Source organism: Equus caballus, chromosome 11 (genome assembly GCF_041296265.1).
Source record: "Equus caballus isolate H_3958 breed thoroughbred chromosome 11, TB-T2T, whole genome shotgun sequence".
Classification (NCBI taxonomy): Eukaryota; Metazoa; Chordata; class Mammalia; order Perissodactyla; family Equidae; genus Equus; species Equus caballus.
This window is the reverse complement of record NC_091694.1, coordinates 4,417,164-4,703,939: the sequence shown is the minus strand read 5'-3', so window position 1 is coordinate 4,703,939 and position 286,776 is coordinate 4,417,164. Positions and strand designations below refer to the sequence as shown.

The 286,776-nt window shown below is 48.4% G+C and overlaps 1 protein-coding gene and 5 long non-coding RNA genes across 21 annotated transcripts; 1 reads left to right on the top strand and 5 right to left on the bottom strand.

Annotated features, from left to right (window-relative positions):
* Nucleotides 1-13,965: 13,965 nt before the first annotated feature.
* On the bottom strand, nt 13,966-15,831 carry LOC138916096 (uncharacterized). Its single transcript, XR_011422792.1, has 3 exons — nt 15,753-15,831; nt 15,189-15,381; nt 13,966-15,034 (listed from the first exon to the last, which is right to left on the bottom strand). It is a non-coding gene; the product is annotated as an uncharacterized lncRNA (long non-coding RNA).
* A 21,620-nt stretch (nt 15,832-37,451) lies between these two features.
* Nucleotides 37,452-39,949, bottom strand: LOC138916095 (uncharacterized). The gene is made up of 2 exons (XR_011422791.1): nt 38,863-39,949; nt 37,452-37,629 (listed from the first exon to the last, which is right to left on the bottom strand). It is a non-coding gene; the product is annotated as an uncharacterized lncRNA (long non-coding RNA).
* Nucleotides 39,950-44,127: 4,178 nt separating this feature from the next.
* LOC102150388 (uncharacterized) lies at nt 44,128-59,763 on the bottom strand. 3 transcript variants are annotated; one of them, XR_011422790.1, is made up of 7 exons: nt 59,440-59,711; nt 58,352-58,517; nt 49,360-49,439; nt 48,107-48,374; nt 47,756-47,919; nt 47,165-47,282; nt 44,128-46,967 (listed from the first exon to the last, which is right to left on the bottom strand). It is a non-coding gene; the product is annotated as an uncharacterized lncRNA (long non-coding RNA). The 3 variants fall into 3 exon arrangements; XR_011422789.1 differs by having other exon boundaries at nt 48,107-49,439; nt 59,440-59,763; XR_287964.4 differs by lacking the exons at nt 48,107-48,374; nt 49,360-49,439; nt 58,352-58,517; nt 59,440-59,711 and having other exon boundaries at nt 46,670-46,967; nt 47,756-48,074.
* Nucleotides 59,764-100,505: 40,742 nt separating this feature from the next.
* On the bottom strand, nt 100,506-112,840 carry LOC138916092 (uncharacterized). The gene is made up of 6 exons (XR_011422787.1): nt 112,415-112,840; nt 112,234-112,326; nt 111,712-111,839; nt 108,119-108,352; nt 103,044-103,446; nt 100,506-102,761 (listed from the first exon to the last, which is right to left on the bottom strand). It is a non-coding gene; the product is annotated as an uncharacterized lncRNA (long non-coding RNA).
* Nucleotides 112,841-120,276: 7,436 nt separating this feature from the next.
* LOC138916093 (uncharacterized) lies at nt 120,277-142,810 on the bottom strand. Its single transcript, XR_011422788.1, has 2 exons — nt 142,650-142,810; nt 120,277-123,306 (listed from the first exon to the last, which is right to left on the bottom strand). It is a non-coding gene; the product is annotated as an uncharacterized lncRNA (long non-coding RNA).
* On the top strand, nt 141,851-282,954 carry TNRC6C (trinucleotide repeat containing adaptor 6C). Of its 14 annotated transcripts, none has more exons than XM_070225886.1 (24): nt 174,633-174,695; nt 179,947-180,015; nt 181,710-181,834; nt 183,899-183,998; nt 184,785-184,806; nt 210,163-210,489; nt 229,345-231,942; nt 244,489-244,704; nt 246,462-246,628; nt 249,664-249,744; nt 251,178-251,235; nt 253,326-253,468; nt 254,961-255,134; nt 256,798-256,944; nt 259,126-259,245; nt 262,468-262,551; nt 262,822-263,053; nt 266,602-266,772; nt 267,783-267,974; nt 268,455-268,598; nt 274,574-274,768; nt 275,579-275,649; nt 276,258-276,397; nt 280,805-282,954. In XM_070225886.1, the coding sequence occupies exons 4-24, from the start codon at nt 183,936-183,938 to the stop codon at nt 281,163-281,165; spliced, it is 5,706 nt and encodes a 1,901-aa protein (XP_070081987.1). In that variant the 5' UTR covers nt 174,633-174,695; nt 179,947-180,015; nt 181,710-181,834; nt 183,899-183,935; the 3' UTR covers nt 281,166-282,954. The 14 variants fall into 14 exon arrangements, with proteins under 14 accessions (XP_023507705.2, XP_070081985.1, XP_070081992.1 ...); XM_070225893.1 differs by lacking the exon at nt 181,710-181,834 and adding an exon at nt 272,354-272,470 and having other exon boundaries at nt 254,985-255,134; nt 280,805-281,852; XM_070225884.1 differs by lacking the exons at nt 179,947-180,015; nt 181,710-181,834 and adding an exon at nt 141,944-142,093 and having other exon boundaries at nt 174,628-174,695.
* Nucleotides 282,955-286,776: the final 3,822 nt, after the last annotated feature.

The following is a 286,776-nucleotide window of genomic DNA, read 5'->3' as shown; positions in this document are numbered from 1 at the left end:
GACCAGGGCTCCCGCAGACCTCTCGAATGCAGACAGGTGGGTGTGGCCACACGTGGCCCAGGCCTTAAGCTACATGCTCTGAGGTGGGGGTGTGGGGGGTGCTAACACACACTATTGTTAGTGCCCTGGTTAGCGCATTTTGAAATGCAACCCTGCCGCTCTGCCATCTCCCTCAAGTGCCTGGCCCAGTGCTCCTGGAATGCAGAAGGAGGGGGGAGGCGGCACGGGCGCCCCCAGGAACCTCACCTGCAAGCAGCGCCCCAGCCCCCTCATCCCCCCTCACGGACTCCCCTCTCCCTCAGAGGATCCGTGGGGCGCACTCCACGTGGACCCAGCCCCAAGCCCCCGGCTCCTGGCCCCTCGCCCAGCTCTCCCCAGAGCGTGCTGCCTGGCTGACTCAGAGGTAATAGCATGAGCGGGTTTTTTCTCTCTTTTAGTCAAAATCAATGACAATGACAGAGTTATAAGGCGAGCCGTGGGGAAGAAGAAGAAAGCGCCTGGTGTCAGAATTGATGCGGGAGGCAGTTAGAGGAAGCTATTAGGATTTCAGTCGCCTTAGGGTGTGCTGCTCGCTCAGAGCGGAGCGTGTCACGAAACCCACTGGCAGGCAGGCAGCCTTCCGCCGCACACCTGTCATTAATGTGGAAGGCAGAACAGCGCAGCGATTAGTCTGGGGGGGCACGTGGTGGAGACGTGTCAGTCACACAAGGGGGACCAGAGAGCTCCACCTCGAACCTTAAAAATGCCCTCTCCAGGAGAGGAGAAGGGGGACCCCGGGGCTCTGCTGTGATTCGGGGAGCCCAGAGCTGGCAGTGGGGGTGTTCAGGGTGTCTTGGGGCCTCCAAGGGGACAGAGTCCGCCACAGTGCCACGCACGGGGGCTGATCCTGCAGGTAGAAGAGAGCCTGGATGATGCAGGTTGGAGGCAGGATGCCCGGTGGCTGGCACAGGTCCCTTTGTTTTTCTCCTGTTATTCTTGCTGGCAGAAGGCCAGCATATCTGGCACACCCGCCTCCTCCATGGCAGCCCCCAGGACTGCCCACGTTCCTCCCTCTGAGCTGCACCCACGCTTCTCACTCCTCAAAAGAAAGGACGGCAAATGGGGGTGGGGGGATGCGGAGGCCCCATCATCCAAATGGGGGCGATCAGGGCAGCTCAGGTCCTTGTCATTTCGCAAGTCCCTCTTCAACTTCTGCCTGAAAGAAGGGATGGTGTGCAGCGTTGACACCTGCCCCCCACCCCTACCCTGGGAGAGGGAAACAAATGGCGGGAGGGTGTCCCCATCAGGCAAGGCAGCCTGATGCGACAAAAACTCAGTGGCTTTGGACCCTGGTTACCAGTTAATCTTGGGCAGCTTCCTGTTTCCTCGCCTGTAGAATGGGGGTGCCACTGTCCGCTGTGGGGTTGTCGGAGGCTATACGTGGGGCCAGCTGTCTAAGCTGCACGCACGGTGCAGACCATAAAGTGGGTCCCTTGTTAAGAAAGTGGTGAGAACTTCAGGACGGCAATCGTTATTCGTAAGTATTTTAAGAGAAGGAAGGTAAAAGCAGGGCCCTTCTGAGGTCAGGGAGCCTCCCACAAGGGCCCTTGTGTAGGGGTCACTGGCCCCTGAGGCTGGCCCTGGCTGAAAGAGAGGCCCCCTTTGCCCCTATGCCCCTGCTGTTTAGAGGAATGATGGGAAGAATGAAGTTCAATGATCTGGGGAAGGAGCTGAATGCTTCCTGGGGATGGTGGCTGGGGACTGGCTGGAAGTTGGTCCCTGGAGGGGGCCCCAGGAGCCTAGGCCAGCCCAGGTTCCTGCAGCTTTGACTGTGATGGTTGGAGGGGATGGCTGAGGGTGCCCACCTTGCAGGGCCAGCTGCGATGAGGAGTGGAATCAGGGACGGAAGCACCTGGCACCCAGTCTGGGGGGAGTTGGAAGTGAGGTAGTGAGCCTTGGAGCAAATACCCCCAGACAGAGCTGTCCTCCCAGTGCCCACCACACCCACCTTCATCGTGGGTGCCCCACCGGATGCTGGTAACCATGACAACGGGAGGTGATTCGATGGTGTTGTCGTGGCAGCAGCATCTGTCATCAAGGCATTGGGAGTGGGCCCTGGTCCTTGATGCCAACAGGATTGGATGGGCATGCGTCCACTGTGTGCCCAGCACTGGTCCGGTCTCCCTCAGCTGTCTCATGGAATTTTCACAGCCACCCTTTCAGGAGGGTTTTCTTGTCTCCATTTCACAGATAATAAGGAAACCGGGATGCAGAAAACCTCAAGAAGGTGCCCGGTCTTGATTCAGAGCTAGGATCAAGTGGCAAAGCTGGAATCTGAACCCAGAGTCGCCTGAATTCACGCTCTTCCCACTGGACCATCCAGTCTCAGCACCAAACATCTGTATCTGCATGACTCACCCTCTCCCAGCCCAAATGGGGGCATCCTTGGCCACCCCGCACCCCCTCCCACCCTGCAACCTGGGCTGCCTCACGCTCCGTCACAGTCTCCCGTGTTGACGCAAGTCCCTTCCGTGGGGAAACAGACGAGAGTGGAGACGGCTGGGGCGGGACTCGTATGTGGCTAATACTCCCGTTAAATAAATACATTTTGCTAATTGGATTACTCAGACAGTATAATATACCACCGGATTTCCAACATGATGCTAATAAATTGTGTGAAGAACTTAATCATGTTAGCATCCCGAAAGCTTGTAAGAGATGAAATTAGAAAATCAGGCAAAGTTGACAACCAGGGCTTTTGTAAGGTTTTCAGACTCGTGGAGCTTCCGTGAGCTTCCCTGAGCTTCCCTGAGCCTGGGCTTTGAAAGGGAAGCTGGGTGGGGAAACGGGAGGGGGGGTGGTGGGCAGGAGAGGGGATGCTGGCGAAGGGGAGGGGAGAACGGGGAGAGATTCCACCAGAGAGTGAGAGTCACTGTACTGGGAGTCGGTCCCTGGTATGAACCCATGGGGCTGGAGGGGAGCAGCATGAGGCCGAGGACGGCTCCTTGGTGGGCGAAAGCATTGCTTCAGCCCTCACACTCCATCTTCATCCACCAAAAGGCCACGGTGAGGTGGGTCCAGGCAGGGCCAGATGCTGTGCCTCCCGGAGGGTCCCGGCAAACAGCACCAGGCCGTTCTTCCCACTCGTGCTGCTTCCCCTCTCAACAGAGCCCCAGCCTCTCCTGGTGCCTTGTAAGGCATGTGTTTCCACTCCCGTCCTCCTCACGCAGGGAGACGCTGGGCCCACGGCAGCCAGAGGAGGTTGTGGGAAGGGCCTGAGGTTTTGAGGACGAAAGGGGCAAGTGGTGAACCAAGTCCCTGTCCTCTCCGATAGCGGCTCCTGGGGACTCCAGAGGGACACGGCCTCCCCTTTCTCTCTCCAATCTGGAAAACAGCGTGGGTGATGTTTCCTTAACACTGCCAACAAACTGGAAAAGTGAAGCCCAGAATCTAAGAGCTGACTATTTCTGCCCTCCTGGCTCGGCCCCCGGCTACCCAGGACGGGGAGGGCCGAGGATTTGCGCTGGAGAGGCAACAAAACTTGCTGACTCACTGGGCCTCCAAGGGTCAAAATACAGCAGGCCCTTCAAAGAGCACACCAACGCACACGCATGGGGGTACCTGCACACACGCATTCACACGCTCACACCCACGTGTGCACACACACCCCTGAAATCAGTCCCTAGACAGGAGCATCTCTTCGATGACAAGAACCTCATTAAAATAATAACCGGCTTCTGTGGCAGCTTCCCAGGTATTAATGCAAATGTTTCTCCAACACTCCAGGTTCAAGAGCAACAGCTTATACAATTCTGATTAGCATAACAAAATCCAGTTAAGGAGAAGGAGGAAAAAGATCTCCTCTTTTCGATGCTTCCTGGTAATTAGCAAGAACAATTACGGCGGCCTCCGGAATTTCCAGCCCCAAAGATGCCAGGGCCCCACTTGAGCGCATTAGGAGTCAATTTAGAGAAGCCAAAATAAGGCCATTATAAGGGATGCTCAATCGTGCATGCCATGCACGCTTGCAAACAAGAGGCACACACCTGCTTTACACCCTCCCCACGTGCCCAACACTCAGGCAGCATGCGTGCCGGTCTTACACATGTCCGCACGCACATGCCTGCTCACACATGCCTCGCCCATGTACTCACTTACCCTGCCACCCATTCATGCAGCAAACGCCAGCGGTGCCAACCACGGAGCAGGCCTGCTGCCTTGTGTGGGGAGGCAAGGCCCTGCCCCCAATGTCTCCTTCAGTTTATTCACCGTGCAATTAGCACTGGCCTTGTGTGTGCCCATGCTAAGTGATGAAGATGCAAAGATGAGAACAAGAGTGTCACATCCAATATGGCACAGGCCACGTCCTAGGTGACAAAGCCAGTGCACCGCTCAAAGGGTGCACGGAGGACGGCTGCTCGTCTCTGCTCGTGGGCAGGGTGCCAGGGAAGGCTTCCTGAGCCAGATGGCAGCAGAGATGGATTTAAGCAAGAAAAGGAGCTGGCCAGGTGGACGTGGTTAAGAAGGGAGAAACAACGCCAATAGAAGCACCGTGAGATAAAGCCACAAAGGCAAGAAACAGCAGGGGGACACGCGGGCATGGCAGTGGTACCAGGGAAGGAAGCATGCAGGAGGTGCCGGGCTGAGGAAGCAGGGGCCTGAAGGACTGTACCAGGTCTGAGGCTGGCCCTATGGGGTGGGAAAGGAGAGAAGGTTGGAAGGGGAGGGGCAAGGCCAAGGTCAGCAAGCCCAGGGAGAACGCCATTGTCCTGTCGAGGTGAGGGTGGATGGCCCCTAAGCCCCAGGCAGAGACAGTGGGCCCAGATCCAGCACTTTCCTGGACGCCCTCCTGGTTCCGGGCAGCCTCTGTCCCTGGGCCTTGGGACGGAGCCGCGTCTCACTCGGTACTCCAATCTGGAAGTTGGAGTCAGGGGTAATTTTCATAATTCACTTCCAGAGTGAAGACTGGGACTTACAATGAAGTTTTTCCCTGTTCTCTCTGTTCCAGGTGGATTTCTCCTATCTCCATCCCTGGAAAAATGGGAAGGGCAGACCAGTAGTCCTTCAGGAGGGGAAGCGTGGAGTCCCTCTCAGCACCTGACACGAGGCTCTCAGGCGTGTGTTGAATGAATGAATGAATGAATGAACCAATCTATCCCCTCGCTCCTCTCAGCCTGGTGACGCAGTGTGTACAGCACTTTCTCGTTAGAAAGCATTCACGTTGCCGGCACGGCGTCTGTGCCTTACAGGCACTGCGATGCGTTTCCAGTCCAGAAGGACGAGGCAGAAAGTCTGAGTTTCCTGAGACTTCTTCATGCTTCCCTTTTCCTAACCCGTCGGTCACTTCTGTCACTCTCCTCTAACATTCACGTTCTTGACATGACCTTCTGATAATGTCTTTGCTGCGTGGGAAAAGCTCAGGGCACCACAAAGCCAACCAGAGACCATTTCTTGCTGACCTGCAATCCGGTCCCTGCGGGACGGGGTGGGACTGAGGCCAGAGGGAGGGAGCTCCCGGGCCGGCCCCCTTTGTCTCCACACTGCCCGCACCTTGGTGGCTCAGCAAGGGCAGTGGGAATCTGGGGCTCAATGTAGAGAAGTCTCCGTGACAGTTACAAATAGCAGGCACTGAGGTTATGTGCTGCAGCTGGAGGTAAGATAATACTGTGAGTTATTTAAACCCCAGGCTCCAAGATGGAACCTACAAGCAGTAAATACGGGAGGAGAGGAGAGGGGAGGAGAGGTGGGGAGGGAAGAGGAGGGGAGGCAGAGACATCTGGGCACAGGGACGGGAGAGGAGAGTTTCAGGCAGAGGAAACTGTAGTGTGAGGCTCCGAGGGCAGGGAGAGCTCAGAGAAACCCAGTCCAACCAGAGCACAGAGCCAGCAGCCCGAGGTGACAGCGAAGAGCAGGCAGAGGCCCGGCAGCGGTGCGCTGGAGCCTGCTGTGAACCCGAGGGTTTACCCTCAGGAAGTTTGTAAACTGGTTGTTAAACCGGGCCATTTAATAAACTTACAATTAAACTTGCAATTAAATACATTTTATTAAAAACAATGCTAATAAAAACTCAAAACTCTTCACTTCCTAATTATTTCACTACGTTTTATCAGTGGCTAGCTCTTGAGATTATTGACGCTTCTTGCATCTGTCTGGTGGGAACATTACCGTCACTAAGCACAGCTCTTCCAACTCCGCCTTCAACCACGGCACATTGTTAGTTTGAAACTGGCCGTAACAGGAGGGTTTACACCACAGAAACTGGCAAACTCTGCAAATCAGGGCCTGAATTACATAGCTTTGTTAGTTGTCGAGACTTAAAAAAGTGATAGAATGTTAAAAATACAGATTCCACTTAAAATGGGCTTAACTGCCGGTACATTGTGAATGTCACAAAAAAAGGTTGTCAAATTAAGGTTGAATGGCAACCACAGGGTTGGCTATAGATATAAAAATGCAGCCAAAATCGACCAAAGCATTCTGAGTGTCAGTTGGCTGTATGGCATTTACAATAAGGAATATTGTATATTTTACTATTTGTAAATTTGTGCCACACATCCTTCATATCAGTAAAATTTATAATACACACACACACACACACACACATTCGTTTTTCGGAGATCTGGTTGTCAAAGGTTTACCAGCACACCACTGCCTGAAGCCACATTAGTGTATGGACGTCATCCTGTGTTAAGGCCTCTCACAGGCTGAAAGCGCACAGGGATCTATAATTGGATTTGGTTTTCAGACACTGGTTCGAGATGGAAAATAGACAGCAGGACACCAGCTATGAGGCAGGAACAGCAGTGAGGAGCCTCTGAAAGAGGCCCCAGCACCACGCGTGTGCAGCAGTGATGGGGGGTAAGTGGGTGATGGTGCAAGGAGGACGCAGCCAGGAGGTCGTGCACAAAGTGCTCTGCTCGCTCTCACAGCCCAAGGTTCCTAGCCTGCAGCCCCACCGCCCCGTGCTCCTTTGCATAAGTCTCAGTGAGTGTGAGCCATTCTCCCGGGACCCCGGCAGATCAGACGCGTGCCATGAGTTGCTGAGACCGAGGGCTGACCCTATTTTGCGGTATCTCCCACAGCGTGGGCTTCCGGTCTGTGCAGTTGTCCGGTCATCTGCCTTCTGTGGTCTCAAAGCCATTCTCTCACCCAACCCCTCCTTGTCAAGCAGACGAGCCACTTCTGCATTCCTGTGGAGGCCACACTGCAAGGAGGCCACACACCAGATGGGGCAGCTGAGGCTTGAGAACTCACTCCTCCCTCTCGACCCCCAGCCCGATGGGGGAGGCCCCTCCAAAGCCATCCAGAGGAAATCAAAGCTGGCGAGAGCAGCTGCTGGCGTCCAGAAGAACTTCCTTTTCTCAGCAGCTCTTCACAGGCTGTGGGGCCTCGTGCCCTGTGCCCACAGACACAGCGAGAGGCCGGCAGCCAATTCTCTGTATTGTCTGCAGCCCCTGCGTGGTGCCATCGCCGTGGACTTTCATCCCTTTTGGCAAAGAATCCACGCCGCCGGGCCCTCTGAAGCGCAGGAGACGGCTTGCCCGTCCGCGTAGGAATCGTGCTGTACAAGGTTAAGCATGTTTACCCAAGAAATATGGATAATGCTCTTATCAGCTGTGACCTTTACTGTATGCGGAACACTGTCCGTGACAAAAATGCCATTTTTAAAATGGTTTTCACACCAGGGTATCCAGCCTTTAATCACAACGCTTGTGAGTGAGTGTCGTGGCTGCACAGGGAATCCTGGGCTCCCAGGTGAGATGCCCGCCGGGCTGGGTGGGGGCTGTGTGTAAGTCCCCCACCCCCAGGATGATGGGCATGGCCCTGGGCTGGGCTCGCCCCGAGGGCCCCAGGGAAAGAGCCTGTCTGTCGTCTCTGCCTCCTCCACAGCAGTGTCAATGGGGTCCTGATTTTAAGGTGTCTTTGTGTCCCCAGAGCTGATAACCAACTCGTTCTCGATGCCTCTGCTGAGACTGTGTATTTAGTGTCAACTGCACCCGAGACCCTTGGGGCTCCACACCTGCTCTTCCTCCTCTCCTGCTGCCGCCTGGGTATTGCCCGGGGGAGGGGGTGGGAATGACTGATGCTGGCCTGCTCCTTCCTCCCCCGCACACCTAATGGGAGGAATGGCAAGCGATAGAATTCAGGATGTTCGCTTCCACAGGGGCATTTCTGATGCCAGCTGGTAAACACCTGCTCTGTCCGGTTAGGCAGCTACTGACCACACGTGGCTCACGAGCGCTGGAAACGAGACCAGTCCAAACCGAGAGGGGCTGCAGGTGTAAAACACACACTGGGTTGCAAAAGCTTCGCACAGAAACAAATGCAAAATATCTTATGAACAATTTTTATACTGATTACATGTGGAAATGATATTATCTTGGATATATTGGGTTAAATAAAATATATTATTAAATGAAATTTTATCTGTTTCTTTTTGCTTAACATGGCCATGAGAAAATTTAGAATTACAGGTGGGGCTTGCCTGACATTTCTCTCCCGAACACCCCAGGCAGAGATCTGGGTGGGTGTGGGGAAGACGGAGGGGAGTGGCAGACAGACAAGAAGGCCCCTCGCTGCCCTGGGGGCAGGCTCTCCCGCCCCGTGGGGAGCAGCCAGTGATCACACTAGCATCTACGCAAACCGGCACCTTTTAGGGGTTGCTTGTGCTCTCCAAACCTCCACTTTGTGAAAAGATAGTGATGTGCTTGGATATGGACGAGCAGAGGCAGCCAGGCCCCTGAGCCCCCCTTTGGAAGGGAACTGGGGTGACCTCAGCAGGGAGCTGAGACGTCCACCCCCAAACAGCTAGCAGAGCCCCTGAGTGATGCCCAAATCTCCCTCCCCTGCGGTTTAACGCTTGGCTCTGTCCTGACCGCTTCTTAAATGACCCGGTGCCGCGCACTGAGGAGCCACTGCTGATGAATCGAGGAATCTCCCGGTGCATTCTGGGTGGTTTCCAGGCATCACGCAACTATAACCCAATTCCCACCACTGTCCAAAAAAGCACCTGGGAAGCGCGGGCCCCAGTCCTGTGACCGTGGGAGCGTTTCTCCACCAGGTTGCCCCTGGTCTAACTCAGGCACAAAGGAGCACGCCTGGAGGCCAAGGGCTGCAGAGGGTGACCGCAGGAAGAGGGCCAGGAGCAGAGCCTGCGGCTGCCTCTCCTCTCCCCTAGCAGACTTTGGAGCGTCCCTGTGTGCTAGACTCTGCTGTCTACTGAGAGCTCAGACATGGATCTGAGTCACCCTAGACAGGCGTATCACCTGATGGCTCCAAATACACGGCTGAGTGAGAGAAGGGGGCCCATGAGATGCCTGGGGCAGTTAGCCCGACCTGAGGATTTGGAAATGCGCACGAAGGAGATGGAAGAACCGACGCTTCCACTGTTTTAGAGGAGAAATTACAGGTACAGAAGACAATAGAGGTGGAAGGACAGTCTAGGCCTGGGCTTCACATAAGGGAGTCTCTGAGGAGCGTGGCAGTCAGCTGTGGGAGGCACGTGGGGCTCCAGGTAGTTTGGTTGCCGTGGACTGTGAAGGTCACGGCAGAGGAGCGACAGGAGACAAAGCTGGAAGAGCAGATGGTGGGGGGGCGGGGGAGGGACGGGCAGGAGGAGCCTTGAATGCCACACCCAGGAATCCGTCTTTCTCCTAGAGGCAGTGGGTGCTACTGAATGGCTCTCAGCTGGAGCAGATGATGGCAGATTTAGATTTTCCTTAAGTTGCTCTGGCAGCCAGGGCATGAAGCTGGATTAACACGAAGGGGAAAAAGTTTGGGGCCTGAACTTGGACACTGGTCTTAGGAATGGAAATGAGGTGAAGACCCAAGAAATATTTAAAAGATGTCATTGGCTGGACTCAGTGTCAGATTCAATGTAGGGGCAAGGGACACCCCCTCGGGGGTATTATGCGTCTCCCAAATGTTGGTGGTCCAGATATGACAAAACCACAAGCAGGCCTCAAATAAATCCTGGAGGCAGAAACAATATCCACTGTCAGACGCATCCCTGGGCCAGAGCTGCCTCGAGCCACCCCCTGGCTTCCTGCTGACCTCTGCCCAGGACACAGGGGGTGACTCCCAGGCTGCCCAAGGCAGCAGGTCAAAGCCAGCTAAGTGACTAAATAAAGACGTGATTGTAACGATGATTAAATTGAAGCACCTCATTAATTTGATGTGAGAGGTGGGGAAACACGAGAAGCACTTCTCGAAACTCATTGTTTGCCTGGCCCCAAGACATCCCTGCGCTCGTCTGGTTGGGTCTAATTTAAGTATGTAAATTTAATGGTTCAGTAAGTAAAATTGCCTTTATTGTTTGGAATGGTTTATGCAATAATTTATGGGCTCCTCTGGTTCATTTGATGGGTCTCTATGATGGAGTGGGTGACGGCCACTAAGCAGGGATTTACATAAAGAACTCAGGGAAAGTGCGGAGAAAAATTCAGCCCTACAATCCAGAACATCATATTCCCAGCCAGCAAGAGCAGACTGGTGGCCGCCACGGCGCAAGGACACAAGTTCAGAGCCGGGAGAGGCCAGCTGGAAACAGCCAGGACTGCAGCAGCCTTGCATACTCTAGAGGGTGAATGGGTAGGAGCCCAGATGAGCTGAAGGCTTCATTCCTTTGTTTTAAAGTACATTGAGTAAACCTGGCTTGTAGAAATTGGGAAGAACCGGGAGCACTGTGAATGAGTAAAAATCTAGGTATTTTGGCATTTTATCCGCCACCCACTTTCTGAATGCTGGACCTCTTCCTCCAATTCTGGCAGGGCAGGATTTCCATCACTAACCCCTCCCCTACACTCTACACTCCACCTCTTGCCTGCTGGAGGCACCTGGTGATGGGAGGGAGGGAGGGCACACTGGTAGGGATGAGTGGAGATGACCAGCAAATGGGGCAGGAGGCCGAGAGACAGGTCCTGACCAAGTCTGAGCGGGACCCAGGTCTGGGCAGAGGTCTGCTGGAGGACCAGGTAAGGGTCCACATGGGACCAGTTTCTCTGTCTCACTGGACAGTGCCAACACATCGTGATGAGAAGACGGAGATCTAAGAGGCAGGGGCTCGAGGCGCTGCCACTCTCTATGAATTTGGGAGCTGGGAGGGCAGAGCAGCTTGCTAGAGAAACTTTATTTTCACGCAAGATAATTAGTAAGTACCCATGAGCACATGCCAGGGGACGGCAAGGGGACGGCAAGCTCGGCAACTGCAGGCTGACCTGTGCCATTGACCAATTCCTTGATCCTTCCTGCCCCTGTGCTCTCCTTCCACATCTCCCCAAGTCCTCTCTGAGCCCCTCTCCATCCGAAAGAGCCAGTCCTGAAAACTGGGTAGAGAGAGAACCATTTATCGCTCCGCTTTGATTGTGCAACTTTTGTCCTGAGCCCGTGCTAAACAGAGCCCTCGTGGGAAGAAAGTCCGGTGGGGAAATGGAGTTTGGGGATTCTGATAACAGATGTGAAGTCTGGGAGCCCTGTTAAAAAGTATTCCGTCTTTAAAGGGTGGGGGCATTTAAATTTAGGTCCCAACGATACTGCACTTGACTTAGAACGATGATCACACCTCTTGAAGGACGGTGGAATGTGTGAGCAAAAGAGGGCTGAGAAGATGTGTCCCTTCCAGCAGTCAGGCCTGGCTGGCCACCTCCCCATCTCGCAAGGGGCTACTGAGGACCCCGCTGAGCTGAGCCCCTCCTGCTCTGCCCAGGTTTGGGTTCACTCCATCATCAGGTTTCAGCTCTCCCCACTACTAAGCCTCTTCCCCCAGTGATTGTCGCTATCAGAGTGGCTATAAATAAGCGTGACCTCCTCTCGATTTTCCATGGCTGATTATCCACTTTGCGGATTATCTAAAGCCAATATTTGCTTCCAGACCAGTATTATCGCACCCAACGGCCTTCTCCACCTGTGTGGGGCTACTCAAAGGGGAAGCCTGCTCGTCTGTGATTCGGCCTCGGAAAAATGCATTTTGGGCAGGAAACCAAACCACTGTCGAAGCTGGGTGCTGTCCTCCTGAGATAAACGCCCAGGATTCTGTCTCACGTGTCTCTTTGAGCTCTGAGAGTAGAATAAGAAAACTGTGCTGAAATGAAGCTGCCTCCATACTTGTTTCCAGCTCACTTCTTCCTGTGGGGAGATAAGCTCTCCAAAACAGACTGATAATTACAACCTGCTACCATCCATTTAAACAGTGAGGACGACCACTGATGTCCGTTGAGGGCTCACGGTGCGCCCAGCACCTGCTCAATTCGCGTGGATACTCCTATCCACACAGGTCGCGGCTGGGTCCCTGGGAAGCAGACTTGGGGGCCAGGATTGGAGTGCAAGTCATTTAATCAGGAGTGGAATGCAGGAAGCGCCTGTGGGAAGGTGGGGACAGGAGGCGGCCTCATTCATATAATTATCACCGTGGGAAACGGAGCTCCATTCCAGTGGCGATCCCTGGGAGATGACAGAGGACGAGTGCCTCAGAGGAACCCTCCAACCTCAGAGGCTCCTCCGCCAGCCCCCTGTGTACCCGTGGCTGCGGGCTGCTCCCAGGGGCATTACTCATCCACGCTTCTGTCCTGCGAATCTACGCAGTGGGACCCAGTCTCAGGCAGGGAGGTGAAAGTCAAGGGGCCACGGGGCCCAACAGGGTCTGCGACATCATTTTCCAGAGAGGAAAGTCAAGCTCCAGAAGGTAACTTGCCCAAGGCCATGTAGCTTATGGCCAACAGGGGATTCCTTCCCAGAGTCCAAGGCCTCCATGACCAGACCAAAGGCCTCCTGCCTGGCGATGCCCCAAGGTCAGCCTGCCCTGGGGGGCTCCCCATGGCACCCCGGGGAGAGGACATTTGCAATACTCCTGCTAACGCCCCTCCCCCCCGACTCCACTATCCATCACGGTAGAAGGGCACCACAGGATGAAACAGTGACAACAGCACCAAGGTCAAAGGCAAGGCAAATGGCAAGAGCTTGACCTTGAAAACTCTGTTTTCTACACTGACCAAAGAAGAGTTGACGGAGCCAAAAATCCAACTGACAAGCGTTGGTGAGGATGTGGAGAAGTTGGAACCCTCATACGCTACTGGGGGGGGACATGACATGGTGCAGCTGCCGTGGAAAACAGTTGGGTGGCTCCTCAGTAAGTTACACACAGAATGTTATGAGACCCAGCGATCCCATGCCTAGGAATATACTACCCAACAGAACTGAAAACGGTGTGCAAACAAAAACCTGGACGCAGACATTCATAGCAGAACCACTCCCAATAGCCAAAAGATGGAAACAACCCACCAGCCCATCAACCGCTGAATGGACGAACAAAATGTGGTCCGTACACCAGAATATTATTTCAGCCATAAAAAGGAACAAAGTTCTGACACACGCTACCACAGGGAGAAACCTTGAAGACATTATGGGAAGTGAGAAGCCACACACAAAAGGCCACATATGGCACGGTTCCATTTATATGGAGTGTCTAGAGCAGGAGCATCTGTAGAGACAGAAAGCAGAGTGGCAGTTTCCAGGGGCCAGGGGAGGGAGGAAGAGCCGGTAACTGCTTATTATGGGGTTTCCTTTTGGGGTACGAAAACGGTTGGGAACTGGAGAATGGTGATGCTTGCACCACATCGTGAGTACACTAAATGCCACGGAATTGTGCCACCGAATTGTATTCAAAATAGTTAAAATGATAAATTTTATGTAATGTGTATTTTACCACAATGAAAAAAAATAGCCACCCACCCCAGAAGAAGCGATAGTGAGATTATAAACATGTACTGCACATACTTCAAAAGGGGCACTTGAGAAAATTCCGTGCCCAGAATGGAGCCTGGGACAAACCCAACCCAACAATAATAAAATAATAAAACCTAAAAGCTATGGGAATAAAATCGTCTCTTTGGCTCACATGTGGATAATCGAGAGTTAACTCTTAATAAAATAATATAGTGCAGGAGCCGTGGGAATAAAGATTACCTCCTTAGCCAACTGGCAGAGACCAGATTCGTGAAATAATGACCTCTTTTTTATTTCCCTCATTTTATTATATAAGATGTAATTGTAGCTGGGCTGTTCCCCAACTTCCACGGGAAGGGAACTGTCAATCACAATGACAAATGTCGTAATTCAAGTCTGACAGGAAGGTCCATATGGGCTCTGAGTGAGGTGCGTGGAGCGGTGATTTATCCGGTCACTAGCAGGGCAGCTGTCTCCGCGACATTCAGGGACAGCACGGACTGGACAATCACTTCAGTGGCCAGGGCCACCAGGTCTCGGCTGAGAGTGTTCCCGACCAGATGATGTCCACCACTATGAGGTCCTTGGGGAGTCCCCTGAGCCCCGGAAAAAGACGGAAGAAAGGGGCAGGGCCCCCGGCCAGGTAACACTGGAAGGAGAGACGGCAGCGGAAAAGGACAGAGAATAATTGATTTCTGTTCTTCCCCCCTGCTGCTGCCTCAAGCTGCCATCTTTAGAGCAAATGGAGACCAGTCGCGTCTGGTTTTGTTGACGTTGCATTGCATTTTCTGTCTTCGATTTGGATGTTTTGTTTGATTCCTTTGCAAGGAGTTTTACGTGGGACTGGAGATTAAAGGCGCCATGTGTTGTTAAGGTTGTCCTTGCACCTGCGCCCAGCCAGGGCTGGAGGAAGAGCTGCACTCCTCGTGCCAGAAAGGCAGTGTCAGTCCAGTCAGCGGCGCCTAAGGTCAGCGAGATCCTTGAAGCAGGACCTCCCTGGCGAGGCTGATCCAGCCTTGCAGAGGGAGCCTCCGCCGAGACTCCCCCAGATAACCCAGCAGGAGATTTGACGACACCCCCGCCCCCACCCTTGGCCCCTTTCCCGGATGCCTCGCCCTGGGGCTTAAGCTTCTCAGGATGAACGAGCCAGCCCTGGCTCCTCCTCCTTTTCAGCCTGCCACCTCCCCCTCCCAGGATGTTGTTGGGTTTTAAAAATTATTTTATTTTAAATAAACACCATCCGAATAGCAACGCAAGCACACAGTGCGGGCGGCAGCCTGTCTTCTCTCGAGTCTCTCTCGGGTCCACTGGGCCCAGGGAGGGCCGGAGTTTCTCCCTGGAAATCAGCAGATTGGGGAGGCTCCAGGACCTTCTGAGGACAACAGCGGGAGATCGCGGAGAGCGCATGCCCACCACCCACCCACGCGCGCGAGCGCGCACACGCGCACACCCTCCCGCGCTCGCCCTGCTCTCCGGAGCCCCGCGCACACCTCCTTGGCGTCCAGCCGCAGTCACCGATTGCTGTTCCCGCCATCATATCCTAGGCTGCTCAGCCAACCTCCTTCTATTGTTTCCGCTTCCCCGCCATCCTTTCCGAGGGGCCTGATTTGACTAGTATTAACGCTCTGTCTGAACCTCTTTCCCAGCCATTTTAAAAAGCAATTCCTCTTTTCGGCAGAGCCACTGATCAATCGATACAAAGCAAAGAATGGGGATCAATAGGGAGGGCGGAGGGAGCAGATTCCAGAGCCTTTGGATGGCCAAGATTTGATATCTTTTTCCTCCCCGAACCTTCCCCTCCTGCTGCCCAGACTGCGCTTCAGCGCGAGGCTGGAGGGGCTTCTAGGACGCAGCGCTCCGTGCCGAAGCCGACCAATTACCCCTGAAACAATGTGATAATCAGCCGGGCAGGGCATGGCTGCCTCCGGCACCGGCCCGCTAATCCTGTTTGGCAGTCTCCTCCCCACTGCTCGAGGCCCCTGCTCTGAGGGGCAGCCCCCTCATTCAAGAAGCAGCCTCCCTGCCCACTGGCTCGCCTGGGCCAGGGCACCAACCTGGGGTGGGCGGCAGGGTGAGCCCCGAGGTCCTGCCAGCTCTGCCCCACCCCCTCCCCCGCCCCTTCCCTCCGTCTCCTCCCTCCCCCCCACTCCCCCCCTTTCCTCTCTCCCTAGATCCGCTGTAACTGACATTTTCCATCTGACAGGTTCTGTTTTCCCTGCCTCCGGTTGCCAGGGAAACAAGCAGAGAGGACCGCAGCCAGGGAGCCGTTAGCTGCCTTTTTAAGGGGCCCTGGACATAAACAGCACTTTCCATAATGGGAGCTGGGCACAGAGGTTTAAAAACACAAAACAATACAGAAGAGGAGGCTAAAGTGGAAAAAAAGTCGGGGGAAGGCCCCCCCACCAGGTTAATGGGAGAGTGAAGGAAGAAAGACAGATGGGAGAAGGGCTGACGCTCCTCTGGACGAAACCAGAGACCTTCCCAAAAGGTCTGGTTCTCTCCTTGATGTGCACAGAAGCAGACACCTGGCCCCCAGCCCTCCCTCGGTGCCCCCCCCCCCCCGGCTGCACCCCAGGTCTTCTGTGAGCCCAGGAATCTGCGGGCGGGACTTTGGCTCCACTGAGCTGCAGGGAGGTGTTAGGACTGAGCCCACCTCTGGATCGACAAGATGCTCTTCCTGAAGCGGTGGGGACCCCGCAGGCCTCTGTTCTCCCTGCCTCAGCACGCTGGGTCTGTCAGCACCTGCATGATCTTGACATTCTACCTCCTGAATTTTTCTGACCTCATCTCCACCTTTCTGACAAGGTGGGCTTCTACCATCTCCCCTGAGCTACTGCCTTGCCCCTCCTCAGTCCCCACCGCCACCCCTACATTCTTTCCCGTCCCTGGCTGCTGCCAGCAGAGTGATCTTTCTCCTCGCGGTGGAACCCCCAGCCATTTCCACTTGAGAGCATCTGATGCAAAATCCTGACCCTGGAGCCCAACCGCCTCTGCCATCTGACCTGGACTTAGCTTTCCAGCTCCTTCTCTGGTCTGCTCCTGCCCTCTGACCAAGGAGAGCCATGCAGAGACCTGAAGTGCGCTTGCCCTTTCCCACCTCCATTTCCTCAAGCTGGAAGCTTCTTCCTTCTTAGCCCTGCTCAGCTTAGCAAGCGCCTACCCAGGCCTCAGCTGCAATGTCACCACCGGGTAGAAGGTCACCTCCCTAGCCAAATTGGTCCCCTCCTCCATTTGACTCTCATCTCTTCTGTTGAGCAGCCCGCCTTGGGTATGGTTACAGGTCTGCTACCCACGCAGGTCTGATGACACTTGGGGCCAGAGAATTTACTGCCCCTGGAATAGTCCATTGCATATGGCAGGTGTTCAGTAAATGTTATTTCTTTGTCCTCATGGTGGGCCCCAGGAAGGGGAAAGACAGATCTCATCATAGAGAGGACCCTTGGTAACACACAGCAGTCGTCATCCCAAACATCCTGGGCAACACCTGCCCAGCAGGTGTACCTGGCCGCATGCAGGACGACACCCTGCGCAACTGAACAGACCAGTGAGCTGAGAGAGAGAACTTCCTCTAAATGGCCTTGTTGACAATCTTCATGATGAAATATTGGAAAAACTGAAAATGGATTCAACTTTCTTTAATAACTATAAGTGTAAAGAAGAAAATAAAATGTTGTTCATAATGCCACAGCCTAGATAACCCTTTCTGATATATTTTTTTTTGAAATAATACAACACATTAAAGGCTAACTCTCAGCACCTGGTAAGAGATGGTCAGTATCCCAAAGTCAAGGAAATGAACTAGGATTGTTGGGGAAGCACCGCAGAAGAGGGTGAGAGGGACTGGATGGCACCTCGAGACGGGAGGCAGACATGGGGCCTCGGTCCTGGCCAGAGGGAGGGGTGTGCCAGGAAGAGCGAGCCAGCGGGGCAGGAAGGAGCAGGGTACAAGGCGGGAGGGGAGTGACATTCAGGAGGTGGGTCGGAAGATCTGGGTGCTAAGGATTCTGTGTCCGGGAGGCAGGGAGGTGATAAACACACCGCAGCATTTGAGGAAATCCAATTCGATCAAATCTGGGGGCCCTGAAACAGGCAGCCGGGGACCACAAGCAGTTGTGTGCAATGGAGATGGGCGGGAAGGGAAGCGGCCAAGACGGAAATGGTGGTCTTAGGCAGACAGCTCACGAGTGCTTCAGACTTTTTCAAAAATGTATTTAATCTTGCTATTTCCACACTCATAAAGAGTTAAAAAACAAAACTCAGAGAAGTGCCATAGGACCGTCATGAGATCAGCGTTCAGCACGCTGAGAGGCCTAAATGGGGTGGGGGACGGGCTGCCACCGTGCATGTGTAAGCTGGACAGAGGTGGGAGCTTTGTCAGGAGAGACCACCAGGATGGGGCGACCGGGTGGATGTGGGGAAGGTCGAACTGGAACAGCCTGGGTCTCCGTACGCCTCGCCCACTTGACAGTGATGTGGATGCCGTTAGACGTGGCCTTCAATGCCCAGCCAGCAGCTCCCACCTCCTAATCTCCTCTGGGGATTCATGTCACACCCGGCCCCGTGGTGGGCAATTGGCGGCTTCTCCTGCAATGCCCAATGCTGCTAACAACAGAGGAAATGAATTTTGACTTGGTGGTTTGGGGGTAACAGCTGTTCTCTCCAAGTGGTCTGCTCCTTGGGGGTCCGGCCTGGGTCAGGAGCACCCTCCTAGCTCAGATGCTGGTGCTGTCTGTGCTGGGGCTTCTCAGCATGAGGGTTGCTCCCTATGTGTGTGTGCTGGGGGTTGTCCTCCAGACTCCCCAGAGTACCGGGCTGCCAGAGAGAGGGTGCAACAGCTCCGAGCTGAGAAAAGCAGGGGATATGAGGAGCCGCCTCTGCATGATTCCAACCCTCAGAAGCCTCCTGCTTTTCTTTCCAGGAGCAAAGGGAGCTGATCTGGTGGGAAGAACAAGTTCACTGCAGGAGGCTCGGGCCCATCCAGCATCCAGGGGGCCAAATCCCGGGGGAGGAGAATTGTCATGCACCTCATTTGCATCTCACTTTTTAATTTACCAGAGTGCTTTCCCATCCTCATTGCGTTTAGTCCCCTCTACAAGCCTGTAAGATAAGGGGGGCAGACGTGGGTTTGCCCTTCCTTTACGTGCGTGATGCTTGGCCCGTTCATTACAGGGATCATCAAATGATTACATAGGGAAACTGAGGCCCGGAAACAGTAAAGCAAATGTCCAAGAGGCCAGAGTCAGTGCAGACTCGAGGAGTGGCTTGTGACTCTTAAGTCAGGACTCTTCTTGGACAATGCCACCTCCTGGAAGAGGTCCTTAATGATGGTGACGACAAAGACGATGGTGACGGTGCTGACGACACGCATAGGATCCCTGTTTTGTAAGTTTATGTCGATGATGGTTGGAGAGGGGACCAGGAACCAGACTGAAGAGGATCTTGAAGGCCAAGGCCAAAAGTTTCGCTTTTCCAAGGAGCGGGAGGGACCCAGGATATTCCCAACAGGGGATGCGTCGTGGTTGAGTGGTGGCCCCCCCAAAAAAATATGCCCATGTCCTAATCCCCAGAACCTCTGAAAGTGACCTCATTTGGCAAAAAGGGTCTTTGCCGATGTAATGAAGTTGAGGATCTTGAGATGAGGAGATCGTCCTGGATTATAGAGTGGACCTGAATCCACGCACAAGCATCCTTATAAGAGACAGGCAGGGGGAGACTCGAGAGACAGAAGAAGCCACGTGACGACAGAGGCAGAAACTGGAGAGATGCAGCCACAAGCCGAGGAAGGCCAACAGCCACCGGAAGCTGGAAGAGGCGAAGAACCGATTGTCCCTTGAGCCCCCAAGAGGTAGCCCTGCCAGATCTCAGACTGCAAGCCTCGATAACTGTGAGAGAATAAACTGCTGTCATTATAAGCCACCAAGGTTGTGCTGATTTGTTCCAGCAGCCACAGGACACTGATCCAGGGTGAGCGAGGCGAGGCCGCCATACCGGCTCTGTTTCGTTTGCTGCTCCCTCCACAGGCGGGTCAGGCCGGCCTCAGCCCTGGGACTGGAGACAGGCAGACTCTGGGCCCTGCCCAAGGTCCCACGGCTGGTGAGCACGGAGGCAGGAGCAGGGCCTGAGTGTCCTCGCCCCTGTCGCAGGTTCTCTCTCCCCAAGCTCCAGAAGGCCGGGTGACCCCAGGCAAGTGAGGACCCCACCCCACCCCCATCTGTTCCCTGCATAGACCCCGCTCCTCAGAGTTCAAAGATATTGTCACCTGATTTGCATTAATTAAGCAAAGACTCAAAAGAAAGCTCTACCTTTGTTCAAAAAGAGTCTACTTCAGAAAAAAATAGGAGAGTGGGTTTGGAGGGAGGCCCCAAACTCTAAGTATGTTCCTCCTTCTCTGGCTGTGCTGGTTGGTGGCCCCTCAGCATAGCTCAGCTGAGGCCATGACTGGGACCAGGGGGTCCAGAGAACACTTGGGAATTCCTCCTACTCTCAGGATTACCTCTTTGGAGGTCAGACCCAAATCTTTCTGGTCCTCAGTTTACTCATCTGCAAAATGGGACCATTTTAGTGGCTACTTCCCAGGGCTCTTATAAAGGATAAATCCAATGAGATAATGTGTGCAACATGTTCTGCAAGGGGCCTCGATGAGTCAAGCTCTCCGTGGATGATGATGATGATGGTGGTGGTGGTGAAGACACACGTGATAAAGTGGGCAGGACTCCCAGGAGGCCGTGCGGCTTGTTTAGGGGCCTGAGAACTCTGCAGGGAGGAACCCGCACTCATTGACCTTTCCAGGTGGGGCAGGCTTGTCCTGAGCCAGGCCAGCATCCACAAGGCCCAGGGCTCCAGGCCATGCGAGGCACCCGCCTGGAGAGGCAGCTCCACTTTGCTGCCCAGGGAAAGTGTTGGGGTGCCCCCATCCCTGGGGCACCTCCAGCTCTGCCCACCAGCCCTTTTCTGGATCAAAGAGCTCTGCCTGAGCCGCTCCAGCCGAGTCTGTTAGACCTAAATTAATTGCCTTTGTTACGCTAATTGTGCAAGCATCCCCCTCCAGTTCTTTTTCATGCAGCAGATTCCTGTGTGTTGCTAAAAATACGAACACATGACTCACAGCTTCTGAGGACCTTGAAGGAGAGAGAACACTGCATGGCCTTTCTGGTCTTTGGAGTCAGGCCAGGGTACCAGCCCAGGCTGAGGGGCCAAGAGCGAGCGCTGAGCTTGCGCCCGCTGCAGAAGGGCAGAAAGGAGGGGTCCAGACGGAACGGAGGGCTCCGAGAGCTGTTGGCCACGTCTTCAGGGCGTGACGCCATAGTTGTTAAGAAACCTTTGTACCATTTCTTTGAGGGCTCCCCCTGCTCTGCTGTTTGACGTATTACCTTGTGAAAGGTCACGATCTCGTTCTTGTTCATGGTCTTTTGTGTCCCACCACCTACGTGCTCCTGCCAGCCCCTGGGAGGCGGTGGAAGCCTCCCCAACATGCCCGGATATGCCCACTCTCCCTGGGCCCTTCACCACCTTCCACCAGTGGAGAGCGGGCTTCTGAAGCAACCCACGGGGCTCCAGTCTCACCCACGATGAGCCAGACAGACCTATTCTCACCCCTCCCTTTCTGATACCTCAGCTGTCCTCAAACCCACCCCGCCCTGCCCTGGGAATGCCTCATGTGGTCCTCCATGCTCTGGGAGGTTGATCTTCATTTCCTTCAAGGGCAGACCCCAGGGCCAAGAGGCAGCATCTCTCGACGTTGAATAGATGGGACTCTGGAACAGGAGACTGGCTCAGGCAACCTCTGCTTCCTCCTTGTCCAAACGGGGGCATCAGCAGACGCCCCTCCAGGGTGACATGAAGATAAGGGAGAGCCAGCGTGAAGCCCAAGGCCTGGCCCGGAGAACAGCCAAGCAGATGTCATCACTGATTGACACAGCTTGTCACTGTCACTGTATTCGTGCTCCCCCTCCGCTCTCCCAAATGTGGGATGCGTGCTCACCCATCCTTGCTCCACGCCTGGGTCTTCGGTCCTCTCCTTCTTGGGCGCCTCAGCCTCGAGTCAAGGATGGTCGGGTGAGAAGCAAAACTGCAAGTAAGTCCAGTGATCAAAACAGCATGGTACTGGTACAAAAACAGGTCCACAGATCAATGGAACAGAATTGAAAGCCCAGAGATAAAACCACACATCTATGGACAGCTAATCTTCAACAAAGGAGCAGAGGGCCTACAATGGAGAAAAGAAAGTCTCTTCAACAAATGGTGCTGGGAAAACTGGACAGCCACATGCAAAAGATTGAAAATTGACCATTCTTTTTCACCACACACCAAAATAACTCAAAATGGATCAAAGACCTAAAGATTAGGCCTGAGACAATAAGTCTTTTGGAAGAGAATATAGGCAGTACACTCTTTGACATCAGTTTCAAAAGAATCTTTTCGGACACTGTAACTCCTCAGTTGAGGGAAACAATAGAAAGAATAAACAAATGGGACTTCATCAGACTAAAGAGCTTCTTCAAGGCAAGGGAAAACAGGATTGAAACAAAAAAACAGCACACTAATTGGGAAAAAATATTTACAAGCCACTTATCTGACAAAGGGTTAATCTCCATAATATACAAAGAACTCACACTGATTAGCAACAAAAAAACAAACAACCCGATCAAAAAATGGGCAGAGGACATGAACAGACATTTCTCAAAAGAAGATATGAATATGGCCAATAGACACATGAAAAAATGTTCATCATCGCTAATCATCAGGGAAATGCAAATCAAAACTACACTAAGATATCACCTTACACCCGTTAGATTGGCAAAAACATCCAAAACCAAGAGTGACAAATGTTGGAGAGGATGTGGAGAAAAAGGAACCCTCATACACTGTTGGTGGGAATGCAAACTGGTACAGCCACTATGGAAAACAGTATGGAGATTTCTCAAAAAGTTAAAAATAGAAATACCCTATTACCCAGCCATCCCATTACTGGGTATCTATCCTAAGAACCTGATATCAGAAATCTCAAGAGTCCGTTGCACCCCTATGTTCATCGCAGCATTATTTACAATAGCCAAGACGTGGAACCAGCCTACATGCCCAGAAACTGATGATTGGATAAAGAAGATGTGGTATATATACACAATGGAATACTACTCAGCCATAAAAAAAGACAAAATTGGCCCATTCACAACAACGTGGATGGACCTCGAGGGTATTATGTTAAGCGAAATAAGCCAGTCAGAGAAAGACGAACTCTATATGACTCCACTCATAGGTGGAAGTTAGTATATTGATAAGGAGATCTGATTGGTGGTTACCAGGGAAAAGGGGGGGTGGGGGGAGGGCACAGAGGGGGAAGTGGTGTACCCACAACATGACTAACAAAAATGTACAACTGAAATCTCACGAGGTTGTAATCTATCATAACATTAATTAAAAAAAAAAACTGAGAGTTGGAAATATCATAAAGATTTCTTTAAAATGAATAACACGTTCTTCTTAATGCATATATGATTTTACATTCTTGGATATTTCTCTCAAATTCTACTTTATTATTTTGCAGATTGTTTAATGGATTCTAATATTAATTTAGACAGCTTTTAAATGTTTCTATAGAAAATTTATCAACATATCCATTATTTAAAGTCCCAAATTCCCAGGATAATTCCGACTTTAAAATGTAAATAAAGGAATGTTTATATTAAAAAAAAAAAAAAAAAAACTGTAAGTAATTCCCTGACCCTGGGAAGCAGCGGCTGAGGGAAAGGAAGCTTCAAGAGGGTTTTCTTGGCAGCTGAGGCCCTCCGATGAATCAAGGTTCTTTCCCGATGACTTACTTTATTCCAGGCGACCCACTGGGTCATCTCTCACGCCCCTCTGGGGTGCAGAGCCGGCAGGAAGGGGCATGCAGAGGAGGTGGGGGGGAAAGGAGGTGGGTCTGTGCTCAGAAATAAGATTCTGACGAGTCCCTGTTAGGCCCCCGGGGAGATCTGTCTTGCTGTGGCTGGAAACGAGGGACTGGCCCTCCCTCACCGAGCATGAAGCCCCTCTGCAGCGGCCACTACCCCCTCCTCCCTGAGGTGTCCCCTCCCCAAACACGCAGCCTCCCTGGAAATCATCCACCCGGCTGTGGTCAATGTGGAGTGAGCCATTCGGAAGGGGATCTGGGGTGAGGTGGGGTGCTGAGCAACTCTGAAGCGAGAATGTGACAGGTCTGGGACAGATGGCCAGCGTCCCCCCAGCCTCGAACCAGGGGCAGCGTTAGGGCCAGTGCCCCTACGCCCAGCACCCTGGGACCCTCCAGCCCTGAATGGGCAGGAGTGAGAGCGTGCGGGCATCAGGTCGGAGTGGGCTGCCCCTCTTTGTTCTCCTCTGTGTCCAGAGAGCAGGACAGCTGGGATGCCTGGTGCCCAGGGCTCTCGGTCATGGCAGGGACTAAACAACCAACTGCTCCTCGATGCGTCCAGACGCACCGGAAAGAGCTTAAAGGGAGCCGTTCGCAGCGAGCCACATCACACGGGAAATGCCCCGGCCCGAGATCCAAGTGCACTTGGTACCCCCGACACCACCACACACGCACACCATTTATGAGCGCTGTCACAGCCACACTGATCCATAGGCAGCTAGTTATCCTGCAGCCGAGCCCTGTGCTGTGGGCAGGGGAAGGGGGAGCAACGCCCGTGATTAAACCTTGAGCACAAAAGGTTCTTCCCATGTGGGAGGCGTTGAATCAGAAAGAGGTGGTCAGTTCCCAAACTGGCCACCCCTGAGCTGACTTGGAGTTAAGTAACACTTATTTTTTTTTTTATTAAGATGGTGGACTGTTAGAGTTTTTCTTTTATGACACTGCCTACCAAAATAGGTTCCATCTTCTTGCCCCTCCCGGGTAGATTGTTGTAATCATGGCCCCAACTTGTTCACGTCTGCCTGCGTGCGTGCCCTCCGTTGCTGATTCTGAGTTCAGCCACGCAAGCGGCTTTGCCAGCGAGAGCGCAGCAGACGTGAACAGCAGAGGTGTGGAAGGTGCTTGTGCACTTTGGAACCCTGAGACCAGCAGGTGCAGACACCTGGGTTCCCCTCCTGGAGCGTGAGAGGCCATGTGGAGCAGAGACGGGCCATCTCGGCTGGGATCCCTAGACCAACAAGCCTGCCACCTGCCAGGATGTGAGTGAGGCCATCCTGGAGCCCCCAGCCTCAGCCGAGCCACCGGCTGACCATGCATATCCGCCAAACTGGCCAGAAAAGAACCGCCCAGTTGACCCACGGAAAACCGAGAAACAGTAAATGTAGTTTTAAGCCACTAAATTTGTAGATGGTTTATTACCGATACACTCTCCAACCTCTACCCCACCATGCACTGCTGGAGGGCAAAGACTCTTTTATTTAGATGTGTATTTCCATGCCTGTAACAGCACGTTGTAGAGAAGACACTCAGTAAAATGGGTCACATGGAGCACACACAACCCCCACACGACACACATGCGTGGAACATGTACGCACACACACAAGGGCACGTGCACACACATTTCTTTCACCTGTTTATCTTCGACGTGAATTGTAGATGCATGAATTTCACACGTCCGCTCTGCAACTTGCCTGTTGGAAATTTTCATGGTACCTGCTGCCCCCGGCAGCCCTGGCCAGCGGGTGTGGCCCCTGCACTCCCAGCCTTAAGGCTCACTCCACACGCTGACCAGGACACGCCCCTCCCCCAGCTGCTGCTTCACCACCTTGGGGAGATAATGGAGATGGGGAACCCACGCCGCTTTCTTGACCAGCTGGGCCGTGAGGCCATGAAGTGTCCCTGGAGGTGACAATGGAGGTTTCCCAGGTCTACAGGGACCAGGCCACCCTGTGACACCCCTTCCAGGAGAATTTCTGGGGTCCCAGGCCACCTGTGGGGACTGCTTCTTTCCACACAGTTAAGACTGCCGCCCGGCTGTTTCGCCCTAAGAGCCCGCGTGAACTTAGGTGTCACAGGAGTTTCTCACTGCAGCCTGAGTGGCTTTCTTTACAGTCTGAGCTGCGGTCTGAGCCTGAGGAATAGCAGCTCCCCTCTCCGTCCTCCGCCATCAACAGGGCTCCTGGCTCCCAGCCTCTGCGTGTCACACTTTGAGAGCACACCAGAGTTTACAGGGTCCAAGGTCGGGTTTTCTTTCCAAAGCAGCTCAGCCCAGACAGGCTGGTTGGAGAGGAGCCGGGCCCCAGGTCTGGGCTCACCCAGGTTTTGTGCCTCCAACCCTCAGTCCCCAGGCCTGGGGGCTGGTCACCTGGCAGCCTCCGTCCTGCCCCAGGGAGCACCTGGGGCCTGAGTCGCTCCACTTCTCTCTAAGCCCTAAAAGCCCAACCCAATTCCATGAGAAATGTTCAGAAACACTGAGTTTAGTAAAGTGTGGCCCATGGGTGCTGTCATAGACCGTTTGGGAGTGAAAATTGCTGTAAGCTTTATGAGGGCAATTTGGTAACATATACACAGTTTTTAAGTGGCCATTGCGTGTCGACATAGCGCTTTTCCAGGTTTACCCTCATGTGTACAAAGTCTAAGAATGTTTTTTTTTTTTTAAAGATTTTATTTTTTTTCCTTTTTCTCCCCAAAGCTCCCCGGTACATAGTTGTATATTCTTAGTTGTGGGTCCTTCTAGTTGTGGCATGTGGGACACCGCCTCAGCATGGCCGGATGAGCAGTGCCAGGTCCACGCCCAGGATCCGAAACGGCGAAACCCTGGGCCGCCGAAGCGGAGTGTGCGAACTTAACCACTCGGCCACGGGGCAGGCCCTAAGAATGTTTATTTCAGTATTCTTTGTAAGAGCAAAAGAAATTGTGAGCAACTGACCATCTATCCCCAAATACGAGGTAAACCCAAATATCTAGTGAGTCAAATGAAAAGGCACAAAAAGGGTTTTTTTGGAGGGGGGACCAATTAAAATATGTACTTTTTAGGGTTAGACTGATGTACTCAAATATCCCCCATAATATTTATTTCATTGATTTGGTTAGCTTTTTCAAAACATGTTCTATGAAACAATAATTTAGAAATATTAGTTTTTTTCCACCCAGGTATTCTGTGAAACAATTTCTTCCCATTCATCTTCAACCAGGTGTCTGCGTCCCCACCACAGCCCCTTCTGGGTCATCGCACAATTTTCAGAAGGCATCATTTCACTGGAAGTGTCGCCCCAGGCCGCAGGGCCCGCTCACTCACAGTGAGAACGTGCTCCCTCTGTCTCAGTGTGTTCCTCCCTCCTGCAGGGGCAAAGGCACAGCTTCCACAAGGCGGCCACTTACTGTACTGCCTTTTAAATTGATATTTAAAGTCTCGTTTACAACAGCATTGATTGAAGTCTAATAGATCAAATACAAAATAACTCCTGTTTTTAAAAAATCTTGCCTCAGGCTGGCCCCGTGGCTGAGTGGTTAAGGTCGCGTGCTCCGCTTTTGGCAGCCCAGGGTTTCGCCGGTTCGGATCCTGGGTGCGGACCTGGCACTGCTCATGGGGCCATGCTGAGGTGGCGTCCCACACAGCACAAGTAGAAGGACCCACAACTAAAACAAAATACACAACTATGTACCAGGGGGCTTTGGGGAGAAAAAAAATCTTGCCTCATATTAAATCATACCCAATGAATGTCTATCGACAAGGGGTCCCCTTAATCAGTGATGGCACATCCATGCAATGGAAGACTACACAGCCTTTGAAAGAATGCAATTGATCTTGAACACAGGACGACATCTGCAATATATTTCTGAATGAAAAGAGCAATTTGGAGAACAACATATATAGTATGATCCTATTTTTAAATACATATATATGCATCAAATGATGTAAATTAAAACAGGTCATTTTATGAACAGTTCTTATCAAGGCATGGAAGATTGTGAAAGCATTAACTTTTTACTTTATACATTTCTGTGGTTCTGAAAATCTTTTTATAAATGAATGTATTTTCCTTTTATAATCATAAAAAAATGAAGATTAAAAATTAAAAATAAAGAAGTGTATTGTGCCCCAGAGTCACCGAGCATCAGAGGTGATCAGGTTTATGCGACAGACCCCCGAAGGCTGAGCACTGCAACTAAAGAAAAAGCCCAGCTGGGTGGACAGGGCCCGCTTCCTAAATCTGCGGGACAGCAAGCGCGGCTCCGAAACCAGAAGCAGAGCCTCTCAGGAAATGTTATCTTAAAGGAGACACTGAAGGCCCCGGTGCCGTTCTCGGAAAACAGATGTTTCCATCACAAGCCCTGGAACTATTCCACGGGGACAGGCAAACCTCAGGACACAGACGTTCTTGCAGGGGCTCCTGGTGTTGTAACTCAATCCACGGTTCTGTTCTGTCTTGTAAGCCCACCTGCCCGCTGAGGACCCCTGCTGTATTAGGCAGGACGTGCTGGAGTATGCTGTGGCAGTAAAGAACCCCAAACATCAGTGACTTAGAACCTCCAAGGCGTGGGGCACAGACCAGCTGATTCACGCCTGGGGAGGGAGAGGAGTGGAGAACGTCCTGTCACCCTAGTTTCCTCCTCTCCGGGATTTCGGCTCGTCTACTCACTGCCTTGCCAGCTCTCTGATGTCTCAACATTAAAGACAAGTTAACCAGCTTTTCTAGCTGTTCTCAGTGAGAGGACCTGTCATCTATAAACTAGCGTGTGCCCTAAACCTTTGTGGTTCCAAGTCACTAGGATATCATAATAAACCTACAGAAAACCAAAGACAAAGAGAAAATTCCAAGGGCCCAGCCCCGTGGCCGAGTGGTTAAGTTCACTCGCTCCGCTTCAGCGGCCCAGGGTTTCGCTGGTTCAGATCCTGGGTGAGGACCCAGCACCACTCATCAGGCCATGCTGAGGCGGCGTCCCACATGCCACAACTAGAAGGACCTGCAACTAGAATATACAACTATGTACCGGGGGGCTTTGGGGACAAGAAGAAAAGAAAAAAAAAAGATTGGCAACTGATGTTAGCTCAGGGCCAATCTTTAAAGGAGAAAAACCAGAAATAGTGATGGAGTGGGGTCTCAGATAGGGTGAGGCAGAGGGAACCCTAAAAACAAAACAAAAAACCCCCAGAAAATTCCAAAAGTAACCAGAGGGATGAAAAAGACATTACCTTCAAAAGAGTGACAATTTGGCTGACAGCTGGCTTCTCAACAGAAATGTGGACTGCAATGACACCTTTAAAATTCTGGAAGAAAACAGTTAACAACCAAGAACTGAATAAGAGATAAAAACACCCTTCAAAAGCAGGGGTGAAGAGACCCAACAGAAATGCACACATTTGTTCACCAAGGGCCGTGCACAAGAATGTTCACTGTAAAGGTAAATACTACTGATATCAGAAACTGGAAACAACCCAATGTCAATAGAAACAATAGAAGAGATAAATAAATTGTGGCATAGTTATTAACTGAAATACTATACAGCAATGAAAATGACCACAACTACATGTAATAACGTGTGAGAATCTTTCAAACATTGAATGAAGAAGTCAGAAACAAAATGGTGCATGCTGTATGATTCCATTTACGAAAAGTTAAAAAAAGCAACCAAGGGGGCCGGCCCAGTAATGTAGTGGTTAAGCTCACCTGCTCTGCTTTGGCAGCCCAGGGTTCACAGGTTTGGATCCAGAGTGCAGACTTACATACCACTCATCAAGCCACACTGTGGTGGCATCCCATATACAAAGTAGAGGGAGATTGGCACGGATGTTAGCTCAGGGCCAATCTTCCTCACAAAAAAAAAAGTGCAATCTAATCTGTGGTGTTAGAAATCAAGACAGTGCTTATATTTAGGATGGTAGTAAAGGGGGGAGTTTTGGGGAGCCCTCAGGGGAGCCGGTATGTTCCATTTCTTGATCTGGGTTCAGGATACAGAGATATGCTCACTTAGTGAAAATTTGTCAAGCTGTGCATTTATATGTGTAATTTTCTGTATGCATATTCCGTATGTATGTTAGACTTTAATAAATAATTTACATATAAAATGAAAACCAAAATACAATTTTTACAAAATACGTACTAGAGTAAAAGCAAATTTTAGTGCCAAACCCACAGTAAGTCACGAATAATTTTTTTGAAGCATTAGGAAGCCTCAGATGTAAGGTCACCATTTCCTGACGTTCCTGCCTTTTCTCCGAGCAACGACTCTTACATCTTTATGAAATACCTGAAGTGTTCTTGCAATTACCAGAAGGAAACATTTACTATAAGAAACACAGAAAGCACAGAAAAATGTAAAGAATAGAAAGTTGAAAATACCCATGACCCCATAACTCAGAGTTAACTAACGTTGAGTACTTTTTCTTCCCTATGGTCTTTTTGCATACTTTTACAGTGGCGTTATGCAATTTTGTATTTTTACTTTATTCATTAAGTGAGATGTAGTAAACACTTTTTTTTGTTAGAATAAACTAGAAATAAAAGTGAGGGTAAGAGAAAGACATTGTCAGATAACCCCCCCTCCCCAAAAAAACCAAAAGAGTTTATTGCCAACAAATTCACAGTAAAAGTTACATAAAGAGGAGATTCTTAAACAAAAGGATATAATCCCAGATGAAAATGCACACAAAAATCAGGGAATCAGGAAAAGCACTAGAAAGGGTAAATATGTTGGCAAAAATAAGTGAATTCTGACTATATAAGACAAAAGGAATACACAACAAAAAGTGGGGTTAAAATATTGGAATTACACCCCAATAAACCCATCGTAAATTGAAAATATCCTAAGTCAAAAATGCATTTAACAAACCAACCAACCGAACGCCACAGCTTAGCCCAGCCTGCCTTAACCGTGCGCAGAACCCTTACGTTAGCCTACGGTTGGGCAAAGTCACCTAAGACAAAGCCTATTTCACAATGAAGTGCTGAATATCTCATGTAACTCATTGAATCCTGTGCTGAAAGTGAGAAACACAACGGCTGTCAGCGTGTCGGTGGTTTACCCTCGTGCTGCGTGGTGACGGGGAGCCGCGGCTTGCTGCCCAGCATCACAAGAGAGGCTCCTACGGCAGATGACTAGCCCCGGAAAAGATCAAGATGCCAAACTCAAGGTCTGGTTTCTACTGAACGCGTATCGCTTTCGCACCACCATAAAGTCAAAAAATTCTGAGTCAAACCATTGTAAGTCAGGGACTTTCTGTAAAGAATTAAATTACAAGGAAACAATAGCATAAAAGGCTGGAGGGTGTAAATACCATACAAACCTTCTGGGGCTCTGGCACCGCCCGGGAATTGGGACAAGTGTTGCTTTACATTAGACGTCAATGAATCAAGGGAGAGTGTTGTAATCTCTGGTGGGATGACCACTAACAGAATAGTAGAGGCAGTTTACCTAACAAGCTAATGGTGGAGGAAATGAAGTAGCAGCATTCCCTTGATTCATCCAAAAGGAAGCAAGAAAGGAAAGGAGGGACCTAGAACAAGTGGGACAAACATAAACCCCAGAGCACAATAGTGCATTTAAACCCTAACAGATCAGTAATTAGATTAAATGTAAATGGATTAAAGACGCAAGTTCAAAGACAAAAATTCTCAGACTTGATTTTTTAAAAGACCAAACTATATGCGCCTTGTAATATCACACACTGTTGAATGTGAAAGCATGGAAAGCAGCATAGGTTTATTTCTGGCTCATGTGCGGGCCCTGGGGACTGGGGGAGTTGGGAGGCGTGACTCAGCCTTGCTCCTCCAAAGTGCTGCTGAGTCTCACACGGGCCGCTCCCGCTCGGTGCTTCCTCCAGGACGTGGCAGGCATCTTCTGCTCACATTTCATCACGAAAGTATGTCACCTCAAGGGGGTGGGGAGGCGCAGCACCCATGTGTTCAGAAGGAGAAGGAGAAGAATCGACCACATACACAGTGGGGTGCAGCAGGACACAGTGGGGTGCAGGGGACACAGTGGGGTGCAGGGGACACAGTGGGGTGCAGCGGGACACAGTGGGGTACAGTGGGACACAGTGGGGTGCAGGGGACACAGTGGGGTGCAGCAGGACACAATGGGCACAGAGGAACACAGTGGGGTGCAGGGGACACAGTGGGGTCCAGCCTTCCAACTCTGATCTCCACCCTCTTAGACAGTGGCTGGCTGTTTTGTTGTTTTCCTTTTGTGAGAGCCAGAGAGAGACGCACATCCATAAGGTTAACTCCTACAGCAGCAGAGCTCCCCTGGTCCGCTGGCCAGGTGTTGGCTGCCACCAGGCGCGAAGAAGCTCCCTTCTGAGGGTTCATTCCACCTCGTCAGCTTGGGCCAGGTCACAGGTAAAGGAAGTCGGGGGCCAGAGAGAGGCAGATGACGCAGGAAGCTGGGGGAGCAGGCCTGACAGGCCCCAGCACCCCAGGAGCAGCTCATCACGCGTCTTGAAGGACCTTGCTGCCCCCATACTTCCAAAGGCTGCTGTCCAGTCCTGCTGTCGGCTGAGCTCACCGCCACGCCGTCCTGGCAGGTGCTGATCCAGTGGTGAGAGGGCAGCACGTGGAGACCAAGGTCACGCCTTCAGCCAAGTGTGGCCGTGCCTTCTGCTTTCTTCTGCGGCCACAGGCCATATCATATCACCAGGGCTTTCAAATTTGGATGAGAAGATGGCAGCTTCAGCTTAGGACACTGATCTAATGCACTTGTGGAAGATTCCAGGTGCTACAGAACTTTAGAAATGTCCCCCAGGCAGCAAGGTGTACGTATCAGAAGCTCAGAAGGAAGCTTGGCCTAGAGATACAGCTGTAAGAGTCGTGTCCGTCATCTACGGCTGAGTAACAAACAACCCCCAGCTTGCTGTGTAACAACCGCGTTATCGTGCACACCTGTGAGCCCGAGTTCCGATGGAGCCCAGCGCAGAGAGCCTGTGTCTGTCTGAGATGCCTGGAACCTCAGCTGGAAAGACTCAAACATCCAGGGTGACCTGAATGACGAGGCCAGAATCAGCCCGAAGCACCTTCCCCCGACCTGGGCTGGGTGCCCCAGTGGGGCCTGCCATCTGAGCACCTGCCATGCGGATCCCCACAGGCCTTACGTCTCCTACAGATGGCGGCTGGGTTCCAAGGAGGAATGTCCCACGAGAGCATCAGAAAGCGAGTGTTCCAAGGGACTAGACAGAAGCTGCCCGCCTTTTCTGTCCTCGTCTCGGACGTCATGAGATGTCACTTCCGCACTCTGTTGATGACAAAGGAGTCCCTAAGGCCAGCCCAGATTTACAGGGAGGGGAATTAGACCTCAGGTCTTGATGGAGGGCAGCTGGTCCACACTCCAGAAGTGCACGTAGGAAGGGATGGGAGACGTTGGTGTGGCCGGCGTTGGCTCCCGGAGTCACCAGCATATGGCAGTATTCAGAATCAGGGAATTGACATGTAGAGGGAGAAGAATGTCGGCAGGGCAGAGGGAGAGAAATGACACACGGGACGGGGAGACAGCGTCACAGGATGGAAGGGCGGGAGCGTCCGGAGTCTCCACGGCACCCCCAGAGGCGTGAGTCTCCAGCCCACCTGCTAGTCCTACAAGGGACTGTGTGGACTTCTCAGTTCCCCTCCAGTCTGGGAAGGGCTATAGAAAGGGGTTCTGAATGTCTAAGATTTTGTATTACCGCCATCAGAATGCCATTTAAGTTCTAGTTAGGGTGGAGCGGAGGACGACCGGGAGGGAAGTGTTCCCCAAAATGGAAGAAGCGCTGAGCTGAGAGTTTCACGTGTGGCTCCCAATGCCAGAGCTGACACTAGGATGGTGTGACCTCCACAGAGTCGTTGGAAGGAAGACAGAAAGCCAGGCCACTTCCTGGGGGCTCGCGCTCCGCTGCTGACCCTACTCCCTCCCCCACAAACACAGACCCACCTTGAGGACCCTGGGGGCCCCTTGGGTACAGGCCATACTGCCCTCTGGAGAGACCCCACCCCCTGCCTCCATGTGCCCTCACCTGCAGTCACGCACACACTCACCCTCACACACTCAAGTTCACAAACACACACTCACACCCAGTCTTCCAAACAGATGTGACAGTGGCTCTTGCTCCACAGACACGGGAGCCTTTTGAAGATCAAGGGACGAGCAAGGGAGAGTGAGGGCCTGATGCTTCTCCATCCGGACACCCCTGCTCTTGGAGCCCAGGACCCTTCCTGCGGTGGACGGGGAGGGCGGCCCTGCAGAAACCTCTCGCGAAGCTCGTTAGGAAAGGCAGCCAGGAGCTCCCAGCATGGGGGCAGCCTCTGTCTTCCTGGCTCTGGCGGGCTGTGTCCCTGGAATGCGTGGTGGAGGAAGGAGGTATGGGAAGGCCACCTCTCTCTCTCCCTCCCTCCCGATGGCGGGAGGAGGCACCCGGTGCTCAGGGAGCTGGGTCACACTGCCCGGCACCTCGGCACACCTCCAGCCTCTCTGTGCTGCCCGTCTCTTATTTGGGGCCCGCCTCAGTTCCCACGTCTGTAAAATGGGAATTTTGACATCATAAACCTTCAAAGGTTATTTTCAGAGAATCCCACGACAGTGTCACAAAAGCATTCTGTGAACTGTTAATGTACACATTGTAAAATATTGTGTTGTTAAAAAACACATTTTCTGTTAATGGAGAGGAAAGATGACATTCTAAACTGTGGGTGTGAGCTCAGGAGACCTTCAAACACGACATGGCAAAGGTTTCTGTGGCCTCGGGAAGCGGAGAGAGGACAGCGAGCACGAGGCCCTGGCGTCGGGGCGGTGGCACAAAGGAACAGTGGATCATTCGGCGGCACCACGGTCCCCGCCCCCCCGGCCCGCGCAGCTCTGCAGAGGCCAGCAGAGCCAGAGCCGGTCCCTCTCGTCCCGCCTTCCCCTCCAAACCGTTTCCAGGAAAGGCACTGTTGCCATGGGAACTCACGTCCAATTATTCTACTTGCAGAAAAATCACTTATCAGCCAACTTGGCTGGAACACATCGCTTCTGCGGAGCAGACACTGCTTCTCGGTTTTGTCCTCGCCCATGACCAGATCTTGGAGTGAAGAAGTGGAAAAGCAGGCCCGGGACTCAGGTCACAAGAGGGGTGGTCTTTGGCCCAGAAGTGGCAGGTGGTAGGGGAGAGAAGCAAGCCCTTTAACAAACCACAGGTGGGCTCCCCAGTGTCTGCAAGTTCATGGACAAGGTGGAGCCTCCTGAAGGTGCTAAGGGACCTCAGGGTGGGGAAGGCCTGAGGCTGTCGATTCCACTCAACCAGCACTACTGAGCACCCACTCTGGGCCCAGCTCTGCCAGACGCTGGGCATGCAGAGACCCTGCCAACACCTCTTTATATCTCTGGAGGGGGTGGTCAGAATCCAGAGAGGGGTGGAGACCAGTGAGCAGATCGATAACAGTAAGTGATAGGACGACAACAATAGCATATGTCGAGGGTAGTAAGAAGTAGCTCAAGGGTGGAGAGAGAATGGGGGAAGGTAACTCGGAGGCTGGGTTTTGATGTATGAGCAGGAGATTGCCCGATAGACAAGTGGTGAGGATGGCTGCTTGGGGCAGAGAAACACGACTAAGGAGTGGAGTCATGGAGCCACAAAGTGCATGATGAGAACAACAGGTTGGTGAGCACAGCCCCAGCGGGGAGCACCAACGAGGAGGGAGAGAGATGGGGCAGGGCAGGATTATGGGATGGGAAGCCACCCGTGTGCTGCAGGGAGTGTGGCCTTTGGCCTGTATGCAGAGGGAAGCACTCAGTCAGATTGGCATTTGGCGAATGCAAGCAGGACAGAAGGCCAGAAGAACAGCCAGAGGGCAGGGGAGGCCCAACTGGTGTCAGCGGCAAAAGGACTAGAAAGTGAGAGAATCAGCAGGCGAGGTGGCTGAGGTGGAGGGCCAGCACCCAACTCCGCCCCGTTCTCCACCCAGTTCTCAGCTCCCAGGGACAAAGTCTGAGAAAAGCTTAACCAGGAGGGGCAGGTCTGCTGGAAGGAACAAGGTGAGATGGGCGCGTGCACGGAGGGCCCGCAGAGCACCGGGAGGAGCGAGGTGGACGGGTGCTCTGGCCAGACTGCCAGAGTTCCACTCCGGGCCCTGCTGTCTAGTCGCGGCCATGCGGCCTCCGGCAAGTCACTGAAGCTTTGGGAGACGCAGAGTCCTCCTCTGTGCAATGACACCCACTTCACAGGGTCCTCGGGAGGACTCACTGAGGTCAGCACAAAAGGCACGTGGAAGTGTCCCAGGAGGCCAGCTGATCTGAGCTCGTGATGCCGAGGGTCCCCGGTCAGGGTCCCCGGTCAGAGTCCTCTGGCAGCCGCTGCAGGACACGGCCCCCATGGGCGCAGTAAAATAAGTTGCCGGGCCCCCCTTTGCAGGCCAATGAGACCATGTGACAGCCTCCAGGAAGACCACCCTTCCCGCCGCCCCTCCTCGGCTAACTGAGGCGCAGCAGGGTTAAGTAAGTAACCAAAGTTACCAAGAGAAGCGTCGGAAGGACAAACCCCTGCCCGTAGGATCCCCAGCTCCCGCCAGCTCCCCGCTGAACACACATCCTCCAGGAGCCTCAGGGAGATGGTGTCGCAGACTGAATTGGAATTCTAGTTCGCTCTCTCCAGCTCAGCGCAAACCCCTTGGTGCCCTGCACACACACAGCACACCCACGTGCATGTGCCTGTGCTCATCCCAGCATTTTAGGTTTTACCGCTGGGAGCCTTGGTCCTCCCTCAACCGTCCTCGTGGGCACTTGCTGCAGGAAGCCGCCTGCATGGCACTTGGACCCTCCTTACCACTCTGGGCATGCTGAGGGGCATCAATCCTGGGGTAGGTGTTCCACTTGCCTGACAAAGCAGGGACCACCCAGGAAGCAACTGGTTCAGGCTGGCTTCTGCGATGTGGGGATTCCTAAAACCCCCGAATATGTGAGATCGTCTCTACCGGCATCTCCCTCCTCCCAGAACAAGGACCTCCCTGCTGACCTCTTGGGGCCTTTCACTGTCGGCCTCTGCTGGGGTTGGCCCCCTGGTTTCCCAGCTGCGGAACTTCCAGGGCCTCGGGCGCTCCGCACGAACCTCCAGCCCGATTTCCCAGACCGTGCCGTGGCCTTCTTGAGAGGCGTCCTGGCAGGGAGGGAAATCCTGAACTTTGGGGCTTTACAGACCTGCGTTTGGAAACCGCCACTCACCGCTAAGTGACCTTGGACAAGTCAACCTCCTAGGACAGGTTTCAGGTCTGTTCAGTGGAGGGGATGACACCTCTGTCCCCTCCCCCCATCCTGCCCCAGGGGCTGCAGGGAAGGGGAGCTGAGAGATGCCGTGGAGGGAGCCCAATACACAGCTCCCCCAGCCCCTCCACCAGCGCCCCCGCCCTGCCTCGCTCTGTAGCTCTGCTGAGCATGCCTTCTGTACCAAAAACTGGAGCAGGTGGTTTGACAGAGGATTTTTGTGCTCTTGCTTAGATATGCAAGGGAGTCTGAATGTCAAAGGGGTCAAAACCAAGAGGTTTGAATGTCAAAATAGTGGGAAATTCAAATTCTGCAGGTGGAGCAGATGTTGAAAGCAGGACTGTCCTGGGAATCCAGACTGACTCCGCTGGACAGACACATGGGTCAGTGCCCCCAGCCCCAAGTGCCAGCCCTCCTGTCTCACCTGGACCGTGACCCTGACACATGACCCTTGACACAGCAACATCCATCGGTGGCTCAGCGTTGAGCCAGTGCCCACAGCAGCCCCACCCTCACCCCAGAAGCAACACGATGCAATTAATAAGGGCAGACACTAGGGAACAGCCAGGCAGAGGGTGCCTGCCGCCCAACAGGTGCCGGGGTCCGGCTATGTTAACGGCCTATGTTTAAAAAAGGAAGAAATTTTCTTGATGGAAAACCATGGCTCGTTTTTGTTTGTTTGTTTTTTAGGGCAACCCTGTTAGTTTCGTGGAAGCATCCCAGCCTCCTCACGATTTCATCAAAAAGCTTTAGGCTATTTCGGTCCACTGGTCCACCTCGAAGTACATGGCATTATTTCGTGGATATCTATTCCATTCCAAAGAGAATGAATCTCTTCCTTTCTAAAACAATAAAAAGGTGGATAATTAGCATGTAATCGTCAATGGATAATTTTAGAGGGGGTGAGCCGAGTTCATAATCTCATTCTGAATATATTTGCATTTAACTGAACTCTTTTTTCCCTCTCTTCTGTGATTTTTTTGTTGTAACTGTAATTATTTTAATTGAGATCTTCCCTAATGAAAACAAAGAACATCTGTGGGAGAACCGGCTTCTCGGGAGGCCACGGATGCTGGTGGCGCCCCCTTTCCCAGGTCAGCCTCCAGGCCCCAGGGACCCTCAGCCTCTGGTGGCTCCTGCCCTCTGTGTGGCAGCAGGAGCAGGCAAGTGGGCCGTGTGTGCACACGTGTGTGTGTCTGTCTGTCTTCCTTCATTTATTCCCCCTGTTCCAGAAGGACAAAGGGGTACACAGGAAAAATACGGACTTCTGGGCCAAAAGCTCTGGATTTTTATTCCAGTTCTCTACCGTTAACCAGGAGAGTAACCTTGGGCACCTTTCCCTCTCTGTGCCTCAGTTTCCTCCCCTGTGAAATGCCAAGGTTGCTCATGGCCTCTCAAGGCCTCAGTGCATTCAGGCAGTGAACCCCCCTGCCCTGTTCTCAGCAACTCCATCACGGTTGTGAGCGGGTGTTGTTTCGATGTGTTCGACGTGTTCCTGGCTGCTCAGAGGAGGGGATGACACCTCTGCCCCTCCCCCCAGTTCTATGTGCTCGATATGTCACAAGCAAGTCCCGTGTCCTCATCCTCTGAAAGCCACTTTCTAGAAGCTTCCACTGCATGTGGCACACAAAGAGGAGGGTGCTGGCGGGTTCTGCCCTTTGAGCGCTTAACGTCAGGATTCGGAGGAACAGCAGAGGGCTGGCCAGACAAAGGCTGTGGGTGACAGACGGAGGATGGACTGCCCCCCCACCGACCTGTGCAGCTCCTAAACCGTGCAGCCAGCGGTTCCGGGTCCTCAGCCTCTGCCCCCGCCCGTCTTTCTCTGGGTGGCAGCCTGTCCTCTGCCCCAGGTGCCAGCCCTCCTGTCTCACCTGGACCGTGACCCTGACACATGACCCGGCGTGTGTCCCCGGCACTTAGGCCACTGAATTCTGCCTCGGCAGCTGCCTGCTTCTCGTCTCTCCTGTTCCTAACCACAGGCCCCATGTTGCTGAGTTGGCTTCACTCAGGACCCAACTGCTGATTTCTGCCCCCAACCCCCAAGCTGCTCACGGACCCCCAATTCTTGGAGGTACCTCTCATCCGATGGATATAATGATCCATTATATGGATGCCCGCTGGCCTCCTCAAGTCTCCTCCTCTGGCAAGTGCGGAGCGCAGGTGAGCATGGAGGCTCCTCCAGACCGGTCCGGGCACCAGCCTCCCAGGACCTCCTGGGCCGGGCATTTCCATGCTTCTTTCCAACGGGAGTGAGAGCTGCTGTGCAAAGGCATGAAGGAAGCGCCCAGGAAGCCCAGAGGGAGGCCAGTGGTCTACCAGCGAGGCAGCCCCGAGGGGCTCCCAGGACCCTGCTCAGCAAGCTGCCAGCTCTGGGACACACATCATAGGTCTACCACCCTTGGGTCTGGAGTCCTAGATGCGTCAAACGCAGCAAGTACAGTGAGATGTGTCTGCCCAAAGAAACGTCCCCTCCCCAACACAAAGCCGGGCTGTGCCTGTGACCCGGCTCTCCGCCTCACCAGCGGGGCCCAGCTGCCCCGCCCTGTGGTCGGCAGGACCTTCCTGGCCGGTGCCTGGGAGAGAACAGTGACCTTCACAGAATGAAAACTGTAGTCTAGGCCACAATGTGGCCATCTGCAGGGCTGGCAGGGCTCAGGTCTGCAGGGCACACAGGTGGCCAGCAGGGCCAGCTGACCCGTCTCTGGAAGGACTGGGCCCAAGGCCCGCCCTGCCGCCCACCCAGCCCGGCACCAGCGGGGCACCTCTCGGGAGCCGGGCCCCCTCTCCCTCCCTGGCCACAAGTCTTTCCTCCCAGGGGTGCTGAGTGGCTCGGGGAGGAAACTCCGCCCTGATTTTTCATTGTTTTTACAGAAAAGTTAGTTTCTGCCAAGAGGGAAAAATTAAAATGGGAACAGCCTTTCCGCTCTCCTCTGGGAATTGTTATTTTCTTCATTAAACTCTCTGGGCTGGCCTGGCCTGGCCTGGCCTGGCCGGCCACCAATCCTGGGCCTGGCAAGTTCCTTCTCCTCCTTGGCTGAGGAAGGCCTCCCCCGGTGCCCAGAAGGCCCAGGGCCCCCCAGCTCTTTGGATCAGAGGCAAGAAGGAGGGGGGAGCAGCCAGGAGGGTCCATGAGCGGGAGGGGAGGAATGAGGCGCCAGGAGCCCAGAGTGGCAGGCCGTGACCCTCCAGACCGCCCACCGCGAGACCATCGCCTCTCTGCGCACTCAGGTTAGGGTTCCGATTCTGAAAACCCGTCAGTGAGTTTCTGCAGCCCCCCAGGGCCCCAGCGGTGGAACAGGTCCCTCTTTCCTGAAGTCTATACCCCCACCCACTCCCTGGAGAAGCCCAGTAGATCCCGGCTCCCAGCGCCAGCTGCTCAGCTCAGCATCAAACCGTCTGGGCTGTGGGTAGTGACACTCCCCTCCCGGTCCCTGACTCACATGCTGGGGGAGAGCAGGGAGCAGCTCCTGGAGGTGGGCCCCCCTCTGCCCCCTTCCTGGAAGGCCCCAGGGAATGGGGTTTGATCCCTGCCCCAGCTGGTGGCTGGATTGCTGCTCCCTGCCCGAGCCCAGGCCCTCCCAGCCCGGTGCAGCCGGGCTCTCTGTCTGTCTGTCCCAGCCAGGCCGTGTCTTTAATTGGTCTCTGCTGCTTGGGGATATCAGGTGACTGGGCTGGGCAGGCACCGGGGCCAACACAACCTGAAATGATGGTGCCTCACGTGCTAAGAGGAGAGGAAGGAGAAGACATTGCCGCCTCCAGAGAACGCCAGGGAATAATGAGACAAAGGCTGGCATGGGTATGACTGTCTGTAAGGGCGATGGGGAGGGCGTGGGCTCAAGGGATGCCAGCGGTGGCCACATGCCTGCAACGCTTCCCCTTTCTGGGCTTAGTGATCTGACTTCCCACCCCCAGCATGTGTGTCTCTTTCTTGGCTGTGAGCACAGCAGAGCAGAAGTGCCAGGGAGTCAACACCCTCCCCCAAAGCAGCCCACAGTCAAAACCCAACCAGATTGGGTGGGGACACAGCCGAGGCCCCTCACTCTAGGGGGAGACGCCCCTGGAGCCCACGTTCCACACTGTCTCCCACAAGCCCCACTCGTTCCCCACTGTCCTGCCGATGCTCCCTGGCATCACCTCCCAAATAAACCACTCAAGTCCCTGAGTCAGGGTTTGCCTCAGATGGGACCCGAAATAAGATGAAGGGAAAGACGATGCCATGAATGCCCCGTTTCTTGCTCCCATTCACACAAATCACACACATCAGGAAACTGGTCAGTGCTCTGAGGCAACAGCAATGGGACTGCCTAGGAAAGCTGATGCCCTCCTGGGCTCCATTACTAAAAGTATTGTCTCCTGAAGAAGGGAGGTGATAGTAACTCACTTTCCTCCATCCTGGCCTGACATCTCTATTATTTAGTTTTGGGTTGGTGGGGGGTGCTGTACAGAGACTAAATCAAACCATGTGAACTAACTAGGAGGAGAAAGGAACTTGTACTCAAGATCCTCAGAAATGGGCAGGACTGGAGAACACGGACTCAGGAAGACAAAGCCTTTCTCTGAGAATTTTGAAGGGCTGTGCTGCTACAAAGAAAATAGACTTGTTCTGTGTGGCCCCAAGTGACGAAATTAAGACGAATGGCTGCTAGCTCAGGAAATATAGATTTTCAGTCTTGTAGATGAGAAAATATTGTAGTGGTCCTAAGTGTCTCAAGGTGGCGTCAGCTGCCATTGAAAAGTATTGAGCTCCCCGTCACTGGAGGCATTCAAACACTGGAAAACCAGTTGTGGGGGATGTTACAGAGAGGGACAAGACCAAGACTCTGGGGGTCCCTCCTGCGAGTTTCTAATTGGCACCATGGATCCTCTAGTGGATGATGCCCCTTTGATCAGATATTTGATCATATTGGTGGAACATTGATTCAGACGGGAGGCTGGGCACGGCCCGCAGCAGCCTCGGCCTCTCTATCGGCAGATTCCTGGCCCATCCCCCCCAGCAGGCAGCCTGCCCTCTTCCCTTGCTCCTCGACCGACCGTGCTCTCTGGGGAGTCTCAGCGCCCCCTTGACTCCCACGCTGAGCAGCTTATCAGAGCTGCGTCCTACACAAAAGTCTCCACGAGGAAGTCTGTGAAATAGCATTTTCTTCTTTTTGCGGCACTTGGAGTTTAGTCGAGTCCCCCCGTGATGCAGGGTCCCTGCCAGGCTGGCATGCCCCGGACTCTGAGACCAGATGACCTTCTGCTGCCCACTGCACCCCCAGGCTGACCGGGGAGCTGCCCGGCCACGGCCCTGCCCGCTTCGACCCGCCCTCCTGATCTCGGGAGGCATCGGCCCCAGTCGGACTCTCCGTCAAACCTCCTGGGCCCCTTTGGAAAATGACACAGGATGGTCAAGCTTCCGCCATGACCTACGGCCCTCCCTACCCTGGGACCCACGAGGTGTTCCTGCTCCGGGCTCTGGGACGTTAGGAAAGGAGAGGCCGGTGCCCGGTGCTCCTCCAGCTCCGCTTCCTGCCCCTGGAAGAACGGAAGCTGCCGGGTCCCGGCCGCAGCGTCAGCTCTCCTGGCTGCTGAACGGGGGGCCTCTCTCAACACAGTCCCAGTCTCCCCAAGCCCCCTGGCCAGCTGAGCTCTCCCCAGGCGTGTTCCCCACTGCACAGGGACCAGGCGGGAGAAGGCTTGCAGGGCCAGAGAAGACGAGATGAGGATTAAGTAGCAGCTGCTCTCCGCCTCTTTAAGGAAAAGAGAAGGAGTACAGGAAGGTGGTCCTGGTGCCGCGCTTCTCCTGCCAGCCCCTCCCGTCCTCCTGCCGTCCAGGGCAACTCCATTCCCCAATGCCGCCCTGAGCCCCACACGCCCCAGCCCTTCCTCCCAGGGGCCACAGGCCTCCAGGGCCCCATTTCTTCCTTGCATTTCCCTTAGCTGGAGGGCTCTCCCGTTAACTGGCCAGGCGCACGTCAGGGAAAACCATGAAAGACTTCGAAATGGGCAGAAAAGATTCACGGACGTGCTGTCTGGCACATCTTTTGGGGTTATTTTCGCCTTGCATAGTTTTTGAGCTATTCTGCCGCTCTGCAAGTTGTAGAAAACCCCCAATAAAGCATAATGATTCTTGTCCGCAGAAACGCAAGCGACATGTCCGGCGGAACGCTCTCGACTCTGCCCCTTGGATCGTGGCCAGTTCTGCGAGTTTGGAAACGCGCTCCCGCATTCCTGCCTGCCATGGACGTGAGGCTCCTGGAACCAGTTGTAACACCGTCCTGACATCTTCATTCATTAACGAGCTAGATAAAATCTTTGACACGTCTTCATTTTGCGTTTGCACAGAGTCATGAGCTCAGCTTTTATCAAAACTGTCCTTGAACAAGCGTGGGTCTCTAAGCCGTGGAAGTTCAAACTCTGTGGGCGTGATTTGGAGGGTGGGACACATAAGGGCGTCTGCCCTGGAAAGGAGTGTCTGTCCCGGTATCCCTCCTCAGGCCGCGGTCCCCCAAGCCCTCTCTGGTCCTGCCCATTTTACTTTGTGGCTGACTCAGAAGTGCCCCAGGGCTCTGCCTTTAAGAACTGGGCCAAGACTACCCCCCACCCCATCTCTGCAGTTGCTGAGTGACACTTAGGCCCCCACTGCTGCTGTGGCTAAGACCACCTTTCCCCTGAAATGACTCCTGGCACTTACTGTGTACGTGGCTTATGGGATGGTGTCTCCTTGAGGGCCAGGCCTGTGGCATGTGTGTGTCGGGCGGTGTGCTGGACACTCCCTCATGATCAACGTCATTACTTGGAGACGCTGGGTGCTCCCAGCAGGACCACGCAGGAGACAGGAAGGCTCCTGGTCCTAGTTACGCCAAAAAGTGGGTGTCACAGGGAGATCTCTGGCCTCAGTGTTAAGACAGCGCTCGAGACTTGTTTGACAAAAATGTTCGGATCATGGCGGAAATAAAGTGAAGGGCCCAGTGTGGATGAGAATGTGGATTGAAACCCTCATACACGGCTGTGAACGTAAAATGGTGCAGCTGCTTTGGAAAACTGCAGTCTGCCACTTCCTCAAACGATTAAACATAGAATTACTATTTGACCAACAATTCTACTCCCAAGGGAAATGAAAATATTATTGTCAAACAAAAACTAGTCCACAGATGTTTATAGCAGCGTTATTCACAATAGGCCAAAGGTGGAAACAGCACAATGTCCATCAACCAACGAATGGATAAACACAATGTAGTCTACCCATACACTGGAATATTACTCAGTCAAGGAAAATAAGGAAGCACTGATGCACGCTACGACCTAGATGAACCTTGAAAACATTAGGCTCAGTGAAGAGCCAGACACAAAAGGCCACATAGCGTATGAACCCATTTATATGAAATGTCCAGAACAGGCAAATCCACAGAGACAGAAAGTAGATTAGTGGTTACCATGGACTAAGGAGGGGACAGGGATGAGGGATAGAGCAGTGACAGCTAAAGGGTACAAGGCTTCTTTTTGGGGAAATGAAAATGCTCTAAAGTTGACTGTGCTGATGATTGCAGAAATCTGTGAATCAGCCACAATCCACTGAACTGTGAAATGTCAAGGGGCGAGTGGCACGGTTCACTAGTTTGCTGGGCTATCGTAACCAAATGCCTCAGCCTGGGTGGATGAAACACCGCTCTGGAGGCTGCAGCCGAGATGCAGGTGCGGGCAGGCCGGTCTCTCGCCAGGCCTCTCTCCTCGGCTCACAGCTGCCGCCTCCTCGCCGTGTCCTCCGTCTGCGCACACGCAGCCCTGTTGTCTCTCTGTGTGCCCGAATTTCCTCTTCTCAGTAAAGACACCAGTCGCGTTGCGCGAGGGCCACCCTCATGGCCGCATTTTCACCTCCTCACCTCTTTAAAGGTCCTCCCCCCAAATGCAGTGCGTTCCCAGGCACTTAGGGTTAGGGCTTCAGCATACGGATTCGGGCACGGAACTCAGCCCACGACACATGTGTGCCTTATGTCTCAATAAAGCTGTTTCTAAACAGCAACAAAGAGTGAAGGATCCCTACAGCCTTTGCCAAAGAAGGGGGTCAGCCTCGTCTCCACAGGAGGCCACAGTTTAACCTCCTTATTTCTCTGGATGCTGAATCAGAGGGTGACTCTCCCAGCTGCCCACCCTCAAAGCAGGCACAGCCGGCCACAGGCAGAGAGAGAGGCCGGAATCTGACACACAGGTCTTCCCCCCAGCTGACAGGTGGAAATGATGGGGCTGAGGTGTCTCCAGGAGCCACCGCCCCTGGCAAGGTGACAGGTGTCCATGCAAACGTCTGCGGACACTCACTGAGCTCTGCTGTGGGAGGTCCCAGAAGCAGGGCATGGCGTCGGCACGGGCCACCGGCACCCCGCCCTGAGCTCGGGCAGCTCCCTGCCTGGAAGGCTGACCGCGTCCCAGGCGTGAGCGTGAGCGAGGAAGCTGGGGTGAGCACACGGCGGAGGGACCTGTCCTCTCCTCTCCCGCGGCCCCCGAGGGCTCCGCAGAGGCCACCAGAGTGCAGAGCAGAGGGGGCTCCCCGGCAGCACGGGGACTCTGAGGCAAGCCCCAGAGGGCTCGGCGCCCTCTCCAAAGGACCCTCATCCACGCCTGCCTGTCGGAGCCTGCAGCCCCGCATGACCGCACAGAGGGCGAGGGCCTCAATTCGGGCTGCCTCTGCTGTACTATGAGTCATTCTCCTTGGCAACACCTCGCCTGGCACCGCCAGAGCCCCCCGGGTGCTACCTAATTAGTGTAAACACAGGAGCGAGCTCACCTGTTAGCAGGCGGCTGCGTTCAATCATTAAAGGTGATGAAAGCCTTCCTGAGAGCTCCTCCGGACGCAGCTCAACTTTCTCCCTGCGAGTCTGGTCTCAGGGCCAAGAGAAGCATAATGAGGTGAGAGTCTGGTGAATTTGGACGGAGGAAGAAAAAGCAACTTTCTCTCCCCTCCAGTGGACTCTGTGGCAATGGCTGGTCAAGAGGAAATCTCGGCCTGGACAGCGGGAGGCAAGAGATGTGGACCCGGTTACATCCGGCTACTGGGTGTCCTGGGAGCCTAGGACTCCTGGCGTGTCCACAGGTCGGCAACCCTGGGCAGACTCTCATCCCGGAGCCTCTAGAACACCAGCCTTGGGGCAGGGCGGGTCCTGGGAGCCAGGAGGCAACTTCTAGGCCCTGCTGCGGCACCGATCAGCTCGGGCCCTCTGGAAAGTCACCGCATTCATTCATCTGATCAACAAACTCTCCAAGATTCCAAACAGAGATTCTCTCTCATCAGCAAATCCTCGTGCTCTGGCCTTCTGCATTTATCCGGAATCCGCCACTTCCTGTCTTCTCCAACCTGTCACTGTGGTCCAGACGTTAGATCACCGTAGACTAACGCAGCCGCCTCCCTGTGCTTGCCCCTAGCCCCCACCCCGACGCGCGCGCACACACACACCCACACACGCAACACATGCACACACGTGCACACACACGCACCCATGCACACACACATACGCACACATGCACACGCACGCATGCACACGCATGCCATGTAGTGTCACACAGCAGCCTCTCCTCGGTTCCATCCCTATCAGAGTAAGAGCCCAAACCCTCACAGCCCCCGTCCCCGACTCCTGCTGGCCTTCCTGTCCTCGGCCACGCCTGGCACGTCCCTGTGGGGCCGTGGCACCTACTCTTCCCCGGGCCTCCCACCACCTTCCCACAGACGATGCTCAGTGTGCCTCCTCCCCTTCTCCGGGGGTCTTCCCCGACCGCATCGTCTACACGGGGGTCAGCAAACGTTCTCTATAAAGGGCCAGATGGCAGGTAGTTTTGGCTTTGTGAGCCACAGTCTCTGCTGCTACTATTCAGCTCGCAAGCAGTCGCAGCACGTCGGGGACAGAGCGTGGCTGTGTTCCGATAAAACTTTATTTATGACCACGGGCTACAGGGAGCCAGCCTCGGCCCATGGCTCGTCTCAAAGAACAAGTCCCGCTGTTCTCTAGTCTCTCCCTCTGCTTGACTTTGCTCGGTGGCACTCCTCACCATGCGACAAAACAGGTGTCTGCCTCCTTCCTCGTTATCTGCTTCCCACACTGGAACGTCGGCACCACCGGCACAAGGACTGGGTCTCCGTTGCTCGTTGCTGTGTCTCCACCTCCTGAAACAGTGCCTGGCACATAGTAGATACTCGATGCACTAAAAATAGCTAAATAAAAAGGTCATAACCTGTGAAAAGTTTAATGAAATCAACAGAAAATCATAGCTAACACATATGTAAATATATATTCATATTACATATACATATTTGTGCATATATTTATAATATGTGCATTATAGCTAGTCTATACGTTTCATGTGTATCATGCATATGTGTATAAATGTGTGTGTTCATGTGGCGCTTACATGCCGAGCCCAGAAGGAAACAGAGCCAAGGAGGGGTGAAGTAGCTTGCTGAAGGTCACAGGGCCAGGAGCGCCATAGCCGGACAAACCCAGTTCCAGAGCCTGTCTCAACCTTTTTCCTGCGAAATGAGGGGTCGGAGTGGATCACAACGTGTACCCGTGCTCCCATCTCGAGCAGCACACGCCCTGCTCAATGACAACACGCTCTCCTGTCCAGTCAGCCTGAATCTGCAGCGAGGCCCACAGGCCGCGATGGCCGATGGGTCACACTTCTCTCTCACTCACCCAGGACAGGCCAGCAGAGCACCCCTATCCCTCACGCGCCCTGGACCCCTGGGGGGGGGGGGTGTCTTCTGACACTGCCCAAAGGCCCTGAAAACTCTAAGGATTTCAACTCAGGAACAGAAGAGAGCGCTGGCAACTTTTAAGCAGATTTGCCCCAGAAGTGAAATGGAAGTTTTGATACTAATGATGGTTTGCTACAAAGGGTAGTGAATAAATGTAAGAAGGTGCAGCCCTCCAAAATCCTGGCAAGAACATTGGTTGGTGTCTCCCGGTGACTGTCCTCCCACCTTCCTCCCTCTCTCCTTACCCCGGAGCCAGCCCGAGGTCACCTCCTGTATTCATGCAGCCAGGCTCACGATGCCCTGCCACCTGCCCGTGCTGAGGGCAGATCTCATCAAACGTCAGGGAGACCGTCCACCGGTTTCAACAGAGACTCGGGCTCGGGAATCGCAGGTCTCTGGGTGGGTTTCTCTAACAAGAGTGGAGGAGGGACAGGTAGGGTCAGGAAAGCCCTTAGACCGGCTCCCAGAGGCTCCAGGCTGACGAGAAGTTCCATCCGAGCCTTATTTGGAAGGAAACTCTCCAAGTCCCCGAGCCTCGTGAGTCACCCAACAGGAATGTCTGTGACATTTCATAACAAATAATCATAATTCCTTACCTCTGTGGGCCTCTTAACAGGCTGCCATGTTAGCTCATTTGACCTGCACAAACCTGTGAGTGGGGAGTTCCGATAAGGTGCACGAAGCCCAGACAGTCTCACTCGAGGTCACACTGGGAGGGAGCAGCTGGAAAGAGTGCAGCATCCAGGCTTCCAGCTTCTGACCCTGTTCTGCCCCAGCACGTCCTCCTCACGGGCCAGGCCTCCCATTTCTCTGATGCATAAACCAATGCTAAGGCAGCATACCACTTCAAGATGCGTTGGGTCCCTATTTTGCACAAGAAACTGAACTAGGCATAATGCAGTATATAAGGATGAGTAAGGCACGCACTAGAATCTCCAGGTGGGAAGAGGTCTTACAGGAAAGCCAGTCTGGCCTTCAGGGTGACACACACAATTCCTTTACAACATCCTGTATTGGTCATCTATTGCTGCATAACAATATCACCACAACTTAATGGGTTAAAACAACACCCATTTATTATTTCACATCTCTGTTGTTCCAGAGTCCAGCATGGCTTAGCCGGGTCCTCTGCTTCACGCTCATCTGAAAGCTGCACTTGAGGTCAGGGCTGCGGTCTCATCTGAGGCTCAACTGGGGAAGGGTCCACTTCCAAACTCCCAGAGGTGTTGGCAGAATCCAGTTGTTTGTGGCCTATTGGACTGAGGGCCTCAGTTTCTCGCAGGTCATTGGCCAGAGGTTGCCTTCATCTCCTGGCTATGTGGGCCACCCCAACATGGCCACTTGGTCCCTCAAAGCTAGCGAGAGGGAGAGTCCCTCTGTAAGATAGGTGTCACAAGTTTATGTAATGTAACCACAGAAGTGACATCTCATCGTCTTTGCTCTGTTCCATTGGTTAGAAGCAAGTCACCGGTCCTGCCCACACTAAGGTCCTGAACACCAGCTGGCGGGATCATGGGAATCAGCTTAGAGTCTGTCTGCCACATCTTCTATCTCTCTTCTCTTTCCGAACATCCCCAGAGACAGGTTGCTCGCTAGCTCACAAGGGAGCCCGTTCCATTCTACATCACTTGAATGGTTACGGAGTCTCTCAAACCAGCCTCCCTACGACTTTGACTCCTTGGTCAAGGCCCCGCAGTCTGGAACGGCACAGGGAAAGTCTAACCTGGCAGCGAGTTCCAGGCCCAGCAACACGTGCTGACAGAACACACATTCATTCGGCAGCGGCTGCCTCTGCAGCTCGCTGGCCGGTGTCTGGGGCAGAGGTAGCTTTGCGTGGGAGCTGACTCACCCAGGGGTCTTGGAGGACACAGTCTTCCTGAGGGTCCTCCTGAACTTGGCACTTTAAGAGGATCCAGTGCAATCTTGTCACTAGAAAAAAACATGATTTGCTCAAGGTCACATAGCCGGTAAGTGGCAGAGCCGATATCCAGAGCCAGGCCGCTGTCACCTCGCGTCCCTCTGCCTCTCATCTTTGCACATGACCCACCATGGGCCGAGGACACCAGACAGGCCTGGACCCTGCATCCTGGGAGTTCAGATCCCGAGGCTCTTTCTCCACTTCCCATGGGCTGTCTTGATTCCTGGTCAGGCAAACCAGGTGTGCCTATCACATCCTCCAGGTCAGAAAAGGCTAGGAGGGCCCCAGCGGGCTGTGACAGGGATCCAGGGCCCATCATTGCTTGCTGTGCACCTGCTCCACATTCCAGATGTGGCCTCTCCCACCAGGAACCACCACATCCCAGTGTGCTTCCCGGGGCGTTAGGGGCTCCCCAGAACTGAGAGCATGACCCAGCACAGTCTCCCAGGTGCCCAGGCTCCATTTGCTCTGCAGCTTCTCCAGGGGGTCCCGAGGTGCTTCATCCCTGCCCCCACACATTTCAGCACAGGCTCTGACCCACAGAGGCGCTCAGCTTGTGTTGAGTGTACGACTGAGCAGAAGGGCTCAAGAGCCTGGCTGGGACTCTCAGATGGGAGGCCCTGCCTCCTAACCCCCCAGAGGAGAGGCGGAAAGGGTTCCCAGGAGGCTCCTGATGTGGCTCGTGCCTCAGAGCCATGGGCTGAGGCCACATCTAATGTTTTCTGGAAACTGAGATGCCACGAGGAGAAGCAGGACCGAGCGCCGCCTCCTCCACCGGAAGCCTACCGCCGGTTCCTTCTCCCTGCCCGTGCGTTCCACTCCCTGCCCTGCAAGGGTCCCCGCACAGCAACTTTCTCCTTCTGATCCTGAGCCTTCAACTCCTCCCTTCTGCAGCTAGGCATCGCGATGCTCAATAAATCCTCCTAACTAAATCACGACAATTAGAACTGCCTCCTTCCCCTCCGTGTATTAACAGGCACAAAGCTCTATCATCTAAAAAACATTTTAAAGCTTCAAAAACACACCACACCACGTGGTAGGCTTCAGGTGACTTTTATTTCTGCCTTTGGATTTTGCTTTTCAGACTTCTCTACCGTGAGCGAGTATCAAACACGATTAAAATCACTAACAGCTGACGTTCACTGAGCAGGGACTCTGCTGAGCTTTCCGTGCCCGGTCTCAGTCCATCCCCTCGACGACCCCACGCAGGGTGACCAGTGACTCCAGTTTGTCCAGACCGAGGGGCTTCCCGGGACTGCTAAAACCGGGATGGCCTCGGGCAAGCTAGGGCAGTGGACCCCTTCCAAAGGGGAGGCACTGTTATGTTCCCCATTCTACAGATGAGGAAAATAAGGCTTAAAGAGGCTCAAAACTCGGCCTCAGAACCTGACCCCAAAAATGGGCGAAGAATTTGAATAGACATTTCTCCAGAGAAGATATGCAAATCAACATCATTAATCATCAGGGAAATGCAAATCAAAACCACAATGAGATGCCACTTCACACCCACTAGGATGGCTGTAATTTAAAAATTTAGAAAGAAAGAAAACAACAAGTGCTGGTGAGGATGTGGAGAAATAGGAACCCTCACACATTTCTGGTGGAAATGTAAAATGTCTCAGCCACTGTGGGAAAACTGGTCCATGGTGCCTCAAAACTCAGTCAGAAAATTGCCATATATCCCAGGGTTCCACTCCTAAGTGTATGCCCAAAGGAATTGAAAACAGATACTCAAAAAAGTACCTGGACACACATGTTCACAGCAGCACGATTCACAATAGCCCAAAGGTGGAAACAACCCAAATGTCCACGAGCCAATGAACGGATAAGAAAACTGTGGCCTATCTGTACAATGGAATATTACTCGGCCCTCAAAAAGGAGTGGGGCCCTGACACACGCCACAACACGGATGAACCTTGAAAACATGATGACAAGGGGAAGAAGCTCACCACAAAAGACCACATACTAGATGATGCCATTCATATGAAACATCCAGAATAGGGAAATCTACACTTACAAAAGTAGATTAGTGATTGCCAGGGACTGGGAGGGGTTGGGAGCGACTGCTAATGAGTACAGAGTTTTGTTTTGGGGTCATGAAAACGTTTGGAACTAGACAGAGGCGACAGTTGCACAGCATGGTGAATGCACTAAATGCCACTGAATCGTTCACTTTAAAATGGTTAGTTTCGTGTTATGTGAATCTGACCTAAAACACACACACACACACACAAAGCTGTGCCTCAGGTCACACAGCCAATGGACATGGAGCTGACACTGAACGCAGCCCAGCCAGACCTCTGAGCCTATACCCATCGCCCGCCTGCCCTCACCATGGGACCCCCGCGTGGCCAGCGAGCTGCCCCCTCTTGCCTTCCTCTTTGGACACACTTCTCCAGAACCCCCTCCACGTGCTCACTCCCCATTTGCTCATCACCACAGTCAGGCTGCCACACCTGCCACCCCACCGCGTGAGTCTCCTGTGGCCTGTCATTGGCCATTCCAGGAAACACCATTTGGGAATATCTGCCATTTTTTCGCAAGCTGCCTTTCATAAACTTTTGAAATAAATCTCAGCTGGCTGCCCCCGGGGAGCACAGGACCCACGCCAGATCGCCTCCCAAGATCGCTCTTTGGAACCTCTAAGAGCATCTCTCAGGTCCTGCATTCCAGCTGCTCTCTCCTTGGCCCATGTCGGCCCCCAGCCCCTGCCTGGGCACCCGCTCCTCCTTCTCTTTCCTTCGCTCAGCACAGTCAGGGACTGTCCACGGGCCCCTCCTCTCCGGCGCTGGAGAGTCAGTCGTGTTGCCCACCTGTGCTGTGTGTCAGGGTGAATCGGCAGTCAGACAATAACGGGACCAGCCCCAGAAGGTCAGCTGTAAGAGGTTCTAATCGCGCTTCACTCAAAGCCTCAGCAGCCAGAGAGCTGAATAAAGGGCGAAGCTGGTCTTCGGAGAGGAGCCCCTGCCTTTTCCGCTGGTAAATATAGAACCGAGAAACAGGCGGCAGGGAGAGAATTCACAAGGCTGCGGGTAGACCGACGCTCTCGGTGGAGGAGGTAGGGGACGGGGCTGCTCCTTGGGGGCTCCAGAATTGCATGCAGCAAAGACTCCTGGGTACCCTCAGACAGCGTGGGCTAAGGGCGGACAGGGCACACAGCCACAGTTCCCACCTTTCAGCCACAGGAGCTGGGTCCTCTGGGTCCCTGGCCTCACCTCCATCCAGAGTGTCCTGGCCACAAACACGAGGGGCTTCAAGGAGGAGTAAGATACAGAGCGATGAGGAGGTCAAGGAAGCAGGCGATTGTGATTGTGGATAAAGCCCCTGTGCCCAGGAGTCGCCTGGGGCATTTGAGAAAATGCAGAGTCCTGGGGCCCCAGACCTACCTGAATAGGATGTCCCCTGGGGATGGAACCAGGACTCTGCTTGGAGGTTGAGTCCCTCCCTATCCGGTCTCCAAGGTGGCAGGGCCCCCACACTTTGCTCCCCACTCACTCCTTCTTGCCCACAGTTGTCCTTAAGGAGCCCACTCCCTCCTCAGGGCTCCAGGTGCCTTTTCCTCGGAGACATCGCCGGCTCTGGGGAAGCGCGCCCGGGCCCCAGACCCTCGGCAGGCGGGGACCAGCCCTTCCACCTGCAGTGCATGCGCTGAAGTAGCACCGACAGGTGCCACATCAGCTGGACCACAGACCATGCATAGGACCACTCGACAAGGAATGATGGAGACTTCAAAGTCCACCAGAAGAGGCAGAACACCCGTCACTGTTCCCAGGCAGAGCCATCAGATGTGTGGTGATGGGCTCCAGGGGCGAGCACCAGGCAGGGGCCTCGTGGACAAGTGGCCTCCCCATTGGGTTATGTTTCCTCTTCTGAAGAGTGAGGGTTTGGAAACATGGCGCCCTCTGGGATCCTTCAGGAGCTTCATGCTCCGTGACATTCTACCACCGTCGCCACCTTGCCAAAACGGTGTGGCCTCTGTTCCCTTTTGGGGTGGGCTTCCCAGTGGATCAATGCAAATCCAGAGGGGGCACCCTCAGCTGGACCCCAGCCCCCTTCAGAGGTTCCCATGGAGGCTTCTGTTGGGCACATCAGCTTTTCTAAGGAGGCATTTTATTAAAGTACAGTATAATATGCATAAAAAACTGTCATACTACGTGTCCAACTCCGTGACTTTTCACAAATCGAGCATACCCGTGTGATCAACCCCCAGATCAAGAAGAGGACATTGCCGCCTCCAGAGGTCCCTTCCTGCCACTTCCCATCACTAACCCCCAACCTAGACAACCACTATCTTGACTTCTACACCAGAGAGGGATCTTGCCTCTTTTTTTAACTTCATATAAAAGGAATTATATGATATACATCCTGTCGTGTCCTCTTCTTTCATCCGACACTGTGTCTGTGAGATTCCCCATCTAAGTGTGTGCAGTGGCTCGTTCATTCATGTCGCCGCAGCGTAGTCCATCTTGTGAACAAACCATAACGTACCTGCTCCTCTGTGGGTGGGCATTTGGCTTGTTCTCAGGGTTGGGCTATATGAATACTGCTGTTGCGGACAGTCTTTTTGAGACCATTGGTACACGTTTCTTTGGGGCAGACACCCAGGAAAGGAACTGCAGGGTGGGAGGGCAGGCACACACTCGGCTTTAGTCAAGACCACCAGTTTTCAAAAGTGGTTGTACCAATTTACGCCCCACCACCAGTGTGAGGAGCTCCAGTCGGCCACCCCTTCACCAGCACCACGGAGGTCAGCCTTTTCCATGTGAGCCACTCTGTTCAGTGTGTAACGGTGTCTCATTGTGACTTTAATTTTTATTTTCATGATGATTAATGAAGTTGAGCACCTTTTTATGTTTGTCATCTGTTTTTCCATATCAATTTGTAGAAGTTCTTTATATATTCTGGGCACTAAACATAGATATGATATAGACATAGATTAAACATAGATATGGATATGGATAGAGATGGAGATGGAGGTAGAGGTGGAGATGGTGGAGACGGAGATGAAGATGGAGATGACAGAGATGGAGATGACAGAAATGGAGATGAAGGTAGAGATGGAGATGATGGAGATGGAGATGATAGAGATGGAGATGAAGGTAGAGATGGAGATGATGGAGATGGAGATGATAGAGGTGGAGATGAAGGTAGAGATGGAGATGATGGAGATGGAGATGATAGAGGTGGAGATGAAGGTAGAGATGGAGATGACGGAGATGGAGACGGAGATGACAGAGATGGAGATGATAGAGACAGAGATAGAGACGGAGACAGAGATGAAGATGGAGATGACAGAGATGGAGATGATAGAAATGGAGATGAAGGTAGAGATGGAGATGATGGAGATGGAGATGATAGAGATGGAGATGAAGGTAGAGATGGAGATGACGGAGATGGAGATGGAGATGACAGAGATGGAGATGATAGAGATGGAGATGGAGGTAGAGATGGAGATGATGGAAACAGATGGAGACGGAGATGACAGAGATGGAGATGATAGAGATGGAGATGGAGGTAGAGATGGAGATGGAGATGATAGAGATGGAGATGATGGAGACAGAGATAGAGACGGAGATGAGGATGGAGATGGAGATGATGGAGATGGAGATGGAGAGTGAGATGGGGATAGAGACAGAGAGAGATTACAAATGTTCTCTCAAACTCTATCAAGGTGATTTTTCTCCTTTTTACAATGAGTTACACTGATAGATTGCCATTGTTAAAACAACTCTCCGTTCCTAGAAAAAACCCCACTTGGCCATGGTGTATTCACTCTTTCACGCACTGTCGGGTCTGATCTGGGCGAGGTCAGCCTGTAGGTTTCTTGTCCGGAAGCGTGCCTGTAAGTTTTGGCACGGAGGTAGGCTGCCTCATACAGTGAGTGAGGAAGTGTCCCTCTCTCTCTATCCTCTGAGGAGTGAGGGGAAGGCTGGTTGGATGGCACATTAGTTGTTGATCTGGGGAGAGGCCCACAGAAGCCAGGCCCAGGGATTGTACGCAGGGGTCCGGGGTCTGTGGCCTCATCAGCCTTTTGAGCATGAGGGAGGGCAACTGGAGGTCTCACCTGACAAACGCCCCTGAAATGGGCTTGAACAGGAGGTGGAGGCTGCTCTCAGGGTCCCTCCGGGGGCTCTGCTCCGCCGTCTCCTCCCTGGCCCTTCTCAGCTTCTCTCCCTTTCTGCTGCCAGTGTCTCTGCCACCCTCCCTGCCTGGCAGGCCTGCTCCCTGCCTGCTCCCTGCAGGCTCCTCTTCCTCTGTCTCCACCTCTCTCTCTCTCTCTCTCTATCTATCTATCTCTGCCAGGACTGCTCACAGACCCCTCCCCAGTGCTGTGTGTCTGTGTGTGTGTTTGTGTGTGTGGCCAGTGGCAGTGCCCGCTGCTGGGAGATGCTGGATGCTGCTGGATCCAGCCCCGGTCACTCACCTGCTGTGGCCTGGACTCAGGCCTGAGCCTCCCCCAGGCTGTCCCACACCCCCCCGCACCCCCCACCCCCCGCCCCTAGGCTGCTGTCTCCACCTCCTCCATTTTCTGGCTCTGCTGCTGGAGCCGGCAGCCTGCAGTGGCCCTGTGGCGTACGCTTGAACAATCTCTGGAGTGCCATGAAAGATTCATGAGGGCCGAGCGCGAGGATGTGGACCAGCTAGGTAAAGGCTGGCGCTGAGCTCCCGGCTGGTGGGGGCAGGCAGGGAGAGCAGGCCTGGCCATGGGCGGGAAGCTGCAAAAGGCAGCATGGTACTAACTCTGGCCACAGAGTAGGGGTGCCTCCCCACAGTAGCCCCAAAGTTAGCACATCGTCACCAAGAGAGGATGGGGAGGGGCACCCCGTCGCTGAAAATCAGGCAAGTGTCCCATTTTCAGACAGAACTAAATCATGCATGGTCCTGGCCAGCCTGGAGGGGGTCCCCGGACAGCTGTTCTCTCCATGCCTCTGAAAAGTTAGCGAGCCAGCCTGTGCTGTCCCCTGAACGCCTGCACGTCTGATAAAAATGCAGCTCTGCTTCTCAAGGAGGTGCTGAGGGAAGGAGACGAAGCCAGTGGGTGGGTGGCTGCTCCAGGAATAGGGAGCCTAGAAAAGGGCACGCGTTCCAGAACCTTCCACACCAAGTTCAGTGAGCTGTGATGACAACTGACGGTCCTCGTGGAAGGATCCTCCCACCTCCCCTGGCTTCCTCATCCAGCAAACACTTTCACTCAAGCTCTGGCCTCGGAGCCTCTCCCTGGCTCCTGGCTGGCCCTGCCCGGAGAGCTGAACCTGCAGGCCTGGCTGCTTCCCCAGCCCCCGCAAGACCCCAGGCAAAGAGGCTGGCGAGGAGGAGCATTCCGGCAAGAGGAGCCATGCCTCCCACCAGGGAGGTTTACCCTCCACTTTCACTGGCCCCTGTGGCTGGTCTGAGCCGCAGGCCCCCTGGGGTTCCAGCAGCAGGAGGGAGGGTCCAGCCCCGGGCTGAGGCTATGCCTAACGTTCTCTGGAAACGGAGATGCCATGAGGAGAAGATGGCCCAGGCGCTGCAGCCAAGTCCTATGATGCTCATGGGCACACTTCTTCCCTGTCTAGACCCCACAGCTTTCTCTGGGAAGGGACAGACTGCTCCAGGTGACACGGACCGTCCCTTCCCACCCCGATAGTCCACAACTTAATGGGACCTGGGATAAGTGGAGCCAGCCCTGGAGATCCCCAGGGCCACAGCGGGTGGGTAGGTGTTGCCCATGGGCCCCAGGGCCCCTACAGTCCTGCAGAAGGGTCTCCGTGGGCTTCCCTGAGGCAGGGGCTTCATGCGCTCTCAGCAGAAGCTGAGCTCATCATTATTGTTAATCAGGAGAATAATAGTAATCATCCTAATCATAGCCTGGCTGAGTGGGACGGTGGCTGCCTTAGGGAATCATTAACACTGAGGACAGGAATATTCTTAGAAATAGAGGAGTTCCCCAGGCTCCAGACCGCTGGGGAGTGACCGCGGAGGAAGCAAAGCTTGCACCCTGGGCTGCAGTTGGTGACCGTGGGTTGGCACCCGTGCAGGGAGGCCCTGGGGAGGGCACCACTGAACAGGAGGCCCTCCTGTCCTAGGACTTCCCTCAGGAGCCGGGACCCACCCTGACCAGCACCCTCACTAATAGAAGTCTGCTGTGCCGCAGAGTCCACAAGACCAGCTTACTCCCCGGCACTCCCAGGAGCACGCCTCCTGCTGGCCTCCACCCTGGGCACCTCATTTCAAAAGAGAGAGCAGCAAACTCCGGTTTCCTCCAGTTGGTGGTGGTGAGAGGGAGGGAGGTGAGGACGAGGAGGGAGAGAACAACGGGTAGGAGAGGCCGTGCTGGGCTGACGCAGCTTTGGCTGCAGGGAGTGGACGGGCCTGCGGCGCCCGCAGGACCCGGGCAGATATGTGCCGGCCCTCGGGGAGGGTGAGAAGCCGGCTAGCCAGCGTCAGACATCCAGTGGTGCATTCTCTCCACCTCTCCTCTCGCTTCCTTCTGCCTGGGGGCCCATCCTGCTCCCTGCCACCCGGCCCCCCTGGGGAAACGTGGCTGCCCTCAGCAGCTCTGACCTAGTGGCAGTTTCATAACATCAGCCGCAAATACCCAACAACCTGGGTCCAGTTCACCTCTTGCCCAGGCACCTCTGGCCAAGGGACGAGTCACAGAGTTGACACCAGGTAAGTGAGTGGGCAGTTAAAGGGTTAGCCCCCAGCAGGCAGGTGGGGCCCACACCCCGAAGGTTTCTGCTACATGTCGCATCCTAGGAGGTATGGAAGGAGGAGCTGGTTGCATTTGGCCCAAGAAGCAGAGGGCAGCTTACAGGGGACCGTGGACAGCCCTCAGAAACTTGAAGGGCTGACAGCGGAAGAATGAGGAGATGAATTCTGTGGCCCCAGGACCCTTGAAGAGGCAGGGAGGGGAGGTCATATTGAGGAAACAGGTTTTACCTGATGTCAAGAGCCTTCTAGTAACTAGGCGAGCTGCCTCTCGTGGAAGGGCTGCCTTGGCAAGGAGTGAGTTCTGCATGGCTGCAAATATTCAGGTGGACTCACACACACCTGCCAGAGCCAGTGCAGAGCGAGGTGGAGCACAGCTTCTGCACTGGTCAAGGTTCTCCGGAGAAAATAGGAAGGAGAGAGAGAGAGATTTATTATAAGAAATTGGCTCATGCAATTATGGATACCAAGAAGTCCCACGGTCTGCCTCTGCCATCTGCAAGCTGGAGACCCAGGAAAGCCAGCGCTGTAATTTCCAGTCCTACAGTCCCAGGGCACGGAGGCCACAGCTCAACAGGCAAGCAGAGAGAGAATCGTCCCCTCCTCCACCTTTTGGTTCTATTCAGGCCCTCAACGGATTGGACAAGGCCCACCCACACTGGGAAGGGCGACTTGCTCATGCTAATCTCTCCTGGAAGCACCCTCACAGACACACCCAGGAATAACCTCCAACCAGCTATCTGCCCCCATCCCCACAACCCACCATGGGATCCTGGGCTGTCCTCACAGAGCCTGTGTGACCAGGCCTCTGCTCATGTCTCCAGCTTCCTCACTGCCACTCCCTCCTCTGCGTCCTGCCTCCAGATGCCTGGGACCCCGCCAAGCCACATTCTCTCCCTTCCTGGGCTGGGCACCTGCTGGTCCCTCTGCCTCTCTCCTACGTCCTTCCCTTTTCATGTTAAGCATCGCCTCTTCCAGGGAGCCTCCATGATAGGGTTAGGGATGCCTGTCCCTTATACGGAACCCTCTCAGGGACAACTAACTGCAAACTGTGCGACGTGCATGAAGGAAAAGAACCAGGAGTGAGGGAACACCCAGTGGGGAGTAATCTAGATGGGGCAGGAGGGGCAGCTGGCTCCCCAGAGCATCCGGCTGCTAACATGGCGTCTGGTAAAATCAAACCTGCCTTCTCAATCCTCCTGCATCGAAATGTTTGCATGACCCTGAACTTGTTCAATAAAGGTCCACAAGACCAAAGCCAAACTCCAGCTCAGGAGCAGCTCTGGGAAGGCTGAAACCACCGGGCCAGCCCAACCTACCTCCCCGGCAAAGCCACGCTGCCTCCCGGCAAAGCCAGAGGCAGCCTCTCCCGACTCATGCAGCCGCCAGCCAAGGCACAGCCAGGGCCTCCTCTGCTGCAGCTGCATCACAGGCCGAGCCCGCTGTGCCAGCGGGGAAGGGGAGACGGGGAAGGAGGAGGCCACGAGGGAGGGAGGGAGGGAGGGAGGGAGGGAGGGAGGAGGGAGACAGGGAGAGCACTGCTTCTCATTCCCCTGGGAGGCGAGAATGCTGATGTCTGCAGTCAACCCAAATCTAATCCCAGAGGGGAGGCAACGGTTCCCAGGCTTTTGCGTCTTCTGCTTTGGGATCTACAGGAAAGCAGACATTGGAGGAGCGGGTCCACGGTAGAAGCCCCCGCCCCACCACCTCAGCTTTCTGTTCCTGTGAGCAAGGGAGTGACGGGCACAGAAGGCGCACCGGCCACACGGTGGAGCACATCCCAGGGGCTCACAGACCCTCCCACCCCTCCCGTCTCTGTCTTGTCTGCAGTCAACAACTTCCATTTGCTCTCTGCCCACCATCCTGTCTGCGTCTCCTTTTCTTACTGTTGTCTAAGGGGTGGGGAAGCAGGGGTTGATGGCTTTGTTGAGTATAGAATGTAGATCCAGAAGGGATGGCATGTGGCCTGACCCCTGGGGGCTGCACAGTCTCAAGGCAGAGACCAAGATCCACACAGCAAACCTACATGTGTAGACCAAATAAATAACGCCCAGATCAGGGTTATTTTTCAGATGCACGTACGTGCGGTTACAAATAATCAAATACAAATTGATTTTAAACCACTACTGAATTCAAAGTAGCTTTTAGTCATTGTGAGTTTTCTCAACCAATGAATCCTAAAAATTAAAGTACCAGCACGTGAAGAGATGCTCTGAGTTTGACATTAAAATGCAGTTCACGGACTTGAAAGATGGAGAGCCTCAACTCCCTGGCAAAGCCTTCCTTTTTGCTGAAGAAGGTGTGGTTCCAGGAGGTTAAGAGCCTTGGCCAAGGCTACACAGCCTATGAGGATGTTGGTGCCTGGACCAACCCAGGCTCTGACCTCAGGACAAGGCAAGTATTTACTTCCTCTGAGTCTCCTTGCTCTTCTGTAAGGGCATTGTCGAGAAGACACAGTGAGAGGGTCCAGACCCCGTGGTCGACACGTGCCCAACACACAGCAGGCACTCGGTCAGCCATGAAGATCGCCACCATTACTTTACCATTCCTTCTCTTATAGCCTGTGGCCTTGTGCACTCTGTTTGCGTCTAAGCCACAACGACCCTGTGACTTATCTGGCCTCACGTACACATCGGAGTTGGGTAGGCAATGTGGTCGGATAGGACAGTCCCCTTTAGTGCCACCCCATCCTTACCCACAAGTGGGAGTTGAGAAATAAACATCCCTCCGCACAGAGCCCTTGCTGTGAGCTCCCACAGCAACCAGTATTTTTCCACCACAGCGCTGCTCTTTCTGAATTGCCTTTGCCTGAGTCCAGGTCTGTGTCCCGCAACAAAGAGCAAGCAAAGTGGATTGAGAACCAGGTGAACAGTTCATTGGTCAGCACTAGTGCTTAACAAAATAATCAATCAATGATCAGTGGATAGATGGTGGAAGGATGGATGGATGGATGGATGGATGGGTGGGTGGAAGGATGGTGTGGATGGGTGGGTGGATGGATGAATGCATGGATGGATGGATGGATGGATGGATGAATGGGAGGATGGGGTGGATGGGTGGATGAATGAATGGATAGATGGATGCATAGATGGATGGGTGGGTGGGAGGATGGGGTGGTTGGGTGGATGGATGAATGGATGGACGGATGGATAGATGGATGGATGGATGGGAGGATGGGGTGGATGGGTGGGTGGATGGATGAATGGATGCATAGATGGATGGGTGGGTGTGAGGATGGGGTGGATGGAAGGGTGGATGGGTGGATGGATGGATGGATGGGTGGGTGGAAGGATGGTGTGGATGGGTGGGTAGATGGATGAATGGATGGATGGATGGATGGATGGATGGACGAATGGGAGGATGGGGTGGATGGGTGGATGGATGAATGGATGGATGGATGCATAGATGGATGGGTGGGTGGGAGGATGGGGTGGATGGGTGGATGGATGGATGGATGGATGGAGGGAGGGAGGGAGGGAGGGGTGGGTAGATGAGTGGATGGATAGACCATTTTCTCGGGATACTTCCAAAACTGCAGAGAGAAAAGGATTATGCAAAATGGTGAAGAAGCCAGGCACAATACTTCACGTAGACTCTAGATGACATTTCCCGAGAGTGTAACACCATCAAGCAGCTTCCCAGAATTCTAGCGCCTCTGCCCACCTGCACAGGCCGTGCTGCCTTGGAGATGAGGAGTGAAGGCACACGAGGAATCGAAAGAACCCGTGAAACCTCAGCCCAGTCACAAGAGCAAACTGCTTCTGCCCTGAGCGGTAGAAAGCACGCTCGGAGGAGGCCAGGCCTGCTTGGCCAGGGAAGGAAGGCGCAACATCGCTGAGAGCTGCATCAACGCAGGAGGCAGCAGGTGCAGGAAGGGTTTTCTCTAGAAGGACCCCCAGGCCTGGCCCTGGATGAAGGTCGGAGGTGGGCCTCTCCCTTCCCTAGCCCAGGGCGGAGGGCAGCCATCTGGGGCTGCAGAGCTGCCCCACCGCTGCTGCTCCCGGCTCGGGGGGTGGGTGGCTCGTGAGAGCTCCTCCAGCCTGTGTCTATTTATAGCCTCAGCTGCTTGTTTTCTTTATTTGGGTTTTTTTAGCTCCTGCATCCCAAGATCCCACGTGCTTTGTTCTGCCGGAAGGAACACGGCCACACGGCCTCGGATGCTGCCGCTGCCAAGGACCCCCACCTTGGTGGTGACAGCAGGAAGCCACACTCACACACGTGCACACTCAGGCGCGTGCACCTCCCCACACTCGAGGTGACCACTCACCGGTCAGGGCCCTCGTCCCCTGCCGCCTGCCTCGAGCCGGCCCATCACTCCTGGCCGAGCACCCTGCCCACCTGCACTGACCGCCGCGGCCGGGCTCGATACACAAACGCGTCTCCAAAACGCCTGCACTGACTTCTGATCTTGAACAGCAAATCCCCTCCCTTCTGCAAAGGAAACCCTGGAGCAAAGTTAGAAACAGCAACCCGTCGAGAGCCCAAGACGCAGGCGCCAGAGTCTGGTCATCGCCTCGTAGAAATGGCTCATTTTGCAAGTGAACAGTTTGGGGACCCTGAGTTTTTACTGCTGGCCCAAAGGGGTCAGTTTTGTGGGTGCGTCTCTGGGCTCATCGGGGTGCCTAGGAGCCGACACCCGTCCCTCTCCCTAGGCCCCCTCACAGGGGATCGCCAGGCGGGTTGCCTGAGCCAGCCTCGGGCTCTCTGCTTTCGGGGTGCCTGGGCAGGACCTGCTCCCCACCTGCCTCAGGGCTGTCACTGCTTTGTGGAGGGAAGGAAGAAAGGACTCTGTCACTCATCAGTGGGTGGTGGCCCTGGGAGTCGTGGCCTCAGCCAGAGAAGGTGTAGCGGAGGGGCAGGCCACTCAGATTCCACGGAGAGCCCAGGGTGGCATGAGCACTAACTGAGGTGGGCCCCTTGGTACCCTGGGAGCTCTTCCTGCTGCCATCCAGGCAGACCCAGACCAGGTCCAGTGGGCAGCGATGAATAAAGATGAGCTTGCTCTATGAACATCATGGACTTCCTTCCTTGGCACTGGACCAGGAGGGCTGCATGTGTGACCCACCAGGTGAGAAGCTGAAGCTGGACCTAAAACAGCAAAGTCGGGGCCAGGGGTACACAGGCCCAGGGTGCATCTCACCCCCACCGCTAACCACTGGGTGGCACATACAGGGCAGGTGACGGTTTCTGTGCCTCGGTTTCTGCACCTGTAAAGGAATGGCAGATGGCTGGACACCCTCCAAGCTGACAAGGTCTGGGTCCCCGCAGACGCCGTCATGCAGGAAGGAGGAGCGGTGGCCTGACTGAGGCACAGAACCTGGTGGGCCTGGAGCTGCCCATCAAGCTCCGCTCCGCCTCCCTGCCAGACACCACTCACCTTCTCCAGGCCCCCTCCAGCCACCTCGAGACCCCTGGCTGCAACTGCCTCGCAGCCCACCTGGGTGAAGGGCTTCAAAACTTCTGGAAGGGAGAGGAAGCTTAATGTCACAAAAATAAGTGAGAGTCCCGGGCACCTCAGGGAAAAGACTCCAATTCCTGGGGCCAGCTGGGACGTGACACAAGTCACCCCACTTCTCTCTCAGCTGGGCGCTGGCAGCGTCCACGCTGGCGGGCTCTCCACCGAGTTCTCTCGAGGCGTGCCCTGGACTGGCCAGGGTGGAGATCTCAGGATGACAGAGGGCAGTTGTGATGCTCCGAGCCACAAGACACACAGAGGGCCAGGCTGGCCCCCTGAGAATTCCTTGGAGCAGGTCAGAGAAGGCAGAAAACCCCCGTTCCCCATAGCCCTGGGCCCAGAGGAGAGAGTCGACTGACCCCGACGCCCACCTGAGCCCCCGAGACCTCTTTCTGGGGCTCGTGTCTTCCCATCCGTGGGTAGACCCACACTGCCACATCCATAGGTGGGGGTGGCGGACACAGGGACCCCTGCAGCCCAGCAGTGGCTGTCCAGGTGGGGGGACAGCTGATCCTCGAGGGAGGCATCCACAGCTGGCCAGGGAGCTGCCCCGATTCAAAGGCTCGGTGGAGGTGCCCTTGGCGGGGAGAGGGGAAGGGGCAGCTGGTTCTGGGGCAGTCAGGGCTGAGCGGTGTGGGCGGGCGGTATTTAAGCCCTTCTCCCATAACCCGGCTTGTTTCCTAGGTCCTTCACCAAGGAAGCCCACCCTGGGGGGCAGGGCCGGGCTACAGGGCAGACTCCTCCTTTTTCCAGCCGTGAAGCTCAAAGCCGTCTCCTTGGGGCTGCACCAGCTCTGCCAGCTGCACTCACCAGCTCAGCCTCCGCCGAAGAACTCGGAGGGAGAGGCTCAGGGCCAGTCCCTCCAGGCCCCTTACTATATTATTAAAAGACCGCGTAACCTAGAGGTTAAGGCCGGGACTTCGCTCTGATAGGCTTGAGTTCAAATTCTGCTCAGCCACTTATTAACTGTGTGACTTTGGGCAAGTTACTTTACCTCTCTGTGCCCTATTGTCTCCGGTCTATAGAATGATAATCATGTCAACACCACCTCCATGGGTCATCAGGCAGAGTGAATGGGAGGACACGCACGGAGCGGCCAGCACTCTGCCTGGCACAGAGTAAGTTATCAACAGTGAAGATGCCATTTCTACTTACAGCTCACTAAAGAGCAGACCGCAGGACTCTACTCACAGCGAACGGTCACTAACAAGCTCACTGCCAGCCCCGGTCCCCAAGCGGTGACACAGCCCGCCTTAAAGTAGGGCTGAGGGGGACTCAAGACCTCTGCTCGGCCTGCTCCACCCCTCCTCTTCCTCCTCCAAACCCTCAGGTGCCGTCGCACACCCACGCTGGGCTGAGTGTGTTCCCTGCTCAGCCTCCACCTGCAGTTCCCCCGGTTCAAACACGCATTCCTCAGTTACACGAACAAGTTTCCTTCCGGGGCTGCACACTTCCCCCTGGAAGAATGGGCTGTCCCTCCCTGGGAAGCACAAAGGAAGCACTTGCCAGCCTTCTAGTCCCTCTGACCCCATTTACTGATGAGCCCAGAGAGGGCAAGCAACTTTCCCTAAGACACACAGCAAGGCAGTGGCAGAAGATTCTCAGGGTTCTGAGTTCCAGCCTTCGGTCTTCTCCAGGAGAGTAGTTTACAAGTGAACCACTTCATGTGCTGACAACCCGAAGGGTAAAATGATCCCTCAGTACGTATCAGAGGCCCCCCCCCCCCGCCCCCGCCGAGCACTCCTGAGAGTGCTCACACCCTTCCCGCTGTCTTCATACTGCGGTCAAACCTGATCTCTGTTCCCACCTTGCAGAAAGAGGAGCAACTCCGCTGGAGAAGACATTAGACCAAGTCGGGAGGAGAGAGGGCGTGGGAGACGGGCCCCTGCAAACCTCGCTGAGCAGCTCCCTCTGCCTCGGTGTGGAGGTCTGGCAGTAGGGGTCCCCTCCCCACGGGAGCTGGGCCTCCATGGCGCCCTGGCATTGTCTTCGCTCCCGCCGGGGACCGAGCTCCTCCCGGCTCAGCAGGCAACCTCCATCTGTCTGGGTCAGCAAAGAAAAAGAACAGCGTGGACCCCTCCTGCTCCCCCCTTCCTGGGCACCCTCCACGGTTCCAAGCCCTGCAGGGAAAGCTCAGACGATGCCTGGGCCGTCAGCCCTGACTCCGTGGGAGCGCCCAGCCGGGGAGACAGAGCCATCAGAAGCCCCTCTGGTCCCTGACCCACCCCTTCGTTTCTTCTCTCTGGGGAGCAGTGAGGAAACGGGAGGCTCATTGGCCAGAAGCCCTTTCAAGGGTTTACTCTTCTTCGAGCACACAGCAGCCCATGCAGAAGGCTGGGGGATCGTGCCCATCCCACCCGCCAAGTGTGCGGCCCCCTGTCCTGGGCACACCAGGGGCTGAGGGAACAGGGCCAGAGTGGGCAGCATCCATTCTCTCCTCACCCTCCTTCCTCAGAACAAGGTCAGCCACGGAGTGCCCGGGCGGGGACCTGAGGAAGAAGGCGTAAAGAACGTATGGTCACGGGTGGAGTGCCCCCCTGCCGCCTGAGGGGGTCAGGTAAAGGAGCACTCGGGTTCACAGGGAATCAGGGCTGCCTTCCCGGAAGAGGAGGACTGTGAGCTGGGTTTGGAAAAAGAGGCACAGGATCATCCTAGCTCCTGGCGTGGAAGCCTTTCCCCAGGTCCGCCTGCGTGCTTCCAGGGCAACAACCTGCAGGATGTTGTCCCCGTGGCCGTGGCCTCCAGGGCCGATGCAAGCTCGGAGATGTCCAGGGCCACCCAGGCTGGGGCTGGGGCCTGTGTCTGGGTGATTTCTGCCGCTGATCCGAGTGTCACGGGTGAGACGGGATGAGCAGCCTTTTCCACTGACTCATTGTCACTTTTCCATTGTGAGCTCGCTGCCCCGAGCGGTTCTGAGGCTCAGAAGCTGGAGCTGCATCAGAAGCTGCAAGTGGGTGGGGCGGCCCTCCCACCGCAGAAGCAGGCTCGGCAGAGAATCAGGGGGCCTCAGGTCTCGGCCCCTCCCTGCTGGTCCTTGCCAGCAGCGCGGATTTCCCCAGACATCTCTGGGTCCCGGATGCATTGGTCTGGGGAAGAGAGGCTGTGCACCGCCCCACCAGCCTCTACACACATACACACATACACACACACACACACACACACACACTCAATCTGGGCTGGAAGGGCCAGCAGTGCAGGGCCTTGACTGCAGAGAAAGGGAAGGGCGGACACCCTGTCTGGGAGTCGCCTCAGCCAGGAGCCTGCGTAAGAGCAGCCGACCATGTGCAGGTGCTGGGTGGACCTCATTTAAGTCTGGAAAGAAAAGAGATTCCGTGGCAGGCCCAGCGGGCAGCAGCTGCGGGGCGCCGGCGGCTCGCCGCAGTCTCCAGCCCCCCACATGGGCCAGGAAGCTCAGCAGGCCAGGCCCAGCTGCCAGGGAGGCCGGTTTCCATGGGGAGGGTCTTGGGGCAACCTGGAGCACCCTCCCGGCCCCGCAGCACCTTTCTTGTGGGCGTTGAACTTCTCACAGCTGGTTAGTTTCTCAGGTAAGGGGACCGGCCCACCTGGGAGCTCTCTCGCCTCATGGGCTCTGGGTTTTCCTGCCCACAGGCCTACCGATGGAGAAGGGTGTCACCACCAGCTGAAAGGCCATTCTGAAAAAGAGCCGGGCACAGCCAGCTGTCTGCACGAGCCGTGTGAAAAGGACAGTGGAAACGGTCGCCCAAATCGCGCCAACCCAGAAGTCCACTCCCGCCTCCACCACCCGCCTTCGGGCCCGAGCACGGAGAACCCCAACTTGTCAGGCCCCTGCCCCAGCTGGCTGTGTACACCTGTGAGCCCAGCCCTCACTATGAACCCGCTGCCTTTCTTTAAAAAGTAATGATAACAGAAAACATCATATTTAAACTGTGGTCCATCCAGACAACGGAATATAATTCAGAGATTAGAAGAAATGAGCTATCAAGCCATGAAAAGACACGGAGGAACCCTAAACGCATGTTACTAACTGAAAGAAGCCAGTCTGAAAAGGCTACAGGCTGTGTGCTTCCAACTCTATCACCTTCTGGAAAAGGCAAAACTATGGAGACAGTAAAAAGATCAGTGGTGGCCAGGAGGTGGCGGGAAGGAGGGGTGGACAGGCGGAGCACAGAGGATTTTGGGGGCAGTGAAACGACTCTGTAGGATGCTGTAACGCGGACGCATGTCATTACACATTTGTCCAAGGTAAACTGTGGACTTCAGTTGTTAGTCAAGTATCAATATTGTCACAAATGTGCCACACGGACGTAAGATGTTAATAATCTGTTAGTAATTGGGGAAACTGTGTTCGTTGGGAGTGGAGGGTATATGGGGACTCTCTGACCTTTCTGCTCAATTTTTCTGTAAACCTAAAACTGCTCTGAAAAATAGTCTATTAATTTAATAATATTACTAATAATAAATCGCTTGCAGTACACATTTTGTTATGCATCTATATTAACCATATTTTCTTATTTTCTATATTCTGCTTGTTCTGGGGCCTGGCCGACCCCGGAAAGACTGCCCCTCCCAGGGCGGGCTCATTCCTAGGGGTGGCAGACAACTCCCCGGGGAGTGTACTGTTTCCATGCAAACAGCCAACCCAGAGCCTACATGCCAACACCTCGTCCACTGGGGTCTCTCCCTCAGGACCACGATCCACCTGCCCCAGTCACCCCAGGGCCAGGGCCCAGACCACTCAGGACAGCCGCTCTGCCCCAAAGCCCCCGAAATTGCTCAAACCAGCCAGTCTCAAGTCTGCTTACCCTGACCTCCCCCGCTCCCCCCGGTCCTTCCCACGGAGCCACGATACAGAGTCTCACCCACATTGCCCCGTCGGTCCCTCTGTGTCCTCACCCACCCTGGAGCTTCCCTGGTGGCCCCGCCTGGCATGTCAGGTCCCTTCGTTTTGGGAACTGTGAGTCACAGACTGTCTCTTCAACGGCAGCCGTCTCCTGATCTGTCTGGTCTCTCCACACTAGAATAAGAAAACCTGGACACCAGCACGGTGGGAGGCGCTGGCCTATTCATCCGCCCAGGACTCCAGTTTCAAGGGTGACCTGGCTTAGTTTTCAGGGTAGCACCAAAAGACCCCCAACAGAGGGAGTGCCAACGCTGAGAGTGACAACGAGACCCAAGCCCCCTGGGGCCCAGGGGTCCCGGATCAGGGATGGAGCGCACGGCCTTTACTTCCCAGGGAAGTAAACCGAGGCCCAGAGATGGGAGGATTCACCCAAGGGCTCCGAGCTGGCTGGTGGCCCAGCTTGCACTAGGCGTGAGTGGGAGGCCACAGAAATCCAGTATGGCTGTGTCCCCATGCCCCGTCACCCGTCTGGGGGATGAGGGTCGGCCCCCCACTGCCAACACAGCAGCCCTTTCCCATTCCAGCACCTGGAGGCCCAGCCGGCCAGACAGAAAGCACGTCGCAGGCATCTCACTTTCCTTCCTGCTCCTCAGCATCCTGTGCTCCCACCTAGGCCCTCGCCTGGCCGCCACGCCACCCAGAGCCCCGCCCCCAAGGTCAGGAGGGCCCAGGCCTGCAGACGGCTCTTAGCGCTGACACCGTCAGCACCCCCTCTCACTCTGCTGAAACGGCAGAGCCAAGAGACGCTGTTAGCAGAGTAGCCTGGGAATGTGGCTGGCTCCGAGGGGCACTGGGGGTGTGTGCAGCCCAAACGTGGGTACAGAGGCACCTGCAAAGCCTACATGAGGCAGGCCAGAGGTGACGGAAAAGGGAATCGGGCTGTCACACCGGGCAATGGGATATATAGTAGGTGATGGCCTGAACCCCAACGATCGGGGTGGAGGTGGGGTCTGGGGCCCAGCTGGTGAGTGTGTATGTGTGTGTGTGCATGTGTGTATGTGTGTGAGTGTGTGTGCATGCGTGTGTGTGCGTTTAGAGGTGGGTGGAGCTCTCCTTAAGGGTGTAAGCATGTGTGTGTGTGTGTGGGGTGCGTTTAGAGGTGGGTGGAGCTCTCCTTAAGGGTGTGAGCATGTGTGTGTGAGTGTGTGTGTGTGAGTGTGTGCATTTAGAGGTGGGTGGAGCTCTCCTTAAGGATCCTTCTTAAGTAGATGCTAATGAAGTTATCAAGAAGTGCCCAGACCAGCAGCAGGAAAAATAAGTCACCCCTCATCCAAACAGGACAGCTGACAGAGCAGGAGCAGGGGAGAGGCTGCCGAGCGAGGCGAGGGTAATAAATTCCACATCTCTCCGAAGACCACTGCCCCACAAGGTGCTCTGGGCCAATGAGCTCTGATAAGGCTCTGATGGGCCGACACAGGACACTTGCTCATCTCGCCATCTCAATACATCGTGACAAAATAACAGCACTGGGCGTGGGAGGTGGCGGCTTCCTCCTCCCTGTAGACGCGGGCCCAGGTCCCCAGCTGAGCCCTGTTTTCTCTACCCCTTTAACTCAGCCCGAGCTGTGGGCAGTGTGGAGAGTTCCGTGCCTGTGGGATGGGGAGCTGGGACCCAGCTCGCCGTCGCAGTGACATCGGAAGAAATGAGCTTTGTCCAGAGGCCAGCGTCCCGGGTGGAAAGGAGGGAGCCGGCTTAGGGTGACAGTGTATGAAGAGGGGTCTCTTTCCTCACACAAGGATCATATAGCCATCGCAGCTGGCTCTAGTCCAGCCTCCAGGCGCCCCGGCAGGCGCAGTGTGCCCCCACCCTTCTCCTGAGTTGTTCCCGACTTGGGGTGAACAATTGCGGTCTCTGCAAGATCTGGACGAATGTGTCTACTTTGCAGATGCTTCACAGTCCAAGCCAGGACTCTGCAGAATGAGGCGGCATGACATGCTGTCTTGACACCTAAAATGCAGATTCCCAGGCCCCACCCAAGCGAGGGCAGGTTCGGAGACCAAAACAGAGGCAAAGGGAAAGTCTGATCTGGGCCCGCAGGGCTGAGACAGTGTCCGACTCACAAGCCCTGCGCTGACGTTGACCTGCTGTGTGGGCTCAGGCGAGCCAGGCTTTCTCCCCTGTAACGTGGGGATCACCGTTTCCGCTGTGGGCACATCGGGTGAGAACACGGGATGTGAAGGCACTTCTGTAAACTGTCCAGCACTGAACAAACACAAGATGCTGTTGTTAGTATGTCACTTCCCATGTGCTGTGCTGAGCGCACAGCCACACCCGCGTCAGCCCCGGTCCAGCCCCACCAGCTGCAGGCTCCTGGGCTCCCAGCCTCCCGGCCGAGGCTGTGTCCCTGGACTCTCCCCAATCCTTCTGCTTGCATTTACTCCGCTCCTGTGGTCTTCCCCACGGCAGCTGGTCAGGCAACCACGACAGTAGCTGACATTTGCTGAGTGCCTTGTGTGGACCAGCACACTTCATTTTCCCAGCAACCCCATTTTTCAGATGAGGAAACTGAGGCTCAGAGAAGATAAGAAATTGTCCAAAATCAGAGTGAAGAGGTGGCAGGGGTAGATCCCAGTTTTCACAGGCATTTGCTTTTCACCGTCATGATTTTTGCCAGATCTGTGCCCCACACGTATTGTTATGTATAATAGTGTGCATATGCAGATTATATGCAGTCGTTCATTCAACCAGTCTTTGGCGAGGACCTGATGTGTGCCAGGCATCAGTTCCAGGACTTGAAGCCAGAGTAAGAACAAAACAGACAAAAATATCTATCTGTGTGCAGCTTACCTTCTACTCTCATCAACTTAACTGTTTTTTTGGTTTTTGGTTTTTTGTGGTTTTTTTGTTTTTGGTGAGGAAGATTGGCCCTGAGCTAACATCTGTGCCAATCTTCCCCTATTTTGTGTGTGGGACGCAGCCACAGCCTGGCTTGACGAGCGGTGTGAAGGCCTGTGCCCAGGACCTGAACCCGCAAACCCTGGGCCACTGATGCGGAGCGTGTGAACTTGACCACTGTGCCACCAGGCCGGCCCCTACTTAATTGTTTTTAACCACTTTTTAAAGTAACATTTATTTTAAGAGAAAAGGTTATGTCACTGCTGCAGATGAAAACCCAGTTGGATTTTCGGATCTTGAAAACATCAACACCATTAAAAATCAAGGTCGTCCAAGTCTAGCTGACTGCGCCTGCCTGCTGAATGTTTGGATCCTGAAGCCTGCTCTTGTTGGATTAAAAAAGAGAGATTTCCAGTCTTCAAAAATTTAAACAGAATTATTACATGACCCAGAAATTCCACTCTACGGTATAAACCCAAAAGAATTGAAAATAGATACCCTAACAAATCCTTATGCCCAAATGTTCACAGCGACACTATTCACAGCAGCCAAAAGGTGGAAACGGCCCAAACGTCCATCAGCAGATGAACGGATAAACAAAACCTGGTAAATCTATACGATGCCATGTCTTCAGCCATAAAAAGGAGTGAAGCACTGAGACACGTCACAACATGGGTGGACCTTGGGAACACTGCTGAGTGAAAGAAGCCACACAAAATTTCCATTGTAAGATAATCAAATTTCCATGAAATATCCAGAATAGATAACTCCACAGAGACAGAAAGCAAACTAGTGGTTTCCAGGGAAGGGGGGAGTGGGGGGGGGGGGGGCGGTGACTGCTTGCTGGGTCTGAGCTCTCCTTTCCAGAGATGAAAACGTCTTAGAACCAAATAGCGGCGATGGTTGCACAATATTGCGAAGGCACTAAACGCCACGGAAGCGTACACTTCTACACAGGCAACGGTTAATTTTATATTCTGGAAATTTTACCTCAATTTTCTTAAAAAAGGGAAATTTCCAAGTGTTAACAAGGTGGTAAAGATGAGTCTTCTCCAAATGAGATTTTCTCCTTAATGGAATAAGAAGGAAAGAACGAGAATTGCATATTGCCTTCTAATCTCCACAGCGTCTTTGCCAGCAGCATCTCATCAGGTCCTCTCACGTCCTTGGACTGTGACAGGAAGGTGACGGGGTCTGTGGCAGGCAGCTCAGGCCGCCATAATCAGGTCCCACAGACTGGGGGCCTTAAACAACAGATATTTATTTTCTCACAGTTCTGGGGCCTGGAAGTCCAAGCTCGAGCGCCTCTCTCCAAGGTCAGCCTCATGGTGAGCTCCTAGGGCTTAGGACTTCACAAGGATTTTGCGGGGACACAACTCAGCCCATAGCTGTGTCCCAGTTGACTGATGAGAGGCAGGTGTGTAGAAGTCAGCTGAAGTCAGAGAACTGGTGAGAAGCAGAGCAGACCGAGAACCCAGGTATTCTGACCCCCCATCCAAACATTTCCCGCGATGCCTGCCACATCTAGCGGTGTGGACGACCGCAGGGACGCTGCTGTCACTGAAACTGTGCTGGTGGGAGCAGAGTCACCCGTACACACAAGATCACTTTTGCACAACCGGGTCTGCATCGGGCCAGCTCCCTCCCCGTCACAAATCCCCCCTGCATCTTCCCTCCCAGTCCAACAACTGGGCGGGGCTTCATGAAGGACCTAGCGCCTGGAGGGGAGTCGTGTATTAATTAAATCTAATGAATCATGTGTCTACAAACCTGGTGGAAAGGCCCCACGTGGAGGATGCCCACCCTGAGCCTGAAGTTGGTACCTGGGGAGACTGGTAACCAAGGCGAGCACTTGGCATTCAGAGCTGGGTCTCTGGTTAATATGCATCTTTCTTCTCCGGGCATCAAGGAGATTAATTTGTCAGAGTAAACAGACTTCACAACAGGGTTCAGTCTCTGAGAGTCTGCACCTGATTTGGCAGTCCTGGCTCGATCTGCCTCAAGCCTTAATCGTTTTACAAGTGGATGAAAGAGATGGCAGATAGTGGAGGGGTGGAGGGGAGGGGAAGAGAAGTGCCATGTGTACTGGTTCTGTTCCTGCCACTGAAGCCGAGGCTGTTTGAGCCAGAAACAAAGGGTATTGAACAATGCAAAGGAGACCGGCTCCCCATCTTGCTCGTGTCCATGCTCACTGCCTCACGGGAGCCCCATCTCCTGGCCTGATATGCCAAAGGCTCTGCCGTTTCCTTCCAGCTGTTTTAAAGGACATCCCTCGAAAAGATGCTCCTCTGGAGAAACACGTTTTCCCAGGATCAGCCAATCGGCTCCCCCTCGAGCAGCCCGTTTCCTCCGCAAATGGCCCCTCCACTCTGCTCAAACCAGAGCCTGGGGTCCCCTTCACAGTCTCTGCGGCCCTCGCCCCTGCAGCCAGCCACCAAGCCTGCAGAACTCCCCCTTGGAAACCCCTTGTTTCCATGGAGGCCCTGCTCACGTCCATCAGCCCAACCACACGACTCTGCCGAAGCTTATGCCTGCCTTGCCAGCCTCCACGGGGGCAGCCCTTTGGCCTTGTGTCTTAAACACGCTCCCTGCCCCTCACCACCGCTGAGCCTCCTTCCCCAGCCAACTCCTCCTCCTGTAGAACCCAGCTGGACCATCCACCTCCAGGGTCCTCCCCATCCGCCTGTGGGCTCCGGGAGGACAGTAACTGTCCTGTTCATTCTGTATGCCCCCTGCACAAAATACAGTTGAATAAATGCTTGATGAATGAATGGATGAATGAGAAGACTTGGCTGCTTGAAGGTGACCCTGTCCAAGGGTAGTGGGAGCATACAGCACATCAGCAGAGACTCAGAGGGCTCCTCAGCTCCTGAGCTCACTAACCACTTCCCACCGCCCTGCACAGCATGGCTTTCGGACACATGGCTGCCACCTGGTCACGTGACCCGGTACGGCTGGAAAAGGGCTATAGACCACCGTGAGAAAAGAGGCACAGTCCCCGCCCAGGCTGCCACCCACTCTATCCCCTCATATAAATACCTCTGGGAGGATCTAGGTAGCCAGCCAACTCTCCGAAGTTGCTTCGTCCAGTTGCGCCCTGCTTGCTGGCAATCCCCGAAGGATAAAGGGCCTTTCGGAAGATAGGTCTAGCTCTTCTCTGTTCAAACGCATCTTTAAATGACCAGAGGGATGGGGGAAAGTCACAGACCCTTTAAGAAGCAGCTTAGGGCAGACGTTTTTGAGGGAACCAGGTTGTAAAATGCAAGTTGCTTTAGGAAGCCCGCCCGGCCCTGAGCTGGGGGAGCAGGCTGGGAAGGGCCGGGCAGGGGCCAGTGGACTGAGGCCCTCATCCTTTTCCCAGCAGGGGTGCTGAGACCTCACAAGGACAAATGGGGCTTTTCTTTGGAAAGGGAGGGTGAGTAGGCTGCTGCAGAAACAGACTCCAGGCTGGTTTATAATCTCCAGGAATTAAAGGAAACGGGACTTCTGGATCCAGCCGCAGATCTACACATCCACCATGGGCAGAGCAGGCCAGCAACGCCAAAAGGGGTCGGGAGCAGCCCCAGGCCCACCACACCCCCGGGACGGTCAAAGCCGCACCTCGCACAGGGTCCCGTACTTCCTCCCCCTATGGAGTCTGAGCTCCTGGAGGCAGGAGTATATGTCCCTTGCTCACCACCATGTCACTCATGCTTAGCTGGGTGCCAGGCGCTTGACGGGCACTGGCACATGCTTGCTGAACAAATGAGTGAATGACTTTTCGACATCTAGAAGAAGCATGGGGAAAGCAAACCCTGGCAGCATTTCATGGCCTGGGGCCACGTGAGGTATAGAATATGGAGCACTGAGAGCAGGATGCTGTGCAGCCTACACAGGGGAGCGGCTGACCACAGCCTCCCCCTGCAGCTCGGGGGCAGAGCCAGCTCCAAGGCCAGGTCAGGACGGAGGCCTGCACCTCAGGCCGAGCGAGCTCAGGAAGCCCCACTGGTGATCGGGTCATCGGGAAATGAAGAGGCCCCAGGGCCTGCTTATCAGACCATTCCTGCGGAGGAGGGCAGGCCGCTCATTCTAAACCAGCTGAGTCTGTCTCCCACGCTGGAAAAGGAGGCACCAGGATTTTCGGAGCCTGAGGCTTATACACAGGTGGGGGCTCTTTAAGAACATAGAAATATCTTACTTTTACAAATTTTATAAAACGCTATGACAGGTGAACTCCTTGCTGGACGCCTGCCCAGGGCTCCATCATTGTCCCAGGAAATCCACACACGCGTGATAGAGAAAGGCCAGCCTGGGCAGTGCTCTCCCTGAGCCTCCTTTGGAAGGGCTGGTTTCTCTCCTGCTACCCGACCTTCACTCGCTCTGCCCTGGCTAGGAATACCACACTTTACTACCATGGGTAAGTCATTTAACTTCTCTGTGCCTCAGTTTCCCCATCCATGAAATGGGTACAATATTAGTACCTATGTCATGGGTTTGTTGGGAGGTTTAAATGAGTTAATGAGACAAGGAAAGGGTTTCGTCCAGGTCCTAGCACATGGTAAGGACACCAGAAGGCATTGCTATAAGTTGCTCTTTCCTACGGTCCTCCATCCCTCCTGGGCCCAACAGGAGGTAAGGGCCATCTGTAACTCAACGGTGGAATTGCGGCATCAAGGCCCCACCTGGTGTGATCATGGATTGTGGTTTAAGAGGGACTTTATCTTGTAGAGACACAAACTCAAATATTGGCATGTTATCTGATATGGTTGCTGGGGTTGGCTTCAAAATTGTCCTGAGGAGGGTGAGGAGGCAGAGATGAAACAAGAGTGGCCGACACTTCACGGTTATCGGAGCGGGCTGACGAGGGCTCCTTGTACCCCTTCTCTTTGCAAAGAAAGGTATGTTGGACATTTTCCATAACTAAAAGCTTTTTTAAAAAATCACCTGCATCATATTTCTGCAAACCTTGCTTCCAATTGTGCATGATTTTTGCTTATTTCCTGTAAGTAGTCACTGCTTAAATAAAATAATTACACAAATATGTAAAAAAGTGTAAGTGACTCTGTCTTATCTTATTGATCTGACATCCCAGGAAGTGCCTGACCCGTGGTACCTGGGGCTGTTCCCTCCGTCTGCTGGCTGCATTTCTATGAAACATCCAAAACAGGTGCCTCCACCCAGAAAGTGGCAGCGGAGTGCCCAAAAGACCCAACCAGCCTCTGAAACCCTCCCCACCCCCACCAAGGGACAGGCACCCACCCACGTCCCTGCCGTGCATCTGTGGCTGGATCCGGAGCCCATACCCGCCTTTCCCCTCCCACCCCTGCTCTGAGCAGCAAAGAGGTGCCACATACTAGCCCATCATCTTGATAGGGAAGAGGAGAGGCACCATGTCGTGGGGAGACCCAGGTCAGCCACGCTGGTTGAGGACATCCCTGTCCTCATGGCATCGAGCCCCTTCCTGGACCCTGTGCATCTGCAGCCACCCTCAAAGGCCTGGCTCTAGCGGGCCCTGCCTCTCCCCATTGGAGGGCTGGACGCGCAGCACCAGACAGCAAGCACCTAGGGCTGGGTGTGCAATCCTGGTGCCTCCTCTGTGCCATCGTGGGCATGCTCTGAACCGCTCTGAGCCTGTTTCCTCTCATGAGAAGTGGAAATGATAACTGGACGTCCCTTAGGACCACACTGTGGGGATGCCCACACAGATCCAGCCCTCAGCAGCCGCTGGCTCCTCTCTCCCCCCGCAGTTCCATCTGTTCTCAGCTCCCGGGGAAGCGAGAGCACTGAGGGGTCCCAAACTTATTCCTCATTCAGGCCCAACTACAGCCTGCCCACCACGTCTCCTGACACACAGCAGTTTCCTAAGTGACCCTCAGCTTCTGGCACCACACAACCCTCCCCCCGCCAGCCCCCGGCCCCCACTTGCCAGGGCTGAGGGAGCTCAGACTGCCGAAGCATCCGGGCTGGCTCCAGCCTGGCCACGCTGACCACACGCTTGCACTAATTCTGCCAGAAAGACCAGCCTGTGGTTAGGAAGAGCCGCCATTATGGTTTCCAGAAAATTCCTTTGAGCTGGGAGAAGCTGTTTGCCATTCCTGAGGCCTCGCCAGCCTGTGTGAATGAGGTTTTCCAATTAAGCTGGGCTGCTCTCAGATCTCCTCTTTAAACAGCCATGGATCTCCTTTCCCTCCAAAGAAACAACAAACCCCGAGACAGGGACACTCCCTCCTTTTATTTTTTAAAACGACTTCTGGTTATTTTCTCCTGATTACCCAAATAGTGACTGTTCTACCATCCAGGAAAAACTGTGGGGGGCCTGGTCGGATCTGAAGTCCGGGGGAATGACGCAGTGCTGCTCACCAAGCTGGGGGCCGCGAAAGGAGAGACGAGTCTGGGGGAAGAACGACAAGTTCCTTTCTGGATGGGATGAGCAAGATGGACTTTGGAATTCTTAACCGTGCCTCCAGGCAGGAATGTCTGGGAGAGGGTTGGACACCCGCAGCCGGCTCTCAGGGCCTCGGATCAAGTTAGACTTCGGCATCACAGGCGGGGATGAGATCTCCAGGATGGCATGGAGGGCCGAGGGCAAAAAGAGCCAAGGATTAAAGAAGGAAGACGAACCTGAAGAACAGAAACCATCAGAGAGGCCCGGGCCGGATGGAGAGAGAAAGAGGACCAGGAGAGAGGATGCCCTGGAGGTCAGGGAGCAGAGTAGGTCAGCCAAGTCACGCGGCCAGAGAGGCCAATTTAGATGAGGCCTCACTGGTCTGTTGGAATTGGTACTGAAGATGTCATCAGACCACCAAGAGATACTGTGCCAGTTCTGGGTCCAGTCCTTAAGAAGACGGGCAGCTTCCACTTCCTCTTTCCTGAAAGAGGAAAGAGTCTCTCAGGACACTCCTTCACAGAAGCATGCCACCACGGTGTGAGAAGCCCAGCAGGGGACACGTATAGCTTCTCCACTCGACAGCCACCCCAGAGTCAACACCAAATGCCAGTCGTGTGAGTGAGACATCCTGGGGCCTCTGATCTAGTCGAGTTCACGGGTGACTGCAGCCCCAGGCAGAAGACCCTCCCAGGTGAGCCCAGTCAACTCACAAAATCATGAGATTTTTTTAAATGTCATCAGAGACCTCACCAGAACAAGTGTGATGGCTTGATGGGGATAGACCCCTAACCAAGAGAGATCCAGCTAGAACAGATGTGTGCGCGCACATGTGCATGTGTGCAGGAAGCAGAGACGGTATCCAGAAGCTCTTGACTGAGGGACCTGACCAACGGAGGAGACGGATGGGATCTGCTTATTGTCCCTCACTACTTAAAGGGTCCCTCTATGCCAGATCTCAGGCCGTGAGCCCAAGAAAGCCGGCCTGCAGCCATAGCAACCGGATCAGCCAGAGACAGTGACCATGGGTAGAAAGGCCCTTGCAGACAGAGCCTTGGAGGGGCAGGGGGCTTGGGTCCCAGTCCCGGCCTTGCCACTAGGCTCTTGGGTCTCAGTTTCCCTCCTCTCCAAAGTGGGTCTAGTGACACTTGGCCTGCCGCTTTTTCAGGGTCATTGCTGGAAAAAAATAAAACAAAGGATATAAAAACCATCAGGACAAAGGCCAATGTAAGGGCTGATTATGATAGCATGGCTATTTAAAGAAAGGAGCAGCTTGGGGCCCCTCCAGGAGCTCACACCTCCTTCGGTTTACACAACATATTTAGGTAAAAGCCCCTCAGGAAGCTCGAGGGTCCCCACGGTCCCCACGGTGCCCTGAATCTCACCACCGACTGGAGGAATCTGCCCGCTTTGGCTCAGGTTGTGTATTGAGAGCAGGCCCAGACTTCAGCCCCGTTGAGGGCTTCTCGGATTTGCAGGTAAATTGAGGGCCACTTCTGCGACCAAAAGCGACAGCCGTTTCTATAGCATCTGCCAGAGGAGCTGGCACCCTCTCTGTTTATCGTAATCCCATTTTCTGCCTCCAACATCTGTAGCTTAAAATCAATGCTGCCTCCTGGGGTGGAGGAGCGAGCACCAGGAAACGAGGCTGAAAACATCATAGAGTTTTTAAAAAATCATTAGTACCTTTATTCTCCGACCTGCGGGCAGCTTCCTGAGCTGGGTCTGTGAGTAAGGTGGGAGAGAATGCAAGAGAGGGAATGAGACATACAGGGGGAGAATAAATGAAACCTCATCATGTTAGGGAGAGGATCCAAACAGCTGGCCAGTGGCGGCCGAGCGGCCTCTCCTGATGGCTGCAGCTTTCCTGGCTTTCAGAGCGGTTTCCATGGCACCCGTGCCTTTCCAGTCCTCACACAAGTAGCTCTCCTTCAGCTCACCTTGTGTCCCTGAGCCAGAGGAGAAATGGAATAAGTGTGACAAATATGCTGATATCGAGAAAGTGTGTGTATGAGAGAGAGAGAGAGCGAAAGAGAGATTGGCAGAGCCGGAGTTTTCCTCCAGAATAAGTGGTCTGGGTCCCTGCCTGGGGCTCTGAAGGCATTTCTGGGGGCTGAGCCCAACCTAACTCTGCTGTAGAAAACTCCATGGACTCAAATACCGAGCATCTTCGGAGGGGGAGGCAGTCCGGGCCCCGTGCCACGCACCGAGGGTCAGGTCTGGCATGGCAGGTCTCTCATGAGAGCAGAACCATGAGCCTTTCAGCCTTCGAACCTCTCAGAGAAGGAGGTATGGACAGGGCCCCAAGAAGGATCTAGCCACTTGCCGTTCCCTGATTGCTTCTCTTTCATTCATTCAACAATTACTGAGTGCCCGCGTGGGATGGGCACAGACCTGGGCCGCGGGCAGAGCGCCCAGCCAGGCCGATGTCCCGCCACGTCTCCTTCCCCGCCCAAGCCTCAGCCAACAGGCAGGTTTGAAATGAAATCTCGCCCACCAGGGGCGTCCTCCAGTTTCCTGCTCTTCGGATCCGAGCCCGGGCGGCAGCAGCAGCTGAAAAGGCTTTCCAGGGGTCCGCCCTCCCGTTGAGTCTCCCATAGGCCCTCTCTTTTGTGTCTTCTTTTTTAAAAATGTTCTTCAATGCTGAGGAATTTCGCATGAAAAGGAGAGAAAATGAGGCTCAGAAAGGATGGATATCAGACCATCATGGCCATGATTTGTTAACCTGCCAGAGGTGTTTCCTCTCTCAGGCTCACAGCCAGAGAAGCCAGCGCTGTGAGCGGGGGCTCCCTTCTCCCCTCCTGAGAGCAGAAGCGGGACCTAGGTCAAGGTAGGTGTCTGGCCTCATGGCGACAGGTGAGGTCAACCCCACAGGCAACCAGAACCTGCTGCCAGGTGCCCGCTGGCATCTGTTGTAGCCGTGCTAGGGCCTGGGAGATTCAGAGTCTCCGTATGGCATTTTCCTTCTCTACCCAGGGGCAAGAGCCTGATGTCAGGGCCTGGTTGGGAAGTGGGAGACAAGGGGGCCATGGCTAGACTCAGGGCATGGCGTCCCAGTAGGGTAGGTTTGGGACCCCAAACTGACCAGGTCATTCCAAGGACTCAGGCCACCACTGCCCCCTCCTTCCCACCTGACACCTGGCCTTGTGCCCCCCTGTCCCCCAGAAGAGCCAGTCAGGCACCTGCTATGGGCTCATCCAGGACCCCACCTGGGTACTCCCTGGGCTGACCCTCCTGCCACCCTCCCCTTACCTCTGTGAGAACACCAGGACCCTGGACCCCGCTGGAGAAGACCCACCACAGGGCCCACTCTTCCTGGGGGGGCGCCAGCTGCCTGCCATGCGAGGCCAGGATCCGGGCCAGAGTGCCATGGGGTGAGGGGGCTGCTAGAGGTTATTTCCCTGGGAAACAACGGAGGATGTGACGCAGGCGAGCCTCGAGTCGAGAGAGAGACTGAATGGCCGAATGGTTAGGTCTCTGGAGCCAGTCTGCTCACATTCAAATCAAACTAAATCAGCTTCCCTCTTATCAGCCATGTGACCAGGACTCTGTCTCCAGTTTCCTGCCCGTGAACTGGGGGCAGTAGTAGCATCGTCTGTCTGAATTTTTGCACGAGTTACCGTGCGTAAAGCACTGAGAACCATGCCTGGCACACAGTAGGGGCACAGCAAAGACCTGGGGACAGATGCACAGAGCAAGGTCCTGAGTTCAGCAGCCCTGAAGGAGCCCTCCCCTCTCTGCCAGGCAGGGACCTCCTGCCCCCAGCGGCAGGACAGGAGGATGGCAAATGGGTATTTCCCACCATTCTATCAGATAGCCAGACGGGAGAGGCAGAATGTCGCAGGGGTGCCACTGTCCACAGACCCTGGGCCTCCTCTGCTGTGACAGGCAGAGGGCTGAAGAGCCAAAGGGAGATGGAGGCAGGCTGGGCAGCTGCCCCGGGTCGTCCAGCACTGACAACGCTGAGACACCAGTCACATCCACAGTACACTGCGGTCCCTGTCCGGGGTGAGGGCCAGCCCTGGAGGAGGCAGGCCAGGACTCACCTGAGGGCCGTTTGCCCACCGGAGGGTGCTTAAAGGCCCGGAGTATGAGCCCAAGAAGGGAGCGACGGAGGTGCAGGGCAAGGAGCACCTGGGAGCCCCCTTTGCCAGCGGGGCCCAGCCTGAGGGGACCAAATGGTTTCTCTTCTCCTGGAGCACCGTGTCCTCGTTTTGTCCTTGAGACTGAGAGGAGACTGGGAGAAGGGCCTTTGCACACTGCCTCCCAGCCCAGCTCCAAGGCAGCGCCCACGGCCACCGGCTCCCCACCCCCAGAGGGCAGGAGCTGCAGGCGCTCTGAGTGAGTGTGGTTTCCTCACGGCTCTGCCTCAGAGACCTCCTCTCCCGTGGTGCCGATGTCAGCCCATCCTCACGGAGCCCCCTGCCCTGGGGGAAGACAGAGACACAGGCAGGCAGAGGGGGACCAGGCCAGGCCTCTTCCAGGGGAGGAACTGCAGGAAGAGAACAGAGACTGAGGAGACGGGCACAGGGGTGTGTGCACGGACGCGTGTGTGCGCCTGCATATAGATGAGCATACGTGTGCAAATGCCCATGTATGCTAATGTGCATGTGTGTGCAAATGGAAGTGTGTGTGAGTGTATACCTGTGCAGGTGTGTGCAAATCACATAAATGTGTGGATTTTCGTGTGTATGCAAGTGTATTCAAGTGTGCACAAATACATATGTGTGAGAGTGTGCGGGTGTGTGTATGCAAATGCATGTGTGCAAGTGTACATCTGTATGCAAGTGTGCATGTGTGTACACGTGTGTGAGGGTCCTGGGGAGAGGGAGGGGGAGCAGGAGAGTAGAGCAGAGCAGACAGGCACCCGCAGAAAGCAGCACGGCCCGGCAGACCTGTCAGACAAACCCCTGGGCGTGGGACGTCCACCCTTGCTGGGTTTGCTGCTGGATCCCCACGTCAGAACCCAGCACACAGTAGGTGCACAGTGACTAGCTGTTGCCTGCCCAACAGATGACGAAGGTCATAGATGCCTCCTCGTCACAGGATGCAGGCCCCACGCTCCCTCCTGACTCCACTTCTCCCCCTCGCTTTCACCAGCCAGCCCCTGCCCTGCCAGCCCCTCCCCTGGCCACTGGCCAGGCCAGCAGGCCCCACCTGCTGACCCCCTGAGGGAGCCTGGGCTGGGATCTGCTCAGTGTCTCCACTCGCTGCGGGCCGGTTCTCCTCACCCAGGAACAAGGGGATTTCCTGACTGTTTCTTCAGGCGGGTGATGTAAGCTGTTTTTCTAGTGTTTAGCCAAAGAACCTCCCAGGCCTTCATTTATCTAAATGCAGAGGCCTTTGGGGACTAGCTTAGCTGGCTTATTTCCGTTCAGCGTCTTGGAAGAGCTCAGACTAGTGCTGCCTTTAGATCTTCAAGAAATAAGAAACAGTGCCCGAAAAAGGACTGGCGAGACTAGATTTCTCCTCAGACCAGATGCCCCCACACTCCAGCCCCAGCACCAGCCACAGCACTGACCAGAGGAGCTCAGCCCCGGCCCTGGTGGGGCATCTGCCTCCTGAGCTGTGAAATGGCCTGGATGGATGCCTTGCAGACAGGCAGACAGCTGACCTCAGCCCAGAAGGCCCCCGGGTGGGGCTCTCCACTCTGTGCACTATCACCCTCAAAGTCAGGAAATTCTCCCTGGGTGAATCTCCTGAGACAGGCAGCCCAGCTCACTCTACTTGGACCCCCAGATTTGGTCTGGGAATCATGGTGTGGGGGAGTCCTCCCTGGACCAGCCACCAGGATCAGAGCTGAGACCTGCCCCTCCCTCTGACCAGCCATGGCTCTTTGATCCTCATCTTAAGATCCTTCCTCATCTGTAAGGTGAGAGGTGGGAGGTGAGGATGCCCAGTTAGGGTCCTGTGAGGATAAAATGCATCCCCCTCTCCCAGGGCCTGGCCCAGAGCGGACTCCCCCTTCCCTCCTAATCTGGACCCCAGGACAAGCCCCACTTTCCTCCCCGTGCCTTCCTCCAGGCTAGCTCCAGGCTCCAGGTTCTCAGGACCCTGCAGATCCCAAGCTCACTCTCCTTCCTCCCCCTAGCTCCCCCCTTCCTTCCTCCCCTCTGCATGCATCTCTTGCCCCCGTCTTCACTGGCTGACCCCTTCATCCTTCAGGATGCCACGTAGACATTCCTCTCTCCTGGAAACACTCCCTAAGACCAAGTCTGGGTTGGATGCCTCTCCTAGGGGCTTACATTGTACCCCAACTTCCACTATCATGGCGGCCTGGATTTGCCTGATTATCTGCCTTCCTAGACTATAATCTCCTTAAGAGCAAGAGTGGGTCCTGTAGCTGGACATATGCCCAGTGCCCGGTACACATGGATAGATATCCATGAAATATATGTGGAAAGAACAAGCTTTCCCAGCACAAAGAGCAAAACCCTAGCCCAGAACCAATGACCCGACTGAGATGGGATTGGGAGCATCTTCCGAATGGTTGCTGAGCCACCCAGCTCGAGCCGTCCTTCTCGAGCCCCCCACCCCACCCGTCCAGCTCCGCTCGCTCGCAGTCCGTTCCATCGCAGCCAAGCTCCAACTCCAAGGCAGCCTCAGGCTGGCAGGCTTGCCAGCATCTGATGCAAATTCATCAGCCGTTACCATGGAGACCAGCCAGCAATCAGCTCCGTGCCCTCCTGCTGCAGGGGGTGGCCCCAGCAAAGGTGGCAGCCAGCTGTGCACAGAGAGGACTACCAAGCAAGCACCCGGCTCCGGACTCAGCCAGCTTGGGTGTGGGGCTGGGCCCCACCCAACCCCGCTCTCCTTCCACAGTGGTATGACCTTGGGCAAGTCCCTTCACCTCTCAGAGCCTCACAGGTTTTGAGGGATGAGGGCAAGGGCCATCACTGTGTCATTTTGGGATGCCAGTCCATGTGTTTGCTTTCTGTGGGCTGTCTCCAGAGTTTCCGTCCCTTTGACCTTTATGTTCAGTCCCCCTGAATTTAGGTGGGGCTGGAGGAAGGAAGAGAGACTCCAGTCCCATCTAGCAGGAGAAGATTTCATGAGACATTGGAAGACAAAGAGGAAGCCTACAGGGCAGTTAAAGTGGTTTGGTCCCAGGGCCACTAATGTGGGTGCCCCAGTGACTGCTTGCTGAGCCAGCCCTCTAAGGGTGGTGGCTCCTGCTCCTGGAGGACTTCAGGTGGCATCATACTTGCCTGACAGGCTCCATGTCCCAGTGGAGTGGGTGAGGGGGGGTGCTTCATCACCATGTCTCCTTAGTGCTTTAAATGGCGCCTTTTTCTGGAGACAACTGAACATCCCTGTGCCTGCTGAGTACCTGGGGGCAGGAACATCCTGAGATGCTGCAATGGGCCCCTGGCACCAAGGAAGCCAGCTCTCCATGGCCAGCCTGAGCTGGCATGGATCCTGGAGCGGAGCTGAGTACCTGCATCTCAGGCAGGCCTGGGCCCTGATACAAACCATGCCCCCCTACCCACCTCCTTCTCCCAAATGGCATCTCAGCCCAGCTGTTGGGCTTTTGTTGCTACTAGGAGCAAGCTGGGCTGTGTTCCCAATAGTAGGAGACAGGAAGTAGTCCCTTTTGTTAAATGATGGATGGATGGATGGGTGGGTGAATGGATGGATGGGTGGATGGATGGATGAATGGGTGGATGGCTGGCTGGCTGGCTGGATGGATGGATGGATGGATGGAGAGGTGGGTGGGTAAATGGATGCATGGGTGGATGGATGGATGGGTGGATGGAGGGATGGAGGGATGGATGGGTGGATGGGTGGATGCCTAGAAGGAAAGGAGGTGAGGAGTGAATAAATGAGCTCTTCTTGGAGCAAAGACCCACAGAGATCATGAGACCATCTTTCAAACCTCTCTTCCTCCTCCTCCTCTCCTCTCCACTCCCCAGGGACGTTGAGAGTTGGGGAGGCCCTGGAAGCCAAAAACACAGAGCCACCGGATTCCAGAGCCCAGTTCTCTGAATGCTTCTATGCTGGGGTGTTTTGGGGGCAGGGGAGGAAAAGGAGGGCACCCACAGCTCTGCTCTCCCTTCCTCTGGAGCTCTCCACACTCTGACAGGCAGGACTATACCCTCAACCCCAGGCAGGAGTCCCAGTCCTGAAGCAGTCCATCACAGCCGCCCCCAACCCGCACGCCCACCGCACTGCCCGCAGGCTCACTGTCTGTCAGCAGAGACACAGGGCCCTTTCCTAACCTCACCGCCAGAGTAATCGAGATGAAATGGGCGAGGAAGGTGCATTGGCCCGGATGGGACTCCCTGTGAACAGACTCCAGTAATGCCAAGAAGTGCTTTAAAAAAAAGAGGATCGAGTCTTTGGTGTGCTTCGTCAATCTGAAGAACACTGAACAGAAAGCTGGGGAAATTTAGAGAAAAAGCCACTAAACGTAAGTTTTTGATGAGGATAATAAAAATAAATAAGGCTCTAACCTCTTAGAAGATGTGATAGTTTGCTAAGAGCTTTTTTTAACCTGCTGACAGAGCTGTGAGTGGCCTCCGACTACCGCATTTCACAGAGCCAGACACTGAGCGCGAGCCGCTGAGACTGGCCTGGAACGCGGGGTGTGTGGAAGCAGCGCCAGGGTGTCATCAGGGAATTTCAGCCTCATCACGTTATTCCCACAGAGCTCAGCGTCTTCATCGTCCTGCATGACGATGCCCAGTCTGTCTTACCATGAGAAAACAGCATCGACGGCATGGGCCATGATTGATGGGTTGTGTTTGCTGTTTGCTTATAGCTCCTAAAAAGTAGACAATCTTGGAAGTTCACGTGCAGACACTCACTGGCAAAGAGAAGTTGATGTAATAAAAGCAGCAATTCCCGATTACCATCGGCATGCGCGACTCGGGAAGAACCCACGGGCCCGGGTGAGACTCGGTGGACACCCCAAAGGTTTTCACACCAGCAAAGCCTGTGTGCAGCTTTGTCGCCCAGGGCAAAGAGGAGGGCCATGCAACTCAGGGGAGACGGAGGCTATCGAGGCCTCGCCCTGCAGCCGTGGGACCCGGGCCGGTCCCCTACCCTCTCTCTTCAACAGTGAAAATACAAAGAGATGGCAGAACTAGGCAGGTTCTCAGAGGCCATCTGGATCTGGATTTGAAGCAAGGGAGAGAGAGGAGGACTTGGCTGCTTGTCCCTGGATCCCAGTGGGACGAGCCTGAGGTTCAGGGGGCAGGAGAATCATTTGGGGAAACAGCAGCTTACTCAGAACATATAACAAAGAGTATAAAGAAGGGGTGTGGTTCTGGGTGAGCCGCAGGGCATCCTGCCTGCTCAGGCACCCATTCCCATCCTCTCCACCCCAAACTCTGAAGAGCCCCCAGGCTACTGGGGACAGATTTTCTCTGGTCTCCCCACAGCTCTATTATACCCTAGGCCGCTTGAGGCTGGGGACTATCTAGGGACACTGTCCTTCCGTCTTCAGCACCTAGTAGCATTCCTAACCCATGGGAGCTAATTGGTCTTTGCTGAGTGAACGAATGACCTACAAACTAGTCCACTATTGCTAGGATAATGCTGCATAACAGACAACCCCCAAAATCTCAATGACTCACAGCAGCAAGCATTGCCGTTTTTCTTATTTGTGGGTACAGGTCAGCAGGGGCAATTCCAGAACCAGGTCTCTCCTTTGGGGACCAGCAACTGCAGGAGGCCCATTCTGCTCACGGTGAATGGCAGAAACACGAGAGCCGAGTCACGCAAGCACACTTAAAGCCCCTGCCCGTGTCGCAGACACAGATGTGCCTGGCGTGGCCACACCCAGCACCAGTGGGCTGGGGGACATTCTGCATCCATTCTGGTGGGGGGAGTGCTGGAAAGCCACCTGGCAAAGATGCAGATGTGAAATTCTGTACCAGGGAGGGAAGGAAGAGCTGGAACCAAGACTCCAACCAGCCAGGAACTGTGAAATGGAAACAGTGAGAAGAGCGCGGCCCTGCAGGATCGTCATGTGGGATCCGTGTCGAGTGCACCATCCACTACGCGGCGTCGGATGAATGCTATAACACCACAGCATCATGAGGAGACGTCCCTCGGCTGGGACAACTCTGTGACCATAGAGATCTCATTCTCACCGAGGGGAATGGGTGCCGCCGGGCAGAGGGACCCGCCTCACAGCAGGGCTGATGCTGTGGATGTGGCTCATTAACACGGCTCTAACAAGCCCCCTGGGGCAACACTCCTCAGCGAATGAGGGGGCAGGCGAGCTGGGCTGGCATTTCACAAGCTGTTAAGATGGAGAAAACATGGGGGCATGGTTAACCCTTCAGGCTCCATGTCAGTGTGTCCCCAGACTTTGGACATGTGTGACTGGCAGATTCCTGCCTCCCCCTTACACATCTGCATGCAAGCACAAGCACACACACACAGACACTCCCTCCCCGCTGCACCCCCAAAGGGACTCATTTCAAAAGTGTAAACACACTGAGCCCGCCTTCAGGTCTGCTGTGAGTATCAGATGAGAAAATACCTGGGATGGGACCTGAGACTGGGACCCACCCACATAGAAAGCGTCACTCGGACCCAATTCAGCTCTGGCGGGAGAAGGGAGCCCCTGCCAGCGCCCCTTGTTTTCAGAAGTTTGTCAGTTTTCTAGTTTCCTTTTTTTCTTTCCAAAGAGCTCTGCTCCCCCAAGAGAATAATGTAAACACTTATGATGGCACTTTAACAGTCCCGGGGGCATCGATCATTATTATGAATCTGAAAGTAGCTGAGTTATTAATGTTTGACAGTGCAATCATGCAGCGCCACACGTCGTAAAATCCTAAATGGAGAATGCTGCTTTTATTTTCCAAGCACTTTCTCATCTGTTTTCTCAAAGGGGAGGAGTTATTCTCCCAATTAGGATGATTGGAAAACAAGTCAAGAAGGGTCAGACCGACTGGGGGATGGCCCCGGAAGGGATCAGAACCCGGGCAGCCTTCTCTTCTCCCCGCTAGAATGCTCATCTCCGCCAACCGCTGGCTGGTGGGAAATGTAGGGCCTCTTTCCTCAGCTCCTCAAAGTGCCTTCACCTCTCCTTCCTTCCCTTCCTGAGACTTCAGCTTCCCCCTCACTCCCCAGCCTGTGTCCTGGCCCCATCTGTGCTGCCTCCCCCTGGGGTCTTGGCTCCACCAATTCTCTCTCTCCAATTAGCTCTTCCGCGTCTCTGGCCCCTCCCTCTGCAGGGCCACCATCCTGCCTCCACGTTCAGACGTGTTCGTGCCTCATCCCCCAAAACAATCTGCTCTCCGCTCGGGTCCCCCTCCTGCAAACACACACATGTCCCCCACCATCCCCACGCCTGTTGCCGTGTTGGCTCAGGCTCCCCTGAAAGCAGGGCAGGTAGGCTCTTTGGGAGGCAAGCCCAGCATGCTGGGGGGGGGGGGGGGCGGGCGGGGGGAGAGAAGGAGAGAGAGCAAATAGATAGAGGGTGCGTGAGCTAGCTCCACCTGGACACCTGGGGACAATCCCTCTGGGGACCCTCTGAGGAATGAGGAGAACAAGAACCATCTTTGGAAAGAACCATCCACTGCGCAAAGCTATGCTGCAAAGGGCCTGTCAGCTTCCCTGTCCCCCAGGACAAGCAGGATGGGGGCCGTCCACGTGGCTGGCGGGCCTGCCTCCTTAGGGTCTCCCCGAGAATCTGGCCAGAGCCTCAGCTCCAGGGCCTTTGATGAGCAGCCTGGTCCACACCTACCACTTGGATGACACAGGGAGACAGTAATGGGTCACCCTGGACACCAAAAACTGAGGGGATGATGGTGCATGAGCTGACATCCACACCTCCTTGGGTGGGTGCTCTGCCTGAGTCAGGGTTTGGGCCTGGGCCTCAGTGATGGGACCACCTCCCCTCCCGGTACCATATTGCCTCTCATCTTTCCACCTTCCCCTGTCCAACTCCCACCTCCCCACCTGCTCTGGTCACTGGCTCATCCTCTCCACTTCCCCAGCAGTGGGAATCAGCCTCCAGCTCCAAGGAAAGCATTTAAGGGCAGAATAAACTCTTTCTGCCCCGCATCTCGGGAGAAGGGAGTGTTGGGGGGTGGACCTTGATGGTCACCAAGCCCCCATCCTGTGCCAGGCACCAAGACAGGCATTTTGCACACATGCTATCATCTTACTCTCTTTGAATCCTGGGAGGAGGGACTTTTTAATCCCATTCTGCAGATGAGAAAACTGGGGCTCAGAGAGACTAAGGAGTCTTCTCAAGGTCACTCAGCGTACTCGTGTGCTTGGGCTGCTATGACCAAACACAACAGATATTTATCTCTCACAGCTCCGGAGGCTGGAGGTCCAAGGCCAAGGTGCCGCTGATCTGGTTCCTGGTGAGGGGTCTCTTCCTGGTTTATAGAGGCCGCCCTCTCCCTGGTCCTCACGTGGCAGAGAGAGAGCTCTGGGGTCTCTTCTTCTTCTCATAAGGACACTAAGCCCATCACAGGGACCCCACCCTCAGGCCCTCATCTCAACCTGATTACCCCACATAGGTCCCACCTCCAGATGCCATCACATTTGGGGGCTTCACTGTATGAAGGTGCGGGACGCATGCGTTCAGTCCACAGCCAGTAAGAGGAGGAGCCCAGATCCAACCTTGGAGATGTTGGAGTCCAAACAGAAGCTTCTGTCCCTCCTCCTCTGCCTCTACCCCTGCGGCGCCCCCTCCACTTGGGCTCCAGACAAGCTCGCTGGGCAGGGCCCCAGGGTCAGGGGCTCCAGAGGACAGGCCTGGAGACCATGGCTGAGGATCCCCTTCCTGCTCCACCAGGAGCACCGACCTCGCTTTATATCAGAGCTGGGGACGGACTGGCCCCAGCTTCGGTGGGCTGGCCGTCTCCAGTGAGCTGCTTTCTCGAGCAACCCCTGCAGAAAGGCTTGCCCTCAGGAGTGTCCACAGGGGGCCATCTCCCAGGCCCCTTAATCTGCCCCCCTCTAAGAGCCTCCAGGGGGCCAGACACTCCCCACAAAGGGGCCCTGAGCGCTCAGTCCCAGGACCCCTCCTGCAAACGTCCCATTGCGATGCGATCCTGACAGCCCAGATGGCCAATTCTCTGGTCCCCAGGATAGCTGAAAATCCCAGCTCAGTCATCTTACCAAGGCTGGAGCAGGCTGCCCATCCTTGTAGGCACCACGTCTGCTGCCACCAGAACCTTCTTGGCTCATTTCCTGGAGTGTTGGGCTTGGGGGTCAAAAGTGGGAAGGGGGCAGGAGAGTGACAATAAGGACTGGATGAGGTGTTCACTAAACTAAGTGTCTATACTGCGTTACATTGTTGTGGGTTGAATCCCCCGAAAGGTCTCATTTAAGTTGTAACTCCAAGTACCTGTGAAAGTGACCTTATTTGAGAATAGGGTCTTTGCAGACGTAATTCGTTAAGATGAGGTCATACTGATTTGGGTGGGCCCTAAATCCAATGACCAGGGTCTTTAAAAGAAGAAGGAAATTCAGACACAGAGACACACAGAGGAGAAGGCCACGTGACAGCAGAGGCAGAGACTGGAGGGTGTGTCTACCAGTCAAGGAGCACCAAGGATCGTGGGCAACACCAGAGGCTGACAGAGAGGCCTGGGATGGTCTCTCCCTTAGAGCCTTTAGAAGGAATCAACTTAGCCAGCACCTTGCTTTCCGATTTCCGGCCTCCACACTGTGAGAGGGCACGTTTCAGCTGTTTTAAGCCCCCAGTCTGTGGGACTTTGTTACAGCAGCCCCACGACGCTAACAGGGGGTCCATCCTCTGGAGGCTTCCACAGTCCCCGGGAGGAAGAGGACGGGGCTCACTCTCAGGAGCACTGTTATGGGGGCAGCTGCCGCCCAGCAGAGAGGCAGGACTCGGGAGCAGAGGGAGCTCTGTGCAACCCAGCTCGGCCCCTTGGGGAGGGCAGGTGCTTCAAATCCTCCCTCCGGGGCTTCAACATCACCTCCCAAGGTTAATTGCATCATAACAAGTGCACCAGCTCCTGCCAGGTGCCTGCCAGGACTCCACAGACATTATTTCTCGAGACAAGTCTAGCTGTCGCAGATCAGACGAGCAGGTTGTAGAGAAGCTTCTAGAACAGTCGTGACACACACAGGTGCTCAGTGCGGTTCCTGTCTTTCCTCAGTAAGCGGCAAGGACCTACAAGGCACTCTCTGGGGAATGCTTATAACTAATACACAAGGCGGCGGATGCCAAAGGCTGGAGTGCCGGCAACACGCTGTGTGGCCCTCGCCCTCCCATGCCCTCTCCGCAGCAGGCCACCCCTTCCCAGAGGTGAAGTGAGACCTCCTCACTCCCAGCTACTCCCTACGCACTCTTGTCGTCCCCCTGGACACCTGGCTTCCCTTCACTACGTCCTGGGAGTTACTTTTCATCCTTTCCACGATTCGTTAACAAGCCTGCGCTGAGCACTGAAGCTGTGCCAGATGTCACGCCACGCCATGGAGCTCCAAAGTGATGGACAGCGTCCCGACCTCAGGAGGCATGCCCAGCACCCCTCCAAACGAGCCACAGTCCTTGCAGCAACGGGAGAAACCAGAGGCCCTCCTGACTCACCCTGTCCCGTATCCCCACCTCCTCCTCTGGCCCCTCCCAGGGACTGCCTGTAAGCCCAGGTTTCTCCAACCGGGGCCGCCACAGGCCGTGAGCGAGGGGCTACCAGAAGTCCCAGGACACACTCACGGGCACATGCTGCTGGAGTAATCACCTACTCAAAAGACTGGGCAGGGGCAGGGGGAGTTAAATAATTCAGCTGGTGAGCAATCGAAAACATATGGTTCTACTAAGACATTAGGAGCATAGGGAGCAGGATGCAAAAGTCACACGAATCTTTGAGACAAGCCGCGGTGCTTCACAGACTTCCGCCTACATCCGCAGCAGCCCAGACCCACAGGGCTCCACCCTCACTCTCTTCCGCTGCTAGAAACGCCCTGGCCCTGGCCTGGAAGTGGGGGAAGCATCCTGGGCCCGCAAGAGCACTCTCATTTCCTCTGCTCCTCCTCGAGGAGCTTCCAAGCAGCTCCTCGGCCTCCCTCAGGCCCCACTCCAGGTGCTCCGGCCCTCCTCCTGGTCCAAGAGAGCTTGTCTCCAAAGCCTGTTGAAAGGTGGGAGCTGGGAGCTGCAAGGGTGGTGCCTGGGAGGCCACTGAAGCCACCCGCCCTGCAGCAGCGGCAGCAGCCCAGCCCAAGACGTGCAAGGACACCAGCCATTAATCACTCTCCTCCCATTTTGTCAGGCCTGGTAACCTCCCGTAGATGCCACATAAATACACTTAACCTTTAAAGGGCCAGGGTGGCCACCCCAGGGAGGGAGAGCTAAAAACCCGCACCCACAAGGATGAGCCACCACCCCCGCCTCCGCTCCCTGACTCTCTCGGTCACCGAAGGGGAGAGAGTCTAAAACGAGGAGGGAGAGGCCGTCTTAAACCTAGCCTCATCCATCAAACTGACACAGCCCTGGACGCCAAGGACCCAGGGAGGTTTGCCCAGGAGGACGAAGGCCAAGAAATGATGTCGGTGTGAGCCACCGGGCCTGTCTGTCTAACTTCCCCGGGGGCAGCGGCACTCCTGGGAATGGAGCCTTCCCTGCCAAAAGGGCAAGCGGCCTCCAGGGTCCTGAGCTGGAACCAGGGGCTCGGCCTGGGTCCTGACACCCTGGGGGCCTGCTAGGCTGCAGGAGGGCATCCCACCACCCCTCACCTTGACCTCACCCCTTCATTCATTCAGAGAAGCCGCTGAGCATCTTCCAGCTTGCGGGCACGGCACCAGGTGCTGAGGATGCAAGGAGAAACCGAAGACAGTTTCTGACCCCCGGGGGCCCACAGTCAGTGAGAGGTGGGGAAGCAGGCTTGCGAGAAGTCATTTCCATAGGAGGAAAGTAAAGTCTAGGATGGGGTAGGGAGGAGGCGCTGTGGAGCCCCGAGAAGCTCTGATGGCTGGAGAGGGGACAGAGACGGAGGCTCAGCAGAGGGGACATTCGACCTGGGTCTCACTGCATAAGCAGGAATTCTCCAGGCAGACAAATGGAACTTGAATGGAGTGGTTAGGACATGAGTGGCGACGAGATGGAGGCCAGGGCTGGGATCCTAGGCCACACTGGAGGGTCAGTGAGGCCAGCCCTGAGCAACACCACAAAGTGGTGGACGCTGGGCTGTACCACCCGGATCCCCTTCAATGCAGGACACGTGGCCTCCAGCTGGCAGCATGCTCAGGGATGGCCTCAGCTGCAGAGAGGCGCCTTGCTGAGGCCTCGCAGTCCCCTGGGGTGCAACGTCCAAGGCCTACCGATGGAAGGTAGCAAAGACTAGCCTGCTGGGCCCAGCTCAGGGCAGCTCTCAGGGCCCTCCTCGTCCGGACTTTCTCTCTGCCCTCTCCCGCTTCCTCCCTTCCTTTCTTTCTCTACTAAACATCCTGCAGGCTCAGCATGCCTCCCAGGAAGCCAAACCTACCACACAAACATGGAGTGAAGGTCAAGCTGTCATTCAGAAATAAATGATCAATAAACCAGATCAGAAATAAAAGTTCCCACCAACTGAAAACACAAACTCCTTCCAGTCTCACAATCAAGACTCACTCCATCTCTAAAACACTCTCATGGAAAACAGAGGGGGTCAGAGACTTCCCTGGTAGCAGCTCGCAGGGCTGTGTCCTCCACGTCAGCATGCTGCCCGCGAAGGATGTTACCATATGGCAAGGGGAGTATGTCCTAAAGAAGCATTGTAATGGCAGAAATGGGACTGCCAGGGGGAGGAACATGCCGTGCTGCGATGATGCGGAAGGTACAGAAGCTGTGTGCCAGGCCCCGCAGTGAGGGCACCACGGCACGGAGTCGGTGGTGCTCAGAGTATCTCAAGCTGCTCCTGACATAACAACAGAGCTGCTGGGAACCACAAACGTGCCCAGAGGTACAGTTTCAACCTGGAGCTCGCCCGGCCACCGTGCTCCCCCCACTGCAGGAGACGGGGCCCACGGAGTTACCTGGGGCAACAGATGGAGGCACCTCACCCTCAGGGCGGGGAATTGGGAGGTGACACACAAAACTCACCCCCTCCTTTGCCTCTCCTCCCCAGATCCCTGGCTGAGCTCAAGATTGGAGACAAATTAACCCACCTTAAGGTGCCTGAGTTTGTCCATCAATTACACACGCCTTCCTAAGCAATTTTCCACCTGCTTCCCATAAACGTCCCTGCGCCTCTGGTGGCGCTCTGACCTCACACCCAGCGCTGAGGGGCTGGCAAATGGTGCTTGTTCATTTGTTCCTGATGAGGAAGCTGAGTTGCCAAGGATTCCTTGACTAAACGCCATGGTGTGTCGTCCACTCATTGTGACCTGCCTGCCTGTCTGTACTTGTGACTTAAGGAGGCATTCGTTCCTCCGTGCCAAGTGCATGTGACAGACGCTTACAGATGCCAGTCCCCGGGGGATGATTTGTCCCCGTGACACTGTGCGGGTGAGCGTGCACTTTCCCCTCTTACCCACTCCCCGTCAGACCTCAGGGGACCTGCAGGCTACAGCAGGGCAGTCTTAGCATAGGCAGGGGACAAAGCCTGAGGGACCAGGCAGAGACCCACCCCTAGGGTGAGACCAGGGCGAGGGACCTGGGCCCGGTGGGCTTTGGGAATGCTGCACAGCAGCTGCCTTCGTGGCTGGAGTGAGTCTGAGGGCTCTTGGGAGCCTAGTAGAACTTGAAGGAGTCTTACAGAAGGTTGGAGTAATGTGCTGGTCACCTTGGAGCCCAAGAGCAAGGCCAGGTGGAAGCCTGGGAAATACCTGGGGACAAGGCAGAAGGGCCACAGAGGACCAGGTCCAGGGGAGCACAGAATGGGATAGGACAAGGCCCGTTGTGGGACAGGTAGGGTGAGCTGCAGGTGTAGGTGCGGTGTCCCAGGGGCCACTGTAGGAGGGACACACATGAGGCGGGGCAGGTGGAATACGATGAGGGGAACGCAGGCATGGCCTGGCAAGCTGGGCCCTCACCAGTGCGGAGGGTCTGAGCCCCCCATCAGATCCGAGTCTGGGCCAGGTCCCTGTCCCACAGTTGCAGGGCCAGGCAGGCCCACCAGAAGCCCAGCCCTGGAGAGCAGGATCCAGGCTGCCTCCACGCTCGAGGAAGAAGAAAGTGGTACCTGATGGGACGAGGAGAGACCTCAGGAGAAACCCTGGAGCCCTCATCACGGCTGCAACATGGTCCCTGGGGAAGCCGGGCAGCTGGGCGCCACTTCCTGCTTGTAGCAGAACCACCTGAGATGCTCTTTATAAAGATCCCTCTCCAGCCACCACCACCCAGCCCTCCTCGGCTCCAGGCACGGGGCCGTGTGGGGACTCGTGGGCACCATAACCTTTGAGAACCAGTGGTGACAGCATGAGCTTCAGGGTCCTGTCTGGATCAAGTTCTCCCTCAGGCACTTAGTACTTATCTGTCCTATAAACTGACCTCAGCTTCCGTTTCCTTGTATGTAAACGGGGAATAATAATTATCAATAGCCACCTCATAAGATGCATGTAAGGATGGTTCCGCCCAGCCTGGAACCTTCCAGACTCTCAGCCACTCCAGCGGGAGGGACATTAATGCCCAACTCCAGCCCTCTGGCCACACCAGAGCACGGACCAGGCCCAGACTCGAGGGCAGTGGAGCAGGACCAGGTGGCACCGAATTTCCGCGGAGCCTATCCTACGTCAAAGATGAAAACTGCTCCGAGATATCTGTGGCTGTCCCTGCCGCCCTTTCTCACATCGTCATTCTTCCCATCTCACCTCTGAAAATCAGGATAAAGAGAAGTGTTCCAGGTCCTTCTCCCTGCTCCCCAGGCCTGCTCAGACCAGAGGGAAGGTGTGACCCCATTCTGTCCATCTTGTCTACTCAGAGGGAGGGTGGCTCCCCCGGCCCCTGCAGCCCCCACTTCTCCCCCTTCCACCCCCAAGACCCCACCCCAGGACCCCTCTTGCTGAGACTCCCCTCTCCCCGCCTCCCCCTGCCCCCGCACCTTCAGCTCCTCAGCCCCGGCGGCCCCCGGATTAGCAGGCAGCACCGTGCCTCCCCCAGTGCTCCCCAGACCCCTCCCCACCCCCCTCTTCCGGATACAAGGGCAGACTTTGCTGCCTTCATTATAGACTATAGCACAAAAACATAATAAAATAAAATGAATGTTTTCTCAGTGAAAATCCATTAGATGAGTTACTGTTGTAATTTAATAATGGGATGGGAAACTAGAGCAAATTACCGAAGTATATAATTAAAGGAAATCTATTTTCAAGTCCTTTATTGCTTAGTGTTTCTCAGGTCTCCGGCTCTCCCCACTGCACCCCGTTCCCTTTTTCTGAGCGTGGGGAGGGGGTGGGAGCAGTGGATTCCCTCACAGCTATCAGTACCTGGTGGCAAACGCATCCCCCAGGTCTTTCTGAGGGAAGACGGCGTGCCCGGCATGGCTGAGGCCCCCGGCGGCCTCCCCTCGGCAGAGCAGCAGAAGAGTAACGGTCAGGCACTGGCCGAGGTCGGATCCCAGGACTCAGCTCTGCTGGATCCTGGGAGGTGAGGGTTGATTTTTGCCCTAAATGTTGAACGGATTAAATTGAGGAGGAGGATAAAGAGGGAGAGGGAGGCGTCTGCCCTGAGAGCACCCTTCGTGTAGGACAGATGCCACTGACCCTGGACCTCAGATTTACTGGTGATTCTCATTTCAAGATGGTGTCATGGTTAAGAGACAGCAGGAAGCTAAAGCTCAGAGAGGTTCGGTACTGGCCCAGGCTCACACAGCGACAAGCGGCAGAGCTGGGATTTGATCTCAAGCACTTGACACAGGACCAACTCCCTCCCAGAAAGCTCCCAGAAGGGATTCCTGTCTGCTGGGTGTAAAACCCTCTGTAATGAGCCTGGTCAATGACTACCCATTTTCAAAGGAGGAAAGAGGAGAGGTGAAATGTGCAGCTATTCCTTCCATGGTTGTCTTCCACTTTCTGGAAGTCAGTGTCAGGGGTGTGGGGGTCCCAGAGTGGACACAGACCCTCTGGGATGAATCCCCTATGTCAGAAGGCCCAGGTTAGGTCATGGGGGACTCACTGAAGCCCCCCGCCCCCAAGTTTGGCCTGGCTCACCATGAGGAAGGGGCTCCTGCACCCAGCCAGCCTGGCACAACCTGCGGGCACCAGAAATGAATTCTTATAGTTCATTCAGAGCCAGGACTATGTGTTTCCTCCTTTCTAGGGCCCTTGGGACCCTGTGTTACTGGCAGCCACAGAAAATCAAGTGACCCGAATAGAAATTAAGCCACAAGGGCCACTTCGTTAGCACAGCAAGCTCTTGGCTTAAGAGAGAAAATGACCCCCAAGAAAAGCAAGAAGTCTTGTGCCCACGGGCAGGTTTCCCAGGAAGGCTGGCCCTCAGGAGAGCCGGTCCTGCCCACGGCAGCCCTGGGCAGAGGCCCTGCCCTCCTCCTGCGGCCCTCATCCTCTTCTCCAAAGGAGAGGACCTGGAGCACCCCCCACCGCCTACCCCCCGCAGGAGGATGAGCAGAGGCATGGGCTCGGCAGGCTGCGGGTCCTATGCAAATGAAATGCAAAGTGGATGCAAATCGAGCTCACTCTTTCTGAATCTCCAGTTGTCATCTGGTGGCTGAGCTGCTGCGTCGCTCCCGGACTCTGAAAGCCACCAGCTCCTTCCAGCTTCACGTCTGTCACGGACAGGGAGCTCTGGAGATGGGGAGGTGAGTATGGCTCTGTAGAGGGCAGGAGGCTGCCCACCCAACCACTGGCCTTACCAACCCTCCAGTGCCGCGTTTCCTGTTGCTCAGGACACTGCCACTTCTTTCTCCAAAGCCATCCTTTCCAGCTCCAGGGCAGTGCCCAAAGACGTGCATCCCCAAAGCCCCAGGGGAATGCCCCATCCCAAGGAGACTGCCAACAGCACAGCGACTCCAGAATGCAAATACTCCCCGCACCTCTCTAGCTGCAAGGGGTGGCCGTTGAGGCTGGGCACAGCATTGAGGGTGGAATTCTCCACCAAGATTTCCAAGTTTGGAGCAGTCTTGGAGCTGTTTCCTGCATCAGGCAAGAGAGTGGAGAGGGGGAGCACCCAGGACTGCTCCTCAAAACCACACTTTGGTGCTGCCCAGGCCACACTCTCGGGCCCTGCTTGGCATCTGTTCCCAGGCCTGGGCATGTGGAACTTGCTTAGAAAGTGCTTCTTGTGGCATCCAAGAGTCACAGGACACTGTCCTGGAGAAGGGGCCAAGATGTCATGGCCATGTTCAGGTGTGGGGAGAAAGGAGGCAAAGAGGCCAAGAGAAAAGAGAGGCCAGCCTCGGGGCAGCCCGTGCACAGGATTGGGAAGGTGAAGCCATGAGGGGAAGGGGCTCTGGGGGCAGAGGAAAAGCAGGCAGTGGAAAAAACCTTCAAAAAGGTGATGGGGGAGGGGCCACAGGGCATACCCTCCCCCCACAACCGGACAGCCTTGTCTTACGTCTGGAGGCGCTGCCCACTGACCTACTGAGGACCCGAGACTTCTCTGAAAGGCCACCCAGTCCAGGCCAGTCCAGCCCAGGCTCCCAAACCTGGTCAAGGATTCTGGCTTTTCTCCGCTCCCCTCCTCCTCTATCTCCTCGTGTGAGATAAGAAAAGCAATTGGGAAGAGGGGACAGAGGGGAACAGAGGGGACCAGGTGGTCTCCCTCGTTGTATCAACAGCCTTCCCCTGACCCTATGATGGCAGGCTGGGACCTGGGGTGGGGGGATGCTGTCAGAGATGCAGCGCCTGCCTCAAGATCGCCCAGGCTGGCATCTTCTTCCTTCGTGCAGCCTGAACCCTCAGTCTTGTCCTCTTAAACATACTCCAGAGGGAGAGGAAGCTGCTTCAGAAAATGACTCCCACGCAGGCGCTTCTTACACGCACTATGCTGCATACCCGGTGGTAACACTCCCCAGGCTCTGTGCTGGCTTTGGGGTTCAGGGGTTCAGCAGTGGGTACTGTCTGTTACATAGCCTCCTCCCTTCCCACCAATGCCCACACTGGTTCTGTGTCTACTGCAATTAACCTTCAAAAACAGGAGGCTCCCCACTACTCCAGGGAGAGGATCCCTATCCAAGGTGACTGTGAGCCAGGATATAGCACAGCCCTGGGCGAGGACAGAGTCAGTCACCAAACTGACCAGGAAAGCCAGGATCCTGACGCCAAAGGTGCCCTCCTAAACCAGAGTGCATTGGCATCTCCCCCGAACATTAGCCTTTCCCTCTGGATAATGCTGGCTGCAGCAGACCTAAGGGTACTTTTTAGAGCTAATTAACATAGGAATGAGGATTGCTCCAGAGACCGCGAGTACCTCTCTAGAAACGGAACATATAAACACGGGTCTGATCTGCCCAGGACCCCAGGACAGGAGGCAACCTAGACACTGCCCAGGGCACGCACTTTCCCTGCCTCCCTCCTGGGGGCCCCCAGCTTGGCCTGGCATTGCTGTGGTCTGCCTGTGTCAGCAGCTGCCAGCCAACCCCCTGGGTGCCCAGCCCCAGATGTGTGTCCTTGGCGTGCCACCCGGGGCTTTCCAGCCCTGGCCAGCTCTGAGCCGTATAAAGCAGACAAAGAACCAACAGAGGAAGTCTGACCACACTCTCCACTGCCCCAAGCACACGCCCCAGCTGGGCAGCTCCTGGAAATTCTGCCAATTCTACTTGTTGGTTCAGAGGATGCCACAGTTGTCACCATTATAAACAGGTGAGGTGCAGGAGCCTGCTCAGGGGAGCAGATACCTTTTGGGGTGGCGATGTGGTCCTTTGGTTTGCTGTGTGACCTTGGACTTGTTCCTTAACTTCTCTGGATTTCTGTTTTCTCATTTGTAGGACAGGAAAAAATCATACCTTGCAGCTTTGTTATGCAGACTACATCATTATTTGTGTAACTAAAGCTGTGCTTTACTGTGGACTTTCTATGGACCTCGCGTTTAGTTACATACTCTTGTACACAGTATTTCATTTACTCATTCTCTGAGAAAGGGGAAGGCACTATCTTTACCCCTATTTTATATGAAGAAGCTCAGGCTCATTGAGGTTAGAGCATCTATCCAGCCTCATGCAGCTAGGAAGTGGTGGAGCTGGATTCGGACCCAGGCGTTCTGACCTCAGACCCTGCACTCTTGTCACTGTCTCCTGGTGCCATTCTTGCTGTTCAACAGCTGGAACAGCATCAGCCACACAGAAGCCTCTCAATAAATGGTGGCCACTGTCTCACCCCAATGCTTACTGTCATAACAGTGCCTGTCGTTGAAAATTAACCAACCTGTGTACCCACATAGATGTCTACCTGGGCTTACTAGTTTCCTACAGCTGCGTAACAAATTTCCACAAAGCTTATGAGCTTGAAACAACACACGTGTACTACCCCACGGTTTCTGTGGGTCAGGAGTCTTGGCACAGCTGGTCTGGGTCCTTCAGCTCAGGGTTTCATGAGGCTGCCATCAAGGTCAGGGCTGCAGTCTCATCTGAAGCTGGATCAGGGAAGGATCTGCTTCCAAACTCCTGTGGTTGTTGGCAGAATTCAGCGCTCTGTGGACTGTTGGACTGAGGGTCTCAGTTTCTTGCTGGCTGTCAGCTGGAGGCCACTCTCAGCTCCTTGGCTCATGGACCCTCCAAAGGCAACTCACAACATGGCAACTTGCTTCCTCAAAGCCAGCAAGGGAGGGTTTCCTTGCTAGATGGCACTATAATCTTCTGTAGCATACTCACACACATCCTGTCAGTCACGGGTTCCACCCCCACTCAAGGGGCATGAACACCAGGAGGAGACATCATGCCTCCGAGAATCCGTCCACCACAGTGTGACACGGCAGTCACAGGTAGTCGTGTCCCCAATCCATGGATGAAGAGGAGAGGCACAGGCAGGTGAAAGATTTACCAGAGGTCAGCTTAGCATTAGGTGTTCATGCAACCCGTCATGTTGCTCAGCTGTATAGACACATCCAAGAGATAAAGATGGTGTCTGCTGTGGAATCCCAGCGCAGGCAGACCAGAACCAGAAACGATCCAGGTCACTTGCAGATATCAAGGCCATCAACCCTAGTCTAGAGGTCCATGAGCAGAAGAATGTGGGTTTGACTCACTGCCGTACTTCCGGCACCTAGCAGTACGCAGCGCTGGTGGGTGCCCAGTGACTGCTGGCCAAATGAAAGGCACAGATCTGCGGATGGCAGCAGGGCGGCTGTTTGGACTGGCTTCCACTCAGTGGTTGTTTGTGGGGAGGGGCAGAAAGAGATACGCAGGGCTCCCGTCTCTGCCCACACCCGTCTTGTCATCACAACTGGCTGAATAAATGCATGTGCCATGCAGGGAGCCCGGTCCATTCACCCAGCCCCTCGTCCGTCTGTCCTGTTTGGGAAGAAACCATGTTTACAGGTGAACTCAGCTTGAGGAGGGCAAGGCGGGAGATGAATTTCCCCCTGGCCTGGACTAGCCATCCAAGCCCCAGCCGTTTGCCGTTAGGAAGAAAGAGAAGGCTTTGTTAGAAGAGCCCCTTTCATGGGAAGCAAATGCGGTCTCGTCAAAAGCCCAGGATGGCGACACTTTCCGGCACAATATGCACTGGTGACAACGTCTAATGAAGACTTTTATGATACGGATGTAATTGTAAAAAAAAGATTAAAAAATTGGTTTCAATGCTTTGCGATCCCAGAGTTCATTTGTTTCCTCATTCATGCACTAAATAAGCCCCTAATTAATCTCGAACCTTGGAGAAAGGAGACTAGATTGCCATTTTCTCCGTAAGGACACACTTCACATTTTGGAAAGTTTGAAGAGGCTCTTAAGCATTTTTCTTCAGTGGTGTTTTATCAGCATTTCAGAGAGCCTTCATTAGGCTGCCGAGGCTGCTAATTGCATTACCATATCTTTAAGCCTTGTAGGCGCGGGTCAGGTTCATCGCTCTCCGGATTCTCCTGGTGGCTTGCCGGTGTGCCGTGTCAGAGATCTGCTGCCCGAGGAAGGCAAGATGGGCGGGGGCTGACGCAGGCCCCTCAGCTGCCAGCCGAGACCACGGAGGAGAGAGGCCACTGCTCACACCAGCAGCGACCGAGCTACTTTCTCTTTTCGAGGAAAATTTAGCTTTAAAAGTCATTGCGATGTCATCATCCCGAGGAGGAGGTAAAAACCTCCACCTTTCCAGACAAGAAAAGAAAAACAAAAGGCATATGTGTGTATAGATAAATAGGTATGAATATATGTGAATTTATGTATATAGAAATATAAATATAGATGCACAGATATTAACGTATGTGCATATGAACATATGCACAGGTGTGAACATATGTACCCATGTGTATATAAATAGATATGAGCGTATATGCATATGTATACATAGATATATATATGAATATGTATATGAATATATGTGTGAATAGACAGGAGTGTGTGTGTGTGTAGTGAGCGATGATACTTACATTTTGTCTGGACATTTCCCCTCTATTCAAAGAAAATCTTCATGGAAAACTCATTCCCAGACCCAGGCAGCTGGGCAGATAAAGACATGCACTCCGTCAAGGCTTCGCGTCCATTTCTTCACTTAATCCTCACGACAACCTTGAGAAGAGCTGACTGGTATTTCCCTCATTTTTCAGAGCTGGAAACGGATTGTCCAAAGAGATGCAAAGTCACAGGCAAACTTCGCAGCAAGGCCGGCAGACTCGGAAGCCCACGTGCTTGGTCACTGAACGTCCTGCACAGGAGTTGGAACCCACGAGGCGAACAGACCTGGTCCAAACCGCAGCTCGGCGCTCCCAAGCAAGCGACTTAACCCTTCTGAGCACCCGTTCCCGTCTATTAAACAGAGTGATGATGTCCACCCTGCAGAGATAAGTAGATGAAACGAGATCAAATACGTAAAGCAATCAACCCTGGCCTGGCCACCAGCCGCTCACACGGGCGCCGGCCTGAACGGGCCGCTGGACACCCTGATCTGAGGCACCACACCCTCAGCAGACCGCCGCCGACACACGACCTGCCGGTCAGCACCGCTCGGATCTTAGGGACAGAGCCTGTTCTTGTCTTTCGGCCTGGAAAGACCTCCCCCATCGCCTGCCCTGAACTTCATCCCGAGGTTGAACTAGGCGCCGTACCGCATCGGGCTCCTGGCTGGGCAGTGACGCTCTTTCCCCTCCGTGCTCCGCCACGGGGTTCCACAGGCATTTCTTTAATGTGAGTGCCTGGGACCCAGTAGCCACTTTTCTTTAAGAGCCCCCTCACATACCTTCCCTCCCCCTCCTCCTGGTCCTAACCCCTCCCCCTCCAACTCCGGGTCTCCACGCAAGGGCAGAAATGATGCCGCTGGGCTTGGAGGTAGCAGAAGGAGGTGACTGAGAAGCTGCACTCAGGCTGGGGCCTCCTGTTCCCTGATTGCCACCTGGGGGGCATCGGTAGCAACCGAGGTAGATGGCTTTAAGCACCCTGACAGAGGGCCCAGGGAGGAAGGGCCCAGGGTGACAGGCTCAGTGTGAATTCAAGGACAACCTCTGGAGATGAGCAAGGACCACCTCTGGAGATGAGCAGTCCCCTCCCAGCTGAGAATACAGGCCTGCAGGCAAGCACTGCCAAAGGCCCGTCAGAGTCTCTGTTACGCGCAGAACAAGACAATTCAACTGGACCCCAGGCTGCAAGGCAAGGGCCACTGGTCAGGCTACTCTGCCAAAGGAAGAAGGGGACAGTGGTGGCCGGGACCATCTCCAGGGCCAGGCCCAGCTGGTTCCCTCCTGCCTGTGGTCAGCTTCCCGAAGCCCAGATGGTGGGAGTCGTGCCCCCCAACAAGCTGGCCAATGCCCTCCTCTAGTTGAGGGGGTTGGCTGGAGCGGGTTTGATGCTCTGTGAATCCCTGGTGGGGCATGCTTCTCTGACGGATTGGCAGCATTGGGGAATAGAAGGTTGTCCTGCTTGTTCTGTAGGACCCTCTGTATCCCCACGTCTTCTAGAAGGAGAGAGGCATGTGTCAGGATGTTGCTTGCACAGGATTCAGGGAGGCAGCGAGGGGTGTGGCTTCAAGCATCGGTTTTGGAGTCAGGCAGCCATGGGTCCAGGTGCCAACTCTGCCACATCCCACGTGAGTGGCCTTGGGCAGGTGACTCACCTTCCAAACACCTGTTTCCTCACCCAAAAAACACTGCTAAAATCCTCACTACCTCTAGGCTTGCTGAAAGGATTCAATCACACCAGGCATTCAGCAAATATTTATTGAGAACCTATCATGTGCCAGCCACCAGGACGCACAGTCCGCCTGGGGAGACATCAATGAACAAGCAAACAAATGAGTACGGAAGAATAAATTGTGACAAGTGCTGTGAAGGGAAAGGAGCGATGCCATGAGCAAGAACAAGGACGACAGGCTTCCTGGTTTGGGGGTCAGGAAAGGCCGGGAGCTAAAGGATGAGAAGGCTCCAACCAGGCACACCGGGGTGGGGAGAGAAGCTGGGGCAGCACAAGGTGCATCAGCCCCGGGCCAGAAAGAGCTCCGTGCGCTGGCAGGACAGAAAGCGGGCAGTGGGCTCTGCAGCAGCGTGGTGAGCGATGCCAGCATGGGACATGCGCTCCAGGAGTAGGGGCTCCCTCAGGGTTGTGTTGTGTACCCTGCAGCAAGAGCGCCTGGCAAAGACCACTCCCCTCCCACCCAGAGGGCCTCCCAGGAGAGCCATGTCCCCTGTCCCAGGGTGGCCTTCCAACCAGCAAACATGTGTCCTGACCCCTGGAAGGGCTGGGGCCCAGAGAAGCCATGCACGTGCCCACACCCTAAACCTCATCTCCTCTCAGGACCAGGGCACCAGACTTTAACATGACACGCCCCGAAAACAATTTTCCCTTCCACCAGGAAACTCTTTTTCATCCTGGTTTTCCTTTTGGCTGGTCTCGCCAGAAACTCAGGCGAAGAGAAAATGGATCACATGAGACAGCCAGGACCCACTTTCTCTCCCAGGCCATCCTCTCTCTCTCTAGCACACACACATGCACACAAGGGCCAGCCCCAGGGAGAAACAAGGACTACAGCCAGCCCTGAAGATGCCAAAAGATACGTTGTTTCCAGATCTGTGCAACATCTCTCTCGCTGCTTCCTCACCATAACGCGAAGCTAACGCACACGCACAAACGACACGGTTGTAAAACGCTCGTGAGACAGGCTTACATGTAAGATGCGCGCACACAAACATGCATTCACGTGTGTCTGTCTCTGCTGATGAAATCAGCCAGGTGTTGTCATGGAGGTGGAGATTTTCGTCCCATTTAGTGGAAAGGAATTCGAGGCCCAGTTACTAACCCAAGGAAGGCTGTGGCCTCGCAGGGGGCACCTGAGATGCCAGCAGTGGTTCTGTCCTCTGAAGGCACTTTGTTTCTCACCAAGTGACACTTTTTGCCTCTCAGTCTTAGCCCCCCAGCTGAGTGCAGGGACCGTGTCGTGTCCCTCGGTTTCCCCAGGACGGAGCCCCAAGTCTCTCATACAGTAGGTGCTTGATCAACGTTGTCCCGTGAACGTCCTCCCAACGCCTAGGAACGGCTTCCTTCCAGCATGCTCTTGCCCGCCTCCTCCTTAATTCCATGCCCCTGCCCAGAAGCCCTGCCCTGTGGCAGCCTCACCTGGAGGCGGAACTCCCAACTCAGACGTCACCCTGATTCCTCCACGTGGCAAACTTTCCAAACAGAAGAGGAGGGAAGAAACATGGATGGCCAACTTATAACTCAGAGTAAGTACAGTTTTTAAGGCATTTGCCTTCCAAAACACTGTTATTTTATAAAATAAAGGACTTCCTAACCCCAAAAGGTAGAAAAGATATAAGCACAGAAGAGAGGACAGCTCTTTACAGGGACAGTATCTGGCACATGAAGACTCCATCCGTAGTCTCTTCCTTTCACCTTGGGTTCTGCGCCAGCACCAGACGATGGACCAGTGTCTGGGAGGACAGTGCTCCTGGCTTATGGGGGAGTGGGGGGGGTAAGCCAGGAAGGCAAGAGGGAAGTGGAGAAGGGGCTCACGGTCAGAGCAGGAGATGCCAGGTAACGAGGCAGAGGCCAGGACTCGGGAAGATGCTGGGGGTCCTGACCAGGAAGCCCACCGAGGAGACAGCTGAACTCGAGAGCCAGGAGGCAGCCACGCTTAGGATAGGGTTTCACCTGGAAACTAGCAGTCTTAGAGATTCCCTCTGGACACTGAGATCCTTTCAGCTTCTCAGCTGGAGAACCGGAGACAAATAGCGTTGAAAGCTGGCTCTCAGTCAAAGCTCTAATTTTACACCAACACCGTCTTCATTTTCCATGAACGTTTCATGGAAATGCTGGGATGATGGTAAAGCGAACAGAAGACCCCACCCCCTCAGCCAGCCCCCATCTGCACCCACACAGCCACGCTGTGCGAACGCATCGACCAGAAGGAGCCTGAGCAGCCAGACTCTCAACCCCCACCCCACCCACCCAACTCCTTCCCATCGCTGTCCACTTATTTTTGCCCAGGACACAGTCCGTGAGTGTCTTCTCTGTGTCAGCTATACACGGTTCCCGTCCACCAAAGGTCCCAAGCCTGTGGCTCTTTGTCACCAGACAGTGTGGGAGGGAAGAGGAATTTGTCTTTGAGGCCCCCCTTACCCCCTTGCCTCTCTCGCTCACCCTCTCGGCCTGCCTCGATGGAAGATGTTTCAGTATAGCGAAGGGTTAACCAGGCTCTCAGCTCCGGCTGTGTCTCCTGGGGGCTGTAAAATTGCTCAGTTCAAGGCCTCGCCTAGAGACCCTGACTTCCCACATGTGAGACGGGCCCCGGGTTCCCTTCCACGGTTTTAAAGGGTCCCGGGGCCGTGTAACGTGCAGCTCAGTGATAAGCCTGGTGCTAAAGGCCACTTAGGGTACCGTGTTAATGAATCCCCTCCCAAGTCTTGTCTTCTGCACAGAGCAAGGTACGAACTCCCGTGCTTTCCATTGGCTTAGAGTCGAGCAGGGGGACACTAGTGAGCAGAGGCCACCTGTTGAGAAGTCACCCAAAGACGCCAAGACAGGTGCCGAGGGGATAAAAGAAGCCCACCCTTCCCGGCTTCCGTCTCCCAGCCTGGGCTCTTCCCTCCCTCCCTCGGTGGTTCAGAGCTGGGGGCAGCGCTCAAAGCTAGTTCTCCAAACTTGGGAGTCGTCCGAATGGGCACTGAGGACTGGCCAGCTCCCGGCAGAGCCTCCCCTTGTGCTGGCTGTAAGGATTAATGGGATGTTAGATGTAAAATGCTTTACATTTCTTCACTCGTGTGGCCCACGTGGGTACCTGAGTGCCTGCGAGGAGCACCAGGCCTTCTCCTCGAGTTCATCGTCCCTCCTGCTCTGCCTGCAGCCCATCTCAGCTCCTCCTTCTCCGTTCCCCACTGTGGGCATGTTCGCTCCCCAATGGCGTGTCGGCTCCAGGAGCCGTGTCCCCAGAGTGTCACGGGTGTGCCCCAGCACCTAGCACAGAGGAGTGCTGCCCGGAGGAAGAACTCAGTCAGCATTTGTGGGATGACGGCATAAATACCTGCAGACAGGTGTGCGTCCGCCTCTGAACAGCTCCACCATCTGCCAGGTTACTCCAGCTGGACATCTGGGCACAGTCTCTCACTCCTCCACCTCCCTCACCGTGCCCAGGCAGGGCCGTCCCTCCTGTGCAGGTCACGCCATCCTCCCGCGTGGCTCCCTGCAGCGCCCTGGCCTCCACTCTCCAGACTGGGCTTCAAAGCCAGAATGCGCTGGTTCATCTTGACCCAACCTGCTGGAAGATGGGCACATGAGACGGTTTACCAACAGTTGCCTTTTCTCCCAGTGATTTCCTTTTTAGAATGCAAATTCAAACTGAGTCAAGGTCATTATCCCTCTAAAGACATCCTCACTTGGGTGCTTCCTCTCCAGCATGCATTCTTGGGGAGCTGAGGAAAGAGGGGTATACCTCCACGCCTGACCCAGGGAGTGTGGTGCACATGATGGTGACCTGTCACGTGGGATCTCTCTACGGGTGCCTCAGTTTCCTCACCTGTAAAGTGGGAGAATAACAGTACCTCCCTGATAGGGTTGGCGTGGGGAGTAAATGAGTTGCTACATGTAAAACTTGGAGCAGAGCTTGGTCCATTGTAAGTGTTAGCAGTTACCACCATCATCATCATCATTATTTTATATCTGCTCAAAAAGGGGGGCTGAGAGCTACAGTTCTGCGCTGTAGCCAGTGACGGCTGTAAATTTATACATCTGGTCACTTCTCTCCCCTCCTGAAAAGTCTCTCTATGGCTCCCCAGTGCCCTCAGGTTCCTGCTGACCTTGACAACCTCATTTCATACCATGCACTCCCACCCATCCAGGCGCACCATCCAGCTTCACTGGAGGGGGTGGCGATTGGTCAGCACAGGCCTAGCCCTGAAGAAAGCTTCTTCCTAAATCTGTTCAAAGCAGCAGGATGAGTTTGCACAGCACCTGATCAGAATCTGCCTCAGGTGGTGTCCCCTGCTTTAAGGGCAAAATGCAAATAATAAATTCTGAAATTAACAGCTGCCAAGATCACGTTTCAGGTCCAGGGAATTCTTCCCACAGCCAATGCTGCCTGATGGACCTGCAGTGTTTCCCTGACTGCTGCTTCTGTTACTGCAGGTGCCTTATCTCATTCAACATTATTATTTTTTAGAGGATAAGATAGCAGTGTTAGCTCTACTCAGACTTATCAGCCTGCAATGCAGCAACTGTACTTGGTATTCACCACAGTAGCAGCCAAATCTTCCACAACTTGTGAAACCAATCTGAAGGGGTTGGGGGTGGGGGGGTGGGGGGGAGAAGATAAGAGAAAGAAAATGGCGTAAGCGCTAAGGAGTAAAATGTTATCCTAATTAAGTATGGGGGAGGAGTTAATGCACTAAGGTTAAAAAATGCACGGTTCTTCTTTTCTTTTTTTCTTTTTGCAAATTGTGTTCCTGTGTGTTTCGTGATGACTGATGTGATATATTCTTGGCTTTCAGAGCAAGAAAAGTCGTCCAGGTTTCATTTGCTATGTTTATGGCAATAGAAATAAATCTCAGCAGTCACGGAGAAGCATGCTCACACCCGCGAAGCCGTAGGGGACTCCGGCTGGGTGCATCCCCGGCGGGCGGGCAGAGCAGGCGGGCGGGCAGAGCAGATCCGGGGTGAGATACACTTTGGCCTTATTGATCACAAAGCTTCTTCATTACTTCTGTGGAGCTACAGATCAATAGACAGGCCCACAGAAACATAATAGATTTTTTTTGTTTTAGAAAATCAATTAAACAGAATATTTTTTAAAGAATTGAGTTTGCATGGCTGTTGTCTTTGGGCTCAGTTTAACGCCTTTCATGCAGTTTCTTTCTAAGGGCTGCCTTTTGATGACCAAGTACAAAGCCTTGTCTAAAAGATCGTATTTAAAAGATCATGTTTGAAAGAAGAGTGGATTCTCTGGGAAAAGCAGAGACACCTGGTTCAGCACCGAAACCCTGGCTTGACGCTACAGCCTTGCTAGAAAGTGGCATTGGCCCCATCTCTGCACGTCGTCTTGTAGGCAAAATCTGTCAGTGTGCCTCCTTTCAGGCTAAAAACGTGGAACCGAAACTTCTTAGAAAGCTCAGATTGATGTCTAAATTTCCCCATTCTGAAAGCAGAAGGAAGCCCAGGAGGCATAAAGGTAAAATACGGTCAGGCCGGGGCTGCCCAGATGGGCCAGCAGGCTACACACTCAGCTCCCCCAAGGACACAGAGGAGCAGCTGGAGGCTCAGGGACGCTGAGCTCAGGCTTTGGAACAAGTTGGGAGGCAGTCAAAGCCCGGGGTCCCCGGCAACTGGCCACACACATTTGGGCTCTTTTAGTTCACAGATAACACAAGAAAATTGCCACCTTGCAGGAGAGAGCGGGTGTAGGTCTGGACTGCATGCCACTTGTAGGCATGCCGGAGCTCCCCAAATCCTGGTCCTCAGCAGGCCGGGGAGGACACCAACCATGCTCCCTTCTCTTCAGTCTTCTTGCCACTTTCTTCCTGTCTGGCATGATCCTGGATGACATCATCAAAAAAAAAAATTCTCCTTCCACTTCTGGCAACTTTTCGAAGAACGACTCAAATTGACATGGTGACGTGGTGTGGAACCCAGGAGGATAGTCGAGCTGAAGGCACTCTAGCACCGCCGAACATCAGGAATTGGATGTTCCTGACGGTACATAATAAATAACAAAGCTGTAATTCCGTGGAGGAGCCTGGCGATGACATTTAAAAATCTCCCTTAGCTTTGTTCTTGTGGTTCATGTCATCAGAACACTAGGATGGAATCTCAGCCTGAATTTATGTCCATTTCAGGGGTATAGGTTATTTAACATCATTTCCTTTCGTCTGTCTCTTGTCTTTCTGTTGCTCCAGCGTTCCTTTGGGGCCTCTCTTCCTTCACACTCCACCTCAGGGCAGATGGCCCCCTACTCTGAGTGCCTAGATTATTTACATCACTAAAGGGGCGTAATGCTTTGCCATTGAGATTCTGAATTGAATCAGGAAAGCTGGAGTGAAGTAGGAAGCTCTGATCCCTTTCTGCGGGGCCAAAAGAGAATGAGGAAGATCCCCAAATGAACCTAAAGCCACAGGCTGGGTCTCCCTGCAGACCAGCATCTGCTTGAAAATGGAGATGTTCCTTCTGTGGTGCTCAGGGGCTGCCTCTGCCTGCTCCCTCGTCTCTCCGTCTCTGTGGAGAGCAAAGCTGGGGGGATCCCAGGGTATTGGAGCGACAGCCTTGTAGAGCGAAAGGGGGCGTCAGAAAGCAGTGCAAAGTTTGAGGGCCAAATGGAGGTTTTTTTCTGATCCAGTCATTTGGAGGAAATCACTCCTTCTAAGACTGTGTTTTCCATCCCATTAGATTTCATGATACCTAATATGTGTCTCAGCAAAATGGCGAACAAGCCATCAAAGGACCAGCTTTAAACCTTCCACTCTTAGTTGGTGAGAAATTCCACCTGGATCCACAACAGACACTGAATTCCAAGACTTTGAGGAAATGATAAGGAAAAGCAAAAGCATCGCCACAATAAACAACGCGGAAACCATACGTGTCATCCATTAGGACAGTTTCACTTGGAGAGCCATAACTCCAAATCCTTACCTCTCAAAGGACCCAGCAAGACATTAACTCGTTCAACAAGTGTTCACTGAGGCCTGCCAGGTGCCAGGCTGTCTTCCTAGGGAGTGGCCAAGTAACAGGAAAGTGCCGGTCCTTGGGGAGCGTGCGTTCTATGGGAGAGATAAATACATGGGGACGTGTTGTAAGCTCCATGAGCACAGGGACTGCCTGTGTGCTCACTGCCAACTCTCCCATGCCTGGAAGTGTGCCTGCACGTAGCCGGCCCTCGATAAGTTATGGACAGGAGTGAGTCTGTCCTGTGCATGTGTATGCACGGCAAGCGGTAATAACGTGTGCCATGAGGAACACTTCCCGAGAACAAGCGTCCTAAGAACAAATCATGAAGATCCTACAGGGCCCTGGAGCAGTCCTAGATTCTACAGCCCTGCAAACAGCCCCATCCTTGCCCTTCGAACACCACCCAGTCAAGCCCAAGGACCACACACACACAAACACGCACACACACGCATCCCTGACTTGCAGCAAAGTACACTCTCCCTTCACCTGCGACAAAATCTGCTCTCCACAGGTGTCCCCTGCGGTGCCAAACTCAGGCCTCATTTCACATCCAAAGCGGGTGATTTTTTAACGCCCACCCTATACAACAAAATGACTCTTGTTAATTGTGGTGGGCTGAACGACGGCCTTCCAAGATATCTTAATCCTGAGAAACTGTAAATATTACCATATATGGCAAAAGACACTTTGTAAATGTGATGAAGTTAAGGATCTCAAGTTGGGGAGATTATCTTGGACTATCCAGGTGGGCCCTAAAAGTAATTGCATAGGTTCTTCTAAAAGCCAGGCAGAGGGAGATCTGAGAGCAGAGGAGACAGCTGTGTAAGGACAAAAGCAGAGATCGGAGTGAAGCACTTTGAAGATGGAGGAAGGAGCCACAAGCCAAGCAATGCAGGCAGCCTCCAGAAGCCGGAAAAGGCCAGGGATCCTCCCAGAGTCTCTGGAGAGAGCGCAGCTCTGGCGACACCTTGGTTTGGGCCAGGAGGCCACCCATTTCAGACTTCCAGCCTCCAGAACTGTCAGACGATAGATTTACATTGTAGCAAACCACCAAGTCGATCGCAGTTTGTTACAGCAGCCGTGGGAAACCCATCTAGGAACAAAACACGCAATCATCATTCTTTTCTTGATTTGTGATTTAAAACAATCATTTAAAAAGAATAAATATGCACCTTGAAAAGATCGTTCAAATTCAGGAGAATGTTTCATGTATGAACCAAAACTTGTGGTTACCAAACATAAACACTTCTTGTCCCAGTTCTTACTATTTCGCTGTTTTAAATTTTAAACACAAATAGAAACTAGATGGAGTCATGTAGAGTGACTGAGTTGAAGCATGTCGAGTTCTGCTTCTTCATCGGTACCATGAGAACTGTGCTGTCGTCGCCCCGTTTTAATCTGCTGTTTAAATGCAGTTCCGCAGAGGATGAACCCACAGACTGCACCCCAAAACCATCTCGAAAGGCCATTCCCGTGCAGAGAGGCAGCCGCACAACTGGGGTTTTCCAAACTTACTCCGACAAACAAAACGATGCTACCAAAAGATAAGCAATAAAAATATGCTGATTTGAAACTTACGTTATGTATTATTAAAACCCAACAGGAACAGCTATTATTTAGAACTTAGACCAACAAAAAAATTTTTCAGGGACGTTGTTGGGAACTGCAGGTGCATGATGTTAAGAAAATGCAGACCAACTTTTAGCCAGTTTTATTATTTTAGATTTCCCACGGATGTTGAGGGTTCTCATTGCCCACACCTGGAACAGACAGCTCCTGCCACCCGCCCTTGGTCCCACACTATTTCTCATAGTCTCGGAAAAGGGAAAGCCAAGCCTTCCTCTGACCCCCCTGTGCCAGGGGGCTGAGCGGTACACCCAGCGAAGTGCGCAGTCTCAGAGAGAGAGTCCCAGGACAGAGGACCAAGGAGAGGAGGGCATTCCACGTAAGGTCCCCAGACCCTTCCTGAGTATGGAGTAGCAGGAGGCTTCTCTCTGTCTGTGCTAAGGCTGGCGGCTTGCAAGGGGTCTGCAGAAAGGGTCAGCCTCAGCAAGGCTGGCACAGAGTCCAAGAGAGTCCCCTGTGCGGCCTCATCTCCGATTTAGGCAACTTCTCTACTAGGACACCCCAGCCCCGCTGAGCCTGGACTCTCAGGGAGCCCTGCCCCGCCCTCCCAGCCCTCAGAACTCTCTACACTGACCTTCCTCCTGAGGGACGCCCTCACCCAGGAGCTCATCCCCTCGGCTGGCGACTGGCCAGTGACCGTTTCCATGCCCAGGTGCCACCCCCTGAGTGGCTGGCCCTGCAAATTGGGGAGATCTGGAAGTCTCCAGGCGTGTGGCAGGGGTGTGGAGAGATGAGGTCAGCAGGAAGCAGAGGGGAGGGGAAAGTGGGCCTGGGTCTCAGACCTGCCGAGCCACCCCACCCAACACCTCCAGCCACGTTCTCCTGGTCACAGCCTCCGAGGCGAGGCAGTGGCTAGTCACGTGTCACCACAACCCACTCCCTTTCTCCCCCGATGCCCCTGAAGTGTAGGTGGCTCCTTGTGACCTGTGGGTCTGGAGTCAGCAGATCTGGGATTGGAATGCTGGGCCCGCAGAGCTGCTGTAAGTGCTGGGGACTGAAACGGTGCCAGGAGGGCGCCTGGCGCAAGGCAGGGCAGTTGGCCATCGCCTCCCTCTTTCCCCCTCCTGGCCGAATCCTTATGGAACATAGAGTGGTGGGGCACAGCGTCATTTCTCTCAAGCGCCCACCTCCCCCACAACCAGGAAGGGTCTTGCTTGCCCCTTAGAGGCAGCTGTGACTGTTTCAACAGGGGCCTTTTGGAGACACAATGATCATTTTCAGCAGAGCCAGTGGGGAGGCATTCAAGGGCTTTAGGACGCCACTGAAGGTGGCCCATTTGGAGTTGGGCTGGAGCGGGAAGAGGGGGAGGAGAGGGGAGTGGAGCAGGGAAGGCGGCTGCAGAGGGAGGCAGTTCCCACCCCTTCAGTATGCAAATCACTCGCCGGAGATAAATGATCCGGCAGGAAGGCAGGCAGAGTTCCCAGCGGGAGCCATTTGTCATTTCCACTCCCGACGAGAGAGCAAGCCCTCGGGAGCTTCCCCATTCGCCCCTCACATCCAGGTACCTCAGTGCGGGCACAGGTGCCAGGGACAAAGAGAGGCATCTGCCTGACGTCGACCTCCCGCATCTGGACAGGGGTCCGCCTCGCACATCCTTGGACCTGGGCTGCCTGGCACCACGCGTGGGGAACCTCAGTGGCCACGGGAGAGGGCCCTTTGTCTCTTGGAAAGACAACATGAAACCGAAAACCTTTCTTTTGGCAGTCAGTTCTCAGGCTAATTGACAAGTGCGTGTCCTGTGCATGAGCTAAGATTTTCCGTGACATCAGCAGGGCCCAACAATATCTGGGGTTCACCCAGCAGGCCTGGCACCGAGTGGAGGAAGTGTGGGGCCGGGTGGTGTTCCAGCATGAATTTGTGTAATGCTTAGACCCTTTAGCCTCTTTCTTAAACAACCAATGAAGGAATAGACGGATCAACCAATCCCAGAGATTTTGAAATTGCCAAATATCCAACCCAGCTCATCTCACCCTTTCCCATTTGGGACTCCTCATCTTGAGAGCAAAGGCTGGAGAATATCACACCAGGCAAGACCCAAAATGCTGTCCGGGAGTGAATGCCATGGTTCACAGAGCAAGACAAGAGCTGTCACTCCCAGGGACACTGCTTCACCCAGCTGATGTCCACAGGCTCCAGTGCTGGAGACCATCCCCCACAGTGGTAAGGGGCTAGGCTGGTGTATCCCATCCCTTCCCAGAGCTCAGAGCCTGGTCCACAGTGGGAGATTAATAAATATTTGTTGAATGAATTAATAAGCAACCAGAGAAGGCCCCTCATAGGACCACATAGCACAGACTTAATTCTGGAAAGGGAGCAAGCTCTTTGGCACAGTCAGGGATCGAGCCCACAGTCTCTGTGTTAAAAGCATTTGGCCCCACTCTGGCCTTTTATCCACTTGCTCACTCCTTCATTCATTCAAGAAATATTTATTGAGCATCCACTGTGTGCTCAGCACTGGGCAATGCTGATCCTCACCGGATCATAGGTCACCAGGAGGAGGATCCCTAACAGTGATGCATGAGCTCTCTGCTGTCACTGGCTAGTCATCGCCACGAGTTCTCATGGACAAAGGGCCCGCGGCTCTTGGTGATCCCAGGATGCCGTTGGGCTCTGTGATGTCATGGAAATTCTCAGCAGCTCACACACAGGACACGCACTTGTCAATTAGCTTTGAGCTCACACGTCAAAAGAGACAGGTCTGTGGTTTCACATTGCCCTTCCGGGAGACAACTCATCTTGGCCAATAACCAGCATTAGCCCAGCCACGTCTTCAGCAGAGCCCTTCCTTCTCCTGATGGTAAGAGGCTGGATGGGTTTGTCATCTCTCGTTTGAAGTACCCATCAGAACGCTCTCAGGTCATCTCTACCCACAGCCCCCTGACCACCAAAATTTGGGAAAACTCCAGAAATGCAGATTTGATTCAATTCAATTCAATGACATTTATGAGATACCTGCTACGCACAAGGAAATGCATTAAAAGTTACCGAAGACATAAGGATGAAAAAGGCCTGTCCCTTTCCTTCAGGGACTATATGGTGATCTACAGAAAACGACAGACACAAACACAAGTAACTACACAAGACTACAAGACTGTGAGTAGGTGCTGTCAAAGGAGACCAACTCCAGGTTGCATTTACCAAGCGTGTCCTCGGCCCGGAGCCCGCACTGACCACCTGCAGGCGTGCTTTCATCTCCTTTCACAGCAACTTCGAGAGGCAGTGTTCTCATTGAGTCCATTTCACAGATGAGGAAGCTGAGACTCAAGAGGCCAAGCCGTTTCCCAAGGTCACACAGCTGGTGAGTCCCTTTGACTTTAACTGATCTGAGCTGCCTGTGAAACCAGATGCTTCCAAGGACCCCAGTTTGGGACATGGCAGGGCAGGGAGCCATTGTCTGACGGGCACAGCAGGTGCGTGCTGACCAGAGCAGGACTGAAGCCTCGCGGCTTAGGTCCAAGCTGTCCGGAAAAGCCGAGGAGCCCCGGAAGTGGTGATGGCCGGCGGGGACAGTTGAGGCACCAGGGAGGAGGGAGGAGGCGGGAGGGGAGCAGTTCTTAGGGACAGGGAGTCCCAGCAGTTGGGGGCCAGAGTGCAGAAGGGAGGGAGCAGGGAGGAGACCCGGGGAAGGGGAGGACAAGGTGTTGGCACAGTGGGATGGGGAGGTCACAGGCCCCGAAGGTCACAGCGTGAGAAAATGGAAAGGGAAGGCAAGCAGGGTCAGTAGATGGCACAGTGATGGAGTGACTTCCGCAGAGGAAGAAGGGCTGGGAGCTGAGGGGCATTGAGAGAATTGTCCACCTGGAAGCATCCACTGGAGGGCGCTGTCAGGGTGTCTCTTCCCAGTGGTGGGTGGAGAGAGGACCAGGGGAGCAGGCTATGTCGTGGGAGGCCACCCCGAGGGAGGTGTGGTGCACGCTGCTGTCAGGGAGACCCAGTTTCCCTGAAGTCAAGGGAGAGGATGGATGGCACTTTGCAGGAAAAACAGAAGGATGTGGCAGGAACCCACGGGCTCAGAATGGAAGGGGCTGGGAAGGGGTGGGCAGGAGGCCTGAATGGGTAGGTGGAGGAGGACCTCGGTGGAAAGGGGCAAAAGGAGCTCAGAGTCAAAATGGGACAACCACATCTGCTCCCCAACCTCCCGCACCGCCTTTGCAGATGCTGTGCTGCGGCAGGCCCCAGAACGGCATGCACACCTGCGACTGTGCATTCGCCACAGGCCCCCTCACTGCCCTATCCAGTCACCGGAACACGACGGTGAACAGGACAGCCCCGTTGCTGCTTCTTGGAGCAAACACGATGCTTTGGTAGCAGCGATGAAGAAAAATCTCTCAGGGAAGCAGAGGGGGTGGGCGGGCAGGGTGGGTGGGTCAGACCCCTGGGGAAGGAACTGCAGATGGCTCTCCTTCCCCCTCGAACCCTCCTGAGAGGTTAGCCGTCCTGAGTCTCCCTCCACCTCTCCCGGGGGCGCAGGCCCACAGGTACGCCTCCTCCCGGAGTGGGTTTTGGGTGTGCTCCTGCTCCCCAAGGCTATTCGGTCAGGCTGCCACTTGGAAGTCTGGAGGGGTGTCCTGGTCTCTCCCCCAACCCCCTGCGAGTGATCTGACCCCCTGGGCGGTATCTGAGCCTGGTCCCAGTGGGTGGCCACAGGGCCCAGCAGAGCCATCTGAATCCCACTGAGAACTCATTCTCTGATCCTGCCTCCCTCACTGTGGCTTCCGAAAAAGCAACCTCGGGCAGCAAAGCTCATTCTCAGCTCCCAGTTTAAAGATGTACAGACAGAGCAGTTTCTCCCTCCAGGATCCTGACCTACAAGGAGCCTGGACACAGAGGGAGGGGGCCAGCTGGGCAGGGCCTGAATACAGGGGCCTCTCCAGGAAGGTGCCACCACCACCATTGTCCCAGTCCTCAGAGAGGTTAAGTAAACTGTCCGAGGTCACACAGCTCCTGAGCACACACCCTAGGCTGAAAGCCTTCAAAGTCAGCTTTTACCCTTGACAGGATACTCGGATGTCTTCTCAGGCAACAGCCCTCCCGATCCCCCCGCCCCGCACAGGCATCCTTCCGTGAGCCCACCCAACAGGCCTCTCCTGTCTGCCTCTCAAGGCCTGAAGCAGCTTTAGGGGTTGCCCATCTGTCCTCCAGTGCCCTGGGGCCTAGGAAACAGGGGGCTGTGGGCTGGTTACAGGGGAGAAGTCGCTCCCTGCTGGAGGTGTCGAGACCAGGAGGGCCGACATTTGCCCTTGGTGAAGCCCTGGTACCTCCCTCCCACCTTCTTGGCCCTCCTCCCCTCACCTCCCTTCCTGAGAGCCCTGGGTCTCTCACGGGAACTCCGGGGCCTGTCACTTCCCAACGCCCCCTGGGCTTCCTCCTCCAGGCCCCAAGGCTGGTTTCTCCTCGCCCTTCCCTGCTGTGCCCGCCATCCTCGCCCTCCCAGGGTCCCCAGGTCTCCCCGACCTCCCAAAGCCCTGAACTGCTGCGTGGAGGCAGCTGCTCATCTCGGCTGACATCAGTTGTCAGCAGCTACCCAGGAGAGTCCCCGGGAGAGTCCCCGCGGCGACAGGCCCGGCCTCCCTCTGCAGTGAAGACTGGGACCCGCGAGGGGAGGCAGTGGGCAGTGCTCCGCGCAGTGGTCAGCGGCGGAGGGAGACAGATTCCTGGGCAGGAGGCTGGCCGTGGGCACGCCCCTTCCCAGGAACAGCCCCAGCTAACACCCTTCTGCTCATTGCAGGCTGGAGCCTGGAATAATCCTCTCAAGGCCAAGGTGTCTGGGAGTCACTAAGCCTCCTGCATCCACCCAGGAGTCTCTGGGGCTGGTGACAGGCACAACCCCACGGAGAAGCCACAAACATGAACCAGGGAGCAGAAGGGAGCAGTAGGGAGCCAGGGACCAACGGCACAGTTTATAAAAGTAGGCTCTGGATGCAGGCCGGATGCCCGGTTCAGAGGCTTTTCCACGCCCCTTGCTGTTCTCAGGCTCCTGCCTTTCTCCCTCCCCCACCCCCAGCCCCCTTCCTGGATCAAAAGGAGACCCCCAGGTGAAGAGTGACGCCCCCTACCTTGCTTCCCTACCAGTCTCCCCTTTTGTCGAATAAACAGTCCTAAAGCCCAGAATGAATGAAGGGCTTGGAACATATCCATTTCCTAGTCCCTGGATTTGAGCCTTCCCAGCTCACAGTCCTCTGCTAGAGAGAAGGGCTCCCTCCTCCCCCAGCTCCCTCCTCTCCCAGCTGCCTCCTCCCCCAGCTCCCTCCTCTTCCAGCCCCCTCCTCTCCCAGCTCCCTCCTCTCATATCTCCCTCCTCCCCCAGCTCCCTCCTCTCCCAGCCCCCTCCTCTCCCAGCTCCCTCCTCTCATATCTCCCTCCTCCCCCAGCTCCCTCCTCTCCCAGCCCCCTCCTCCCCCAGCTCCCTCCTCTCATATCTCCCTCCTCCCCCAGCCCCCTCCTCTCCCAGCTCCCTCCTCTCATATCTCCCTCCTCCCCCAGCTCCCTCCTCCCCCAGCCCCCTCCTCTCCCAGCTCCCTCCTCTCATATCTCCCTCCTCCCCCAGCTCCCTCCTCTCCCAGCCCCCTCCTCTCCCAGCTCCCTCCTCTCATATCTCCCTCCTCCCCCAGCTCCCTCCTCTCCCAGCTCCCTCCTCTCATATCTCCCTCCTCTCATATCTCCCTCCTCCCCTAGCTCCCTCCTCCCCCAGCTCCCTCCTCCCTCAGCCCCCTCCTGTCCCAGGCCCCACCTTCCCGGCTCCCTCCTTCCGGCCCCATGCCTCACTGTGCTCGAGGCCTCCTGAAGTCTCATCTTCTCCCACATTAGACAGTTAGATGGCGTTGGCCTGGCTTGGCGGAGATGATAATTACTGCGTTAGCCCAGTGGCCTGAAGAAAGATTGAGGTGGGGGGGTGGACTGAGAACATGGAGAAATGAAGGTTCTTTATTAAATGCAAATGTTTTTAAATCACTGTAATTAACTGGAATGGATACCACGGATCACAGGCATAAAAGCTAAGTGGGCTTTTGTTTCAACTGTTTGTCATCTATTTAAAAGGGTCAGTGGGGACGAGAACACACAGAGATGTTCCCTCGCTCTTCCGGTTTGCTTTGGCCTGGTGAAGGCTTTCTCCAGCACGTGTGTGTGCCTGTTCACACACACCCCTCCCAGCCCCCCCCCCCCCCCCACCGTCTCTGTCTCACACACAGAGACACTCAGTGGGGCCCGGCCTGAACGGGTCCCGACTGGCAGGGGGCGTGGGGTTCCGTCAAGCATCCCTAGAAGCCTCTTCTGAGGCCGCGGTGCCTCCCGCACCCAGGCCGCGTGGCAGGCGGCCTCGCAGTAGAGGCACGTGGGTGCCTTTGCCGGTAGTCTGCCTCTGGCCACCGTGGGGCAGGGGCTGTATCCATGGAGACGCTGCCCCAACCCCTTCCTGGTCCTGTGAAGAAAGTAGGAGGACAGACTCCCCCTCCTCCCGGGAATGTTGGCCTCTTGTCCACTTGGACAAATTCCTCCCCAGTTTCAGGGCAGCGGGAAGGAGGCAGGGTCAGACTGTGGCGAAGCGGGCAGGGCTGCTCGGAGAGGCTTGGAAGGGGCCCCCTGGCAAACCCCTCTTCCCACCTCTCTCCCGCCTGTACCCAGAACGCTTGGGGGCAGCGGGCCCGCAGCCTGCCCACAGGTCGTGGGGAGAGAGCAAATAGGACAGGAGCTCTGTCTGCAGCAGCAAGGTGAGGAGCACTCCAAGGCAGCTCTGGGCCCACGCGAACCCGGCAGCTGGAATTGCCCCTGCAGGGCTGAACCACTGCCACCCCTGTCCCTTTGCAGGAGAACCCATCCCCTATGCGGCCACATAGCCAACGGCTCTGCTGCTGCATGAAGCCCAGGCTCTGGGGCCTGACAGCCAGGTGCCCACCTTCAACCCAGCCGCCACAGCCCCCACCCCATGGCCAGTTTCCCCTTTTATACTCCTTGTCTGTCCTCCCTCCCCAACCCCCTCACCTATTCGAGCCAGGGGGAACCGAAAGGGGTCGGGAGGGAGATGGTGTGAGGCTCCGTAGACGGTGGGGGAGGCTGGCGATGTTCCTGGCAAGTTCTTTGGGAACCAGAGACCCACTTCCTCCTCCAATAGAATCCATGTTGGGGCACTAGGTTCTCCAGTGTTCTGTTTCAGGTCGCAATTTAGCTGCACCCTGAGTCCAGCCAGGACCCTGACCTGCCTGAGAACAAGGCCCTGAGGCCCTTCCAGGCCCAGTGCCTGCACAGAGTGTCACCTTCCAGGAGAGGCCTTTCCTTTTAGTGTGGTCAGTGGAGAAACCCAGGTTTCTAGTTTCCAGGTCCACTCCCAGCTCCCCACCCCTAGCACTGCCCACTGCTCCCCTCTCAAGAACTCCTTCTCTTGGGCAACACTCTTCTGCCTGAGTTCTCTGGGCCGGTGACTTTCAGACCTTCTTGGCTGAGAACCACAATAAGAGATGGATGACACCATGTCCCCAGCCCTGTAACACACGTGGACACATGTTTGTAAACAACTGCAATAAATGTCACAAAAAGCCTAACCCTTTCACGGGCCTTGCACATTGATGTTTTCTATTCTATTCTATTTTCTCTTTCTAATGTTATCTTTTCTGTTCTATACTATTTATGTTTTTCACAGCCCACAACTGGGATTTCACCCGCTAGTGTGTCTCCACTCACTGTTTGAAGACCACTGCTCTAGGCTAGGTCGTCGCTCTCTCGGTGATGAACCTCGCTTCGGCAGCTCTCTGGCATCAGACAGTGGAGCTGCTTGCAGAGACCTCCCAGTCCTTTGCTCTTCCTTGCTCACAACCCAGAACAAGCATCCAGAGGAGCATTCTAACCTGACCTCTGATGCGCCACACCGTCCTTTCTTTTGGCCTTCTCTCCTGGTCACCTTCTTTTCCGGCATCACGAAGCTCCCTCTTTCTCTCCTCTTACTCATGGTTTCCTCCCAGTTTTCCAAACTCTGGAAACTTCTTCGTTATTCAGAGAACATGACTTGGGACTCCACCATCTTGAGAGATGATGGCCAAGAAATCCAGCTGATTTCAGTTTAAAGATTGAGTTTGCGTGCCTGGCCAGCAAGGAGACACTCCATTTCTGTAAAGGGTTTCGCAGGAAGGAGGGGAGCTGAATGTTTACTGAGCAGCTACTAGATGTCTGGAGCTCTCTGTGGATGCTAAGGGCATCATCTCACTCATTGCTCTCAAGAGCCTCATAAAACAGGATCTTATTACCGCTGTTCCACCAGGAGACTCAGAGAAGAGGTCAGTCACCCACGGCCGAGGATGAACTCAGGTCGGGTGGGGCTGAGGGGTGGCAAGGCTCACACTGGGCAGGCAGGCCCAGGAGAGAAGAGCCGATTCTTCCCACAGGGGGCTGTGCATCCCTCGGGATGGGCATCACGGCAGAACAGGTCTCCAGGCAAACAGGCATCGTTGTGTGAAAGAACATGGACCAATCTTCCCAAGGGCTCCTGCACACCCGTCCCAGGAGGAAATTTCCAAGGCGAAGTCAGGGAGAGGGATGAGGGAGGTGAAGAAAGAAACGGCGAGAAAGAGGAAAACAGAGCAAGACAGAAGCAGAGATCAAAGTAGAGGCAAAGAAAACTATCATGCCTCTTAATAGCACATTTTCTCCATTGGAAAGTAAACACTTTTTTCACTTTCTAACATTCTCGAAATCGAGGTACAGCTTATAATCAATGTCAAGAGAAACTTGTCAGCTTATGGTACATCTTACAATCACGGTGAGCGGGAACAGAGAAAAACAGTGCAGTTCAAGGCCGCCCCTGAGGCTCGCGAGGTGAACATCACTGGGCCGTCCCAGCTTCCTGGCGGAGCTCGCAGATTCCTGCAATTCTGCAGCCTGTTCTGGCATGTTATCACAGGGCTTTGCACAATCTGGGTACCATGCCTTTAGCCACGCTGACTTCTGGAAAAGGAAATTGGGGGGCCATAATTATATTTTTATTTGCACAATCTCACGTATCTATTTTCAAATGTGCATTGCCAGCAGTTGGGGGCTTTTTTTTTCTTTTCTTTTTGTTTTTGGGTTTTTTTTGCAGTAGCAATTAACCTAATAAGCCACCTCTCATTCCTCTGGTACATTAACTACCCCAGAGAACATCAGAGAAACACAGGGCTTTGCAGTCATTCACGCACCTTCAGAAGCCAGGCCGAACAATGGGGGTTGTTTTCACTGTGCAATGCTGGCAATTAGAGAGAAGAGGCCCCTCAGGTAGCTGTTGCGAAAGGTCCCTTAATTTGACTCTGTTTCACACAGTCCAATTTTCAATAAAATGAGGCACTTCAGACTGTCCCTTAGGAAATCACCTCGGAGCCCATAATCCCTAGTTCTTCCTGGGGGTTATTCTGTCTACAGTCCTCCCTTCTGATCTGTTTGCATCAAACCAGCCCTCCTTCTTTCCGCGTGCTATTTACCCAGGGACGTTTCCATGACCAGCCTCCGTGCCCCATGGCAATATCCGTCAAGTGCAGCCCTTTCTCCCTCGTTCCATTGGCACCTCCCTTCTTATCATTATTTTTGATGATCTGCCTGAACTTGCTTCTCTTTCCGACTGTCAGTGGAAACCCAAAGCAGTGTTTGATGGTTTATTCATTATTTACTTATTTATTTATTGAATGGTATTTCTATTGCAAATACGTTTTTTCCAGAAGCAGAAAGAAAAATATACTCCAGCTCCTTGCCCCCAAACTCTGATATGCACTGTGTATTCTTGTGCATCCAAAAGCGCCCAAATTCTCTGTGAAATGTCCTCCCTGGGCGCTTCTGTGCTACGTTTGCTTTTTGTCCCCACATTTCCCGCCTTGAATCTTGATCTGGCAGTCCAGGACCAGACAACAGTAAAACTCGACCTTCCTTCAGACAGAATTCCCTTCCGATGGAGCTAAAATTTTTCCACTCTGGTACCCAGGAAATGCGGGTGCTTCCCAGAGAGCCCCTGTGCAGGCTTCAGAGCTGGCTGCTGTGTGCTCACATTTCTCTGGCAGGCCTCCGGCGTCGATAGCTGGGCCTGGGTATCAAAGAGCATGTCAGGGATTTGAGTTCTGCTGAGTCAGCCTCACCCTCAGCTGCTTCACGTCATGTGCGCGAGGCACACCAAGATGCTAACAACTTTCCACTCTTCGCTCACGCCACTTGTGCAAAACTTAGCTCAGGAATCCGTTCCTCCAGAAAACCTCCAAGAGTCCAGGCTCAGCTCCCTGCTCTCCTTTAGGCTCGTGTACCAGATACTCCGTGCTCCTCCGAAGGACCTGTCGGTCTGTGTCCCCAACAGGACAGAAGGCTCTTCAAAGGGAGTGTATTGGAAAATGCTCCTCCAGCTGCAAGTGACAGCAAACCAAACCCACGGGATTAAGCACAAGAAAATGTCTTGGCTGCAGAGGCTGAAGGTGGGGCTGGCTTCAGACGTGGCTTGATGCAGGAGCTCAGACAATATTATCAGGACTTGTTGCTGTCCAACACTCGGCATAAGTCCATTGGCGTCCTTCCCAGACGGACTCTCCCCTCATACGCTCTCAGCTTCATGTCCCGTGGGGAAGAGTCTGGTTTCCCATTAGTTCAAATAAAAAGAATGGAACAGAGTCTCGTTGGGCTTGACTGACTTCCCTTGGTTAGATGCCCATCTCGCAGCCAGTCCCTGTGACTGGGAGGGGGGACTGTTGACTGAACCCAGGAGTTCGCAGGAATCCTATTATAGCAGTGATAGTATCAGCTCATTGTTAGTCATCTAAAAGGAGGGGGTAATAAAAATCGGGGTGACTATTGTCACAACAAGGGGAAGTGATGCTGAGCCACAAAACCACCACTGCCTGCTGCTGGCAGGGGACTGCTCTGATCCGTGCTCATCCAACACACAGCATTTCGAGAACTAGGAAATTATGAAAATAAAAACAGTTACCAATAATCTCACCACCCAATAGACCACAACCACTAGCATTTTGGGATGCTTTTCCTTCCAGTCTTTTTCCTATGTTTACACGTTTTTCTGCAGCTGTGGTCACAGTACCTATATGTTTGATGTCTTACTTTTTTCACTTAACGCTTCACTTTTCTCAGTAAACCTACAGCTTTCGTAAACAGCGAACGGCTGCATCCTAACACACTGAGCTGATGTACACTAACCTACTGAGTCACTTTATGATGGGCTGGTTTAACTATATGCTATTTAAAAATACAACCTGAAGCATTTTTAAACTTTGAATTGGGTGTAAGAGGCAATTCTTTAAAAGGTGGGTGATAATCTGAGCCCTGGAAGCCATCAGGCTGATCCCAGATTCCCGCGCCTCCTCCTGGTTCTCCTTAGAACTGTGGCGAGTGGAGGACGCCTTGTCTGGTATTCTGGATCCTTCCAGCTTCAGCCAGGGAACCACACTGGGCTCTCTGGTGATAAATTCATCACAGCGATGTGGCCGTCCTCCTCAAATTCTCTTCAGGGAACAATTTTCTGAGGCCTCACATGGTGCCTAATTGACAACTTCCTTTAATGGGCTGGGGTGATGACTCTTTCTTTGAGCCACAAATGATGATGGATGGAGTTCCAACAGGACAAGGTCTTCAGTTGATTCTCACCTTCATTATTTTAATCTCTCTCTGAATGATTGTCTAATGGGTCTGTATTGCTGTAAAATTGCGTGAATGGTGGGTGGGTGTCCATAAATCCCTCAAAATCACACGGGGTCCCTCCACGTGATTAAGGAGGCTACCGAGAGGCTCAGTTAAAAGTTTGTCCAACCCGTGGGTGCGCAAGGTTGAGGACAACTGGGAGAAGGGAGCATTAGGCCTGACTATAAAGGGGCCAGACGACTTCGGGGCACCCCAAATGGTTCTGAGTCAAATTATATTTGCTCCCCGTGGGAAGAAATAAGAAGCGAAGGTCGAAATGGCGTTTGGAGACTGTCAGGAATGCAAAGGGTTGCCAGGACTTAATGACAAAGTTGTCGATTGATTCATTCCTTCATTTAGCATTTTACTGGGCTCGTTGGTCTGTGCCAGACACTGTGCCAGGCCCTGGGAAATCAAGACGACGGGAAGGGCCCCAGCCCTCCAGAGTCTCACATGTGGGAGGAAAAGTCGACAATCCAACAGTGACCACGTTGATCAAAGTGCTGTTAAATGGACGTAAGCTAACAGGGCTGGCCTCGTGGGCGTGGGACCTGTGCAGTCAGAGAGCCCTGCACGTAGCGGGACCTCCCACTGGGTTTAATGATCTGCTGGTGGGCATTGTGACCCTCAATTTCATTCATCCTGCAAAGACTTATTGAGTGCCTACTATGTGCCAGGCACTCCTCTGGGCAATGAGGACAACACAGACACAAGCCGAGGCCAGGAAATAGCAAATAACTGCTCGTTTGTTTGTACAGCCTACAAATACCGAGTGACCACGTACCATGTCCCACCACCACGGGCACCTAGGCCGTGCGGGGGTTAATTTTACATCAGCTTGGCTTGCCTAGACTATGGAACCCTGTTGTTCAGTCAAACGCCAATCTAGATGTGACTGTGAAGGCGTTTTTTCAGATTTTTTAGATGGGATTAACATTTAAATCAGTAGGCTTGGAGTAAAGCAGGTTACCTTCTGTAATGCAGATGGGCCTCATCCAATCAGTTGAAGGCCTTAAGAGGAAAAAAAACTGCCCCCCCTCCCCCCCCCCACTTGAGGAGGAAGGAATTCTGCCTCCAGACTGCCTTTTGATTCAAGATTGCAAAATCAAGGCTACCCTGGGCCTCGAGCTTGCCAGCCTGCCCTGCCCATTTCAAACCTGCCTGCCATGGAAATCGCCTGAGCCAATTCCCTTAAATCAATCAATCAATCAATCAATCAATCAATCTCCCCATCTCTCTCTCTGTATCTATTTATCTATCTGCATTTTTCTCTCTCATTCTCTCTCTCTCTCTATTTCTCTCTCTTTTTCTGTATCTGTCTTTCTCTTTCTCCCGTTGGTTCTGTTTCTCTGCAGAACCCTGACTAGTACCACAGTGCATGAGGCATGGCTGCTGGTTCTGTTAGCCTCCCTGCTCCCGGCCTCACGGCTGCCAGAGTCAGGATGGAAAGGGATGGGGCTACTGAGCGGGGGGAACGCATCTGACCACTCCCCTACTCAAAGTTTCTACCACAAACAGCCGCAGGAGCCGCCCCGACCTGTGCCAATGGTCGGCCACAGGTGTCGCCTCACTTCCCTCTCTCCAGGGGCCCGAGGTGTGACAGCCCTGCACCCTGCACCTTGCCTGAGGAAGACAGGCCTGCTTTCCTCCTGACGGCCATTGTATCCGGCGTGAGTCGGCCGCTGATGGAGGTACCCTGCAACAGATAAGGCCCCTAAGTCAAGCCCAATAGAATCTCTCAGGCTGCTAATCACAGCACTGTTGGCACTCCACAGCCAGCCATCTCCAGCACTCACACAATCCCCACAAAGGGCCTGTGGCCTGCCGGGTGGGGAGGTTGCTGCAGCCATCTGGATGAGGTGTAACAAGGTCTTTTAGTGATAAGTACAGGATTCTCCAAAGAGATTTTTGCTGGAATGTCAGGCTCTGCTCCTTTTTCTTTTTTTTTTTTTCTGCATTGAAACGCGTGTCATTGCTCCAGAACACTGTTGTCTTCTGGGAACAAACACAGAGGCCCATTGTTTACACTGCCAATTAAGAGCCATGATTGACCCCAACACACAAAGGCCTGGTTGTGCCCGGACGGCTGAGGGAAGCGTCTTGGATCTTTTGACACAGGTGTTTGGACAGAGGAGCCTGGGCTGGTCATTTATGGGGTTCTGGAGAGCCATTTTCTCCTGCTCGGCCGAGCTGACAGTGCAGCCGGGAGCCAAGAGGGCAGGTCTTAATACTTGTTCTGGTGGAATGGCTCCAAGGGCACATCTCACCCTGGGGCGGCGGCTGTCCCTGAGGTCATGTAGCATCTCCTCCCTGCAGAGCTGGAGAAGGAAGTTGGTTTGAAGGGACAGCAGGTAAACTGAGGCTGCTAAAGTCTCTCTGGCTCAGCAGGCGGATGTTTGCATGCTCCTGACCAATGGGGATCTTTTGTCACCATGATGTCAGTCACTGGGCAACACAGGGCCATCACGAGCAAAGCATTGGGGTCCATGAGCCCCAGAAATAAGCTCTGCCAGGTGACAGAGGCTCCCACAGGCAACACCAAACTGCTCTTGACTTTCTTGCAAGAAAGTCAACCCGCTTATTTCGCCTGCTTTAAAAATGAAGACTAGTGGAAATAAGATTTTCCCAAATAAATGCAGCAGTTACTAAAATCTGTTCTTCAGGGGTAAATTTTAATCATTGAACAGATGGAAGAAAGCAAAGGGGTGCACTTTTTCTAAACAACATTTGTAGCAAAGCAGTGCTGCCCCTACAAAAGCTTCCTTACCTCATCACCGTCAGCATCACTAAATGATGTTAAGAGCTCCCAGGCCCGATCAGAGATGAGGACATAGATCTAAGACTCTTTTGCATCTAGTAGGGGATTCATTACATAAATTATGGCAAACTCATTTGATAAAACACTATGTCCGTTATTAAGACGGTTTTTATAGAGTTTATTGTAATAGCAAGAAAAATTATAATGTGAAAAAGTTTCTTACTCTTAGACTAAACATGTTTCTCTTTTCCCTGGAGAGTCATTCAAAAACAATTCGTAGAACATGAACATGTCTATGGTTTTTTAAATTATGCTAAGATATGAGTCGGGAAGGAAACACATTCAGATGTTAACATAGTCTTCTTTGAGGAGTGGGATAATGTGATATTTTTCTTCTTTCCATCTTTCTATATTTTCTACAATTTTTCATAAAGAGCATGTGTTATTTTAGTCAGGAAGAATAAAATAAACAAAAATAAACAAACAAGAGGTTGCTATGATGAGAGAATAGGGTGGGAACTTCATTATCTGGCTTCTCCCTTGTTCCAGTATCACATTATACCCCCGGTCTGACAACTGGCAGCTGGGAACCCTGCCCAGGCAACAAAAGATGGACATCCAGGACCTCTTGGCTGACTCCAGATCACACCAGATGCCAAATTCAGAGGGCAACCTCTGAATTTCACCAGGTTTGGGGGATTTTTTCCCCGCCTCTGGATACACACATACACATACACACACACACTCATGCACACACCAGAATCTACACATTTTAGTTTGTGGAATTCAACATAGGTGGCACCCCTGCAAGAAGCAGGTTCACAGGGTACCTTCTCCTTGCAGAAAGATGGACTCCTTTCATACGTGTTGGAATCCCAATTCTGTTCTTCTCCAAGGGACATTGACCCTTGAAGCCTAGCTGTGGTTGAAACAGATTTCAGTAGTAATTTCCACAGTCATGCTTTCCAATACAAAGGCTGCGTTCCAGAGGCATCCTTGAGAGTCAACACAGGGCACATACCCCAGTGTCCTCCCCTGGGTCTGAGGGTAGGATGGGTCCCCAGGAGGAGGGAGCACCCCGCTCCCAGGAGATTGGCACACACTGTGACAGGCTCTAGGTAAACCTGCCCTCCTTTCCACCGCATCGACTCATTGAAATCTGTGGTTTGGACAGCTGCAAGAAGCCTGTGAATTTTTCTCTGGCCTCTCTCCCCTAATTATTCACTCTGTTGATTTTAGCAAGAATTACAGCTGAGTATCTGAAGTCAGAACTGTTTCCGTTACTCAAAGCGCTAAGAGGAATCTTCTTCCATTCCTGAAACTGGCTTCCCCACCTTTACATACACGGAACCCTGAGCCTAGAATGCTCGTCCTCCCTTGTTGCCCAACACACACCTACTCTTTAGTTCCAATGTCACATCTTGATGACGCCTTCCCTGACACCCACAGGCAGAGGTGAACCAGCAATGCTTGGTACAGAAAACCATTCATTCACCCTCCAAATACTCCGAGCACCTGTTATGTGTCACACGCTGGGAGACAGCAGTGAACCAGTTAGACGTGATTCTGCTCACGTGGAGATGGATGGCCTCCTAATAAAATGACCCAAAGGAAACCAGTGGAACGCAGCCCCACTGTGGGAGCAGAGCAGGCACCTGAGCTTCATGCCGCACCACTGGGGACATAGTGAGGAAACATCTGGGTGGAGACTGAGCTGAGACTCCCTTCGGCTGACTTTAACAATGGGCCGAATGTGGTTGGTGATGTGTGATTCAAATAGTATTAAAGATGAACTATTATCTGAATGTTAGCTGCCCCCCCCCCCCCCCAAATCTTCCTATTCCTACTTCTGGTCTTCTATTAATCACCCGCTAGTCATCTGAGTCACTTTGACCCCCTTCTCTCCTGCCCTCCCACCAGTGACCAGGTTCACGTCTCTCTCTGAAATGCCACTAACTCTTTCGCCACGGCCACCACCCTACCTATGTCCACATTCCCAACATTATGTCTTTCCTTCCTTCAACAAACATTCATTCCACACCTACAGTGTGCCAGGCACTGTGCTGGTGCTGGGAGAGAGCAGCAAGCAAAGGAACAAGATCTCGGCTATGGTGGGAAGTGCAGACTAGTGGGGAGAGACCAGCATCAACTAGGGCCCAAATGTAAATGTGAGTGAGAAAGTTGATAGAATAAATGAATGGATGAATGAATGCATAAATATCCAGTTGCTAGGACTGTCCTATGATTCTCGCTCTGATCCATCCTACAATGGTGCTGCCAGGATAACCGTCCCCTACAACAGCTTTTCTCATGTCTCTCCCCTGCCTAAAACTTTCAATGGCTCCCTACTGCACACTAGACTAAGTTCTAATTGCCTAGCCTGGTGGTTCTCTGTGCTCTAGTTCCAACCTGCCTTTCTAGCTTTCTCGCCTTCTAACCCTCTAGGATAACGTGTGTTTATCGTAACTACTGCTCTGTTTGCTTTGCCTGTCTAGAAAACTCACCTCCAATTCTGCGGTTGAAATCTTATCCATCCGAGGGAGGGGAAATGTGTAGGATTTTGGGATTTGATATAGAAGAGCCAAATCCTGATCTTTTAAAGTAGGAAGTCATGATATTAAAATAGAAAAATCAAGAAGGAAGAGTATAAATCTATATATTTTCTTAACTATGAAGCTAAATGGGAGAAGAAACAGCTAAAGGACTCGAGAGTGGTTGCTCGTAGGGGTAGAAATCGAGAGTGAGGAGGGAAGCGGCATGAGACTGGGGGTTTTTTGTTTGTTCTTTTTTGTTGTTGTTCTAAGACTGGGAATACGTAATTACCTTTTTAAAGGCATGAGTTAGTTTGTTTTATAAAAATTGTTTTTAATGCCTAATGTAGCAAGATAAATGTAAATAAGAACTAAAGTATTAAATGAGGTGATGTACATAAATTGCACAGAGCAGCGCCCGGCATGTAACACGCAAAGAAGAAAAGGTGATCATTACTTTTGTCTTTTCTATGAATCCTGCCACGAAGCAGAGGCGGGAATGCGGATCTGTGCTTTTTCACACTACATCGTGTGGCGACCCCTGCAACAGCTTCCTAAGTAATTTCTTTGCCTTCAGTATTTCTCTCCCTTTATTACACCATCCTACCAGTCAATGACATATTCATCTTCTTAACACCGTTTTTCTCTTGAAATCCCTATCGAAAGACTTTACAAAGGTTTTCTAATTTGTTTAAGGCCAATGTAACTCTGGGACATACAAACCCCAAACTCTCAAGGGCTCCACCTAATACGAGTACATTGTTCATTCACCTGGACCTCCTGGTTTGTAGGAGATTTTTCTCTTCTTGATGTTTCAGGAACATAGCCACTTTTCATTTCAAGGCTCCCCCAGTCCCTGGGACCCTGAAGTCCTCTGCATCCAGGCAAGAGGAGGAAAGAGCAAGAGGAGAAGACACAACTGCTTCTCAATTGTTTTGGTGTAGAAGTGAAGCCCATCGCTTCTGCTTACATTCTATTGGCCAGAACTAGTCACATGGCCCTACCCAGATGAGAAGGAGGTGCTGGGAAATGTAGTCCCTGGTTGGACATACTGTGGAGGACAGAATGAATTTTGGGGGAGGCATCTCTGCCACATTCACTACCTACAGAGCCACATGCAGAATCGTGGCTTAGCCCAACGGTTCACTTACTTATCCAAACTGTGCGGTTCCTGCCTCCCAGCAGGAGCCTTCTGTGGTCCCAGCCACCAGATCTTGTCATCATCTCTCCCACTTGGTTCTGTTCATTCTAAGGGGCACATTCCATCCATCTAAATACAATTGGGTTTTTCAAATGCAAATTTCCTCTCCTCTTTGAAGATCTTTTGCATATCTATGGCCATCGACTGATTGAATCACTGAAACTGAATTTCTGAGTCACGGAGTTTGAGAGTTGGATGGGACTTTAGTAATATGGTCCAATCCCACTGATATAAGGAAAGAGAAATGGGACCCAGGAAAGCTAAGGAAACCCCCAATACATGGCATTTCCAGCAGATTTGTTTCTCCTGCAAGCCAACAATTCAGCAGGAGCCTCAAAGGCCATGGCAGGGTGTGATTTGAATTTTGCTGAGCCATGAATTTGAATCATATGTGCTGGGAATAAACCTAGCTGACCTCTGGGCACTTGCATCTCCATGTGGATTTGTTGTTATGTGAGCCAGCCCTCAAGATGGCCCCATGAGCTCCACTTTCTGATATTCACAACCTGTGTAGGCCCCTCCCACACTGAGCCAGGGTTGGTCAACAGCCTATGGCAGAAGCGATAAGGTGTTGCTTCCGAGGTGGGATTATAGAGGACTTCAGCTCCTGTTGTGGGGTTCTCTTGCTCTCTCGCTCTTACATCAATGACTCTGAGGGAAGGCATGTCCTGAACGGCCCTATGGAGGGGTCCACATGACAAGGAACCGAAGCCTCTTGCTAATAGCCATGAGGGGGGGCTGGGAGCAGATCTTCCAGCCCCATCCAATCCTCGGAGATCACAGACTCAGCCAGCAGCTCGACCACAACCTCATGAAAGACGCTGAACCACAGCCACCCAGCTAGGCTGCTCCTGGGTTCCTGACGCTTGGAAACTGTGTGATATAACACGTTTGCTGTTCGAAGCTGCTAAATTTGGGATGATTTGTTACTGAGCAACAGATAACTAACATAGTCATTTTCATTGTCTATTCACAATCACATATGGATTTTGGTTTACTTGGGAGGGGGAGAAAATTGAAAATTATATAATATAGTATAGCTTTTTTTTTTTTTTTTTTAATTTGGGTTCTACATTGGTCTCAGGAAATGTCTGTTGTAAATGTCAAATATTCTGGTATTTCCTTTGTGCGTTGTCCCAAGTCCCCAAATAATGGGGACAGTACTCAAGAAGAAAAAAAAGACAGAGAGGAAAGAAGAAAGGAGGAAGGATGGGAGGGAGGGAGGGATGGAGGGAGGAAGGAATCCTACCCATGCCTCTAAAGCTGTTGGAATGCCACGTCCTATGGAGCTTTCCTTGGTCCACCCCTCACACGTAATCACTAGATGTCACTTCTACAGCAGTTTGATGCTGATTCTCTTATGACCTTTACCATAATTTCTCTTAATTCCTTCATTAACTCAACAAAGAAATATTTATGGAGCACCCAGAGCCAGCTCTGCTCTGGGTGCCTGAGATGCATCAGTGAACAACACACAAAGATCTTGCATTAGCGGGGTTTACATCCTAATCGGGGAGACGATAAACAAGAAACACAATAAAAAGCAAATTATATATCATGGAAGGTGACAAATGCTGCAGAAAAAAGTCGGAGCAGAACAAGGAGGTAGAACAGCTGATGTCTTTATCAGTGCCCTCTGTCAGTGGCTCGCAAGGGGCGGCCGGTGGCCTTGGAGTGTCTGCAGAGCTTTGCATATGCCAGGTGCTTACAAACATTTGCTTCATTCATGCAAGGATGAAGGAGCTAGCCCCAGGATGGGGCGTTCACTCCTAGAGCAAATCCAAGAGTTGCCGGCTGCAAATGCAGAGACCTGCCCCTAGTTGATCCTTAGATGAATGAGCAGATTTGGGCCACAGAGAAGCCCAGGTAGGGGACAGCCTGTGAGGGATCCTGCCTTCCCCTTCAAGGAAACCCTGCAACTTGAACCACCTGATCTCTCCCCCGCTACAGCAGACTGCCTGTCTGGCAGAGCCGGATCAAAGAAACAGCGGTGCCCCAAAGCCTTCTGCCCAGTGTCACAGGACCCAGATGAATACTGAGCCAGCCTCCTGTACAGGTAACATCCTCACCATGACTTCATCAGTCATCTTACGTTCTGGACCCAGATGACCTTGCACAGGTTTTCACCCCTGAGTCTGGTAGGAACAGACCCACAGAAAGATAGCACTGTGTGATAGAAAGTGCCCACGTGTCCTGGCCCAGGCTTGCCTCCACAACATCCAAAATGTCACCTTATGATTCAGACCCAAAGAAACAAAGACAAACGGACTATGCCTCCCGTGGTTTAGCTACGTGGTTCCGTAGAGTTTGGGGGTTGGAATGTGTTTTAATAACAGGCAAAGATACAAGGAGTATGTTTTCCTATTAGGTTTAATACACCATAGATAATAAATTAAAATGCAATACTATTAATATAGAACAAAACAGTAATTTGTATTCAAATAGCTATTGAGTTCCAAAAGATCTAGAAACAGAATTTTAGACCCAGAAGGAATGTTAGGTTACTTTCAACTTCATCCAAAAAAACCCCAAAAAAGGTAATGCCTTCTTTTTTTTTTTTTTTCTGTTTTATCTCCCCAACCGCCCCCTGTACACAGTTGTACATCTTAGTTGCAGGTCCTTCCAGTTGTGGGATGTGGGACGCCGCCTCAACGTGGTCTAATGAGCGGTGCCATGTCCAAGCCCAGGATCCGAATCCTGGGCCGCCGCAGCGGAGTGCGTGAACTTAACCACTCGGCCACAGAGCCGGCCTCAAATGTAATGCCTTCTATTTTTTGCAGACCACCCCCTCATTGCACACAGACACCCACACACCCACACCCACACACACGCACACAGGTCCACATGCACACACACAGACTTATGCGCCCCTGCAGCCATCTCCACTGCTTCCCTCTGCTCTCAGGAACAGAATGACCCCTAGCAGCCCCTGCACACAGAGTCCGACTCCCCTTCCTGATCTGTCCAAACACCTTTCTCACTCCATATTCAACCCCTTTCAACAAACAAACATCTTCCTCTTTGCTGTCCTTCTGACTGGCTCTTTCTTCTCAGCATGTTAACACATTCAAGTCTCTCCTTTAAAAAAAGCAAACCACAGGGGCCGGCCAGGTGGCGCAGAGGTTAAGTTCACACGTCCTGCTTCGGTGGCCCAGGTTCGCAGGTTTGGATCTCGGGTGCAGACCTACGCACTGCTTGTCAAGCCATGCTGTGGCAGGTGTCCCACATATAAGGCAGAGGAAGACAGGCAAGGATGTTAGCTCAGGGCCAGTCTTGCTCAAAAAAAAAAAAAAGCAAAACACAACAAACCAATGAGAAGCCGCTTTCTCGGTCTCACACTCCTCTCTAGTCACCTTCCCTCTTTCCACAGCTCTACTGGTTTCCCGTGGCCGCCATAAGAAAGCACCACGCACTAAGGGCTTAAGCAACAGAAATGCATTCTCTATAGTTCTGGAGGCCACAAGTCTGAGGTCAAGGTGCTGTTAGGGTTGGTTCCTCATGAGGCTGTGAGGAAAATCTGTTCCACGCCTCTCTCCTAGCTGTTGGTGGTTTGCTGGCAATCTTTGGTGTTCCTTGGTTTGTACACGTATCACCCCGATCTCTGCCTTCATCTTAACATGGCCTTCTCCCTGTGTGCACGTCTGCATCCAAATTCCCTCTTTTTATAAGGACGCCAGTCATATTGGATTAGGGCCCACCCTAATGACTTCACCTTAACTTGACTATATCTGCGAAGACCCCATTTCCAAATAAGGTTACATTCTGAGGGACCAGGGGTTAGGACTCCGGCAAGTCTTTTCTGGGAGACACAATGCAACCCATACACAAGAAACTTAAAAACGTGGTCCCTCCCTACTCCTACCCTTCATCCGCACTCCACCCCACCCTGCAGCCTGCTGCCCCTTGGCTCCCGCACTTCCCTTGCTAAAGACAGAATGACCTCATGGTGGCCCAATTTGATGGGTGCTTTCCTGTCCTTATCACATGGACCTTACTGTCATGCTGTTGACTGCTTCCATCTTCCTCAAACTCCTTCCTCTTTTGGCCTCTCCAGTTTCATGGGGGCATCACCTGGGATTCCACATCTCGGACAGTCCCTTCTCAGATTCCCTTAGGACTTTCTCCTCCTCCTCAGTGTTCCTCAGGCTCCATGCTCAGCCTTCTCATGGTCTCTCCTAACCCACGCCCCAAGCAAATCATCTATGCCCCTGCCTTCAACTTCCACCCCTATGCAGACCACACCGGATAGATTTCTCCAGCACACACCTCTCTCCTTACTTTCAGATCTGACCATTGCCACTTGCTGTTCACCAGGTGCCTCCAAGTCCAAATGTACCCAACCAGACTCGCCCTTTCTTCCTCAAAGTCCCAGCTAAGGCCTCTGGCCTAACCTCCCCTTCCTCCTGGAGCCCCTGACTCACCATCCATCTACCTCTTACTGGGCAAGAAAACCGCGCAACACCCTTTACTGTCTTCCTTATTCATCATATGTCAGTCACCAAGTCCCCAGGAGTCCCCTGGAGTTAAAATTACCTTTCAAATGCATCTTTTCTCTTTCACCTCTGTTGCCACTCTGGTTACTTCCATAGGTTCTAATTTCCTGGCCACACGACTTTGCAGGCCTCCCACCTTGTGCCATGGCCTCCTGCCCCAGCTTCCCTGTCTTCTCCTCCTCCTCCTTGTCATCCACCACAGTATTTCCACAGAGATCTCTCAGACAGCCAAGTCAAACGTTTAGGATCATTCAGGGGCTCTTCACTGCTTTCAGGACAAAGTCCAAACTCCTTAACCTGTCATGAGATGTTCCTTATCATCTGGCCCTGCTCATCTCTCTGGTTTTCTTTCCCTCCCTTCCCCTTATACGTGAGCTATTCCAACCCTATTGACACTTTGCAGTCCCCTGAAAGTGCCATGCTGCTCTCTTCTATTTCCTTTACACTGGCTGTTCCCTCTGTCTTCGATGCCCTTCTATCACTTCTAACCATAGCTCCCCCTTGCATCCTTCAAGACTCAGATCAGAGGTCCTTCCAGAATGACCTAGGTCTCTCCTGCTGCCCTCTTCAGCACCTCATATGCATTATAATGATAAATCAACCATGGCTTTCAGCTTAAATCCCCAGCACCCAGTCCGCTGCCTGGGACACAACACAAGTTCAGTAACAGTTCAATGAGAATCTCCAGCTCAGTGAGGAGGACAGAGGAGGAGGCTGAGGCCCGGAAAATGGCCTAAGGTCAAACAACCAGTACACTGTGGAGATGAGATTCAGCCTTGCTTTTATTCGAAGGCTCTTTTCTCTATTCCAGTATTTTCCTCAGTGCAGGGGAAGGACAATTGCATCAGAATCACTTGGGGAGCCGGTTAAATACGCTGCTTTGTGGGCCTTGGCCTGGGCCTGGATGAATCTGTATGTTAAACAAGCCACCTCGATGATTCTTAGGAACAGCGTTTGAGAACCAACGCCTTATGCCTTGCGGCCTGTCTGAAAGGCCTTTTAAGTTTATCACATTTTTTTAAGGCCAAGTCAGTTGCTATTTACTGGTGAGAAGCAGGGAGAACTGAGCCCCAAATCCATTACGTTTTCACTGAAAAGCAAGGATTTGTTGGAGTCCTGAAGCTTTTCCTTTTAAGAGTCCACCATTAGGATGCAAATTCTACTTGCAGAATCAAGAGACTGAAGGATGGAACAAGGGACTTCAGCAGGGAGCAAAGCAGCCCTGTGTGGTAGGAAGTGGCTGGGAGTGGAAAGAAGTATCATGCACAAATAGAACCCTAAAAAAGGTGCCCTTTATTATTTGTTGTATTCTCAAATTTTGGTGTGCACCAGAATCACCTGGAAGGTTTGTTAAGACGCTGATACCTGGGCCCCACCTCCAGAGTTTCTGATTCCATAGATGTAGCAGTTGGGTCCAAAAAGTTGCATTTCTAACAAGCTCCCAGGTGATGCTGACGCTGCTGGTCCAGGGAGCACACTTTGAGAACCGCCAAGTTAATTCAGTCCTCATGGCCGATGCAGTAACCTATTCTGCAATATCCGTGGAGACAGGGCTGTGATCGCCCTGGCTTTCCACTTAAACCAGCTGTGAATCTTGTAACATTTCAAGCAGGAGTTTCTATGGATAACCCTCATCATTTTTCCTTGAATGGAATCAAAATTTGTCTCCAAACCTTCCACCCATCGATCCCAGGTCTGCCTTCTAGGTTCTCACAGAGTACACTGTGCCCATTTCTACATGGGAGTTCTTTAAATAGTTGAAGGCAGCCATCCTGTCCCGCCTGTCGCTCCTTCCCTATACCAGCCTCTTCTGCTCCTTTAGCCACTGCTCAATGACTGGAAGATTTCCATCAGCAACCTGCATTCTCCCCAAGACAGTCTTTGAGTTTGTCGATTTCTTTCTTACACCATGGGGCCCAGAATTGGTCTTAATATCCCACGTGGGATCTGACCAGCTCAGAGTACAGTCTTTGGAAGCGGACACTATTTTAATGTAGACCGTATATTTTTAACACACCATTTCGCACATTTAGCCATGTTGAGCATGTGGCTGCCTAAAACTAGAATTTTTTCACATGAGCTTGTGTCCAGCTAGGTCTTCATCTGTCCTTAACTAGCTGACTTTTTAAAAAAGATTATTTTATTGAGGTCAAATTCGTTTATAACATTGTGCAATTTCAGGTGTACACTATTATGTATCAGTTTCTGTAAAGACTGCATTGTGCTCACCCCCAATAGTCTATTTTTTATCTGTCTCCATACATATGTGCCTCTTTCGTCCACCCAACAGCTAGTTGACTTTTTAACTTAAGAACTACATGTAACATTTAATCCTCTTACACGTAATTCTGTTGATTTTGCTCATTTTTATAGCTTATTAACTCAGACCTTAGTTATGAGGTGACAGTGGCAAGGCTGATAAGGGGATGACAGACCCCAAAACTGCACTTACCCATTTTGCAACTTTGCTTGGGGTCTTTGCTTATACCTCATTCAGTCCAAACAGCCACTAATAAGTGACATTGTGTTCTGCAGTGTCCACTCTCATGCATGATATGCCTCAATGTTTCTGGATCAACTGTAATTTCAAATATTCTTTCTACTGTCCACATGCCAAACCATGACTCTAATTTTTATTTTGGTGAGGAAAATTGGCCCTGAGCTAACATTCATGTCAATCTTCTTCTATTTTGTATGTGGGAAGCTGCCTTAGCATGGCTTGGTGAGCAGTGTGTAGGTTGGTGCCTCGGATCCAAACCCGCAAACCCGGGGCTGCCTAAGCAGCGCCCAGGAACTTAACTACTCCTCCACCAGACGGTCCCTCCATGAGTCTAATTTTTGGTTCAGAAAATATGGTCAATACAAGCACTGCCTTTTTCCCTATTTCCTAAATAATGTAATTTTGGTTCAATTTTCCAAAAAGTGAAGTTCTGCTTATTAGATTGGTCCACGCAGGTACCCGGATTCTTCGTTGATTTAGCAATCTACTTAGCAGACGCTGCATATTTTGAAGATATTATTTTGCACTCCCTCCTGGAGCAGATGATAATACCTCTATCTTTGAGAAATACAAAAGATGCAGATTTCTCCGCAGCCAAGAAGTAAGTTAACATAAATAAAATGAATGGAAAAGGCAGAATCCTCTATGTCAGCTCCATCGGACTTCAGACCCTTCTAAGCGATGTGGGTTTTCCGGAGGAGAAATACACAACACAGACAGACATTTGAAGGCAGATTTAGAGAGTGGTTTGTGAGTCTGACTGCCGAGGGCTTAAAACATGGCAGTAAGGAAAAAATAAGCGCACCGAGCTCATGGGACCGCGAAGGGAAACGAGAGCGGGGAATTTGTTGTGTCTCTTTCATCCACAGACGTTTCGGAGCATGACCCTTGCGGTAACAAAATTACATTGCGAAAGTAGTGTGTCATTATCTGCTCTTCAAGATGGGGACACGTAGACAGGGAATGGCCTCCTTCAGCATGAACAACTTTCAAGCAGCACCGCTGAGCCTCCACTGCACGAAGAGGAAAGCTGGCCTGCTTCCACGATCCTCCACGAAAATGGAGACAACTCTTGGTTTCAAAATCTTCTCCTGACTTGAACCGAAAGTTAAAAAGGGACTTTTTAAAATTGCACATCGCTCCTCACCTTATCTACGATTAATGACTAATGTCTCTGGAAGAGGAGCGGAGGAATGGAGGACCACGACGGGGTACCGAGCGCGGGGAAAGACCGTGCTGTGTGGAGCCGGAGCGCCCGGTTCCGCCCGGACAGCCGTTGGCGCGGTGGGGGCGGCGCTCGCGCTCCGGGGCAGAAGGATGTCTCCCCGGGGGCTGTTGCGCAGCGAGGCTTGTTTGGCTCGCTGCAGGGCGCTCCCCGGGGAGCGGCTGCGCGCAGGGTCGGGCGGGGAGGCGCGCGGCGAGCAGGATGCTCCCGGGCCGGGCCGGCGCGTGTACGTGTGTGTGCACGGTGGGGAGGTGCAGAGCGTGTGCACGGCACGGGCGGGACGCGCGCCAGTGCGGGTGCCGGGCGCCGCTGCAGAGACGGCCGGCGCCTCCGGGTGAAAATAACGTGCAAAACCCGGGCCTGGGCGTCGCGGGGCGCCGGCCAGGGGAATTCCGAGCGGACGCACAGGGCCGGGTCCGCGCCCCGGGGTCCAGCGTACTAACGCGGAGCCACAGCACCCAAAGACCGGGAAGGACGCCGCGCGGGTCTCCACGCACCTCAAGCGGAGGGCGAGCCACCGGGCCTAGCGCGCGCCCGCTCGCTCCCCGGCGCGCTCCCCGCGCGGTCTGGGGAACCTAGGCGCGGGCAGGTATTAAGGGGGAAGGAGGGGGCGTGGCCTGCCAAGACAAGCCAATGGGCCGGGGAGGGGCGCGCGGGGGCGGAGCTCAAGTGCAGAGCGCCGATTGGCCAGCCTGCCCTCCGGTATGCAGATACGGTGGAGTCACGTGCCGGGGGCCGGGACAACTTCCTGTTGGAGGCCAACGCGGGGCGGGGAAGGGGGCGCGAGCGCCCCGTCTGGCTGCAGCGGGGGGAGGGGGGTTCTTGTCAGTTAGAGCAACAAGATGGCCGCGGTGGCAGCTCCGCACCTCAGCGCGACGGCCCCGGGAGCCGCAGCCGCCGCCGCCGGCCCCGCCGCCCCGCAGCCCTGAGCGCCGCCCCGGCCGTCCCCGCCGCCCCTGACAGGGCCGTCCCCGCGCCCGCCGCGCTCCTGCCGCCGCCGCCGCGGGCCCGCCCGAGCCGGAGGCGGAGGGAGCGCAGCCGGCCGAGCGCCGAGCGCCAAGCGCCGCCGCCGCCGCCGCCTCGGATCCCGGGCCGCGCCGGAGCTGCCGTCCCGCCCGCGGGCGCGAGGAGCGAGGCGCGTCGCGGCGTCGCCGGGGCCGGACCTGGACCTGCCGGGACGCGCCGCCGCCCACCCGCCCGCGCCGCCGCCGCCCGCGCCGGGACCTGAGCCCGCGGCGCCGGCGCTGAGCGGGCCCCCGCCGCCCGAGCGCCCCGCAGGCCCCGGGGCGGCCACTCGAGTCGTGTTCGCCGCCGCCGCCAGGCCCGCGCCGCCGGAGCCCCACCGAGGAGCCGCCGCCGCCGCCGCCGCTGGGGACGGAGCCCAGGTGAGCGCGCGCCGGGCCTCGAGCCGCAGCGGCTGGCCGAGCTGGCGGCGTCGCCTTTGTTCGGCCGGGCCCGGAGCGAAGGGGTCGCGGTCCCGGCGGGAAGGGGTGCGCGGCGCGGGGCCGGGGCGTGCGTGCGTGCGCGCGGGGCCGGGGCGCGGGGAGCCCGCGCGAGGGGGCCGGGTGTGCGGCCGCGGCGGCTGCGTGTGTGGCGCTCCTGTTCTGAGACTGGTGCCCTCGGTGGAGTGGGGCTCTCCCCGAACGGGCACGGCCGATCCCGCGTTTCTGATGGCATGCACGAGCCCAAGTGCTTTCGGTGTGGGGCCTCCGGGGCCGTTGTCTGGGGGAAGAGCAAGCCCGGGCGCGCTTTGGGGGAGCGTGGGGGCCCCCGCGGCCTCCGGCGGGGCTGGAACCAGGTGGGCTGCTCGCGGTGGTGCAGGCTGCGGAGCGATGCGCACGAGGAAAAGGAGCCGCACCGCAGCTGCCCTGCGATCACATCGCGTAACCCGAGCGCCTTGGTGCCACCTCTGCTGGAGCGACGCGTCGTTCGCACCTTTACCTTGTGGATGAGATTTAGCTCATTGATTCGCCGCTGTTAACATGCACTGAGGCGAGTAGAGGGGTTCTCTGCCCGTTGACCTGGCGGAGAGACCATTCGCCTGCGGGTTGTACGGAGCTTTGGGAGTCTCACCGAAGATGCAGGATCGCTGCCTCGATGTCACGGGGCGGGGGAGGAGGAGCCGCAGATCCTGGCTGCACCTATTTCGTTTTAAGGCGCTCGACGGTATCAGTGATTCTGTACAAAATGAGTGGAATTGTCTCGAACCTTTGCCTCTGTCAGATGAAACCTCCATTTGAGTGGTTTGCTCGGTTATGTCTAGGCATGAACTGCGGATTCTGAACTCAAAATGGTGCTCTGTGGATGTCCAACTTGAGCATCCTTAAGGACTTGCAAGTTGGAGGCGTCTGACTGGTTGAATCCATTGTGTCGCTGAGGTTCGGGTCTTCTGGCTGTGTCCGGTAGTGTCCTCGCCGTGCTGCGGCCGGGATAGGTGGTCAGTCTACGAGGAGCGCTGTGTAGAGGCTGCTACGTTTCTGAACGTATTTTGACCCTGTCGAAGGCTTATGTTATGCAAGTTACTCGCTACATTTAGAATTGAGTAACTGGGGAAGAGTCGAGACACTGGAAATGTGGCTTAAGTGATCTCAGAGGACAGTGGTGGCCAGTTTGAAATGTGTAAGGGGTGCTGACAATTACGTGCATCGATTCCAGCCCTGCTTCAGTACTGTGTGAAAGAATAAAGGATAAAACTTAGCCCCAGGCCAGATGGACTTGGTTTGCAGAGGGCACCTTGAAGAAATTTACATTATTGCAGAACCACAGAGGTGGTGAAGGTCTTTGAACACCTTTCAGTAGGGCATCCCTGGGATGCTTTGTTGGGGAAAGTGATGCGAAATGAGGTTTTAAAAATGACTTGCCCAGTTATATTATCCAAATTAATTTTATTGTTGGTGTTCACAGAAGATAATAATGATCTGATTACTTGTTTCTTTGTTTACCTATACTGAAAGGTGTTTTTTTAATCTATAGAAAGTTTTTAATATTTGTATTTTCATAGGAATAGGCGTTCTTAGAATCTCTTTTTCTTTCAGATGTTGGGTCGTGAGAAATTGATAGCCTAGAAAATGATAATGGTAAAATTATTGGTTAAGTTATACTTATGGTGACACATAATAATTTCTTCAAACTAGTACTTCCTTAAGCAGCAGAATGGATCTCTGGGCCTCAGATGTTATATATACACATACATATATGTATGTATATATGTGTATATATATATTTGGACTTTTTATTATGAGGATGTAGTTTTAAAAGCCTGATTTGAAGTCTTCCATCCTTCTTGTCCAAATCAAAGACCTTATTGACCATACCTCTGTTACTATTAAGGTATGAAATTAAATAAGGTTAACAGTGAGGCTGTCATAAGGCTAAATCCTAACTATTTCATTTTGGATTGTGGCATTTAAATATTTTAGTGGCAACATGGGGAACATGTAAATATTGATTTTAGGTTTTCCTCCTTACGATGTTTATTATTGTTCCTTTTCAAGTGGTATATGTTTTAACACTTTGACAAAGATTATTTTGTAACAGGTTTATATTTATACTTAGTTGGCTCGGCGTCTTAGAACAAATAGTTGCATTAGAGTGCTGGGTAATTATGGTGGAAAGTGGGGTGAACTGTTTCATTTGACTCTCAGTGATTAACATATAACTTAAGTCATGAGGGGAATATAGGAAACTTTAAATCGCAGTATTTCTCACCACCATCACCTTTTTGTTAAACAGCTGGCTTTACAAGATAAATTTGTGCTTTTGCAAATGCTGTCATCTGGCTCCCTTCCAAAACCAAGTTGGAGGAGGAGAAGGTCAGGGCTGGAGTGGGGCAGCCTTTTTCCTTAGTGACGTGAGCTTTCAGTTGGAAAGAAACCGAAGATAAAATTCCTACAGCACTGGCTGAGAGCGGGGTGTTTGCGTTCCCTCCCCAACTCCAAGTGAGGGTAACGAGGTCCTGAATGTGAACTTACTCTTGCTTGACTCAAGAAAGTGATGCTAATTTTAAATTTAAAAAAGGATTACTAGTGGAAATTAGTTTATTTATCCATTATTTGATTTGAGTATATAGGGTGTCTTTGGCATCAGATAACTTCCCTAACAACTTAACATTTTAAGGCTTAGGAGCCATTTTAAAGACTCTTTCTGGGTCTTTTTGGCCTTCCCCAGGAGGAGTTAGATTCGTGAGATTGCATGCTTATGTCTTAGATGACTGTTTACCGCTCAGGCAGGGTTTACTGTGCAAAGATGACATCCGAGAAGGTTTTATAAGAAAGAAAATAGATGGGCTGTGAAGTCTGAGGCTGTTCCACATATCAGAATAGCATATGAGATCATTAAGATCTGGGAATGGAGCAAGCAAAGATTGCTTTGCCGGAGCCACTGAAGCCCGTGGGGAAGCATGAGAAGTGGAGGGGCGGCGGGCAGTGTGTGGAGGGTTCTGAGTGAGTGGGAAGAACCGGGGCACTTTGGTTTTGGTGGTTTGGTTTTGCTGTCTTTCACTGAAATTGTTTTTGGCTTCTTACTCACGATTTTGAGACAATCAAGTAGCTTTTTACCTTTCATTCCAGCTTTATTTCTGAGGGTCTTCTGATGTTTTAGGTGAGCTGTAAGGAAATCTTTTGAAAGTATTGGTGCTGTGGTCTATTTTGTACGATCACTGGTTTCACAGGGAAGGTGACTGGATTTATTTGCTTAAGACGCTTAACATCTTAATAAGTTTGTTTGAAGATGTCATGGATTTAAGAGCAGAACATCAAATGAGAACTGGCCTTTTTTTTTAAGGTAGATTTTTACAGATTTTCTTGCTTTAAACCAGTCTAATTGTGACTATCTAAATCTTTACAAATTGGCTTTTAAATAATTGTGCAGTTATGAGGAGAGCATTCTTTATTTTGCAAAATAATATACAGTAAGCTTTTAAAAAATAATTTAATGCAGTAAAGATGTTCTCGATTTTAAACATTCAGCTTATACACAACTTTTCTGGAATGTAATTCCTTAAAAATATAAAGGTTACTTGTCAGAAATAACTATGTAACTTTGTGTGAGATTGTTTGTGTGATGTTGAAACCAAGAAATGTGTAATCCTTGCCCAGTGAACTTGTTTGAATAACTTGATTAAAATAATCCTGTAAGTTTTCTGTTGTGCAAATCATGCATTTGAACTGTAACTTATTCAGTGAAAAGTAAAATCTGTATTTTTTTAATTCTCCAACTGGGATGCGACAAGGTTTTGCATGTTAAAAACATGGTGAAAATTCATACCCTTTGTGCCATTTTTGGAGTTTTGCTAAAAATGAATTCTTTTCTTGGCCACAGATGCTTTCAGAGTATGAAGAAGCTATTGCGGGGATGGAGAGCTGTTTGTTAAGAGTGCATTCTTCCTCTGTAGCCCTCAAAAGACTATAGAGCTGTGTGCAGAGCTAGACAATCTGGGCGCCCAGCCATGAAACATCGCTGCTGCAGCCCAGATAGCTGTTCGCACCCTCCTGAGCCCTCCATGGCTGCAAACCACAGCAGAAGGAAGGGCCTTGGGAGAGCAGCGTTCTCTGCTATTTTGAACTCTTAATATTCTCTGTGGCTCTTGAAGTTACAGCTATGCTTTGGGACTTCAGTTTTCTCAGATATAGTGATGATTAAGGATGGACGAGAATATAGCTTATGAAATAGGGCTCTTCTAGGCCAGTGGATTTAAACGTGTACTCTGGGGAAAAAGGAGGAGCAAGTGTCTGTCGCGTGGTCTCCCTCTCCTTATTTGCCTCTTTGTCATAACACTTCTTTCCTGTTTGAGAACCACTTGCCTGCAGACACGTGGGATCACTGGGCCACAGCACACAGGGCCCAAAGAGTCTTCCAGAATCGGTCTTCCGGAGAGCCCGTCGGATGGATTGGTCTGACGTGGCTTGGTACCCACTTTACTTCCTCATAAACCTTTCTTGACACAATTTAAAATTTTTGTACAAAAATATGAAAATGAAAGAGTGCAAATATGTCAGTGTGTCACCACTATAAGGTTATAGCATTTTCTGTGACCAACATCTGTTTGTATCAATGCAGGTGGTCCCCTGTGATCCTCTAGAATACTAACACCTGAACAGGTCTTTTGTTGTTAATCTAAAGACTCTTTCTGTTTTCCTTCTTTAGCGTGTTTTAGAAGTTAATGTTCTGTCTTCATAGTGTTCTTCCTCTGAAGGCCTGAACTGTGAAGCTAGAATGCCAGAATATCAAGTCAGGTTATTGTCAGCATCGGGACGACCCCCGTCTATGGCTGAGCCCTTTCTGATGTGTAGACTGGCTAGTGCCAAAGACAGATGCGTGCCAAGGTGGTTACTGGGAATATGCGCGTTGTTGGATTCATTTTATGTGCACAGTCTAGCTCGTGAGGACTAAGATCTCACAGCTAAAATCCATTGCTTGGATCGAGCCTGGCAAAGGTATTGTTTACTTTTTATTCCCAAAGATAATTTCTTTTTAATTACTCTTTTAATAAGCAGGGAAAATCTAAGTTAAAATAGCAACCAGGAATTAAAGTAAGATCTGAAATTGGGAAATGACAGCATAGGCACAATTTACCACTTTTCCAGCCGTTTGTGCTGTGAAAAGATGTTCACAGCAGAGTTGTTCAGAAACCCCCGGGGGCGGGGAGGGGGCTGCGGGGTTACTCCTTTGATTGTGTTTTGCTTTCTTACACCGTAGATGAAAAATGAAATGCCTAGGGGGAGGGGGAAGAGCGGGTAGGAAGGGAATTTAAAAGGCTTTGTTCCTCAGGAGGCTGATGTTTTAAATGAGGTTTTCTTGGGTAGGGAGATGAGATGAGAGAAGAAGGTGATGGCTGAGTCCCTGAAGACAACTGAGAATTGTGAGGTAGGGGTGGGAGTAGTTAGAAAGCATCCTCGCGGCTCACCACATCTCCACTTAAAAATAATCTTCAGGGCTGGCCTGGTGGTGCAGCGGTTAACTGCGCACATTCCGCTTTGGTGGCCCGGGGTTTGCCGGTTCGGATCCCAGGTGCAGACATGGCACTGCTTGGCAAGCCATGCTGTGGTAGGCGTCCCACGAATAAAGTAGAGGAAGATGGGCATGGATGTTAGCTCAGGGCCAGTCTTCCTCAGCAAAAAGAGAGATTGGCAGCAGTTAGCTCAGGGCTAATCTTCCTGAAAAAAAAAAAAAAAATCTTCAGATAGGTACGGCTAATATTTGAGTATTTCCTGTGTGATAGTGTGCCAAGGACCTGAGTATTGTCTTATTTAATCTTCACAGCTCTCCCAGAAAATGGTTACCTTTATTAATCCCATTTTACAGATGTGGAAAGGGAGGACAGAGAAGGAAGTAATTTAATTTCTACAAGATCCTACAGTTTGTAGGAGCTGAAGCCAGAATTTAAACTCCGAGAGTCCACACATCAAAGCCCTCCCACATGGATAAATAGCATGGATTATTTGAATAACTGTTTAATTAGCCTCTCTTCCTCTGGTCTGTATCCCACTGATTCATCTGCTAATATTAACTGTGGATGCTTTCTGGACACTTCAAGTGTGTTATCCATTCCTCAAGAGCAGTTTGTAAGGGAGGTGCTGTTACTGTGTTTATTTTCTAGGTGGGGAAACTGAGGCTGATGGAGGTTGAATAGTTTGCCCAAAGTCAGAGCCTTAATTAAATGTGTCTAGGTCCTCTGATGCTGGAAGCTGAGCTCTTTATCATCCCCCTGTGATGCCTTCTAAAGCCCAGGCCTGGTCACATCATTCCTTCCTTTGCTGCAAAAAAACTTAATGCCCTCTCTGTACAGTGGCTGCAGTGAAGGAGCTGGACATCTCCTTGCCCTCCCGGAGTTGTCCTGCTAGTGAGGGAGACAGGCACTCAACAAAGTCAAAAGCAAAAAACAAAAAAGACTGAGACAGCAGTTGAATGTTGTGATCCTTCCTTAAGTTAACAAAAATGTATGGTAATATTGGGGCTGGCCCCGTGGCCGAGTGGTTAAGTTCTCACGCTCCGCTGTAGGTGGCCCAGTGTTTCGTTGGTTCCAGTCCTGGGCGCAGACATGGCATTGCTCATCAAACCACGCTGAGGCGGCGTCCCACATGCCACAACTAGAAGGACCCACAACGAAGAATATACAACTATGTACCGGGGGGCTTTGGGGAGAAAAAGGAAAAAAATAAAATCTTTTAAAAAATATATGGTAATATTTAATTATATAGCTATATACCATATCTCCTGTCTTGAAGATGCATATAACATATTGGATGCTTCGAGAAGTCCAGGAGCAAAAGAAATATGTTTACTTTTATTAGCCCAGTCTTTCCCAAACTTGTGTGACCACTGAACATTGTTTTCCCTTCATACTACCTTTTAGTTCAGAAGGTCACAAGAGGGGGAGGACCCATGGATCACAGTGGTCAGTCAAGATTTCACTTGTAATGGGTCCTGGAAGGTTGATAGAATTTGGCTGGATGGAAGGGATAGTCTAACAAGGAGACGAATGGGCAAGCCATGTTTGGGGGAAACATTTTGGAAAGTGCCTAACATAGCAACTGGGACTCAGAATTTGTATTGAATAAATGAACCCCGAGGCCTGGCTATAAGTGGAGGTTTTGTGTTGGCAATAAGGTTTAGAAGGGGCTATGGGGGTAGAACCTCAGTTCTTTGGCTGGTTGTGAACTATTGATGGTTGTTGATGGGCATAATATAAACCAAGTGTTAGATTAGAAACTTCCCTTGAGCCGAGATATAGCAGATGGTTGGAGGGGAAATCGGAAGCATGAAGATCACAGCTGTTGTAGTTGTCTGTGTAAAGTGATGCAAGCTTGGACAAGCATAATGTTAGGGTGGAACTGAAAAAGTGTTAGGAAGAATCAGCAGGACAAAAACAATACAGAATGATTGGTATGAGCTGTTGGAAGGAATGAGTTCTAAAAGGTTGGGCACATAGTGTTTGCTGCTCTTTCTATAATGTTCCAGAAAAGCTTTAAATTAACTAAATAAAGAATCTAATGTTAAAATGTTTGGTTAAATGCATACAATGAATCCTTTTAAAATGCTGGTGTGGAAGGATGACACATAAGATAACAGTTTTAGGAGAGTTTATTGTATGAGGTTCTAGGGTAGAGATTTGACTCACAGCATAAATCCTGGTGTGTAATAAGCCATGTAATAATAGGATTCTTCTGTTAATTATGGTGAATACTCTCAATGAAATCAAATTTTCTTAGTACCATACCCATAAAAAAATCTTAACTCAGACTTTATATAACAGTCCCAGATAGATTGTAAGCTTTATGAATATGGAATATTGACAGAAAAGAGAGAGCAAATCTTCAATATTTCCAGGAAACGTAAGATCAGATTATAACATAAATAGTATGCCATTGTTAGTAGTCGCTGTGTTGAGGTCACTAGAACTTTGTAAAGATTAGATAAATTTAATAGATTCCTTAAACTTAAGTGATAATAGATTTTTTAATAAAGAAAAATTAAAACAACAAAATGGACTTGTTTTCTTTTTATTACTGTAGAGTGGGGTGGGAAAGCTTTAAAACAGACAAAATATTATTTGCTTACCAGTCAAGTTATGAATGAGAACTTAGCCACCTTTGTATATATTATGGTTTTATGTTTAATCGATGGCATTATTTATTCTCACTGTTCATTTTAGATTGTAAACCCCAGCATGGCCCCTTACAGATAAGTGCTTTGCAAAAAGTGTTCATTGTCATCATTGTTTCTCAGTTAGATTTTGAGTTACTTGGGAGCAGGGATAATAATATGTTTGTCATTGTAATATCTACAGTATTTTGTGGATACTAGGATAAAATTGTTCAGTTTTATTTTGAGGCATCTGTTTCTTCAAAGATGTTGCTTCTGCAAATGTTAGTAGGGGAAAGGGAAGAGGATGATAAATGAATACTTTTCCTGTTGCTAGTTTTGATCCAGGTTATAAAAAGTGGAAAGACGTTTCTGTAAAAATCTGTGTCACCTTGAAACTAGAATGCTTTCGTTGATGGGGTAAGCTAGCAATAAGCTGCGTTTGATAGAGGAGAGCAGCGTGTGAATGGGTGATAACTGTCTTTCTTCTGTCTAATTCAGCTACTTCCTATTCAATCTCAAATCGCAGTTGGAAAGCAATTTTCCCCACTTGACCCATTTTTCTCCAGTGTTATATCTTTGTTCTTGTTCTTCAACACAAAAAGTTTGAAGGAGTGGAGTGTTGTAAACCATGACAGCTTTGTAAGGTAAGGAGATTCAGAAGCCTGCTTTGGAATAAATAAGCATGCTCTCTCTTGTTTTGTTGTTTGCCTCTCTGGTTGGAGGGATAACAATTTTGCTTCGCTTTGATATCAGTTTTCAGAAGAGATTTATGTTAAATGACTGGACTTGGTAGAGACGCATATGGATATAGAAAAAAACAGATGTGAGGGGTCAGGATCTTGTTTTAGTAACATGGACAATTTAAGGATATTATAATTTTAGTAAACGTATGTGCAGTAAGCCTGACGTTAGTATATCCGTATTAAAAAATGTCTGTTTATCTGGACACCTGCGTCTCCTGAGTTTGTCTACAAAGTTAATCTACTAGTGTTATGCTGTCATATGATAACACTTATTTCACATCTGTGGCTTACAGAGTGCTTGAATTGGCTTCTGTCCTTGCCAGATCAAATTCTAAATGTCCTAACATACCTAACATAATACCAGTCTTCTTCATGAGACTGTCTCTCACTCGTGTAAACTTCCTCTTGTCTGTCTAAACTCATGCCTTTGATGACCTCATTCAGTACTGTGACTTTAAATATCACACATATCCTGAAGACTCTAAGTTTTATTTCACCAGTCTGGACTGCTCCCCAGATTCGATATTTGCATATCCAGTTGCCTTCCCAACATCTCCACATGACTGTTGAATGAGCATTTCCACCTCCCACGTCCTCACTGAGCTCCTGCTCCTGCCTCCACGGCCGCCCTGCTTGCACTCCTCCCTGTCCTACTCGAGAACACTTCCGTCCTTCCACTTGCTCCACTCAGAAACTCTGGAGTCCCCCTTTGCTCCCCTCTTTCTCTCCATGGATAATCCATAAGAAATTAAACAACAGCTAAAAATTCCCGATTTAAGAGAATACTATAGAGCCAAAGCAATTAAGACACTGTAGTGGCATATAGACAGACATATAAACAAATGGAGCACAATTGAGTGTTCAGAAATAAACCTTCACATTTATGGTGAACTGATTTTTGACAAAGGTGCCAAGGCAGTTCAATTCGGAAAGGGGTGTCTTTTCAAGAAATGTTCTGGGACAGTTGGTTATACATATGTAAAAAGCAAAGGTTATTAAGACCCTTATCTCACACCATACACAACAATGAACTCAAAATGGATCATCGACTTAACAAGTAAGAGCTGAAACTATACAACCATTAGAAAAAACGTGGGAGAAAATCCTCATGACCTTTGGCTAGACAGAGTTCATAGATACAACACCAAATGCGTGATCCATAAGAGACGAAAGTTGATAAATTGGACTTCATCAAAATTAAAAACTTTGTGCTACAGAAGACACCATTAAGAAGATGAAAAGACCACAGACTGGAAGAAAATATTTGTAAATCATATAGCTGATAAAAGACTTGTGTTCAGAATATATAAAGAACAACTCTCATAACTCTATAATAAGACAAAGTACCCAATTAAAAAATTAACAAAAGATTTCAAGAGACAGTTCACCAAAGAAGATATACAAACGGCTAATAAGCACCTAAGATGCTCAACATTCTTAGACATTCAGGAAATGAAAATTAAAACCACAAGATACCACTTCATATCCACTAGAATGGCCACAATCAGAAGGACAGGCAGTGACAAGGATGTGGTGAGATGGGAACCCTCATATGTTCGTTGTTGGTGGGAATTGCTTGATGCAACAGCTTTGGAAAACAGTTTGACACTTTCTTAAAAAGTTAGACATAAATTTGTCATATGACCCAGCAGTTCCTCTCCTGTGTATCTGCCCAGTACAGATAAAACCGTATCTTCACATAAAAACGTGAATGTGAATGTTATTCATAATAGCCAATAAGTGGAAACAATCTGAATGACCATCAACTAGTAAATGGAGAAACGAAATGTGGATATCCATGCAAAGGAATGTTATTCACAATAAAGTACTGATACATGCTACCATGTGGATGATCCTCAAAAACATCATACCAAGTGAAAGTAGCTGGATTTCATGTGTATGGTATTTCCAGAAGGGCAAATCTATAGGATCCAAAGGTATATTAGTGGTTATCTCAGGCTAAGAGTAAGACTGGGGATTGGCTGCAAATTGGCACAAGGGATCTTTAGTGGGTAATGAAAATGTTTGGAGACTGGATTATGGTTATGGCTGTACAACTTTGTAAATTTACTGTGAATCTTTTTTTGAGAATAATAAATCTATCTTTAAGACTTTGGTGCATGTGAAAATGTATATAATTATTATCAGACATTTTCATCTATTTTTTATTAAAAATATGAGGACTTTTTTGTGTGTGGTTTTGTTTATGCTTGGTTTTATTTTGGGTTTATATTACCATTGCTATTTAATGTTCTTTTTAGTTAAGGTGATAATGAATTAGCAGCAGTATTATTAACCAGCGTTGTATCTTGTGTATCTGCTGCGTTTCCAAGAATAAGTCTTAACTAATTTAAAATATTTAAAATTCACAGATCTATGGGGTTTATAGAGGAGAACACTGAGATCTGAAGAGGCAGTGTCACTTGCCCAGATCAGATAGTCCTGGGTTCAAACCCACATCTTGCAGAAAACTAGTTTTATGCCTTTTGGCATAGGAAAATGAACAAAGGAAAGGACAATTTATAAAACAGATTAGTAAGCAAAAATATTTTAAAAATTTATCTTGCCAATAATCAAAGAAAGGCAAATTAAAGAAACTAGAAATTTTTTGGAACATAATTCAGTTGGCAAAGGTTATTTTTTAAAGTATCTTTGTTAAGAGTTTTTTAGAAACATAAAATAAACACACATATTTAAAGTATACCATTCAGTAAATTTTGATATATGTATACCTGTGAAACCATTCCCACACAGTCAAGACAATGAGCATATCCATGAGGTTAAGTTTTGAAGTATGTTGGTGGGAATGGTGGGATAGTGCAGTGGAGGAGATGAGAGGCAAAATAAAAACACTGAATGACCACTGGAAAGTTGGTGCTAGCGAGGATGGGGATGCCTCCCTTATCATTTTGCCCATAAAGGTAGCTACACATAGTAGTTTTTAAAGTATTTGTCATTCTTGTAGGAAGGTAATTATCTCTTAAATATTATTTAATCAAACCATTCCTTTTGGGGATAAAATCTTTTCTTTTGAAAATGTGAAAAAACTTTTTGTTTAAAATACTTTTGGACTTCATATATAAATAAAGTTTCAACAATAAAAGTGGGAGCCAACATACAGATGCCATCCTTTGGTCTTGCCACTTAGACATTTGAATAAAAACTACCACCATCCTTTCTTATCATTACTTTATAGATTAAAAGGCATTCCCATGCAAAGAGGTAGAAAGGACACCATCTTAGAGGAAAGTCCTATCAATTGAGTGCATGTAACTTTATGAGACGTTTACCTTATCATCCTTACTTTTCTCGTTCTGTGGAGTTATGGAAACTTTCTTATCAACTGATAACCGGCGTCGAGAACCACCGGTATAAGCATGATCTTCAGAGTTGTCCATTCTGGGCTGGATTTCTAGGAACGCCACTTATTAGCTCGGTGACTTTGGGTTTATTTTTTAATTCCTCTGAACTTTTGTTTGCTCGTCTGGAAGAAGTGGATAATAATGCCTATACAGGGTTTTTGTGTAGATTAAATGAGATAGTGCAGAAATTTGACACATTGTAGGCATATATTCCCTGTATTCAGCCCTGCAAAGTCTTTTCCTCACTGTCACACATTTGCACTGTCATTATCTATTTGTGTGTATGTTACTGTAATTTCAGAGGAGTGATTGAAGTCTAGAGAGTGGTATTATTTTAACCCTATCTTAGACATGGCCATAGTAATCACTTGGGTGTGATTTGTAAGGTGTGGGAGCAGGGTTGTTTTACCCTGAAAACATCCACAAGTGCTGGCATATAAAATTATTGTTTGAGCAAAAGACGTGGGATAGAGATTGAATTTGTATTCTTTGTAGACTATTAGGATTTGTTCTTGTGATAATCATATTGTCAGTTTCATTTACTGTATTTCACATGGAGAAGCCCCCGTCAGGGTTCCAGAAATGCTTATAAATCAGTCTCCTGTGGCATTTAATTATCACAATGTGGTAAAGCTTTATTCAGTAAGATGAGACACCTAAGAAATATAAAGTCACTTAGTCACTTTATGTATAAAACTTGGATTTTCCCATGCGTTTTAGAGGTATGTTAAAAAGAGAAAAAATAGAATGCTTAACATGTTGCCACTTGGCGTAGAGATTGTATAAATTGTCATATTACAAGTGTTTCCGGTTGGTGTTTGTGTTATGGTACTTAGACTTCCTGCCTTTTGTAATGATTATGTATATGTATGTATTTTCTTCCTCCTATTAGATTATAAACTCCTTGAAGGCAGGATTCATGTTTAATTCTTTTCATCTTTTATACAACTTAGCTTATTGACTTACACATAGTAGGCCCTCAGTAAATATTGCTTGGTTGATTGATTAACTGTAGCTTTATGTGTGCTAGATTGCTGAGTTCTGCTGGTACCCGCTCACCAAAGTCTGATGAAATTCCTGGTGATAAGGAAAGTGGAGTGAGCAGTAATAGCCCTTTTTCAGTTCCACAGTGTCTTTGTTAGATCCCTGAAAAGCAACTCCCTGACTCAGAAATAGTAGATATTTATGGCCTGGTGCAAAACAAAAAGACACCTTTTTAGGTCAAAAGGAAACCAACATATTGAGTCCTAGCTTTGTGCTAGAACAGGATCTTAACTTTTTACGTAGTCACCTAACCCTTTGAGAATCCAGAAAACCTAAATAGAAAAGGAAATTTTAATTATAAAAGAATTTATCACCAAGAAGTTTCTCCTTTTCAGATAATGTTAATTTTTTCATGCTTTTGTATATTTACTATGTAAATTGTCTTAGAACTTAAAAAGAGGGAAAGCTATCCAATTCACTTTATGAAGCAACATTGTTATGATAACTAAAGCATGAAAATGATAGCAACTGTAGATGAAAATGAAAGCTAACTGTAGATTTCTGTCACATAAATATAACCTGAGAATCTTAAATAATTTACCAGAAAGTATAATTCATCAGTATTAGTATTACTTCTTTAAAACTTCCTTCTAAAGAGTTTGAGACAAATGCAGCAAAATATTAAATCAACAGGATAGTAAGAACAAGTAAAGTTTATCTTGGGAATGCAAAGAACCTTACTAATATTCCACTACGTAGTAGATCAGGTAAGAAACTTAGTAAGAGTCTCTCGATTGCTACCCGATTTCTGCTTCTAGCTAGGCAGACTAGCTATGTCAGACCAACCCAGCTGCCAAAAACTGAAAAAGATAGGTAGAACATAAAAGGCAACTATCTGAAGGCATTGGAAGCTACCACAGCATTGAGGACTTTGAGGGGCCAAGATCCCAGAGAGAAGGGAGATCTAAAGAAGCAGAATAAACATTTGGTGTCATGTGACCCTCAGAGGCATTTGCCAGTCAAATGCTGAACAGAAAACTGAAGCTGACACTGAGTAGGGTGTTTGGCAGACTTATGAGCCTGGGCCACAAAACTGGGGTTCAGGGACAGTAGAGGAGGAAGGACCCTGGCAAACATCCCAGGCTTTTGGTTGGAACCCCGCAAGCCCTCCAAGTTTTACCCTAGGAGTAATGCCGAACATTAAGGATGGTCCTGAAATCTAGCCCTCACAAAAACTAAAACTTAGTTTTGAATTGTGTGAAATAGATTAAGTGATTCACCTCTACTCTCAAGTACCTCTCAGAAGCAAAAGCAAATCCTCTCAAGAGGAAGATAATATCATTCAGAGCCTCAGAATATCTCCACAGTTTTTCACATGCAGTGACTAGCATTCCATCAAAAACAACCAAACAAAAAAATAGAAAAAAACTGAAAATCGAGAGAAAAGACAGGCAGTAAGGACGCTCACAAAAGATCCAGGTATTAGGGTTATCTCACTTGCACTTAAAGATAACATTGGGGCCAGCCCGGTGGTACAGCGGTTAAGTTCACCCGTTCTGCTTCGGCAGCCCAGGGTTCGCTGGTTTGGATGCCGGGTGCAGACATGGCACTGCTTGGCAAGCCATGCTGTGGCAGGCGTCCCACGTATAAAGTAGAGGAAGATGGGCACGGATGTTAGCTCAGGGCCAGCCTTCCCCAGCAAAAAGAGGAGTATTGGCAGCAGATGTTAGCTCAGGGCTACTCTTCCTCAAAAAAAAAAAATAACATTGATTACTATGTTCAAAAAATTAAATGACAAATGGAGAATTTAAGCAGAAAACTATGGAAAAATATAGAATGAAAATTCTGGAATTGAAAGGTACAATAACAAAAGGGTTTCATAGCAGATTAGTCATAGCTGAAAAGAGCATTAGTGAACTAGAAGATAGATCAGAAGAAAATATCCTCACTCAAGTACAGAGACAAAAGGATGAAGAAAGGAAAACCACAGAAGAGACAAATGGGACACTAGTAAAAGTCTAAAATACTTAGAATTGGAGTTTCAGAAGGAGAAGAGAAAGAATAGATCAGAAGCAATATTTAAAGAGAGAATCTTTCTGAGAATCTTTCAAAACTGATGAAAGCTATCCAGCCACAGATTTAAGAATCACTATGGAACTAAGCAGAATAAAAACCAAAAAAAGAAAAAAGAAAAGAAAAAGGGACAATTGCTAAAAAACAAAGTCTTAAAATTAGCCAAAGGAGGAAAAAGACATTACCTTTAAAGGAACAACTAACAGTTGACTTTGTGGAAGAAATGGAAATCAGAAGACAATGAAACAGTATCTTCAAAGTGTAAGAAAATAACTGCCTGACTAGATATTTATATCAGGCACAAATGAAGGTAGAATGTACACATTTTCAGACAGACAAAAACTTGGGAGAATTCATCACTAGCAGATGCACACTAAACAACTATAAAGGAGTTCTTCAGGGAGACGGACTGTTATCCCAATTGGAAGCATGGAGATGCAGGAAAGAATGAAGAGCAGTGGAAAGGATAAACAGTGAATAAACCTAAAATAATATTAACTGTATATGCCAGTAAAAATAATAAATGACAACAGCACAAAAAGCAGGAAGAGGGTAAACATAGTTTAGATGTCCTAAAGTCCTTGTAATTTATATTAAAAAAGGCTAAAGAGTCTGGATATATGGTATAATATCTAAGGCAGCCCCTCTCAACCATGTTTAGTGAGAGAATCACATCCTAATTCCCAAAGACAGGGCTCAACAAACTTCACCCCATGGGCCAAATCCAGCCTGCCGCCTGTCTTACTAAGTAAGGCTTTATTGGAATACAGCCGTGCCCATGAGTTTACATATTGTCTGTAGCTGCTTTCATGCTACACCAGAGTGGTGTAGTTGCAACAGAGACCATATGGCCCACAAGGCTCAAAATACTTACTATCTGACCCTCGATAGAGAAAGTTTGCCAACTCCTGTGCTAAAGCATCCTTTGTATATAATGAATTAACTTCTTTGAATCTAGAGTGGCATTAGCTGTGTATCATCCTTGGAAGAACTGAAAAAATAGTCACTCAGATGGAAATAATTCTTGCATGGAACTTCACTTGAGAAAAGCTGCCCTAGGGTAACCACTAAAAGGATAGAAACAGAATTTATAGCTGCCAAGTTAATAGAAAAGGAGAGGGGAAATGGAATAACAAAAAATACTTACTGGTCCAAAAGAAGACAAGAAAGCAGAAGGAAAAGACAAAAAGGAGTATAGAATAGGTGGGACAAGTACAAAATGAGTTTGTAAGATGGTCAATTTAAGTGATATCAGACAAAATAGACTTTAAGGCAAGACACATCCCTAGAAATTAAGGAAATTTCATAATGAAAAAGGATCAATCCACCAGGAAATTTGTATGCACATAATAACGTAGCCTCAAAATACAAAAAGCAAAAATCAAAAGGAGAAAAAGATAAATTCATTATTGCTATTTCTTCTTTTAGACACAAATTAGGAAGAGTAGGATATTTGTTTAATGTGGTAAAAATTCTCAGACCAACTTTCCATATTGTACTTAATGGTAAAACCCTAAAAGCAGTCTCTCACTGTTATTATACGTAGTAACCCACCTTAAGAATTTCTGCTTTCCATCCTAGCAACTGTGAGCTCTGCTGGGGCTTGGAGTTCTTACTTTCCAAGTGGGGAGTGCTTCTACCAGAGGACGCAGAATAGTTTCATTGAATTGGAATGTGAGACTGCCGCCCATTTGGGGCTCTTTATGCCACTGAACCAGAGGAGTTGTTTACTGACCGGAGTGCTTAGTCCTGATACTAAGGGGAAATGGGAGTGATACCACACCATGGGGGCGAAGAAGACAACGTCTGTAACCTGGGATTCTTTGGAGTGCCTCATTACTTCTCTGCATGATATTAAAGAATAATGAAAAGCTTCAGTACCCCCATAAAGGGTAGGTCTATTGAGGAGTCAGATCCTTGAGGAATGAAAGTTTAAGTCATCCTATCATGTTGAAAACCTTGACTAGCTGGGGTTCTGATTGAAGACGAAATATGGGATGGATAGTGGAAAAAGAAAGTCATGGACACCATCCATGACCTCATGACGAGGTACAGAAATGAGAAGTGTAGTAACTTAGCATATTTTTTCTTTGCGTGTTAAACCTGTATGTTGAACTTTTCTTTTTCTTCTTTCCCTTGTTTTATATACAAATTATTGGGAGTTAATTTGACAATTTAGTCTTTAACGAACAGAATATTTAGTGGGACTGTACTGAATTTAAGGCGTAATTAATGTGGCTAGTGATGGATACAATGGCTGTTAAGACTGTGGCTCCATGTTTTGTGGGGAAAGTGAGAGCACCTTCATTTATAGGAAGATAGCTGCATGCTACTATGTGGAAACAGTTTTCTAATACTTTAGGTAAGTTCAAATGTGTGTAGAGGGTGTATATGGGTGCCAAGGAGCCAAAGGGATGGACTGTGTCAGTTAGCAATTTGTCTCTTATCTCCTAGTCTGTGTTAATTCAAATTTATCTTTGCCTGGCCTGGTGATGCTGGAGCTGGATGCTGTGAACATTTCTTTTTGGCTGGCTGGCTTCATGTTAGTCTTTGTCAATGGAGAGCACTGGAGAGACAACGTAAGGAGGAAGAGGGGGACAGAAGGAGCTTCCCTTCCCGGTTCCACTGTGCTTTTTTTTGGTGCAGCGGTCAGCAGATTAGCATCTGGCAGTTCTGGGAGTTCTGACCTCAGTGGCACTTAGGTAGCAGCTTTGGTGCCCTGTATCCTTGAGGAAGATTCTCTGCCACCCAGTGGGGCCCTCCTGTGGACCAGCTCTGACCTAGGCCTTCTGTTAGGTCTTTTTGCTACTGACCAGTGTGTCCTATAGCAGCCACACCCTCTCCAGTCCATGTGGAGGGATCCTCTGCTAAATTCTTAGCCCCTTCCTTATTTGCCTCCCCCAGTCTAGAGGTAAGTTTCTGCTTTCTGCATTTGCTCTTTCTGGACCCCTTAAAGACCTTTTCTGCTCTCTTAAAAATTAGCCACCTTTTAATAGTTAACAGATCTTTGTATTAAATCTACCCTATTCAAATTACTGTTGTGGTTTCTGACTCCAGGTGTTCCCTGACTGCTAGGCCTTGCTGACAACGTTGTTATTTCATTTTCTCTAACATTGCCCTCTAAGTCCCTACCAGTTAAATAAGACACGTGTCTTCCTTTTCTATTGCTGCATAACAAATTGCCTGCAAACTTTGCGGTTTAAGGGGACAACCAATGTACATTTACAGTTCTGCAGGCCAGAAGTCTGGCATGGTGTGACTGGGCTCTCTGCTCAGGGCCTCACAAAGCTGAACTCAAGGTGCCAGCCAAGCTGGGGAAAAATCTGCTTCCAGGCTCGTTCTTGTTGTTGGCAAAATTCAGTTCCTTGCCGTTGTAGGACTGAGGTCCTTGTTTCCTTGCTCGCTGACAGTGGGGGTTGCTCTCAACTCCAAGAAACCACTGTGTTTCTTGCCGTGTACACTCCATCTTCGAACCATCAACTGTGTGTTGAATCCTTCTCATACATTGAACTTTTTTTTTTTTTTTAAAGATTTTATTTTTTCCTTTTTCTCCCCAAAGCCCCCCGGTACGTAGTTGTGTATTCTTCGTTGTGGGTTCTTCTAGTTGTGGCATGTGGGACGCTGCCTCAGCTTGGTCTGACGAGCAGTGCCATGTCCGCGCCCGGGATTCGAACCAACGAAACACTGGGCCGCCTGCAGCGGAGCGCGCGAACTTAACCACTCGGCCACCGGGCCAGCCCCTCATACATTGAACTTTTGACTTCCTCTGTCTCTGACCTCTAAACCCAGATTTAAAGGGTTCCTGTGATTAGGGCAGGCCCATCTAAGATAGAGGTAGTCTCCCTATCTTAAGGTCATCTGATTGGGGACATTACATCTGCAAAATCCCTTCACAACAGTACCTAGATGAGTGCCTGATTGAATGACTGGGAGGAGGTTTGTGGTACAGCAGGGACTAGGATGCTTGAGTCGGGGAGCAGCTCATAGAATTCTGCCCACCACAATGTGAAATAGAAGTAAGAAATAAGGAGGTGAAAAGATGGTTTTGTTTATAGATTGTATACCCAGAAAACCCAAGATGATCCTCTGAAATGTTATTTGATGCCATAGAGAGAAATCAGTAAGCCGACTAGACACTGACGTCAGTAACCATTAGGCAATATGTAAAATATCTGACCCTCTGCATCGTAACAAAATAGCGTAAATACCTAGAAATGAGGTTAATATATATAGGAAATACATATGAAGAAAATGACAGTTTCACTGGAAGAAGACAGAAATTTTCTCAAATAGGAAAATTAAATCCCACAGAGCTTTCACTTCAGTTAATTTGTAGGTTTAAAGCCATTCTAGGTTTTGTTTTTTTTTTTTTTCCATCCTAGGTTTTTAAAACTACGTATTTTTCTTTTGGAACAAAATGATTGTACATTTCATCTGGAAGGATAAATGCATAGTTAAATAATTTTTCTTTTTTTGAGTAACAAGGAGAAACTAGTGGTAGCAGATAACCAAAGTTTTATGAAACTGGAATAATTAAAATAGTGCAGTCCTGGCAGAAGCACGCGGTTATAGATGGAGTGGAATGGTCTGCAGGCCCATCTGTTAGATGTGACTTTGCTATACGAAGAGTCAGTGTCACAAATGAGTGGAGGAAGGAGGGTCAGTTAGTCCTGGGGCACTAACTGACGCCCAGCACTTTGTTAGCTACTCGATTTAAAGAGAATGTAAGATGAATCCTAGTGTCTACCAAAGACCTAAATAAATTTTAAGTAAAGTATCATCTGTATAAAAAATCTAGAAAATAAAAATAGCAGACTTGGGAGGTGTTTCTGCGCTAACAATCAAATCTCATAAAAGTTTCTTGTGGGATTATGGGAATTTAAAACTTCTGCAGTCAAAAATAATTATGAGGCAAACCAAAAATGGGAGAAATGTTTATAGCAACATGATAAAAGGTTAATCCATTTAACGTATATAAACTCTTATAAATTGATAAAAACCCACTAAGAACCCAAGGGATAGGCCAGAAGATATAAACAGGCAATTCACAGAAAACAAAGTTCATGCCAGTTAACAAATATGGGGAAGTATGTTCATAATAATCAAAGAATTATAAATGAAGCCCAATGAGATACTTTTTCTATCTGATTAGGAAGGATTAAAAATTGTAATTCTTAGTGCTTGTGAGGGTGTTTTGAAATAAGCACTCGTACTCAGCTGATAAAAATACAGATTATTAAAATGCTTTTAGATAACAGTTTGGTAAAAAGTGTTGAAACCCTTAATTATACCCTTCGTTTTAGTAAGCCTGCTTCTGGAAATCACAAATATAGTAATTACAAATACAGAACAAACTACACAAAAGGGGAGCAGAGATGAAAATAGTACAAAATGGAAATACCTAAATAAACAGGGAAATTGTTAAGAAAATTATGGTCTGTGTACACAATGAAAATATTATGTTGTCATTAAAAATTATATTTGTGAAGCTTGTTTAGTGTGAAAATACCTTGTTGTAAATGAAAAAAGCAGAATATAAAATTTTATATGAAGAATTATTTCAACCATATCTTTTTTTTAAGTTTAGAAAACTCTGTAGGGGGCTGGCCCTGTGGCGGAGTGGTTAAGTTCGCGCACTCCGCTGCAGGCGGCCCAGTGTTTCGTTGGTTCCAATCCTGGGCGCGGACATGGCACCGCTCATCAGACCACGCTGAGGCGGCGTCCCACATGCCACAACTAGAAGGACCCACAACGAAGAATATACAACTATGTACCGGGGGGCTTTGGGGAGAAAAAGGAAAAAAATAAAATCTTAAAAAAAACAACAACAAAAAAGAAAACTCTGTAAACTGAACTAAGCATTATTGAGAGTGTGAATTAAGGTGGTAGTTAACTGTATACCAGCAGTACTACGATGATCAGCAATATTTACCAGCTCTTTTTTTTTTTTAAGATTTTATTTTTTTCCTTTTTCTCCCCAAAGCCCCCCGGTACATAGTTGTATATTCTTCGTTGTGAGTCCTTCTAGTTGTGGAATGTGGGACTCCGCCTCAGCGTGGCCTGATGAGCAGTGCCGTGTCCGCGCCCAGGATCCAAACCAGTGAAACCCTGGGCCACCAAAGCGGAGCGCGTGAACTTAATCGCTCGGCCACCAGCTCTTGATTCTCCCCAACCTCAGGATTTCCTCTCTGCACCTGCCCATTGGAGTCTGTTCTCCCGGGAGATGGGTCCTGTGCTTCAGTGATTCCTGGTGGAAAACGCACAGCTCCCCTTTGCTCTTCTCTCTGTCTGAGCATGTTGAGTCTGGAAGGGATCGGTTATGATTAGCATCTTTTCCACTAGGTTCCACTGTCTATATTTCAGGCTGTAAAAACTTCTTCGGTGGGATTTGAAAGTACGCAGTTGCTTTTTCAGTCTTGCACATCATGCACTGGCTGCTGAATGTTTAAATCTCTTTTGTGCTACATGCGCCTACAAATGAATAACAGTTAATGGGGAAAATAACGTTAGTTTTCAAGGAAACTTTTTATACTTTTAAGGAGAGATGCAAGGGTGTATAGATTTAAAATGTAAGAACCATATTCTGGATCATCTTTATTTCAAGTTAGTTGTGTTTCCTAAAATGTAAACTCCCTGAGGGCAGGGGCCAAAACGTTGTCTGGCACACAGTACACTCTCAGGAAGCATGTATCAAATGGAAGGGTGAACTGCCACTTCGTGGAAATGTCTACACCTGGAATTTGTTAGTATGGAGACCTCAGTGCATCTCCATTTCTTGGAATTTGTGTCATTTAGCACAGCGTGCACTTGGTTGCCTTAAAGCAGCAGTTTTCAACAGGGAGGGTACCAACCCCTTTGGGGGCATTTTGATATCTGGAGATGTGTTGAGGACTGTCATGTGATTGGGGTCAGGCATGATGGCACTTAGTGGGTAGGAGCCAGGGATCCTAGATGTTCTGTAGTGCCTGGACCAGTCCCATATAATAAAGACCGATATTGCGTCCTTCGTAATTTTTGGATATCCCTCGATATTTAGTTAGGTGAAAAACTTGTTTATTTTTGCACAGAACCTCTTTTACATGTATACTACACAGTTTTTTATGCTATTGTAATATATACTGAATTTCCCAGGAAAGCAACTCTCGTGTAAGTTGAGGGAAGACTGTACTTTGTCTGGAACTTTCTCAGTATTTACTCATCATTTTAGAAATCTCCTCTCTGATGTCAGTGCCATTCATGGAATTTTGAGTCACAATGCCAATTTTGTTTTCTTCGTAGCACTTATCACAAATTGAAATTACCTTCTTTATTTACTTGTGTTTTTTATTTGCTTACCGATTAAACTGTAAGCTCCTTAATAATAAGGATCTTATGTGTCTTGTTCACTGGATGTCCTTATGCCTAAAACAGAGTCTGGCACATTTTGGCCAGTTATTAATAAGTAATTGATACCTAAATAGTGGATGGCTGTGTGAATGGCTGTGTCATCCCTCTGAGCCTGGCCTTTAAATACTGATGTTTGTCAAGTGTCTCTCCTGGCCCTCTTTTCTGTTTAACCCCTTCCCTGTCTGATCTCAGCTATGGCCAGGGCTTTGATTTATAGCTCTACGTTGACATCTCCCAAGATTTTTCTCCAGCTCAGTCTTTCCTCTGAATCCAGAAATATATCCAGCTGCCAACTTCCTTCCCAGTTGAATGCTCAAGCCTCTCAAACTCAGTATGTCCTTCTCCAGTGCTTGTCTTGAACAACGCCATCATACACTGAGTCACGCTGGCAAGAAGCCTAGGAGTGGATCTTGATGCCTCCCTCTCCCATATGCCTATATCCAGTTAATCACTCAGTCCTGTTCATTTTATCTCGTAAATAATTTTCAAACCCTGCTTTCTATCCTCAAATCCTCTAATGCTCCCCAAATCTAAACTACCAAGTCTAATCCCAAGTCTAAACTCTCTTAGACTGAGTGTAGTAGCCTACTCATTGGTTTCCACTTGTCCACTCTTATCCTCTTGTAATCTGTTCTCCACATAGCAGCCAGAATGATCTCGTAAAAACACAAATATCATTGTTATTCTCTTGCTTAAAATTCATCAGTGGCTTCTCGTTGCTCTGAGGATAAGGACCCAAAACTTTAACCTAAGTCTACCCCACCAGTCTTACCCTGGCCATTTCTTCATTGCTCCATGGTTTAGGCCCACTCGTCATCTTGCTGCTTCTCAAACGTGCCCTAGTCCTTCCCACCATCGAGGTTTTGTCCATGTCGTTCCCCCTGCCATTTCAGCTAGTTATCCTTCAGAACTTAGCTCACTTCCATAGGGAACCTTCCGTGCTCTCCTGCTAGGCAAGAACCCTCCCCCCTCATGTGCTCTCTAGCACCCTATACTTCTTAGCAAATGGTAATTAATGTATTCTGAAGGTAATTGTCTTTCCCATAGAAGTGAGTTGGATTTTTTTAATTCATGAAGTGTAGGTATGGCCTCGATATATTTATTTATGTTATTGTCATAAAGAATGGCCTGATAGCAACTATAATAATTTGTCTTCTAAGATTTAATTGGTTTTTATCCAGTAATTTCATTGACCACAGTTTGATTTATTATTTCAGGGGCATACTGTATTTCATTTGTTCTAAGAAACACATTTTTCCCACTTTTAACATCTCTGAAATTGGTATGCATCTTATAGGCAATGGCATATCATGGTGTAATTGGCAGCATTTCTCTTAGTGGTGCATGAAATAATGGTGCATCTTGTATTTGAAGGCATCTTAGATCAGATAAAATTTGGTATCTGATAGCAAACTCATTCTGGAAGATTTACTGGGAACCATGTGATGTTCAATCATTCTGTAGAAGCATTACTAAGAGTTTTCTGTGGCTGTGGCAGGTAGCTGATGACGTCTTGATCCCTTGAAGAAGTTTCTGCCTAAACTCATCTTGGTCATATTCTATAGAGTTGAATGTTGGAGACTTGATTTATATATCATTTGTTCAAGTAACCCACAAACTCAAATTTGTGTCTGTGTATGTGTATCTGTCTTATTTTGGAAAAGTTTTCTATTTTTTATCTCCGTGTAGAGGTGAGCAGGCCACCCACGGGTCACAGAGACTGTCAGTTATCCCCCTTGAATGTGTTCTCCTCTTCTGTCTTTTGGAAGAAATTTTAGATGGGCACATCTAGAGACATATTCCCCAGCCTTCCTGTAGCTAGATAAATGAGCATCTGAATAAGTTCTGGTTAATTGGATGTGAGCAGAAATAGTATGTGAACTTCTAGGGCATGAACCAAAAAGGAAATGATAGGCTCTCCAATTCCTCTTTTCCCTTGTCTAGTGAGTGAAAAGAACTTAGGTCCCTAGGTGACCTCATGGAATAAAGATGCCTGGCCAGCCTCTGGGCTGGGAGGAGAAACATCTTGAGGACGTTGTACTTTGGGGTCTCTTTGTTATAGCAGCTTCGCCTGTATCACCTAAGAGTTTGTCTTGATTTGGCTCTTCAATTTCCAGAAAATGAGGTCAGCCTTACCATCAGCTTGTCTTAAGTCTGAAGCGTATGGCTCTTGCTCTTGGACTACAATAAGGAATATGTGCTCTTTAGAGATGCAGCATATGCTTGAGAGATAGTCAGACCTCAGCTTGATTGACAGCTCTGCCGCTTACTGTCTGCCACATTGGGCTACTCACTGAGATCCTCTGAGTTTCAGATGCCTCTCCTTTAAGGTGCAGGTGATATCCTTTTCAACTACATTGTTTTGAGGAGTGGATGAGATCATCTGTTTAAAAGGCCTCCTAGCCTAGTGCTTAGTAAATGACAGCTATTGCTATCATTAGATTTTCCTAAGACTGCAGCCTCACACTCTCTGCTGCCCTAGTATTTTCTCAGTTGGACTTGATATCTCTGGAAAACTGTTTGCTTTTCTAGGTTTTATGTTTGGGTTAAGCAAAACCATCAGAAACCTTCACATTTGAACCATGTTGCCTTGAGTCCCCTGAGTTTTTGAGAATTCTCTGAGCTTTCCCATCGTGCTTTTGGCTGTGAGGAGGTTGCAGGAGATGGTTTATACAGCCTACCCTTGCACGTGCTCCAGGCCATGAAAGAAGCTGTCCAGTACTTGACTCTGTCACCTGTGTGAGGTATCCCCTGGAAACTGAGTTTTGGACCTGAGTGCTAGGGAAACTTTTTCTTCCTTTATAGAACTGCTGTGTGTTCGCATGCTAATGAGGAGCCATAAAGGACAGAGAGAGGAATTAAATCATAAATAGTAACATAATTTGGTAAATTGTTAATCACTTTCACTATAGGGCAAATTGTAGGATAGCTCTGAGTACCTATATTTATCCATTATTAGATGTGGTTCCATTAAAGTCCTTTAAGAAGGTAAACTCTAGACCGTTTTTTTCTTTTTTAAAGAAATCAGAAAGCCAGATGATGACTAGCGCTAAGTTGACTTTGAGAGTAATAGGAAACTTTTGCTTTTTTAAATTGATATATGAACATAATATTAGATACACAGTTCATACAAATTTACATACTTTGGGTGTTAGAGTTGTTGATTTCAGACAGTAATTCCCAGGCAGTAGTTTAAGGTGCAGAAACAACTATGTGTGACTAGTAAATACTTGTTAGTATATGAAGTATGGGACTAAGCAGGTCAGGGTCTCAGACTGGTCCTGTAAATAGTTCACTGCTTTGTGTTTGTTGAGTGAATGACTAAAAGCTAAACCTGATTATATAAGAACAGTACAGCAAATTATAGAACACTTTTTTCTTAATTAGGTAGTTCTCCTAGAAGTTCTGTGTAGATATATAGATAGATAGATTTGGCCATATGAACCTGTTGTGTGTTTAAAAACAAAATAGAAAATTAAAATTTTTTCCTATAATATTTTTTCAGGTAGGTTTTCTTCCTAATCATTTCTGAAATACGAGTTTTTACATTTCCTGTTTTTAATGTGAAATATTAACGATCTTTTTAGTACCTGTGGGTTTTTTCCTGCACAAATGTAATTGGTCACATAATTTCTTTCTACCTTAGCTTTCATTATAGAAACTGTTCAGGTGCCGGCCCGGTGGTGCAGCGGTTAAATGCGCACGTTCTGATTCGGCAGCCCCGGGTTCGCTGGATCGGATCCCGGGTGCAGACATGGCACCGCTTGGCACGCCATGCTGTGGCAGGCATCCCACGTATAAAGTAGAGGAAGATGGGCACGGATGTTAGCTCAGGGCCAGCCTTCCTCAGCAAAAAGAGGAGGATTGGCAGCAGTTAGCTCAGGGCTAATCTTCCTCAAAAAAAAAAGAAAAGAAAAGGCAGGCAGGCATTTGAGACCTTTATCAGCTTGTGACCTCAGCATATACTCTTGAAACCTTCTCTCCTTATATACAAACCCTGTACTTCACAGATGTTTCCGAATTAGGGTCTGGGTGGATAGTGGTCTCATCTCTTTTTATATTTGACTTTTCCCTCACGCAGATTGCCATAAAGCTATTTCTGCCTAGGTCTTGTGCACCCGCCTGCTCTCCCAAATTAGAATCCAGCTTTGAGCACAAGTTAGTTTAATGGCTCCTGAAACTGAATCCACAGTTCACAGTCCTTTTTGTTCACAGAATTGCAGAATCTTTTAATAGAAAGTTACCCTGGAGGTCATCTGCAGTCCTCTCTCTCATTGATACCTGCTCCAGGCGTCTGTTTCATCGCTGCAGAGACTCTGTCCTTTCTTTTTCATAATCATGAAGGAGAGCCTTTTCTGAATTTGCCCAAATATACCACAAGTTTTGGAGCATAGAAATATTATAGAGTTAAAAAAGAAATACTCGGCAAGTGCTATTAACCAAATTCAGGCTAATAGAGTCCTTTTCCTCACCTGTCAGGTTTGATATTTCAGGTCTATGTGTTATTAATTAAATTTAACTTGTAGTTTTGTGATTTGAAGTCATTTATTTGTCATTTAGGCACATCTGTTAATTTTATTTATCTGTTGGTGTGACAGTGTTAAAAAGTCTCCAGGTTATTGACAGGATTGAAATAGGCTGTAACTTAAGGGTTCTTCAGTCAGCGAGGAGAGAGAAACCATACAGTAATGTGAACAGGGCAAGTTTAATGTAAAGGATTGCTAACTGTAACAAGGGATTGAAGTAATGGGCGATTGGCTAGTCAGAAGGAAAGAAAGCTTTAAAGGATGTAGGAGTAGCAGGTATAAGGAGTAACCACTGCCCCCAGGGCTAGGATGGGGCGCCCAGTGAGGGCCCCCCGGGCTGAGGAGCACACCTCATTGGATAGGTCACAGCTGTGGCTCACAGGATGGCAGCGAAGGCGCTGAGCTGGGGCTGACAGGGAAAGCTGCTGGGGAGCTGCTGGGATGGGGGATGGGCTGCAGGAGCCTGCCGCAAGCAAAACACTCTCCTCCCGCCGTGTCTCTCCAGCGCCCTCTACTGAGAAAGCTTAGCATCGTGCCAGCTGGCCAAGGAAGACGTTGAAAGATCCCAGGGCTGGTTTCACAGAGTGGGCAAACAGCAGAGTGTGGCCCTGAGAGGCAGTAAGTCAATAGCCAGCACAGTTCCCTGCTCAGTAGTTGGAAGTAGAGACTTTGGGGAAAGCATGTTTATCGTTGCTTACACAGTACATATTTTTAAATTTTCTAGCAAACAATGAAATGCTGATCATTATTATAACGACTCTGTAACTTGCACACCAGGACATGCCAGCAAGGACTGCTGGATCTTAGAGATTTGCCTCTTTTATTTTAAGCATATTTAAAGGACACATATTCAGGTGTCAGTATATGAATGGACTATGAAAATGGAGTGACATTAAACATTATGGCATCACTTTCTGGCATAATTTGAGGGTACTTTAAGCTCAGAAATGAAATAAAAGGTTTTCATAAAATGGTGCTTATTACTCCTATACTTGTAATTGACATGTTAACATAGTATTACTAAAGCAGTTTTCATAGTGGTTAAAAATGTTTATTGAGCCTGCTTAGTTTTGAGACAAATCATAATTTAATAGTACTGAATCTAGTCAGCACCTACTCATCCTGTGTAAGCCCAAATTAAATAGATGATTGAGAAACTGTATTTATCAGGATTCTATGGTTACAAGCAACAGAAAATGCCTCTGTATATTTTAAGTAGGAGAGAGGAAGAGGGACTTTTGGAATAATATGAGGTAGCTGACGTCAATGAAGGAAAAGCTGAAAAGCCGGGCTCAGCAGCCTGCAGAATCTAGGTAGCAAGTGCTAGTGGACAGATTTTGTAGGATGCAGTCAGTGAGATGAGTCTGTTCCAGCTCTTTACCCCTCAGTTCAGGATTCACTTTGCAAGGAATGTCTTCACTGGCCTAGTATGACCAGGTGAAAGTAAGGCACTGAGATAGCAGGCCGCAGAAACGACTTGTTCCTGGCTCAAAGGACATTTGTCACAGGGACTTAGTTCTCACTCCATGTCTTAGCTTCTCTTTCTTGGCATTGGCTTGATTTTCAGCCCTCTGTGGTTAAGACATGGCTACAGCAGCTTCCTTTCTTCTGATGCTGTTAGGTTCACATCCAGGGTCGTCCCTGAGTCACAGCACCTTGGCCCAGGGATTGCAGTGCTCTTTGATTGCCGGGCACATAGTTCATCCCTGGAGCCACTGCCCTGAAAGTCCGTGGAGTTCTAGTGAGAGAGGGACTGGTACTCTAGGGGAAATCGGGATACAGTTAACCACTGGAAGGAGTAAAGGAAGCTGAGTGCAAAAATAACAGCTGGAGGCAATCAGCTTTACTGTCCAGAGAAAAGCCAACCAAAATGAGGAGCATCATTGGTTCTGTGATAAAAAGCCAGTGGAAGAAGATAACAGAATGTAGAAAAACATTGGTGAAACAGGGAATGGATATACCTGTGTCAGTGGTTAGCTAACAAGCACCATAAAATGTTTATCAGGTGGGAAGCAAGAGATACTGTTTCTTAAGAAGTCTGGTCAGTCACTGCAGCAGCTCCTACTGAGAGTGCTGCTGGCGCTTGTTCTGGTTTGATGTTTTACCCACAATGGTAAGTCTTGAGAACTAAATCCTGGGGCTGAAGTCTGTATTAGCACTAAAGTGAAAATAATGTCAGAGTTCCTTTGAAATACCTTAAAGGCCAACTGATTTTGTTTCTCCTCAGATTTCTATGAGTCTTCTCCATCCTTCCAAAATAAAGGTCCTTGCAGGCATCTATTCTTAATCAATAATCACATCCCATTGCTGCTCTTGAGTTTCTTCCTTTTTTTCTCCAAATCTTGCCTCTGCACCTTGTGGTGTACACTGGTCACATGGTAAACAAGAACCTTTTATCTTTAGCCCTGTACCCTGCTCCCAGATTGCCCCTCCATTAATTGAAATCTCACCTCTCATCAGACCAGGAATGGAGGGGGGAGGTGGGGCATGAGGGACGGATTCAGCATTCTTCAGAACTCCCTCATGACCATTTAAAAATCATTGTGTTTTTGCTTTTGTTTTTTATTTTTGTTGTTTTTATTTTTTTTAATTCACTTTTTTAAAGTTTGTATACAGTACAGTTCACTCTCTGGTGTACAGTTATGTAAGTTTCAAAAAAAAAATGCATACAGTATATAGGTAATATATACAAGCATACAGCTACCATTACAATTAAAGTTCAGAACAACTCCACTGCCCTCCAAAAGAATTCCGTTTTACTGCCCCTTTATAGTCAATACCCTCCTCCACCCCTGGCCCCAGGCAGTCACTGGTGTGTTTTCTGTTCCTATAATTTTTCGTTGTCCAGAGTGTCATATAAATGGAACCATACAACACAAATCCTTTTGTTTTTTTGGGTTTTTTTTTAAGATTTTATTTTTTTCCTTTTTCTCCCCAAAGCCCCCAGTACATAGTTGTATATTCTTCGTTGTGGGTCCTTCTAGTTGTGGCATGTGGGACGCCACCTAAGCGTGGTCTGATGAGCGGTGCCATGTCCGCGCCCAGGATTGGAACCAACGAAACACTGGGCCGCCTGCAGCGGAGTGCGCGAACTTAACCACTCGGCCACAGGGCCAGCCCCAACACATATCCTTTTGAATCTGGCTGCTCGTATGTAGTATATGATATGTCTGAGTGTGGTTTTCTTTGAGTTTATCCTGTTTGGAGTTCCTAGAGCTTTTTGAATCTGTAAATTTATATATGTCACCAAATTTGGGAGGTTTTCCACCATTATTTCTTCAGATTTTTTTTCTTCACCATCACTTTCTCCTCTACCTCTGGAATTCCAATGACATGAATGTTAGAGCTTTTATTATTATCTGATAGATCTCTGAGTGTCTGTTCATTTTTCTCCAGTCATTTTTCTGTCTGTTCTTCCGAGTGGATGATTCCTGTTGCTCCGTCAAGTTTGCACGCTCTTTCCTCCATCCTCCATTCTTCTGTTGAACCCATCCAGTGAAGGTTTTGATTCAGATATTTTATTTTTCAATTCTAAAATTTCCATTTAGTTCTGTTTTTATAGTTTCTGTTTCTTTACTGTGAAATTCTATATTACCATTTGTTTTAAGTATGTTTACCTTTGTTTGCTTCCTGGAGCATACTTATGATAATTGCTTTAAAGTCTGTCTGATAATCGCAACACCTGGGACATCTGGAAGTTGGTGTCTCTTGTCTTTTGTCTTGACAGTTGGCCACATTTTCCTGGTTCTTTGTATGAGGAGTAATTTTAGATTTTATCCTGGACATTTTGAATATGTTGTGTACACTTTGAGTCCCATTAATCTCCCCCAGAGCATGTTGGTTTCGTTTTTGTTTTATCAGGCAGTCAACTCAGTTGGGTTCAGACCACAAAGTCTGTCTCACCTTCTCTGGGCAGTGGTCCCAAAGTCAGTTCAATTTCCCAGACCTTTGCTCTGCTGCTTTGGGCCTGGCCCACACGTGTGCCATGCAGGGGTTAGTCTGAGACTTGGGGAGGAGAGGGGTAGTTGAAATCATAGTTTAGTTCTCAAAGCGTTTGCACTGCTGTTTTGGGTCTGCCCCATGCATGCATGACTCAAGAGTGAGCCCAGAACTGTGAAAGTTCATACACAGAATTTGGGGGTCTCCCCCAGCTGATTGCTCTCTGGGGATTCCCCTGGCACTGTCTGCCTCACGGCAGCTCCTTTCCCTAATCCTCTGTTGAGAAAGATGGGGTTCTCTCTGTTTTAGCTGCCTTTGCCCCCACTGCCACAGCACAGTTCTGTTATTAGGCCCACCACTGGTCAAAATAGCAATGGACAAGCTGCAAGAGGGGAAAATGAGAAACTTACCCCTGTACAAGTCACCTCCTCAGTTTTGATTCCTCTCCTCAGCCCACCTGCTTTTGTGTACTTTTCATTAATTGTATGTTTGTATTTATACTGTACTTCATCAGTTTTTTTGTTGTAATCAGGGCAGAGAGAGGCTATAGTGGGCTTACTTCATCTTGGCCAGCACCAGAAGTCTTAAATCACTACTTGCATTAGTTTTCTGTGCTGTACAACAAATTACCGCAAACTTAGTGGCCTAAAGCAATACGCATCTATTATTTCACAATTTCTGTGGGTCAGGAGTGTGGGCATGGCTTAGCTGGATCCGCTGCAGGATACAGTCAAGGCCAGGGCTGGGTTTTCATCTGGGAGTTTGACTGGGGAAGGGTGAGCTTCCAAGCTCACTCAGGCTGTTGGCTGAATACATTTCCTTGAAGCAGTAGGATTCATGGCAGCTCTTTCTTCAAAGCCAGCACGAGAGGGAGCCTAAAGCCAATGTACTAGAAGGATGGAGTCTTTTACAGTGTAGTCAATGGCAGTCATCCCGTTGCCTTGGCTGCATTCTAATGGTGAGAAGCCAGTCGTGGGCCCCTCCTACTCTCAAGGGGAGGGATTGTACAAAGGTGTGAACATCTGGGGACCTTAGAGTCTCCATCAACTACACGATCCTTTGATCCTTTCACCCTCTGCTCTGGTCATCAGAGCTGTGGTTCCGTTTTCCAGCCCAAGTCCTGGTGTCATGCTGAATGACTTAGTGATGGTTCTCATGGGCAGTCCGTCCACTGCTCAGGCCTACAGCTTCCTGACCTCCTCTGTGACGGTGACCTTTACTTTAGAACCCAGTCCTTGTAACTCCACGACATTATTCTGTTTATTTCCATAGCCTGTCAGTATTAAGGATAATTCAAACTTTACCTTCTCTTCCCTTTTAGATTCTGTGGACCTTGAGGTCTAAGACTGTTTTATGTCTCATCCTTCTCCTACTGCTCACAAGGATCTAGTGAGTATTTCCAGCATGTAGCAAGTTTCAAAGACATGTTGAAAAATTAAGAACCTTAAATATTTCTGTGACAACTGAACAGGATGCCACTTCTTTCCACTCCCCTTTTTAATTTTGTCTGATAACACTGTACCAGCCCTTCCTAACCTAAACACTGCCAGGAAATTCTAATTGAATTAGCCACACTTTTTAAATTGTGGCATAAAACACACACACACACACACACAATGAATTAGTAAATATTTTAATGATATGGCATTGGAGTCTAACCAGTGTAATTTCAGAATATAGGCTATGCAGTGTCTTATAGGTGAAACCAAGTTAGGATGAAAACTGTTTATAGTTTCTGGTAACTAAACCTCAAAGGCAGAAACAGGCCCACCTTCTTTTATTGAATCCTGTTCTTTTGCAGATATGGGGAGTAATCAACTAACAAAAAGTCTTGAAACTTGGAAGATTTTCTACCTGGAATAGTTTTGCATGGGGTGATTCTAGTCCCAGACTGCCAACATAATTTTGCCTTTAAAATCATTGTTTCTCTGGGGAAATGTATAGTCTAACTAGGAACACGGAGATGATGCCTGTAGAGGCTCCACTTATGGGGAGTCTCCTACTTCCCAACCCTTCCTTCTTCTAGCTGCCTCTAAAATGTGAGCATTGCTTCTTTCTCCACCCAAAGCGTCCTGATCCAGTGATTGCTAAACTATCTGAGAATAAAAGAAACATACATATTGAAAACTCAGATTGTTAAAAATATTTTCTTTCTAATAGAAGTCATTATGGTAGGGACCCATTAGAGTATGCCTTGCCATAAAAAGTATAGGTAATTTGTGTCCAGTTTGGCCCTTTGGACTTGATCTGAAGTTGAGCTGCATATCTGATTTTCTCCTAGTTTCCACTACTACTGAAATAGGAGCTATACCACCAATCAGAGCAATGCTGTTTTCTTTAGCAGAAGCTGGATAGGAAAGCTGGAGTTATTTGTAATGGTAGTAAACTGGAAATGAAGTGAATGTGTTTGAATAGAGAAATGATTAAATGGAATATGATAACATTCATACCATGATGTGTTATGTAGCCATTAGCAATAATAGATTAGAGCTCTCATTTGGGGGAAGAGATGAGGAGAGAGATTCCCTCCCACACACGCGCAGTGAATGAGAAAAGCAAGGTGCAAAAAAGTTTATGTATATAAGATGATCCCAGTTTTACAAAACAATTATCAAATAAAATCCTTTGTAAAACTATACAGGTATGTATGTTTCTGTATTATTACATGAGCGTGGAGAAAGACATGGAAGGACATGAACTGGGTGGTTAACATAGATTATCTGGAAGGGAGGTGGAGGAGAGTGGACCTTTGATAGGTATCTGGAGGGAGGAGAAAGAATGAGTAAGGGGAGTCCAAGCCAATGAGAAACAAGACAAGCAAAGGTTTTACTGGAAAAAAAAATTACATTTCCACAAGTATTCTAAAATCATGTGTATTTAAATATAATTTTAAAAAGAAAAAGTTGAAAGTAAAATTAAAAAATGGAATTCTCCCAACCTGGCCATCCCTTTTCTTTATTCTCTTTGCTGCTTGACTTGTAAGTCCGTCACACAACTTCTTCCTGTAGAAAAAACACTGCTGGCTCTGTACAGTCAATACCTATTAGTTTTTTCCTCTTCCAGTGGGTCAAGAAACTTTGCAAACCTACGTTTATAAATCTTCTTACTAGCCCTCAAAGGTAAATAGAAACTTAAATATTACTTGATCATTTCAGAAAATAAAATTTCCTTTGGAAAGAAAGTATACTTACCAAAGATTTTCTCCGCTATAAATCTTAGCTGAGATTATGGACCAGAAATTAGTACCGGAAATGTTTTGACAGGCTTTTCTTGGGGCCACAAAGGCAGAAGACAGTCCTGCCGCCAAGGTCCTTAGAGCCCAGAGGACAGAAGGAAGCATATAGTGTTCATTAAAACCAGGACATATGGGGGCCAGCCCGGTGGCGCAGCGGTTAAGTTCACACGTTCCGCTTCTCGGCGGCCTGGGGTTTGCCGGTTCGGATCCCGGGTGTGGACATGGCACCGCTTGGCACGCCATGCTGTGCTAGGCATCCCACATATAAAGTAGAGGAAGATGGGCACGATGTTAGCTCAGGACCAAGCTTCCTCAGCAAAAAGAGGAGGACTGGCAGTAGTTAGCTCAGGGCTAATCTTCCTCAAAAAAAAAACAAAAAAACAAAAAAAACCAGGACATATGGTCCCCCAACCATATCAGAAAGATAACATGAGCGGGAGGGCGTCACTCAGGTAGACTTGGGTCCTCATCCTTCCTTCTCTTCCTGCGTTTTGTACATAGCTGTTGTAATAGTGGTCATTTGTTTGCCTCATTTTTTGTGAGTATCCTTGAAAGGATACGGACTCTGCCTTGTTCACTGCTATAATCCCAGAGCACTTATAATGCCATTGTACAGAAAATGGTTGTTAAATGAATCAATCCCTCTTTTTGTCCCTGGTGCTAGTCACAGTAAATAGCATATGTTAGTTGTATAGTTCCTGAATGATTGAATTAGTAAACATGTGAGTTGGTCTTAAGGTTTAGGCTCTCTCGAAAGGAACTGATGAAAATAGCTTGCAAGAAAATGGAAGTCGAGAAATAGGAGGTTTCAGTGAAGATAAAGAACAGGTACAATGAAATAGGAGTGCGGATAGGAGATTATGGTCAGAACACAGAACAGTAACATCTGAAATTTCAGCAGTGGAGCAGTTCTGGGAGATGAAGTCTCGTAGCTGATACTGTGGCTGGAGCACCCTGGTAATGAGGGAAGAAGCTGCATGTTTTGACATTTGAAGCTGCTCTAGCAAAAGAGTCAGCTCCCTACCTGATCTCCCTCAAGCACAGCCCATCATGAAACAAGTGCAGACCGTGCACACAAAGCTGAGTGGTTTTTCAGTGCCTCACTTTGAAGCCTGAATGGGCAGCCAGAGGTTACGAGGCACTTGAGGAAAGACTCTCACATCAAAGAGAGTCTAAGGGGAGAAGCATCCAGGGAGGAGACAAAGAGAATGCAGAAAGTCTAGAAGAACTTCAGAAAACCTTAATTAACATCCTCAGCTAAAATAGAGAGGGTTTTACATCCATGAAATAAGAATGTAATGGAAAAAGAGCAACCGGAGAATGAGGAAGTTATTAAAAATTGTAAGTATCATGGAATAAGAAACTCAGTAGAAGGATTGGAAGACCAGGTAAAGCCAAGCACCCAAAAAATTGAGAACAATAACAACGAAAATGACAGAGTAGAAAATATAAAAGATAAATTATAGCTGATTAATCCAAGAGGTTCAGTATGTTGTGGTTTAGAAAATGGAAGGGGGCCAGCCCTGATGGCCTAGTTTAACCACTAGTTTGGTGCACTCTGCTTCAGCAGTCTGGGTTTGGTTCATGAGTGTGGACCTACACCACTTGTCTGTCAGTGGCCGTGCTGTGGTGGTGACCCACATACAAAAAGGGGAAGATTGGCAACAGATGTTAGTTTAGGGCAAATCTTCCTCAGCAAACCAAACAAACAAAAAAATGGAATAGAGAGCTAAAAGAAATGTCTCTATTGAAAGCATCAGCCAAATGCTAAACACAAATAATAAAGACACCAAGGTACATCATCATGGAATTTCAGATTCCCAAGGATTGAGAGTCCCTAGGATTAAGAATCTAGGGATAAAGAGAGGCTTTAATAACCTAAAAGGGACTGAAAATCAAAATGACATCAGACTTCTCAAGTAGGTACTGGATGCTAGAATACAGTGGCGCAGTGCCTTCAAAGTTGATTTTCAACCTAGAATTCTATGCTCATCCAGGTCATCAGTGAAACAAAGAGGGAGCCTAAAACTATTTTTAGACACACATGGTCTCCAGAAACTACCCTTCCTTGCACCCTTTCTTGAAAAGGTACTTTTGAGGAAGTTTTCCAGCAAATTGAGGGCATAATTCAAGGAGGAAGACGAGGAAGCACAGGATGCCTGAGTTAATACATTCAGATCAACATTAATGGATGGGTGATAGTGTTTGGCTGAGTTTGCATGTGTTGTTCTTTCTGCTTAGTCCGTTAGTTTCTCCTTTCCACTGTGTCAGTCTGGGTTGATAGAAATGACTCAGTGATACAGACAGAAGTTTAATATAAAGAATAATAGGCTTCAAAAAGATATACAGATGTCCAACAAGCACATGAAAAGATGCTCAATATCATTGATCATTAGGGAAATGCAAATCAAAACCACCATGTGGTACTTAGAGTAGTCAGATTAATAGAAACAGAAAATAGAATGGTGGTTGCCAGGGCCTGGGGAGAGGGGGTGATGGGGAGTTGTTTAATGGGACAGAGCTTCAGTTTTGCAAGATGAAGAATTCTGGGGATTGCTTATACAACAATGTGAATGTAATATTACTGTGAACTGTACACATAAAAATGGTTACGATGGTAAACTTGATGTGTATTTTACCACAACTGAAAATTTTTTTAAATAAAATAACTAGAAGATATTAGAAAACTCTAGCAGAGAGAGCTCCCAGCCCAGAGTGAGCTAGCCTGAAAGCTCTGGAAGGAGATTTGAGAATGCAACAGGAGAGAGGGCTCGTGTTTTCAACTGGGGGAGGTGGGGAATATAAAAAAAAAAAAAGCAGAATTTTTGTAGGAAAATAGTGCAAGAAGAAAAGACAAACAGCTAGGGCTTTAGGAAAAAGAATTAGATGAAAAGTACAATATAATCACAGTTTACTACTTAGCTCTGCAGCAAATGTTTACGTATTCTTTATAAAGCAAATGCCATTTATCAATTGAACTAAAAGTAGTGATAGGATGGAATATGGTGGTACTGTAAGAACCAAATTCATATCTATCCCTATAAGAATTAAATTGTTAATATCTCATGGCCAACAGGCACATGAAAAGATGTTCAACATTGTTAACTATTAGGGAAATGCAAATCAAAACTATCATGAAAGATCACCTCACTCCCGTCAGGATGGCTATAATTAACAAGACAGGAAACAATATGTTTTGGAGAGGATGTGGAGAGAAGGGAACTCTCATATACTGCTGGTGGGAGTGCAAACTGGTGCAGCCACTATGGAAAACAGTATGGAGTTTCCTCAGAAAATTAAGAATAGATCTACCATATGATCCAGCTGTTCCACTGCTGAGTGTTTATCCAAAGAACTTGAAAACACAAATGCATAAAGATACTTGCATCCCTATGTTCATTGCAGCATTATTCACAGTAGCCAAGACTTGGAAGAACCGAGGTGCCCATGAAAGGACGAATGGATAAAGATGTGGTCTGTATACACAATGCAGTACTACTCAGTCATAAGAAATGATGAAATCCGGCCATTTGCGACAACATGGGTGGATCTTGAGGGTATTATGCTAAGTGAAATAAGGCAGGGAGAAAGTCAAATACCATATGATCTCACTCGTAAGTAGAAGATAAAAACAACAACAAACAAATGCATAGCAACAAAGATTGAATTAGTGGTTACCAGAGGGGAAGCGGGGAGGGAGGAGGGCAAAAGGGATGATGAGGTGCATGTGTGTGGTGATGGATTGTAATTAGTCTTTGGGTGCTGAGCATGATGTAATCTATACAGAATTCAAAATATATTACCATGTACAGCTGAAATTTATATATTGTTATAAACCAATGTTACTGCAATAAAAAAAAAAAAAGTTTAATAATGAGCCTTCTGGAAATTCCCCCAAGTATGTTTTACTTGAGCTACCAAATATTCTAATAAATATTATTCTTTAGGCAATGTGTAAAAAATTTTTAATATCTCAAATTGATAAGTCAGGAAATAGCAATCCAAGCATATTATTTAGAGATGTGGAGGTACTTCTCCTCCCCATATATATATTAGAGTATATAATTAAGTGAAAAGAGAATACTGTAGAAGAGAGTGAATAGTATGCTTTGTTACTTTTTTAAAAAAAGATAAGTGTAGAGTCACATAGAGAATGTTCTTAAAGATGTCTAAGAGGGCCAGCCCTGGTGGCCTAGTGGTTAAGTTCAGCATGCTCTGCTTCAGCGGCCTGAGTGCAGACCTACACCACTTGTCTGTCAGTGGCCGTGCTGTGGCAGTGGCTCACATACAAAAAGAAGATTGACAACAGATGTTAGCTCAGAGTGACTCTTCCTCAGCGAAAAAAGAAGAGATATCCAAGAAACTTAACGTGTTACCTCCAAGGAGAGGGCTTGTGGGCACTGGAAAAAAAGTCATCTTACTTTTTGTTATGTATCTTTTGTACTGTTTATGTTTTTTTCCATGAGCATGTGTTACTATATAAAGTAAAAATGTGGTTCAGTGTTGATTTTTAAAAAGAAGAATGGCAGAAATTGTACACTGAGAGTTAGTGGTAGAAGAAATTGCTGTTACGGAAAAGTTAGATAAAATTTTATTAAAGAGCATACATTTGAATTGTGCTTTGTCATATAAACACGATCAGACAGGAAAGTGTAAGATATCTCGTGGCTATATGGGTGCTTTATTTACAACATTTTATTTTACTGTTACAATAAAGCCTGAACTGTACTGCTAGGCAAATAGCTGGCTGTAAGTAATTTAATTCTCAGAGTAATAGAATTAAGCAAAAATCATTTTTATTGCATCTTCTATTGAGTGCCTTTTAAAAATGCAGACATACTTGCTGACTTTCTTAAGTGTACTATCTGAAGATAATGTAAGGCTTTCATTGTGCTATTGATCAAGAACGTCTAACAGTAGGGGGCCACCACTGTGTTCCTGGTGTATTTGTGCACTTCTGCCGAGGATGTGTGCCAGCAGCATGGTGATTGTGGCACCAGCTTGTCAGCCACAGGGCTCGTCTGCACCTTGTCAGAATCTTTAAATGCAGATTTCCCAGTGTCTATGCACCTTTCAACGTAAAAATATTCCTGGAAAGCATCATCTAAGATAATGAAAAATAGCCATTTCCCAAACTTTATAAATGTACTGACCTTCTTTAAAACCAGGTTCTCAACTTTGGCTGAACATTGGAGTCATCTGGAAGCTTTAAAAACTTCTGATGTCTGAGTTTCCAGAGATTTCACTGAAAAGGATTGCAGCCTTGGCGCTGGCAGTTTTTAAAGTGTCCCAGGTAATTCTGATAAGCAGCCAAGATTGAGAACTACTGTTTTAAAGGAAGAATATTCTCTACGTACCCCATGACACCGTGTTGATTTAAATTATTTTTATGCTGGGGGGCCGGCCCGGTGGCGCAGTGGTTACATTTGCATGTTCTGCTTCTCGGCTGCCCGGGGTTTGCCAGTTCAGATCCCGGGTGCAGATATGGCACTGCTTGGCAAAAGCCATGCTGTGGTAGGCGTCCCATATATAAAGTAGAGGAAGATGGGCATGGATATTAGCTCAGGGCCAGTCTTCCTCAGCCAAAAGAGGAGGATTGGCAGCAGTTAGCTCAGGGCTAATGTTCCTCAAAAAAAAAAAAATTAATTTTTATGATGGTAGTATTTAAATATGTACAAACTGACCATAGCGTGAAATTCCTTTTGCATGCAGTTGTATATAAAACATATTTACAAATTAAAATCAAACTCCAAAATTACTAATTCAAAAACAGCATTACTGGATGGATGGTGATGTTTTGGTGAGGCTTTTCTGCCTGTTGTTCCTTCTGCTTAGTCTGTTAAATCCTCCATCCCACTTGTATCAGTCTGGGCCCAATCAGAAGATAGAAACCACGTGGTGATATAAACAGGGAAAGTTTATTATAAACGCTAATTAAATTCTGATAAAAGAGTATCTGTAGAAAACCGTATGGACCTAGGCTGAGAGAGAGTCCCCGAGGAAGGACTGACTGGAAGAGGGCTCCTCTCCTCAAGGTTGGGGTTCAGACTCAGTGAAGAAAGTGTTGTTGCAGCCCACTGGATGGCAGAACAACTCCCTGGTTTGCCCAGGTCAGCTGGTCTGCAGTTGCTAGGCAGCAGGAAGACTCCTCCAGAGCATGGCCCAGCCCAGGAAAGCCGCAGCCAGTAGCCAGTCACGTGGGCACACAGAAGGTGGAGCCCTGGTGGCAGCCCTCCTGGTGGCAAGCTGCAGCTGATGGCCAGGCATGCAAGTGTGCAGAGAAGTGGGGCTATCAGTGCAGTAGCGTGGAGCACACAGCGTCCCGGTCAGGAGGGCCGTGTCATTGGGAGAACCATGAGAGACTAGTGCGAAGGGGGGGCAAGAGGCAGGCCTGGAGCACAGTGTCTGTGTTGAAAGGGTCATAGGTGATGACACTAGACCTTGCCAGAGCTGCAGTGTTGCTGAGGGGCCGCCCTTTCTGGGCCCGTGACTGAGGTCCTCACTGATGTCGTCACAGCCACATGTTGACCCCACCCCACAGCAGCCATAAATAGTGGGAGAGTGCCTTTCTGCTACCCTGTCCCTCTAGGACCCTTTCCTGAGAAAGCTCTGCATCGTGCTCACTGGAAAGGAGAAATGCTTGAAGGAGGTCTGTACGTTATTGTAGAGCAGGTGTTAAAGAGTGAATTTGAAGCTGACAGGCAATGGGTTGATAACTGACATGCCACCCCGTGCCAGCCGACACTTTTGCAGCAGTTCCGCCTGACTCAGAGGCTGCCCGCCTCTTCCAAGTGGAGCTGCTTTGTGCTGTGTTCCGGTCTGGCCTTAGAGTAGCGCACCATGCTCTGTAGGAATCTCTGTTTAAAAGCTATTGGTTTTTCAAACAATCACGTAATTATAGTGTGCATAAGAATCACCTCCAAAGATTCTAATTTGGTTGGGTGTGGGTGGAACCCAGGAATCTATATTTTTGATAGGCACCCCCAGTGATTCTGAGGATTGTGGTCCCTGTGGCAACACTGAGAAGTGCTGCTCTGGGGCTGGACTGAGGGAACTGCATCTCACTCTGTTTTCTACTCTTATGTCCTAATACATCGTCTAATAGAAGGTTGGTGCTCAGCACGTGTGGACCGAACAAAGGTCCAACTGAACCTAAAGAAATCGGGGCCGCTTGCTGTGGTCCTGGAGAGATGTGGCCCGTGGTGGGGCGAATGTCTGTCCTAACACCTCTGTTCTGAAGTGTCCTTCTTTGTGCCTGTGTGAAACTTTGACTTAAAATTTTCTGCAGCTAATGCTCTTTCGTTTTTTGATTTAAAATGGACATTATACTAATACTACTTTTCTTTATATTTAATAGGGAGAAAGAACAAGAAACACAAAAAGAGGAACGTTTGATGGAAGAAAAGAAAAAGAAAAAGCAGGAAGAAAAGAAAAAGAAGGAAGGTGCTCAGAAAAAGGTTTGGCTAGAGTTACTATGTCATTGTCTTTATAATCATTATGTGTCTCATTTGCATCATCATAGCCATTACATTACAAAGTTTTGTTTTATTGCTTTTAAAAATCAATATGCTAAATCTATAATCAGCAAAAAATAGATATTGTACTGGTGAAATAAATACAGGGTGACAGCCACAAGATGTCTTTCTCAAGGAACTGGAAATGTTAGAGCCGTGTTTTAAAGAAGTTTGATTTTAGTTGGTGGTGGTAAAGAATGTCCATGCTGTTCTACTTAAAATGAATTGTTCAGAACAACCGTGTGTAACAAGTGAGGAAAGGACCACTTAACTGATTTTATTAGAAAAGCTGGAAATAATTTTTGCAGCTTTGGCAAATTTTCTTTTATAAATCCTGTCGGTAAATATGAAAACGTTAAGTCCTACTGTAAGTCTTATAGTCATGCTTGGACTTGGTGGCATTTAATGTACCAACTTATGCCATTTGTTTTTGTTCTTGCCTAGTTTAATATATCTTGTAGTTTAAACTCTAATACCTTTTAGACTATAATAAAATATAGAGCTTAAATGAACTTCCACATAGATTTTTTTGCCTTTAGATCAATAATGTCATATAATCGATAGCATGTAGACAGTTGTACATTTTTCCCGGTAATGAATTTTAATAAAGTAACTGGGCAAAAATTTATTTTTAAAATTTTCAATATTAAAAGTCTGCTTATAAACTTTCATAGATGTGTACATTCTACACATTATTATTCCTAAAGAGTTTCTGATTTTTTTTTTCAGGCTGCTGATCAAAAAACCAAAGGTAAGTTTATTTTATGGGGGGGGTGCATTTTATGGCAGTACCAAACTTTTTATGATGAAGATGACTTTTTAAAAAATTAATGTTAAAAACAAAGAATCCAACCCGCCTTGGAATTTACTTTTTATTATTCAGTGTGAAATTCTTCATTTATCACTGGTTTTACATCTGCATCTCATTGACACTTGCTTAGTCTGAAATGCCTAAAGAATGTTATATTAGCTTTCTAAACGATACTTTATAATTTTCCTTTGGTTTGATTTCCACTAAACAAGGATTAAACCGATGAAGTTGATCCAATTAATAAGAACAACCAAAAGATACTGAATTTTTTAAAAACTTCCAATTTGTCTTTGCCAACTATTTATAATAAAAAGAAGTATATTCTTTCTGTATTCCCTCTTTGCTTTTTAACGTGTAAGAGATTTCTTTTTTATTCTCCAAGTCCAGAATTTGCTTATTATTGACTTAATGGGTGTTGGTGGAAACACATGTAGTTCTCACGGTAACTTAGGCATGCCTTTGATTTGCTGGCGAATGAACAAAATGGAAGCAGCACTCCGAGCCTCTTCATTTTATGCTTACATGGTTGGGGCTGTTCGGTGGTGAAGAGCACACACTCAGGAGTCGCGTACACCAGCTCTCTTTGATTTGGGGCAAGTTACTTCGCTTCTTTAGGCCTCAGGTATCTCGTATTTAAAATGAGGGAGGGAATGAATGAATGGTTCCCACCTCATGAGCTGTTGTGAAGACTCAGCGAGATCATGCATGAAAAGGGCTCAGTGCCTTGGTGCTCAGTAGACGTTGCCTATAATTAATTGTTATTATTTTTAAGTTTTTATTTCTGTTGGACCATCACATGTACACAAATTGTACATGCAGATGCATGCAATGTAAAGATTTCCGTGAGAGTGTTGTCTCAGGCAGCACCACGACTAATACTCTTACTTGACATTTTATAGTTTTCAAAGTAAAGTTTCTGTGTGTTATCTCCTTTGAACTTCATAACTGAGCAGGGCAGGTGTTAGTTTACAGTGAAGAAACTGAAGCCGGTCATATGAGCTGGGTGGCTCGCTCTCGGTCTAGCAGTTAGTGGTAAGGGTGGGACTTGAGGGAGCCCGGGCTCCTGACCCCCGTGCAGTAGGCCTCAGAGCCACTACACCAGAGTCACATGAAGGGATGAATTTTGTATGAAATGAATATTAAAAGGCAGCATAGTTTTCAGAAAGGACATTCTTCCCTCTTACTCTCTCAGAAGCAGTGTGCGTTTACATCAAACCTTCCAGAAGGGTTCAAAAGGTTGTGGTTGTAGTTGTATTTGAATTTATGACCTTGAATAAGAAACAATGGTTCCTTATAATTGTCCTTCAAAAGTACAGAATTATTGTTCTGACTCCTCTGTTTCCTTTTTCATTTAACATTTTGAGGAGCTTTTACAACCTGATTCAATACCAGGTATATTCTGTTGTCATTGTAATTGTTTTCTCTTCAAATAGTAGCAAATTGCTTATGACTCTATAGAGATCATGAATTACATTGTCCTGACACCTTACGCGGAGTTACTATTTTCTGTTACTCTTCTGATGAGTATTTTCATTTCTGACTCCAAACTCTCCTGGGTTTTTATCTTCTTTTATCTTCTCTAAAATCCTACTCCTTTGGGTACAATTTGTCAGTGACTGTACTGACTATAACTAGCCTCAGAACAGATCATAATGATGACTGTTAATGTCCTCTAAACAAAAAAATGCTTTCTGAATTAGAATCTCACAGTGTTGCTAGATAATTCATTAGTGAATATTAGCAGCATCAAGGTTTAAATTTTTCTCAGACTCTCTATTATTACTGGTTACATCAAAATTAACTGCCTGCAAGACGGTGGTTCTCCGTTTCTGGGTGGACACGTGTTTTACGTAACACAGGCTGGCCTGAACGTGTGAGATATATTGTAGGAGCAGCATTAGTGCTCACATGCAACATAGATTTACTTTTCCAACGCTCTGTGTTTTAATTATGTGCCCTGCCCTAGTCTGCTAGGGGCTCCCTTGGCCTTGCTCACCCATACAGCCCCCGCTCCCAGCCCTGTGTGCAGGGTCGGAGCCTGAGTCAGCGCCCTCACTTAGAGACTGCTTTCCTGCCAGACCCTGGCCTCAGCCTGTACATCTGTTACTTCTAATTGTTGGTGCCGTTGTCTCCAGTGTACACACGAGTAAGCTGAAGCTGTGCAAGTTTGTTGAGTGCCCCCAAGGCTACACAGCTGGGGAGTAGCAGGCTGATGTGCTCGGAACCTTTCTGCACTTACAGTGCCAGGAGAGTCACACAGTAGACCTTTATCAAGCATCGCTGTGTCTCAGTGCCTACCGTGTTTCAGAACAGAACAGGGGATTTTCAGAGAGGTGTGCTAACTTAGACAAGGTCACAGAGCTAGTGAGAGTGGCAGAACTTGGTTCAACCTTGCCTCTGACTCCAGAGCCGGGTCATGCTTCCTGGCCAGATGTGACAACCCACTCCACAATCAACAGGAGCCGGAGAACCCTGCTCTCTAGGAAAGAGTTTAGCAATTTGAGTGAGTCAAGAGTTGAATACTCTCATGAGAGAGGCTACAGTCATAAATTAGATTATATAATATCACTGAGTCAATTAACATGGTAGAAAGAAGTTTGAATTGATTTTATTTTGATAATTAGCTCAAACTAGACCAAATCAATGAGTAATATACTTGCTCTGCAGTATTACACACTGCTCAATAGTGGTAGCATTAGTAAAGCAGTGCCTCCATTATTTAACATTATATTTGACTTAATCTCAGTACCTGAAACTTAGCCTCTTTAAATTTTGATTTACGTTTAACATTTTCAGAGAACTCTTTAGAATATACTGCATATACATATATATATTATACCTTTCTGCTTTCTCCTAGAGAGTAGCCTAATCCATTCTTGGTAGGTCAGTCTTCATTATAGCATTAATTATGCTTAAAAAGTTTTTTATAGCTGGCTATAACTGTTGAACTATGAATCTTCATTTAAAAGACTAATGCAGAACTGAATCTCGCTAGAAATTTGTCTTTTTTGATGAGCTTAGTCTAATATATGGCATGCTTCTCCTCTCCTCCTACCCCATCTGAAAACTAGGTTTCTAGAAAGTCTGCTTTACAAAATTTACAAATAAAATAAAATTTTGTTTCTGACTGTTTTTTAAAATCCTGACTTGTGATTTCTTGGTTGAGGTCATTTTCTTCTTGTTTTAAGATACAGGCCAAGTGACTAAGCTTTCTTGAAACACTGTGCTGCCGACATTTATGCCCTGCCCTGGTGTCAGGTGGGGACCACGCTTTCTCTGCAGCCAGGAGAGACACTCTGGTTCAGCTCTGAAGGTTTCCATTCAAGTAGTGGACTCGTTCTTGCCTTTCACCAGTTTCCTCCTCTTCCTGTCCCCCGACCATGCGGATCCTGCAATGGGCTTGAGCTCTGCCTCTGCCGGAGTCTGAACATGGGCATATGCCTGGAATCCTTCTCCTTCACTGCCTTCTGGTCTTGGGTAGTTGTTGTCACAGTCACCTCTTCCTTATTTTTCCTCTTACAATGAAAAAATATAATATGTTCTTATTGAAAATAGTTTGAGCATTGTCTAAAGAAAAGTTAAATTCACGTGAAATCTCTCCGTTCTGAGGTATCACCAGTAAACATTTTGTTGGCCATCCTTGACTGCATCTCTTTATGAGTATATACACATAAAGGTATATTTTATATGGCCTCTCTGCTGCTTCCCCAGTGAGTACTCCCCCGTCGGCTGCCCCTTGAGGAGCTGCACTAAGCAATTTGAAAACCTCTCTATGAGCCTATTTTCAAACAAAATAATACTTTGTAAATTCTGCTGAACATTGTCTTTGCCTTGGTGATGAAGAGCCAACTGAACACAGTTACCTGTGATGCCTTCAAGAGGCCCTGGATGCTCTCATAGTTGGGGAGGGGAGTCAGCCACGATCCTGCTATGGAACACCATTACCTTGTGTGTCGTCTCCCTGCGGTACAGTAACTAGTGTCTAAGTGCCGGACGCTTTACCAGGGGTTCTACTTCGGTAAGCAGTAATTTCTGTTCTTTATTTTGGGCGCTGCCCTTAATTTGGGCACAGATAATAATAGCTTTCTATGTGATGTGATGGCTTTATGAGCCTAAATTCTCTGTATTGTCTTCTGAGTTTTTTCATGGATTTAATGGATTTTTTTAAGATGAACTATTAATAATATTCATTAATGTGAAGTGAATTTAATTCACTGGTTTTAGCCAGATTTTTCTAAAGTTCATAAAATAGGAAGATACGTTTTCATACAAAAGACTCAAAGTTAATTATATCATATATGAAAGCAAATATCTTGATGACCCAATGTGGCTCAAACTCCATATGATTGATGATTTGTGGTTTTGAATGATATACTTTTATAAATTCATACATTTTAATTAGTCTCCTAATCTTGCCTGAAAGGATTATAAGTTTTGCAGTCAGATATTCAGCTTTGCCTTGCATTCAGTTTGTAATTGTTAATTTTAAGAAAACCTTTATGTGCTTTTGTTAATGTAAATAAATTGAAAGCATGTTCTTTCAGTAGCCTTACATTGAGTGATAAGGGTTTGGGGATCGCAAATTATATACACTGTGCCATACTGTCATTAAGGCTCATTCTAAACATAGAGTTTCAAAGCGTTTTCTCAGCATGAATGAGAAGTAGTGAGAATTGAGTTTGAAAGCATACCCTCCCCATGTCAGAGTCAGAGAGAGGTAAAACAGACAGAATGGGAACCCGCAGTGCTGCACTTCTCTGGCTCCGTGGCACTTCTGTTCAGCTGAGGCAGCTGATTGCTGTTCATTCAGTCTTTCGGGGGTCTCAACACAGTAATCAACAGTTAGTCTTTATGAAGCATCAGATCTGTGGTTTCTTGAGTTACCTTGTGTAATAAAATTGGCCGGATTCCTTAAATGTATGAGTGTTCGTGTTCATATCCACATAACCAAAGCAAATATTATATTCAGTGCGTGTTGCTCTTAAAAGCAGTGGATAAGAGTCTAACCAGTATGCTCAGCACAATATTTTTTTTTTTTAAAGATTTTATTTTTTACTTTTTCTCCCCAAAGCCCCCCAGTACATAGTTGTATATTCTTTGTTGTGGGTCCTTCTATTTGTGGCATGTGGGACGCTGCCTCAGCGTGGTTTAATGAGCAGTGCCATGTCCGCACCCAGGATTCGAACCAACGAAACACTGGGCCGCCTGCAGCGGAGCGCGCGAACTTAACCACTCGGCCACGGGGCCAGCCCCTCAGCACAATATATTTTATAAAATGTCTCAATTTATTTGCCTGTCTACAAAATTAATAAAATCTTAGAGCTTGAAGGATCCTTAGAGTTTATCCAATTCCTACGTTGGATAGGAAATGAGATTCAAAGAGATTAAGTGAATTGTATAAGTTTTGACAGCTCGTTTGGCAGAACAAGAACTAGAACCCTTATCTTCTGGTTGCCAATTATGTATTTTTTTCTGCTATCATATGAAGGAGACATAGATATTATGTATCTATTATCAGTATAACCATTCATTTTATGAAGTAACTTACGGTCTTTTCAAATAAGGATGAAAGAAATTCCTAAGAGATTTATTACATGAGGGATCTTTATGGGATGGTATCTTACAGGATTTTAAATATTAGATGTGTCTTTCTTTGGCCATGTTGCTCTTTATTTAAAGTAATTATTTAATTTTACTGTTAAATCCCTAGGGGAACGAAGATATAATAAATGCATTAATATTTTTTTTTCATGGGAACAAAGGAAAGAGTATTAAGAAGTGGTATTTTCCCCCTAGTATATAGGCAGTTTAAAAGGATGAAAACTTAATGGGGTGGAGGGAAGTAGGTACATATAGAGAGAGAAGCTCTTGATCACATTTTAGAAGAAAGGAGATAAACCCAGTGATAACAGGGCAGCAGGGCACTGCTTCTTGGTCACATGCCCCTTTCACAGCATCCTCTTGAGGGCCCTTCCAGTAATGCTCAGATGAAGGGAAGGAAATCTACATCTCCAGTTAACATAACTTTTCACTAAAACATTAAACGTGAAAGCGGTTTCCAAGTTTAGAGAAAGTGACAGTTTCTAGCTCTAAAGGAAGCTGCCAGTCTGCTTTCTGAGAAATGACTTATTTACCCAGGTTGCTTTCTTTTCTTTGTTTTATTTAACAGCTTTCTTGAGTTATAGTTGACATACAGCAAACCACACGTATCTGAAAAGAACACTTTAGTGAGTTTTGGCATGTGCACACCTGTGAAAGCATCCCTGCAATCAAGGTGACATCATCGTCCCTGAAGGTGTCCCTGGGCCCCTCTCCACCCGTCTCTCCTGCCCGCCCACCCCCAGCGCCCTGTAGGCAGGCGCTGATTGCTTTCTGTCTGGACAGAAGTCTCTCTCTTCTAGACTGTTTGATAAACGGAATCACACAGTATATGCTCTCGGCTCCTTCCAGTCAGCCTCACACTTTGGAGATTCCTTCCTGCTGTCGCATGTGTCCGTAGTTCATTCCTTTTGTTGCAGAGCGGCGTTTCTTTGGATTTATCACAGTTCGTTTTCCCCTTCAGCTGTTCATGGACACTTGAGTTTTTAGCTCTCATGAATAAAGCTTCTACAAACATTCATATACAAGTCTCTATATGGATATATACTTTCATTTTTCTTTGGTGAACGTGTAGGAGTAGAGTGGCTGGATCTCATGATAGATGTATGTTTAACTTTTCAAGAAACTGCAAAACTTTTCCGAAGTGGTGTACCATTTCAGTTCTACATCCTCACTAGCACTTGGAAAGTCAGCCTGCGTCGTTTTAGCCATTCCAAAAGTGTGTGATGGTGTTTCGTTGTGGTTTTGATTTGTATTTCCCTAATGGCTACTGATTGAACATTATTTTGATGTGCTTTTCTGCTGTGTATCTTCTTTCGTGAATATCTATTCAAATATTTTCCCACTTTTTATTGAGTTATCTGCTGGCTTTTTTTTTTTTTTTTTTGAGGAAGATTAGCCCTGAGCTAACTGCTGCCAGTCCTCCTCTTTTTGCTGAGGAAGACTGGCCCTGAGCTAACATCCGTGCCCATCTTCCTCTACTTTATACGTGGAACGCCTGCCACAGCCTGCTTGCCAAGCGGTGCCGTGTCCGCACCCGGGATCCGAACCGGTGAACCCTAGACCACCAAAGAGGAACGTGTGCACTTGACTGCTGCGCCACCAGGCCGGCCCCAGTTAACTGCTTTCTTATTCCAGATTGGTTTCTAATATTAAATTGGCCTCTACAGTTGGGCAGAAAGTCTCATCGCTGCTTAGTTTTCTGCATGCCTCAGTCATTTCCCTTTCCTTTTATGCGTGCAGTTTCTTGTAATATAGTAATTTCAGAAAATATGTACTTTCAATTGTGATCACATTTTATCTAGCTTTTAGCACACCTACCAAATAATGTGTTAATAAATGAACTAAATGGTAGTCACATTTTTCTACCTAGAGTTGTCAAGGTAGTTCATTAATTAGTTTAATAAACAATAAATACCTACCTGACAGCAGAGATACGTTCCCTGTTCTCAAAAAGATATGTTAATAGAAATAGTTAGATATATAAGTAAATGGATATATAAGCAGATGAATGCAATAAAATGTTGTGGATGCTGTGATTTATCCGACATCTTCTATCTGAAAGCATTTAAGTTACCTTCATTTGGTCGTCTTTTCATCCAATATTTGTATGTTTATAGGAAACGATAACCTGTTTTTAAAAATAAGTGAGAAAAGTGGGGCAAAGGAACATACTGATTAAGAATGAGATAAGTGCATTCTAGAGCTTCCAGCTGGCCCCTAAGGTAGCCATGAGAACAAGGACAAGGAGGGACGCCTATCCCAGTCATCCCAGAGCCATCCCTTAGGCCATTAGAACTGAGCACTCTTGACAGTCTGTCCTACCAAAAAAAGGAGTTGAAGCCAGAAAGGTGGAGGGCAGGGTGACTAGCTCATATATCGAGTCCATCTGAAGGATGTTAGATTTGATCTTTTAGACCAGAGGGAGCCATTGGAGAGTTTTAAGTGGGAGAGTGACATCATGAGATTTATGTTTTAGAAAGATCACTGAACGTGCCACATTGAAGATGAATTAAACAGTTGGCGAGAGGGAGAGCTGGGGGCAGTGGGTACAGTTAGACCACTGCCACTGCACAGTTCAGGCTCCAGAGACTGAGGTGAGTAGTGAGGGCGGAGAGGAAGGGGTCATGCTGGTAGATAGTCTACCAGGGCTGACCACTTGATCCCAAAGATATTTGTTGAACACCTCCCATTTTCCTGGCACTGTGCTGTTTGCTATGGGGAGAAAAAGATTTGAAAAATAGATATGCTTCTCACTCTTGTGGAGCTTAGAGTCTTATGGGGAATGGACATAAACAGCCATCAGAGTGCACTATGTGTCATTACTAACTGAGATGGCTGCTCTGAAGGAAAGGAACATCATTTAATGAGAGCATAGAGCAGAGGAACCTGAATGAGGCTGGCTTAGGGAAGGCATCCCGAGTGATGCTTGAATTGAGATTTGAAGGATGAAGAGAATGTAACTAGGCCCAGGAAAGTAGAGAGAGGGCTAAGGGCTCCCACGTACAGAGGGAACAGCATTTGCAAAGGCTGGCTAGCTGTTTTCCAGAACCTAAACAAACAGGACGTTGGCTTAGCAGATGAGTAGTCAGCAGAGGGGACAGTAGTGTGAGATGAGGCTAAAGGTGGATGGGGGCAGGCATCATAGAGGAGGAATGTTCTTTTCCTCGAGCAATAAGGCTTTTCAGTTTGCCGCATGGCCATTTTTCCTCCCCCCCGCCGCCTTCTCCGACTAAATGTCGCAGTGCTTTAACTCGGCCTCCCTCTCCTGGCAGGTTGAAGGATTCTGCACTTTTTGGGGAAAAACATCCCAGGATTATTGCTCTTCCACACTTTATTAACTTATTAAAGAAAACTCACACAGAGTCCTGGTGCAGAAGGCAGTGCGCATGTCCTGAGAAGAGACCTGTGGGCACACTTGCACTGAAGCCGTCTGTTTCATGAGGTTAGGGTTTGCTGTTTCTCGAGAGCTTGTTCAGTTCAGCATGATTCAGCCGGGAAAGGGACGCGGTCAGGATGGAGGTGAGGGAGCTGAAAGCAGTGGACTCGGTGGACTTCCTTTACCCTCATGTCTGTCCAGTGTGTGTTGCCTCTTTTGAGGAGTATTTCAGCTGATGTTACATATTGAAAAGGTTATAAAAAAGCCGATATATATTAATGCTGTATTCATTACTTGGCTTTAACATATGCTCTTATCAAATTTTTCCCCCTTTTTTAAACTATTTTTTTCTTCTTTTTTTTCTTGGTAAGGAAGATTGGTCTTGAGCTAACATTTATTGCCGATCTTCCTCGTTTTTTATTCCCTTCCCAAAGCCCCAGTACATAGTTGTGTATTCTAGTTGTAGGTCATTCTAGTTCTATGTGGGATGCCACCACGGCATGGCCTAATGAGTGGTATGTCGGTCTGCCCCCAGAATCCGAACCTGCAGACCCCCGGTTGCCGAAGCAGAGTGCGTGAACTTAACCACTCGACCACGGGGCCAGCCCCTCTATTTTAATCTTCTAAATCAGCCAGCTATTGTTTAAAAGAGCTTAGAAGCATTTGCCTGTAAGGTAAATAGTATATTTTCTTAAAGTAGAAGAATCAAAGGACCAAAACAAAGTAACCTTTTTTTTTTTAAAAAAGATTTTATTTTTTCCTTTTTCTCCCCAAAGCCCCCCGGTACATAGTTGTATATTCTTTGTTGTGGGTCCTTCTAGTTGTGGCATGTGGGACGCTACCTCAGCGTGGTTTGATGAGCAGTGCCATGTCCACGCCCAGGATTCGAACCAACGAAACACTGGGCCACCTGCAGCGGAGAGTGCGAACTCAACCACTCGGCCACGGGGCCAGCCCCACAAAGTAACCTTTTAATGAAATTATTCGTATTATTAGTAGTTATTATTAAAGTAATTTTACTTTAACGTTTATATTATCCAGTCTGATATATTGAGTGGCATTTAATTTAATACCTTTTAGAGAAGTAACTGTAGTATGTTAGAAAAGAAAATATCTCTAAACAGCATTTCTCATTAGCAACAGACACTAAGTTAATATAGTTAGTAGTTAATGAGTTTGTGCTCATTTTGAGTTGGGCTCCAAAAGTTGCCGTGGTGACAGATCAGCCAGAAACCGTCAGCAGAACAAACAGAAGGCCATCACTTTGTACCCAACTGGGACTGCCGATAAACACAGCAGATGGACCCTCGATGCTCAAAGCTGCCTTCTCCTTGCATCTCATTATTCTAAGGGACCCTCTCACTACAGTGTTTGTTGCTGTATAGGTTGCAGAAGAAATTGTAATAATGAAAATATTATTTGAAATCACTGATTATTTCAGCAGGGGAGAATACTTCTCTTTCAAAGTCACATTTGCAAACAGTCAGTCATATATTTGGGTGAATTTAAAATTTTAAGAAACTCTGTCTTTGAGTATATATTCTGAAATACCTAGAATTAATGGATGATATTTGAATATTTTCCCCTTTTTTGTCATTTTGTAGTATCTATGCATAAGAGAAATTGTATGCTTTATCATACGAAAACTTTTTTTTAAGTTCTAAGATGCCGTCAGTTATAAGACATAGTATTGATTTAATAATGTCTTATTGATGGCGTTGGAGAGTGAATGAGGAAACCATATTAAATTTATACACCAATTGTAAGATTCTTCCCAATTTCAGAAATAAGATGTGTTAAAATGTCCCTCTAGGGGCTGGCGCCGTGGCCGAGTGGTTAAGTTCGCACGCTCCGCTGCAGGCGGCCCAGTGTTTCGTTGGTTCAAATCCTGGGCACGGACATGGCACTGCTCATCAAACCACGCTGAGGCAGCGTCCCACATGCCACAACTAGAAGGACCCACAATGAAGAATATACAACTATGTACTGGGGGCTTTGGGGAGAAAAAGGAAAAAAATAAAATCTTAAAAAAAAAAATGTCCCTCTAGGTTAGCATTTACCTATAAAAAGTTACTTTTAAAATCTACCTCTCCAATCTGTTGCATGCCTACTTGTCAGTATTCTTTAGGCTAATGGTCATAGCCCAAGAGATTTTAATTGAGAGTGAATATAAATAAGTCCCATTAGAGTAAATACCGTTGAAAGGAAAGTTGATGAGTATCTAGCTCATACCATATACTGTGATGTTGCCGAGTGGATGCAAGATTCAAGTGTACTACTTGCTAAAAAAATTTGTGCTCTTAACCAGAGTTCAGTTGAAGAGTACAGAAACGACTCTAGCTGTTTTAAGCAGAAATGAGTTTAAGTACAGGGAATTGAGTGCTTATAAAATCATTGTGAGGCCAGGGGAAGGGAGCGTGCACTAGGCTGGGCCTCCAGAAATGATTCCCTAAGACATCCTCCCCAAGAGCTGCTCCCTGGGAGAGAGTTGGAGGCTCCACTGGCACTGTTGACTTCAAGAGCACAGTGTCACTGCTGCAGCCCAGCAGTGACTCAAGAAGTTGCCACCAGTGATGTCTCTCATCGCCACCAAGGCAGTGATTGTGCACTGGGACCTTGAGCAGAAACTTCCACCATCTCCAGGGTTCTGCTTACACTTGGAGCTGGTGTAGTAGACAGAGAGCAGCCAGGTCACTGCCTGCCAGACTGCACGCGTGCGCCTCTGCTGGGGGCCTGAGCCATAGCTACGACCCAGGCGCTGCCAGTCCTGCGCTGATGTGCATGTTGGGGGAGGGGAGACAAGGTTGACTCCTGCTCTGTAACATTTTTAAAAATTATGGGATGGCTGTTCATTCACATTTATATAGTGCTTAGCACTTTCCAAACAGTGGAAAGGTGAGACCCAAATTAAGGGGGGTGGTTTAGGGCCAGACCTAGAGAGCTAACCCTCCAATCCTGAGTACAGTTGTCCTCCTCTCTCCTAAGTTCCCACGGTGACTTCTTCACGTCTCTGCCTACCTTCTTCCCTTCTTTATTTCCTTATCTACCATTCATTTCATGTGACTTCTTTCTTTTAAATCAGCCTAAAATATTTCCCTTTGCTTCTGAGAAGAGGAGGAGGATTATAACTAACAAAGATTCTTTGGTTGACCAAACTTGAGTCAGGCTCCTGGACCTTTTCCTGGGCCTTTCTGTGCACTACCTTGTAAAATCCAGTTTTAGGAAGAACTTACTACGTCAGTGTAACCAGCACTACCCCACCCCACCCTGCTGTCTCACCTCCCTCGGTATCTGCTCAGGGTCCTCGTCCTCCACCTCCCTGAGGCGGTGTCTGGCCGCCCTGGCCTGTAGGCAGCAGGACTCTCCCTCACCCCTGAGGTTTCCTCGTTGTAGTTTTCCATCCACTGCCCCCACCCTGCTCCTTGGCTGTGAATTCACACTTGCTCACACTATATTCAGAGTTGGGCCCAATCTCTCTCCCCCACTGCAGGCCCCATCACAGTGTCCTTATACCCGTCACTGTGGTCCTGATTCAGATCTACCTTACCATCTTTCACAAGCGTCCGTGGATTTTTTCTCTAACATGATATGAACACATTGCACTTACTGTGTGCCAGGCACTGTTCTGAACCATTCTTTGCATATATTAACGTTCATTCCTCAGAGAACCCTTTCAGTAAGGTATTGTTACCCTCATTTTATCCCCCTGAGGGACGGAGAGGTTAAGTGACTTACCCAGGGTCACCAGTCAGTAACTGGCAGAGCTGAAGTTTAAACCCCGAGTCCATCCTCGTAGCCACTACACTGCATCTCAAGAGGAGTGTGTGGGAATGACAATAAACCCAAACTGTGCATGGCGAGTATCTCTGGGCGAAGCTGGAGTGTACAGTCAGGGAAGGGGAGGCAGGGCTTTGGTGGAATTGGTGACATTTGTTTCTTAAGCTGGGGATTGGGTTCATGGGGGGTTGTTGACTATTTGCTCTTTATGCCTTTTGATACATCTTAAATATTTCCAAGTAAATTTTTAAAGAGAAGAATGTCTTGGTAGTATGACTTGGGTAAGGAAATAAGATGGAAACGCCTCAGTGCCTGGGCACCCCATGCTCCCCTGCCCTCTTAAGTCCCTGGTGAGGAATGTAAGGTGCAACTCCTCCTCCCAAGTGTGTGCCTGCGTCACTTGTAGAACAGAACAAGGTGGGAGCTGCTGCTGTGGGCCGTGGCTCCCCTGTTGTTTCCCTTAACCGTGAAGGTGGTGTCAGACAGGGTCACCTGGCTCTAGAGCCTGCACCGGCAGGTTCTTGATCAAGGTCACCCGCTTGTTGAGTTTAAACAGCCAGTGATGGTTGCAGCAGTTTGACTCCCCATGAGTTTTCAATCTGAGGCGTCTGTCCCCAGAGAACTTCTCCCTGAAACCGGAGGGTTCAGACCCCTCCACGTGCTGCAATCAGGACAGGACCACATGGAGCAGCCTTCCACCAGGCGGCCCCCAGCACTCTCCCAGCCGTTGGCCAATTGATGGAATCCAACATCCTCACCAAGTCCGTGGCGGCCTTTCCAGCCTCACCTCCAACGGCCCTACCCTCAGGCACTGAGCTCCAGCCTCACCAGCCTTGCTTCGGTCCTTGAAAGCACGAGGCTCTTTCCCATTTCAGGACTTTCCCATGCACTGTCCAGCTAGTGGGAGTGAGCTCGCAGGCACAGCACACGCATGCAAGTGGGCAGGCACACGCATGCGCGCGCACACACTCTTCATCTGGCTAACACTTCTTCAGGATCAGCTTAATTGTTACTTCATCAAAGGAGCTTTCTCTGAGTCCCTAACCTAAAATAGATTCTTCTGTCCCAGTGTTACTTTGATCATGCTTACCACAGCTTGTAAGTATGTATTTGTGGAATCCTTCTAAAGATAGTGTCTATCTCTTGCTCCGTTAGCAACTCCAAGGATAGGAACCATATCTGTTTATTTTCCTCAGTGTACCCAGTGCCTGGCACAAAATAGGCACTCATTAAATATCTCCTAAATAAGTAAATAAGGGGAGGTTAAGTGAGGACAGTGACACATTTTGTGGAAGTGAAAAGAATGGTAGGCAGCGAACATGAGAAAACAGTGAGTTTGAACCCTTACTTAGCCTTCCCTGCTTTCCTCATTTTTCACAGCACTTAACTTACTCCGCATCGTTTCCGTTGTCTTCCCCTGCTAAGCTGTGAGCTCCAGCGGGGCCTGGCATCTGCCTTTTTGTTCACTGGTATATCTCCAGTGCCTAGAAGAGTGGCTGGGCTGTAGAAAGGCTTAGTACTTGTCAATGTTCGAGTAGCATTTGTCTCAGTAACCTGGAAGTTGAAGGCATGGATTGAGAAGGGGGCTGGGTGGTAGCAGGATTTCAGAGAGTGTAGGAGAAGTTGTAGACAGTTACAGTAAGGGAATTTTGGCTGACCACATCAGATTATAAGAGGAATTTTTAGCAGCATGGGGACTGAGAAGAGCCTGCATGTGGCAGTGTCAGGCAGCCTGGAAGCCAGACTGAAGGTTGGGATGGTACAGCAGTATGGATAGCACAATGAGAGGAAGGCCAGGGGGCCCAGGGACTTGCGATGACGCAGTGGAAGCTCAGGCAATGTAAAATGGCTAGGGAGGCAGCAGGGAACGGGATGCTGAGCAGGGTGGGAGAAAAGTCGAGGCTAAGTCTCAGGGGAAGCTCCTCCTCTCGGTCTCCTAGGGATGACAAGGCGTAGTAGGAGAACTTGAAAGGAGCTCCCAAATACACTCCTCCAGAGCCCTGCAGGAGCGGCGGAACCCCCTGCCCTGGTGCTTTGGGAAAGCAGTAGTAGGAATTTAGAAATCATTTGGACCCTATTGTGACAGTGCCCTCAGAAAATCTTTAACTGAGAGCAGAAAATTGTTGCTTGGAAAGAAAATAGTTTTAAAAGGTTTGCTTCCTTATATAATGATTTAACATCTATCTTTTCCCCAGCAGATGTCGCCCTCATTTAAAAGAAGAAAGTAAAAGCTTACTAGGCAAAGGAGAATAGCTGAAATTTCCAGGTCACTGAAAGTTTTTTTATTAGCTATGAAGTTATTAACTGGTTGCTATCTTAATTTTTTCTAAATCAAATGATTTGTTGATCCATAAATAAAATCAAACTAAAATTCCCATTGCCCTACTGCGTTCTGCTGCTGTGTGAAAACAGTGATGTGTGGGATAGACTCGTTTGTGAGCCTCTCTCGTTGAGGTATGGCCTTAGATTCGGGTCTGTTTGAGAAGAGCAATGTCAAGATTGCCTTTATACCCTTCCCTGTTTCTTTGGGTAGTAATAGATTGAGAAATTTGGATCTGGTGAGAGTATATGGCTAGTGAGAAACGGCCCATTTGGTTTATCTGTATTGTAAGAATAGATTGAATTTCAAGATTCTCCATTTACCAGTTGAGATTATGTTAGTTGACTGCTAGTTTCAAAGGTGTGAAAAATACTGGCTTACACCAGAGAAGGTTTATCACTATCTCATATAAAGGAGGCCAGAGGTGCAGCTGGACAGGGTCCAAATTCTTACTTCCTTCTACCTCTTGGCTCTGCTGAGAGAGACTTCTCTTTCCTTTCCTAAGCGTCCCGGGTGACCCCTAGACCACCAGCCATGGCGTTAGCATTTCAGGCAGCTGGAAATATTAACATGAGAATGAGCATGTGGGTGACCTGAGAGTACTTTGCTTGCTCTGTGTTCTGGGGTCTTGGTCTCTTCCTTAATTTAACAAATACTTAGTGACATTTTTCCGTTTGTGAGATAAAGTGCTACTACTTAAGCTAGTAGAGTGGTAAGGGACAATCTCTCATCTGAAAAGCTTGTGATCTACCACAACTAATGGTCCTTTGTGAAAACAGATAATTATTTAAATTTAACATATTTCTGAGAAACCAGCTCAAACTTTGATCTCTTTCAAGACGATAGTGCAATTTCTAAAGCAGCGCTATTCAATAGAAATATAATGCAAGCCATATTGTGACCACATTAGTAATTTTAAATAGTCTAGTAGCAGAGTTTTAAAACTAAAAAGCAACAGGTGAGATTACTTAATACAGTTGGCCCTCTGTATCTGGGGTTTCCACATGCACAGATAATGGAGGGCTGACTAAGGGACTTGAGCATTCACGGATTTTGGTGTCTGTGGGAGGTCCTGAAACCAATCCCTCTGGATGCAGAGAGACAAGTGTAGATCCAAAATGTTATTTCAACATGAAATCAATATAAATATTGTTAATGCGATATTTTGTGTTCTTTCTTTTGTACTAACCTTTTGAACTCCAGTGTGTATATACTTATGGCACATCTCTATTTGAATGTTCAGTGCTCAGCAGCCACCCATGGTTAGTGGCTACCGTATTGGGCAGCACGTGGTCGTCTTTCTTCTCTAAATGACTGACTTTCAGAAAATCCACGTGTTTCTGTAACTTGTAATTTTAATTCCCTCAATTGATTTTTGGTTCACTTAGGTGAGAAACCCTATCTTACGCATCAGTGCCTTCCTACAGCAATCAGCACCGTCTTGGGCTCAGACTTGGGAAATTCTTGTTTGACCTATGGATGCGTTCTGTTTGAAGGGTACCAGCTGCCAAGCAGCACTATCCAGTAGGCAAGTGGAGAGGGAGAGCAGACTTTGAGTTAGGGCAACATGAGACAGTACTTCGGTTTCAGTGGCATGGACGGGACTGTCAGACTCATGAAACTGTCTGACCTCTCCAGAGAGTCCAGGGCAGAGGGATGAGTCCAAAGGCTGAAGTCCGTGTGTGGTTAGAGGGCCGTCAGAAGGCAGAGGAGTCTCTGAAGGAACAGGAAGGAGCTGGGCAGTTCGTCCAATCTTTCGCTGACAGGTCTAACATAGTGGCTTTTGTTTTCCTTGTAGCTCAGTGCTACGGTACGTTAAAAGCACCGGGTTTCTGAGAGAGAAATCTGATAATCCCTAGACTTAGTCTGTTCCCTTTGTTTTCCTGAGTGATAGCATCACATTACCTTTCCAGTCAGTAATCATAAAGAAGATGATCCCCACAATTGGAGAGGAGACATGGAACAATTATTTAATTAACTGTTAAAATTTTTGTAGCTATTTTTATTTACTTCTTAAAATAAAACACACCTACCCAAGACTTTAAGATACGTTACTGGGATTTTTTTTCCCTTCAAGATTTATGTGTCTGATGCTCAGTCTAATGTTACAAGAAGCTTCTAGTCCCTCCACCAGGAGCTGGCGAACTTTTCCTATGAAGGGCTGGGTAATAAATATTTCAGACTTTGCAGGCCAAATGCAGTCTCTCACGCATATTTTTCATTCTTTTTTCCCCGCCTTTTAACAATGGCAGATGCATTCTTAGTTCACTGCCGGCTCCAGTCCTCCTCAGACCACAGTTTCTCAAAGGGGAAAGGGAAGGCTGGTTGTGAACACGTTGACTCCTAAAATGCAGCTGTCTGAGATCTAAAACTGACTGCACATAGTGAATGCATCGGCAGGTCACACAAGGAAAACTGAATAATCTGTGTTCAAGGATCTTAGAATTGCTGGTTTAGATTCAAAACTAGTGACTGATAACATGCCTTATGTGCATACTTCATCATTTCTGTAGCATGAATTTCTTTTTCTTTAAAGATTGTGAGGAAAAGTAGCCCTGAGTTTGTCCTTTGATCTTTCTGTAAATACAGCGGCAGTGTAGAGGAAGAGCAGCGGCGGGGTGGCAGAGAATTGTCATCCCAGCGACAGCTGTGTCGTCTTGTTAGCGCTCTTGGGCCCTGGGGGTCTCTGCGGATGGGCGGGGACGGGGTGATCCTTAGGCTCCTGTCAGCTGGGATTCTTTGCTTTGAGTCCTTGCCAGTGGTTTCCTTCAGGTTTGGGCTCGGCCAGGTTTTCTTCATTTCCAGTCTTGGAAGAGGCAGGACCACAGGTGGCAGTGCCTTGACTTTGGTGGTAGCCAGCCTCCAGTGTCACTGATTACAAAAGAGACAGGGCTTTCCTAACCAGGCCGGGCGGAGCTCTGTGCAGCTTGCTAATATTCTCTCTCTGTGTTCTCTCCTTCCTTTCTTCCGTCCTCTCTCTCCCCCTCTTCCTCCTTTTCTTCTGCTGCTGCTGCTTTTGAATTTTGTAGTAAAAGGAAAGAACCAATTGCATTCTTATTCCTAGTTTCCTAAGAAGCAATTGCAAGTGCTCCGTCTACAATAAAACCTTCGGGCCAGATACAGTAAAATGTGGAATAAAGTGAATTGATATCATTCTAAGTACATATTTTAAAGTAGATTTAGTGGTTTTATGTTTCCTAGACAAATGTACTTCTACCCTGCTCTCAGTGTCATTTACAAAGTTGCAGTGGAAGGTTGCTGTTGTGAGAGATGGGGCAAGTTTGCTTCTCTGTTTTTGTCTTTTAAATTAATAGACTTTATTTTTTAGAACAATTTTAGATTTACAGAAAATGTAAAGAGTTCCCATATATTTCGTCTCCCCAGTTTCCCCTCTGATTAACATCTTGCATTAGTGGGGTGCATTTGCTACAATTGATGAACCGGTATTGACACATTTTTATTAACTCAAGTCCATGGTTTACATTTTAGTTTACTCTTTGTGCTGTGCGGTTCTGATGGGTTTGACAAATGCATAATGTCTTGTTTCCACTGTTAGAATATCACACAGTTTCACTGCCCTAAAGGCCCATGTGCTCCACCTATCCCTCCCCTCCCACCCCCGCAACCACTGATCTTTTTTTTTTATTGTCTCCATAGTTTTGCCTTTTCCAGAATCTTATAGTGGAAATCACGTGGTATCTAGTCTTCTTGGTCTGGCTTTTTCTTGACAATATGCATAAGTTTCCTCCTTTTCTTTTCATGCCTTGATAGCTCATTTCTTTTTAACGTTAACATTCCATTGTATGAATGTACCGCAGTTTCTTTATCCATTCACCTATAGAAGGACATCTTGGTTGCTTTTAATTTTTGGCAATTATGAATTAAGCTGCTATAAGCATTCCGGTGGGGACATAAATTTTCAACTCATTTGGCTAAATACTTAGGAACTTCTGTTATTTAATTAGCTAAAGGCCAATGTCAGGAAAAAGCATATTTGAAGGTCCTTATACATTTAAAAATCAACCTATAATAGGTTTTGGTTTTTTATCTCATATGCCTTTGAGTTAAAGATAGAGAACCTTCACATCTAGAGTAATTACTAAAAATATTTCATGTCCATAGCAAGGCCAGGGAAATAGGAATGGGGGAGGCAGGTAAGAGAGAGCTGCACTGGACTCCGATATGATGCCATTCCAGATTGAAAACCGCCTGTCACATTCTCTCTTCTTCACTTACAAAATCCTAGGCCTGCAGGATTGGAAGGCACTTTAGAGTGTCAGCCAGTCTAAGCCCTGCACCTTCCAGGGAAGGAAGCTGAGCTCTAGGGGTATCAGATTATTGACTGACCAAGACCACACACACTATTAGTGAAGCTGCTCTGGAATCCAGGTTTTCAAATTCCTGGTCTAGGATTTTTTCTATTATACCAATTTCTTTCTTTCTACTATGCTGCTATTTCTGCACTTCTTTTTAACTGGAGAGTGTGTGTTTGAGAGAAATGGTCAATGCCTTTACCATTTATTGAGCACTTACTGTGTGGCAGGCACCCTGCCGACATTTACAGTCTAGAGGGGGAGACAGATGTTTAAAAGCAATGTGCTGTGTTTGTGCTCTGCTAAATACAGGGGGGACACTGTGGGTGTTTGAGAAGCACCCAAACTGGCCTACGAGAGTCAGGGCAGGTTCTAAGAGGAAGTGACATTTACTCTGATATTTAAAGAATGATGAAGAATTGCCATTTTTTGTTGACTCTGAGATATTCTCAATTGTATTATGCCTTATTTTATGTACCACTTAGAGAAAGAAAACATCACCAGTTAAATTGATATTTGCATCATCAATTATAAGATGCATTCTGATTTTAGAAATGTTAAAATATAGGGCTTTCCTGGTGGCACAGAAGTTAAGTTCGCATGTTCCGCTTCGGTGGCTCAGGGTTCGCCAATTCGGATCCCGGGCATGGACCTACTCACCGCTTGTCAAGCCATGCTGCGGCAGGTGTCCCACATATAAAGTAGAGGAAGATGGGCACAGATGTTCGCTCAGGACCAGTCTCCCTCAGCAAAAAGAGGAGAATTGGCAGCAGATGTTACCTCAAGGCTGGTCTTCCTTGGGGGAAAAAAAGAAAGAAATGTTAAAGTGTGCAGAAATGTGTCTCAGACTTGGTGATACACCGTGGTGAGATGGAAGAGGGAAGAACAAGGGCCCAGAGGCGGGAAGTTGCGCATGGCAGAGTTAGAGGGTGGGCCTGGGAAACTGGGCACTGGGGACAGCTTTCTGCTCAGGACCCTGTGGACTTAAACTAAGGCCATAGGAAGCTTCCAAGGGTTCTAAACTTGGGAGGAGATCTGCATTTCAGAAGGAGCACACTGGCTGCAGTGTGGATGATGAGTTAGAAGAACAGCCAGGCTCTTGTGCTCCAGACGAGAGAGAATGGTGCCCAGGCTCTGGTCGTTACAAGAGGAATAGAAGCAGATGGTTGAGTTTGAGGGATATTTAGGGGAAACACGTAGGAGCTAGAGATGCCAAGGTTCAGTGGTTGTGGGGTATAGGTGGGAAAAATAAAGGGAAAAATCATGGATGGAGCCCAGGTTTCTGACCTGGTGCTCTGTACCGGGAGAGTGATAGATCGACTCCGAAGAGGATTGAGGCAGAAAGCTGCTGAGTATTTGGGACAGGTTGATTTTGTGGTGCTTGTAAGACATCCAAATGTAGAAATCTAGAAGCCATCTGGGGCTCGGATCATGACCACAGGGTTGATAAATGAAGCTCTGGGAGTAGGTTGGTTGAGCAGGATGAGTGTATGAACAAAGAGTGTCTGCAAGAAAACCTTAAAGAAGGGCAGAAGAGGAAGGCTGCCGGGGAGCAGGAAAGCGTGGCCAGAGAAGCCGGAAGCCCAGGAAAGGACTCCACCACCAGGGAGGCCGAGGAAGAGAGTGTCAAGATGGCTGAAGGGGCCACTGCCGATAAAGACAGCTGGGAGTTCAAGAAGATAAAGCTGAGAACATGGCCTTGGATTTTAGTATCAGGGAAGTCATTGTCATCAGTTAGCACAAAGAGGAGGGTAAGAGAAGCTGGCTAAGGGGCAAATGTTAGGTGAGGAAGCAGAGAGAGACAGCGTAAACAAACTCTTCAAGACTTTTGACTGGAGGCGAGGACCGAAATTGGAAGGTAGCTGGAGAGGAATTTGGGGTCAAGGAGAGCAGTGATGCTGTCTTTGAAGATAGTAGCAATTTGTGCATGTTTAAATACTGATGAGAAGGAGCTAGTTGCAGGGTGGCCACACAATCTCTAGGCAAGTTAGAAGTTGGAAATGTGTCTTCCTCCACTCTCCACACAAACACAGTGGCTGGATTCTCTTCTCTTGTGCACTTGGTGATGTCCATCATATTAAGCCTTTTGCTAGAAAGTATGTGAATATTTATAAAACAAAGAATTAATCTCTAAGATCCACTCTTATGCTTTGGGCCTTTGTGTCTGCTCTGGAGAGTGTCATGGGTTGAGGACTCAAGTACACAAACTCCCTGAGATGGGATCCAGAGCTGTGGAGGGCACCTTGCCTTGCCTTGCCTTTCTGACACATTGATTATGAGATATATAGGCAGGTATTTCATGTACTACTTGGAAAGGAAAAATGCTGCCAATTAACTGATGTGTCATTGATGGTAAGACACGTCCCGATGTGAGTGATGTTAATGTAGAAGAAATGTGATTCTTAGACTTGATGAAATACAGTATTAGCCTTAAATAGGAGTAATAGCAGTGTTGGACAAAGAACGGTGTGACATTCGTGTGTCTGGGATGGAACAACGAAAGACCCCGAAGAGCCACGGGAATCCTGAGCAAAAAGAACAAAGCTGGAGGTATCACACTCCCTGATTTCAAAATATACTACAAAGCTATAGTAATCAAAACAGCATGGTACTGGGACAAAAACAGACACCCAGATCAGTGGAACAGGATCAAGAGCCCAGAAATAAACCTACGCATCTGTGGACAGCTAATTTTCAACAAAGGAGCCAAGAACATAACAATGGAGAAAGGAAAGCCTCTTCAATAAATGGTATTTAGAAAACTGGACAGCCACAGGCAAAAGAATGAAAGTAGACCATTATCTTACACCATACACAAAAACTAACTCAAAATGGATTAAAGACTTGAAGGTAAGACCTGAAACCATAAAACTGCTAGAAGAAAACATAGGCTCTATGCTCTTCAACATCATGTCTCACCAGGCAAGGGAAGCAATAGAAAAAATAAACAAATCTGACGACATCAAACTAAAAAGCTTCTGCACAGCAAAGAAAACCATCAGCAAAACAAAAAGACAACCTTACAACTGGGAGGAGATATTTGCAAACCATATATCTGATAAGTGGTTAATATCCAAAATATATAAAGAACTCATACACCTCAACAACAAAAAAACAACTCAGTTAAAAAATGGGCAGATGAGGGGCCAGCCCCATCACCAAGTGGTTAAGTTTGCGTGCTCTGCTTCCACGGCCTAGGATTTCACCGGTTCGGATCCTGGGTGTGGCCATGGCACTGCTTTTCAGGCCATGCTGAGGTGGTGTCCCACATACCACAACTAGAAGGAGCTACAACTAGAATATACAGCTATGCACTGGAGGACTTTGCAGAGAAGAAGAAGAAGGAAAAAAAATGGGCAGAGGATCTGAATTGACATTTTTCCAAGGAAGATAGACAGTTGGCCGTAGGCACATGAAAAGATGTTCAACATTGCTAATTATTAAGAAAATGCAAATCAAAACTACAATGAGATATCACCTCACACCCGTCAGAATGGCTGTAATTAACAAAACAAGAAATAACAAGGGTTGGAGAGGATGTGGAGAAAAGGGAACTCTCATACACTGCTGGTGGGAATGTAAGTTGTTGCAGCCACTATGGAAAACAATATGGAGATTCCTTTAAAAAGTAAGACTAGAACTACCATACAATCTAGCTATTCCCCTGCTGGGTATTTATCCAAAGAACACAAAAACATGAATGCATAAAGATAGATGCACCCCTACATTCATTGCAGCATTATTCACAGTAGCCCAGACTTGGAAACAACCCAAGTGCCCTTCAAGGGACGAATGGATAAAGAAGATATAGTTTATATACACAGTGGAATACTACTCAGCTATGAAAAAAAGATGAAATCTTGCCATTTGCAACATCGTGGATGGACCTTGAGGGTATTAGACTAAGCAAAATAAGTCAGACTGAGAAAGTCGAATGCTGTGTGATTTCACTCATAAGTAGAAGATAAAAGCAACAACAACAACAAACACAGAGATTAGATTGGTGGTTACCAGAGGAGGAGGTGGGAGGAGGGGGCGAAAGGGGTAAAAGGACACGTGTGCGGTAATAGATGGTAATTCGTCTTTGGGTTGTGAACATGATGTAGTCTACACAGAAATGGAAATAGAATGATATGCATCTGAATTTATATGATGTTACAAACCACTATTAACCTCAATAAAAAAATAAAAACACGAAGTTTCGGGATGGGGAGATAAAGGCATTAGTGGCTCGAGAGTGGACGGTCTTTGAATGAGTCATTGACAGCAGTGGGACCAGGCAGACCCAGGAAATTGTAGGATGGTCGGGAAGTACTGAGGGTATCCTGAGGTTAGGGACCATGAACTTAGAGTGGTGCCAAACTGCATGGCTGTGATTTCTTGAAAAAGCAGACAGTGGCTTCATCCAGGATTGAGAGTTTGCTGGGCAGTGTACCAGAAAGAGAGTGGGCAGAGGCCTTGTGGATACTGTCTGTGCAGTGTGGGGTGACAGGGGTAAACGGCAGACCCCGTGTTGGGAGACAAGAAATGCAGGCTGACTGGAATGGTAATTAAAGGCAAACAGTAACGTCTCATGTTCCCCCAACTGTTGACTGGAAATATTTTTATAATGTTGCTTATATGTATGAGATTACGGAGCTAGGTGTAAACTTGTTTTACTCAACTATGAAACCAAAGAGATTTACAGATTAAGTTGAAAGAAAAACTTTATTCAAATAGCAAGATAAACATAATATCCTAGATAGTGACATTTCAGGTTCAAGATGGGAACACTGTTGAGGGTCAGATTCTTTTGCACTTGACGTGTCTGCACTCCCATCTGCATGCAGGGTTATGCTCAGATTACCTTCTGCATTTGGCATGCTCATTAGTGTAACCCTCAGGGTTATCCCTCAGCCTTCTGCTTCTCTTCTCTTTTGGAATTATTGTGAAACCGTTGTTTATGCACTGTGGTCTGACAGCATTTTGGCTTTCTCTTAACGCAAATGCATCATTTGCAAATTAGCCCACCTGTGTTCTTTTCCAATAAATCTGTAACTAGAGTGTAGTACTGTTATAGATACCATCACCACAAATCTTTAGTTACTCAGATAACCCAGAATGCCTCAATATATATGTTTTTAGATTGTCGTCAGAATTAAAAATGTATATAAATTCATGGACATCTGAAAGTTCATTAATTTTAAGAAACACTGACTGAGAGCAGTGGTTCTGAAAGTGTGGTCCAGAGACCAGCAGCATCAGCATCGCCTGGGAACTTGTCAGAAATGCGAATTCACAGTAGCCCCTCTCCCTCCAACCTACTGAGTTCCCTGGGCGCAGTCCAGGAATTGGGGCTTTAATCAGTCCTCAGGTTGAGTCTGATGCAAGCTGAGGTGTGAGAACTGCTGCTCTATTTTTTTTTTTTTTTTTTTTTGAGGAAGATTAGCCCTGAGTTAACATCTGCCACCAATCCTCCTCTTTTTGCTGAGGAAGACTGGCCCTGAGCCGACATCCGTGCCCATCTCCTTCTACTTTATGTGTGGGATGCCTGCCACGGCATGGCTCGACAAGCCGTGCATAGGTCCACACCCGGCATCCGAACTGGTGAACCCCGGGCCACTGAAGCGGAATGTGTGAACTTAACCGCTGCGCCACCGGGCCGGCCCCAAGACCTGCTGCTCTAACTTGACCTAAGCACCCATTTTACGGATGAGGAACTATGGCCCAAGAGGTATTGCTCAAGATCGCAGTTGATTTATAGGAAAACTGGATCTCAAACCTGGAACACTAGATTTTAGTCCAGTTCTGTTTCCAAAGCACAACACTGTCATTTCTTCCGTAGTTTTTGCTTTGTTTTCTTTGGTTTGGGTTGGGTTTTAAGAAGATGTTACTAAAGTTTTGGGTTCTTTTCATTTTGTTCCTTACAGTGCCAGAACCTACTAAGACCTGTTCAAGCCAGCCCCAACCTGCCGGTCCCAGTGCCAGTACTTCCACCAGCACTCTCTCCAACAGCAGCAATGGCAAACGTGCACCTGCCAGCGGCCAGCAGCCAGCTGCCTCCCGTTACCTGCCTCGAGAGGTGCCTCCACGCTTCCGCCAGCAAGAACAGAAGCAGCTGTTAAAGAGAGGTCAGCCGCTGCCTACAGGGGCTCTGACCAGTGTGAGCCCGAGCCAGAGTGCCGGGCCCGCGGGGGTAAGCCCTCCTCCCATCCCTGGAGCCGGAGCACAGCAGCATCCCAGCAAGCTCCAGCCAGGTAAAACCACATAGAATGAGGACTTCTTTTTATCTGGAACCGGTGTGCTGTTTTCAGCCTTGCGGCCGAGTGATAATGCACAGTGTCGTCCATATTCACTATATACATATAACAGAGCGGGCTAACTAGCTAGATGATTGGTAGATAGATAGATTTCAAGTGGATTTTAAAGTTTGATTCTGTTTTCCCCTACTTATTTCTATTATTTCTCCCATATTTTCAGATGGCATTAGCTACTTCAGCTAAGTTTGTTTCTCACCAGAAACTCCATCAGTACATAAAAATCTGTCAAGGCAAATGCTTTAGAACCCTGCAGTGAGCACTTTTAAATAAAACTCTTTCCTCTCAATTTACTAAGAAATCTGTCTCGTGGCTGCACATACACATGCTTTGCAGGGAGGTCGTGGCATTTGATGGGGAATGGGTATTTCTAACTGTAATTTACTCAAACACTTTGAGCCAAACCCGCCTGATACCTCCTTGCACTCAGCCCCCAAGGGGGTCCGGGTTCTGATCCACCTGCTTCTTGTTGGCCTCTTTGCATGCTGTGAGATGTGGCTTTGTCTTTGCTCCCAGGAGAAATGACCACTTGCTTATTTGCTTTCCAGCTTCCAGAATGTTAACGTCTTTCATCTCCTATGTCTCCTATTCCCGTCTTCTTGACTTACGGATTTATACTTTCAAAAATTTCTTTACAGAAGTTTTATAGAAATTTTTGGAAGAGATCAAAGAACGTGTACTCAGCTGCCATGTTTCTCTGTTATTTTCTTAAATCTTTCTGTGTCAAGTAATTTAACTAACAACTGGCACTGGTTCCAGCATGGAAACCACATTTGCTGATGGTAGTGAAGTTAGGTCTGTAATTAGAGAAGCAGGGGTGTTTTGCATATTAGACTGGAGTTTAAAAGAAATGTCACAGTCGTGTTAGTATTTGTTTTCTTTCATGTGCCGCCTTTTAACACAGGGAATAATTCCTGCATGACCTGAAAGTATTTCTAGCAGTAGTTCTCAAAACCGTGGTGGATTTAGAACCAATGTTTTTAGGCAACTTCACCATGTCTCTTTAAATAGTAGTGTTGACTCTCACCTGCCAGAGTCCTGGTGGAGGGGCTGTAGGTCAGTGCTTGTCACCAAGAAGCAAGGAAGAGAAGAAGGATCAAATATATTCACTGACTGAAAACAGAGTCCCATCTACTCAGCTGCACGCAGTTTGTAATCAATCATACAGTTACTTTGTACACTGAAATCGGCCCTCAGGAAGGTCTCAGTAGAGACAAAGATTGTGTAGTCATACCTAAACAGCTTGGTGTATTAATTTAAGATGCTTGTTTTGAAAAACTGAAAAAGAAATGTTTTTTCTTGGATTTGTTTTTTCTTGGTTTTTTCCTTGGCTCCTGCTTTTTTCTGGATTTGTCTCGTTGTTTGATTAGTTGGCAGTATGGCATCAGTGTTCTCATCAAATGCTACTAGTGCGAGATGTCACTGGTACCTTAGATAAGCGGTAAATAATCAAGGAATTGATTCAGTAAAATTTTGGTATGAAAATAATTTTCTTTAATAAAATATTTGTCTGTAAATATTATACCCTTCTCCAGAAAGCTATTCCTAGTTCATTCTACTTTTAAAATATGTATAGAGAAGACTAAATCATCAATTTAATCATGAAGACTAAGTTATATATAACAACAGCTCAGAAAATGGAAGTAATCTATACAATATTAATATTAATAAAATAAGAGATGATTGACTTTGACTCCCTAGCAAAAATCTTTGACACCAATTTCATCTCTTCCTTAACAGTCTCTGGTATCATAGCCACGTGACTCTTTCTAACTCGTCACCTTTCGTTGCATCAGAAGTCCTCTCAGAAACCTGTCCTGGTTCCTCATTCCTAATCCACAAAGGTTCAGTTTCTCTGCCTGGCTGTCAAGGCCCTTCAGCCTTGTCTAGTCAACATTTTTCCTTCTCTTCTCCATGACCTACTTTCTCTTCTAATTGGAATTGTTTCCTTTCCCTGCTCAGTGTTGTCTTTCCCAGTACATGCACCCCTTTGATTGCCCTTCCTGTTTGTTTCTCTCCAAATCATCACCTCACCCTCCATGAACCCCCTTATGTATATCCATCCTCACTGCTCCTCCTGAAGCTGTAAGGTACTCAGTCTGCAACTTAGAACTTCACACTCACTGTATACTGTGTAACCTCTACTGTTGGCTACTCAAGTATCCTATAGGGAAAGTGTCTGAACTTCCTACTGTACGACTAGCTTAGCAGGTGCAAAGACCTCTGAGCCGTAGAAGACCGAGCAGCTGGCACTGCTTATGCCACCAGCTAGTACTTCCATTTCTCATCCAAAATGCGAGGTCATGACCTCTAGTCTCCAAAGTCCCTTCCCTTTGATTTCTGACCTATACACTGTTCCAGAGAGCTTGTTTGATGTTGTCAGTGGAAGGCATTGCAGGAACACCATCCCATGTTGTTCTGGAATCAGCACAGGGATTGCAAGTGAGCATCAGCATGCATGGAGGCGGTATGGCAGAGAGGTCAAGAGACAGGCCGGGGGGACAGAGGTCTGATTCAGTTTCCAGACACGTGATTCCTGTGAGACCTTCGCCAATTCATCCTTATTTCTTGCACCTTAGACTCGTCTGTAAAATGAGAAGATTCCTGTTTTAGAGGATTTTATAAATGAGGTATTTGTTTCATACTTAGCACAGGGCCTTGAATATCGTTAAGTGCTCACTAAATGCAGATGAATAGCTGTTACTGTGGGACTTTTGAGACTTATAAAATATGCAACATATATGTACCCATCTTTGAAACACTATTATGGAGCAGGAATTTTTTTTTTTTAACTAACAAAATCTTTAAATGACTGAATTCAACAGCAGTGCAGTAAAGCTTTCTCATTGCTCTATGACCTGTGTATATTTTGAAATTTCAGTTGTCCTTCCTAGAGTGGAAGTATTCTGTCAACTTTTCGTTTTCATGGTGCAAGTTTCTTAATTCATATCCAAGTGAAATTTTATTAGTATGTTCTAGAACAGTAACCACATTTTCTTGCTGCATTGAAACTTTTCTAGATACTGCTTGAAGTAAAAGCTCTTATAACTTTAAGTAATACATAGATTTTCATTGTATTTGTATCTGTGTAAGCAGGTTTTCACTCCTGTAGCCATTCCTACATTCAAATGAAAAATAGAGTTTCATTCATAATTCCATTCCTCTAACTGTAAGGTTAAATTAAAGAGTATGAATGCTGGGTCAGCAGAACTGAGATAGAATGACTCCAGCAGGGGCAGGTGAGTGCCTAATCCTTAAGAATTTAACGGCAGACTGCTTCCAGTGACAAGAAACATGAAATTGGGAGTTACTTCAGCCTAGCACGTTAATTCCTGTGTTATTCCCAAGTGTATCGGTATGTGGGACTCTGCTCTCCAAGTTTTAGTGTGCTTGGCAGAGAGTAAAGAAGGGCAGAGATCCCTGGAAGGAGCTGTGGAGTCTGAACGCCTTTATCCTTGCAGTATGTAACAAAGCTGATCAAAGAAGCAGACATCCTGGTTTCCCCACGGCTGAGCGTCCGACTGTGTGCCTCTTCCACGGGGGAGGTTGTCACAGCCCTTCCCGTAGTAACGGAAAGCCCACGTGTCCATGCCAGCAAACAGAGAAAGGACATGCAGATAAAATTAAATGGTATAGGTGCAGAGATGGGAAAGTTTTAAAAGAATTGAAAACTGAATTGCTAGTATTTTTAGCCTTGCATGTATGGGTAAATTGTATATACTGTTGTATAAGACAGCTGGTGGATGTGGAGAGAGGACTGGCCTGACAAGGATTGCTGTCATCATTCTTTTTCTTTATGTACCATGTGTTTCCTAAAAGGATGTAAGTCAGTAGGTCAGTCTGGCTCTTATAAAGTTTTGTTATGATTCACCTTGTGATTCACATTGATCTGTCAAATTTGTTCATATAGAAATATTGCAACCCTAAGTTTTGCCGTTTTTTGACAAACCGGTACGCTAGCTTAATACTTTTTCACCATTTCTTTCCTTTTGTTACTCCATCAGAATGTTTAGGCAGCAGTGCCACACTGACCTTGCACACCTCTGAGAAGGGGCGAGAAGATGCTAACCTTTGAAAACTTTAGCTTCTTTAAGCGTATCTTCACTAATTCATTGAGCAAAACATTTATTGAATGTGTGCTAAATGTAGGGGATACACAATTCATGGCTAAAGTGTGTTGGAATGACCATTAGGTAAATAGGCAATTTACAGGGGCTGTGATAGAGATAACTGTAGGGTGCCATGTGCACACATGGAAGGGGCAACTGACCCAGACCAATTATGGGGGTCTGCCAAGGCAGGCTTTCTGATGGAGGCGATGTGAGCTGAGTTTAGATGAGCTGTGAAAAGCAAGTGACAGAGCAACCTGCATGCCCAAAGGCGTAGACCCACAATTATAGGGCCTCTTTGGGTAACAAAGGTGGTTCAGGGTGGCTAGGGGACAGAGTGCAAGGGGGCAGCAACAGGAAATAGAGCTAGAAAGGTTGGCTATTAGTATCACTAAGTAGTAGCAGTAAACTGGCACAAAACCATTTTGTGATGATCAAGTCAAATTAAATTCATCTTCAAACTGTTCAACAAACTGCTCTTGGAACTTGACAGGCTGATTCTAAAGTTCATCTAGGAGAGTAAAGTTGCATAAATAGAACAGCCAAGAAAATTTTGAAAAAGAATAATGAATTATGAGAAGGAGCTCTGCCCCTCTAGTAATGACAACTGCATCACTGGGGCAGGAGTAAACAAACAGGTTGACGGAACAAAATGGACCAGGGAGGAAAGCACGGATGCATGGAGATTGAGGTTAGCAGGAAGGTGGCTTTCCAGATCACGGAAAACAGTGGCTCAAATCAATACGGTGCTTCGAAAGCCACGTGCAAAACAAACGTGAGAACTACTAGAAGATGATGCAAGAGAAGACTTCCAAATCTTGAGATGCAGTTTTTTCTTAAGCAGGAAGCCGTGAAAAGAAAGGCTGACAAATTTGAGTGTATAAAAGTTACAGACGTTTGTACAAGCCCATAAATAAAACCTGAGAAGAAATACCAAGGATTCCTACAAATCAACAAGGGAAGAAAACAGTCAATAGAAAAATGGGCAGAGTTTGAACAGGCAGATCATAAAACTACTATAAATTAGTACTAAACATATTGAAAGATAATATTTGTGATCAGGAAAAAATAAGTGAAAATGAAAACAATAGTGATATACCACTTTTCACTTACCAAATTGCCAAAACTTTAAAATCTATTATAATAACAACAGTACTATTAATTGAATGCTTACACTTTGCTAGATGCAACTGCTTTGCACATATTAACTTGTTAGTCTTCACAATAAGACTCCAGAACAACCACGCCTGGCCATGAGAGTGTGGGAAAGGACAGCTCTTATTTGCTCAGATATGAATGTAAATCGGTACAACCTCTATGGAGGGTAGTTTGCCAGAATTTATAAAAATTTTAGGTGATCCTGTCTTCCTGACTCAGGTGTTCCAACTCTAGGAGTATATCCTAGAGACCCCTGACATCACAGCTCTCTATTGCCAGCCTAAGGCTCGGCTTTTATTCTCTACCCTATGGCATGAGCTAATGATAGGGGAGTTGAGACTGTCAAGAGGCAATGGGGACAAAAATGGAGGTGACTGCTGCCTCTTTGGAACCATTAGAAGTGTAGGTAACGTTAACCTTCCAGTGACCACCATCATTGTGCCCTGTCACCTGGTCATAAAGAGTACACTGTGTTTGAGGACCAGCTGAACTTTTGCTAGGAACAGCAATTTAAACTCTTCCTCTCATTTTCTACAGGATTTCAGGTTCCATCGTCCCTCTCTGTGTTGGCTTAGTGCCATCTCCACATTAACCCTGGGTGTTGTTGAGAGGTGTCACTGGTTTTGCAGCATTATTTAAGTCAACATTTATCACATTTTCTACCCTAACCCAGACTTCCAAGACTAACATGCAAAAATAAGTCCTGGCTACCTTTAAGGTTCAATAATGCTGATGTTGAAGTGAAACTCAATGAGTTTAAAGCAAAAGTAGATTGTTATAGAGGGCTACCTATTCAAAATAAGGATGTTTTCCAGCATCAAGATGAGAGTGCCCCTTAGTAGTTGATACTGTGACTGCACTTTAGATATCTCCTGTGGGTGATATCCCTCATGGAAAAACATGGTGTGCCCAGAGCAGCCACGGTGGCACAGGCCTAGAAAAGTCCTGTCCGGACTGGAAAGGAACTGAGGGGAGCCCGAAGAAGAGCACTGGGAGGAAGAGGTGTGTGAGCATTTCAGTTGTAGCAAGGCTGGCTCAGTCCCGGCGGCCGCCGCCCCCAAGGGCAGGGCAGAACTGGGCGAGTAATAGTACTGAGCTGGGTGCTGGTTTCAGCCCTTGGGAGAACCTTGACTCCTTCCTCACTCCTGGCAGCACCGAGAGACGTGACGAATCACCCCTGGCAGAAGGGCGCCTGCATGGAGAGGCCAGGGTTTCTTCAGCTCCGGGTCCAGGTTCTGTCTTTAAATAAGAACAGCTGGTCCTGAAATAAAACAGTGGCCTTCTAATAAAGTAATACGGGGCAAAATAGATTTTTGAATTCATGTATTGATTTTGAAGGTAGCTCGTTTAGCCCATTGGCAAAAAATTTTAACTGGGAAGATGTGTTAGTATATAAATATAATGATTCGCACTATGAAGGTTCCTGGAAGACATCATTTTATCATGTTGTTTTCTATTCAGAGTATGTTCTTGCAAGTCTACAGCGTAACTCCAGCTTGAAACACTTGAGAGCTTTCATCTTTTAAAAAAAACTGTTTTTCATTGTGCTAAAGGCAGAACAATGGATTGTTTTGGTGACTGCTTTGTACATTTATAAACAGAGGCTTTGATTAATACATGGTGCTGTTCGCTGCTTAGATCTTTTTGAGATAGAGGCAGGAAAGTAATTAAGAAGTTGGACACTTGCCCGTTTACATATGGGGCTGCTGAGAATGTTATAGCTAGTGGTGGCATGCCAACTGGTTAGCGGCTGTTTAGGGAAAGCGGGAAAGAAGAAGAACGGAAAACAAAGGCCGCCGCAAAGAGGGGCAGTGTGTTTGCATGCAGCCAATAGGCAATATGCTGTTATTCTTTTGGCTGACTTTCAGAAAAACAGAAGAAAAGTGGCTCTGGTGCTCACTGTAACTGGGTCCTGCAGTGAAAATGTTTGTGCCAATTGAAAGAATTTAAAGAGGAAGGAAGATCGGTTTAGTGTCAGCTGCAGTTCCATAGCAAGGCTTCCAACTCCTCTGGGTGGCTGCGCGCCCTGCTCCAAGGGGATGACTCGGAGCCTGCGGGGTGGAGGGCATCGCAGCCCCGGCCCGCCGGCGGCCCGGCCTGCAGGTCGCCTGGGCGCGGGCCGGCCCCGGAGTCTCCTGGCCGCGCGGCGCCGCGGCGGAGCTGAGGGTCCGGAGCGCCGCGGGCGCCGGCGGGCCAGGTAGCGTCCCCGGGCGGGCGGCCCCTTCCCCGGGGCTTTGCTGCCCGCGGCCGCTCCGAGCACGACCGCGCGCTCGGCCGGGGGGGCCCTGCGGGAAGATGGCGCCGCGCGGCCTGCCGTGTGGAGGACAGCCCAGCGCGGGAAGCTGGGCCGGGACGCGGTCCGCGTCGTTCTGGCGAGCCGTCTCCTCCGCCCCGCGCGGCCCGCTCCCCGGTGTGTAGACGCGCCGGCGCCAGCTTCAGGGGCGGGCTCCGGGCGAGGGGGCGCTGGCGGCGGCTCTGGGAGGGGGCTCCCGGGTTCCCAAAGGTGGCACGCTTGTACGGTTATGCCGCCCCGGACCGCCAAGGGGCGAGGATTTGTGCCATCAGAAAACATGAGTCAACGTACATTTTCCACTGTGGAAGGCACTTGGAGTTATGTTTTTAAGGTATAGTTTATGATTTTGTAATTCCAGTTAAAAGGGCTGTGGTGATCAAGAATGATGAGCTGTTTGTTAGTACTAATTAAGCATTCTGCACACTTCCCTATCTGATTGATTTGATACCTAATTACAGTTTTGCTTACTGTGGCTTTTGGAAGCTCTTTGTTAAATACTTTTCCCTGAAAAATGTATCTTTATGTGGTAACATTTTAGAATTTAAAAACAAAAAACAGCTTTTCTCTTTAAACCAGGCTATCGTGTTATTCTTTTTAATGTAATCACTTAAGACAGTCATGTTACGTAGGTTTTTATAGAGACACCTTTTTTTGGAATGTGTAAATCATTTAAACAGCAGAAGAAAAGAGAATTTAACATTATACACAAACTTCATTACTTTTTTCTTTTTAAGGCTTTTTGGGGGAGAAATTATTTTGATAATAGAATGGTATGGTGGAAGGAGCACTAAATTTTATTATGAAAATGCAGGTTTTAGTTCAGTCCTTGCTGCTTGTTAATTACAGCGCCTTTTCTCATTTGACCTCTCTGAGCCACTGTTTCCCCATCTGGAAGTGGACATAACTTGCAAGGCTCAGTTAAGTCGAGATGTATGGAAATACTCGGAACTTCAAAGTGCTGTGAAGTGGGTGATGTCCTATGGATATGAAGACTCTTACTTATAAACTCTCCGACTTGCTGCATGTCAGACGCATGTAGATTTTAGCCTTCTAAAGCTCCTGGGCTGTCCAGGAAAGGCTAGAATGCTGACAAGAGAATTCAGTCTTGGTTTATTAAGAGCTCATTCATTTCACAATACCTCCTCCTGGAAGTCAGTCATTTCACATAGTTCTTTTAGATTACTACTAAAAGATAGGTTTGTGAATTAATAGCACAGTGAAGAGAATTTGGTTTATGAAAAGCATGCTATTCAAATGTTGTTGAAGTCATAAAGTTCTCCTAAGAATAGTGTGCTTTAAACACAGAGAATAATAGTCTTTTTACGTTTTCATTTTGGGGATACATTCTAGTGTCAAAATATGTGGTGGTGGTGGTGATGAAGATGATGGTGATGGTGGCGAGGGTGAGGAGACACGTGTGGGGATTCCCAGGCTCAGAGCTGTTCAGGCTGGGCTCCTCAGGGACCCGTGGAAGACTTTAAAGGAGTCTAAGCGGGGAAGAGACAGCAGGGAGGGGGTAGAGCCGCGTGTCTCCAAAGTGGCTTTAGGGTTGCCTCCTTCCTGTGCTGGAGACAGCCGTTCTGCTCTTGGTGTTCTGATGCTTGCTTTGTTTGTACCACTGCATTCTGACAGTGGTGAGTGGCATTTTGAAATCAACTTGAGTCTGTATTTTAAGACCATAAATACTGTACTAAAGTCATAACTTTTTGCTCTCTAGTTTTCAAGACCTTTCCAGCTTTCAAATACATTTTTTTGTTTAAACCATTATTTTTTTTAAATATTAAAGTACATAGGACACAGTTGATACCCACTTTAAAACTTCTTGAGAAAGAAAAAATGATAAAACAAGATAAAAGTGAAAGAAGGAAAATAAGGAAAAACTAAAGCAAGGAGTGGAGCCTTCGTGTCTCCTGCCTGTCCCTGCCATGGCCTGGCACGTTCTCTGAGAAGAGGCAGGTCGTGTTCACGTCTGAGGTCTCTGTCAGGTAGGACTGTTCACCATGCACGTTCAGCTGAATGTGGGTGGCTTAGGGACTTGCAGTTGAGGACACTATGACTACAGTCACGTAGGGACAGACACAGTATGGGACTCCAAACCGTAAGAAGAGATACATTTGTAAAGAAAGCTCCTGGGGCACTGAGAATGTGTTGGATCTGGGAACACCAAGGAGTAAGGCGTCACTGCTACCAAAGGAGGCGAAAGGAGAGGCTCAGTTCTCACCCAGGCACGAAATGCCCAAGTCCACCTGGAAATGAGGACTTTCCTCCTCAACCCTGAAAAGGCTGGCAATCCTTATACATGGAACCCTCTGGAGGGGCTTACAATGAGGCTAACGAGTTAATTTGCTATACATTTATCTATGTGTTATTACTATCTAAGACACTAAAAATATTTTTCTCTCGCACCATGTTCTTGCTTTGGAGAAAAAGGGTACTGTTCAGTGGATGACAGTACCTCAATCACTCGGTGCTTGTTTGATCCAGCCACCACTTGATCGGCCTCTTGAAGAGGTTAGTAGAGTGGAGTGAAGAAGAGAAAGAGCAGCAGTAATGGCCTTTTAGGGAGCTAGACAGAGCACCTGCAGAGATGCATTAGTCCACATGGAGGGGAAGGGGACAGGGCATTCCCTACACTAATGGACTGAAGCATTCACTTCTGAGCTTCTGGCTTATTTCTCCCCAGACTTTTGGACAGATCCACTGGATGTCTTGCAAGCCACCCTAGACTCAATATGTCTCAGTCTGAACCCATCATCTCCCTTCCTCCCTTGCTTCCCGGAACTGCTCCTACTCCAGTGCTCCCGAGCTCAGTGGGTGGCATTCCATCTACCCATGGCCCAAACCCCAGATCTGGACATCACTCTCGAATTCCCCTCTCCTGCTCCCTGCATCTGTAATCTTTCACTAGGTCCTGTCAATTCTGCCACCTGGATATTGCTCGCTCTCCCACAACAAGGCCCCTAGATCAGATTATCGTCACCTCCTAGGCTTCAACCAAGGCCACATATAATTGTCGAAGTCTCCTCGGATGGGGCGTGACAGGTGTCCGGGGGGGGGGGGTCTCGGTCAAAAGGAAGGATTGTCTGAGGGCTGCAGTCATTCCTTGAACCCCATGTTTTGTGCCAGGGTCAGCGCACATGGGCTCAGTTATGTGTTTTTGTAGATTTTACTGCCTAAGTAGGAGAGTCTTAGCAATGTGGCCGTCCGGGGAATGGGGAGTAAAGGTGAAAATCTTTCATTCCAAACAGATTTCTGGGTGTATCATGGCAAAGTAATTGGACATTATCAAGTTCGTTTACCTTTGACAAAAGGTTCAGTGTTCCAAACTTGCCGACGTGGGGAAAATTAGAACTTTTGTTTATTTTTTACATAAAAAACACAGGGGAAAGGCTTTACTAATATTTGCTGTATGGATTGACACTGGGCCTTCTGTTGGTCATCTAGGCTCCTTTCCCACATGTGTTTATTTATTTGTTTCTTTGTCTTTGTTGGAGCAGCATTTGAAAGTAAATTGCAGATATCATGACCCTTAAATATCTCCTGTACACAAAGATGTTCTCTTCTATAACCACAGTACAGTTATAAATTTAGGAAATTTAACAGTGATATAGTACCAATATGTAATACATCTAAATTTAATGCATGTACATTTCACCAGTTATCCCAGTACTGTCCTTTATAGCAATCGAATTGTCTGTGTCTGTTGTTGCCCGCCTCCAAATGGAAGGCATGATGATAAAGTGTACTACTTTCAAATTGTTTCTGATAGTAAAAGAATAGCTCAGAATGGTGGATAGTCTCTGGCTTTTTAAATTTTGTTTTTGTTTTTTGCATTCATAATTTTCAGAGAAATACCTAGAACCTGTCCTTGGAAAAAGAGCTTTTAAATGGTAGATTAAACACAAGATAACTTTCATTTACTTTTTATGTACTTTTTGTCTCCATATACTGCCACTGAATTTTCAGTAAAATCAATTTTTTGGAGACCTAGTTCTTTTTTTTTTTTTTTTTTTTGAGGAAGATTATCCCTGAGCTAACTACTACCAGTCCTCTCTTTGCTGAGGAAGCCTGGCCCTGATCTAACATCCATACCTATCTCCCTTTACTTTATATGTAGGATGCCTACCACAGCATGGCGTGCCAAGCAGTGCCATGTCTGCACCCGGGATCTGAACCGGCGAACCCCGGGCTCCCAAGAAGTGGGGGTATGTGCACACTTAACCGCTGCGCCACCGGGCCGGCCCCAACCTAGTTCATTTTGGTGGTATTGAAGAGCCAGGAAATAAGAAACAAAAGAACAACTGAAATAGAAGAAAGAAGGAAGAGAGAATAGCAGTGTGTCCCGTAAGGGCAGGCCAAACATTAAATGTCAGCAGCTGTAGTCTGAAACCACATGGGGAGGGCTGTTGCCCTCTCTCCCTGCTCTGTTCCCATGACAGGGGATGTGCCAGACCACAAGGTTGCGCAGAGGCTGCAGCTTATCCAGGCCCCCTGAGAAGACAGTGCAGGTGGAAGAAAAGAGACAGTACAACTGCTCGCTGGCTTGCTTTGTTTTAAGTAAAATGTCGTTGCTCCAAATTGACGTCTGTGGTTCTATGACTTATCTTTGAAGGAGACTGTGTTTTAGTTGCAGATTTGTAGTGGCAGTTGTAATTTTTTCTGAATAAAAAAGATCTTGAATTATTAGTTCTTTTTCTACTACTTTGTCTGAATAGATAACCCAATATTTTTGCAAATAATTTCAGTTAAGTTGGTTGCTAGCCAACATAGCACCTGAAGCTTAATATTACCTTCAAAATTGACTGAAAATTTAAGCAACATTATCTTATGTTACTGGCAGACTGTTTTCATGTATTTATAAGCATTATTAATTCATTTGTTCATTAACTAGATACTTATTCGCTACGTATTTTGTGTCAGATGCTCTGCTGAGCACTGGAGAAAAAAATCAGGCAAAACCAGACAGTCCTTGCCTTTGTGGAGCTTACAACCTCAAGGGAGAGACAAACAGTCGCACTGATAATTCAGACTAGGATGTGTGCTCCCTGAGAGAAGAAATTTGTCCATCTTGTTCATCACTGTGTCCCCAGCATGATGCCTGCACATAGGAGGCACTCTGTAATAGTGACTGTCTAATCAAATCTAGCCTGACACCTGCTTTTGTAAATAAAGTTTTGTTGGTCCACAGCCACACTCGTTCATTCACGTATTATCTATGGCAGCTTTTGCACCGTGACAGAATTGAGTAGTTGTGACACAGACCATATGGCCCATGAAGCCTAAAATATTTACTGTCTGGCCCTTTACAGAAAATGTTTGCCAATTCCTGGTCTAAATGAATTAAAAGGAAAAGAAGACCATTATAATGAATGTGTCCAAGGGTCCTAACTGGGGAAATAAAGCTTCTTAAATGAGATGTCCATTGAATTGAGGTAGGAAAAATGAATAGACTTTGAGTCCAGGTAGGGGACACCTTCTTCTAAGGCCCTGTCATGGAAGTGGGAAGATACAGATGGTGCCTTGAGGAACTGGCCAGAACACAGAGCAAGAGAAAGAATGATGTGAAATGCGATTCCAAAAGAGAACCGAGCCTTGTACCTGCTGCGAGACTTTGGTCTTCATGTTCAGAACCCTTTGAAGTGCTCAAACAGGCGTTCGCCATCTGTTGGCTGTCCGTTTGGGAAGAATGCTTGGTGCATTATTGAGAACACGCTGGAGAGGAACAGCAGTGGGTATGGAGGAGACTGTTAGAAAGCTGTTAGAATAATCCAGTCAGAAAATGCAGGGACCTTGGACTAGGGTGGTGGCAAAGGGAGGTAGTGTTCTCCTTGTAAGTAGAAGAGTTCTAGAGATCTCCAGTATGTAAATGCACAGGCATGACTTCACCCGACCCTGTTGTCTCAGATATGGGCATGTGTGTAGAGTGACTTTGCTTTCTTCCTGCAGTACTGCCCTGTGGGTGCTGATCTTGAGCCCTTTATCACATGCCCTGAGAAGGCATGGACGTGGTAGTGACTTCATCATTGTGGTGATCATTCCTTCAAAAGATGGACCTGCTTGTTAGGAACAGCCCAGGCTGCATGGGCACCTCTAGGTCCCCTGCCTACACCTTGGTACAATGATTTTTTTTTTTTATCCTAGTGACACATTTTTCTTGAAATTTGAGATTTTTTAATTTATGTGAATGAAAATAAATTCTTTTTCTCACAGGGTTATCCGCTTAATTCCAATGTTAGCTTTTGGTCCTTGGCCCTTTGTTGTAAAGCTCTAAGGGCAGAGGACTATCCATGAAGCATTTATCAGCATTATTGATTCAGGATTTTCCACCTCATTTCCTTCTCCTCATTTTCTGTCTACCCTTTTCAGGTTTAGTTTCTATGTTAAATTTGTTACTTGCCTTAGCCTCTTAGCACCTCATAGAGAAGTTTATAAATTACTGTTTCTTGTAGAATATTAGGAGATGTAACTCAAAATGTAAAGACCCAGGTTTGTTTATTTTTCTCATAAGCAACGACTTTGCCCCTACATTTTACTATCTCATAGTGTTGAAAATTAAATGTTTCGGTTCATTTTTGTATTCATATGTATTATTTCTGGTTTTATGTTTTGATTATAAGTATTTGTAGGAGATTCCAAACAAAGTCGTCTGAGTAGGACAATGGCGTGTGTTGGAATTATTTTACAATATTGATTGAAAACTCTTTGGGCTTTATGTTTTTTTATCTCCATACGATGTAGTTATTTCTCTTCGATTCTGTTCATTTTAAATGGGATAATTAAGTTTGATTATAAAAATATCTTTGCTTTACATGTGGAAAAAAGCTCAACATTACAAATCATTAAGGAAATGCAAATCAAAACCACAATGAAATTCCACTTCACACCCATTAGATTGGCTATTAATCAAAAAACAGAAAATAAGTGTTGGCAAGGATATGGAGAAGTGGAACCCTTGTGTATTGCTGGTAGGCATGTTTAAGATGCTATGGCCACTGTGGAAGACAGTATGGCAGTTCCTCAAAAAATTAAACATAGGTTTACCGTGTGATCCCGCAATTCCACTGCTGGGTATATACCAAACGAATTGAAAGCAGGGACTGGAACAGAAATTTGTACACCCGTGTTCATAGTGGCATTACTCACAATAGCTAAAGATGGCAGCAACCCGAATTGTCCATGGATAGATGAATGAATACACACAATGTATTCTATCCATACAATAGAACATATTCAGCCTTAAAAAGGAAGGAAATTCTGACACGTGCTACAACATGGATGAACCTTGAAGACATTATGCTGAGCAAAATAAGCCAGTCACACAGGACAAATGTTGCGTGATTCCATTTATAGGAGGTACATGGAATAGTCAGAGTCATAGAGAAAGGAAATAAGATGGTGGTTACCAGAGTCCGGGGGAGGAGGGAAACGGGGAGGTACTGTTTCATGGGTGCAGAGCGCCAGTTCGGGTGATGGTTGCACGGTATAAATGCACTTAAAGCCCTGAATTTCATACTCAAAAAGGGTTAAAGTGGAAAATTTATATCTTGTGTGTTTTACCACAATAAAAAAAAAATCTTTGCTTAAATATTGTAATTGAGATTGACTATGCCAAAAATATTGATTGGCGTTTTTTGTGTGTGGTTCTCATGTTAATGTGTAGAATACATGAGCTCTAGAAATCATAAATTTGAGAGCTGAGAACCTTGGGGGTTCTGTAGTTGAGCGTTATGTTTTTAGAGTTGAGAAGTGACTTCAGATTGTGCAGCAGCTTGGCAGCTTTACCTAGAACTTATTAGGTTTGGTTCTATACGGTTATTCTTCTCTGTGTCCAGGAAACATTTATTGGTTGCCCAAATGTGGTAAGCATGACGGATATAAAACTGGAAAGATACTGTCCGTGCCCTCGAGGAACTCACCTTCAGAAATTGGACCTAATTCAGTGATCAGATGGCTTTTTTTTTTTTTTTTTTTTAAAGCCATCTGACAATCTCCTAGATTTGTCAGATGGCTTTTTTAATTGCACTAAATCTCTTGGCTGTCATAAAGTTATCACATTTTTCTCACAGTAAAGATTTGCTCTTTTATTTTAATTGCATTCCTACTATCTAAGAGCACTGGATACTTACCTTAGGCACCTTTTGGGATTCCATCTGTGTCACTTCATTTGAGATCACATTTCATTTTTTAATTTTTTTGAAATATTTTTAAAATAGAAGAAAGTGTACGGATAATAATAAAACTATATTCACAATACAGATTTAGCATAATATTTTGCCATATTTGCTTCAGATCTCTGTTTTAGAAATGTCATAGATACCACCCCTAATCCCATTCTCATCTTCCCCAAAAGGAACCACATCCTCAAGTTTTACTGTGAAAATAACCACCCAAAGTATGAAACGATGTCTCATTGTTTTAACATGCATTTCTTGCATATGGATGAGAGTGATTATTGTTTCATGTGTTAGTGGCAGTTTGGGTTTCCTCTTCTCTAAACTGCCTGTTCCTATCCTTTTCCCATGTTTGTTGGGTTTTTGGTCTTTTTCTTATTGATTAGTAGGAATTCGTTTTCTTTTTTCTTTTCTTTTCTTTTCTTTTCTTTTTTTTTTTTTTTTGAGGAAGATTAGCCCTGAGCTAACATCTGCCACCAATCCTCCTCTTTTTGCTGAGGAAGACTGGCCCTGAGCTAACATCCATGCCCATCTTCCTCTACTTTATATGTGGGACGCCTACCACAGCATGGCTTGCCAAGTAGTGCCATGTCCCGACCTGGGATCCGAACTGGCGAACCACAGGCCCCCAAAGCAGGACATGCGCACCTAACCACTGCCCTACCGGCTGGCCCCAGGAATTCTTTTTCTGATCACCATCCTTGTCCTATCTTCTTCCTGTCTGTGGCTTCCTTTATATGTCTTTTGTCATGCAGTTGTTTTTAGTATTAACATAGTCAAATTTATCAACTTTTTGTGTCTTCTGTAAGAAGATAAATGTCCCAGGTCATAGAGACAGTCTCCTGTATTTCCTTATTAAGCTTTAAAAAGTTTTGCTTTTCATAATTAGGTCTTTAATCTGTCTAGAATTTATTTTTGTGTGTGATATGAGGTAGGAATCTCCTTTGACTTTTTCCACATGGCTAGCCAGTTGTCCAGCAGCGTTTATTAGCTAGTCCTTCCCTTCTCCACCAGCTTGTAATGCTATCCTTCTTATCCATCAAGGATAGAGACGCGTCTTTCAAACCTGACATATAACTGAGTGTGAGTCCATCCAGTTGGGGGCTGAGCAAGAGTCAAAAAGCATTTCACAGAAACCCTCAAAATAGACCATTAACAAGGAGCTGATCCTTTTACAGTGTGAGCTATTATGGAATGGAAAAGATAATATGTATTCAAAAGATATCCCACGCCTGGAAAGGAGTGCATTGGTAAGCCAGGTTTTAACCTCCTGCCTTCTGGGCGTGGGTTGCAGTGAGTGCTGTCCTAGTCAAGAGTTGAGTGGCCTGCCTCATGGTCACCCTGTCCCCAGGAGAAGCCAGACAGCTGAGAAGGTGAACATTGTAGACATGCTGATAACAAGCAATAATCTCTGTTTTTTCACTTGGTCTTATTTTCCATGTTAAATAATGAATGGCTCATTTATCTCTTTAAATTAGTTACTATATAAGCTAATTTTTATAGTATATTCAAAACCAACAGGGGAAATGGTACTAAACCATGGTTGCAGAGCCAACCCCTAATATTTGGGGTTAAAAAACTTGGTTGTTTTATAGTAATTTAGATACTTAAAGTTTTCTGATGCCTATCTTCATTTTTCATTTGTACTATTCACCTGGAATTACCTACTTAGGTTAGAATCACCTAGAGCATAAGTCTGGATTCATTGTATTCCTTTTAAGTCAGGCAACAAAAATCCTGTCTTTGTTTTTTTAAGGTTGGAGTTACCTTTAGTATGTTCTTCCTAGTGATAGTGATAATTCTTTACAAACTTTCACTTTTTTTCTTTTAGCTCCATCAAACTTTAAAAGGAATTTTCTTTGGGAAACCCAGTTTTACTGTCTACGAGTACAATTTTTCTTGTTAAAATAAATTTGAAAAGAACATACTGATGAAAAGTTTCTGAAAGAGAAGAAATATTTTATCGCGGTTATCTGTATATCATACTACTTAAAGAAACTCTGTCAGGAATTTCTAAATTGTTTGCGTTTGTTGTATGTATAAGTTAATTTTTTTATATTACTTTTACTTGTTTTTGAGTGATACATACTTTTAATAAAGTCTGTTGGAAAATTTATTTAAATAGGAGTTTGGTTGCAACATTAGAAATACTCAAATAATTAGGAAACCATAGGCAACAAAATGCAGCTACCAAATACTGGATTCTTTAAAAGGACCATCAGTGAACTTATGTAAATACTATAGGAAGAGAACATGTAAAGTTCTTCTGGGGGGTCTCTAAAGGAAAGACTCTAATTTAAGGAAATAGAAAGTGAGTGTAGAAGAAATGCATAGAGATCCGAGAGCAGATGTGGGACTGAGGATAGTCTTTATTAGTGCACAGGAAACAGTGATAAACCAGAATTGCTGGTAATAACAGATAAGGTAGTATAAATGTAATTAAACATTTCTAATCCTTTGTACCTTGATGACATAAGATAGCATTTCCTAATAACTCTCCTCTCTCTCTCTCCCTTCATCCCCCACCCCCAAGATATCGTTCTGTTATATGACTCTGCAATGCGTTTACAGTTCCTTTCTACAGAATGAGCTGTGTAGCCTCTATATAATGCTGTTAACTCTAGTTAGAAGTTTTGAAGAGAACTGCAAATTGTATTCAAGAATCCTAGTGAACTTTCTGTTGTTGCCAGTGTTTCCCAAAGAGACTGAGTATTTATAGGTGTCGCATAAATTTCCAAGCTGCTACATTCCAATTCAGCAGCTTTCTTTACTATAAATGCTTTCAGAGATGCTCGTGTGCTAATAATGTGCATTGTGAATCTTCTTAAGAGGGGTAATAAGGTGGTGTAGTAGTAAGAATTAATATAATTTTAGAAACATTAACTCTTTTTTAAATGGGAGCTATTAAGAAGACAAAAAGTTTTTTTCTTTGAGTCATTTTTTAGCATTAGTCATTCAGAATTGAAAATTTGAAATAAAGAGCTTCCCCCAAAGACTAGTTAACAGCTGATTCATTGACAAATAGAAAGAAAATCTAATTTTGAATTTGCTTCATCTTTTTCAGATCTCAGTCACAGTGGATTGGCAGATCATTATGAAACTTCCCACTGGGGACAGCAGCCCACTTACAGAAGCGAAGCCACCCGCAGCTGGGATAAAGTGACAATAGACAGGACTGATAAGGAGGCGTGGCCTTCCATCACAGGAACAGAGACTGAATCTGCCTCAGAATGTACTACAGACACTGACTCTGCCTCCAACTGTGGCTCAGAGAACAGTAGCATGGCTACAGGGAGTGCCCAGGGCAACTTCACTGGACATACTAAGAAGACCAATGGCAATAATGGCACCAATGGCGCACTCGTCCAAAGCCCTTCGAATCAGAGTGCCCTTGGAGCAGGGGGAGCAAACGGTAATGGAAGTGCAGCCAGGGTGTGGGGCGTAGCTGCAGGCTCCAGCTCCGGCCTGCCTCACTGCTCTCTCAGTGGTGGGGATGGGAAAATGGACAACATGATCGGAGATGGGAGAAGTCAGAATTGCTGGGGTGCTTCCAACTCCAATGCTGGCATTAATCTTAACCTTAATCCTAATGCCAACCCAGCTGCCTGGCCTGTGCTTGGACATGAAGGAGCTGTGGCGACAGGCAACTCTTCCAGTATTTGCAGTCCAGTCAGTGCCGTAGGCCAAAATATGGGCAACCACAATGGGAACCCAGCAGGCACTTTGGGTGCTTGGGGAAACTTGCTGCCACAAGAGAGCACAGAGCCACAAACGTCCACTTCTCAGAATGTGTCTTTCAGCGTACAACCTCAGAACCTTAACACTGATGGACCAAATAACACTAAGCCCATGAACCCTCCACCAAACCCTAGCAATGCAATGCAGGCAAATGGACTGCCAAACTGGGGCATGGCTGTTGGTATGGGCGCCATCATCCCACCCCACCTGCAAGGCCTTCCTGGTGCTAACGGATCATCAGCTTCTCAAGTCAGTGGGGGCGGTGGTGAAGGAATCGGCAGTTCTGTGTGGGGACTATCCCCAGCTAACCCTGCCACAGGAAATAGCAATTCTGGGTTCAATCAGGGGAATGGAGACACTGTGAACTCAGCATTAAGTGCTAAACAAAATGGATCCAGCAGTGCTGTGCAAAAGGAAGGGAATGGAGGAAACGCTTGGGATTCGGGACCTCCTGCTGGTCCTGGAATCCTCGCTTGGGGAAGGGGCAGTGGCAACAATGCCGTAGGTAATATCCATTCGGGAGCTTGGGGCCACCCCAGCCGAAGCACCTCTACCAGTGTGAATGGAGAGTGGGGAAAGCCCCCAAACCAGCATTCCAATAGTGACATCAATGGGAAAGGATCAACAGGGTGGGATAGTCCTAGTGTTAGCAGCCAGAATCCTGCCATGCAGCCCGGCAGTGAACACATGAACTCTTGGGCCAAAGCTGCATCTTCTGGAACTACAGCAAGTGAAGGAAGTAGTGATGGTTCTGGCAGTCACAATGAAGGAAGCACTGGGAGGGAAGGAGCAGAAGGCCGAAGGCGAGATAAAGGGATTGTAGACCAAGGGCACATCCAATTGCCAAGGAACGATCTTGACCCAAGAGTTCTGTCTAATACTGGTTGGGGACAGACTCCAGTAAAGCAAAACACTGCCTGGGAATTTGAAGAATCCCCTAGGTCTGAGAGAAAAAATGACAATGGGACAGAGGCCTGGGGTTGTGCAGCTACTCAGCCTTCAAACTCAGGGGGGAAGAACGATGGGTCCATCATGAACAGTACAAATACCTCTTCAGTATCTGGGTGGGTCAGCTCACCACCTGCTGCTGTGCCAGCAAACACAGGTTGGGGAGACAGCAGCAACAAAGCGCCAAATGGCCCAGGGGTTTGGGGGGACTCGATAAGCTCTACTGCTGTTAATAATGCTGCTGCTGCCAAGAGTGGCCACGCTTGGAGTGGGACCATAAATCAGGAGGACAAGTCACCCACCTGGGGTGAGCCTCAAAAATCCAAATCTCAGAACTGGGGAGATGGACAGAAAGCTAATCCAGCCTGGAGTGCAGGAGCGGGAGACTGGGCAGATTCATCTTCTGTCCTTGGACACTTGGGGGATGGGAAAAAAGCTGGCTCTGCATGGGATGCCGACAGTAATCGGTCAGGGTCTGGTTGGAATGATGCTACAAGGTCTGGGACCAGTGGCTGGGGCAATGGCACAAACGCAAAGGTAAATCCAGGTACAAACTGGGGAGAGTCTTTAAAACCTGGCCCCCAACAGAACTGGGCCAGCAAGCCCCAAGACAACAACATGGGTAACTGGGGCGGAGCCGCTTCCGTTAAACAGACAGGAGCAGGGTGGATCGGGGGGCCGGTCCCTGTCAAACAGAAGGACAATGGTGAGGCCACGGGCTGGGAAGAACCTTCTCCTCCATCCATTCGACGCAAAATGGAAATTGATGATGGTACCTCAGCTTGGGGCGACCCGAGCAGTTACACCAACAAAACTGTAAACATGTGGGATAGAAACAACCCAGGCCTCCAGAACAGTACCACAGCCAACAGCACCACCACCACCACCACCACGAGTAACAGCACGAACGTGGGCGAGACACCGCCCTCACACCAGGCCAGCGCCCCGCTGAATCGATCGCCACTGCTTGGCCCAGGTATGAGAGGGACTTTATGTGACTTTAAAAGTAAGAAAAATACTTTATCCTCATTGCATATCCATACATACTCTGACTAGTATTTTTATAGCGAATGACATTAAGTGCCTTTCACCTTGTAATATTGTATTTAACTATTATCCAAAGAGAATAAATAAAGTAGGATTCTCTGATAGCTTTCTATCCAAGAAAAGAATATATTAAGCACTTTTCAGTAGAAAGGAGAGGAAAGAACAAATCCATCCTCTTCAGGAAAGATAGGGAACCGTTAGGGTAGTTTGCGTGTACTACGAAGTCTTGGTTTCTTTATGAGGTAAACCAGTGGTTCTCAATCCCGGCTTTCGTTAGAATGACCTGGGAGCTGTTGGGGCTGGGGGATGTCAAACTCAGAGATTTCTAGTGTTGGCGGTGTGGAGGGAAGTGTTTTTTAAAGCTTCACAGGTGTTTCTGATGGGCAGCTAACTGAAATAAAACCGTTTTTGTAAAATGTGAACGGCATTATACAAGTCATCTTTTGATTTCCATTGAAAGAAAATTCCTGACGTTAGACTAAACTCATGTTTTGAGTTCCTGCTGTGTGCAAGGCACTCTGTTAGATACTGGTGGGAAAGAAGGTGGTAAGATGATCCAGACCAGAGCCTGCCCATAGGGAATGGGGGTTGTGACAGAGAAAATGAACATGCAGCATGGCCCATGAGAGATGCAGATGAAATTTGGCTGGGTGTTGTAACTGGAGAACTAACCATAGCCCCACATTTCTAACTAAAATGCTGGTCCATGGAACAGGGCATCACTGGGCTCCAGACACGGAATCTGCCTAAGCGACAAGTGAGAGCTGGGTTCACCAAATCGCAGAGCTCCCAGGTGTGGAAGGGACCAGAGGGAGGCCTTCTCTCTTCTACATACTCAGGCAACTAGAAGCCTCTGCATAAAGGCACACACAGTGCCGGGGAAGCCCCCCACCTCCTGCCCAGGGCACCGTCTTTCCTGGCGCCTCTGGCTGTTATGTCCTTCTTAGACTGAGCATCAGTCAGCATCCCTGCAGTTTCTTTAATTGCTCATAACATTTTGGGACAGTGCAAAGCAAGGCTTAATTTCTCTTCTCATACTGCAGGTCTTCATCCAGGTGCGTATAGTTATCATGTCCCGTCTGCCCACTCTCCAGGAAACATTCCTAGCTCCCACAGCTATTCCTCATCGTTTTAAGTCCTTTTTGTTGTCATCTGGAAAAGTTATAGCTTGTGAGGGTCCTTGTGCCCAGAACTGATGTCATTACTATAAGTATGGTTTACCCAGTGCAGAATTAGTTGAGATTATAACCTCCCTCACTCCTAAAATCGTACTCCTAGTAACACGTTCTAAGTTTCATTTAGCCTTCTTGAGCCTTGTCACACTATTTTTCTTCAGTTGAGCTTAAAATCTGAAGTCTTTTTGTTAAGACCACTGTGAAGCCCTCGTCACTCAGGACTATTCTGGTGCATTGGCTGCTTGGTCCCAAGTGTAGAACTTTCTCCCTGTGAACTTAGTGCCCCAGACTGTTGAGATCTTTGGAACCCTGATTCTATAATCAGCGTATTAATTATTCCTTTCAGTTTTATGCCTTCCCTAAATTTTATAAACATGCAATAAAGACAAGACTAAGGATAGAGTCCTTTCTCCATGGTCACTCACTCAGTCATCTATATATGGAACCGAATCTGCATCCAGAACCCAATCTACAAGGGAGTCTGAAAAGTGCAGCTTTTTAACTTTGGGCCTGTGTAATACAGGAAGGCTCACAGAAGGCAGTGGAATGGATGCCAAGTGCCTGTTGATTCTGTTGTGTGCAGGGATTTGTTAAAAAAAAGTGCCTAGGTTAAGTTTACACACTCGACCTGGGCGGCCCAGGGTTTGCAGATTCGGATCCCAGGCACAGACCCAGCACCACTCATCCAACCACGCTCTGGCAGCATCCCACGTAGCCCAGAGGAGGATTGGCACAAATGTTAGCTCAGTGACAATCTTCCTCAAACAAAAAGAGGAGGAGTGTTAACAGATGTTAGCTGAGAGCCAAAATTCCTCACCCCAAAAAAAAAAATTCTCACTATCAAACATCGTTGAAACAGATATGAGTAGAGAATCTATTGTGCACCCCCACTACCTTGTACCAGAACTCCATCGGAAACCAAATTGAGGCTGGTTACTTCCATTCTTCTGCCTCTGATCCAGCTTCCACCTCTGAGCGTCCTCAATCGCATCATTTATGATCACAGACAAAGCTCTAGTTTGTAAGGTTTCTCGTAGTCTCACCCCCATCTACGGTAATGCTTCTAGGACTGGTACCTGGATCTTTTTATTTGGCATACACTCATTCGAAATACGTTGTTCAATGTGTGCTGGGCATAGCAGGCAGGTGCTCAGGACATGACAGTGTAGAAGACAGGAGCTCTGCCCTCCTTGAACCACCACCTGGACAGAAAGACAAGCACCCAGACAGTTAGAGGATGGTGCCAGCCAGTTGTGACCAGGAAGGGACGGCATATAGGGTGGCACCTAACCAAGATTTTGATCATGAGGGGTCAGGGTAAACAGATGTTGGATAACAGTACAGAAGAATGTTTCAGATAGACAGACTAGCATGTAAGGCCTAGAGGCAAAGAGAAGAGGTAGCATATTTGAGGAACAAAATGAAGTGCAGAGTGGTTGGCACTTGGGGTGAGTGGTGGGAGTGACGAGAAGGCCTTACAGAGAGAAGAAGCTAGAGAGGGGCCAGGGCAAGATCACACAAGGTCTTTTAGGCCATATGAAGGAGCTGGATTGTATCCAAAAGTCTGGGAAGCCAGGGAGAAGCTTTAAGCAGAGTAAATGACCAGAGTTATTCATAGAGTCATTCCAGCTATAAAATTAAGAATGGATCAGTGGGAAGCAAAACTGGAGAAGAGGATCTGAGCTCAACCAATGTTTTGGTGGTGATGGTAGCAGCCTGGATTGGAATAGTGGCAGGGGGTTGGAGATGGAGATGGCAGCGAGACTTGGAAACTGTTTGGATGTGTGAGCAAAGAAGAAAGATGAGCGAAGAGAGTTCAGAGCTTGGACAAGTGGGCTGATAACTGTGTCATTCTCTGCCTCATCTGGGAAGACAGCAGGAAGCACATGTTCCATGGAGATGACAACAGAGGGTGGGTATGGAAGTCTGGGTCTCAGCCAGAGATAAGGCTGAAGGTACAGCTATGGGAGAGTGGTGATGAGTAGAGGGGCAAGGTCAAGAGCAGAAAGTTTAAGATGGTAGAGTTTTGAGCATGTTTAAAAGCTGATAGAAAAAAAGCATCTAGAGAGGGAGAATGGATGCAAAAGGAGGCAATCTCTTTGTCCAGTCAGAGAGAGGGCACTTCATCTGTCTTGTAGAGTGGCCCAGGCTGTCTGCAGTCAGAGGGTAAGGGGTACCTTCTGGTATTCTGTTTCCTCTGAGAGCATTCAGGACACCAGCCTAGAGTGGAGAGGGGGAGGGGAGGGGCCAAGGTGTGAGCAGAGGCGAAGTTGCATTAGTCCATGTAGAAGATGGAACAGAGAGCTGACCAGGGGCTCCTGAAGGATTGCTAGGTGGAATGCACAGTCCCACGGTGGAGAAACATTGGTTTATTTGGTGTGTGTTTATTGGGGCCTGCTGTGTGCCCAGCAGCACTCTGGTTTTGGGAAATACAGCAGGGAACAAAACAGAATCCCTGCCCTGCTGGGGCAAGCAGTCCAGCAAGGGAGCCCAGGCTGCATGTGTTGGCACGTATGCAGGCAGTGTGTCCAGTGGTGAGGGTGCTGTGGAGAGTGGAAGCGGGGAGGGGAGTCAGGAGTGCCATGGGCGAGTGCAGGGGTTGTCATCTCGCACAGGACAGCCTGGGCGTGTGGGCGGCTGTCTGATTTTCACTGTGAGCGCCCAGCAGCTGGGGGCAAGGAGGGCTGCGCTCAGTTCAAACGCCGCTGCCCTCCAGAGCCCCCACAGCCCTCCAGCCTCCTCTCAGAGTCCTCAGCAGTTCGCGTTTATCTCAGAGCCACCACGTCAGAAATCCTTTAAGGCGCTCAAGACTATTTCAGCCTCTACATACACTTCACTGTCACCAAACCAAAGGTAAAAACCTGATGGTCCTTGGGCTGTACCTGGTCCCACAAATGTGCCTTTTGGCCCACATTTTTCATGTGAATAAATGTTTTGTAATGAAAATGTTTTATATAAAGTTCTAGATTTCTAGCTTCTTTTGGAAACCTGGATGGTCTGACACATTGCATTCGCATGGCAGCAATCAACTCGAGTGGCTACCTCGATAGGGCCTTTGCTTTCCAGTTTGCCACACTCCCCACCACCCCATGTTGTGTCCCAGCATTGAGGCTTTTGAGCAGTAGCCATTGATCACCAAGCCTGTGCTCTCGCTCTTCTTCCATGTTTACAGGCCTGTGTACATTAACTGGCTGGTTCCCTGAGGTATTTGAATTTGTGATTCCTGCTTTTTTACTAATATATGACTGACATTTCTAGGCACTTAAATTTTGTAAAGTACTTGAGGGAAAGAGAGGAAGCAAGAAGAAAGAGAGGTAATTAATGCCAAAAATGAAGGGATATAGACAATAAGACATGGTATGGTCCAGTGGGAGAGGCCAGTAATATAAAATTTAGCGGTGTGATTAGCATTGTAGTAACCGTATGCACAAAGTTCTCTGAGAAGAGTTAATAGTTAGAAGTAGCTATCAGGTGCCACCCACCCACGACTGTCCTCATGGGTCACAGCTGGAGTCCCCTCCTTCTCCTGCTCATCTTCTGGGAAAGTGTACCCTTTTGCTTGCGTGGGGTCCTGGCACTAAGTGTGGGCTGACAGTGCTGGGCGAGCACGTGCAGCCTCTCATCACGCGTCTTCTGTAATCCTTCGCCCTCGGGCCTCATTTTACAGGTGAAACCTGGGAGATGAAGTAGCTTACTGAGGGCACGCATGTGGTGAGGAGGTGGCACGGTCTCAGATGAGTGATGTGTAGCTTGCCTGGTACTGTTTCTAAAATATTACATCCATGACACCCCACAGAGATTGGCACCACGTTGCATTTGTGATTTTTTTCCTCTTTGATATGTTATCCTTAGAATCTGCTCTTACTGGGACTTGTCCCTGGATAAGCACGTTCCTGTTTAGTTAGAAGGGCCCACGTCGTTCTTTTTTATATGAATATTATAGATAACTTTTTTTTAGCAAATTGCACTTGTTATCACCTAACGTAGAGGAAGGACACTGTGCTCCATCACCTGCGTTACCATGTCCTCTTCTTCCCTCCAGCCCCCGGGCCTTAGGCACGTGTGTGATCTCTGTAGTCGTCTGGTAGTGGAGAAGCAGTGGTGGATTTTGTTTTACCACTGAACAGAGACAAACAAGAAGTTAGACAGATTTTTTCTGTGCACTAAGCCCCTATGCAGAAACTAGGTCAAGTGTATTGCACAACGTATGATGGGGTTACTGAGTGATTTTTTCATTATTAGGCTCTTTTTCTCTCATGACACAAAGTAGCTGCACTGAGGCATTATCCCTGCCCTACATTACGTGTGATATTCAAATCTCAGGCCTGAGCCAAGCGTCCCTGTGCAGTGAGAGCAGAGTTCATCACCTTCAGTGATCCCAGGTGCTCTATGCCTATCGCTTGCCCAGCTTCTTAGCGCAAGCGAGTCTTTGAGCCGGTGGAAGGGACAGTCAGGCCTTCACACCGGTTCCCTTCGTAGCAGTCACAACGCACTGGTTCCGTTTGGTCCTCTGCATTCGTTATCACAAATGTCAGCCCTTGGCCCTCCTTGTGGGCGTTGTGCTAGCTGGGCAGCCCTGATCAGTGATGGGAGCAGTAGTAACAGCACCCGCTGGGCTGTGAGTGAGCTAGTAGCTTGAATACTTACCCAGACTGGTTTTCATAAATAGAAAGGAATTCTCTGCTCCAAACCGAGTGGTACACCTGGTGAGTATCTGAAGTTCCTGCTGTTTACACAGTTGGTCTTTACAAGCATTCTGCAATTTTGCTATTGACCTATGCTGATTTTACAAGATTTTCACTTATCTCAGAGTTTGGGTTTTAAGTTGTGGATCATTACCATTTAAGGGTATTGATCTCTGTTACAAAATATGGTTTCTCAACTACATGTTTTTTCATGTGTCCAGGTTTTTTTTTGTTTGTTTGTGTTTTTGAGGAAGATTAGCCCTGAGCTAACATCTGTGCCCATTTTCCTCTACTTTATATGTGGGACGCCTGCCACAGCATGGCTTGCCAAGCGGTGCCATGCCTGCACCCAGGATCCAAACCAGCGAACCCCGGGCCATCAAAGCAGAACTTGCAAACTAACCACTGCGCCACCGGCCTGGCCCTCATGTGTCCAGTTTTATAGAAGTAAAAGCTAAGGGACAATCATGTTTGTGTCATCCTAGTTGTATTGATATTAATTAGTTTTCTGATGAGCCTGAGGAAAACTGATATTAATTTAGGAAATGCAGTGTAGCTTCATAAACTGGATTATTTGGATCTGGTTCAAACCCATTCTGGAGGTGGAACATAGTGATAATCTAGAGCTGCCTGTCTGTTGATTAGAGACGGTAAGCTGCCTGAGAAGGACTCATGAGGTTGTAGTTAACGGAGAGGGCTGAGTTGTGTAGGCTGGCCCGGGCAGTCCCTCCTCTTTGACGTTGCCCCGGTGACCTAGTGTGAATTGAGCCAAATGTGCAAGACCTGCTAGCCTGTCCCTTGCTGTAGCAAGGTGCTACTAAGTCACTGAAGAACCAGTCTGTTTTTTTGACAACTAGTGGAGATGTGGCCAAAAGTGAGAAAGTGCAAGCAAAGCATTGACTTACGTTTGTGAGTGAATAAAAGCAGATCCTAAAAATACTTAGCAGCCTGATTATCTAGTGCACTTAGAAATGAATATTCTGGGACACTTAGAAATCAGTTTGCGGACACAGGAGAACGTTGAATATTAATTAAAACTTGAGATGAATAACAGAGCCTCACAGTAGACTCGGAATCTGACGATGAGATTGAGGGAGAACCTCCAGAGGTGGCTTCTTTCATCTCCCAACTCTGTCAGGTTTCACCAAAATGTTCAGATGATTTGAAGGGGATGAGGGTGGGGGCAGAGAGGTCACTGTACAGTTAATTTGGAGTCAGATATGAAGGCCATGGACTTGGTCCAAGCTAAACCAGTGACGTAGCGGGTTCGTGAAGTCTTCCCTGGGGTTGTGTCTTCCAACAGTGGGTGAAAGTGAAATAATAGTACCATCTGCCAGTCAGAAAACCAGAAGTATACTACTAATGTGGATCTTATTCCAGAGTTGCTTTTTTTTAAGATTTTATTTTTTTCTCCCCAAAGCCCCCCGGTACATAGTTGTATATTCTTCATTGTGGGTCCTTCTAGTTGTGGCATGTGGGACGCTGCCTCAGCGTGGTTTGATGAGCAGTGCCATGTCCGTGCCCAGGATTCGAACCAACGAAACACTGGACCGCCTGCAGCGGAGCGCGCGAACTCAACCACTTGGCCACGGTGCCAGCCCCTTATTCCAGAGTTTTTTTTAATCCATTTTACTACCTGTCCTCCTCAGCTCCTCAGGAATGTCTAGCCATCTCCAAGCACTTCAGCTGTCCGATAATCACTAGTTGTCTCATGCAAGGGAGAGAAGGCTTCAGCCAGAGGCAAGCTTTACTTTGCGTTTGGGCATTTAATCTAGTGACATTATATTTATGTCATAGTTTTCTGGCACAAATATTATAACAAAGGCCGAGATCCTTACGCTAATCATGGAAGTGGCATGTCATCCATTCACTGAACTAAAACTTGGAAAAAATTGGGATTAGGAATCATCTGCCTAGGTGGATAAAACATGTATGTCATTTCCCTAAGTCTCCTCAAGAGCAGAAGCTGGAGAATGTGGTCCTTCCTGCAGGACTCGCTGTCCTGGAAGCTCACCTCCTCCTTTGTCATCCATTCGTGTCAAAATATTACCAAAAAGTAGAGTCACCTGCGGATGAAGTAAATCGGCAAGCCGCTGTGAGAGCTCAGCTCTTCACGCTGCTGCTTCCGAAATGAGTCTCACCGGCCTCTCCAGCCAGCCTGAGTCTGATTTAAGCAGCCCTCAGTAGTTGCTAAGAGAGGACCGATCTGAGCAATCTGTGCTTTTTGTGGACATAGGATTTTTCTTGAGTTTGGGTTTGGTTATGGTGTTTTTCCTTTCCTATGTTTTGAGGGGCTTGGTAAGTGGGGCTGGAGTTGGAGGAGGAGCAGGGAATCAGAAGTCCTGCTAAAGAGGGAGGAGGCGATCCCTGTCAGTGTAAGTCATGGGTGCACACATGAACATTTTCACTTCAGGTGCCTTCAATTCAAGCTGAATAAGACAGGTAAAAGTACAGTTTGGCCCCCTACATATCAATAAAAAAGAGCACATTTAAAATCTGTTTTAATGCAGTAAAATAAAAGCTAAATAAGATTTTTTTTTCTGTTTGTCATACCTGCCCTCTGTAATGTCCCAGTAAAGCAGGCAAAAGAAGCTCCTTTAGGGGCTGGCCCCGTGGCGGAGTGGTTAAGTTCGCGCGCTCCGCTGTAGGCGGCCCAGTGTTTCGTTGGTTCGAATCCTGGGCACGGACATGGCACTGCTCATCAAACCACGCTGAGGCAGCGTCCCACATGCCACAACTAGAAGGACCCACGACGAAGAATATACAACTATATACCGGGGGGCTTTGGGGAGAAAAAGGAAAAAAATAAAATCTTTAAAAAAAAAAAAAGAAACTCCTCTAAGAGGTCGCCGTGCAGCTCAAGGTCACCTGGCCCGTTTTTGAAAAGAACCCCTGTCAGCCTCAAATAGAGTCCCCTGAATTTGTAACAAAGTGTGAAATAAATGCCACAAGACAAGGCATTCTGAAAGATAGGATACTTTGCCGTTTGGGTGAGCAAACTCTTCTTTATAAGCTTCACTTTATAAGTACCTGTCTTGATTTCAAATATGAAAAATTAATTGTTGCTGCAGCTGTCCAATTATGGACCAATTATGCTGTCCCTCTCTGAGCTAGTGGCCAAGAAGGCATTATAATAAATTAACATTATGTTTAAAGGCCATTGAGGTGAGCAAAGTCCCATCACATTAATATTTAAGTCAGTACCTAAAACTGCAGAACACATGGCAAGCACTCAGATCCTTAGTCAACTGAATTGTTAGTCCTTTCTCTTTCTCTTTCCTTCACTTGATTATAGTTGGCCACTTTTTAACTGAACCTTTCTTCCCCCCCCGAAATGAACTGCCTGTCATGCTTAGGCCACTGTCCAAGTAGCACCCGTGGAACAGGCTAGCCCTGACTTCTCGCTTCCCGGAAGGACCAATGCCAGCTCCCAGCTTGACTCTCGGGGGTGCTTAAGATGAGAATCCTTACGGCGGGTGAAGATTCTCCTGCCCGCGGTTGTGTTTCCTGGCCTTCTATCTGCTTCGTGTTCATTTTTATCCAGTCTTCTGGGTGTACACCACGTAGACACTTTGTTTTCTTCATTCTGATAGAGTGATGAAGAATGTATATTTAAAATTGAATGAAAACTACATGTTCTGGTGGCATTTCATTACTATTGTTGTTTTATTCCCAACACTGTATTTGTTCAATTGAAGAAGGGAGATGACGATTCCTGAACCCCACGGTGCAGAAAGATTTTCCCAAAAGCGGTAGTATTTGAAGGACTGCTTTTGGAATTTTAATATCAATGTTTTAAATGTAAGGCAGAAATTTGTTCTGCCTCTTTAAGCCCAACTTTAAGGGAACCTCTATAAAATTATTTACAAAAACAATACCAGATTCACTCCAGCAATAAGCACTAAACACTGGGAGGATTATTGATTTTAGTAGTATGTATTTAAAATTATTTTCTGTCTACTGAAAGTATTTGCTTTGCATCAAAAATGTCTAGTCTGCCTGAGTTTCAGCATCTCTCGTAGAGCCTTCCGTGTGTCCAGCAGTACACACATTCTGATGTATATGTTAGTTCGGCATTGTAAGTAAATTATTTTCTTGCCAGAGATCAACTTAAAATGGAAATATTGTTTTCTTGATTTTTGAGTAAGCAATTATTCGTCCATTTATTTCTAAGATTTTGAAACATGCTCCTTACAAATCATTTGCCTTCTATATAAAAATACTCTGTAGACGTTTCTGCTGCTTTAACAGGAATTAAAAACTCTTTATAAAAATCAATTAATTATAATTACCAAAGTCTTAATATTTATTCTTAGTTTTGACTTAGTTAAATAATTTATAGTATTGCCTTTCAGAGAGATGGAAATATAAGGATGACAAATTTCAGGTGAATTCATTACTTAATTACCTGCAATCAGTCAGTGTTTTTACAGCTGATGGGCCTTTGGTAACACCCAAGTTGTTTTATCTTCCAAAAACATTCATTATTTTTATCAGCTATGTTAATGTTCCAGATTTAATTTCATACCTTCAGTTTGTGAAAGTACTTCTCCCAGTATACATTATTGTTTTCTGTGTAATTTTAGGTAATATTACAGTTAGGAGTTGTCGACAATAACTGGTTGGAGCTAACTTCCCTGTTGTGATTTACATAATAGATGGCTCAGCATAGAACTTGTAATTTAAGTAATTCATAAGTTGCATGTCCTTTTGTCACCTCAGTATTATTGCATCTTGTTAGAATAGAGAGCATCAAAGAACTTATTTCATGTTATTTTTAGTCAGAAAATTAATAAATTTTATAATTGAGATCATAATATCTGTATTGCAACCAAATAATTTAAAATCTATGGTTATTTTCATTTTATGCCTTCTGTTCTTCAGTATTTAAAACATTCTCATTTCTATCTGTGAGAAACTGTATATATATGAACATTACAACTGATACGAGTTAGCAATATGACTATCAAGTGTCAAGTGAGGTTATAGGCAGAAGCAAAATGATTGGAATGTGGAGGGCTGGCCCAGTGGCGTAGTGGTTAAGTTTGTGCACTCCACTTCAGCAGCCCAGGGTTCACCAGTTCGGATCCTGGGTGCAGACCTATTCACCACTCATCAAGCCATGCTGTGGCAGCATCCCACGTAGATGAACTAGAATGACTTGCAATTAGGATATACAACTATATACTGGGGCTTTGGGGAGAGAGGGGAAAATAAGAAGGGAAGATTGGCAACAGATGTTAGCTTAGGCGCAGTCTTTCTCACCAAAAATGGTCAGAATGTGGGCTGATTGGGAAAAATGAAGTTTACATATGTAACATAAAGTGTTTTTCTTACAAGAGAGTGGGGAGATCCTTATTGTTGCATGGTCCCATGACAACTTCTGTGCTTCTAGGTATGGATGCCATAACCTTCTGGATTCATTAGGTACCCTTATTTAGTTTCATTTGTACCCTTATCAGGTGCCAGTTCCTGATCAGGATGCTATGGCAACAGGACTGGGCAGAGGAAGAAGGAAGAATTTTTGAAAAACCCTTGCAGTCAGTGTGCCTGTGGGAGCCACCCTTGCTTTTTTCTGTTTTGTTTTGTTTCTGGGAAGATTAGCTCTGAGCTAACATCTGTTGCCAATCCTCCTCCTTTTGCTGAGAAAGATTGGCCCTGAGCTAACATCCATGCCCATCTTCCTCTATTTTATATGTGAGACATCTGCCACGGCATGGCTCCATAAGCAGTGCACGGGTCCATGCCCAGGATCCGAATCCTCAAACCCCAGGCCGCCGAAGCAGAGTGCATGAACCCAACCACTACGCCACCAGGCCAGCCCTGTTCCCATCTTTTAAGGCAAATGCCTCGCCTCTTTCTCAGCTCATGAGATGGTACCTGGGAAATGTCTGAGTTCTCTAGTTATTACTTTATCTGTACCTGTTTAATCTGCCATCTTCTCATTTCTTTGCCCAGATCTGTGCCTTTGATGGTTGGTCAAAGATAAGAATAATTTTTCAGTATATATTTGCAACTTGTAAATTTTTCTCGTAAGAGAATAATGTGCCATAAAATTTCTTTAGGTCGTTACATGTAATACCAGAAGTAAAAAAGCTACTTCTTAAATGTTAGTTTTAAACTCATCTTTTAAACCCTAATATGTTGCAAATACTGTGAATTTAATCATCTTTAATGTTTAACGGACTTTCAGTTTTAAGTGAGTGAGGGTCAGGAATGAGAAAATTACAACTTTAAAAAGCTGAACAGGCTGGCCCCGTGGCTGAGCGATTAAGTTCGCACACTCTGCTTCAGTGCCCCAGGGTTTTGCTGGTTCGGATCCTGGGTGAGGACATGGCACCGCTCATCAGGCCATGATGAGATGGCGTCCCACATGCCACAACCAGAGGCACTCACAACTAGAATATACAACTATGTACTGGGGGGCTTTGGGGAGAAGAAGAAGGGAAAAAAAAAAACTAAACAAATTGGATTTAATGTTGTCTCCTTTTCACTTTCTACTAAAAGCCCTGCTGAAGATGCAATATCTCAAAATTATTTTGAACTTGAAATTACCATTTTTACTTTCTCTGTTTCGCTTTTACAATGTTGTCTCTCCCTTGGTACCCTTTTCAGTGTCCTCAGGCTGGGGAGAAATGCCTAATGTTCACTCCAAGCCTGAGAGCTCTTGGGGAGAGCCCTCCTCCCCTTCCACCCTGGTTGACAACGGCACGGCAGCGTGGGGCAAGCCGCCCAGCAGTGGCAGCGGTTGGGGGGATCAGCCTGCTGAGCCAGCGGTGACATTCGGAAGAGCCGGGGCTCCCGCTGCCGCCCCAGCCCTGTGCAAACCAGGTGAGCCAGCATTCTGCGTGCCCTGTATTGGCAGTTTAGAAGTGTCAGTATTTTATTTAGAGGGATACTTTTCACTGAATTTTAAGAATTAATTTTTTAGAACACTTTCCTCATTTTATTTTCACTTTAAGACTAACATTAAACCAAGACTATAAAGAAATATTTGCCATGTCTGACACATGAACACAAAGGAGATTTTAATAGAAATTCATGCTCTCCTTTTTTGAAAAAAATTAATACAAGAACCTGAACAATCTAGCATATCGGCTTCACACTATTAGTAGCATCCACTTGTTCAGCAGTATTCTCCTACCTGCCACTTGAAGCAGTCTGAACTTGCTGTCTCACGGAGCAAGCTGGATACAGCATGCTATTTTTCCTTCTCGAGATTAGGTTTTGAAAACATATTACTTCACAGCCGTCTGACACTTCTTGCCTTGCTTTCATCTTGTAAACAAAATTCTGCTTTGAATACTCCAGGTTTTTTTCTCTTTCTTTCTTTTGAAAAAATGAAAGAAAAATTGTGCTGCATTTTCCTCCCATTATCTGAAAGTTTAATATGTACACATATAAAGTATATATTCTCATAAATGTCCAGATCATGTTTAGCAAGTAGAATTCTGTCATTTGTGGGTGTTTTGCAGTATGATGCTTAAGACCTTAGTGTGAGTGTAAGGTTGCTGATTTAGTCTGATGTTAAAGTTAATCGTTCACGTAGCTGCAGAAGTTTCGTATATTCTTTGGACATCATTAAATGTCTTAGATCTGAAAATGCAACTTTATTGGTTTTGTATTTTGTTACTTTGCTAACACTGGATGGTATGCTCTGTATATCCACCATTCTACTGGATTACTTATTCCATTCATACTACTTTTTGTTACAAATCTAAAGGATAAGGGAGCTTCTGGGTATTTAGATTCACTTGCCATTTTGAGGCGATATATTTGTTTTTGTAATTTGTCCTTGGAGGCCCAATTATATGGCTGTCCACCTTGTAAGCAACATATCTTCATCGTCTTAGAGACTCCAGCTAACTGTACTATCACCTAATCTTTGGCCTTCTTCAAGTTCTCCCAGGGAGTGAAAATTTGGGGTAAATTTTACACCAAAAATCGCCTTATATTTTAAGAAAGGAGAAAAAATAATATCCTGAAATTGAAACTCAGTATTCAGCTTGTAGCTCTGTCTGCCTAAGGCCTCAGGTGTCTCTATCCTGTTATTCTGGGAGCCTCTCCTAGGAGCTTGTCAGAAACACAGACTCTTGGGCCCAACTGCAGACCTGCCGCGTTTCTCGGGATCCCCAGGGCATGCTGGAGGAGCGCTGGTCCCCATGGCTTATTGTGGCAGGTTGGGATCAAGTGGTGATTAAAAACCACGTGGGGGACAGTGATGTTTTTCAGGACTCTGCATCTTACTGGCCATTTCATACCGTGTAGAGAGTGCCACCTTCTGCTGTAGCCCCCAGGATTTATTTTTAGAATATCCATGCTTCAGAATGATCTATAGTTAGTTAAGGAAGTTTAGAACAGCACTGACTATAACAAATAGCTGGAGTTTCAAGAAAAAATATATACATACATAATTATGTGTCTAGTGGGAGAAATTCAATTCTTAGATCTGAGAGGAAATGAAGTAGTAGAAAGGTAGATTACAGTACACCCCTTTTGTCCTCCCTCCCCCTAAATGACATGGTAGTGCAGCGTTGTCTACTTTACGAATGGCGAATTTGATAGGTTCATGTTCACTCTCTTTCTAGCTTCAAAATCTATGCAAGAAGGCTGGGGCAGTGGTGGGGATGACATGAACCTCGGTACTGGTCAGTGGGAAGAGGAAGAAGGGAGCATGTGGAACAATGCTGCTTCCCAAGAAAGCACCTCCTCCTGCAGTTCCTGGGGGAACGCCTCCAAAAAAGGACTCCAAAAGGTGTGTGTGATGCCGAAGAAAAGCAGCTCTAAGAGTCACTGGTGCTTAAAACCCAGCCAGTTGAACGGTGGTGTCTCCGAGTAATGGTGAGAGACCAAGGTTCTCAGAGTGCTCCAAGGATCCTTGCAGAGGGGGCTCTCTCCTAAGCGTAAGGCAGAGTTTACCAGAGAATACGCGAATCAATGTCATAGCAAACGAATACAGAGACAGACGCGAGAATCAGCTGCTTCTGTGAAGCCAGATGGTAAAGAGTTTTGCAAGCATGCATAACAGTGCCACTCTTGCTAAAAATTTTTGTTTTAGAAAATATAGGGGCCAGCCCCGTGGCCGAGTGGTTAAGTTCTCGTGCTCTGCTTCGGCAGCCCAGGGTTCCACCGGTTCGGACCCTGGGCTCAGACATGGCACCACTTGTCAGGCCACATCAAGGCAGCATCCCACATGCCACAACTAGAAGGACCCACAACTGAAAAAAAATACACAACTATATACTGGGGGGATTTGGGGAGAAAAAAGCAAGAAAAAAAAAGATTGGCAATAGTTGTTAGCTCAGGTGCCAATCTTAAAAAAAAGAAAATATAATTATTTTCCATTAAAAAATGTTATTTATGTTAACATATAATGGATTTGTTATTGTTATTTGCAAAGAAATTAATAAATGTTTCTTAATTTCTCAGTTTTAATTTCTAGTACAGTAAATATCAATAGATAGAACCAATATAAACAAAAGTTTTTTGGGATCCTCAGTCTTTAAAAGAGAGTAATGGGGGCCTGAGACCAAAAAGTCTGAGAACTCCTGAGGTAGACCATTAAGTAGTCTTGAAACAAATGGGCAGCCGTCTGGAAAAAATTAAGCGAGATCCATAACTCATGTGCACCAAGACAAACTCCAAGTAGATCGTAAATTTAAATGTGAAAAATAAAAATATAAAAATGTTAATTTTTAAAACAATCTTGGAGTGGGAGAGGGCTTTCTAACTATGACCAAAATCTAAAAGCCATAAAATGAAAGACTTATAAACTTCAGTAGATAAGCATAAAAACTACACATGACAGAAAATATCATAATCAAAGTCAAAAGACAAATAACAAACTGGAAGAAGTATTTGTAACTCGTGCCATAGAGAGGGCTGATCTCCCTGATACATTAAAAAAAGTCCTAGAAACTGGTATTTTTAAAAAATTAACCAATAACACAATAGAAAAATGAGCAAAAAAATGATCCATAGAAAAGGAATACAAATAGCTCATAAACCTATGAAAGGATATTCAACTTGACTTATGGAAAGACAATTCAATTTAAAACAATACCAAGAGATGCCGTTTTTCATCTCTCAGAGCAACAGAAATCCATTAAGTTTAATAAGCACGCTCTGTTCGCAAAGCTGTGAGAAAACCAACACTCTCATACGTTGCTGGTAGGACTATAAATTAGGATAACCAAACGGCAGTGTGACGTTATCTATCAAAATTACAGCTGCATCCACACTGTGACACAGCATTGCCACTTGTCATGGGTATAGCAAACGGCATTTGTACACAGTTTTCTATTTTAGCATTTTTGCAGTAAAAAAATGAGAATCACTTATATGTGCATTCATGGAGTAACTAGTTAAATTATGGCACATTCGTATTATGGAAAGCTAAACAGATTTTTTAAAAGAAGTTCTATACATATTGTATGACGGGATCACCAAAATATGTGATTGAATAAACAGGCAAGGTACAGAAAAATATGTGTAGTACACCACCACTTTGGAGGGGCAGGGGGAACAGAAGAAAAAAATGCGTCATTCCTAATGGCTTCTGTAGAGTTAAAAGATTCTTGGGAAGGATAAACAAGAAACTCCAAAGAGTTTTCCTCTTAGAAAACACAAGAACTAAGTGGATAGGGGATGGTGGGAAGAAGATGCTTTTGTGTATGCCTTTTTTCTACTTTCCGATCGTATGAATGTATTATCTGTTCAAAAATATTTAGTTTAAAAAATTATTCAAATAGCGGTAAGCAGAACCCAGAAGCAAAAACCAGGGCTCTCTTCGTAAGGAGTAGGAGTGATTACAGACCTCAAAAAGAAGTCTTTTTACAATTGGGCTGGCAAATAACCTGGTTAATGATGGGACAAGAAATACCAAATTGGTAAAATATTGTATCTTCTTGGCAAATCTGGCTCTGGTAGCAGAGTGATGATGAAAATGGTCCCCAAATGAGCTGCTTCCTCAAGGAGAGAAGGCCTGTTAGTTTAATATTGGCCCGTAGGCTCTGTTCTGTCGTTATGGCAGGCTCGATTTCGAAAAGCACTATAAGGAATATTTTTAGAGGAGGGTTTTTTGCATTGTATTAATGCAATGTTAGTCTTTGTAATGGTAGAACGGGAGGGAACACTGAGAGCAGGGCTCCCGTCTTGCCCCCCAGCCCTTGGTGCCGCACTCCCGCCTCCCTCCTCTGCTCTGCTGCTTTCTTTCTGTAGCTGACCTCTCCTTTCTCCCTCACTGGCACTTTCCCAGTTACTTTTTCTCACCCAAAGGGCTGTAAGCAACAAATACTTAATAAATTAACAGATTTTTTGTTCCTTTCTTCTTGTTGCCTTTTCATTCTGTTGGAATGAACCCCTGTATTTTTTCATTTTTTAGAATAAAGCTTATAAAAGGGCAAAAACCATGTAATTTTTAGTAAACTTCACAAACTTATTAGCATAGGACCATGTTCAAGGGAGCTCTTACTACGATTATTTGATAATGGAAGTAGTACATACTGTGATGAACTAAATTCATTCTCTGGGGAAGGGAAGTAATTATCTTGCTTTTTCAAGTCCATAAATTACACGCATATGCCAACCTACAGATGTCCCCTGAAGCGTTCCGTAGTACTAGGCACCAAGTCCTGTCAAGGACTTGCTGGAGTACAGCACTATTCCACATTAATACAAAAAGGTTCTGTGACCTATAAGTCACCATGAATTCTAAGCCTCTCCCATTTCTAGAAGAAATGCATTAAAATGTGACTCATGGACTTTCCCCCTGCCCACACTTCACTCTAGGGCGTGAAAACGTCTGGCAAGCAGGACGAGGCCTGGATCATGAACCGGCTCATCAGACAACTCACAGACATGGGCTTCCCGGTGACTGCTGTCCTGTTTTACTGCTACCCACCGTGTGTCCTGCGGTGCATGGCCCCGTTGTGTCCTGTCCACGTTATCATGTGTAACGAGGAAGGAAGACTTTTGAGGGATGAGACTGTTGGCATAACCTAACTCGTAAATTCCCCTTTCACCTGGGCACTTCTGTGTAGGGACCATTGCTTTGAACTACAGCAAAGACCCACATCATTTCTATCGGGAAAGATGTGAGAGCCTTTTCCTAGAATAAAAAATGCTGTGTGATTTTTAATTTTCTTTGTTTTATACAGTTTTATATTTTCTGTTAATTCGTAATTAGAAGTAAGTTTTCCTTAGTTTATGCAGTAGATTAACAAAGATTGCAAGAGAAAAATTGGTATAAAGTACTAAAGCTTCGTGTCCAGAGAAAGATCCTGAGCTAAACTTTGCTGAGTTTCAATCAGATCTGTTAGGGAGAGTTTGAAATCACAGGGTATTCCTCTGAAAATTTATCACCATCTGTCCAGTTCCTAAGAAGGAATGGCAAGAGGTCCGATAGTGAGGGATATTGCCTATATCTGCCATGTATTCCCTTCAAATGTCTTCTTTCCAAATCCTTATTCAAATGAGTATTTGCCTTTTGATTACTGTGGATGTCCCTAAAGAGTGAGTCCAAAATGTTGCCAGTCTAGAGGAGGGAACGCCATATTTCCCATTGGGCGCAGGTCCTCTGACACTGGGCAGGGCGCCTAGCCTGGGTGGGCCAACCTCTTCATGTGTGAAATGATGGCAGGAACCGTGGAGGCCCGTCCGGGAGTCCAGAGTTACACTGTGGTACTGAAACACGGTGCCTCTGCTTGGTTTCAGTGTTCTGATGAGATCAGTCTGTTCCAATCATAGGGATAATTATCAAAAGGAATCTACTTGTTATGTTTTGTTTTGTTTTTACATTTCTTAATGAAAAGTGGTTGGCAGCGGAGCTTAGAGCCCGTGAAGTAGAGAATGCAGCTCTGCGCTCTGACTCTTCCAGTGACTTTGCTGCGGCTGCTGGCGTGAGAGAGCCGCACAGAGAGGTGGCTCATTAGCACAGGAGTCTGTCCTGCCTTACTGTCTGCATGTGTCCATGTCTGTGGCTCTGCTCTCCTGGCAGAGATTTCATCCTTGCTGAACCATTGCTGTTCAATGTGGTACAGAAACAATTACAGGATTCTACTGGCATTGTATGTTTTCTTTTTGAAATGTTAAATACAAGTTCTTTACTCTAAAAATCAATTCAATACTTTTCTTATTACAAGACATTTATCTCTAACCTCAACAATGAAGAAAAGTATTTCCAGTTCCAAAACCTAAAAATATTAGGTTGATAATAATCACTTCCCTAAGTTGATAGTGATAAGACTCTTTACAAGGTTTTCTTTTTAGCATGCAATCCTAATGAACACTGTTTCCTCACACAGAGAGAGCCAGCTGAAGAGGCCTTGAAGAGTAATAATATGAACCTTGACCAGGCCATGAGTAAGTAAGATGACACACTTGAAGTACACTTTTTCTAAAGGTACCAGTTTGTGGAGTTTTTATTTCCAGAAGCGTTTCATCATAGTCACAGATGAATGGTGGGACACGTGCTGGGGAGTCAGGAGGCCGCAAGCAGGAGGAGCCACACTACGTGCACTAACCACGTAGCAAGTCTCTTGGGGCTGGGGCTCTGGGGACGAACAGCCAAATGCCACAGGGAAGCATGTTTGCTTTTTCCATTTTCTTCCAGTACTTCAACAAATAGATGCATTTTTTCCATCTGTTTTAAGGGGAGGTGATAATGACACTCTTGGAGAAAGGCACTGAGACCACAGGCCAGACTTCGTTCAATACTGACCAGGCACGTTTCTCATGCCTTGCCCTAGAATGGGCTCGTTCAGGGGCCACCAGAAGCATTACACACTGGCTGAGCTTTTACTCTCGTTGAGAGATGAGATTTACTGTCAGAACAAGCTGGAGCTGCTTTCCTAATAATAGTGATATTAAATATGTCCGTGTAAAAGACAGCTGACTCATTGTTCGTGGTACTTAGGTTCTGTGAGGTCACTGCACACACTGGATAGCAAACACTGAGCCGTGGCTCTCGGGGGCATCGGGTGGGGTTCCTGTGAGTCTCTGGCCACAGCATTTTTGTCAACCAGGCAATACGTAACCTTGCTTTATGCATGTTTTTGTTTAAAGACACCTTATTTAATAAATGTTTCTCGCAAATAATCGTACCATATTTCTTTGTAATAAAACTTTAGCTAAGAAGGGTTTAACATTTTCCTGACTGGGGGTAATGTGACCATAAATTTCTTTGGCTTTTAGACTCACACCAATGCTGTCAGCTGTGCCTTTTTTTTTAATGTCATCTCTCAAATCCACAAATTTACCACTTTTCCATCTTTTCCATAACTTCATCACACACTGTAGATGTTACTTCAGCTCTTTGCGAGGATCCTTACGTACAGATCAATGACTTTTCTCTTCCTTTTTCTGGATCTGCCATATTATTGATTCATTAACATTGAACTCGTAGCCAGTACCACCATAACTTGCGCCTGAACAAAGCTTATCTGTGTGTTCTCTCTGTGGGGCACATCCCAGCCTTCCTGCACTCAGAAACACACTAGATAGCACTTCAGCACCATGCTTGGGGACCATTTTAAACACTGTAATCACCAATAAAAAGCACAAAAATGCAAAAAACATGGCACAGACTAGATCACAAGAAGGACACTTGTGTGCCCTGGGAGAGCTGGAGTAAGAAGCAGAGTGTCGTCTGGTTTGAGCTGCACTACGCATGTGCGTGTCGGGCGAGTTGAATTTTTCACTGCCCTGTGGACATCCACAAATGACCACAAAAGTGCCACAATTATTGATTTTGGGGACTGCAAATAAATTTTAGCTAGTAGATGAATTCACAAGTACAGAATCTGCCAGTAATGAGGATCAACTTTATAATCATGTGCACGTGCCAAAATGTATGGTATAAGCTGCCAAGACAGAGAAAAATGTCAGTGTGAGCTGAAGTTCATTCTGACTTCTTAGAATTGTGAAATAGTACAAAGTTGAAGTGAGCTAAACAGATTCTAGTCACTAGACTGAAAGACCATGAGGACAAAAGCTATGTCTGCCTTGCATTGTATTATATCTCCACCGTCTAGAAGAGTCCTTGCAACTAATAAGGACTCAGTAAGTGGAAATCAGTGGCTGGGAGGTGGGACAGAGGAGCTGTTTTAGACAACTAATCAGGGAAGGCCCATCTGAGAAAGTGACCACTGAGGCCTGTGTGAAGAAGGGGGCTGCCTCCCGGGGACAGGATGGCCGAGCCCCTGAGGGGCAGAGGTGGCCAGTGTGGCTGGAGTGGACGAAGCAGGTAGAGAGGAGCAGGAATGGAGGGAGGCCTGAGCAGCGACCGGATCTGTCGAGGCTCAGCCAGAACCGAACCAAGAGCCTCCCTGTTTTCTGGAGGGTTGAGGGTCTTGGATCCTTCCTTAGAGGCTTCAGCTGGTGCCCGTCATGTGCTCAGCAGCATCACTGGTTCCTCGGGCGTTTTAAGTGTGCCTTCTGTGGTTGTGTTCCAGGCGCTCTGCTGGAAAAGAAGGTGGACATGGACAAGCGTGGACTGGGAGTGCCTGACTACAATGGAATGGTCACCAAACCCCTTGGCTGCCGCCCACCAATCTCCAAAGAGTCTTCCGTGGACCGCCCCACCTTTCTTGACAAGGTATGGATTTGGGTGGTTTTTTGTTTGTTTAATAAGAGATGTTTTTCATTTTAACTGTGTCCTTAGCGCAAGCCGGATTAAAACTTGCTGGACTGTAATACTGAAATGACTTCTACCCATTTTTTTCTAGTATATGTAAATGTTTAACATAAAAGAGGTAGTGTTGTATTTCTTATGATGTGACTAGGAGTAAAATATACTGAAATTGAAAACTGATTTTCGTTTTATTGGATGAACTTGGCTGGGTTATCTGCTTCAATTTGTCCAATAGACGAGGGTCATCAAATCTCTGCGTTACTGTCTCATTTTATATACACGGTTCTTCTGATTGGAAATGATGTGTTATATGTTTAATCTCAGAAAAAGGCATTACAGGTGGTTGGGCATTGGCACCTGTGTCTTGCTGGCCCTTGCTTGGATCAGCCACTTCAGAGAACGTGCAGGTGTCTGTGGGGACATCCCCTTGGATGTTTAACAAGTCCCATCACCAGTTCAATCCTTTGAGTATTGTCGTGTATTACTGTCCCCTCTCCAGATTGGTAGAACTCACGGGGGAAAATGGCATTGAATTAAATTCAATCCAAATGTTGAACCTTGAAAATAAAATTAAAGGAAGAAAGGACAAGTTAAAAAAAAAGGAAAAGCTCACAGGAGAAGAGATGAGTTTTCATCTCTGTTCTCAAATAAACAGGGTCCTCCCCCACACGCTCCTCTGCAAGAAGCTGTAGCTGTGGAGCCCGGAGCGGGGCTCACGCCCTTGTGTGGGCAGGCTTTGGATCCAGGATGCCCCGTGAATAACTACGAATAACTTATTCCAAAATATTATTTGTCGTTCGTCTGAAATTCCAGTTTAGCTCCGCATCCGGTATTTTTATTTGCTAAGTGTGGAACCCTGACTTCTTTTCTAATTTTTAAAATGTGGGGTAATGCTACAGGCTTATTATGAAGTTAGATGAGATAAACTTGCAAAAGGCCTGGCACATAGTGTGACCTCAATAAATGTAAAAAGATTTAATAGGATTCTCTCTGTTTTATAACTTACCCTATTATTAGGTTAAACCATATGAAATTGCTATGTTTGTAGGTCAAAAACAGTTGAATGTCAGCAGAATTCAGCCTAATATATACCTCTAGCCTTGTAATAACTTCTCGAAAGGAACCTGTTTATTTGAAAATGGTCATAAAATGTTTTCCAGATAAGACTTTTGCCAATGTTTCTGTCTCTTTCTCCTGACTTCTACCCCTAGGCAGGATCAATAGTGGATGAGAATGTTATGAGCTAATATATATGTTGGTAAAATAACTGCTAAAATGAAAACAGCGTCTTAATCCTGTTTCTCTTTTTTCTTTTCCCCCTCTTCCTTTTGCCCACGTTCTCCATTCTCTTATTATCCATGCTTTTTTGATCTTTTAATTCTTTCTTCATTCATCTCCTTGATATGACCTTGGGAAGCTGCTTTGTGCCGTGTCTGTGGATGGACACCGCACACAGCTCACCCTTTCTTTCTCCAATCAGGATGGCGGCCTAGTGGAAGAGCCCACGACTTCACCATTTTTGCCTTCACCAAGCCTGAAGCTGCCCCTTGCAAACAGTGCACTCCCTAATCAGGCCCTGGGTGGGATTGCCTCAGGGCTGGGCATGCAAAACTTGAATTCCTCTAGACAGGTAAGGCTGTTGGGAGAGCGCCGCCAGGGCCTCTGTTTTATTTGCCTTTAAGAAATATGTTTGAGACATAAACGTTCTTGTTTTTAATTCATGGCTGTATTTTAAAATATGATTGAATATGTGAAGGTAGTTGAAATACTATAAGGATTTCCTGATGTCAAGAGTGGAATCTAGTTCTTGAGATTTAACCGTGTTGTAGGAAATGCTTCAAAATTATATTGATTTTTACACATTGCTAAAACATGTTTGAGCTCACCATCCTTGGTGCCGCCTTATAGCTGGTGTAGATGACACATGTTGCAGAGTAGTCTTCAGTTGCCAAATGCATTCGTAGGTCTAGTTGGTGCTGGCCTCTTTGTCCTGGCCATCGAAACCTTAAATACACTGATCTGCATGAAACACCACATCCTCCCCTTTTTCCCAGACGTAGAGGTGACAGCTCTCGTAAGGTTCTCACTGGTTTCCATAGGCACGTTGGCCTTTCCCTGCCTCTGACACTCTTGGGAAAGGAGAACGTCACTGGCAGACATCACTAAAGGGATGACCTGAGAGTTTTGATTGATCACTGCTTTGTGTCACTTCTCTCCTGTGAATTCTGTAGAATGAAATGCAAGCAAATCACTCTTTTCCCGTCTGTAGAACTTCTCTTCTCACTGATTTTCTCAAAGATGAGGCTGACACACACACAGCTTTGCTACTTCTCTTTAAGTAGATGCTGTGATATTTGGGGTGGCCCCAACAGTCCCTTGTGTGCCTGCTGTGCTGGAGGAACTGTCAGCAGCCCCTGTTCCGCTCTCTGCACCATCCTAGGCTGCATGACCCAGGGGATGTGGCATTGCTAACGCTGGTGGCAGTTCAGTGGAGCGTCTGCATTTCAGACGTTCTGCCTTCTGAAAGCCACCAATGCAGCAGGCAGCGCTGGGAGCGAGCCCCGCAGCAGGGGTTTCTGCTCAGTGCTGTCACTCACCCTGCCCGCCAGACAGGTCATCTAGCTGAGCAGAAAGCACATCTACAATACCTTTATTAGGGGCCGGCCCAGGGGCGCAGCAGTTACATCCACACGCACCGCTTTAGTGGCCTGGGGTTTGCCGGTTGGGATCCCGGGTGTGGACACCCTCTTGGCATGCCATGCTGTGGCAGGCGTCCCACATATAAGTAGAGGAAGATGGGCACGGATCTTAGCTCAGGGCCAGTCTTCCTCAGCAAAAAGAGGAGGATTGGCAGCATTTGTTAGCTCAAGGCTAATCTTCCTCAAAAAAATAAATAAATAAAATACATTTATTATATTTCACACCAAGTTAATTACCTGAATTTGTCAGTTTATTCAATTCAGGTTTTGTTGTTGAAATAATATTTGTATCTCCTATTTGAAAATTTGGTCATTCTCTCAGATTAGTAATCCCCACTCATTGTTATTCTCTAACTCATCACAGATGTCCTTTTAGAAATGTATGTTATTCAAATAGCTATGCGTGTCTTGGCTGATTTTCCATTATCTATAAACAGTATAAACAGCACATATTAAAAATTCACTTTGGTAAAAGTTGACAGGAAGTAGAAACCATCTTGCATTCATGTTTAGGAAAACATAGCATTGCCCCCTACCTCCAGTGTTCCTGTAGCTCCCGACTTAACGACTCTGTCCCCTTTCCATCACCCTCAGATACCGAGTGGCAATCTGGGTGTATTTGGCAGCAGCGGAGCAGCACAAGCCAGGACCATGCAACAGCCGCCGCAGCCGCCCGTGCAGCCTCTGAACTCCTCCCAGCCCAGTCTCCGTGCTCAAGTGCCTCAGTTTCTATCCCCTCAGGTCAGACCCGCGTCCACGCGTCACTGAGTGAGGCGACACAGAGGCGGGCATTCTGTGGTATCTTGTGCCGCAGCCACGTGACTGTTTTAAAGTGAGAGCAAATTACCCTGCACCCACCAGGAGGCCTCTCCGTGTTAATCTGTCCGTCTGACTCTCCTGCTCCGGGGGGGCGTGTCCTCAGTGCTCCTTGGGGTGCCTCAGCCGGCGAGCTAGGGCTCGGCTGCCACCTGCCAGAAGCACTATTGGGTAGTGTGCTATATGGGTAGAGTGTTAGATGTACCATACACACTACCATTGATGTGATTTTTGTCCTGGTCTTGAGAAAATCTTCAGATGAGCCCAATGAATTGTCCTAGATGGGCGGGAGAGGAAAGTGACAAGCTGAAGTATTGCTTGGGGTGTACCAGAAACCGCTTAGAAGTGACGAAGGATTGAAGAATGCTTTAGTGTCAAACTAAATGTGATCATGTGTCACAGTATATATATTACAGACTTTATAGTTAAGTTTATTATTTAGTATTAGATTATTTTTGCCCATAGATTGTTTAAAAAAAGATCAAGTAGAATTAAGGAAAAGGATATTGTTGCTACAGAAAGCTCTAAAGCATATCAGTTTTTTCGTGTTAGTATTGTTTACTTTTAGAACACTCCGTAATTTTAGACTTTGGACTGAATTTTTAATTACAATGTTATAGTCCTTACCCCTTATAAAGAATATTCAATAATCGATTTTAATGATAAATTATAGAATTAGCTTGAAGTAATTATCACTGTGTAATTGTTTGAACCCAGATTTGTGCACTGAGTTGAGATGGCTGAAACCTGGGTGAATTAAGAGTTAAATCCGTTAGTTAGGATACAGAGTAGACAGCTCTTAACGAAGAGACCCCAGATCCGGTGACTCAGACACAACAGACATCTCCTCTCTGGGGTGACAGTGCAGAGAGCGCAGCTCTGCCACAGCCGGTTCCCAAAGACACAGAGGCCGGCGGGAGTCTGGCCAGCAACCCTTCTGCCGCAGCCAGGGGATTGCACAGACCACTTCCCCTCACGTCCCGCTGCCCACACCCAGGGACACGGCCGCCCCAGCCTGAGGGGCAGAAGGAGAGATGGGGCCTGGGGGACGGGCAGCAGTCTTCCCCACACGCAGCAAAACAGCATGTCCAGAAGGCCAGTCGTCTGTGCGTCCCTCACGTTCTCTGTACCATTCCATGATAGGTGTTCTTTCAGTTGACTTGCCTTCTTAATGTAAATAAATTATTCTTCAAGAAAACTTTTCATATACACCATAAATAGAAAAATCAACATTTTTCTATTACACATTAGACAACTGTTAAAGTAAAAAATGCTCATCCATGTGCTACCTGAAATCATCTTCCATAAATGCTGAGATAAACGTACATAGTACACAGTGGAAACCTTGAACAAGCCAGGCCCGGGGCAGGCCGCTGGCTGGCCCAGAGCAGTGGGTCCCCTTTGAAGAGGTACCCCTGAACGGGGATTGACAGTCCAGGTCAGGGCTGGCAGAGCCCTGCCAGTGCCTGTGCTGCAGGTGCCTGGGCAGTCGTGCCACCAAGAGGAACGTCTGCTCCCACGAGCAGGGGTGACCTCTTCCCAAGCATGTCAGCTTGAGGAGCTACTGCTTGCCCTGGGACCAGACCGTCTGGTGGGGGCTGTGGTGCTGTCCCAGAGCTCCCATGAGGACTGGTCTGAGCAGCCTCCATAAGAGCACGCACCCGCCTCCTTGAAGGCTTGAGCCGAGTGAGGATAACTTCTTCCCTGTGGCCCCTTCACTGTTCCCTGTCCTGAAATTATGCCCACTTATTTTCAATGTGACAGAGCATGAATCAGTTACTGACAGGAGTGACCCAAGGTCACTCCTAGAAAAGAAATTGCAGAGTTAATTCATAACTAAGTTAATTCATAACTAGAAAGTTCATTCATAACTAAAATCTTTGTAGGAAGAAATTTCTTCCTTTCCCTTTCCTTCCTTCCTTATTCTTCACAAAAGCATGTTAACTACTAATGTAAAAGTGTCCACAAATGTTTGAATGGCTTTTGAAGTTCACTCATGAAACATATAATTGTCATTTAATCAGTTTTGCATCTCAAAACTACACGGACAAGTAAATATTTTTAATCGAGATCCGGTGCCTGATGGTCTATGTTTGTCTTGAACAGGTTCAAGCACAGCTTTTGCAGTTTGCAGCAAAAAACATTGGTCTCAACCCTGCACTATTAACCTCGCCAATTAATCCTCAGCATATGACGCTGTTGAACCAGCTCTATCAGCTGCAGCTGGTGAGTGCTTGGATCTGTCGCCTTCCGGGACAAAGGAGCAGTGCCCACCCGCCGGTCACCTAGATGGCCCACTCATGCACGCTGACTGATAAAAGTGCTTACATGACACTTTTCCTCCTGAGAGCGGATGTCATTGAGACTCTCATGAAGTTTTTACACTATTAAAAGAATTAGGAAGTGTTTCACTTAAGGGTGTTTTTCCTAAGCTTTGTAAATTCTTTGGCCCCTTCATGTTCAAAGTCTCCAGATCCTATGATCAGGCATGTCTTTTAGCTTGAGCTCTCCACCAGCCTTTTGCATCCGGAGTTTCTCGGCAGAACCACAGAAGACAAAAAATTATTTGAGTAACTATTTTCTAAATTCTTCCAAGGATAGTATACACAAATACCATTCCTGAAGCATGAGAGAGAAGTTACTTCATTACATGCAGTAGATGCCTTAGAGATTAGGACTTAAATCTCTATCAGAATCCCTGTTGAGAAAGGCTAATATAGCCTAGTAATTCTTGAAAGTTTTATAATTTAATGTATCTTGAATTTTTAATTTTCAACAGTCTGGTTGCTTTTATCCCAAAATGCCATGTTGTTGTATCCCTGGATACCTACTGGATTTATGTGCACTTAAGGACCAAGTGTACTGTTTCTGTCTGTAATGTGTTGACAGTTGATTTAGAAGTCTTGTGCAACAGCTTCATCTCCTGGAAAATGAGCAGGAATCATGAAGGAAGGAAAAAAAGGCCTCCGATAGACAAAACCATTGGTGTCAAATCTTGCCTTCCAGGAGAGTCCTGGGCACTCTCAGTCCTGCCCCTTTGCTGTTGTTAGGCACTCATCGAACCAGTTTGAGTGTCTGGTTTCCCAGTAAGTAGCAGGGTAGGATGGGAGGAGGAAAGTAGCCTGGAGACAAGTAATAGTGCTAATGAAGTGTACGAGCTCTGGACGTGGGCTCAGGGCCATGACGAGACTCTCGAGGCTGTTTCTTCCCCCAGCAAAGGGAGACGGGGCGCCTCGTAGTGCGGCGGTAAGGCTGCCTGAGACCTGACGGCCTGCGGGGGTGGTGCAAGTGTACAGTACTGTTGCTCTCACTACCGACAGCACCAACAAAGACCGCTGGCCTCAGATGGAGAGGAAACAACCTTAAAGCGTATTATGTAGCACTCTTTTTATAGAGGAAAATAGCTTTCTCCCCCTTAAGCATGCTAAGGACATTGCTGTATTCTGACATGATACAAAGCTGATTATCATACTGATGTTCCAGAATCTTTTATTCATACAGTAATTTTTTTATTGACCCCTTTCTTGGTGTGAAAGACACCAAGAAAATGTTAAATTATGTTTAATATGTTCTATTTTAAAAACGAGGTATACTGTTTTTACGTTTTTTTCCAGAAATATTGATAAAGTTTTGATGCATCCTAACATTATGTTTTAGGACCTATAAGGATTCGCTTAAGTGAAGTACTGTACTCCTTCAGAATTTACAGATTAATGAGGCATTTCTTTTTACTTTTTATTAAGATTATGATCATTTAAAACGTTGTGAAATTTCCAACCTTGTGTGTACGTTATTGTCAGTCGTGTTGTAGGTGCTCCCCTTCACCCTTAGTGCCCTCCCCCCACCCCTCCTTTCCCCTGGTAACCACTGATCAGTTCTCTCTGTCTACATGTTTAAATTCCTCATATGAGTGGAGTCATACAGAGTTCGTCTTTCTCTGTCTGGCTTATTTCGCTTAACATAATACCCTCAAGGTCCATCCATGTTGTTGTGAATGGGACGACTTTATCCTTTTTTATGGCTGAGTAGTATTCCATTCTATATGTATACTGTATCTTCTTTATCCAATCATCAGTTGATGGGCACTTAGGTTGCTTCCATGTCTTGGCTATTGTAAATAATGCTGTGATGAATATAGGGGTGCATGGGACTTTTGGGATTGCTGATTTCAAGTTCTTTGGATAGATACCCAGTAGTGGGATGGCTGGGTCATATGGTATTTCTATTTTTAATTTTTTGAGACATCTCCATACTGTTTTCCATAGTGGCTGCACCACTTTGCATTCCCACCAACAGTGTATGAGGGTTCCTTTTTCTCCACAACCTCTCCAACATTTGTCACTTTTTGTTTTGGTTGTTTTTGCCGTTCTAATAGGTGTAAGGTGATATCTTAGTGTAGTCTTGATTTGCATTTCCCTGATGATTAGTGACGATGAGCATCTTTTCATGTGTCTATTGGCCATCCGTATATCTTCTTTAGAGAAATGTCTGTTCATGTCCCCTGCCCATTTTTTAATCGGATTGTTTGATTTTTTTTGTTGAGCTATGTGAGTTCTTTATATATTATGGAGATTAACCCTTTGTCGGATAAATAACTTGTAAATATTTTTTCCCAACTAGTGGGTTGTTTTTTTGTTTCATTCCTGTTTTCCCTGGCCTTGAAGAAGCTATTTAGTCTGATGAAGTCCCATTTGTTTATTCTTTCTATTGTTTCCCTAACGAGGCATTTCTAATAGTATAATTTCTACCTTTATTTAGATTCTATTTGAATATATCCTCTTGCCAAAGATGTCCCAGAAAATCCATGTTGTAAGACAACAATTTAGAATATTCAATCAACATTTTGAAACAATCAGATGACCAAACCTTCTGCATCTATGTGCTGAAGACTCACGACCCTTTTAGCTGGCTTCGTAGACGGGGGTCTGTGTGACAATAGTGCCACAAGCTGGATGTGAGGCTCCGTGTTGACTGGGATGAGCACGTGGCGCCTGGTGCTTATGAGCCTTTAATATGTATCGTTCTGTGATCATCTGGGGCAGCCGATCACCACTTTTCTGCCACCTTCTTGAGCCATTCTAGACAACTTTCATCTATATCATTTTAAGAATAATTTTTTTTCATTTTACCCTCATTTCTTTTTATTTTTAGTTTGTATGAATCGAGCAGAAGAATTTTGAAAAATATTTGCTGACAAAACTCATTACCAGTACTAAACAGGGGTACTGACTGAGTTACTTGTAAAAATCTATGCACTAGAAGGGTTTGGGAAAGACATTTCTCCTTTTAAAAATGCTTCTTGCCTCACAGTATGCTGAAACCACAGTATGGTAAGGGTACCAAGAGTCTTGCCATTTTCTCTTTTTACTTTTTAACTAATGTTCAGAAGTTGAACCATTTGTTGATGGCTTTCTTGTAATATTTCAATTGTTTTCCTTCTGTCATTAGGCATACCAACGTTTACAAATCCAGCAGCAGATGTTACAGGCCCAGCGTAATGTTTCCGGACCCATGAGACAACAGGAGCAGCAAGTAGGTGTCACCCAGTTGGGTTTTTAGCTGGATTCATTAGCTACAATCTTCCCTGATCTAAGAGATGCTGATCGATGAACTCTGATGTCCTTGATTTTCCTCTCACCCACCCTCCCCTTTTAACAGTCTTGGGGTCACCTAGGTTTGGGAAAAGGTTGGCCCAACCACTGGTGGCCCAGGGGTGAAAATAGTGGAGACTGAATGCACTTGGTCTGCAGACAAGTGATGGGCGTCACTTCTACCTGCTGAAGTGTGTGTCTCCACCGCCAGGTTGCGCGCACAATCACTAACCTGCAGCAGCAGATCCAGCAGCACCAGCGCCAGCTGGCCCAGGCCCTGCTCGTGAAGCCGCCGCCGCCCCCGCCACACCTGTCTCTGCACCCTTCTGCAGGCAAATCGGCCGTGGACAGCTTCCCCCCCCACCCCCAGGCCCCTGGCCTGCCTGACCTGCAGACCAAAGAGCAGCAGCCTTCGCCCAGCACCTTTGCTCTGCACCCTCTCGGTGAGCCTCTGGGCTGAGTGACCACACCAGCTGGGGGGGCTGCCTGGGGTCCACGGGCTACAGCCGGGGCTGCACTGCCGTGGTCGGAATGACTGGCCGGTGCTGAGGCAGCATGTCAGAAATGCTCCAGACAAACTCAGACAGCAGCTATCCCTGGGCTTCTTAGTAAGGGAGCAACAGTAGCTGTCTCCTCCAGACCCAGAGTTTTGCTGCAGCCGTAAGTATTTTCAGTAGAAAATTTTTTGAAATAGCGAGTGAATGCTCCCAAATTCTCTCCTTTCCATGGTTAAGTCTGCAGTCTGTTCCATTCCTGGTTTATTCCTTACTGCTCTTTAGCAGCCACTGTCCACCAGCCTGAACTGCAGGGAAGAATTCGTAATGGTTTTGCCAGTAAAGGTATTCAGATTTATATGAATCAGGCACTTCTTAAAAAGCAATCGTTGTCCACACAACTCTTGTAGTATAGAATGTGGTTTGTATAATCAACCACATCAACATGCATGTACTGGCCCCTAACCTGGAGGGAGCACGGTCAACACTTAAACCCGCAGGTCAGTGGAAGACACGGAGCCACCGGCGAGGTCCTCCAGGGTAGCCGGGAGGGAGAACTGGAGACAGCAGAGCAGAAGCGTCAGAGGGGGAGCATGGCATGTCAGTGCTTGTGCAGAATAATTTGCTGTAAGAATCCAGACAAGCACAAGTTCTTCAGTCTTGTCTGTCAGTTGGCTGTTAGAGTCTGAAGCTACAGGACAAAGGGAATCAGTAACCCGGAAATACATATCCAGAGGGGCAAAGGCCAGGTGAGTGATGGCTCTGTCTACAACACTACCATATGTCTCTGAAAAGTGTGGCATATTCTGATCATCGGAGCACTTTCTATTTGACATGCTACCAATGTGATATGTCGGTATTTATTTATTTATTTACTTATTTATTTTTAAGATTGGCACCTGAGCTAACAACTGTTGCCAATCTTTTTGTTTTCCTTTTTCTCCCCAAATCCCGCCAGTGCATAGTTGTATATTTTAGTTGTGGGTCCTTCTAGTTGTGGCAGTAGTATGTCTTTGTGCTAAACTATGATTATTCCGTCCCTTTATTATTGTCCCACCCGTTACTGCCCTTTGTGTTTAAGAAGCGGCATAGGCTAGTAGTTAAGACCTGACTTGGAAATTAGACTGCCTACGTTAGTCTCAACTCCACCACCGACTCGTTCATTGCTTACTTGCACAACTTGCCGAACTGTTCTTTGCCTCCATTTTCCCCATCTGAAGGTGGGAATACTTACTTTATAGGTTCTTTTAAAGATTAAGTGAGTTAATATGCGAAGTTCTTAGGACAGTGGCTAGCATACAGACACTTTGTAAAATGATAGCTATTTATGTAAGCACTTCTTTCTTAGGAATAGTTGTAGAAACAAATTCAGTTCCATCTCCTGTTCTAAAGTGCTGTAGCTTCGGCTTCCTCATATCCAACTGTCCTCTTAATCTGTTGTGGGAGAATAAAATACACTAATCTTTACTCTTAAAGGTTAGTTTTCTTGAGCCAGCCTTAATGGTCTAGTGGTTAAAGTTTGGCACCCTCACTGCTTCGGCGGCCTGGGTTCGCTTCCCTGTCACAGAACCACACGACCGATCTGTCAGTTGCCATGCTGTGGCAGCAGCTCACAGGGAAGAACTGGAAGGACTTCCAAGTAGGGTCCACAACCATGCGCTGGGGCTTTGAGGAGGAGGAGCACAAAAGGAGCAAGCTTGGCAATTGATGTTAGCTCAGGGCGAATCTTTCCCTGCCAAAAAAAAAATTCATTTTCTTAATACAAATGAAAGAATTAGTGCAGTGAATCTTCAAAATTGGATGAAAAATAATTTTGATAAAATTTTATAACCTTCACACTAAAATTATAAGATAGATCTATTCAAAATAAATAGCTAATAAAGTATCAGAAACTTCACCTCTAAATTTGCCTGCCTGGTTGGTTCTCAGCATTTCTTCAGCAGCTGTAACTCCATCCACCTTCCTTCTCACACACAGTCTTTCCTTGTCTTCTGGAATTGGTCGTCTCTACAGGAAGATCATGCTTATAAAAACAAAAAAATAACCTTCATAACCAGTGTGATGCAGTGTGATTACAGAGCTATAGAGAAGGGAGAGTTCATATTCACCTCCAGTGGTGAAAGAAACATCAGAGCAGGGTCTAAGCTTGGACCTCAAAGGAGTCAGATTTCAGTAAATAAGGGGGAAGCCTTGCACAGAAGAAAGGGCAGGTTGCAGGGGCAGTCCTGTTGATGGGGGCCCCACCAGTCCAGCTCACCTGTGGAGGGAGTACAGAAACCAGACAGTGAAGTGGGGAGAGATGGTTGAGGCCCAGGGGTGGGATTTGGAGTGCTTTGAAGGCCGGGCTGCAGCCCGACCTCGTTGTCCACTCGCCTGACTAGATCTGTGCAGGTGGAATGAAGATGGCCGTGAAAGCAAACAGGCATCCCCTTGACAGTATCTGACTTGCAGGGGTATTTTGTGAGGTCTGCAAAGTGTGTGTGTGTGTTAATTGCCAACATTTAGAAATTGGAAATGTTCAAATAAAGGTGGCGTCTGGCTTCTCTTAAAAATGGCTGCGTTGACTCTACGTTCCATACAGCGGTCATTGGCTGGCACCAGTAGCACCTGCTTGTTTACACAGGGCAAGCACTGTCCCGTTTGCTACAATCCCCACCAGGCCCACTTCACCTTCTTTACATCGCTCGCTTGACCCATACAAGCATTTAAGTTTGCAGCCCCCAATTTAAAGTTAAGAACACAGATGTTCAATACCTTACTTAAGGGTAGAGATTTCCTCTTGCTTGTGTACCAGGATATGTGGTGTGGGAACTGCACTGTTAGAACATGATCTGTAAATATCAGGTTGCACTCTCATTGATTCTGCTCTCCACTCAAGCAGTCTGTCCAGCTCCTAACTGGTGTCCCCATGAGGAACTCTTTCCATCGTCCCCATACCTCTCTTCATTAAACTGGCACAGCAATGGTTCTTGTCAGATACCCCAGGACCTGCTCTTAGCTGTAAGAAATAACCTCAGGATCAGCGCCCCATTCTGGCTGGGGCGAAATGGCAGCACTCAAAATAGTACTGAATTGTCCCACCAGCTCGTTCTATAGGGAATACTTGAGAACACTGTTTAGAACTCTGAAAGGATTGTTTTGATCTGGTGAGTTTTACCCTAAGATCGGAAAAGATTTTCCTAATTGTTTGGACTTGTTCTATTCTGTGGGATCTGAGAAGCCACAGGACCATGTTTAGCAATTGAAACAAGTAAAATAAAGCAGAGTCATTAGTCTTAGTTAATCAAAGACTTTGTTAACCATTTTCACCTTAATTCAGAAATAATATTCCTAAAATATGTATTGTTAAGAAGACAGAAAGTTTTTTTCTTGCACCAGCATTAAAAGTTCAAGTACTTGGCTGTGAATTAAGACTTAGATCGATTCTCTACGAGAGCTTTGAAAAGCAGTAATTTAGAGGAAGAGCAGGCATGTCCTAATAGTATTTTCATTTTTAGCTGGACTGAACCCAAACATGAATGTCAACAGCATGGACATGACTGGTGGTTTGTCAGTGAAGGACCCGTCCCAGTCCCAGTCGCGCCTCCCTCAGTGGACACACCCCAGCCCGATGGACAGCGTACCCGGTGCTGCTTCTCCTCTCCTGGATCAGAACCCCAGCAAGCATGGTACACCCGCCAGCATGCTGTGTCTGCTCGCTGCTCACCCAGTTGCATAGCATGCTCATTTGTCACTCATACTGCATTTCTTTTCTCAAAATTCAGCACTGAAAGCTGAATAAAAAGTTCATTCCATTAGAGAGTACATGAGATCCCAGCTAGTCAGGATCAAACTTCTGGAAACCTCAACTACCAGATCTTAGCTGCAAACCCAGATTCAATTGAAAATGCCACAGAGTAGGAAAGAATATCAGTCATAGCCTGCATACTTTTTATTGTATCTGTATTCTTCAACAAAAATTTGAGTCTACCAAAAAGAAGTTTTTTCAATAAAATGATAAAACATAATAGAAAATCAAATTCCCAGAAAGGAGGAAGAAGCAAAAATGCTAGTAACTATAGGGGAGATCTCACTGTTAAGCATTAAGCTTACCTCTAACTTTCCTCGTAGCATAAACTGCAAAGGAAATTCAATAGAGCATTTGATTGTCTCGTGATACAAAGTATTCTAAAAAGAAAAGGACAATTCTTCCTAATGGTTAATTCTGCAAGAAAATCACCACATGCTCTCTGGGCACTTTCCTAGGCAGGAGAGAGCTCAGTAGCCTGTGGCTAGTTGGGTTAGTCTGTATGAAGTTAAGGCCTCTGAGTGCACACACCCAGTTTGTCCTTTCATAGACTAGAGGGAGGATGGGACACAGGCAACAGCAAATTCCATCACTAATCACACAGACTCCTAAGTTGGCCCCAGAAAGGCTCGCTGTGCCAGCTTCCTGTGGGATGGGTATGTATTTTATCAAGATTTCCAACTTGACAAACCAAAATGGTTCTTAAAGAGTTTCAGTCTCTCAAGTATAAAGTTTGGGCTAACTGAAATAGACACTTACCTTGGAGAATGCTGGACAAACTGGGTGTGACAGTTTGTGCACCTCTTTTGAAAAGGGCAAGACCTGGCGCCTGGCAGTCAGGGCTCATGGTGCCCCCATTCACTCGGCTCTTTGTTTCCTGCTGTCCTGCAGGTGCTATCCCTGGAGGTCTAGGCATTGGGCCTCCAGCTAAGTCCTCCATTGACGACTCCTATGGGCGGTACGATTTAATCCAGAACAGTGAGTCACCAGCCAGTCCTCCTGTAGCTGTTCCCCATAGCTGGTCGCGTGCCAAATCTGACAGTGATAAAATCTCAAATGGCTCCAGCATCAACTGGCCCCCAGGTAAGAGCGTGAACCACGCCTGTGCAGCAGCAGATCAGAACATGCTCCAGGCCCGAGGAGAGTGCTTAGGCCCGAGAGAAAGCAGGGCCTGAGCTAGGGATCCTGGAAGCATCCCCCGTAGCTTTGGTTTCTTCGTTGAGGTCCGTTTGTCGGGTCAGTTTTGGGTGAGGTCGGCATCAGGTGCTTCTCTGTAGTGCCTTGTTCAGTGGAAGAAGTGCAAGAGAGTGGGGGGCGGGCACTCTTGCCATCCAGGCAGGTAGTTTCTAGGCTTCACCATGCTGTCTGAACGTGGTCTTAATGTGGCAGCTGGAACACCTGGTTCTGGTTTGTTCCAAAAGATTGATGATTTACTGAAAGAAAGTCTAAAATGTGCCTCTTAATTTAATTAGATTATAAAAATTTCCATAAATTATCATGAAGCAATGTGAAGGTACTCTTAATACTCATGTTTTAATTTTCATCTTGTTTGGAATTTTCCAGAATTCCACCCTGGAGTTCCGTGGAAAGGACTTCAGAATATAGATCCTGAGAATGACCCTGACGTCACTCCTGGAAGTGTCCCCACCGGGCCTACCATCAATACTACCATACAGGATGTCAACCGCTACCTCCTCAAGAGTGGAGGTGAGGAGGGGAGCCACTCCTCCTGCGTTTGTGTGGAAGGTCTCTACACGCAGCCAGAGGCATCAGGGTGCCGGTCTGGCTGTGAGGCGGGTGTGGTGTCAGACACACTCAGGGTGCTGTCTCTAGCCATCTGGAGCAGCGTAAGAAAAGGTTCAGCAGTGCTTATGGTGAAAACAGAGATTGATTTGTGAGTCTTTTTGCTGGATTTATTAACGCATCATTTTTTATAAGCATTGTGTTATAAAATCTCAGTATTAACCATTAAGCTTTTTAATGAAAAAGTTTCTACTTGAAATCTCTTTAAACTAAGAATGGATTGATGCTTTACTCATCCATCTCAGTCTGTTTTGCCTTTCCGCAAAAAGTCTGGTAAAAAAGACTGAAATCAGTCCCCAGGACTTTTTTCCTGGCACAAACTCATGATGCTAAATTTTGGCACACCATATGTCGGACTTCAGGACGCAGTAAGAGGAAGTGGTAAGCTGAGCTGTGAGCTTACCGAAAGCACAGAGTTCAAATGCGATATGGAGAAGGGCGGGGACTCGCTCCCCGTTAAGTTATGCAAATGAAGAAGTTCTCTAAGTGCTGCCACTGATGAAGTTTGATCATCACCGTTCTAATAATGTGAAAGAATAGCTAGGTTGCCGTAGATGCTTATCACTAATAAAGTCACTTGAGTAGTTCCCAAAATGTTAATTTAGGTTTCCTACTTAAAATAAGACCTGTGGGAAAGATGCATTTCTTTTTAATGGTTCTTTAAAGTGATAGGATTCTAAGTGTGTCTGTGGTTTGAGTAGAAAGCCCCTGTAATTGCAGATCACCCTTCCTGTTGAATGCCGTGCATTCCTTGTGCTTCCATGCAGATGGTTCTTAGAACGGGGGCGTTGCGGGTGGCCCCGCTGTTGGGCAGATGAGTGGTACAGGGGCCTCAAAGCTGTGGGAAATGGAGCCCCTATGAGATGGCAAGGGGACAGGGAGGCACAAGCAAGAAGAAGGACTCCGCGCTCGCTGCTCGTCACCTTGAGTGTGGCAGCAGGGTTGTACCAGAGCAGGGAACTTTAGTCAGTGAATTTTGAGGATTGTGGAGAAGTGTGAATAAGCTGTGCTCATCCAGGTATTAAAGTCATTGGGAAGAACCCAGGTTGCTTGTAGAGCTGAGCTTCCTGATGGTGCCCAAGGACTTATCCAGTGATCCCTTGGCCTCCGGGTGGCACCTGGGGCATTGTGGGCAGCCTCTGCACTTGCACGAGTGTGCCAGTGTGACAAAGGCGGGCTGGGGGAGGAGGTGAGTCCTCAGGGCAGAGCTAAGCGGCTGTCCTCCAGTGCCAGAGTGCTCGGCAGAGGAGACAGACTTAGAGGCACAAGAGAATCTGAGCGCGGGAGGCCGTTGAGACGAGACAAAACAGACGGGCGCTCCAGCTCTAGGATGAAGGAATCAAACAGCCATCCATCCTGGGCAACTCGAAGCTTTACGTGGCGTCATGTACCATCTAGGGACTTGGCGTTGAGGGGCATGTAGACGCTGAGAGTCTTGGGCAGGTCAGGCTGCTCACACCAGGCTCCTCCTCCATCCCATGCCTGGGAAAACCCTCGCTCCTCCACTCTGGCGCCCCTCGTGTGTGGCTTGTTATTTGAGAGAAGGGGGAGCATAATAAGCATGGCTTTACGTAAAAAGTGTTTACAAAGAAACACCCTACAACATTGCAGTAGAAGTAAACCTCAGAGGCCAGAGCCTCTCTCCAGAGTGAGCTGTGCTGTTCCCTGCCCAGGAGGTCAGCCTGCCTCAGGGACCAAGCCACAAAAGGCTGTCATAGTTTTTTGTTTGTTTTGTTTGGATTTGGGTTTTGTTTTTTTGGTGAGGGAGATTGGCCCTGAGCTAACATCTCTGCCAGTCTTTCTCTGTTTTTTGTCTGTGAGATGCTGCCATAGCATGGCTTGAAGAGCAGTGTATGGTCCTGTACCCGGGATCTGAACCCATGAACCCCGGGCCGCCAAAGCAGAGCGTGCGATCATAACCAGTACATTACCGGGCTTGCCCTCAACGTTTTGAGTGACCAGGCTGATCTAAAATACAGAGAGAGAAAAATTACGAAAATGTGTCCTGGAAGGAAAACAGAAGTAGCCCTCTGGGCTTATATATTTTATAGATTTTCATGATGGAATTTTCTCTTTTGTTGAGTATACTAGGTGTTGTTTTTTTAATTTACATTTTTGTTTTTTATTTATTGCCTTTGGTATTCAGTTCTGATTGATATTAAAGATTTGCCTTAGCCCAGTGTTTGTTTGATGTTATTTATAGCTTTAACCCTTGTTAAGTGAGTATTAACCAGAATGGGGAGTGCAGTCATGCCCTTTCATCCCTAGTGATGCTAACACTTCCTCTGGAAAGGAAAGCCAACCGTGATTTTAGGGGATAAATTCCAGTATTAAAACTGAAACTTCCAAAACTAGAACACTGTTAAAATCTAAGTACCCTATTGTTAATTATGAAAGAAATCCACATAGAGTTAAATAGTCTGTAGCCTTGGGATCCTAGGTTGATTGCATTTTGTTGGTAAATGAAAGAAGAGGGTTTAGGAAGAAAGCTTAAGGTGTTCGTAGCTTTTAAAATTGAAGACCAGATTACAAATAAATTTTCATGTTCATCAACTCTGGTGTCCTCAGGGCACTGCAAACAGCTGTGCAGGTTGTATACTGCGCAAGTCTGGGAGGTGCACACACCTGGTAGTCCCGGTGAAGGATGCCCCTGAGGTTGTTCAGTGCACCTCACCAGGTGGGGCCTTATGTGGGCTGGGTCCCATGTCTTTGGAGATTCTGTTTATGGTGGTAAACTTGACAGCCAGTGTTAGGTGTTGTGTCCTCTCCCCCAGCCGGCTTCTACACCCTGGCAGAGTCATTTTCCAAGTCACAGAGCTCTGATTCCATCCTGCTTTCACCCGAACTGTCGCCACTGCTTCATCATCTCCTTCTGTGGGCTCTTGCTTTCCTCAGAGAGTTGTGAGGGAGAGAGACGCGAAAACACACCAGTTAGCAGGAGCTGAGCTTTCTGGAGGAGCGGGGGAGCCTTAAGGACGGCCACACACCCTCCGCCTCCCTCCTGGGTGCAGGAACCGAGGCATTTTCAAAGTCAGAAGCTGCAGTTCTGGAGATGGAGGAAGTCGCGTTCACACAGTCGTTAGGCAGATCCTGTCATCCCTCCTGCACTGCAGGGGAGAAATGCGTGCGGGAGGCAATGGGATGCCTGAGACATCGTGAGTCAGAAAAAAGTGCGGATATTTTTATGGGAAAATTTATAACAAAAAGCTTAGCGTTTTGTTTTGTATTTTCAATTTTGTGGGTATTATTTGAAGTGTGAAAAGATGGAGATTGCCCTGTATTTTTATTTTCATCTCATTTGGAAGGAAAATTCACTGTGATCTTTTCAAACTCTGGCGTGGCGTTTTGAACATCCTGGTGGTGATTCTCTTCTCTCGTGCCTTGAGCCCCTGTCCCAGAGAAGTTGATGCCATGTCCTCATCTCTGCTTCTCGGCCTCAGGCCTCTCCAGGTGGCGTGGCTCCCCAGGGGAGGAGGGCTGCGTGTCTCTTCCCTCCTTCGCTGTGCTCTTGATCATGTCACACCTTCCTTTTCAGCCAGCTCCAGACACGGCAGTGTGGGAGGAGATTTGTCTTTGGTTGTTAGAAGCCTCCCACCCTAGTTAGATGGCTGCCCCAGTGCGCCCGCGCCCACCTTCTTAGTGCCTGTTTGGTTCTGCAGGGTCCTCCCCACCATCATCTCAGAATGCCACACTGCCTTCCTCGAGTGCCTGGCCGCTCAGTGCCTCTGGCTTCAGTCGCTCTTTCAGCAGCATTGCGCCCGCTCCTAGTGTTGCAGGTATGCAACTGGCTTCTCGACGTGCAGGTAGCCTTTTCTTTCTTTCCCAGAACAAAACTGACAGGCCCGGCTTTTCTTGATGGTCTCTCTGTTTTCTCCCTGAATCGGGAGGCCATGGGGTTTGATGGAGAGTGGGCCTGAGCTCTGCCGGAACCGCTTCAGGACGTAAGGCACAGCTGCCTCCTCCCGTGTGAAGTGGGAATGCTGTCCTTCCGTGGGGTTGTCCTGAAGATCACGTGATTATGTAACTGCCCGGCGCAGGACATGACGTAGCTCTGCCTAAATGGATCTGCTTTCCTCTCTCCTCCCTTCCCGCCGTGGCTACAAGACAAGGGTGTACAAGGGCTTAAACCCTGGAGGTGGCAGCTGCTTGGAGTTTGCTGCTACTTGAGTTCACCATCAGGGATGAAGGGGACCACAGCAGGCCCCGTAACTAACTCCCAGCACCCAGCGTGTGACTGCGTTCCATTACACAGATAAATGCCGTGCCTGGATTATTTCTCTATTGCCGTAGACATTGTGACTCTCTTGAGTAAAAAATTTCTTTTAGGGGCCCACCCAGTGGCACAGCAGTTAAGTGCACACATTCTGCTTTGGCAGCCTGGGGTTCACCAGTTTAGATCAAGGGCACGGACATGGCACTGCTTGGCACGCCATGCTGTGGCAGGCGTCCCACATATAAAGTAGAGGAAGATGGGCACGGATGTTAGCTCAGGGCCAGTCTTCCTCAGCAAAAAGAGGAGGAGTGACAGAAGATGTTAGCTCAGGGCTAAACTTCCTCCAAAAAAAAAAAAAAGAAATTTCCTTTAGGCTTAGAGGAGAATTGAGAATTCTTTGTCGTAAAAACTTCGGAGGAATTTGAATCTAAAAATTTTAAGACAAGGATATAAAGAGATGTGGACACAACGCAAACAAAATGGGTAGCAGGTTTGTAAATAGAGAACTTAAATAAGGAGAGTTTATTGTTTACAAATTTCTTCAAATGTATTCCTGTATTCCATCAAACCTTCTCATCCAGACTTTTTTAAACCAGTGTAAGAATGCTATAGGAATTCTTTGAATACCAGTACATAGGGAAGAAAGTAGTTTTGATGTAGTTTAGCATCTTATTAAAAAGAGAGAGTGCGTCTGCAGTATTTTTATTCTTTCTGATGTTTACAGAGGGGATAATTAGACCTTTAATGCTTCCATACTCATTGAGCTAAAGAGAAGGGGCAAAACACCATTGTCTTTCCTGCATCGAAGGCAGTTTTCAGGGCATTTTTGTTTTTCTGATCAGTGACACCTTGGCTCAGACGAGCGTTTGTTTGTTGTGAAGGCATAGTGGGCTCTGGTGGCCAGGGCTGGAGGGGGACTTGGTGGCGGGGTTTGGGTTGGCCTGGTCACTGTGGTGCTGTCCAAGGAGGGGGCATGGCTGGCTCCAGGTGTCTGCACATCCAAGCCGAGCCCTGGGCACAGGATGGCGTGGGGCTGCTGGTCATTACCAGTTTTGTTTTTTCTCTCAAAGAGCCTTAAAACAAGCTCCCCTCAACCACTGCGCCAAGGTGCCCAGGTGCCAAGCCGCTCAGCCCTCAGGGCGGCAGGGCCACACAGCGTCTAGAGTGTGCTCGGAGGGCGGGCCTCAGAGCTGCGCAGGAGAACGGTGGTAGCCATGGGTCTGGGTGGGCTGTGTCTGAAGGGGCATTGCTTTGAAAAGGGACCGATACCTAAAGAAATAGCATCAAAGACGTATACACATTAGGCTTTTGACCTTGATTAATTTGTTGTAAGATGTGTCCCAGTAGAATATGTTCATAAGTTAGCTTAACGTTGAACTATAGAAATGCTGTTTTCTTGGTGGCAAACTTGTGTGTGGCACATTTAGCAAATTGATTAAGTATCAGAAATACTGGCAAGGTGTATACTGGCCCCAGTCAGACTGTCTCTGGGCAGAAATTCAAGAGGGCGCTTGCCCGTGGTTCCAGTAGGGGGCGCTTTGCCTGGTGTTTCTTTTCATCATGCAGTCTCCTGGAGCCGGAGAGCACTTTGCATGGTTCCCCACACTGCACTGACTTTTCTTCTTTGTCTCAAGAACGCCTGTGCTCCATTTCTCTTCCTTCCCAGGTAAACTTTCGGACATTAAATCAACGTGGTCCTCTGGCCCCGCCTCCCACACGCAAGCCTCTCTGTCTCATGAACTGTGGAAGGTGCCCAGAAACACTGCTGCACCCACAAGGCCACCTCCAGGGTTAACCACCCCCAAGCCTTCCTCCACCTGGGGAGCCAGTCCCCTTGGCTGGACCAGCTCTTACTCCTCGGGTATGCACCAGTTCTCGTGTTCAGATGGGGTGGGTTGGCGGGGGTGGGGCTTCCTGCCAGCTCTGCTTACCTGTAGGGAATATGCCTATCGTTTTGTCCTGCAGCTCCTTTGTAAGGACTCCTGGACCCTAGGAGAGCTTAGAAGGGGGCCAAGGAGCCCTAGCGTCTCAGGGCGTTGGCTGCCCAGCACTCCAGCTGCCAGTGTTCTCAGCATCAGCCCCCTGGGTCCTTGGAGAAGGCCCATTCAGTCAGCACGAGAGTCTCCATTTCTACTTTGCTGTTTGCTTCTCCACAACATTTTGCTGGAGCATAGGGCTTTCCAGGCCCAAAGAAAACAAACCCACACGCGTGAGAGCACTGCCGCCGTGATGCTGCAGCGCATGGGCTTCTGTCACTGCCCTGTCCTGAACTGTAGGGAGGAAAGAAGCACACCAGGAATTTAAGAAAGTGCCACTGAAACCAGCTGCAGGTGGCTTGAAAATAGCTGTTTCAGCCTTTTAATAGCAGCCCTCTGGGTCTGCTTTGTTTTATTAACAAGTAGAATTTTAGAGCGTTGATTCTAAATGGGGCAGGGTCGGGGGATGGCAGAGGAGGAGACCAGAACTTCTGGCAGCGGCTCTGCGGGGATTGTGAGGTTTTGGGTTATCCAACCAAAAAGAGCAAATGGGTTTTCAGAGGTGGAGAAAGGCTCGGAGCGCACGGTGACGGTGCACACCGCCGGCTGCGCTGCCGGATGCGAAGCTGTGGGAAGAGAGCTAGCTGTCTGCTGTGCGCGGCCTTGCTGACTGAGTTCTTCCCGGGCCCGTGCAGGTTCTGCTTGGAGCACTGACACCTCAGGAAGAACAAGCAGCTGGCTCGTTCTCCGCAACCTCACGCCCCAGGTACAGGCAGCAGCACAGCCCGAGAGTCCCTGAGCTCGAGGGCCTCGTCAGCGACCCAGAGGGCCAGCCACCCGCGCGCGGTGCACGCTGGTCTCCCTGCCGGGTGCCCTCAGTCAGGGCCCAAAGGAAAGGCAGGCAGCCTCGAGCCAGCGCCAGGGCTCCTTTAACTGTGTTCCTGGTGAATTGTTTACTTTTCCCTCTTTTGAGGCTTAAAAGTAGACCTTTGTAAACAGAACTGCTCATCTGTAACTGTTGCCACTCGTGAGTGGTCTGGCCTGTGCTTGCCTTTCCCAGGCTCAGGGGCCGCGAGGCTGCGGGACCCACAGGCTCTGCGTGACATGCCGTGGTGAGAGGGGGTCAGAGAAAAGGGGTGTTCTCCTTCTGATGAGCTTAATTCATGAGATACAATAGAGGTGTCCAAGATTAAAACGTACATGGTAAATTACGAGCTATGAACAGTTTCTATCATGAAGTCGTATGCGTTAAGCCCTCTCGAGGGCGTTTTCCCAGTGTTTGGTGCGCCTGGATTTCATAGATGTTTTCTTTGAAGAATGTAGTGGAAGAAGTCCCAGGAAGCGCGTTACCGCCCCCTCTGCTTCCTCAATCAGATCGATGGTTCGACGCTGCGGACGCTGTGTTTGCAGCACGGCCCTCTCATCACGTTCCACCTGAACCTGACTCAAGGCAACGCTGTGGTCCGGTACAGCTCCAAGGAGGAAGCCGCCAAGGCCCAGAAGTCCCTGCACATGTACGTCTCCTCTCTGCCGCTGGGCTGCCTGTGGCTGCGCCGTGGCGGCGCTGGGTTTGGGTGTTGTAGGAGTGTCCTGGGGCTACTGCGACAAAGCACTGCAGGCACAGACGTTGACTGTCTCACAATTCTGGAGGCTGCAAGTCTGAGACCAAGGTGTCAGCAGGGTTGGTGCCTTCCGAGGCTTCTCTCCTTGGCTTGCAGACAGCTGCCCTCTCCCTGTGTCCTCACATGGTCATCTCTCAGTCTAAGTGTGTGTGTGTCCTAATGTCCTCTTCTCATAAGGACACCAGCCACAGTGGCTTAGGGCCACCCATATGACCTCCTTTTAACTCAGTTACGTCTTTAAAGTCCCTCTCCAAACATGGGCACAAGTGAGCTATTGGGGGCTAGGGCTTCAACATAGGGATTTGGTGGGGACACAGTTCACCCCATAGCAAGTGTCTTGTGACACATTGGTTTCTTCTGCTGCTGAGTTGCCATGGCCATGCCCTCCAGTAGGGAGAGGCCCCCCAAGAGAGTACACGTAGAGCCCAGGGATGGAAAGAAGACCCTCCACGAGGTAACACCGGGCATGTGACCTGTTCATGCCCACTGCTGGGCCTAGCAGGGGTCCTTCTAGGCGCTCTTCTCCCCTGATTAAAGGACGCTTTTGATAAGATGTGTGAGTAGACCTACTCAGCGACATCACTTGGGATGTGGGACCTAGAAATTAGTCATTCCTGGTTTTAGTCCAGGATGTAAATTACAGTGATCCTAAATGATACCCAAGTTAAATGGTGCATTCACATGCTTCCTTAAGAATGTCCTGTCTCCACCTACACAGTGTGGCTGCTAGAATCTAAAATGAGAAAAAAGTTCGTCATCTAGACTCAGATGTGGCAGTGGCAAAACCAGAACCACGGGGTTATTCCCAGGTGGCCCGGGCATGAACCTTCGGCTGCGCTTTGCTCATTAAAACAGAGAGCTAGTGAGGCCAACACAGGAAAACGCCAGTCTGCTCCACTCACATGACCCCTGTCCTGCTCTCTTGTTTGTTTTGAGGGGGTTTTTTTTGGAGATGTAATTGACATACAACATTGGGTCAGTTTAATGTGTACATGTTGATTTAATACATTTATATATTGCGGCGTGATTACCATCAAAGCATTAGCTAACTCCTCCATCAGGGCACGGAATTATCATTTCTTTTTTGTGTTGAAAACATTTAAGGTCTCCTCTTAGCAACTTTGAAATATTTAATGCAGTGTTGTTAACTCTAGTCACCACGGTGCACGTTAGCTCCCCACAACTTACTCGTCTTAGCACCAGAAGTTTGTGTGCCCTTTGCCAGCCATCTCCCCATCTCCCCACCAAGTCCCTGGAAACCACCATTCTACTCTGTCTCTACAAGCTTGGCTTTTAGGTTCCACATATAAGTGAGGTCACACAGTGTTTATCTTGCTCGGTTTGACTTATCTCACTTAGCCGGAGGCCCTCAAGATTTATCCATCTCGCCACAAATGGCAGGAGATCCTTCTCTCTCATGGCTGAAAGTATTCCTCTGTGTGTGTGTGTGTGTCCATCCCCCCTCCTCTCTCTCCATATATATACATCACGTTTTCTTTATTTACAGTCAGCTGTTAACAGACCCTTGGGTTATTTCTGTCTCTTGGCTATCGTGAATAATGCTGCAGTACACACGGGAGTGCAGCCATCTTTTTGAGATCCTATTTTCATTTCCTTTGAATAAATACCCAGAAGTAGGCTTGCTGGACCATATGGTAGTTCTATTTTTAACTTTTTGAGGAACCTCCACACTGTTTTCCATAGTGGCTGAACTAATTTACAGGCCCACCCACAGTGCACGAGGGTTCCCTTTCTCCACATCATCACCACCGCTGGCCATCTCTTGTCTTCTCGGTGACAGCCATTCTAACAGGTGTGAGGTGATACCACATTGTGGTTTTGATTTGCATTTCCCTGATAATTAGTGACACTGAGCATTTTCATGGACCTGTTGGCCATCTGTATGTCTTCTTTGGAAGAATGTCTATTCAGCTCTTCTGCCCATTTTGTAATCAGATTGTTTGGTTTTTCATTATTGAGTTTATATGAGTTCTCTCTATATTTTGGATACTAACCCCTTATCGGATAGATGATTTACAAATGTTTTTCATATTCCATAGGTTGCGTTTTCATTTTGTTGATGGTTTCCTTTGCTGTGCAGAAGCTTTCTAGTTTGATGTAGTCCCACTTATTGATTTTTGCTCTTGTTGCTTGTGGTGTTGTATCCAAAAGTTCATTGCAAAAGCCAAGGTCAAGGAGCTTTTTCCCTGTGTTTTCTTGTAGAAGTTTTACAGTTTCAGGTCTTGTGTTTGTCTTTAATCCATTTTAAGTTATTTTTTGTGAGTGGTATGAAATAGGGGTCCACTTTCATTTTTCTGCCTGTGAATATCCAGTTTTCCCAGTACCACTTATTGAAGAAGCTATCCTTTCCTCACTGAGTGTTCTTGGCCCCTTGTGAAATAGTGGCCTTTGTATGTGGGGGGATCTGTTTCTGGGCTCTCTATTCTGTTCCACTGGTCTATGTGTCTGTCTTTATGCCAGCACCATACTGCTTTAATTACTGTAGCTTTGTAATGTAGTTTGAAATCAGGAAGTGTGATGCCTCCAGCTTTGTTCTTCTTCCTCAGGATTGCATTGGCTATTCAGAGTCTTCTGGTGCCATACAAATTTTAGGATTGTTTTTACTATTTCTGTGAAGAATGCCATTGGAATGTTGATAGGGATTACATTGAATCTATAGATAGCTTTGGGTTTTATGGACATTTTAACAATATTAATTCTTCCAATCCATGAACACAGGTATCTTTCCATTTGTATTTTCAATTTCTTTCATCAAACTTTTATGGTTTTCATCATACAGATCTTTCATTTCCTTGGTTAAATTTGTTTCTGAGTATTTTATTGTTTTTTATGCCACTGTGAATGGGATTTTTTATTTATTTCTTTTTAGATATTTCATTATCATTGTATAGAAACACACCTGTTTTCTGCATGTTGATTTTCGATCGTGCAACTTTACTGAAGTTATTGATTAGTTCCACCAGTTTTTGGTGGAGCCTTTAGGATTTTCTCTGTATAAGATCATGTCATCTATAGATAATGACAGTTTTACTTCTTCCGTTCTGATTTGGATGCCTTTTGTTTCTTTATCTTGCCTGATCATTCTGGCTAAGACTTCCAGTCATATGTTGAATAGAAATGACAAGAGTGGGCACCCTTGTCTTATTCCTGATCTCAGAGGAAAAGCTTTCAACCTTTCACCATTGGTGATCATGTTAGCTGTGTTTGTCAAATATGGCCTTTATTATGTTGAGACCTGTTCCTTCTGTACACTATTCGTTGAGGGTCTTTATCATGAAAGGTTGTTGTGTTTGGTCAGATGCTATTCCTGCATCTATTGAGGTGCTCTTTGATTTCGATCTGTCACTCTCTCAATGTGGTGCATCACATTGATTGATTTCCGTCTGTGGAACCATCCCTGCGTCCCGGGATGAGTCCCACGTAATCATGGTGTGTGGTCATTTTAATGTGCTCTTGATTCAGTTTGCTAATATTTTGTTGAGGATTTTTGCATCTGTATTCATCAGGGATATTGTTGTGTGGTTTTCCTGTATGTCCTTATCTGGCTTTGGTATCAGGATAATACTGGCCTCAGAAAATGAGTTTGGGAGTGTTCCCTCCTCTTCAGTTTTTTTGGGAAGAGTGTGAGAAGGGCTGGTGTTAGTTCTTCTTTAAACGTTTGGTGGAACTCACCAGGGATGCCATCTGATCCTGGGCTTTTCTGTGTTGGGAGGTTTTGATTACTGATTCAGCCTCCTGACTCATTATTGCTCTGTGCAGGTTTTCTCTTTCTTCTGATTCAGTCTTGGTAAGTCATTTTTCTAGGAATTTGTCCGTTTCTTCTAGGTTATCCAGTATCCTGGCATATAGCTGTTTGTAGCAGGCTCTTACGATCCTGTGTACTTCTGTGGTGTCAGTTGTGATGTCTCCTCTTTCATTTATGATTTTATTTATTTGAGTCTTCTCTCTTTTTTCTTAGCTAATCTAGGTAAAGGTTTGTCAATTTTGTTTATCTTTTTTATTTTAACATTTTATTTTTATTTTTCCTTTTTCTCCCCAATGTCCCTTGGTACATAGTTGCATATTTTTAGTTGTACGTCCTTCTAGTCGTGGCATGTGGGACACCGCCTCAGCATGGCTTGATGAGAGGTGCCATGTCTGCGCCCAGGATCCGAACCAGCAAAACCCTGGGCTGCCGTAGTGGAGCACGCAAACTTAACCACTCGGCCATAGTCAGTACCCCCTATTTATCTTTTTAAAAAACCAGCTCTTAGTTTTGTTGCTGTGCTCCTCTTTTAGGTGTGTTCTGGGAAACACTACCATCTTGGCCGAGTTCGCTGGCGAAGAAGAAGTGAATCGTTTCTTAGCCCAAGGCCAAGCGCTGCCACCCACCTCCAGCTGGCAGTCCAGCACTGGCACCAGCCAGACACGGCTGGGCGCCTCGGGCAGCTCCCATGGCCTGGTGCGGAGCGACGCTGGCCACTGGAACGCCCCGTGCCTGGCAGGCAAAGGGAGCAGTGACCTGCTGTGGGGTGGGGTTCCACAGTACTCAAGCAGCCTGTGGGGCCCACCCAGCAGCGACGACGGCAGGGTGATAGGAAGCCCCACCCCGCTGAACACTCTGCTTCCCGGCGACCTTCTCAGTGGCGAGTCCATCTAGGACCGAGAGGACGGTAGGCGCCACAATCATCAGCACTAGGAAGAAAAAGCTGACCCTTTCCAGTCCGGGCGTTGCTGAGGACCCCACTTGCCCCAAGCAGCCCGGCAGCCCTTTCGAGTACCTCTGTCCAGAACTGAAGACGAACCTGCGCCGCAGTCCTTGCGAACTGTTCCCAAGACAGTGCGGGCTGCGCTTGGTCAGTGTCACATGCTAATGACAGGATGTTTCTCATAGCTTTTTATTTTGTGTTGTCTTATGTTTGTATGGTGTGTTGTCATTTTGATTTTTTAAGTATAAAAGCTGCTTAGAATAGTTCTATCATGAAGGGCACTTTTCAGATTGTGGGCTGGAAAGGGTTATTTTATCAAGGGGGGAGGGAGGGAGGGAGACGAGAAAGCCTATTGAAAACGAGCCTGTGACGATTATGCACATTACCAGAGGCGACCCGTAATCAGGGGGCTGGCGTGTTCATCGCTGGGACTCCGCACGGTGGCCCTGGCGGCCCAGAGCAGCGTGCTGAGCGGGAGGACTGGCCTGCCGTCTGCTCTCTGTCCCCATGGGGCCGCCTATGCACATTACCTTGTTTCATTACTTTTTCATGTCATTTTTTTTATCCCAAAAAATATTTTTTAAAAGTTAAAAAAAAAGACATATCAAACATGCAAATACTTGAATCCAGCAGGCCAATAGTGAAATGTGAACACTTTCTAATTCTACACCTCCAGGTTGACGTCAGTACGCAGAAACAGGCTCTAGGAAAAATTTCTAAGTTCACAGCCTATGTGTGTGTGTGTTGAAAGAAGCGTGTGTGTGTGCGTGTGCGTGTGCACTTTCTGTGTTTGTGTGTTAAGTGTGTGAGGGATTTAACTGTGGGTTTTCCCTTTTATTCAGTATATGCTTTTTTTTTGGCGCATTGGTCAAACGTTTGTTATTATTGTTATTAGCTTCTAACTTTGCACTGAGTGTCCCTGCCCTTCCTTTAGCTAATCCTATCCATTAAAGAGAATTCACAGGACAGGGCCGGCGACAATTCATGTGTAAATGTTTACTCAAGGACTCTGTTATTGCGTTTAAAAATTACAGTGTATATCTCTGGAGAAATAATATGTATACCTACCTTTAGCAGCTTTTTATTGTGGACTAATGCAAGAAAATTATTACCAGAGTATTGCACCATTTTTCCATTTGGAATATAAAGTTAAAGAGAAAAAAACTGTTGTCGAACTGTGGCCATAGATACTTGCAGAGAATGGATGGTTCCGCGGGAGGAACAGAAACGAGCACTTGGACGTGGGTTGTGACTGCTTTTGGAGGAGCCTGGGTTAGGGCTCCCACCTGTTTACAGACTTTTTTTTCTCCTTCAGACTTTAAAGTAAAAAAATTTTAAAAAGGAATTAAAAAAAAAAGAAAAAAAAAGACTTGCGTCGTGAAGAAACCTATTTTCAGAATGCAGACCGCTACTTCAGAGCTCTGGGATTGGACAGTGTTGTTGTTCCCTCCGGCCATCGTCGTGGACTCTGTCGATCGTCCCCCTCGTCAAGGTGACAGGCGTCGTGGTCACTGTCTTGCACACGCGGAAGCGCTCTCAGGAAGCAGGGTTCCCGAGGGGCAGCTCCACGCCATTTCATGTATTTTGTAACCAACTCCTAGCACTGAAGATGTTATTAAAAAACAAACAAAAAATAAAGAAAAAAAGAAAAAAGAGGAAAAAAACACAAAGAAGAAAAAATACCTAATCTCTAATGTGTAGCAGTTACATATTTACCAAATAATGGACTCAAAAGAAATAGATGTTTGAAGAGTGCTTTATATATTAAAAATTGCTTTATGTTTTAAAAATGATCAATGTTTTGATTGTTTTGCAAGAAAGAAAGACAATGGAGTAACATACCCTCAAGTATGTTTAAAAAATATATGAACATTGTGCTCCCTGCCTGCTTGATCAGGAAACTTGTGCATTACATTTTTTTTAATTAGCTTTTTAATGGTTTTATCAAAACAAAAAAACAAAAAAAAAAACGACAAAAAACAAAAAAACAGAAAAAAAGAAGGTCCTGCAAAATTGCAGATCAACGAAAGCTGGTTTTATAGAGGATCATGAACTATGCACAAACTGGGTTCAAGACCTTTCTCCTCAAGTTCAGTAGTGTATTTAGCTAAAGAAACCCTCCTCAGAGTAATTGCATCTCATTGCCATTACATGCAGTCTATATATTTGATGTATGTATACCTGCATATGTATATCAAATATATGTGCGTGCGTGCGTGCGTGTGTGTGTGCGTCCAGACATACAGCTTCCCGTGCTGCCATTTAGCATCGAGTTGTAGAAAAACTCCTGATATTTTAAAATTGGGGATGGAAGTCAAGAATCTGTTTGTTTTTGGGTTTTGTTGAGGGTTTTTTTTGACCTTTTATTTTGAATTAAAGATGTCTGTAACTCTGAGATTAAAAAACAAGTTTGTGGCTTTTAATGTTTTTCCTCATAGAATGTGATTGTTGAAGAACATGCACCGAAAGTTGCTTTCAAAAGTACAACGCTTTGTTGAATCTTAATAAATTGCAATTTTTTTCTTGGCTGTTCAAATAAATGTGGTTTTTATTTTCCAAAGACAGATATCTTGAATGTTCACTTTATGTTTTAGGAGAGAGAATTGTCCTGCTGTGTGTAACAAATTCCCTGTCTCTTTTATGATATCCTAGAGTTTACGTCTATAATCAGACAAACTTCGAATTTCGATTGTTTGACTTGTAGTTTTATCACTTGTTCTGTGGTTTGACACTTAACACTGAAATCTTACCAATGATCATCGAGAGATGCAGTGGAGCTTCTGAGCTCTCCAGCACCAGCCGCCCGCCTGCATCTGCCACATCGGAGAACCAGGATTCTCTCGGACAGCAGTGGGACCTGGCCAGGGTCTGTCTGCTTGGAGTCCTGGCGAGGACCACTGATCACTCTCCCCTGTGAGCCAGTTTGGGCCGCAGAAATATTTGGAGAGAAGGGAGGAGGGAAGGTCCTCTGAGTTTCTGACGTTTTGCTCATGTGTGTGTGTAGGAGAGCCTCAGCTAGCTGACGGAGCGCTCCGTGCGAGCAGCGGAACTCACCGTGCTGGGCGCAGCGCATTCCGCCGCCGTGCTGCAGGAGGCAGTGAGAAATCGCAACGCTTCGCTTTGTTTTCTCAAACCAACCCCTGGAACCCTTACCATGACGTTAAATGAGTTCAGCGTCAGTGCTGCTCTTTCATCAGGATTCTAAAGATAGCCTCTAGAAGACAAGCCAGCATGTCCTCTGTGACCCCTTGCTCGGCGACTTGCAGAATGAGTGTCTCTTTCTGTCTCCACTCCTGTGAGTCAATTCCACATTTTATCAAGAAGATCGGAGCCAGCTGGCCCCTCGGACAAGGCGGTGAGCTCCTGGCTCTTAGTGACCTCTTCTGAAAGTTGGGAAGGAAAGCACTGAATGGGTTATAATCAGGAGAAGGAAATGAAAGACGAGATGAAGAACGAAACTCAGGGAGTGAGCAGTGCAAACGCAGCTGACGCTCTAAACTAGCCCGAGCCCGGAGGCAGCCTCTCGCCAGCTCTGCGAGCCAAGTCTGTAGCGAGTGTCCACTTGGCGCCGGCCGTGTCCAGTTCCTGCAGGGAGCAAAGCAGCAGCGCCGGCTCCCGAGAGAACAAGGTCAGGGCCTCCGGATGTTCAAAGGATGCAGCAGGCTTCATGGAGGAGGCGGCATTGGCCCTGGGCCTGGAGGCTGGATCGAATTTTGACAGACTGGGGAAAGTGAGGGACAGGTGGGGAACACAGCACAAGTAGAGATGCAGAGTGTCGGCCTCCCACCACTGGAGTGAGGCTGGGGGTCCTGTGACCCACCGCTGTCTGGCATCTGAAAACAGTTCAGAGCTGCACTTTTTTTTGGATTGATCTGGCCACACCATGGGACAATGGCAAAGAGAGAAGGCGGGTGCTCAGCGGGTGATAGCGCAACGTGCAGAGAAAGGGCTGTTAGAGAAGAGAGGTGTCGCAGCCAGCTCTGATCCTAGAGATAGGAAAGACGAGTTCGGAGATGCTGAGGAGCCGAGCACACGGGCACTGGAAACCGGGAACATGGAGATAGGAAGACGTCTCAAGAAGTGGGAATCATACATCTGGGATGGATCAAGAAAAACCTACGTAGGAATCGTGATGGAAACAGGGTTTCGCAGCGGCGGCGCGGTTGACGAGCTCTGCTTGTGTGGGACCGCTACCTGAACGGCAGCACCTGTAGCAGGCCTGGCCCCCCAGTGGTTGTGAAAACCAGAAGCACATTTCCACGATGCCCCCTTAGTGGGCAGCACTGCCTCAGGCTTAAGTGACATTGCAGATGCTGGATCCAGCACAGAGCAGTGGTTTCCAACCCTGGCTCCGTGTGGGAATTATCTAGAATTTGTAGAACTCCCAGTGCCAGGGCATATCCCAAACCAACTCAACCAGAGTCTCTGGGGTGGCCCGGGCACCGCAGACACTCAGTTCCCCAGTGGTTCCACTGAACAGCCAACGTGGAGCAGCAGTGGCTTAGAGGAATCTTGTTGTTTTTGTTTTAGAGGAAGATTAGCCCTGAGCTAACTACTGCCAATCCTCCTCTTTTTGCTGAGGAAGACTGGCCCTGAGCTAAGATCCATGCCCATCTTCCCCTACTTTATATGTGGGACGCCTGCCACAGCGTGGCTTGACAAGCAGTGCCATGTCCGCACCCGGGATCCGAACCGGCGAACGTGCGAACTTAAGTGCTGCACCATGGGGCCAGCCCCCAAGAGGAGCCTTCTCATCAGGCTGAAGCAGCACCGTCAGCCTCCCGTCCACTGGAATAGCAAGTTCTCTTGAACTCTTGTCAGTTGGTCTCATTGGGCAATTCCAGCTAGCTTGTTGCTGTTTCTTTTCTTTTTCAGCCAAACTCCTATGTGCCGAGCATGGTGCTAAGCACTGTAGAGGAGCCATGCCCTTTGCTCCCACAGCCCCTTGAAGTGAGGAACTGGGGCTGGGACAGGTACAGAACATGCCCAAGGCCACCAGCTAGTAAGGGTCAGGATCCAGGCCCATCTGACTCCACCGCTGTCGCTCAGTCAGCCCTTACAAGGGCTCCGTCACGGAGGAGCGTGGCAGAACATTCCCCTGGAGGGTCTGAGGCCACACGTGTATGAGAAACAGCACCGACAGGAGATGGACGTGGACGTAAAGAGAACGGCCCGCACAAAGCAGGACTGGCGAGTCTGGAGTCTGCGGCTAGCCGGCAGGCCGGAGCCGCTGCTGCAGCCTGGAGGCGGGATCTCTTCTCTGGGAAAGCTGTTTTGCTCTTAAGGTCTTTCAGCTGATTGGATGAGGCCCAAATGCACCCTTGGGGATAATCTTAAAGGCAACTGACTGCAGGTGTTAGACACATCCACGCAGTACCTTCGCAGCAGCACCTTTAGTGCTCCAGTAAATAACACAGAGCTGACCATCGCACACGGTAATGCTGTGCACGCACCCTGGGCCAGCCTTCCACTTGTTTTCCTGAGTAGCTCGTCCTGACTTTTAGTTGTTGCGAGGCAGTGAGGTAGTAAATGAGAACTGATGGTAACACCAGGTCAAACTGG

Excerpts from the sequence above, each read along its gene's own strand:
- TNRC6C (XM_070225893.1), top strand. Across the intron at positions 183,999-184,784 it reads AGGAAGGTGCTCAGAAAAAG|GCTGCTGATCAAAAAACCAA; the intron begins GTTTGGCTAGAG and ends TTTTTTTTTCAG. Across the intron at positions 263,054-266,601 it reads CTTTGCTCTGCACCCTCTCG|CTGGACTGAACCCAAACATG; the intron begins GTGAGCCTCTGG and ends TTTCATTTTTAG.